The sequence below is a fragment of the Narcine bancroftii genome, chromosome 9, assembly GCF_036971445.1.
Source record: "Narcine bancroftii isolate sNarBan1 chromosome 9, sNarBan1.hap1, whole genome shotgun sequence".
Classification (NCBI taxonomy): Eukaryota; Metazoa; Chordata; class Chondrichthyes; order Torpediniformes; family Narcinidae; genus Narcine; species Narcine bancroftii.
Genome location: NC_091477.1, coordinates 107096488 through 107384845, shown reverse-complemented (window position 1 = coordinate 107384845; position 288358 = coordinate 107096488). Strand labels below are relative to the sequence as shown.

Here is a 288358-nt window from a genome sequence, read left to right as displayed (position 1 = left end):
GTGCAACCCCCTACTCACCTAAAATCCATTCACGCACACACTGTTCCTTTCTGAGGATAGTCTCATATCAAACCCTGCAAACTGACTGAAAGGAACCAACATCATCCTATGGGATGGATAGCCAGAAGAAGAGGAGGAAGACTTGATGGATGCATCATAGCATTGTATGGGAGCTACTCTGCTCAAAATCAGAAGCTGCGGAAGGTAGTAAATGCTATGAACATAACACAAATCTCCCTCCCCTCCATAGACTCCTTCTACATGTCCCACTAACTAGGATAGGCAACCAACATAATAAAAGACCCATCACACCATGGACATAGACTCTTCTCCCTCTGCCCATTGGGGAAATGACATAAGAATTTGAATGGCAGATCAAGTGGCTTAAAGACAGCTCACCGCCCCACAGTCTCAGGGACCTGAATGACCCCACGACGGTATTATCTTGCTTGGTGTGATAATTGATCTTCCTTTTCATTGTAATCCTGTACTCTATAAATTGTGCTCGTTACATGGCTGATTAATGTTGGAGATAACCTGTTAAGTCTGTTCGCAGAAAACCCTTCTCACTGTACACCACATCTTGAGACAAATAAACAAGCTTAAAACTTAAATTTAAAACCTGCATTCCAAAGATCTAAAAAAGATAGTGACAGAGATGCACCAGTATTCAACCTCAAATTTCAGTGGATTCTAGAACAATCCTTGGAGACTAAAACATAGTCAATGCAACTTCAGTACGTAAGAATATAATGAGAGAGAAAATGGAACAAAACACCAATTGGCATTAGGGAATCATAGAATCTATGATGAAGAAATTATTGACATGACACTTGTAAAATAACATTTGGATTAGGCAGAGTGAAAAAAACAAGACATGAAAGGGAAATGACGTCCAATGTAACAGTGTATGTCAAAGCTGGGTGGCTGAGAGAAACTTGCAGTGAGGATGTAAAAATGGTTCAAATGAATCTAGATCAGTGGTTCTCAACCTTTTTCTTTCCATTCACGTACAGCAAAGTAATCCCTCTGCCGTTGGTGCTCTGTGATTGGGAAGGGATTGCTTAAGGTGGTATGTGAATGGGAAGGGTATGTGGAGAACCACTGCTCTAGGCCCAATTGTTACTGAAATATTGTGCTGGAGAAAAATTGTCATTGGCCCATTTCCTTTGGAGTTATTCAACCGTCCACATGACGAGTCAATTAGGTACAATTAAAAACAGTGGTTTTCAAACTTTTTCTTTCTACCTTAAGCAATCCCTCACTAATCACAGAGCACCGATGGGATAGTAAATACTTAAAGTGGTATGTGAGTGGAAAGATAAAGGTTGAGAACCACTGATCTAAGTGGGCAAAATGAATGGTCAAAGACATAGCTGATGGAATATAATGTACAAAAATGTAATTGCATCCACCACTTAAAAATATAGAGCAACAGTTTTCTTGAAAAGTTCAGAGTATTAACATGAGCAAATCACAAAGTTAATATGAAGATGCAATTAGGAAGACAAACTAAATGTTGCCTTTTATTTTAAATCGACAAGAGCAAGGGTTCTTTACTGATTTTTTTTTTTTAAATCGGGGGAGATTGCATCTGGAATATTGTGTACAATTCTGGGTCCTACCTAAGAAAGAATATACTTGTGAAAGAGGGAGAGCAGCAAAGATATCCCACATTGATTCCTGGCCTAGGGAGGGAAGAATAGAAGTGACCTCATTGAAACATCCAAGATTCTTACAGAGCTTGAAAGGGTAGATGAAGGGTTAACATTCTAGAACCAAAGGCTATAGTTATAAGCGCTTGCATTTATTTCTTATCTTCATGTTCTTAACTCTTGGCAACATGTGTATTCTGCTGTGCCAAAGGAAGGCTGGCAGCTACATTCATAACAAGAACCTGGGTTTTCTTACAACCCATTTGAGAAAGTTATGTAGAAAGTGCAAAATCAACCCACACAACTTTAAATAAAGAACTACAGTGTTTTTTTCTTATGTCAGAATATGGAAAACAAGGTGATGTTAACATAGGCTGAAAGTTTTACTGTACAGAAGATTTTTATATTGAAGTCAGAATTTACTTGTTTCTGTGTTAGTTTGTGTGGGTTTAAGACAAATAAATCCAAGAGCAACAAAAAAAAAATACAGCTACTGGAAATTTGAAATTAAAACTAAATGATGGAGCTGCTCAGCAGGTCGAACTGATCTGGAATTTTCCTGCACTTTTTTTTTCCTTGACATGCCTTCCTATTTTCACTGTCTTTCAACGTCCTTCCTGACTCCTGACCAAAGGGAACATCAACTTATCAAGGACAATGGTGATTATTGCTTTGGCCTGAAATTACATCTAATTTGAAACTTTAAGACTTAATATTGGTTCACATAACAATCAAAGTCAACTCAGAAACGTTACACAAGACTTCTGATTGGAATTTACATCTTTTTATTGCCAGCCTCAGTGACAGAATTATGATTTTTTCATGGGTCAACGGTTGTTAAAGCCATCCAAGTCCCATGCATGGTGGGGGCCTTGCACCACACTGGATATGTTGACCAGTTGAAAGTGGCTTTCAAAAGCAAGACTATGTCTGGGAATAAACATGAAAAAAACAGCATGATCCTTGGATAGGTGACCGGCATTTGTCATGTGCTCATTAATTAACAAATGCTCTGGATCATTTTGTCAAACTGTAGCCATACAAATAAGCTTTCACTTGGGGGGAGGTGTGTGTATGTGTGTGTGCGTGGCTTGTTATAGAAATGCAATCTAAAATTAAGTTTTAATATCTACTAATTAAATGTAAAAATATTACTAAGTATTTTGCATAATTTCTGCATCTTTCTGATCTGAAGATAAATAAGTCTCTCAAGAAACTGAAAAAAAAAGCTGGAATTGGTAAGGGATAAAGAAAATAGATTAAAATTTCAGATTGGCATCCTGGAGTTTTGCTGATTGTATCGTGACTTGTGGAGAAGCTTCAAGTTTACTCTCCCCAGAGCTTTTTTTCTTCTGGTAAATATTCAAGAGAATGAAGAGTTTGAAGAGAATCAATGACAACACAAATTGTGCTTAGTCTCTTGGAAGAAGCAGATTTAATGAACTGTGGCCTTTTCTGATTCGATCTCTTCTTATGTTTTTATTGAGGAATTACTGAGCCTGATGATATGAGCCTTGAATTACCAACACAGAGATAATTGTTAGCCCAGGATCATCATCAACCAATCTATCTTAATTATGTACTTTAATTAAGTTTGGTGCATTGACCTGCTATGATTGCACAATACAATGTCAGCACTATATCTCTAGACAAGATAAATTTCCAAAAAAGAAAAAGAAATACACAGAACATGTTAAAGCTAAATCCAGTTTTTTTGTCCTTTAAATCTTTCAAGGACACAGTACAGGCTGTAGGAACAGGAATAGGCAGTTTGGTCCATTTGTCCATGTTGGAGTTAATAATTCTTTTAAGTTTCAGCTACCCCCTTTGTCCATGGTTGCAAGCATATCTTTATTTGCTTCTCCACAAAGTACTATCCAATCTGCCAAAAGGGATCCAGGATATTGCTTCAACAATTTTGTTGGATGTGTGTTTTATATTATCACCACTCTGGGTAAAGAATTACTCCTAAAATGTCCTTTTGGATATATTGGTGTTATATTCTCTAGCATTGTTCTGTCCCACAAGTAGAATTTGTTTTTCCATCTCATAACCTCCAAGTCTTTTCTAAAGAAAAGATCCTCATTCTTTGCTATCTGCACTGTTTGTTGCCAGTTCAGGTTTTATTCCTGTGCATTTTTCTTTCTGCTTCACCATTGCCTTTACTGTCCATTTCATATCATGAACCAGAACTGTGCATTAAACTCAAATGTGTGTTCAAATCAATGGGTTATTAAAGCTCAATGTGATAGAACCCAAAGGCTTGGTTCGATTTTTGACTAGCTTCAGTATTTCTACACTACTAGCAATGTCAGAGCATATTGATCAACTCCAATTTCCCTAAAGAAAGTGATGGAAAGTTTGCCTTGTGGAACTGGTGAATTTTTGGTGAGTATAAATAATGCAATTCGTTAGGGATCTCCAGAAGTTTGCCCCAGTTTCTGTGAACAATGAAATGGACTCTGATTCAAAAGGGAAATACAAACAATTGACTTCAACAATGTATCTCTTACTTCAAATGGGAACCCCCCAAACAAGGGGTTCATAAGTCAAGGCAGAGATGGGAATCAGACTTAAATGTAAGAATAGATGAGGAAATCTGGTCTGAACAATGTCAGGATAATAAGACTAATGTGATAAATGTAAGATATAGATTAGTACAATATAATTTTTTGCATCAATTATATCTCACACCATAGAAATTAAATAAATTAAATTCAGACTTATCAGACCGATGTTTTAGATGTGACGAAGAGGTAGGAACTTTTTTACATTCAACCTGGTTATGTTCTAAAGTGAGACCTTTTTTGGGTTGATCAAGGAAATTTCTTAGAGCAGATTACAAGAATTAAATTTCCACAAAACTCAGAATTATTCTAACTAGATAATATTACTGGGATAAGACCTAAATTGAAATTATCTAAATATCAAATAGAATTTGTTAAATTTGCATTGCCAGTGGCCAGAAAATATATGCAGTTGCATGAAAGTCTGATTCACATCGAGGTATGACACGTTGGAATGCAGAAATACATAATTGTATTCCCTTTGAGAAAATTATCTATAACTTAAGAAATAAGTATGACATATTTTTTACAAGTTTGGTGTCCATATTTAGAATTTTAAGATGTAAATCTTTAATTGTGTTCTGCCTCACCCTTGAGACCTGTGTTGATCTTCTCCAAAGAAAATTAAATAGAACATCAATTTATGATCCGTGGAGTGCACGGCACATTTCAACAATCCATCCTGCTTTTTCCTTCTTTTTCTTAACTTTTTTCTTCTTTTCTTGCTTCTTCTTTATATCTACTCTTTTCTTCGTGCTTTTTTTTCTTGAATGGGTGGGGGTTGGGCATTGGAGCATAACCATCATGGTGTAAATACTGGATTTACATTTGTACTTGCAATTTTTAATTTTGTAATTGACTACATGTATGGTCAAAATTTTTAAATAAACTATTAAATAAAGGAACAATGACATGTAATTAAGCTGATTTGTGGCCCAATGGTAATAATAACATAAATTGATGAAGGGTCGCTGAGCCAAAATGTTGACTATTTCGACTATGCTGTCTCATCTACTGAGTTTTTCCAGCATTTTCTGGTTTAGTTGTGAATTTCATAGTGTCCTTAATGGAGCAAAATATCTTAAAGGCTTCACAGCAGCATTCCTGAAGAAAATTTTAAACTCCAAACCATCCAGGTAATGTAAGTATGTTTTATGGAGGATTTTAAGAAGAAATAGACCTGAAGAAGTGGAAAGGTTTAGGGAAGAGGTTTTGTGTCTTACCAGCTGAAGGATGGTCACCAATGGCAGAATGATTAAAATCAATGATGCTCTGGAGTTTTGCATTGTGATATCTCAGGAGGATGTAGCAACTTACAACGCAAGAAGCCATTTGAAAGGACAATGGGGGCATAGCACATTTAGGGGGACACAGACTGAAATCTTTAATAAGAGGGGCCCAAGGTGGAAAGGAGGTAGAGTGGGGGGTGGGGGTGGAGGGAGCATGGAAACTTAACGGATGAAACATATTTTGGGGAAGGAAGTGACTTTGCTGCTCGGCTTTGTTGTATAGTTGCCAAGTAACGCAATATTTTTTTCAAGGTTGCAGGCATTTGGAGTGAGCCTAGAATGACCTAGATAAATGCGGAAAATCAGCAATGTTTTCAGAATGTTCCTTGCTTCGATATGAATGTGTTTAAATGATATGGAACCAGCTATGGTTATGAATTGCCTACCACGTAGTTACACTTTCAATTACAGGAAATAAGTGTGCAGGCTGAAAACTTTAGCTCCATACTTCACGTGTCTGCAAGCACCCTCATTTTGCTTCGAGATTTTGTGATGGGTAGTGAATGTTTGCTTCCTTTTGCTAGCTTTTATTGAAGATATTATTTGCCATAAAATTTAAGATGACTTTTGAGCTAACCCTTGCAAGAAGTCCTTTCATTTTGTGATTGTTAATTTTTGTTACTTTCAAAAATAATTTTACTCATGAGTTCCTCAGCAAAAAAGTGTTGGCAGAATTAAATGGAATACTTATTGTATTAATCATACTAATCTTTATTAAAATTTCTTGACCACATCCATGAATTCTTCTTTTCTACATGTTCATTATGATTCAGTTCCTATTTGACTGTTTATTCTGGAATCACAAGCACAGTTTGCTACACTGCTTTCTTTCACCTCACATAACATTTATTTTATGTATTTTATGTAGTTGGTAAGAGAGAAGTACTGAAGAAACCAACTAAACTTGATTGCTTCATGGGGAAGGGGCCCATAAACATTGAGCATAGTCCTAAGGGAGTCATAGCCAAAAAAAGGTTGAGGATAGCTGGTCCAGCGTATTTAAATGGGGGTCTGAATGGGATAATGGGGTAAGTCATGATGAACCCAGCCTGCTGCCCAAAGTTGCCATCAACATTGCACATTGTTCATTTCTCAAAAACCATTATGTTGTCCCCCCGTGGAAAGCTGATCTCATGAACTCTTTGAACCTTCAAGTCAGGTGCTGAAGTCTCAATGGAGACTGGAACTCAGGTTGCCTAATGCTGGCCCCTTGCCCTAGAACTCCCCAACAGATTTTAACCAAGGTGAAGTTTCACCAACTGCCAAAGCTGCCAAGGACTTTCAAGCATTGTCAAGGATTTCTAAAGTGTCCCTGACATTGCGAGACATTTAAAATCTGCAAAAATTGAAAAAATATATTAAAAAATTGAAAGTAGAAAATGGGTTGGAAATCTATTAAACATAAAGTTATAAAAAACATGAAACTAGGGTAAAATTACTAATGAATGTTTTAACTTCCTATTTGCCTCCAAAGCCACAGACCTAGAGATCCTTTTGAAGCCCCAATCCTCTGCGAGGATACATTCGGTATTGAACCTGAAAGGTGACTCCCCAGTCATGGAGCAGATGCACCATCAATTACTCAAAGACTGAGATTGAGAAATCGATAGGCTATTCACAAAAGAATAAAGGCACCTCCATTCTGCTCGACTGTCCTGCAGTGAGGAGGGGGCTGTCACCCTTATACAGGAGCCTGTGGGAGGGGCCACAGGTACAACTGGCCAATGGGTGTGCCCAAGCAGAAAAGACATATAATAGTGGTTTACCACGGGAGCATGGTAACTCTCCAGCACGATCTGCTTCTCTGTGTATGTGCAATCAGCAAATCCATATGTGGAAGTGCAAAACTTGGCCATGTTTAAATGGCTGAGGGTAGTAGTACCTACAGAATGCTTGACTTCACCCACCAAGACTCAAAATCTTCTTAAACTTTGTCTCCTTCTTTCTTTTGTATTTATTGTAAGCATTTGGTGCACTCCCAAAATTATGAATCTGCAATTATTGCCTCTCCATCATCTTACCTCATCTCAGCTTACTTGACAGAGCCAGGGATGGAAGCCAAGGACAAGGTAGTTAGCACAGTTTGCTACTTCACTGCAAAGCAATGGGAGATATAGCTGCGCCCTACTCCCATGCTGACATGTCTGTCCATGGCCTCATGTGCTGTCAAACCAAGGCCACCTGTAAATTGAAGGAGCAACATCTAATTTTCAGTGTAGGCACTCTCCAACCAGATGGCACCCTTCTCCGGTTTCTGCTGGCCTACTCCCTGTTCTCTCTTCCTCCCTCCCCATTCTCTCTGTCTTCTTTCTTCCACCTCTCTACCTCCTTCCCTCTCCATTCACAGTCATCCCCATCCCCTTATTTATAGGTGTGCCCTCCCTCCTTTATCCCCCTATTACTTCCTGCTTGTAGGACTGTGCTCCTCCTCCCCTCTTACCCCCTACTATTTTATTCAGACACCTGCCTACATTTTGTCATATCTTTATAAAGGGCTCAAGCCTGGTTTTGTATCTTTATCTTTGCTATATAAAGTACACTGTTTGACCTGCTGAGTTTCTCCAGTTTTCTGTTTTAACTCTGACCACAGTGCCTGCAAATGTCCGTGTTTACTCAGAGATACATCTCCAGTGTTTGAGGGTAATGATATTTTACGTCAGGTGGACAAAAAGTTGGTTCTAATCCATGCAGTTACTTTTTATGACTAACAATAAAATGTTCACATTGCAATGAGTAACTGACAACTTCACTGCAATAATTATATGCTACTTTAATCACTAATATAGATTGGATAAATCACATTGACAAGGGCAGCCTTGAATTGATAGAGCTTGTACAGGATTGTAATATAGAAAAATACATTGAGGAACCAATCAGAAAGAAGGATATTTTAGACCTGGAATTGTGTAATAAGATAGGACCAATTAATAATCTCATGCTAAAAGATTTCCTAGGAAAGAGGGATCAGAGAATTTCATAATTCAGTTTGAGGTTGAGAAAGTGGGTTTGAACTTTGGGTTGTAATCTTGAGAAAGGACAATAAAATGGTCTGAGAACAGAAATGGATGAAGATGAATGAGAAAATAGATTAAAAGTTAAAACAGTAAATCCTCAGGATAGACATTTAAGGAGATATTTCAGAAAGTTCAGCAAACATGCATTCTGGTGAAGAAAAGATCTCATCATCTGCGTGTTACTCAAAGTTAAGGATCATATCAGATTGAAAGGCATACAATTCAAACTTTCTGTGGGAGGCTAGAGGACAGCAAATCTTTTGGGTGCAAAGGATGATGAAAGTAAAGAGGAAGTAAGAGATTCTAAAGGTATTTAAAATTTAAGAGAATAACTAAAGAAAAAATGGGCCCTCAGAGAATGAGACTGGCAATTTAATAAAACAAAAGAGAATTGGCAGAGTTTTGAAACAAAATTTGGATTGCTCTTCACAGTAGAATGGACTAAATCATTCCAATTATAATAGATAAACAAGGGTAATAAGGAGGGAGGAACTTAAGAGAATCTTAATCACTAGAAAAAATGTAGCAGACAAAGTTAGGGAACCCTATTTCCAACCTCATTGTTTCCCATCCCCACACTGCCCGGTTCTACCTCTTACCCAAGATACACAAACCCAATTATCCGGGTAGACCCATTGTTTCCGCACACTCCTGCCCCACTGAAATAGAATCGTCTTACCTTGACTCCATCTCTTCTCCCCTTGTCCAATCCCTCCCCACCTACATCTGCAAAACCTCACATGCCATCCATCTCTTCAATGACTTCTAATTCCCCAAACCTGACTGTCTCATTTTCACTATGGACATCCAACCCCTTTACAACTCCATCTCCCAATAGAAGGTCTCAAATAACCATATAACCATAACCATATAACCGACCTTCACTTCTTTCTCAACAAAAGCCCTGACCAGTCATCTTCCACCACCACCTTCTTCTACCTGGCAGAATTTGTTCTCACTCCTAATAACTTCTCCTTTGACTCATCCAACTATCTTCTAATCAAAAGAGTAGCCATGGGTACCTACATGGGTCTCAGCTATGCCTGCCTGTTTGTGGGCTTTGTGGAACAATCCATGCTGCAAGCCTACCCACGTAAAGCCCCTCAACTCTTCCTCTGCTAGAATAATGACTACATCGAGGTTGCCTCATGCACCCATGATGAGCTCATCAATTTCATTCACTTTGCTGCTAATTTCCACCCCAATCTCATAGTCATCTGGTCTATCTCCATTGACACTTTCCCCTTTCTTGATCTCTCTGTCTCCATCTCGGGAGACAAGCTTTCCACTGACATATTTTACAAACCCACTGACTCCCACAACTACATTTCTTCATACCAAGTCCCCTGCAAAGATCCATTTCTTTCTCCATCCCTGCTGTATCTGTTCCTAAGATTACATCTTCTAGTCCAGATCACCTGAAAATTCCTTCTCCAACAAACATGGCTTCCCCTCCACCACCATCAACTCAGCCCTTCCCCACATCTCCTCCATTTCCTGCTCATCTGCCCTGGTCCCTTCTGCCACCAGGCATAACAAACACAGGATTTCTCTTGTCCTCACCTACCATCCCACTAGCCTCTGCATCCAATACATTATCCTCCACAATTTCCTCTACCTACAACACGATCCCACCCCTGTACACCCCTTTCCGCCATCCATAGGGAGCGCTCCCTCCATGACTCCCTTGTTCATTCATCCCTTCCTACCAATCACCCCCTTGGCACCTTCCCCTGAGGCCATAGGAAGTACCACACATGCCCACACCTCCTCCCTCATCACTATTCAAGGCCCCAAACACTCCTTTCAAGTGAAGCAACACTTAATTTTTATATCCGTGGGAATCATCTACTGCATCCAGTGCTCCCATTGTGGCCTTCTCTACATCAGAGAGACTGGACGCAGACTGGGAAATCACTTTGCAGAGCACCTTTGCTCTGACTGCATGAATTTCAGGGATCTCGCAGTGGCCAACCACTTTAGTTTTGGGCCCCACACCAATGCTGATATGTGTCCATTGCCTCATGTAGGATCACACCAAGACCACTTTTAAATTGGGGAGCAACACTTACTTTTCCATCTGGGCATTCTCCAACCAGATGGCATTAACATCAACTTTTCTGGTTTCTGCTAATCTACTCTCCATTCTTCCTCCCTTTGCTTTCCCTTTGTCTTCTTTCCTCCAGCTCTCTACCCCCTTCCCACTCCATTCACAGAGCCATCCCTCCTCATCCTGCTTGTTGGTGAACCCTCCCTCCCTTATCCACCTTATACCTCTTACCTTTGGGACTGTACTCCTACCCCTGCCCCTCCTCCCCACTATTTTGTTTGGGCACTTGCCTACATTTTGTCCATACCTTGATGAAGGGCTCAAGCCCAAAACATTGGTTCTGTATCTTTATCTTGACTATATGAAGTGCACTGTTTGACCTGCTGAGTTTCTCCAGCATTGTGTTTTTATTGCAGACTTTTGTGTTTTAATCAGAGTTGGGGAATATGTTGCTTCTAATCTTCCAACATCCCCTAGATTCTGGAGAGGTTCCATCAGAATGGAAAACCATGTCTGTAATCCCAATATTCAAGAAAGGTGGGTGACAGAAACATTGGGCCTATCTTTGGTAAAATGGTGGAATCCATCATTAAGGAAGAAATAGAAGGATGTTTAGAAAATAGTGAACAATCAACATGGTTTGTGAAAAGAAATTGTTTGACAATGTAAAGGGGTAGCAGTAGACACCCTACCTTTGAATCTCTTGAAGGCATTCAGTCAGCTGCCACAAAAAATGTTGTACAAAGAGATCCAGTTGACTTAGTAATCAGATCATAAAAAGCTAGCATTTCAGGTACCACAAGTAATTAGGAAGTCTCGGAATTTATGATTTTAAAAGTATGGAAATTATGAAGCAACTTTAAAGGAGCCCTGATTATACCATACCTAGAAGAAACACAGAAATGCTGGAGGAACTCAGCCAGTCTCACAGTGACGTTTCGGGACCATGCCTCGAGTTCTGCAATTTTGGTCTCCAAATTTAGAGAATGATTTTGGGCATTTGAGGTTGAAGGACATGTTGGGGAGACCATTATTCTCTAAACTCATTAAAGTTCAGATGCTGTGAGGATTATTTCCATGTTTAACTAAGGGCCAAAATTTTAGAGAAAGGAGTCTTCCCTAACAATGGAAATGAGGAGGAAGCAGTAAGTTGAGGTTGAGGCCAAGATTGTTAAGTGTGATTTTATTGAATGATGGTGCAGGCTTGAGGGGCCTGTTCCTGCTTCTTCTGCTCTTATGTTCTAATTAGTTTTCATCTTTGAAGATATCATAGCAATCTGGAATGAACTGCCTGAAGAAGCTGGTACAGTGACAACATTTGAACAAATATAGGGGTAGGAAGGGTTTATTTGGAGATGGACCAACTGCAGGCCCTTAGGACGAGCCCAGTATGTCAATGTGATCAGCATGGATGAGTTAAGCTGAAAGGCCTGTTCTGTGCTGTATGACATTAGAGCAATGATGGTATCTTGCACAAGGGCACAGAGACACACAGTTCGGATAGATACACATGGTTATAAAAAGTGCAAGTTCACATTAAAAATAAGTTGCAAGCATTTATTCACTTACAGGGATTAGGCACAAATGTATGCAATGATGAAAGGGTATGAAAATTTTAATGTCATTATGGTGCCTACATCTCTCCCACATGCTCTGTAATCTGATTAATGCTGTGAATGAAGCCCTTACACTGTGACCCAGTAATAAATATATGTTCAGTGGATTTGGAACCAAGTGGAGATGAGAATTCCATCACCCACACAGTAGCTGTAGGTCATACACCTGCTGATTGGATTGCAGTTTTGCAAGAAATACTGAACATTCTTCTAGATATTTTTTAAATCACAAGCATTGTATTATTCTGGCAATCACTGAGGTTGAATCATCTGTTTCCTGTATTTTTAAGTCATTATTTCCTGGTAATGGCAGTGAGAACCACATGATCATTTGAGAACAAAAGGTTTTGAAAGACAGCACAGTCAAATTATTTTTGGTTAGCCACTCATACCTAAGCCATATGCAGAGGAGGATTGGATTTGTTACTTGCACACTGGGGACATTGCAACTTGATATCTCTGAATTGTATTTTTAATGACACAGCTATGCTATTTTTCCCAATGCCAACAGGAATCATTATGAACATTGAATTGAAATACATTTTAATTTGAGTTTGGGGATAAAACAGATCTGTTTTCAATGTTTCACATTTGAATAAATTTCATTAATCATGAAAATTTCATCTTATTATCTGAAAACAGACAAGTTCTTTCCAGAATGTATCACTGTAATTGTATTCCATAACACAAACTTATTTGTAAATTTAAGAACAACTATTCCATGTAAGAAAACTCTTAAAAGAGTAAAAAATACAAATTCTGTATGAAGGAACAGAATTTGTTTCTCCTGATGCCATGAATACAATATCATCCAGTTGCTTATTGAGGAGACCAAAATTTCTAACCTCTCCAAATATTGCACCCCCAACCATCAATTCAATTCCCACCCATTTATTACCTCACGTTGATTCAAGATGTTTCTACGTGCTTGACCTTGAGCTGAGCTGTTGATCCCTTTCCTTCCCTATTACAAATACAGTAAAATCCCTATTATCCAGAATTCAAGCAACTGGCAGCTTCAAGCAACCAGCAAAAATATTGCAGAAAATAAAGAGGTAAAAAATATGGAAATTTAAAATTGCCATCCTCATGATGTTTCTTTTAAGTAATAAAGAAGCTTGGGTTCTTTTAGATGAACAATATTTTATTAATTACTCATGACCTCGTGGTGCAGCCATCTTTTGTATCTAACCAGAGGTGCAGAATTCATCTCCAACTCCCCTTTAGTGGTCAGGAATATCTCTAGCACTCAATCTCCACATCCCCTTTCCTTAAGATGTTCAATCTATCAACATTAAATTGAAGTGAACACTGTATTAGTGTGTTAAACAACAACATAAACACAAGTATCAGCAACACAAACTTTTTAAGTGTGCAGTTCTTTTTCTTTTAGAGATTCAGCCTGTCAAGTGCTTTGATAACATGTATGGATCTTCTCAACACAGGTTCCTATCATCAGCTCTGTTGGTCCACTATTGTCTAGCACTGGTGGTGTTTCCTCTGTTGCTAAGCAGGCTGGATTGTCTGTATTTGTCTGTTCTTGCAGTGTCACTTGCATTTTCAACAGACTCTTTTGATTCCTCCTCAGTATTTGACCTTCCTCTGTTCTGACAGTGTAGGATCTTGGATTTCCTTCCTCCTGAACAATCGCCTTCTTGTCCCAAGTGTTGGAATCTCTGAGTCTCACTGTGTTATGTTGTGCCAGCTTCTTGCTGACTTGCCATAGTTTGCTGTTAGTCTCCTTTGCAGATGCTTTTATTTTCATTTGACATCACTGTTCTTGTTTGGGTCTGCAGAGTAGGGAAGTGTTGTGCGTAGTCTATGTCTCATCACGAGCTCAGCAGGTGACATGCCATGTTCAAGTGGTGAAGTTTGGTAACTCGACAGAGCTAAATAAGGATCTGAGCCACTGTCATGTGCTTTCTTGAGCAGCTTTTAACTACGTGAACTCCTTTCTCAGCTTTACCGTTTGACTGTGGACGAAGAGGACTTGAAGTCACATGTCAAAAATCATACTCTTGTGCAAAGTTATGGAACAACTTTAGCATGGTCCACTTTCACTGTAGGCAATTTGAAGAATTCCATGTCTTGCAAAGATTGATTTCATATATTTGATCACACAAGCAGCAGACGTGTTAGGAATCAGTGCCATCTCAAGATAGATAATCAATAACCTGCAAGAAATTTTTTCCATCCAGGTGAAACAGATCAGTCTAACCTTTCTGCCCTGCTTCTGCTGGTCAATTATGATCATGGGTACCTTTGGCTGCTTTGCGTGATGTTTCAGACAGGTCTCACAGCTTGAAACTATCCTTCCAATGACAGCATTTACCCCTGGCCAATAAAGAGCAGTTCTGGCCCTCCTCTTGCATTTTTCCATTCCAAAATCCCCCTCGTGCAACCTTTTCAGCATCTCTTGTCACAGTGATTGAAGAATGACAATTCTGTTCTGCCTGAGTAGAAGCCCATGGACAACACTCAGTTCAGCTCTGATGATTTAGTATGGCTGACATTCACCTCTTGGCCAACCTTCATTCAGACTCTAGATGACCTTCTGTAGAATGGAGTCCTTTTCTGTTTCAGCTGTGATCTGCTTGGATTTCATGTCAGATATGGGAAGAGATTCAGTGATCAGGTTTACGTGGAGATTCACACCTGTCTCTGTGAAACTCTCGTGTCCTTCTCTCTGTGTCATTGCCTTGGACAATGCATCAGCTAACACAGTAAGTTTCTCTGGTGCATACACCAATTCAAATCCATAACACTGTAACTTCCTCATCAATCTTTGGATTCGTGGCAACATCTCACTGAGATTTTTCTCGATTATGGCTATTAATGGTTTGTGGTTTGTCTCTGCCAGGAATGTTGGTAAACCATACTCATAACTGTGGAATTTCTCGAGTACATAGATCAGACCTAGACACTTACTCTATCTGCATATATCAACATTCATCGTCCTTGATTCATATGCGACTAGCCTCCAAACTTCTCCCACAACCTGAAGTAGTACGGCACCTGTTCTATCTTTTAAAGCGCCGGTAGATATTTTCGTCATTCTGTATGGGTAAAAGAATGTCAAAAGCACTGGTTCTAGTTAGAATGGTCTTCAGTCGTCCCCATTCTTCCTCGTGGTTGGCTATCCGCTTGAATTCATACTTCTATGTAACAACTTCCTCAGGTACATTATTTTGAAAGACAGGTTTAGAATGGATTTACCAATGAAATTGATCATTTCCAGCACTCTCAATGTGCCCTTTCGGTCAGTGGGTCTGGCCATCTCTAGAACTGGTTTCACCTTGCTCTTGTCTGGCTTCACTCCTGCCTCCAACAGCTTATCTCCCAGAAAGGTGATTTCCTTTACACCAAACAGACATTTTCTCTGTTTAACTTTAATCCATACTCTGGATGCATTGTAGCACTTTGATGAGCCTCTCATTGTGTTGTTCTTGTGTGGATCCCCATAGGATCATGTCATCCATGTACACGTGTACCCTATTTTTCTCTATGAACACAGAAAAATACAGCACAGTACAGACCCTTTAGTTGTCAATGTTGTGCCGACCTATATATCTCTTCCTAAAAAATATCGAAACCCTCCCAACCCTATAACCCTCTAATTTTCTTTCATCCACGTGTCTAAAAGTCTCTTAAATACGGCCAATCTTTCAGCCTTCACCACCATCCATGGCAAGGCATTCCAGAAACCCACAACTCTCTGAGTAAAAAACTTGCTCCTGAAGTCTCCACCAAACTTCCCTCCCTTAACTTTGTACTTATGTTCTCTGGTGTTTGCTGATCCTGCCCTGGAAAACAGGTGCTGGCTGTCCATCCTATCTATCAAGTCTCCTCTCATCCTTCCATGCTCCCAGGAGAAAAGTCCCAGCTCTGCTCACCTTGCCTCATAAGCGGCAATCCATGCAACACCTGGTAAATCTCCTTTGTACCCACTCCATAGCTTCCAGATCCTTCCTATAAAGAGGTGACCAGAACTGAACACAATACTCTTAGCGTGGGTCTTACCAAAGATTTGCAGAGTTGCAACCTATCTACTCCTGAATTCAATCCCCTTATTAATGAATCCCAGCATCCCAGCACAGTCCTTAACTATCTTATCAACCTGTGCGACGACCTTGAGGGGTGTATGGATTTGAACCCCAAGGACCCTTTGTTCATCCACACTCTTAAATGGACCCTTAATCAGGCTGTATTCCCTTCCTTCCTCCTGAAAGAGTCTCAGTCTACACTGCTTTGATGGACTTTTGACTATCTCTTCCTCATACTTCCCTCTTCAACAGCCTTGTAAATTGTTCACCAGAATGTCAACACCAATTGACCTTAAAATGTATGTGGGCTACTTTCCATAAAATATATTATGCACTCTTTGGGAAACAAGAGCGTAGAAAATGGACTGACCAGCGCGTGCTTTTATGTGCAAATTTTGCCATGTCTGTATCTGAACTAGTCTCTCTGTGCACAATTCATGCAAAGAGATGAAAAGTGGCATACTGCATGCTTCCTTCATTGCTGGGTTTGGAAGCAACCTATCACTTCAGTGAACACTCACGTTAAAAAATAAAGCAGCAATTAGAAGGAAGGCACACAGCATCTGTCATCCTAAGGGTGCAATGCTAAGGATCATGGAAACTGCACCACAGGTTCTCTTGTCACTGTTCACAGCTTTTCTATCCAATTCACAACTTATTTAATCATTCCACACCTTACACAATTGGGCCACTTGCAACACAGGACTTGTTTGGAAATGCCCACATACAGGATATCATAGAGCAAACATTCATATTATAAACTATCTTACAACAATAAATATAATTTTTTTTAAAATAGTGAGCAAAAAGTATGGCAGTGTCTTTGGTTCATTGATTATTCAGGAATCTGATGGCAACAGGGAAGAAGCTGTTCTTGTGCCGCTGAGTGCTTGTCCTTAGGCTCCTGTACCTCTTTCCAAAGGAAGCAGAGTGAAGAGGGCATGGCCTGGGTGGTGGGGGTCTTTGAGGATAGAGGCTGCTTTTTTAAAATGCCGCCTCATGTCCTCGATGGAGTGAAGTCTAGTGCCTGTGATGTCTCAGGCCAAGTTAACAATCCTCTGGAGATTTTTCTTGCCCTGAGATTTGGTGCCTCCATACCAGATAGTGATGCAACCAGCCAGAATGCTCTCCACGGTATACGTGTAGAAGTTTTTGAGAGTTATTCGGTGACCTACCAGGTCTCCTCCAACATCTCACTAAGTATAGCCACTGGTGAGCCTTCTTTGTGATTGCATCAACATGATCCATCTGTACATGAATGTCATTTACTACTTACCTTCTCCTTATGTTCGTCCTTGTTGGAATCTAGGGGTTAAAACAGTATGAAATAAATGATTAATCAATAAGTTTATTTGTACTGCATGAGTCAGGGAAAGAGGAATGTGGCTAAGTGGCTGTCACAGCATGGAGCAAAGTTGGCTGAACAAAATTGGCTGCTCCCAAGATACAGGGAGAGGATATGCATAAAACGATTTAGGAGGAATGCTCAACTGAAGGAGGTGGGAAGTAGCACAGGAGACACAGGCCAGATCAGAACAAAGAATGGCCCGCAAGAATCAAAGGGAATGGAAAACCAGTCTAGGAGGAAGATTAAGGCACGAGGAGGTGTTAAAGAGAACAGCAGAAATTGGCCAGACAGGGACCGAATGGTGATTAGAAATATCTGGGGATGAATTAATTTCAGATCTAAACAACAGGATAGTCTGGCCTGGAGGATTAACATGGGAATGCTACACCCCAGAAATCTGCAAAACAGGAGATGACTTGTGATAACCCTTATGCAAAAAGATCTAGCAGGGAAAACAACTTTTGTTCTGTGTGATAAGATTGACCTATATAAACTGTGCCAACTGGACAATAGGGGTCAGTCTCGGGGAGTAGCTCACTGGCAGGTGACCTATGAACTAACAGACTGACCCAGAGCTCTGTTAAGTTTTATTCTTGTGCTGTGCTGTGCTGTGTGGTGTAATAAACTGACTGTTGAACCGAATACCTTCTCCTATCACTTCATTCAACGAACGCGCTGGACTCAGTTCACACATAGACTAAATTAAGAGTAAATAAATTAAAGCCAGAGTCCAACAATTTGGTGACCCCGACGTGATGAAGATGGAGAAGTGACGGAAGAAAAGATACGAAACACCGGTCGATTGTGGTGTGATGATAACAACAAGTGACCATTCAACAGATTGAGGTAAGCAGACGCCTGTTCAAACGAAGTTCTGCTATTGGCAAAGATAAAATTGTGTGTTGTCACTACTCTGCAAAAGACCTAGTTAAAGACAAGAATAAAACAAAAGGAGGTTGGAATCCCTCTACGGAGGTTGAGGTCCCTCTAGGAAAAGGAGGTTGGAATCCCTCTACGGAGGTTGAGGTCCCTCGAGGAAAAGGAGGTTGGAATCCCTCTACGGAGGTTGAGGTCCCTCTAGGAAAAGGAGGTTGGAATCCCTCTACGGAGGTTGAGGTCCCTCGAGGAAAAGGAGGTTGGAATCCCTCTACGGAGGTTGAGGTCCCTCTAGGAAAAGGAGGTTGGAATCCCTCTACGGAGGTTGAGGTCCCTCTAGGAAAAGGAGGTTGGAATCCCTCTACGGAGGTTGAGGTCCCTCTAGGAAAAGGTTGGAATCCCTCTAAGGAGGTTGAGGTCCGGTTGGAATCCCTCTAAGGAGGTTGAGGTCCCTCTAGTAGAACGGGGTTGGAGCCCTTTGTAGCAATCTCGAGAGGTAGATTTAGACACTTGGCCAAGTAGTATAAGGTGTATGGGGTGATAGTTATTTGTTTCTATAGTGTGTAATAAGTATTTGTTTAAGAATCGTGTACCATAGTAGTGTATAATAAGTATCCGTATAAGGTGTATTGTGTTATAGTTATTTGTTTCTATAGTGTGTAATAAGTATTTGTTTAAGAATCGTGTACCATAGTAGTGTATAATAAGTATCCGTATAAGGTGTATTGTGTTATAGTTATTTGTTTCTATAGTGTGTAATAAGTATTTGTTTAAGAATCGTGTACCATAATAGTAATAAGTATCTGTATAAGGTGTTCGGCATTTAACTGTTTTTTCATGCACGCTGGTATTGTTGCTGTGTATATCACTGTATTACTCTCGATGTTTTAAGTACTTCTGAAAAAGGGGTAGCAGAGGTTACAGATTGTACTGTTTTACAGGGTAGAGAGGGCATAGAGGCAAGATATTTAGAATACGGATCAGGGAAACACAGTGGGGATAGGCAGTCACACAGTGAGGCATCAGTGTACACAGACTAACCGCAAAACAAACAATAGACACTTCACACAACCACGAGACACATAATCCCCCACCTGGCTCTCTCTCTGATCATCCCTTAAGGGGAACACCTGTTTTCAGGGAGCTGCTGGTCATCTGGTGGTTATATAACGTGGAAAGGGGCGAAGTAGAGTGCAGGGTGTCAAAATCCTACCAGGAGAGAGAGCCAGGGAGTACGAGGTCTAAAGGGATAAAAATCGGAACAGAGATGGAAGGAGTAATAAGGGATGTAGGGCAAGAGTGGAAGATGTGTGCTCATGTATGGGAGTATCACACTAGACCCAACGGAAGACAGACACCCACCATGCAGCAGGAGTAGCAAAGATTCTACAAAAGGTGGCACACATAGTAATGGGACATGGCCTGACAGTATTAACAACACATAGTATTGTAGCATTTGTGAGCTCCACAGCATTTACAATGACTTCGTTAAGGCAGACGAGACTAGAAAAGATCCTGAATGCTCCAAATGTTACGTTTACCCATGAAGGCATTAACATGGCAGAAAATAGTGGAGAGGATGAACCAAACAATAAAAGGTAAGATCGGGAAAGTACAGGCACGGACCAAACTAAATTGGGTGGATGCGTTGCCTCTGGCATTAATGTCAATAAGGAGTTCGGTAAGTTCTGTGACAGGATTCACTCCATATGAACTACGAACGGGGCACCAGTTCCCGGGACCGGGAGCCGGAAGTCAGACTACGAAGAATGAGGTAAGTTCAATGGGATGCAAGCTGTATTATGATAAACTAACGGCTCTGGTGTCAGATTTTTCACAACAGGTCACAAGTCCCAACAGAGAAGGGGAAACACCGATACCTTCAGTCGCGGAGTGGATTCTGCTAAAGGTCATCAAGAGAAAGTGGTCGGAGCCCAGGTGGACAGGACCCTACCGAGGGGTGGAGAGGACGTCCCACGCGGTTCGACTACAGGAAAAAGGCGAGACGTGGTATCATTGGAGTCAGTGTGCAGCCACGGACCCACCAGCACGGACACTGGAACAGATTCGTACGGCGGCGACTGAGAACCTGTGAGCAACTACGGACTCAGAACTTTCTGAACGGGTCCCTTTAAAGAACATATTGGACTCCGGGGACTGTTGATGGTAGAATCTATTGTTGTTTAAAAATCGATGACAATGGGCAAGCAGTAAAGGAGATTTCTTCAGGTATTCGCAAATTAGCTCACGTCCCGGTTCAGACCTGGCGACCCTTGGGCAGCGCATGGCTGGGAAATTTGTTCTCTGGAGACTGGGGATGGATACATACTATAGTGCTAGTTGCTGGATTTGTGGTTTTGGCGTTGATTCTGATCCCATGCATCCTTCCCTGCCTCCAGTGCCTCATTCAACGAGCGCTGTCACAGAGAGACATCCCCAGACCCCAAGGCATGTATTTGTCCCTACTGCCCTCTCAAGAGTGTAATGATTACAAGGGATCAGAAATGCCAACCCTGGCATGTAACCCGGATTTCTCTATCTAATAAGTTAACTGGTGGTTGGTCTCATTTTCATGAGACCAAAAGGGGGACTGTTGGAATCTAGGGGTTAAAACAGTATGAAATAAATGATTAATCAATAAGTTTATTTGTACTGCATGAGTCAGGGAAAGAGGAATGTGGCTAAGTGGCTGTCACAGCATGGAGCAAAGTTGGCTGAACAAAATTGGCTGCTCCCAAGATGGCTTGGCTTGGCTTCGCGGACGAAGATTTATGGAGGGGGTAAAAAAGTCCACGTCAGCTGCAGGCTCGTTTGTGGCTGACCAGTCCGATGCGGGACAGGCAGACACGATTGCAGCGGTTGCAAGGGAAAATTGGTTGGTTGGGGTTGGGTGTTGGGTTTTTCCTCCTTTGCCTTTTGTCAGTGAGGTGGGCTCTGCGGTCTTCTTCAAAGGAGGCTGCTGCCCGCCAAACTGTGAGGCGCCAAGATGCACGGTTTGAGGCGTTATCAGCCCACTGGCGGTGGTCAATGTGGCAGGCACCAAGAGATTTCTTTAGGCAGTCCTTGTACCTTTTCTTTGGTGCACCTCTGTCACAGTGGCCAGTGGAGAGCTCGCCATATAATACGATCTTGGGAAGGCGATGGTCCTCCATTCTGGAGACGTGACCCATCCAGCGCAGCTGGATCTTCAGCAGCGTGGACTCGATGCTGTCGACCTCTGCCATCTCGAGTACCTCGACGTTAGGGGTGTGAGCGCTCCAATGGATGTTGAGGATGGAGCGGAGACAACGCTGGTGGAAGCGTTCTAGGAGCCGTAGGTGGTGCCGGTAGAGGACCCATGATTCGGAGCCGAACAGGAGTGTGGGTATGACAACGGCTCTGTATACGCTTATCTTTGTGAGGTTTTTCAGTTGGTTGTTTTTCCAGACTCTTTTGTGTAGTCTTCCAAAGGCGCTATTTGCCTTGGCGAGTCTGTTGTCTATCTCATTGTCGATCCTTGCATCTGATGAAATGGTGCAGCCGAGATAGGTAAACTGGTTGACCGTTTTGAGTTTTGTGTGCCCGATGGAGATGTGGGGGGGCTGGTAGTCATGGTGGGGAGCTGGCTGATGGAGGACCTCAGTTTTCTTCAGGCTGACTTCCAGGCCAAACATTTTGGCAGTTTCCGCAAAGCAGGACGTCAAGCGCTGAAGAGCTGGCTCTGAATGGGCAACTAAAGCGGCATCATCTGCAAAGAGTAGTTCACGGACAAGTTTCTCTTGTGTCTTGGTGTGAGCTTGCAGGCGCCTCAGATTGAAGAGACTGCCATCCGTGCGGTACCGGATGTAAACAGCGTCTTCATTGTTGGGGTCTTTCATGGCTTGGTTCAGCATCATGCTGAAGAAGATTGAAAAGAGGGTTGGTGCGAGAACACAGCCTTGCTTCACGCCATTGTTAATGGAGAAGGGTTCAGAGAGCTCATTGCTGTATCTGACCCGACCTTGTTGGTTTTCGTGCAGTTGGATGATCATGTTGAGGAACTTTGGGGGACATCCGATGCGCTCTAGTATTTGCCAAAGCCCTTTCCTGCTCACGGTGTCGAAGGCTTTGGTGAGGTCAACAAAGGTGATGTAGAGTCCTTTGTTTTGTTCTCTGCACTCCCAAGATACAGGGAGAGGATATGCATAAAACGATTTAGGAGGAATGCTCAACTGAAGGAGGTGGGAAGTAGCACAGGAGACACAGGCCAGATCAGAACAAAGAATGGCCCGCAAGAATCAAAGGGAATGGAAAACCAGTCTAGGAGGAAGATTAAGGCACGAGGAGGTGTTAAAGAGAACAGCAGAAATTGGCCAGACAGGGACCGAATGGTGATTAGAAATATCTGGGGATGAATTAATTTCAGATCTAAACAACAGGATAGTCTGGCCTGGAGGATTAACATGGGAATGCTACACCCCAGAAATCTGCAAAACAGGAGATGACTTGTGATAACCCTTATGCAAAAAGATCTAGCAGGGAAAACAACTTTTGTTCTGTGTGATAAGATTGACCTATATAAACTGTGCCAACTGGACAATAGGGGTCAGTCTCGGGGAGTAGCTCACTGGCAGGTGACCTATGAACTAACAGACTGACCCAGAGCTCTGTTAAGTTTTATTCTTGTGCTGTGCTGTGCTGTGTGGTGTAATAAACTGACTGTTGAACCGAATACCTTCTCCTATCACTTCATTCAACGAACGCGCTGGACTCAGTTCACACATAGACTAAATTAAGAGTAAATAAATTAAAGCCAGAGTCCAACATCCTCCAAAAGTGCCACACCTCACTCTTGGATTGAACTCCATCTGCCATTTCTTTGCCCATATCTGTAACTTCTTTATATTCTGCAGGAAAAGTGATCAATTGGAGAAGTGCAGAGACGTGCCTGATATGTGGCAGATGGGTAGTTGTGGTGGAGCATTTCTTCCACAAATTATGCAGGGGTCCTTTGTGTATCAATGCATAGACTTGAGATTCTCCATCTTGAGTGATCATAAGTAGGGATAGGCCAGGGTTAAAGCAATTATTGAAGGTGACTTTGAATATGTCTTTTCATCTTTTCTTCTGTTGGTGATAGAATTGATTGTCTGTTTCAGGGGTATGGTATTGGGCAAGTGACTGACATTACCTGCCCAATGGTGGCAATTGTGTGTAATTATGGCTGTAACTGTGAAACTATTACAAATGAGGTAAAAAGTTTTTTAAAAACAAATAAATAAAAATGTGACCAATTAAAAGCATTCTGCAAACTTAAATACTGTAAAATCCCCATTATCTGGAAGTCAAGCAACTTGCAAAAAAAAAATGGAGGAAATAAATAAATAACACCAGAATAAAAAAATAAATGAAAGTTTAACATTGTAAAAGTAAACATTCTGTGAAGTGACACATAAACCTTTGGTGAAAATGGGAGCAAATATTCAACCAGCGGAGTGCCTTGGTCATGCTTCGCTCGTAGCAGCCGAGTGAACAAAGTTGTGTTTGAATAATATGGCATCGCCCAGGATGAAGAGGTGGTTGATGCCATTCACTGTCTGCTTAGTAAGTCTATATTAGCATATTATTAAGTATATTAGTAAGGCTTTATCTGTAAACTTGAGGGAGAGGAGGTTAATTATCTGTAATGTTATTGTTCATCTTTCAGGCACCTCTGTGGAGATGCAGTAATGGTAAAATGTTTTCAAAGAATGTGATTAAAAATAAAGTGTTTTAAGGTTTATATATTCATGCAAGTGAAGTTTGTTCAGTGTAAGTAGAGTATAGTATTTTTGTCTTTTAAACTGTTTATTTTTAATGCTGGTGTATTAGTCAGGCATTGTATGAGTGAGCCTCAAACAACCAGAAAATTTGCATATCCGGCATCTACCAATCCCCACAGATGCCAGGTTTTTACTGTAATTAAAAAAGCTGACTTTATTCTTACCTTTCTTCCTGACAGCTATAAAAAATTTTAATGAAATGGAAAGGCATGGCCAAGCCTTGAAGATTTTGTATTGGTTGTGTGAGCAGATCCCCCACACATTCTGGTGCATGTTCGTTGGTTTATGCTCGACTATTGGAGTCCTGATAGAGTCAAGTATTCACCAGCAGGACAGTCAACAAGTTTGAGACTTGTTCATTTCAATATGCAAGTATTTGAATGTGAAGGAAAATGTTAATATTTCTCTAAGGACTGATGAGCAATTGCCAATGAGGTTCAACCCCATCTTTTGGAAAAATAGCAATGAACTTACCTATTTTAAACAAAATAGCAATAAAACTTACTAAAATTGAATCTTTAAAGATAGATATATTCCATTATTCTTGAATGATTAGTTTTGCTTAAATATTATATTACAAGTAATACTTGTACACGAGTTACGATTTAAAAAAATCAAGGAGTTCTCCTAAAAAAAAATATTTGATAACACTGTTTGTTAAAGGTGTCTCAGGTAAACTCAGGCAAAGTGCTTGTACAGAAAAAAGAGATATTTAATCATATCAAAATTCAGTTAATTTTAACATAATTAACAACAGTAAAAGCTGTTATCAACGATCAAGTGTCCTTTGCAATGAATATTTCACTTTGAATTCTTGGCCTTACCTTTTGAAGAGAATCCAATAAAAATAGGGCATTTGGCTATGTATGTGTTTACATGTGTGGGCAACAACACTTGTAATCACAGTTAGGTTTTAAAGTTCCAACTAACAAGATTCTTCCCACTGATGACACCCAGTGAAGCTTGTACTAAGAGAGGTGAAAGCTGGGAAAACATTATCAAATGTCAATTGTAGTACTCTTCCAAATATTCATTATTTTAACACTGACTGATAATGGGAATAAAGATCTTGCCAACAGCACTCCATAATGTAAAGTGTTGGTTATTGCCTGGCCCAATAAGTGATCGATTCTTACCAAGTGCTCTCTGTCCACTCTGAAACTATTTGACTTTAGGGATATATAACCATTCTTATCATTGTGCCCCTTTGCATCAAAACCTGAGACAGCTCCGTGCAGCCATCAAGTTTTTTTTTAACACTCTGGGCTGCTTGCAATCGACTTATATATTACCTCTCGATGAATAAGTTGTACCTACTAAATGTTGATGTGACTTCCTGATGATCTTGCAACAGAATCAAAATACATTTTAATGTAAACATTAAACCAAACCTAAAATGGTTGTTAGAATTGACAGGTGATGATGTTGAATGAGATTAAAGATGAATAAAAAGTTGGCCTTTGGAGGAACTATATGGAATATAATTCCATCAAAACATCAAATCCCATTTAAAAGTGCCAGAGCATTTCGATACATTATCTAAAGTTGGCATTGTGACATAAATGTTTGGAGTTTACAAATCATTCTCAAATTACTTAGAGTTGGAGGACATGTGTGCAAAGAACTATCTGCTTCAGAGAATTTCAGTCCACAGGCAATACATATGACAAAATTTCTGTAAACAAATTGATACATTTTTTTATCAGTTTCTTATTCATTGCTCATTGCTTCACATAAATTCCCCAAAAGCAAGACTGTTCTTTGAATTCTTCAATCTAACCATGACCTTCACCGACCTCTCATTTGCTTTTGAGAAGAGTGGCTGTCTCAGTAAAAAAAAATCACAAGAAACAGGAACCAGACAGGAACATTCTTGAACATGTAACTCAAATGCTCAAACTTTAAGTTGCAACCTTTGACAAAGTTTTTATGGTGTGGTGCTGATGCAAGATATGAATCATAGATCTGTAAAACCTTATTTCCTTCCATCCATTCACTTATGAATTTCACATCAAGTACTGACAGAAAGAAAATAATTCCCTTGGCATTATAGAAAATGGCAACAATGATCTGTCTTTTTCTTTCGTCAGTAAGATTACTATTTAAACTTCATACACCCATCCGTGATTAGTTGGCTAATGCAATGAGTATCTTTTATCCCAATCTTCATTTCAATTCTCAGATCACACAGATTAACCCTTTGCAAATTCTATATTCAGAGATAAACTCTACAGCAATCCAGTTAATTTCAATAAAAAAATTATGACCCTATTTCCTAGACAGCAGCAATAAATTGTAATTTTATGGAAATGTGGAAGTAGCTTTGCATTTTATCCACAAAATTAATGCTACTTGTGCAGAATGTAGCGTAAGTTTAGATATAGGCAACCCCTGCGTTACGGCATTCAAGAAACAGAAATTTGCCCTTCTGCAAATTACAAATCACGACCCAAAAATTTGTGATGCAGAATAAAAAATAGTTCTCACGGAATTTATGTCAATTTTTATTTTACTTTCAGCTCACATTTCTTGGAGCAGGCACAGAAGATGCAACTTCACATTGAGGAAAATCGTGCTGCAGTTTTCTGGGAACGCAATTCCTCTATATTATGGGGATTGCATGAATTAAAGCAAAAGGGACGGTGCAGGAAAGTGATGCAAAGGTAAAACTTCAACCATGATCTTTTTAGTTCATGGAAATGGTGCATGGGGCTGAATATGCTCTATTGCTCATTCTATTTCTTCTGTGCTTTTAAATTATAAAAAAAAGTGTAATGATTAAAAAGTATATTTAAAACATAATTTTTAAAAAGATTTAAATTTAGACCTACAGGATGATAACAGGCCCTTTTGGCAGACAAGTCCGTGGCACCCAATTTACTTACACCCTGGTATGTTTCAAATGGTGGGAGGAAACTGGAGTCCCCATGGAAAACCCACACAGGAGAAAGTACAAACTTCTTACAGACAATGCGGCATTTGAACCCTGGTGCTGATCACTGGTGCTGTAACAGCATTGCACTAACTATTACGCGAACCATGCCGTCCTAATGCCTTCCCATTCAGCCCTTGTCCGCTGTTTTATCCTGAATGTGTTTCAACCTGCTTTAGCAGGAATTAATCTCGCAATATGGATCCTGTGCTCAGGTCAAAAAAGGAGCAAACTGAAATAGGAAACTAAGAATATACCGTGTACTAACATACTCATGTAATTTTTCTTCTCAAACTCTTATTTTTGGAGCTTGCGAAAGGTGTGTATGAAGTTCATAATGTCCAGAGTAGTAGATTCTCACGTCACTTGATAAATCGCCAAAGGCAAGGGAGCCAAAAATGCTAATCCCATCCACTGAGCACCACTCTTGAAATCCCTTAATTGTATCTCTGCTGCCAGAATGTTTCCTGGCAATCCCTTCATGCAAATGCAAATAGCCAAATAAATATTATTTGGTGAAGAAGCCTATAATTTTTAGTTTCAACCATTTTGTGTGAGCAATAATTAGGGATAGCTCTCAAGTCCACTTTCCCACTTGATTTATTGTAATAGGAATAAGAAGATCATAATGGGGATTGCATGAATTAAAGCAAAAGGGACGGTGCAGGAAAGTGATGCAAAGGCACATCAACGTGCCTTCTACCACATCAAACTTACCTCAGAGAGTGATAAAGAGATACTGCATGGAAACAAGCCCTTTGGCTCACCGAGTCCAAGAGACTCAAAACCAAGATTCAAGATTCCATTTATTGTTATGCCCACAAAAATATCACATAATTATTGTATGGAAATTGTCGAGAATAGCATAATGTATTTTAACCCTGGTTTATGATTGGCCTACCCTTTTTTTTCCTCTCTTACACAGATCTGCTCTGGATTTAATACCCTGCTCCTGCCGGGAGCCCAACGTCCCCTCCCCTGTAGGAGCCCAAGGTCAATGTTCCTGTTGGATGCCCAACATCCTCGCTCCTGCCAGAAACCTGAAATCCCCACACCTGCCAGGAGCCCGACCATCGCGACCAGCGTTTTGGCCACCCCTGCTCTAGACGTTCAGAAGAGCTTTAGGGACATTCTTTCAGGTATCACCCACCAAAATGACAAAAGTTATTGGAGTCAGAGGTGTCAGAAATTGTTCAAGCAAATCGTGGATGATTTCTGGCATTTCTCCCCCCTTTCTGAAACATTGTAAGTTGGGGTCCATCTGTATGTTAGCCATTATGTTAGTCTTCCGTGACTTGTTGGTATCTTATTTTGATGTCCCTGTCACTTGGATAGACCTCAATCCATCCTATGTTCCTGTAGAGAGGAATTGATAAGGGTTGAAGAACAGGATCAAAGTTTATAGTTTTTAAAAATCCAGATAGCTTATTGAGCTGTGAGATGCTTTCATAATTGGGTGTGCCATGGGAATTAGAAGAGAATGTATTGTCAATGGGCCAAATGGCCTAATTCTGCTCCTATGTCTTTAATGTACTGTCAGTTCTTGAATAGGAAGGGAATTGAGGGTTATGGTGAGAAGGCAATAGAATAGGGTTGAAAAGGATATTAAATCAGCCATGGGCCAAATGGCCTACATTCACTCCTATGCCTTATGGTGTTATGGATTTGAAGCAGGAGAGCTGCCTGCAGATGCTTTGGATTTCCAGCCTGGCAGTGACAGAATATATTATCTGTTGCAGGCACAACTGTGGAGAACTCAGTAGACCTACGGAGAAAAGCAAACAGGAGCATACTCCTTGCCATCAAATGGCAGCCATGCCATATCACCAAGATTTAAATGGGGAGGGAAAAATAAATTACTGTAAGCACTTGGCAGATTGAGCAACAATTTGTGGGAGGAAAGGAATTGTTGATGTTTTGCATCAAGTCCTGCATCAGGGCTAAGAGTAAAGAGGGAAGATAGTCAGCCAAAGAGTTTGGGGGGTGGGGGGGGGGGGTTGGGAAATGAGACAGAGGCTGAGGAAGGGTGAAGAATGATGGAAGATGGAGCCAGGTAGATTCACATCTTAAAAATAAGCAGAAAATGGTGGGAAAAGCTAGCAGCTTCCAGTGAGAGGCAAATAGGTTCACCTTTCAGATCAATAACCATCAATCTATTCTCTGAAAATTTAGATAACATTTTTTTTACATTATAGAGAAAAATAATATTTAAAAAGAATGAAGGGCATATCAGTGATAGGATGGAAAATACAGCTGATAATATCAGCTGAGCGAGGGTGGTGAAGCTTGATAATGGCAGCAATCTGTCTGGAGGATGTCACAATAGACAGACAGAAACAAAAGAAAACAAATAAGCAATGAATGTTGGAACTGTGAAAATGCTGGAAATATGAAATGTAGAAAATATAAGAACTACTTCACAGGTCTGTGGAGGGAGAAATAGGATTAAAGTTTCAATTTATTGATTTTTCATCAGAACCTCATCATAGACACAGAAATCCAAGGCAAAATTATAGATGGCTGGATGACTGAAAACTGAAATAGCCAGTCAGGAAAATCAGAGAATTTGATTCTGAGTGAGAAGGACATTTGGCCCATGGCAGACCAGCCTCTGTGCAAGCAGTCACATTTGCCCTCCATTCGCTTTTCCCTTCATTTCATTTTCCTTCATCCAGTAAGTCAAACTAATTCTGAGGTAATATAGTGGCTACCCCACAAATTCCACAGCCTCATTACTCTGCCAAAACTGCTCCAAGTTCTCATCAAATTTCTCACAATGCATGATAAGCCAGATAGTTTTCAAATGGCTTGTTGAGAGCAAGTGCTATTGACATCCTTGTATCAAGGTCAAACAAACAGTTAGCACATTAATTGAGGAACAACCAAAAACATAATTTGCACATTGCAATTTGAGTAAGGGTGCTCTCTCATGAATTTTCCTGAAGTACCTATCTATAGTTTCATCTCATATTGCACATTCTCCGTATTCCATTTTCACACATGCTCTTGTATTTTTATAGTCCAATGTTCATGTTTCAATTAGTATAATGGGAGTTGTGCAAATTGTTAAATGGTAGTGACAAAGAATTTCTGCTTTAAGTCCCATAAATCTAATTTAAGCTTTCTTACCTTATGAACACGACCGAAAGTTACTAATTAAGATGGTTTGGAGTTCCTATAGCAACTTTGTTGCCATAGGAATAGAAGTGAATCATTCTGCAAGAAGATAATATTCACACTTATATTGAAGTGTAAGGCAACAGGTTTAAATTTACAGCTGTTTCATATCAAATGTAGCCAAATGGTGTAAATTAGCATAAAGCTCAGTCATCATTAGTATGCAGAGAGAAACTGCAACAATGTTAGATAATGAGAGCATGGATAGTATTTTTTTTAAATCACACAGGAGATAAGGGTGTTATTGGCAAGGCTGGCATTAATTGTCCAACTTGAGCTGCCCTTGAGAAAATGACAATCTTCTTAGCAATTCTTATGCACATTGCACAAGCAAGTTCCAGGCTTTCAACCCATCTTAATCAGGGTGCTGTGGGATAAGAAAAAAACCCTGCAGACCGTGATGTTCCAAGGCACCTGCTATCCTTGTGCTTTTTCATTGTGGGTTTGGAAGATGCCTTTGGAATAACTTTGGTGAGTTGCTTCGGGGCATCTTGTAGATGGAACAGACTGCAGTTATAGGATGTCCCATTGCTGAAAGGGATGAAAATTTCAAGTGAGGCGGAAAATGGAGTTTCAATCAAGTATCCCATTTTTCTCTGGATGGTATTGAACTTCTTGAAGCTCTAGATAAATGAAGAATATTCCACCACATTCCTAACTTGTGACTTATAGTTAATGAAAGTAATGGAGGGCGCTTGGAACAAGTGCCAGAAAAAGTGGTAAAGGTTTGTACAATTATGACATTTGGACAGGCAAATCGGCTAGGAAAGGCTTAAAGAAATATGGGCTGAATGGAGGCAAATGGGACGTTTAGATGGCATGAATGGGTTGGGACGAAGGGCTCGTTACCTTATTTTACAGATCGATGTCTGATAATTGCTATACTGCTAAGTGGCATATTTCCATTTCAAAATACATAGTGCATCTGGACAAAGTCTGACATGGGCCGATACCCTCTGAATGACACTGATGAACCATAAATAGTTTTTTTTTTACAACAATCTGATAAGTTTTGTTATCATTATTACCAATTGCCTCTTTTTATTAACTAAACTTAAATTCCGCAGCATTTCTGATAGGATTGGAACTCAGATCATGGTACAATTCTCCATTCAGGCAGTGGTTAGAATAGCTGCTGCCTCCCGTGCCAGATACCTGAGGTCAATGGTGTTCTCAGGTGCACATTCTCCTCTGGGAGCTCTAGTTTCCTTCCACATACTAAAGGCTCTTTGCTAATTGTTAATTGTCCACTGTGTTGCCAAGTCTGCAAGTGAAGGGTATAACCTGGGGGTGTTTATGAGTCTGAAGGGTGAATAAAATGGTGTTAATGTAGGGTTAGTGTAAATAGATGGTACTCGAGGTTGCAGAGGCCGACAGCGTCGAATCCACGCTGCTGAAGATCCAACTGCGCTGGGTAGGTCACGTTTCCAGAATGGAGGACCATCGCCTTCCCAAGATCGTGTTCTATGGCGAGCTCTCCACTGGCCACCCGAGACAGAGGTGCACCAAAGAAGAGGTACAAGTCCTGCCTAAAGAAATCTCTTGGTGCCTGCCCCATTGACCCCCGCCAGTGGGCTGATATCGCCTCAAACATTGCATCATGGCGCCTCACAGTTCAGCGGGCAGCAACCTCCTTTGAAGAAGACCGCAGAGCTCACCTCGCTGACAAAAGACAAAGGAGGAAAAACCCAACACCCAACCCCAACCCACCAATTTTCCCTTGCAACCGCTGCAACCATGTCTGCCTGTTCCGCATCGGACTTGTCAGCCACAAACGAGCCTGCAGCTGACGAGGACATTACCCCTCCATAAATCTTCGTCCGCAAAGCCAAGCCAAAGAAGAAAGAAAGAATTTAAAAAAAACAATTAGACATACAGCATGGTAACAGGTCCTTCTGAACCATAAGAACATTCCACCTAAACACACCAATTAACCTACAATCCCCATTTGTTTTAGAGGGTGGGAGGAAGCTGAAGCACCTGTTGATACCATTGAATGTGATCTTCAGTTGAATAATGGTGAGAAGACTCAGTTAATGTCAACAAAGGAAGAAAGTATAAACTTCTGACAGACTCAAACTCAGGTCGCTGGCACTGTAATAGCATTACCTCCTACGCTAACCCACAATTGATAGCTGCTGTGGGCTCAGTAGGCCAAAGGGCCAGTTTCTGTGTAGCATCTCTCTCATTTGATGACTCTCGCTGCCAATCAGGTCATTTAATCTTTCCATCACTATCACGACTGCAACAGCTGTAAGTATGGGATAGCACAAAGATGGCAGCAGTCAGAGAGTTCAGGCTGGGTGGGATTGTTTGCATTGGAAGCAAAGCACCAAACCCAGCAACTGGTCCAGTGGCCCACTGAGAATTGGTGTCGAGCTGGATTGTCCTGGCATTTGGGCAATAAGAATCAAATTTCATTGAACTAATATTAAATGGAATATTTTCCAAAATGACCAGGTGTCAAACATTTCCAGTTTTTTGGCAGCCAGATTTTGAGTCCAATGTGCATGTTACAACCAGGAGTGATGCAGACTAAACACATACAAATGGTTAAATGGTAATGACAAAGAATTTTGGCTTCAAATCTCATAAATCTTATGATTTCAGATATCCAATTTATCAGATATTAATTTAAACCTGGAGCATTATTCCCTTTTTTTTTCTCTCAAAAAATAACCAATAATCCAACTTATTGTTAAATAATGCAGCCAAAGTTCCAGAGAATTTCAAAAGTCTAATTTATTTTATAATGCTTGCTAGTATATTTACAATGAGATCAAGAACAATCACTAATGAAATAAAATTCATAGATGGTCAAAGAAAACTATCTGACCAGACTGAATCTGCTGAAATATTTCTCTAGCCCATTAATTTTTTTCTTTGGCTTGGCTTCGCGGACGAAGATTTATGGAGGGGGTAAATGTCCACGTCAGCTGCAGGCTCGTTTGTGGCTGACAAGTCCGATGCGGGACAGGCAGACACGATTGCAGCGGTTGCAAGGGAAAATTGGTTGGTTGGGGTTGGGTGTTGGGTTTTTCCTCCTTTGCCTTTTGTCAGTGAGGTGGGCTCTGCGGTCTTCTTCAAAGGAGGTTGCTGCCCGCCAAACTGTGAGGCGCCAAGATGCACGGTTTGAGGCGTTATCAGCCCACTGGCGGTGGTCAATGTGGCAGGCACCAAGAGATTTCTTTAGGCAGTCCTTGTACCTTTTCTTTGGTGCACCTCTGTCACGGTGGCCAGTGGAGAGCTCGCCATATAATACGATCTTGGGAAGGCGATGGTCCTCCATTCTGGAGACGTGACCCATCCAGCGCAGCTGGATCTTCAGCAGCGTGGACTCGATGCTGTCGACCTCTGCCATCTCGAGTACCTCGACGTTAGGGGTGTGAGCGCTCCAATGGATGTTGAGGATGGAGCGGAGACAACGCTGGTGGAAGCGTTCTAGGAGCCGTAGGTGGTGCCGGTAGAGGACCCATGATTCGGAGCCGAACAGGAGTGTGGGTATGACAACGGCTCTGTATACGCTTATCTTTGTGAGGTTTTTCAGTTGGTTGTTTTTCCAGACTCTTTTGTGTAGTCTTCCAAAGGCGCTATTTGCCTTGGCGAATAGCCCATTAATATGGTGTTTATTATTAACATCAAACATGTACCCTCAGAAGCAACGGAGCATGCTCAACACCTACCCATCCTGCCTTGCTCTTTTGAAGTAGGTATGAAGCCAAAACATTTACGTCATGCTTCACTTTTCAAATAGAGAAGCTTCAATTTGTAATGAAGAATTCATAAGTCTGTGGATGATAAAAACAGCTGCAGCTTCTTTGCAATGATAGAGCTGGTATAGAAAGGAGAAAGTAGCCTCAAGCAATGTGCCAATCAAAGTTCCTACTGGCACTGAAAGAAGAAAATGTCTTAATGAACCATTGAAGTGTTCTGTTGCATTTCATAAAATTAAATTTCCTTTGTAATTCCAAAAGAAGCAGACCCAATATTAATAGGTTTAGAGACATCTAGAGGATATCTTCCTATTACTGGTAAGATAGCATAACTTATTGGTTCATTCTTATTCCTTTTGAGATGAAGGATGATAACACGGAACAGAACATATTCCCAGTCAGAACAAGATGCAATGCAGCTTTGCTGGCTTGTTCTTGACACTAATAGCTACTTGCTATAATTTGTCACAGAATACAATTTCCATGTCCAACTTTCGCCAAGTGAGAAAGTTGACCCATCGGTGCCAAATCAACTTTCCTGTACTTCTCTTGAAGGTACTCTTGCAGCTCTGTTATTCAGGTTCACAACACCTCAACTGAGTCTTCTCACCATTATTCAACTGAAAATCACATTCAATGCCATCAACAGGAACCTTGGATGAATTGTCTTTGCTCATTCTTGGGTCCTGATGTTTCAATTGCAATAGTGTCCTCTGCTCTTCCAGACAATAACATATAAACAACCATAGCCCACAGAGCAAAAAAAAAAGGCTACTCAGCGGATCAAGCAACATCTGAGGAGCCGAAAGGATGGTCATGCATCAGGACTGACAGGAATCTCTTTACCTTAACAGATGTTGCTCAATGCACTGGTTTTTTCCAATAGTTTTTTTTTGCTTCATATTCCAGCATCCACAGACTCTTATCTCTCCATTCTATGACCAGAAGATTTAATCCACAACCTTGGTTTTGAAAAAAGAATCTCAGGGTTGTATGGGATGTCATGTAGATACTTTGACAATAAATCGGAAATGTTTTTCAGAATCAAGCTCATTCAGCCACCAGGGAAGTCTAACCAATGCTAAACATTGAAACACTGTACCAACATGGCGATGGGTATAATTTCATATTGTTGGCAGACCTGGAATTAATGAGCTACTTGGCTTGATTTTAACTCCGAGAACGCCAAACCCAAGCAATCACAGCACTCATTAGCTTGCTGCCATATAAAAATGTATAAAGCTGTAAAGGGCCTTTGTTAAAAGGAATCAGATCATGAATTTTTATTTTTAAAAAATATCTTGCTTTGAAATTAGTGTGATTTTGAGAGCTTTGGTGAAACTATACCTGGAGGACTGTGAATAATTTTCAACATAATTCTCACAAAGGTGGCAGAAAAAAATAACTATTCACTGGAATGATTTCTGAAATTTTGACCCATGGGGTAAGACTAGGTTTCAAATTTGTTTATTTATCATCTGATTGTAACAGTACAACCTGATGAAACAGCGTTCTTCATTCCACAGCCCAAAATTGTGCAAGCACACACACAGACATGGCACACACACAGACAAGTACAGTTCACGTATACATATATTTAAAATAAACATTATTAATAAATAGTGGAGTCTTGGACAGTTGTTATAGCAGTTCATCAGTCATATCTGTAGAGGCATCATTGATGATACGTACAACTCTCCCTAGAAAAAAAATAGCAGCGTTGCCGGATCTGCAGTGATTGTAGCACTGTTGCTTGTATGGACCCACGGGGAGCAGAGTCACAGAGCTTCCATGAGGAGCAACCGCATAGTCTGATTTCCATTAGCTCCATACAGGCTTTAAACAGCTTGTCAATGGAGCCGAAGGTGGTTTTATTTATGTTCAGCTGAAATGTGATGTCACCCAAGATGACGGCGCCCAAGATTGGCAGTGGCCACAAGGGGCTGCAGACTCCAGGGGAGCGGAGGACTGATTTAGGGCACCAGGAGACAGGGAGATCACACCCCCCCCCCAACCCCCCTATTTGAAAAGAAGCAGAGGAGATGACCCATGGGATAGTGATCACAGTGGAGGACCAATGAGGGGCTCTGAGGCTGTAGCACACACAGGTGGTATGCTGTTGGTGACTCGAGGCAAGGAACACATTCAGGCTGTGGGCTGCTGGCAACTGCAGTAGAGGGATTCATACTGGGCTGTGGACTGCTGGAGACTGGCTCAAGACTGGTTGAAGGGGTACCAGGTATCAGAACTGGGATGCGAGAAGATGCCGACGGTGCTGAAGGTTTCCTGACAGTGTCAGAGGTTTGGATCTGCAGCTCGGGCTGCTGATGGTTTGGATTGGACTCCGTGTGGCTGCAGGAACACTGGAGGCGATTCCATGGATACACAACGATTCTGAGGAGATTCTCTTTTGCTTCTCTTTCTTTGACTGTAAGGGGCACTTCAGGTAGTTTCTGATGATGGCAAATTTGTCTGCCTTACAACAAATGGAAACAAGTTTTGTGTAATATTGCACTGCCTTTATTACATGACAATAAATTGAATCTCGAATCTTGAATCTTAATGTGTATAAAATCCTAAAAAGGTTTCACAATAAAGAAACAGAGGCTGTTTCCCTGGCTGAAAAAATCTGGAACTGAGCTCAGAATAAGATGAATTGTGGAAAACTTTCATCTCTGCAAGCTCTGAATTATTACATTTAAAAATGAGATTGAAGAGGATTTGGACAAAAGGGTATCATGAGACATAAGAATTAAGAGGGAAAGTGGAGAAGTTTACCTGCGCTCTTATCGAAAGGAGTATCAATAATTCCAATGATTTTTTGCTTATGCTCTGATTAAAACAACTAGGAACGTATCCACTAAAAACAGATGGCAGATGGAAGGAAGAATCCTGGTTTGGAAAAGGCTAAACTTTTCCCTGTGGGTTCCTAGATGCATATTTTCATTTAATTTTTCATTTTTATTTACTACACAGCAAAAGCCAATTTTGGGCAAGGAGACCTGTGCCATTCAGTCACAGCCAATTAATCTACAGCCTGTACATTTTGGAGGTTCCTCTTGGTTTACAGGAAAGCAGAATTTAAAAAAAACACCTTCACTTTGACTGTTGCAATAATGGGGCCCTTCCAAAGTCCAACCATTTAAATTCCACACCCCATCCCATACTGACAAGTCTCTCCATGGCCTCATGCTCTGGCAAACTAAGGCCACCCACAAATTGGAGGAATTCCATCTGGGTACTCTCCCACCAGATAGCATTGACATCAGCTCCACCTATGACCTCTTGCCTGTGGGCCAGTGCTCCTCCCCCTGCCCCTTCTTCCCACCTTTTTATACAGGCACCTGCTTGCTTTTCACTCATACCTTGAGGAAGATGTACCTTAGCTTCCTACAGACTCCTCGCAACCTGCTGAGTTTCTCCAGCACTTTTATATATTAAACTTCCCTGCAGGCTCTGGTAACCAATTTGGACTGGTTTTCTGTTGCTCATTTGCAATGTAATGAACTTTGTAAGGTAATGTATTTAAAGCCAAGAGCCCTCATTTATAGATTTCATGGAATATGAACCCGAAATTCATGGAATATTGTTAAACATTTACCTTAGTACACAAAATGTTTTGACCTAGTTATTATCAATCAGTGTGCTTCCTTACAGCTTGTATAAAGCAAACATGTGCATAATTTCTTCACCACAAGAGATAAAATGCTCTATCATCCACTTCTGTCCATTAGAAATTGGCCATTTTATGTGAAGATTTCCTGCAAATGCAGCAAAATATAGGAAATCTATAGGGAAAGTATACATTAATATTTCCGATCATCCATTCATCAAAAAAAAACATTTTTATTTACTATTTAAGACAGGAAAAAGTTAAAACAAAAGCAAAATACTTCAAATCCTGGAAATCTGAACTAAAATGCAGAAAAAGTTAGAAAGCACAGCTGGCCAGATAGAAGTACAGAGAAGTACAGTTAACATTTTAGGTTAGTAACAGATGTATGTAAGATTATGATAGGATAGTAAAAATCTTATTCTCAGGATGGGAATATCAAAGATAAGATGCTTAAGGTGGAAGGTATGAAACTGAGAGGTGTCTGAGGGGGAATATTCTCACAGAGTGTGGTTAGAGTCTGTAATGTGCTGCCTGAGGAGGTGGTGGAGGCAGAATCTCTCAGAATATTTAAGAAACACCTCGACAAGTACTGAATTACCAAGGCTCGGAAGGATATGAACCTAAAGTGAGTAAATGGGATTAATGTAGGTAGGTACAGTGGCAGCAAGAACATTGAAGGCAGAAGGGACGGTTTCTTTGGCACTACTGCTAAAAAAAAAATCCGACTCATTCCATTGATCATTTTGTTTTATATATTTATTCAAACCTACCCTTAATGAACAAGAAAAATCAGGCTGAAAATGTATTCTGCTTTTGTTTATATTTCTGTTGTTTAATTTGATAATGCCATTTTCTGTAAATTATCCTGATATACTACAGTTGATCATCAATTTGTACTTTTAAAAAAAAAATATCTGAGTGAAAAAGTAGCTCTAGAAGGATTTTCTCTCCAAGAGTCACATTATATCTTAGCATTCCAATATTTCAAACAAATTCTTATCATCTACAGCACACACAGAATAATTATTAACAACCAAGCCTGAGTAACATACAAAATAAAAAGAAATTGCCCTCCCCAATCCATTTCCTCAGCTGTAGCTGGGCTGGTTTAAAGATCCCACAGGTGAAAAATCTTTTACAACATACTGCATCCCGAAGTCTCTCACCATCCTTCATTAACGAAATGAAGCTGAGTTTAAGTCTCAGGGGAGAAAGCACAGCATCCTAATGTTACTTATCACTGTTTCGCCTAATCTGTAAATATATTTTACTGCAACAATTAAACGCATCTTCCATCTTTTTAGAAATGCCTCCTAGAAATTATTCCAAATATTGATAGATATATTTACTAGGGAGGGCAGAAGAGGAAAAGGCAAGCATTTAGAAGCAATAACTGTTCTCCCCAGGAAAGACTCGATTCACAGAGCTTAAAAAATAAATGGAATTCTTGAGGTGAATCTCATGCAGAGACAGGGGATGTGTGCGGAATACTAACATCTCCTCACTGACAGATAACAGGCTACCTAATTATCACATCCTCTGGAATGTGAATAGCAGAGTTGCAGATGAAATGCTTGCTCCCATAAGGGCTTGCTGACATCATTCCATAAAGTGTGTGGAGTAGATGCTTTTATCTTTTAGTGTCACTGGAAGACACAGGCACATACCGCTTGAGGTTGTGCGACATTTTTCAAAATGTAATGGTAGGAGGGGTTTATGACATTGGTAAGAACTGACTTGGACAAGAAATGAGAAGCCACACAAGAATCAAAATGATTCAGTCCAACAAAAGCAGAATGAAAAACAAGTCAATTTTTGATCAAGTTTTAAAAACAAGTTTTGCCTTTCTGTCTGTTAAGGATTATTAAGCTGAGGTGCAAGTATTTACAAGTCAAGGAATTGAAGATTTTTTTTCACCCACAGTGCAATTACAGCATGCTCATAACCCACATTCAAAGCAGAAATGTAACAACATTCCAATTTGAAGCTTTAATGGTTTTGTTTTCTCCCCAATTTTCTCCTCTTCCTTGCTGTTGCTGGCCTCACGGTGCAATGCACAAGGGTTTCACTGGGATAAACTAATCTAATGAACATTTTTCATGATTAAGTCTGACAGTGTGTAATGGCTGGCTGTTTGACTGTGAAGCCAGCACATCAAAGTTTGATCTACTTGTCACAGCAAGTGTGCACATACACATTTCCAACAGAGCCTAACAGGCAATGTTTGGGATTAAGAATCACGATTCATTATTTCATGGATCAAGTAGCAAGTTATTGTCTCCAAAGCTAAGATCAGTAGATAGCCCTAAATTAAGGATCAAATTTGGAACCTTTCATTCCCAACTATTGAAAACTAAAGTGGATGCCAAATTTATTGACTAAGGCCCTGAAAGATTTCACTTTACATTATAATTGTATAATTCATCAGGACCAGCGTTTCCTGTCAATTGGCAGGCAAAAGTTAAGGATTTCAATAAAATATTTAAAGAGAAATATAATGCACAACAGACATCTTTAATTTCCTGTAAACTAAAGCAGTTTGCAAGCAATGCAATTGAAAACCAGAGCTTTGGAACTTTAGCTTCCAGCAAAGTGCCAACAATGAAACCTCCAACCAGATAATGGAAAGGGGAGAAATATAATTTACTGCAGTTCCTGCAACTTAAAATTTCAACTGATGATGATGTGAGATTAAACATTTAATATCCTGAGGGGCATGAATAGCATAAAGAGTTCATTAATGTACAAAATACCAGGAAAAGGCCAGGCAGCCCCTTGAGCTTATTCTGCTGTTCATTGAGATCATGTTTAATCCTCTTCCTGTTCCTTCTCAATTTTCCCCTATGTCCAAAATCTATTTCAGCCTTGAACGTGTTCAACGACCTTCTGCTGAGCTAGGCAACTGGACGTAGGGCATCCCACTGCCCCCACAAACCTTGGTCAGTGTGTCCACCTTGGACGCAGCATCTTTCAGCTGCTCCTATCAGGAAAGAGATACAGGAGTATCAGAGCCAACACCACTAGTCTGAAGAATAGCTCTTCCCACGGACAGTGAGAATGCACACACTAGCCATCGAAACTCACATAGTCGTGAAACATTTTGTTTTGTATATATGAAATACTTGTCATGCATGAGTATTATTTGTCCGCATATGTGTTATGTTTGGTTGTGTGTCTGTATGCTTTGGATCAAGGACGGGAGACGCAGTTCCATTGGATTGTATTTGTGCCATCAGATGACAATAAACTTGACTTGAGCTACGGGATATCTTCATGCCGGAAACAGTATACATGCATTCAGTTGTACCAAAACCTTCTGGGAACACTAAAATCCTTTAGCTTTTTTTCTTTAGACACATAGATTGGATCTGCCAACAATAGTCTCACCAAAATCCCATACAATCTCACAAACACTTCCTTAATTTTGTATGAGCTCCCTGGGAATAAAGAACAATATTTTACTTGCATTCCTAAATGCTTGTTGTCCTTGCATGTTTATGTTTCCCATCACATAAATAAGAAATCTCAAGTTTCTCTGAAATTATATTCAGGCTGCCATTTTCTTGTTCATTCACTTAACCTATCAATACTAAATTTGCTGATATATTCTCTTTCCACAGTTGCTGGGAGATTAGCATCAGCAAATGTAGCCTAACCTGCTTAGGGCTGCATGCATTTCCAGGATTTAGAGTATTTTAAAACTGCACTCTCATGTTCTGAATATGGATCCAATATTCATTCAGCTGTATAAGGCAGAGGATGAGGGGTGACCTGATTAAGGACTGCAAAATTGAACACATTTCCCCTTAGCAAAGGTCATCATGATCAGATCAGAGCGCATAAGAGGGAGTCATAGAGTTATATAGCACATTGGCCCAAATTTCCATGTTGCCTGTTTGATCTCGTCCCATTTGCCTGTTTGGACCACGTCCTTTCAAATCTTTCTGATCCATGTACCTGTCTAAATGTCTTTTAAATATTGTCATTGTACCCACCGCCACTACCTCCTCCAGCAGATCATTTTCATATCTTGTGAAAAGCTTGTCCCTCTCTTACTTTAAAACTATGCCCTCTGTCCTGGAAAAAAAGACTGTGGCCATTCACCTTATCATTTTATAAATCTCTGAAAACTACTCCTCAGCCTCCTATGTTCCAGAGATTTAAGCCCCTGCTGACCTCCAGGCTCAGTAACATCCCTGTGAATCCTTTCTGCACCCTTTCCATCTTAATATCATCCTTCCCATAGTTAGGCCATGGCCAATTAACATAGTAGCCCTGCATTTTAAATGCCCCCCTGCATTTATGACAGTACTATGAATTATGAACTATGACTTTGGGTGTTTGTATCTCACAGGCTGCACGATTTGCAAATAATCCTCACCTCAGCCCCTTAGTCAGCTGACTGGTTTAGTTCATTTACGTGTTGGGGGAGCTGCATGCTGCAGAGGGCAATGAGTAGAGCTGGAGATATTGGATATCATTTATGCTTCTGGAAGTCCAAAACAAAAGCAAAGGAAGAAAAAAAAAGAAGAGACCAACTTGCGATACCAAAAACACGTATGTTGACAGAATATGTTGACTTCCTCGGTGACGGTGCTATAACGGCTGAAGCTTGAAATATAGGATCAACTAGTACTTGTGTGGTAGAAGACATACAGCAACAGCCAGCATCTATTGAATGCAAAAGAACAAGTGAAAAGAAGGTACTCTAATTATATTGGTGAATGGCCAAACAATCTAGATGATTGTGATTGTGAATATTGGATAGCCAAGGGAGGTGATGAACGTCAACATGCTTTCTATGTTCAGTTTATTGCAGAAGGGGACTACTAAACAGGGGATAAGTCCAGACAGCGATGGGAGATGGATTTAAATATTAATATTGATGAACTAAATTGGTCAAAGTTATGTTAAGATAGTAGGACAAACACTATAAATGTAAGATGCAGATTAGTTCAATATAATTTTTTACATAAATTATATCTCATGCCACAGAAGTTAAATAGATTGAAATCAGATTAATGTTTTAGATGTGGCTAGGAGATAGATACTTTTTTACATTCTACTTGGTCCTGTCCCAAGATGAAAGCCTTTTGGATAAATTTGGCATTTTTTTAAGAACAGGTTACAGGAATTAAATTTCCACAAAACCCAATGTTATTTTTACTATGAAGCATTGAAGGGATAAGACCAAAATTGAAATTATCCATATACCAAAAAGAATTTGTAAAGATTGTGTTGACAGTAGCAATAAAATGTAATAGCAGTAACATGGAAAAGGGACTCTTGTTTAGGTATGGAGCAATGGAACGCAGAAATGCATAGCTGTGTTCCTCTTGAGAAGATTACTTACAATCTGAGAAATAAATATGATGTATTTTCTAAAATTTACAAAATGCAGGAATTAATTTATAGATGTTTTCCCTAAACTTCGAGAACCTTGTTAACCTTCTTGTTAGAATTAAAAGACATACATGATCAGAGGCATGTGGTGGGGAGTGCCTTCTGGTAATCAGGTTTCTTTTCTTGCTTTACTTTTCTCTTATTTCTTTTCTTTCATGCTTTTCCTTATTTCTTTCTTTTTGTTAAGAGCAGAGGGAGTTGTGGGTTTTATACCATCATGTATAATGGATTTGACACTAATATTTTAGATTTAATGTATGGATAAAAAATTTTAAATAAAATTTTCCAAAAAAATGTCTACCTGCTAATAGTGACTTGTCTTCATCCATGCGATTGTATGACAATAAAAAGAAACCTCGGCACTGTCAGAAGTTTTATTTCACACATGTTCATATACCCACAAACAAGCAACATACAAGAAATTGGTTAAGCTATGCAATCCATTACGTCGACATGAAGAAAGCTCCTCACATCGACAAGATTTAATTTCATTGCTGATGCGCAGAAACAAAAGATTACGTGTTGGTTCCCAACTTGTGAAAGAAATGGAGGCGAAACAGAATTATTGGGGCACACTTCTAGAGCAAGTACTTGAAGTTGTAAAGGTTTTAGCAGACGAAGGTTTTCATTTTGTGGCAGTGATGAAACTGTTGGCTCTCCTCATAATGGAAATTACTTGGCGTGTTTAGAATTACTGGCCAGATGATTATAAACTTTCATCAATGATGTAACAGGCCACTTAAGGGGGGGCACCACTGTCCTCATCTCACCTGACCACCTCGCTCCTAACACCAGCTGTCCATCACCTCCCCCTCCCATCCAGCTCCTGAAGTGGTAGTAGGGGTGCAGTGCTGCCGGAGTTCACCACTCTTACATCTGATCAAGCCACTTCAGGGCCACCGCAGCACCTCACGGAGAAGGCACAATGTGAGAGAAATGGCCGTCCTTGTAACCCATAATCCCCCGTGCCTTTAGAATCAGTCTCACAGGCCAGAGTCCGCATTATGGAAACACAGCGCTGTGCAGGCACTAATTAAAGATAATGCTGGCCAATGGAGACTTTGCTTCCTGAACACTTTTGTGTGTATTTTATTGATTTTTGGCTGCTAATCACAAAAGTCACCTTAAACTTTTCCAATCATGTACTTTTTTTAGATGCAACCTATTTTGTGATTGTGGTTAAGAAAACATACAATATTCTAGTTGGTCCACCCCTGATATTGTAACTCCTCCACCTCAGGAATCCTAATAAAGGTCGTACCACCTAATCCCCTCTCTCAGTACTACCTTGGAATTGTCTTAGTCCCGAGTATGCTTAGTCAGGATAGATGCAGACAGGCTATAAAAGCAGCTGACATAGACAGATACTGTGTATTACATTGACATAGACTGCAATATTGATGCAAATATTTTCAGGTAATGACATAGTGAGTGTACTTAATACTGTGATGTTTATTTTATTGTAATAAAGAAACTTTAGATCTTTTAAAACAACTATGCTTTATTACTGTGTGAAGGCATTCATCATCAATCTGACCGTAGCTGAAACAAACCAATCTCCAACTCCCTCTAGTGGTCAGGAGGATCACTAGCACTCTATCACTACATCCCCTTTCCTTGAGATGTTTAATCTAACAAACATGACTCACTAATAAAGTATTAATTTCAATTTAAAGTTCAACACAAACTTAAGCACAAAATCAGCAGTAAAAAACTTTTAAGTGTGCAGTTCTTTTCTTTTAGAGATTCAGTCTGTCAGGTGGTTTAATAACATGTGTGGATCTTCTTAATGCAGATTCATGTGTCAGCTCTGGTGATCCACTACTGTCTACACTGGTGGTGTTCCTCTGCTGCTGTGCAGGCTCGATCTTCTGCAGTTGTCTGTTCTTGCAGTGTCACTTGCATTTTCAGCAGGCTCTTTCGATTCCTCCTCAGTATTTGACCATCCTCTGTTCTGACAGTGCAGGATCTTGGATTTACTTCCTCCAGAACAGTAGCTTTTTCATCCCAATTGTTAGAATCTCTGAGTCCCACTGTGTCATGCTGTGCCAGTGGCCCTTACTGACTTGTCGTAGTTTTCTTTCGGTTCAGTTCAACATCTTCAACATCTCTGTTCTTTTTGGGTCTGCAGAGTAGTCTATGTCCCATCAGAAGCTCAAAAGGTGACATGCCATGATCAAGTGGCGAAGATCTGTAACTCAGTAGAGCTAGATTAGGATCTGAGCCATGCCTAGTGCTTTCTTGGGCAACTGTTTAACTATGTGAACTCCTTTCTCTGCTTTACCATTTAACTGTGGATGCAGAGGACTTGAAGACAGGTGCTGAAAAATCATACTCTTCTGCAAAGTTCTGGAATTGTCTACAGCTGAAGCATGGTCCATTGTCACTGTAGATGATTTGAGGAATTCCATGTCTTGTGAAGATCGATTACAAATATTTAATCACACAAATAGCAGACATATTAGTAAGCAGCACCATCTCCAAATAGTTGAACAGATAATAATTAACCAGCAAATAATTATTTCCATCCATATGGAACAGATCAGTCCCAACTTTCTGCCATGGTTCTGCTGGTATGTCAATCATGGGTTCCTTTGCATGTTGTTTTAAACAAATCTCAGAGCTGAAAACCATCCTGTCAATGTCGGCATATATCCCTGGCCAGTAAACAACAGTTCTGGGCTTCCTCTTGCATTTTTCCATCCCAAGGTGTCCCTCATGCACCCTTTTCAACATCTCTTGTTGCAGTGATTGAGGAATGACAATTCTGCTCTCTCTGAGTAGAAGCCTAATGACAACACTCATCTCATCTCTGATGCTGTAGTATGACTGACATTCACCTCCAGGCCATCCTTCATTCAGATCCTTGATACCTTCTGTAGAACTGTCCCCTTTTCTGTTTCAACTGCGATCTGCTTAGATTTCATGTCAGATACGGGAAGCGATTCAGTGATTAGGTTCACATGAAGATTCACATCTGTCTCTGTGGAACTCATGGTGTGCACACCCTCTTGACTAGGCTTAAGATTTCACATGCTTTGTCACCAATCAGTGATTCATGTCTATCCAGGACTACTGTGACCCTGAGGTGGTGCTCTTTATCTTTAACTTTCACCTTGAGTTTACATGTATTTTTGGGTTGATGCTCTATCCATTGTAGGCTTTGAGATGTACAGGATTTTGATGGATGTATGACTTTATCTTCATTGCCCTGATATCATGTTAACAGATCAAATTGACCTTTGCCCATGTCCTGCTTTAAAGGAATATTTATTCCATTTGAATGCAATGACACAGTTCACTTATCCTGCTCATCTCTGTTCACACTTGGCTGATCAGTGTGTATAGTTTTATAACTTCCTATACTACCATGCCAACAAAAATTGTATCACTGAGGGCAGTTTCTTCTATAGTGTGCACACTTTCACTTTTGTTTTGTTTACCTTTGGAAAAACATTACTTTCCATAATGACTCTGCTCTTTGCGCTTATTACAGACTTTTTCATAGACGGGGCATCATTTTGGTGCATGTTGAGTGCCATATCATTCACACTTTTAAAAAAAAACTTTATTTAAAAGATAAGTAAAAAGTATAACATACAATCTAAATATTCAAACAAAGTAATTTTACAAAAGATTTATATATAAAGAAAAACAAAGCAGAACAAACATAAACAATAATTAAAAAACTAAAAAAGCAACAAAAAAAAAGAAATTAAAAAAAAAGAAAAAAAGAAAAAACCCTCCCCCCCCCCACCCACCCCTTCAGCTAGCTCCCTTAAGGGGAGCTAAAAATATAAATCATATATATATATATATATATATGTTAATAACAGTTCAAAATACATCTAATTGCTTATATTTCAAATACGGAGACCACTTATCAACAAAAAAATTCGATAACAATACAAGCTTTCAATTCATTATGCCGGTGTATTATATTAATTTCTACATCATCTTTCCAAGTACAAGCAATAGATTTACGTGCTACCGACAACACCAAAAGTACAAAAGCAATTTGAACTTTATCCAAACCCATTCCCCTTAATGAATACAAATCTCCCAACAAAAAAATTGTTGGATCCAAAGGTAGTTTAAAATTATACAATTTTTCCAAAACTATTTTAATTTCTTGCCAAAATGGTTGGACTTTCACACAGGTCCAAACAGCATGTAAAAAAGTACCAATACATAAACCACATCTAAAGAAAGAATCTGAATTACTAAACCCATATTTTTTTTATAACTTTTCTGGGGTCAAATACAATTGATGTAAAAAATTATAATTGACCATACCACATTTTACATTAATCAATTTAATTACATTGTCCTGACACATGTTCGCCCAATCATCTTCAGGAAAAGTAAACACTAAGTCAGTCTCCCATTTAAGTTTAGATTTTTTCCAATCTGATTTATCCATATTGTCTTGTAATAAATTATACATAACTGAAACATTACCCTTCTTTGGTATAGTAGAAGTCAAAGATTCAAATTTCGACAAAGTTGAAATCTCTACCATAATTATCTTTTACCAAAGCACTAAGCTGATAATACACATATAAAGAATTTAAAGGTATTTCAAATCGTTCTCTCAAATGGATAAAATAAAGAAATTGTCCATCTACAAAATAGTCCTGTATTGTCTTTATATCTTTAGAATTCCAAATCTTTAAATAACTATTAAACATTGAAAAAGGAATAAGCCGATTATTGTATAATGGAGTTAAAATTGGTAATTTATCTTTTGACCATAAAATTTTATTTTTTTTAATCCAAATCTTTAATAAATGTTTCAGTATTGGCATATCATATTTCTGTAATAAAATCAAATTCCAACAGAACATAAATTCATGAAACTCCGTTCTAGGTGGACATGACATCTCTTTATCATTCACACTTGAATGTCTCTCCATCTTTTTGTTGTTTCCTATATCTCGTTTTTTGTTACGTGTGTGGACACACATTGTGGCTATAGCTCTGCCTTCATTGTTGTTCCCTATATCTCGTTTTTTGTTGTGTGTGTGGACACACACATTGTGGCTATAGCTCTGCCTTCATTTTGAAAAGAAGTGCTGGAGAGCTATTTAATTGGCCTGTCATATCTTCACAACTCCAGCTAAGGTAATCTCTGTCTCTCACAGCAACCTTTCTCTTTCTTATCAATAATCCCAAAAACAATTTGATCATGGATCATTGAATTTTGCTGCAATTCAAAATTTCATGTTCTTGCTTTTAATTTTGTCTGATAATAAAGTATCAAAGCTCTCTCCCAGCAGTTGCGCATGGAGCAAAACACAAACCTTTCAAATATTTCATTTTCCTTTAGTGTACAATGTTCATCAAACATCTCAATAACCTTGTCAAACCCACCCAAGTCAGCTGCCTCAGCAAAAACAAATGTATTGAAAACCTCTAGTGCTTGAGGTCCCTCCTCGGTAAGTAGCAGTCCAATTTTCTGTACATCAGGTTTGCTCTTGAATCCAATGGCTTGCAGGTACAGCATGAATCTTTGTTTGAATAGCCTCCACTTGAAGTCAACATGTCCATTCCAATATACAGCATCTGGAATATCTCTGCTGATAATGACTGATACCCCCTCTGCAAACCCATTGTTTCTTCGACTCCTGTGCATACTCCCCATGTTTCTTCCACTCCTGGTAGCACGTGTTTTTTTTTAATGTAATAAAGAAACAACTAGACTTTATTATCTAAAGTACACACACCATGTGGAGGGATCTATCTTAAATCCAACCGAATGTGCAACAGACTAGTCTCAGACTCTTTCTAGGGGTCAGGAGGATCATTAGTACTTTATCATTACAAATACTAGCATTTATTGTCTTCAGGAAGATTCAATACAGCAAAGGACCCACACAGGCTGCGGGATGCTAGAGACTGGCTCATGGGAACCAGGTATCAGAACCAGCATTCGAGAGGGTGCTGAGGACAGGAAGAGCTCCTGAAGACTTCCTGATCGCATCAGAGGTATGGACCGGGAGCTCAGACTGCCAATGGTTTGAACAAGAGTCTGTGCGGCTGTCGAGGCTGCAGGAACACTGGAGGTGAATGCACAGACACTCAGCAGCTCTGAAGGGACTCTCTTTTTTCTTCTCTTTCTCTTATTGTGAAGTGTACTGAGCAATGCTCATGGTGATTCATTGTTTGCTTATGGCAGATAAAAGTTGAAGTATATCATGTATATTAATTCCTATGTATTTTTACATTACAATAAAAGGAACCTTGATCATGGTATTAATGCATAGCTCTGTATCCAAGGATCGCTGTATTTTCTAATTGCAAAGTTCCCAGAGTAAAATGGAAGTTAACAGAAATCATTTGAGATGGACACATTTTGAAACAGGTACAAAGTTAACTACACCTTGCTTATTTTCTATTTCAACATTTGGTCTGTTTTATTTTCCTGTTGTTTCATATAAGGCAACCCAGGAATCCTTTTCATCCATTATGCTTACATCAAGTTACATTCCTTAAGAACAGTAAAAATTTAGATTTTATATTCATTCTCTTGGCTTCTATAATCTTGTATTTCAAGTCTACAAGATGTATTTGGTTGTCAACATCTCAATGCAGATCACAGAAAAATCAATGATTCCAATTGATTTGAAACTGCTCACGAACATATATTAACTCATTAAGCTATTTCCCCATCCTGGAAACAACAGAAAAATAAATATCATTTGCACATTTATTGGAATCTTGCAACTTGACAACTGTGCACCAACACAGAATTAAAACAGTAACCATAGAAACCAACGGTTTGCAGAGTTTATGTGTTGTGTAGTGGGATTATTTTATAATGAAATTCCTTTTGCCATAATCATTGCACACTGCCATCTGATAAAATGAAGACAGCTACAAATACAAGATTTTCTTTAAGATGATGAATGTTATGGGAAAGACAAAGTTGAAGATTTAAAAACATTGCTGATAGTAACTAAACAGGGAGCTATGAGTTCCAATCAGAAATGAAATTTCCATTAAAATATATTCTATTATGCTACTGATCATTTTTCCTCTTGCCCTGCCTGATGACTGATTTTGATAATGCTCAGGGACTCCTGTGGTACCCCTGCTCATTGTCATTTTTTTGCATGACTTGGATGAGGAACTGGAAGGTCAGTAGTTGATTAAGTTTTCATATAACCCAAAATTTGGAGGTGTTGGGTATAGTGCACGAGATTGTCAGAGGTTACATGGTTAATAGCAGGTGTCTTAGCTGTGTGAAAGGACAAAGAGATCTTAAGATGCAAATCCAATGATCCCTTAAGGCTGTCATCCAAGTTGATAGGGTGGTTAAGAATTTAAATTCTTTAGGATGGCTGTTATTCCGCCTGGTCTTTCTTAGTAGCTCGTGTTTTAATTAAACATAACAATAAGTTGTTTATTTGTTTAAGTCTGAATGTAAAGGTCGTGGGTGTTCAGCGCATGTGCGGGTGTCAATTTTGTGTTTTTTTTCTCTGTCTGCGCTGTTCTGGGTCAGTGTCAGCTTTTGGGGACTGGGGGGGGTGCAGTGCTTTGCTGCACGTGCGCAGCTGGATTTTGCCTCTGTCCTCTTTCTGCTTCCTGTGTACAGGTGTTGGCTCTGGGCAGCGGAGGGGGAGGTGGTTAGTCCTCTGTGTGATCAAAGTCCTGTCCCCACTGCCACTCTGGGCTGGTGTTTATGCATGCTCGAGCGCCAGGCTGTGATGGTAATAGGGTTCTGCTGCGCACACGTGACCGGATTTTCGTCCACATCACACTTTTGTTTTGGTCTCTGTGGGCACTGGGCCTGGACAGCAAGATGGACTTTTTTTTAAGAGCATACGTGGAGCACTGGATATCTTGATTTTTAAAATTTTGAAAATTGTTATTGATTTCCAATGTATAAAAATGCTGGGATTCATTTGAAACTGTATAATTAGAGTCTGCCAGTCGGAGATGGGGTATTTTAGGCTATTAATTTAGCATGCTGTCTTGCTTTTGGACAGTTCTCAGGTGCTGGGGATGGGGGCGGGGAATTAAGGTAGCTTTTTTTCAATCAGGCAGTCCTGAGAGGTCTTCATTTTATTTTCCATGTTTGACACATACTGTTCCTCCCTATGGTGTTGGTTTGCCTATGCAACAGCTTACCTAATGAAATCTTACAATTTAAAGCCTGACTATAGATGCAAAAACATTGAATTTAATCTCATGGAATCTGAATGGAATGAATAACCGTATTATTAAGCAGAAAAAGAACTTTAAAAAACTTGAGGTTAATATTATTTTTGCACAGGAGACACACGTTCGCAGGGAGGATGAAAACCAATTCTTTAAATTTTGGAGGGCTCTTAGTTTAAATCTTCATTGGCAACAAAAAAAAATTAGAGAGCTATTTTCATTAATTCTAGAGTTTCGTTTTCACACTTTAACACCATTACTGATTCAATTAGCAGATATTTAATTGTAACTGGTTTATTAGGTGGCCAAAAGGTTTATTTGGTCAGTATCTATGCTCCAAATATAGACAGTCCCAAATTTTTTAAGAAATTGCTTTCCTCGTTACCGAATTTAAACGGATTATGGAAGGAGATCTGAACTGCCATCTTAATTCTTTCATCACTAGGTCTTCAACCAATCTGATGGATCCTAACAGGGCTGAGACATGCATTACATTCCTTTTCAATAGAATACAGTTTGGCTGATATCCGGAGATTTTTACTTCTTATGGATGAAGAGTTTTCTTTTTTTTTCCACATTTATCATAAATATTCAAGAATTGATTAATTTTTGGTTGACACTCGTCCAGTACCCATGATTACTTGTGTGTGTGATGCAATCACATTGTCAGATCATGTGCCTTTGAAATGAGTAATGAAGTTCCCCGGAATTTTATCCAACTCCTCACAATGGAGATTTAATGCTAAATTGTTGCAGGATCAAAAGTTTGTAAATGTTATTAAATAACAAATCTAACAATTTTTTGAATTAAATGTTAGAGGGAATGTCAAGTTTGATTATTCGGGACACGATGAAATCTTTCTTAGGGGACAAGTAATTTCATACACAGCAGGTTTGAGGAAAACCAAAGCAGAACTTGCTTTGATGAATAACAGAATTAAAGAAATAGATAATGTTTATTCAGTGTCTCCCAATGAGGATCTTTACAAAGAAAGGATAAAACTCCAAATGCAGCTTGATTTGCTCTTGACCTACCCTATTGAGAGTCAACTTCTTAAATCGAAGTACCAGTTTTACATACACGGAAATAATCAGGTAAATTGTTGGCTGGTCAACTATAATCAGATATGGTTACAAGACAAATTTTGAAAATACGTTAAGTTGATGGAAACATAACTTTAGGTGATCATGGAATTAATTTTAAAAATTAGGTTTTTATTCTAATTTATATAAATCTGATTTCCCAGGTATCAATACATTATGAATCAAATTTTACAAAAATTGAACTTGCCAAAAATCTCTATTCAAGATATGAATTTATTGGAACCACCTATTAAGCAAGAGGAAATAAAAAGGGCAATATCTTCCCTTCAGTGACCAGGTCCGGATGAGAATACAGTGGAGTTTTTTTTAAAGTCTTCAATAATACACTATCCTTTCATTTACTAAAGTCTTCACTGACTCTATATCCTCTGGGACTTTGCCTAAAACATTTTATGAGGCATCCATTTCATTAATTCCTAACAAAGATAAAGCCCTAACTGATTGTGCCTCCTACAGGACAATATCATTATTAAATGTAGATTCTAAAATCCTTTTAAAAATTTCAGCCAACAAACTAGAGAATATTCTACCTAAAGTTATATCTAAGAATCAAACTGGGTTCATTAAGAATAAGCATTCTCATTTTAATATTCAAAGATTATTTAATATTATTTACTCTTCTCCATCTGAAAAACTTGAAGGTGTTGTAACCCTCAATGCTGAAAAAGAATTCAATAGAATGGAATGGCCCTACTTATTTGAGGTCTTAAAACTATTTAATTTTGGCCTGGGATTTATTTCTTGGATAAAAATGATTTATCAAGCTCCAGTGGATGTGGTTACTACTAATAATCAAAAGTCTCTTTATTTTAGGCTGCTTAGGGGCACATGGCAGGGCTGCCCTCTTAATCCTTTGCTATTTAATTTGGCTTTGGAGCCTTTAGCTATTGCCCTTCAAGACTCCAATGGCATTCAAGGTATCAAGAAGGTTGATACAATATATAAGGTTTTATTATATGCTGATGAATTTTTTAGTTCATATTTCTGACCCGAAGAAATCTATCCTTTTATGCTGTCCCTACTTTCTGAATTCAGTAGTTTTTCAGGATACAAATTAAATTTTTATAAGAGTGAACTTTTTCCTTTTGATAATCAGGAGTATTTATACGATCAAATACCCTTTAAAGTTGTTAAGAAGCAATTTACTTATTTGGGTATTCAAATTATGAGAAACTTTAAAATATAATTATCTCCCCCGATAGAATATATGAAACAAATGCTTTCAGGATGGATTCCAATGGAACTATCATTTGGTTGGTCTATTGATGCATTTAAAATGATAATTTTACCAAAGTTTTTATATACTTTTCAATACTTTTTATATACTTTTTTAACATACTTCCTTCATTTCTAAAATATTTTTTGATGTTAGACTCTAAGACATCTTTTTACATTTGGAATAATAAACTCCTAGATTGAACAAACTTTATTGCAGAAACAAAAGAAGACGGAGGAATGGCTCTTCCTAATTTTAGATTTTATTATTGGGCTATCAATTTCTGATATATTACCTTTCGGATTTATTATTCAGACAAATATGAATGGGTAGATTTGGAGAGGAATTCAGTTAGGGGGTAGCCATTGGCCTCATTGCTAGGAACTTCGTTCCAGCATTTTCAGTGTTTATACCTCAATTCAAGAAAGTCACGTCACATTCAGTTCATAGCTCTGATGAATTCCAATATACATCCATTTCGTTAATGTCCAAAAACATTTTTTAAGATTAGATTAGACTTTATTGTCATTGTGCCAAGTACAGATGCAAAGCCAATGAAATGCAATTAGCATCTAACCAGAAGTACAAATAATAGTACTATTTACAAGTAACTGCAAATAAAAGCAAGCGTTCCAGCAAACAAGCAAGTATAAAAGTACTGACAGTACAATATGGGTGAAATACTGCTCAGAGCTGTGATGCAATATTCAGCAGGGTCACAGCCTCAGGAAAGAAGCTCTTCCTGAGACTGCTGGATGGAAGGAGAGTAAAAAGTCCATAGTTAGGATGAGGTGCATCCTTGATAATGCTTTTCGCCCTGCCTATTTTCTGATAGATATTCTCTCAATGGTGGGCAATTGGATGCTGATAATATGCTTCAGTCAGTGAACTTTGAAATTTCTGCTCACTTTTGTCTGAAGCAGATGATCCCTAGAACATAGAACAACACTGCAGAGAAACAGGCCCTTCTCCCTAAATGCTTTTGCTGAACATGATGCCCAAATCTAACTAAAAATCTGATACATACACCTGATATATATCCTTCCACACCATTCATAATCATAAGTCTTTCCAGAAGCTTTTTGAATACCAATATTGCATCTGCTTCCACCATTACTCCAAGAAGCCAATTCCAGGCACCCATCAATCTGTGTGTAAAATATTTGCCCTGCACATTCTCTTTTAAACTTACTTCCCAAACCTTAAATGAATGTCTTCTGGTATGTGACTTTTATGTCCTGTGGAAAAAAGATTCTGATTGTCATTGCCTCTCATTATGTTATACACCCCTCAGCCTCCAGTGCTCCAGAGAAAACAACTTAAATTTCTTAAATTCTCCCCAAAACTGTACTCTCCAAAGCCTCCACATCCTTCGTGCAAATAAAACTCCACACAGTATTCCAAGTGTGGCCTAACCAATGTTTTACATAGCAGTAACATGACCTCCTTATCTTTGTACTCAATGCCCTGCCCAATAAAACTAAGTACATTCTTTATGATCCCTTAGATTTTTTGTTGCAGATTCTCTGAACAGAGGAAGTCGCCTCTCAATTTCTACCCTATCAATCCCTATCAGAATTCTTTCTGATCTGAGTTTTCTAAATTCCATTGAGTAAAGGATACTTGTATACAGTCTCTCCCTGTCATAAAACCATTTTGACAGCATCTCGTTCTACCCTGGTCTTACAGGAGGCGCCAAATTTGAAGAGTATCAACATAAGAAGAAAGAACATGAATAACCGCAGCCTTCTTAGTGTCAAAATTGTAAAGGAAGCCATCAATGACAATCAATAGATGTTACTTGAGTGTTTTTACATACTTGCTGTGAATTGATACAAGCCTGCAAGTCTGGCATAAAAGGAAATTATCAAACCTTGGTTGATGGAGGATCAAAAATGTTATTAACGTTGCAAAAAACAATTGTGGACAATAATTATTCACAGAAAAATGGATGGTTAAATGTAATCAGCTCATTCCTCTCAAATATCCAATAGTCACACTGCTTGGTTTCAGGCAAGCTATGAATAACGCCACCAAACTATACGAGAGAGATAAGAAATGCAGATGCTGTAATATTGAACAAACACAGAGAAACTGGAAAGAATCTGATTGGACTCTCATTTTTGTTACCACATCTTTATCATTAAGTGGAAAACAGAACTGTACACAATACCCCCAAATACAGTCCAAGCAATAATGTCCACAATTGCAATATGAAATCCTACCTCTTATCACTGGACACAACAATTTTGCTTTCTGAACACCTTTGGGTGTATTTTATGGATTTTGGACTGCTAATCACAAAAATCACCTTAACTATGCCTATCACATACCGTTTTTAGATATAACCTATTTTTGTGATTTCCTGTCATATTTTAAGTTTACTTCCAGCCTACAAAACCATGAAGTGCAACATGTCACTGAAAATTCATTGTCTGCATTCACACTTAGACGACTTCTCCCTTGATCTTGGTGCAGTCAGTGATGAACATGGTGAAAGGACAGTATGACAATGGAAAAGCAGTAACAGGGCAACTGGAATCCATATACTGGCCGTATATTGTTGAACACTGACACGAGAGGCATCAGATGTCAAGTAATGAAAATCAGTGGCAAAACATTTTTAGGTCAATTGAACTACCATACTAAATTCAAGTTAATTTAATGTTTTTCCAACTTAGGATGTGATACATCAATTCTGAAATTATTTTTGTGTTCATCTTGAAGTTGTCTATCATAATCCTCAATTTATTTTCAGGATCCAAACCTTTGGAAAAAATTTGTTGTTCAGTGAGTTAATAGCTTAATGTTTGAAGGAATCTCATCAAATGTTTTCATTTTGATGGAACTACAGACTTAAATTTAAGCCCATTTTGCACATAACGCTCATGCCATCATGGCCATTTACTCTATACCTTACAAGAATTTGACATGTTTTTATCAATGGAAATGATACTTTTAATTATAGTATGCTTGTACGTTAGTAGCATAGCCTACAGAATGAAAGTACGTGTGGCATGCATAACAAGCTGTTTATTCCCCCCCAAGTTCATTGTGCATTTATTTTGTTGCCCACTGAACTGATATTTTGTACATCTGCATAGCAATAAGGTAATTTCACAATTGAGGTAAGACTCACCAGTCACTGTGATGTTTCTTTTATTGCAATAAATAAACCTGGATTCTTTGAAAACAACTAAATTTATTAGCTAAAGCACACACAGACAAGAACTCATGGAGGCATACATTTTGAATCCCCGAGCTGCAACCTAAACTACCACAAAATAGTTTCCAATGGCCTCTAGTGGTCAGGAGGATCACTAACCCTCCATCATTACATCTCCTTTCCTTGAGATGTTTAATCTAACAAAAAGACACACTAATACAGTATTCATTTAAATTTAGTTCAACACATAAGTAAACACATCAGCAACAAAACTTTTAAAAATGTGCAGTAATTTTTATTTCTGAGATTCAGACTGTCAGGTGTTTTGATAACACGTATAGATCTTCTTAACACAGGTGCTTGTGTCGGCTCTGCTGGTCCACTCTTGTCTAGCACTGGTAGTGTTTCTTCTGTTGCTGTGCCGGCAGGATTTTTTGCATTTGTTATTCCTGCAGTGTCTCTTGTGTTTTCGGCAGGCTCTTTCAATTCCTCCTCAGTATTTGATCATCCTTTGTTCTGACAGTGTAGTATCTTGAATTTACTTCCTCCAGAGCAGTGGCCACCTTATCCCAAGTGTTGGAATCTCTGAGTCTCACTGTATCATGTTGTGCCAGTGGCCCTAAGCTTCTCACTGACATCACAGTTTTGCTTTCTATCTCCATTGCAGATGCTTTCGTTTCCGATAGACATCTTCGACATCTCTGTTCTTGTTTGGGTCTGCAGAGTAGGCAAATGTGCATAGTCCATGTCCCATCAGAAGCTCAGTGGGGGACATGCCATGTTCAAGTGGCAAAATTCTGCAAATATTAGAGCTAGATGAGGTTCTGAGACACTATCTAGTGTTTTCTTGAGCAACTGTTTAACTGTGTGAACTCCTTTCTCTGCTTTACCATTTGACTGTGGATGCAGAGGACCTGAAGTCATGTCAAAAATCATACTCCTCTGCAAAGTTCTGGAATTGTCTACAACTGAAGCATGGTCCATTGTCATTGTAGATGATTTGAGGAATTCCAAGTCATGCAAAGATTGATTACAAATATTTAATCACACAAATAGCAGACATATTAGTAAGCAGGCACTATCTCCAAATAGTTCACAGATAGTCAATAACCAGCAAATAATTATTTCCATCTATGTGGAGCAGATCAGTCCCCACTTTCTGACATGGTTCTGCTGGTATGTCAGTTATTATCATGGGTTCCTTTGCATGTTGTTTTAAACAAGTCTCACAGCTGGAAACCATCCTGTCAACGTCAGCATATATTCCTGGCAAATAACTAGCAGTTCAGGCCCTCCTCTTACATTTTTCAATTCCAAGGTGCCCTCATGCACCTTTCCAGCATCTCTTCTCGCAGTGATTGAAGTGTGACAATTCCGCTCTGTCCGAGTAGAAGCCCATCGACAACACTCAGCTCAGCTCTGATGTTCTAGTGTGCCTGACATTCACCTCGAGGTCATCCTTCATTCAGATTCTTAATAACTTTCTGTAGAACTGACTTCTTTTTTGTTTCAGCTGCCATCTGCTTGGATTTCATGCCAGATATGGGAAGAGATTCAGTGATCAGATTCATGTGGAGATTCACACGTGTGTCTGTGGAACTGCCATTGTGTGCTTCACTCTGTATTGTTGCCGTGGATAATGCATCATATAACACAATAGGTTTCCCTGGTGTGTACACCCTCTTAACTAGGCTTAAGTTTTCATAATGCTTTGTCACCAAGCAGTGATTCATGCCCATCTGGGACTACTGTGACCCTGAGGTGGTGCTCTTTATCTTTAACTTTCACCTTGAGTTTACATACACCTTTTGATGCTCTGGCCATTGTAGGCTTCAAGATGTACAGGATTTGCATGAATGTATGGATTTATCGTCATTGCCCTGATGTCACGCTCACAGATCAAACTGACCTTTGCCCGTGTCCAGCTTGAAAGGAACATTTGCTCCATTTGTATGTAATGACACAGTCCACTTGTCCTGGTCGTCTTTGTTCACGCTTGACTGTTCAGTGTCTGTTGGCTTAGAATCTTTATGCATTACCGTGCCAACAAAAAAAGTGCATCACTGAGGGGAGTTTCTGCTATTCTGTGCAGAGTGCACGCTTTCACCTCTGTTTTGTTTCCCTTTGGAAAAACATTGCTTTGCGTAATGACTCTGCCCTTTGCCCTTTTGACTTTTTCATAGAGGGGGCATCATTTTGGTGCATGTGAATGTCTCTCCATTTTTTTGTTGTTTCTTACATCCTTTTTTTTTGTTTATGTGTGTGGACACATACTGTGGCTCTGGCCATGCCTTTGTTTTCACTGGCTTTTGCACTCTCACCAAACTTTATCATGTTCTACAGAGCTAATTCACCGGCGTGTCATATCCTCACAGCTCCAGCTAAGGTAAGCTCTGTCTCTCACAGCAACGTCACTTTCTTATCAATAATCCTGTACACAATTTGATCACAGATCATTGGATATCCCAAATTACATGTTCCTGCTTTTAATTTCAAGTCTGCTTTAACTTTTCTTCTTTCAAGTCCCCTTATGTATGTCAATTAATTTGTTAATTTGAACACTGCAAGTGTTGAGAGAAGGGCTTGGGAAGAAATGGTGGCAGTGACAAACAGCTTTTAGACCTCTGCTAACATAACTATGTGGAATTATACAAATAATGAGGCAACTACAAATTGTTTTCTCATTTTCATTTGCAAGTATAGGTTGAACCTCCAATCCAGCGACATTGGGACCTGGTCATTGACGGGTTAATTCAAGAAAATACACAGAAAATAGCTGTCAAAGGTGAGGATGGTGCCTTGATCAGACCCATTTTCTGAGCTAAAAAGATCAAATATATCACAAATAAAATCTCAGTTAGCGCTAAGCCTTTACAGTGCCAACGATTGGGACCAGGGTTTCAATCCCGTGCTTGTTTGTAAGGACTTTGCACTAATGGTGGAAGATTCAAAATGTGCTGGACCACGGCAGTTGCCAGACCACAGAGCGCCAAATAGAGGTTTAACCTGTACTGTATTTTGCATTAATCGTCCCTGCATTAAAATTGTGAACATAAACATGCTAACATATTTAAAACAGGTACCAAATAGATAGGATTTAGAATTATGGCGTGATATTTTTGATGAGGTTACCAAAAAAAATTTAAGTTTGCATTATTAATTTATATATTGCTCCAATAAAATTTATTAAAAAATCATCTTTCTTTTGAATGAAAACTGTCCTGCAATAAACGCGACATTCACAAAACTCAATAGATATCTGAAAAACTAGGTCAACATAATCAATTGGTATTGTGGATAAAAGTTGGAAGGTTAAGTGACAGATGATTAATTATCACAGCAGGATCTGGGCCTGAGTAATGTACCTTGGTCTACAAAGACAGTGCACAATGCAAGTACAATATTTCTGACAATTTCCCTATTCACTGAAACAAATGGTTCACCAGAAACTTTCTGCTATTGGCTAAAAAGCACGCAGTTAAATTAAAGAAAGGTACCCGCAAATCTGTGTTAAATCAGCGCTCTGGTGCAGCGCTGATGATCAGCGCTCTGGTGCAGCGCTGATGATCAGCGCTCTGGTGCAGCGCTGATGATCAGCGCTCTGGTGCAGCGCTGATGATCAGCGCTCTGGTGCAGCGCTGATGATCAGCGCTCTGGTGCAGCGCTGATGATCAGCGCTCTGGTGCAGCGCTGATGATCAGCGCTCTGGTGCAGCGCTTGATGATCAGCGCTCTGGTGCAGCGCTGATGATCAGCGCTCTGGTACAGCTCTGATGATCAACGCTCTGGTACAGCGCTGATGATCAGCGCTCTGGTACAGCGCTGATGATCAGCGCTCTGGTACAGCGCTGATGATCAACGCTCTGGTACAGCGCTGATGATCAGCGCTCTGGTACAGCGCTGATGATGGCACCAATTGTTTCATGCATATCAAATATTTTTGGCAAGCAAACCAGATGGTTCATAAGAACTGGAAATTAAACACAGATGGAATCAAAACCCCTCCTGGCTTGTTGCAATTTGAGTGCAGGTCATTATTAAGTGTTATCTATTTAATTACTGAACAATGGTAACCATATGGAGGTACCCAAGTACCAGAAATGAAAAATGATTTTCAAACAGAATCATTTCAGCTGCAATTTAGACAGGAGACAAAATTAGCACAAAAAGTTGTGGATCTAGCCCCATCTACATGAACCTGTCAACTCAAGGCAGTAATTTTTGATAAATGCACGGGCATGGTATGTAGCTGCTTCACTTTGCTTGCATCTGACATTCCTTAAAACTCATTCAGATTGTTATTTTTGTATTGTAGATAGAATAACAATTCCTTTTTTGAATTTCATTTGTTTTGAGAAGTATACTGTAATTTCTAGATTACTGCAAATTATTTTAAAAATGATTAGATATTTGACAAATAGCCCATTTCTGCTCCTATGTCTTGTGTTCTTTTAAACACTTAAAATTAATTCACAGGACATGTGCGACACCACTCCTTAATGGTTAGCACTCTTGTCAATGAGAAGATGGTGACAAACTATCTTCTTCAATTGCTTCATTCCATTTGGCGAAGGTACACCACATGGCCTTAGGTAGAAAGTTCCATGAGTTTGTCCCATATATAGCCAAGCGAGGAGGATGTTCAGTCATTAAATTATCTGGGATGCTCAATATACTGTATTTGCAAAAGACACACATTCAGGTCTTTGCCAATGTAGCAGGTAAATTGGACTTGGTGGTTAGACTTCAAATTGTCAAGAATGGTATGTGATGGTGGAGTGGAGCAGTTCAACTGCAGCATAAGTAAGGTAAAATTGATTCCCTATCCTGAGGCCTCCATGTGGATGCAATCATAAATAAGGCTCACCAGTGGCTTTATTTCATGAGGAGTTTGAGAAGATTTGATATCACCAAAGACTCATGGAGAGCATTCTGACTGCACCACTGTCTGGTATACAACTGACAATGCACAGGGCAAGAAAAGATTAGAGAGAATTGTGAACTCGGCCAGTGCCATCATGGGCATTAGTCTTCACTCCTGTAAGGATATCTACAAGACTTAGTGTCTTAAGAAAGCAGCCTCTTTCCTCAAGAACCCTCATCACCCAGGCCATGCCCTCTTCACACTGCCACCATCAGGAAGGAGGTACAAAAGCCTGAAAACAAACACCCAGTGGCACAAAAACAGCTTCTTCCACTCTGCCATCAGATTTCTGAATGGACAATGACCCATAAACATTACTCACTTTCTCTTCTTTTTCCACTTATTTATTTTTTAAATGTAATTTATAGGAATAGTTGCAACTGTGACGCTGTTGCAAAACAACAAATTTCATGACATGTTGATGACAATAAATTCTGATTCTGAATTCAGCAGAAACCATTCACTTCTCTCATTTGGTCTTGTTACTGATACCTAACAGAATATTTCTGTGAGGTTTTAAGCCTAATACTGTCAAGCTAATACAACAATGAACATACAGTACTAATAAAAAAATTGTAGATTAATTTGGTGGCTCATACAAGTCTCTTAATTCTACTTTATAATTGCAAGAATGAAAAATCCCTACAGATTACCCTGCAGATGCTCTGATGGAATCCAAGTTGTACGTGAAAGCTGGAAATAAATTTTAAACTGAACTGTCGCTGGGCTGTAAATCCTAACTGCATGAAAACTGGCAGGTCACGAACCACCAGGGTCCCATCCTCTTTATTTATCTGAATAACACCCCATATGCTGGCACAATGCAATACATCCATTCAAATTAGCTACTTTGAGGCATTTGTACTACAGAAATAAATTGGCAGAATTCCTTTGACAGTTCAGTGCACAAGGTTCTGTGCTGAATTTTACAGTGGATCTCTTATCTGCCAAGGTGGATAAGATATAATATCGAAAATAAAAACATGAAATATTTTGGTTTAATTTTGTTTTATATTTTAGATTTCTAGCATCTGCAGTGTTTGTTTTACTGTGATATTTTGAAATGTGTGAATGAAAAGAAAATAAACTGCAGATACTGCCTAATAAAGGAATTTCAACATGTTAACTGTTTCTCTTTCTGCCAATGCTAGCTAATCTTCTGAATGCCTCTAGTATATTTTGGTCTTGCCTAAATTTGCCAGTGGTTATATATTTGTAACGTTACCCAAATGTTATTTTAATTATGTGGATCTGTGATCATCTTGACAGACAAAAAGACAGCAGAAAAATATCTGAAGGAACTTAGAGCACATCTTTAATATTAAAGAATAATATAATTGGACAGGCCTAATTTTCAGGACGCAAGACCTGCAAATATTGAAGCAGGCTTTTGCCACTGCATCAGGTTTGCATCCAGTGTTTAATTCTTGCCAATTTTTTTAGGTTTCCATAAATTATCATCTATTTTATTTGCATGGATTTGGCATATGCTGTGCAAGAATGTGATCAAAGGGATAGGAAACAATAGAGCTGAAAGGTTGCAGCAGAGGGTTCTGTGAAGGTCTAGGGAAAATAAAACAAAGGTAACGCAATATTTGTGTCAGGGCAATCTTCAGGCTTGGTTAACAGCATTCAGGGTTCAGCTCTGCTACGACATGCTCATTTCCATCACCCAACCCACCTGCAGGACAGTAGTGGGGCTGAGCCCGACAGATGTTGTACATGGTTCCTGCCAAAGGTGTGCATCAGGAAAAAGGAACATTTCTCAGAGAATGAAACACTGCATTTGTTAGGTACTCAGTCATGCCGAAGAGGAAACATATCCCTTCAAGCAGGCATACTTCTGTGGCTGGTTGCACTGCAGAGAAGCTAGACACTTGATAAGAAATATGCTTGAACCAGAGAGAATCATAATAATTAAAGTTAGAGTTATACTGCACAGAAGCAGGCCTTTTGCGCTGGCCAAGTTGCCCATCTAAACTTGTGTTGTTTGTCTCTGTTTGGCCCATGTCCCTTTAACCTTTTTTTATACATTTACCTTGTGTCTTCTAAATATTTAACTCGCCTCAACCACTTCAGTGTGCACCACATTCAGTGTGGAAAAAGTTGTCGTTCAGATCTTCTTAAATCTTTTCCATTCCATCTTAAATCTAATCCTACTTTCAGACCCCCTACCCTGGGAAAAAGTCTGATCCCTATATCCCTCATGTTTATTCATACCTCTAAGGTCATCCCTCAGCCTCCAGGGAAAAAAGCCCCAGCATATCCAGTCTCTATCTTGATAACATCTCGGGCTCATTTTTGTGCCCTTTCCAGCTGACTGACACCCTTCCTGTTGCTAGGCAACTAGAAATACACACAATACTCAAAGCACTGTCTCCTCAATGTCCTATGCAGTTGTAACATGATGTACCAACTCTTGTACTCGTTGCCCTGACCAATAAAGGCAAGTGTCAAACACCTTCGTCACTCTTCTGTCCACCTGGCTGCCACTAACAGGGGACTCTGTACTTGTACCCCTAGGTATCTTTGTTTTACAACGCTGTCAGAGCTCTATTCTTTGCTGTGCAAGTCCTGTCCTGGATACAAAACCTGGCACTTGTCCAGTTTAAATCTTACCTGCCATTATTTTTTCCACTGTCGCAGTTGGATCTAGATTCTGCTGCAATCTTAGATCATCTTCTTCACTCTCTACTATGCCATCAATCTGACATCATCTGCAAACTGCATTCCCATCCAAATAATTAATAGAGATGACAAGAACCACGGGCCCAGCAACAATCCCTGCCCTGGTCACAGGCCTCCAGTCGGAAAGATAACCCTCCATGACAAGCCTCTGACTCCTACAACCAAGCCAATTCCCTTTCACCATAGACAAAAAAAATGCAGAAATTATCACTAATTATCACTAAAAACTTTACATTGAGCACGGCAATCACTCAATTACACACAATTGACTTACAACCCTGGTATATTTTGAACAGTGAGAGGAACAGGACAGCATGGTTGGCAGGACAGCGATCAGGACTGGACCTGGAGTCAAATGCTGCGCTGTCTGTAAGAAGTTGATACGTTCTCCCCATGGGTTTTCTCCGGGGGCTCAGATTTCCTCCCACCCTTCAAAAACATATGGGGGGAGGGGGTGGTGTAGGTTAATGGGGTGTAATTTGGGTGGTACAGACTTGTAGGGTCAAATTAGCCTGTTACAGTGCTGTATGTCTAATTTTAAAATAAAGATACCGATATACTGACCTCAGTTGAAAATGGATAGGTACGTGATATATAGCAGGCAACATGAAAAAGTCCTGTTGAGAATATGGTAGATTCTGAAGGAGTTCCAAAAAGATGAAAGGAAAGGTGGAAGTTTAAAAATAGTTACACAACTTCCAGATTAATCACTCTGTGAGGATGTTAACTGAAATCCATTGGTGTAGAAGATTATCAAGAGTCTTTACTATTTAATGGAAGAAGCTTGACAGCAGCATAGAGTAATGGAGGCATCAATAACAATGTCAGAACGACAAAATAAATTAAATAGATATTAGCAACTAATAAATTAAATTGATTCAGATCAGGCAGATGGTAAGACAAATTTGAAAAACAGAAGTTTCACCATGCCATTTTATTTATTTATATATATATATATATATATATGTGTGTAAATATAAAAAATATATATAAATATATATAAATAAAAAAATATATAAATATGTATATATATATATATATATAAATATATATAAATATAAATAAATACATATATAAATATATATATAAATATATATATAAATATATATATAAATTATATATATATATATATAAATATATATAAATAAATAAATAGATTTATATATGTAGATATATATATATTTAATATATATTTATTTTATATATATATATAAAATATATATTAAAAAAAAAAATATATATATATATATAAAAAAAAATATATATATATATTTTAGTTTATTCAAGCCACCCTTCATAACTTGGTACCCTGCATTACTCAATATAAATGGCACTGGATTTGATTCACTATCTGTTCTGCACTAACTGCAGCTGGTTCTGCAATGAAGGTTACTTCTGGCACCAACGCTCACTGCATAGCGAGAATGATTCAACTGGGGTTTCCGATTGTCATCCTGTGATCATCCTGGAAAGTGCACCAGAGTGGGTAGTGAATGCAGACCAGATTACATTTGGATATCATAGCTGGGACAGCCAAACAGCTTCCTAGCAGCAACTATTCAGTATCTGAGTACAGTATTTACAAGAGACTGCAGGCAGCCATCACAGAATCATAGTGCAGCATGCCACAGCTTTAGAAGCATGCTGTGGTGGAGTAAATGGAGGCATTGAGAAGTAGTGTTCCTCCAGAATTATAGTGAATTAAAAACTGCTCTATAATCTTGTACCTTATGGTAATTCTACTTATACTTAATCTTGGACATATGTAAATAGCAACTATTTTTTTAAAAAGTCTCCATTCTAAAACCAGAAATCTGACATTTGATACTGAAAGGTTAAATACAGAAAAATAAGTGCTCCTCTACATCTGTGCTTTATTTACTTATGACCTGATGGCTGTTTCCCTTCATAGGTGCCAGGTGCAAATTTCAGTCTATTTATTATCTCACCATGAGTCACTGTGACTCAGTGTGAATCTCAACAAATCATCAGTGAAACCACATAATGCGGCAAAGCTATTGATGTTACAGCATTATGGAGACATGGTGCCACAAGATTAGAGATTCCTTTATTGTCATGTAATGAAAACAGTACAATATTACACAGAATTTGCTTTCGTCTGCCAGAAGGCAAACAAATTCGCCATTGGCAGAAATTGCCTGAAGAGCCTCTTATGGTCAGAGAAAGAAAAGCAGAAGAGACTCCCCTCAGAATCCCTGTGTCCATGGATTCTCCTCCAGTGGTGACATAGCCCCTGCAGCCACACAGAATCCAGTCCAAACCTTCAGCAGCTTGAGCTCCAGATCCAAATCTTTGACAAGATCAAGAAACCTTCAGCACCCTCTCACATCCCGTATCTGATACCTGGTACCCCTTCAGCTAGCCTTGAGTCATTCTCCAACGATCCATCGCCTGGTATGAGTCCCTTGACTGCAGTCACCAGCCTGCGCAGATTCCTCGCCTTGAGTCGCCAACAAGAACCCAATGAGGGGTTCGTCAGCTAAAGAACACTCAGGCGACGGGATATGTTCTTTAGCTGCAGAACCCCTCACTGGTCTGCTGTGCTTCTCTTTCTCAAATGGGGGTGGGGGAATGGGAGTCAGGGTGTTCTCCATGTTTTGTGGTGCCCTGCACCAGTTCTCTGTTTCCCTGGTGTCTGCAACCCCTGTGGCTGCTGCCAATCAGAGACACCACCTTCTTGGGCACAGACCCCACAGTCGCAGTATTTTATAAGACATCGTTGGGTCCATTAACAGGCCATTTAAAGCGTGTATGGAGCTGACAGCAGTTGGAATAGACGGTTGGGCCCCAGGGGAGCACTGTTTCTCCACAGGTCCACACCAGCAGCACTGCCTTTACAGGAGCTCTGGCAGTGCCATTTCACTTGAAAAGCTTCTGCACCATACTTCAAATTCCTGCATCCATCTGTCTTCCCATTTTCAGTCTCTGAATGTCATTTCACAATGTCTAAAGTGCAGTATAACATTTTCAAATTATCCATTTAGTACAGCACTCCTTTCATTGTTCAAGTCAAACACAACAGCCCAGAAACCGGCCCTTTGGACCATATAGTCCATATTAAACTATTTATTCCGCTTAGTCCCAAGCACCTGCCCCAGTCACTAGCCCTCCATATCCCTCCAGTTCATGTAACTACCCAAATTTCTATTAAATATTGAAATTGAACCTGCAATCACCAATTGAGCTGGCAGCTCGTTCCACACTTTCACTACCCTCTGAATGAAGTTTCCCCTAATGTTCCCTTTAAATATTTGAATATTCTTAATCCATGCCCTCTACTTATTATCTATCTTATCTCAGTGATATACATGGTGAAGTAGTGAATTGGATTCAACAATGGCTAGACGGGAGAAGCCAGAGGGTAGTGGTGGATGATTGCTTATCAGATTGGAGGCCTGTAACTCATGGTGTGCCTCAGGGATCAGTGCTGGGTCCATTGTTGTTTGTCATCTTTATCAATAATCTGGATGATAATGTGGCAAATTGGATTAATAAATTTGCAGACGACGCTAAGATTGGGGGCGCTGTGGACAGCAAAAAAGGTTTTCAAAGCTTGCAGAGGGATCTCGACCATCTGGCTGTAAAATGGCAGATGGATTTTAATGAAGACAAATGTGAGGTGTTTCATTTTGGAAGGACAAACCAAGAATGGCCATACACAGTAAATGGTAGGGCCCTGAGGAGTGTGGTAGAACACTAGGATCTGCGAATACAGATATATAATTCCCTGAAAGTGGTATTACATGTGGATAGGGTTCGAAAGAAAGATTTTGGCACATTGGCCTTCATAAATCAAAGTATTGAATACAGGAGTTGGGATGTAATATTAAAGTTGTATAAGACATTAGTGAGGCCAATTTTGGAATATTGTGTGGAGTTTTGGTCACCTAACTACAGGAAGGATATCATTAAGATAGAGAGAGTGTAGAGAAGATTTACTAGAATGCTCTTGGACTTCAGAAAGTGAGTTACAGGGAAAGGTTAAGCAGGTTAGGACTTTATTTCATGGATCATAGAAGAGGGGTAATTTGATAAGTGTATTTAAAATTATGAGGGTGATAGACTGTGTACATGTAGATAGGCTTTTTCCATTGAGGGTGGGTGAGATTCAAACAAGGGGACATGGGTTAAGGACAAAGGGGGAAATGTTTATGTGGAACATGAGGGGTAACTTCTTCACTCAGAAAGTGGTGGGAGTGTGGAAAAAGTTTCCAGCTGAAATAGTAGATGCAGGCTTGATTTTAACATTTAAAGGAATTTGGACAGGTATATGGATGGGAGAGATATGGAGGGCTATGGATTGCGTGCAGGTCAGTGGGTCTAGGCAAGAAAAAGTGGTTTGATACAGTCTAGAGGGGCCAAAGTGACCTGTTTCTGTGCTGTAATTGTTCTAGGGTTCTATGGAAAAAGTCTGTTTGCATTTACCCTATCTGTGCCCCTCATAATTTTGTACACCTCTATCATTCTCTGACACTCCAGTGAATAAAGTCCTCATCTATTCAACCTTTCCCTATAACTTGGTTATTCAAGCCCGATGAACTCAGAGCCAGATTACAACATCAGAGAGACAGCAGGGACTGCTGTGTGACATGCTTTACAGAAACATGGTTAAACAAGGACATTCCGGACACTGCTCTACAGCCCATGGGCTACATCCTCCACAGCACTGACTGGACACTGGCATCAGGAAAAATCATGGGAGGTAACATTTGTGTTAACTATCACATTTGTGTACCACGGTGAATCGATGATATGTCCCAATCCTGCTCCACCGACTTGGAACATCTGACAATCAAGTGCCACCCATTCTACCTGCCAAGGGAGCTTACTGCCATCATACTGGTTGCAGTGTACATTCTGCCCCAGGCTACAACAGGCTGGCACTGGAGGGACTGAGCACTGTGATTTAGTAGCCACAAGACAACACAACCTGATGCCTTTCCGATCATTGTAGGGGAATTCAGTCAAACCAACCTGATGAAAACTCCATCAAACTACTACAAACATGGCACATGCTAGACCAGAGGAACCAAAACACTCGACCACTCCCACATCACCATGAAGAACACCTGCTGAGCCATGCACTTTGGCAAGTCTGATCACCTGGCAGTACTTCTACTCCTGGTGTACAAGCCGAGTTTGAGGACCACAATACCTGTAGTGAAGACGAAGAAAATGTGGTCAATGGAGGTGGAGGAGCATCTGCAGGACTGCTTTGAATCAGTGGACTGGACCATATTCAAGAATTCATTCTTAGACTTGAATAAATATGGAACATGTGTCATTGATTTCATCAAGACCTAAGTGGATGAGTGTGTGCCCATGCACACATACTGGATGTTCCCAAACCAGAATCATAGGATTCACAACCTGCTAAGGATGAGATCAAGGGCATTTATGGTTGGGGATCCAGATCTCTACAAGAAGTCCAGGAACAACCTGCAGAAGGCCATCTCTGAAACAAAGTGGCAATTCTGGAGGAAGCTAGAGACAAAAACTATGGCAGGGAGTACAGACAATTACAGCCAACAAAGTGAGAATGAACACCATAGATGGCTATAATGCTTCATTATCTGATGGGCTGAATACCTTCTATGCCCACTTTGAGAAGAAGAATCCAACAATACCTGTGAGAATTCCTGCAAAGACTGAGGACCCCGTGATATCTCTGAGGCCGATGTCAGAACATCATTCAAGCATGATTTTTATTTATTGTTGTAAGGTGGTTTATATGAATGTTTACACTTTGAAACTGCTGCAAAACGACAAATTTAGTGACTTTTTCATGAACAATAAATTCCGATTCTGATTAATTTTCTCTCCACTGATTTATCCTTTTAACTCTCAAATCACCCCATTATTTACATTCCTGGTCACTTCGTTAATTATAAAGAAAACAATATTTCTACTTTAAAAGTAAACATTTAGTTGATCACACTTGAGTAACTTGAAGATGAATATTTAGTAATCCAGAAATATAACAATACAAAAAAAAATTCAATATGGTTAATTTGCTTGTCATATGAATATTTGATATGTCACTATATATTTTACTCATGAAGAACCAAAATATTTTAAATCTTCGCTGCCAACTTTGCTTGCTCTCACTTTCACATAGTCCATATCTCACTTTCCCTTTCCTTTCTTGACATTAGGTTTGGTGTAGACACAATGGCCCAAGAGCCTGTTCTCATGCTATGCAGTTTAATCTTCTCCATCTCAGCCGACCAACCTTTCTCAACCACTACCCAACTTATTTCCCAAGGAGCCCATTCCACTCTTTGGTTTCTCGCTCTATGTCATGTCGCCCTTCACAGTGAGATTTTCCATATCAATGCCTTTAGTTTGCCTTAAACATGGGTTTCACTCCAGCATAGCTGACAAGGCTCTCCAATGCATCTCTTCTGTTTTATATTGAGCATTAAACATTAAAGTGGCATATTAAAACAGGCTATTTGGCCTATAGTTTTTATGCCTGAGTAGGATGCTCAAATTAGACTAAAATTCTGCTGCTTGCACATGACACCTACTCCCCTATTTTTTTTTTAAAGAAGCCTCTGAAATTATACTATTTGTGGTAAAGCAATGCTATGCTATGATTGGCTGCTGCCAGCTGGACACGCCTACTCAGACCAATCTTACCCATAACCTTTATATGCTACCCATTCCACTCTGCCTTGATCAGTCAATGAGGTTGATGGCTGTTCCAGTCTATAGTTAATAAAAGCCTATCAGTTTCACAACTTCAGTCTTTGTGGTTATTGATGGTGCCTCACTATTATATCTACTTTCCACCACTCCTGGCAGTTTGCACTATGTTCTGAGCTGCATTCACGACCTTCTGTAGCTTCTTCCGATTTTGAGCAGAGCAGCTCCCTTACCAAACTGTGATGCATCCAGCAAGTGTGCTTTCAATCAGTGTCCTCTAGAATAACAAGAACCTCTCCCTTCCACAGACTCCACCTACATCTCCCACTGCTGAGGGAAGGCATTGGGGAGAAGGCTTAAGAGTGAAAACACAGACCAACGGGGTTAAAGACAGTTTCTGACCTGCAGCCATCAGGGTCCTGAATGAAGCCCATAACAGTGCTCCCATGGTGCCCTTGCTTGAAGCAAATCGATCTTCCTTTTCATTGTCATCCTATAAATTGTGCTCTTTACATAGCTGTATAAATGTTAGAAATAACCTATTAGCTTATAACCAGAATGCTTCTCACTGTACTAGTTTTTTTAACGTTATTAAAATAAAAAAATTAGACAAACAGTACAGAAACAAGTCCTGTTGGCACATGAGTCCGTAGCACCCAAATACCCCAACTACTCTACCACCTCCTTACATTTTGAAGGGTGGGAGGAAACCAGAGCACCCGGAGGAAACCCATGCAGACATGGGGAGAATGCACAATCTCCTTGTAGGCAGTGCCAAATTCAAACCTGGGTTTGCTGGCATTGTAATAGCATTACACTAACCATGCTTGCCCCATTTGTGACAAATAAACTGAAACTTACAAGCTGTTGAGGGAACATGCCAAAATTCCTTAATCTTCTGAAAAAGTGGAAGCATTGGTGCACCCACTTGACTGTCACATCAATGTGCTTATTTCATTGGAGATATTTATTCCCAAGATCCTAAAGCCATCTACTTCCTCAACCTCAGTACTATTAATGTGGACAGGGTTGTAGACACTGCCCACTCTCTTGAAGTCAATGAATACCAAAGGATATAGATCAGTTTTTGATATGGGCACCAAAATAGCAGATGGAGTTTAATCTGAACAAGTGTGACATGCTGCACTTTGGGAGGTCACAAGTAGGGACAAGTATAAAGTAAATGGCAGAATACTCAAAACTATTAATACAGATTTGGGGTCTCAGGTCCATAGATCATTGAAAGTGGCCACACAAATAGCTAGGATGGTAAAGAAAATGTATGACATGTTTGCCTTCATTGGGAAGAGCAATGAGTACAAAAGTTAGGAAGTCATGCTGTAGCTATACAAAACTCTGGTGAGGCCATACTTGAAGTATGGTATGCAATTCTAGTCATCCCATTATAGGAAGGATGAGGAGGCTTTGGAAAGGATAGAGGAGATTCACTAGATACTGGATTCGAGGGTATGAGATACATGGAGAGCTGGGGCAAACTTGGGTTATATTTTTCTGGAGAGTTGAAGGCTGAGTATATACCTGATAAGTTTATAAAATTATGAAAGGTATTGAGAGGGTAGACAGACAGAAACTTTCTCCCAAGCTAAAAATGTCACATATAGTAAAACCCCTGGTATCCAGCGCCTACAGGGATTGATTGGTAGATGCCGGATAAATGAATTTTCCGGTTGCTTGAGACTCATACTTACCATGCCTAACTAATAAACCTGCATTAAATAAACAGTTTAAAAGACAAAAAATGATTGTACACTGCATTTACACTGAAAAACTTCACTTGCATGAATATATAAACCTTAAAGCATTTTATTTTATTTTCAGTCACATAATTTGAAAAAATTTAACCGTCGCTTTATCTGCAATCTCCTCCCCTTCTAGAGAGCCACCCAGAAGGTGAACAGTAACATCATAATTAACCCCCCCCCAAGTTTACAGATAAAGTCTTACTAATATACTTAATAATATACTAAAGACTTTTACTAAGCAGCATCATGGACTGAACCAGGTACAATAGCAGCTATTAAGTGGCTTGTAATTAGACACAAGATTAAAGGGATACGCATCATATACAAGCATCAACGCTTTAGTTTAAACTGGATATCAGTGCAGATATGTGGACAGAAGGGCTTGGCCTTGTGCTGCAGTGTTCGATGTTCAATATGTTTAATTGCCAGTTTTTAAATTAATTATTACAGCATCTTGACAACTTTGGTCTGCACCAAATCACAGACATTTTTTTAAAAATATCCCTCTCTGCAACTTGAATCATAAGGCATTACCTCACTTTCCCATCTCAAATGGAAGATCCTTAACCTGTAGCATGGACTTTTTTCCCATCTAGTGGATGCTTGGTTGACCTGCTGAGTGGTTTTGATAGTTTCTGGTTGTTTCAGGCTTTTTGCTCCAGATATTAATACACTACAAAGCTGACTATCTAACCTACTTGGAATAGTTGGATTTTACTGTGTAAATCCTGCTTCTTTAATCAAACCGCTTCAAATAACAGATAAACTAATATAGACAATCTTGATGAAAATATTGCAATTCTAAATAAACATAGAAAATGCCAAAAGAATTCAACTCATCTGATAACATTTGAAAAGTTATAAATTGAGATTTGAACACACAACCAGTTATAATGAAAAACATTCACCTGAAACATTGACCTAAATGTTTCTCTTTGCAGATAATACATTTCTAGAAATTTCCTCTTCCATATCTTCCCTTTTATTGAACAAAATTATGCCTAATTTTCTCATCTGTAATCTTTGATCTAAAAAGTAGATCTTTTTAGCATCTATCATTGCTAAAGGCTCATATACATCTTTTAGCAAACATTGGCTTAGAAATTGTAATACTACTGAAAAGTCATATTAAAATGATGTCAAAGTTGGGTCAAAGAGCATGGTTCAAGGGCTCAGGGGGTGATACTTTATTATATCTTGCCTAAAACACTAAAATTAGTCAAAAGATACTTGCATATGATGGGAAATCCAGAGCAGGTGATCTTGAGTGCAAAATGGAGGTGGAGAGGAAGAGGAACAAGTTGGAAGGTTGAGGGGTACAATATGATCACAAGGGGCCTATGGGAACTGAATAGGGAGAGGATAGTTAGGGAAATGGATCAGGGATACCCAAGGATGTTTCATAAAAACACAAAAGTAGAATGAGAATAGATCATTCAATCCATTTATAAATACAAGATGTACCTTACTCAGCTTAATGACCCATTTCTCTAACAGAAAAATTCAACTTGTTCCATGATGAAAATGGCAACATGCATTTTATTTACACATACTGAATAAATTAAACCACCCAGACATCTTGTTTCAGCATTTATCTCTGAGATAGGTCAAGTAGAGTAGATTAAAGTCTTAAAGTTCTTTTGGAAACAAGTCCATACCAACTATCAAAAACCCATTTACACCAATTACACTTTTTGTTCTCCTGTCAACTCCTCCCACATTCCACCATACATCCATGCATGAAGGGCAATCAACAGTGACCAATTTACCTGGTAATTCACACCCCTAAGGAATATGGGAGCAAACCGGAGTATTTAGGGGAATTTCACAGGGAGTGTGCGCAAATTCAGACAGCAAAGATCAAGATTGAACCTGGGTTTCTGAAGCTGGGAGGGAGGAGCTCCACTAACTACAATTTCTACCAAAACAACCTCTACCATGAATACAAACTAAAATTATTGATTCTAATCACAGTGTAAAGGACATTACTGCTTGAATTGCAATATCAGCAATCATTTCAAAAATGGCACAAGTTTGGTTTGGTCAACTGTTTTCCATTTTATCTAAACATTCAATATTTTGATTAATCTAAAAAATATTAAATATACCAATTTATTTGCTGAAAATGTAAAAATTATGTCAAATGTGACATCTGAAAATAATTTATTCCTACAAGTTTAATTGGATCATATTATTCAAATTTTTGAAAAGAAATTGCATATACAGTAAAATCCTGGTTATCCGGAATTCAAGCAACCAGCAGCCTCAAGCAAATGGCATTAAAAAATCATAAAATAAACAGGTAAAGAAATATGAACATTTAAAACTGGCACTCTGTTGTTGTCAGTTCACCAATCATGCAACACGTAATCTCAAACTGGCAAATTCACTTATCAGGCAATCCCCATAGGAGCTGAAAACCAGGGGGTTTTCTGTAAAATGTGATTTTTGAGGAACATTTATACTTTTTCTTTTGCTCCATTCAGAAAGAAATTATGTAAAACCTTGACTGAGTCAGAATAATATTAATGTTACTTCATTTTTAAGATGTAAGCTGGCCTTAGAAAAATATTTTTGTTGTTATAACTAACTACAGAGATATTTTTATTAAAAAAAATAGATTTCTGCTGAAACACTGCACAAAAATTTTATAGACCGTAATTTTAGTTTAATTGGTTTTAAAGCAAGCTAGATACCACAACAAGCCTGCCTGTCACAGAAGAAGGAGATACTGAAGCCACAGTGGAGGAGCTTAGCAAAACTACTGATTCACAGGACTTGGGCAAAGCTCCAACTGATGTTACCATCCTCCCTGATTTCATCAACCAAGGGACGCTGGTGCTCCACCTGCTATGACTGCCACTCTTGGAAAGAGGATCCAATGCCTCAGAGATGAAAAGATCATGACCTTGCACAAGAACAAGGACAACCACAGCAATTTCAACGTTGGCTGAAGCATGATGAAGCAACAACACGGTTTGCCTGCAACTGTGTGGGTTTCACCAGTAGATTTCAGTTTCCTGACATCCCATGGGCAGCGGTTAGCACAACGCTGTTACAACACCAGCGGCCGGGTTCAAATCCTTCACTATCTGTAAGGTGTTTGCATGTTCTCTGTGTCTGTGTGAGTTTCCTACAGGTGCCCTGGTTTCCTCCCACTGTTCAGAACATACTGGGGTTGGTCAACTGGGTGTAATTGGGCACCATGGGCTCATGAGCCAGAAGGGCTTATTACCGTGTTGTCTAAATTTAAAAATTAAAATTAAAAATTAAATTAAATTAAAATCCCAATGACCTGCAGATTAATTGCCTCCACTGTGTAGGTGAGAAGTTGTATATTGGGGGAGGAATTTGGGAAGAATTGACCACAGGGAAAGGAATACAGCAGAGGATCCCTGTTGAGTACCGAGGGAAAAGCATTTCCGCTTATGACTCTGTTCTGAATGCAGATCATGAATGAAAATATTTGCCACAAATCCCTGGGACATCCATAATCGATGTGATCTTCTCAATTCAGCAGCTGCAAAAGAAATGTTACAAGCAAAATAAAAATTAAGTAATGCTTTTATTGATCTCCACCAAGGCATTCAATTGCATGAGCAGGGGTGGTTTATTCAAGCTGCTGAAAGCAACTGGCTGCTTGCCAAAGCTATCCAGTGTGATCTATTCCTTTCATGATAACAATGTAGAGTGAGGTGATTACACAGCACAGAAATAGCCCCTCAGACCAACTCATCTGTGCTTGCCAAGTTTTCTGTGTTTGGCCCCCATCCATTTTTAAAAATCCATCTATCTGCCCACTTCCTCTGGTGGCTCATCGCACATATCCATTGCCCTTCATGTGAAAAAGATTTCCTTCAGGTCTCTTAAAATTTTCCCCTCTTGCTGTATATCTAAAAAATCTAAACCCTTTTTATACTTCCCTACTAGCTAGACATACTAGCTATAGAGGGTGTGCAGCGCAGATTTACAAGGTTAGTTCCAGGGATAGTGGGGTTGACATATGCTGAAAGGCTAGAAAAACTGGACTTGTATCTGATGGAGTTTAGAAGGATGAGGGGGGACATGATTGAGGTATACAAAATCATCAGGGGGATAGACAGGGTGAAGTCGGATTACTTGTTCCCAATAATGGGGGAGACGAGGACTAGAGGGCATAGTTTAAGAATACAGGGTAGGCCCTTTAGGACGGAGATGAGAAAGTATTTTTTTACCCAGATTATGTTCAAAAGAGAGTTAGATAAGACTCTAGTGTGCAAAGGAGTTAAGGGTTATGGGGATAAGGCTGGAAAGGGGTACTGATGGTAGTGATCAGCCATGATCTGTAAAATGGTGGTGCTGGCTCGACGGGCCGAAGGGATAAAAAGGGATATTGTCTATTGTCTATTGTCTAATGATGAAAAAATGTGAACATTCATCTACTGTACCCTTCTAGAAAACATTCCCTCTCAACCCCCAATGATCCAAGAGATAAAAGGGTTCCAGTCTCTCCTTTTAGTTCAAGCCCTTCGTCCTTGTAACAATCTTGTAAATAATTCTCCACTATTTCCAGCTTTATGACATTAGTTAGGTGACCCAAACTGCACACAATACTTCAATCCTACACAATACCCACATCTTATACAGTTGTAACATGACATTCCCAAGCCTTATCCTCAATGCCCTGATCAATGCAGGAAGGCATGTCAAAACTTTCCCCTCTACCCCATCAACCTACGTCACCACTTTCAGAGACCTACAAATTTTAAATTTAGACATACAGACATAGAGCATGGTTACAGACCATTTTGGCCCACGAGTCCATGCCACCAAATTAACCTACACCCCTGGTAAGCTTTGAATGGTGGGAAGAAATGAACTGCCAGGGAAAACCTACAGAGACACAGGGAGAATGTACAAACTACTTATAGACAGTGTGGGATTTGAACCCCGGACCCAAATGTTTGGCGCTGTAAAGACATTACGCTAACCACTATACCAACCGTGCTGTCCTATGTACTTGTATTCCAAAGTCTTTATTTGACAACACTTTCCAGGACTCTGCTATCAACTGTGCTAAATCCTGCCCTGCTTTCACTTCTCAAAATGCATAACCTCGAACTTGTCCAAGTTAAATTTACCTGCTATTTCATGGCCCACTTTTCCTATTGATCTTGGTCTAGTTGTAATCCGAGATAATATTCTTCACCATCCACAGAGTATGTCCATTTACAAACACAAACCAATGGAAAGCTGTTCGTCCTTGTCCAGCCTGAGTCAAATTAAAAGTGCACCAGATTGTCATCAGGGAGATGCTCTATGATGATGCTGTGCCACCATCTCAAACCAAGACTTACTTACAGCTATGAATAGATAGGCCAGCAAAGAGTTAGAATGACCATCAATATCTAAGACACAAATTCTATGGCTTAGAACATTGCCATATCACCATAAGAGCACTGGAACTGGAAGTTGTTGACAATTTTATGCTTCTTGGCTCCACAATTACCAGCAATCTGTCACATGATGCAAAAACCAACATGCACATTGCAAAAGCTTCAGATGTTGTGTCCAGGTTGAGCAACAGAGATGGAACAGCTGCAGCCTAACACAAAACAACACATAGTACAAGCCTACTGGGCCTGTGAATTCTCTGGCAAGCAGGGCAGGCAATACATCCAAGGCATGATGGCAGGTTCAACTCTTTCCAACTTCTCTGCCTCAGAAACAGTTTAAGCTACTCTTCCAGGAATAAGGTTACTAATTTAGAGAAGCTGGAGCATCCCAAATCAGGAAATTATTATTACATCAACGATCACTGTGGTCTTTTAGACATGTTCATCGGATTGATAACAATTGTATTCCCATGAACTGTCCACTGAATCATTACCTGCTGGTCATCAATACACTTGCAACAAGAGGAAGATTGCAGGCATTGATATAGATAGGTGCGCTAAAAAGGGAATTAGTTGAGAATAGGGTAGGAGAAAACAAAGGAAGTAGATCTTGCACCTTCTCAACTCACTGACTCAAACCTCATGTCCAGCAGGTATGGTAGCGTCTGCCATGCCTGCCAGAGTCTAGCTCCAGAGTTGACAAAAGGAGCAAGCCATCATCCTACTGTGTGGAAGGCTGCCATTACATAACTAACCCCAATCATACAACCAGCATTCATTGCCCTTGGCAAGGCCAAACACAGATTGGGTGACTACTTCGCTGACCAACTATGCTCAGTTTGTTGGTCTAAATTCGAGCTTCCTGTAGCTAACTGGTTCAATCCCCCAATCATTTCTTCACAGGTTTATCCGGCCTCAGCCTCATTTGTTGTCACACGAGGCTAAACATAAACTTGAGGAACACACAACACAACACCCACTGCCATCACTGGGGGGGTGGAGGGGGTGTAGTGGGTGGGGACCGCACAGGGTGACACTAAAATTACGGTCTATAAAATTTTTGTGCAGTGTTTCAGCAGAAATCTATTTTTTTTAATAAAAATATCTCTGTAGTTAGTTATAACAACAAAAATATTTTTCTAAGGCCAGCTTACATCTACCAATGTACCTACAAGGCTAAAACTCTATGCGAATTTACTTTTTGAACCATCTCATGTGTTCTGGTCAGAGCTCTCATTGTTACCCAATCACAATGATGCTTTGAATCATATGGTTTCTCCTGGATGCGCTACAAGGACATGCTGTTGTTTTCATTGCTGTTCTGCATATGATATTGTAATTTAAAGGTGTAATTTTACTTTTGCTAGTTGTTTATCTCAATATTATTGTGATTACATTCAGTGATATACATGTATTACGATTTAAGAGTAAACATTAGTACAAAAAACATTACTAAGGATTCTGTATGATCTGCTATGGGATGACGTCCATGTGATGGGGGGGGGGGGGGGGGGTAATGCACCATGAGTTACTACACTAGGTGACACCAACCCTAGTGACAATGCCTGTATAGCCTTAAACCTACAGACATGAATGTTGATTTTTCCAATTTTAGTTAACCCCCACCACATCTGATTCCACTGTTTCCATCTCTTCTTTATCTACTCCTACACAATCTTCCATCTCTCTCACATTTCATCTGTTCTATTGCACAGCATAGCACAGAATCAGCCTAATGGTCCACGCTTTACGCAAGGTTCTCCCACATCTCTTTTAAACAAAAAGCACATTGTTCTGTTCCTTTCTAACTTCAGGCTTATCTTGTTTCTCCTCCTATGCTTCCCTGCATCCTCAACAGGACGACTGCAAGTCATTGCTGACAACATTTCACACAAGGGAGAAGCCAAGAGTCCAAGTGGCCCTTCTGACCCTACATTCCTTCCTGGCCACTTGCTGCTGAATCCCAGTGCTACCGTCTCACCCTGTCAACTATTACACACTGCGTGTCCCTTGATATTGTGCCTACATCCAAGGATAGCCCCCAGTCCCCAACAGTTCCTACCTCCCTCCAGGCCAGTACAAAATGTCATTTAACACTTGCTCCTAAAATATTTATTCAGACCACTTTTGACCTTTATTACCTCCAACAAGTAACAACCATTATCATCTTCTAAGGCCAGCTCTGTACCCATCATATCCCATTCAATACAGTAACCTCCTCAGTCAGAAGCATTTCAACCCTTATCCATGAATGTGAAGTTATTACAAGGATTTGATAGGTGACAATCCATTCAAGGACTAGGAGGAAATGAAGGTCAGTAGTGGGCAGGTTGAATAGTCTTTGTAAACTTAATTATCCCTAAAGTATTTTTACTTTAAACATTGCTTCTATAAATATTGCAGTGTTCACAATTGTACTGATCTGAGTTTTGGTATCTTGGATCAAAATCGATTATATCATTTTACAAAAGTTCATGGAAAAATGATTTATAAGCTACCAATATTTCATGCATTCAGTCAGTCAAAACCAAGGATTATCTGCTGGTCCAAATAACTTGAGTTAATCCCCCAAAAGAGAGCACCTTAAATGATTGCAACAATCTAATTATCCTTAATTCTCTGCAAAGATAAGCACAGGCTGACTTTATTAGTTAATTTACTGCACATAAGTACTTCCCAACTTTGAACAGCTCTCAGTTGTTCATCCACCTCATCTGTTAAATGCATAATATTTTATTTTGTTCTTCATAAGCAGTCTCTACTGATATCGCCACAAATGACTCAGTTTCCATGGTAACAATTTCATGCAGGCTTTTCTCAGTACACTGAACAGGGAGAACAAGAAATGACTTTTATATCTCCCAATCTGATGTTTGTATGGTGGTTTTAAATCCACCCGATCAAAGCACATTAAATCTGATTGTTTGCAAACCAGCTTCCAAGTCAATGCAGCAATTCCATCCTGCCCAATCTCAAATTTACTTGACTTTTTTTTTTAAAAACTAGAACCATAATTAAGCCAAGACTAAGGTATAACAGATCTGAGCAGCATTTTGATTCATTAAGAATAAATTAATTTACTTTAATGCTGCTTTCCTTCTTTCTTTTGCTTGTTAAGGCATTGATCATTTATTACATTTAACTGTTTCTTTTTTCTTTTCAATCCAGGTTTCCTCTTCTCTTTGGGATAATAGTTCATGCTGATAACCCATATTATTGACTAAATTGCTCCCAGCTAGAACATTTACACATACTCGGTTGAGATATTGCGCTGAATGACTGGTACCTTTACTTAAGCACAATTAGTTTTTAATGAGTGCTTCGTAATACATGTTGTATTTACACCTGATACAAAACAGCATGAATAACAACTACATCCATTGATTTACACAATGCAATATAACATTCTACCACCCACTTGAATGAGAGAGCAATTGAACTTGTGTCAGAAATGGAGTCCAGATTATGATGAAGGGATCGGACCTAAAATGTCGACTATATTTTTCTCCCTCTTACGCTGTAAGCTTGCGGAGTTCCTCCAGCAGATTGTGTTTAGCGTAAGCACACAGTCACTGTAAAGTGTTTTAATCTTTATTAAATGCTTATATTTTTATTCTCATGAAAACAAATCATGTTACCACTTGTTCTATGGAGCTAATTATATCCCTGAAATGGGGCTGTATCGGGAGGTTTGTTGCCATTTTGATTATTCTAAAATGAAAGGAAATGTTCCATATGGTATTCTGTACAAGGCAGGGGGAGATTTCATACCTCAAATAATATTTAATCAAAGCCAAAATATTAGGCATTCTGGGTGGTGAATCCATTTAAAAAAAATGCCATCCATCCACTCTCCATTGCAGAAACCACCGCAAATTCAATCCCTAGATCCAGCAGCATTTCCATATTGCTCAGAGCTGAGGAGCTGGACACATTGGCACCTCAAATTTGAATGCATCATTGATGCAAATGACAACCTTATTAATTTCAATGTGGTCATAACTTGCATTGCAAAGTAGATTAGCAAAGGTTTTTATTTTTTTTTAAAACTTCACTGCACATCATGTTTTAATTAACAGTAATGTTTTAATTAATTTACTTTGCAGTTGTAACTTTTCATTTGTTTTATTAATTTAATTGATCACAACTGTTGTTAAAAGTCTCTGAATGCCTTTGAGAGCCTATCGACAATCCTGGCCACAGAGCTGGTGGTTGCACTACCGGTAAAGGGAATGCTAAAAGGGCCAGAAGAGTTGGAACTGGCCCAGTGATATCTGTACGAGATAGAATAGGTCAGCAATTTTTGATTAATCTGCCCTGGGAGAATAGTATTCTGGCCTGTGTTATCTGCAATAAACCAGGACTTTTTACCAAACTAATATTTGGAATCCTTCCATTTCTCCTCATCTTGCTCTGACAAATTCTACTTCTTTCAAACTTTTCTTTCAATACAACTATTGAGTTTGTCTTGTTTGTTCCTTGCAGTCCATTCCAAACACTTAGCACACCTTTGGTAGATAGGTTACCCTGCATTTTGTATGAGATGTCTTTGAATTTATTTCAATCTACCATGCAAATGGAAATATTTTCCCATTGCCACACAATGGAAGCATTTTTATTAGTTTTAGATCCATCAGCTCACTTTTTGGTTTCTGCTTTTCTTGGGAAAAAAAAACTAGTCCTATCTAGTCCATAAGAAATAGAAACAGGAGTAGGCCATCAGGTCCCCTTGAGCCTGCTTCACCATGGACTCAGGATTACCTGCTTACTTTTCACCACAACCCTTCATTTCTCTACTATGCTAAATTTTATCTGTCATAAATATATTTAATGAGGCAGTCTCAACTGTTTCATTGGGCAGAGAATTCCACAGATTCACTATCCTCTGGGAAAAACTATTCCTCCTCATCTCCATCCAAAATCTATTCTCCCGAATCTTGAGGCTATGTCCCCTAGATCTTGTCTCACCTACCAGTGGAAACAAATTTCCTTCCTCTGTCTCTTTCACAACTTTATGTTTCCATGAAGAACTCGTCTCATTCTTTTAAAATCCAGTGAGTATAGTCTTGGGTGACTCAACCCTTCCTCATAGGCTAACCTCCCCCCTTCCCCTTATCTCTGGAATAAACCTGGTGACCCTTCACTACCTATCTCCAAATTTAGTATCCTTTCACAAGTAAAGAGAACAGAATTGCAAAAAGCATTTCAGGTACAGCCTCACCAATACCCTGTCCAATTGCATCAAAGCCTCCCTGCTCTTAAATCTAAGTGTTAATGATCCATAGAACATCGAACAAAATGTAACAAGGAGCTTCAAGAATGAGAATATATCTCTGCAACCTTTTAATAAACTGGAGATCAGAGTTTGAGAAGATTCTGCATTGTGCCAACAATCATGGCTTTAGTTCAATAGGAAATGGGTCAACATATTAAAAAGATCCCCTCATGGCAGAGATGAAGGAACATGGTGGAAGGGGGTCTCACAGAAAATGAGTGTTGGGAGATACATAATGGTGGCAACAATTTAATAGTCTCCCACTGAATAGGGAGTAGACCTGATAGTGGCCCCATGATTGTGGGCCCAGAGTTCCCACAATTAATGGGTAAGGTCACAGTTAGTAGTAGTTACCAAGTGCAAATCAAGGTGACTGAAATATATTCAACACTTCACAGAAACTTTGCAGGGGCCTGCAAGCACAGATTTGCTTCTGATAATAATTTCATAGCAGAATTATTTGAACATGAAAATTATATCCTGGGGAAACACTAAATCATGCCTACTTGGAGTCATCGAATCATGAAGCTTGAAAACAGGTGATTTGGCCCACTACATCCACGCAGACCAGTAGGCACCCATCCCAATCAATCCCAAATTCCAGCACCTGCCTTCAAATCCTAAGCAATTCAAGTGCACCCCTAGGCACCACTTAAATGCAATTAGCAACTCTGCCTCAAATTTCTACTCTCTCCACAAGTACATTGCTTTCAGCTCGAGGGACTCCATTTGATTATGTTAATTACTGAGGTCATAAGTCATTAACTAAAAAAAGCTGTAAATGTTGATGATGGCATTCCATTGAGTAGATATAATGGTTAAAAAATACTCCTTCAAGATTAATAATACCCAGATGTGTCTTCCTCTAGTTCCAGATGGGTGGAACTAGTATCAAAATGGTCACAAACACATTGAGTGGAATTTTGCTTTTCCCTGTGTGATTTACACAAAAACAGGTGTCAATGGTTTTTTTTTTAAGACTGTGATTTCCATCTTGATTACAAAGTAGTCTTTATTCCTTGCATTTGTTAATAGGCAAAGAAGACGACAAGGTAAAGGAAATTAATGAGGCATTGGAGAAAAATAGAGATTTTGCTTTCTCGACCGGCTACAGCAGCTCAAGTATACCACAGGACATTCAAGGATCAAGCAGCAGAGAGACTTATAATAGCAGGTGAAATGCAACAGTAATTCAATATGTGATTTGCCAGTATATTTAAAGAGATCAGAAATATGGTAACAAACTTCAATTTTTATAATTAATTGATGAAACCAAGCCAATTTGTACTTTGGATTGGACAACATAAATGGTTCAGAAAATTCATTCTTTTAAAGCAGTAGATGACAATTTTAAACTAAATTTTAATGGAGCATAAATAATTGGGAACTATTAGAGAAAATAGTACCATATTAATTTCATAACAATCCTGTGTTTTGGCATTATTCAAATGTGGCTGGGAATGTCCTAATTAAAGTCATTCAGAAATGGTTAAAAATTAGATGTCTTATTTGAAGAGGGCAAAATCAATAACAGGGATCATCAATTAAAGTAAAACAGAAATTATTTTTAATATTTTACATTTGAATTACATAGCTATGAAATTAACTATATTTCTATGATATTTTTACTTAAGGTCCTTATGTTATTATTGATAATTTTCTCATTAGTTGGATGAAAGTTGTAAATCTAATGTCAGTGAAAAGAGGATAGATGTACTACATACACAATGTTATGACTAACCTAACAATTCCCAGTAGTGAATAGAAAGTCAAGGGTTTTTATGTCCAAAGGCAATGTGTTTGCGATTAAATAACAAACTGTAGTGACTCACCTCTCTGTGCTGTTCCTCTTGTGTGCTAGCCCATGAAAATTATTGTCACTTTAGGATTAATGGAGATGTGGGAAATCCATCTATTTGACTTTAAGGAGAAGTTAATTAGAGTATTCTTCTGTAATTACGTAAATGCTTTTATTACCTTGGCTGGAACACAGACTATTAGAGTGCATTTGTAAGTATCATTCATTTTATACAATTTGTGTACACTGTCCAGGGAATATACTTGCTGCTTTACTGGCAAGTTCAGTATAATTTATGACCATTTAAAGTCAAGGATGAGATATAATGACTTTAAGACTTTTAAAAAATAAGTTAGGGATGGTGACGTGTACAGGTCAAGTACCCCTTACCCGAAAACCAAAAAGCTTAAAAAACCAAATTTTTTTTTAGTGCCATAATGTCACAAATGGAAAAAAATTCAACACCTGCTTGCCCATGTTGGGTTCTGACGCTCTGTTGGCACCAGTTTGATTACAATAACTGCGTACAAAAAAAAAATCTTTGCTTCTGCCAGGAAGATCCCAAACGGGGCTGGATCCAAGTCTTCAGCATTAGCTGCAGCTGGAGTCAGCGTTAGAGACTCCATTCTCAACATCGGTTGCGGTGCCATCCGCATCGAAGAAGACACAGTTAGAAATGAAAGAGCAGGGTCAATTCAACTTGGGAATCCGTTCCAGACTTTAAGGTACTGAAACACTATTATGAAAGTGCAAGGAAAACCTAGAGAGAAATTGCATCACTTTGACTGCTTCAATAGGAGATAACTAGAAAGTATGTTCACAATTTATTCTTTCAAAAAGATTATGATTTACATAATGAATTCTTCCTACAAAATGTCCTTCAGAATATTTTGTATGCACTATAACCTTTCATGAAATGTTACTTTCTTAACGAAGATTTCAAACATTCATTATTTTTTAAAACTCCATTGTATCCTAATTTTGAAAGCTTGGAATCCCTCCAGCTGTCCATTTTTTAACCAGTTTATGATTATTTTGATGTTCGTCAAATTTCAACCATAAAAAGGCATTAAAAAGTTACAAATAACTGAAGCTTGCTTTGTTTTCACTTGATGGTTTGCCTTACCTTTAAGCTATGCAGACGATACTAAGATAGGTGGAATAGTGGATAATGAAGGTTTTCAAGGATTGCAGAGGGATTTGGGCTGCTTAGAAAAGTGGGCTGAAAAATGGCAGATGGAATTTAATGCTGATAAGTGTGAGGTGCTTCATTTTGGTAAGAAGAATCAGAACAGGACATACGTGGTAAATGGGAGAGCATTGATGAATACAGAAGAGCAGAAAGATTTAGGAGTAACGGTACATCGTTCCCTGAAGGTAGAAACTCACATGAATAGGGTGGTGAAGAAGGCTTTTAGTATGCTGGCCTTTATCAATCATTGCATGGAATATAGGAGTTGGGAGGTGATGTTGAGATTGTATAAGACGTTGGTGCGGCCTAATTTGGAGTTCTGTGTGCAGTTCTGGTCACCTAATTATAGGAAGGATATAAACAGAGTGGAGAGAGTGCAGAGAAGGTTGACCAGAATGTTACCTGGGTTTAAGCATCTAGAGTATAGGGAGATTGGACAGATTAGGTCTTTATTCTTTGGAGTGTAGAAGGTTGAGAGGGGATTTGATAGAAGTATTTAAGATTATGAAAGGGATAGACAGAGTGGATGTGGATAGACTATTTCCGTTAAGAGGAGGAAAGATTAAAACAAGAGGACATGAGTTAAGAATTAAGGGGCAGAGGTTTAGAGGTAACATGAGAGGGAACTTCTTTACTCAGAGAGTGGTAGACGTGTGGAATGAGCTTCCGGGAGAAATAGTGGCGGCGGAGTCAATTGTATTATTTAAGAAAAGGTTGGACAGGTCTATGGATGAGAAGAAGATGGAGGGTTATGGGCATTGTGCAGGGAGGTGGGACTAGAGAGGGGTGTTTGGTTCGGTGCGGACTAGAAGGGCCTAATGGCCTGTTTCCATGCTGTAAATTGTTATGTTATGTTACCATTGAGTTTGAAGTTTGGTGTCAAGATAGTTCCAGGATAGGCATCATTCAACTGCTGGAGAGTAGTCACAAAGAGGAAAACTTGTGAGGATGGAGACGCTCAAAAGATAAGTATTCGACACACATGTAGAGCAGAAGCTATTTGAGTGGCAATTAAATAGGGGAAAGGTGAAGTGGGAAACTAATCAAAGATGGAGATTTTTTTTAGGAAAAGTTTATAATATCAAATTTGAAAAACAAGGCAATGGTGGAACAAGATGGCTTGCTTGAAAATAGCTTGGCAAGGGTATGTAGGAAATAGGAAGGAGAAGCAAATAATGCAAATCATAAAATTGCTGGAGAAACTCAGCAGGTCACAGAAAGGAAAGGATGACCAACATTTCTGACCTAAACCCTTCGTCAAGATATGAGCAAAAACAAACAGGCATCTGAATAAAAAGTGGGAGAAGAGGTGGGTGGAGGAAGGAAGGGGCAGGAGCACAGGCTAACAGGCCAAAAGCCATTGGTGGATACAAGTGGGATGATAGAAAAAAAGAGGGTATTGATCCTCAAATTTGCTGTTGGCAATTAATGAATTGGATTCTAGAGAATAGTCTGGGAAGGAAGTGCAAATGGTGACACCTGAGGAAATGGAAAATATCAGTCACAATTCAAGAAATGATGAGATTAGTGAGATTCCTTTATGAAATTAAGGGGTGAAAGTAAAAGACAGAATGTATTTAAGAATTTATCAAGTCCAGAATGTTTTGGGAAGAAATTGCAGCTGACAACCAGAATTGTCTGTCTTATTTCAAGAAATTTAGATTACCAAAATCCCAAATTCAGCACATCTTCAGTTCCCCTTAATGATTTACACAGGCACTAAATACACTACCATGTGGTATACAGTCTGCTTTATTCAAGATAGGAAGAAGCTGGTTAATTTAGGTGTCAAACACAGCTCAGCATGTAACAGAAAACTCTCCCCTCTCTATCAACTCCATGCATACTTCTAGCTGCCTCAAAAGTGTGAAATCACACACCAAAAGGTTCAATCAACAGATCCTTCCTCACAGCCATCAGGCTCCTGAATGATTCAGATTTAACGTCAGAGTGCATACATGAGATCACCTACAACCTTGAGATTCTGATTCCTGCGTGCAAGGCAGAATTACCACTTATTGGAAGTGCAAAAAAAATCTTGCACATAACGTACACATGTAAACAAATAAATAACCGTAAACAGATAACAAATGGCAACAAACTGCGCAATACGGGGAGAATTAAAAAGAATTAATTATGTGAATAGGTAAGAGTCCTGAGGTGAGTCCCTGATTGAGTTCATCATTGAGGAGTCTGATGTTGGAGCGGTAGCAGCTGTTCCTGAACCTGGTGGTGTGAGTCTTGTGGTGCCTATCCCTCTTTCCCAATGGTAGCAGTGAGAACAGAACGTGTGCCGGGTGGTGTGGATCCCTGATGATTGCTGCTTGATTAACCTCACAATGGTGATCATATGGTGCTCTTGCGATGTAATAATTCACTGTGAAATGACCCAATGTAATAGGCTCTTGCTCTTCTACTTTGTACTGCTTGTATACATGTTGTGCTTGACTTGCTGGACTGCTCACAGAAGGAACCCATCTCACTCAAAGAAGTATTTTGTGACAATAAAATCGATGATTCCTTCACATTAAGGTCCAAAAACAAAAGAAGGAATACATTTAATATTTTCTCAACTCTTTGGGACATTTTGAAGTGCTTTACAATCATTGGATTCATTTTTGGTTTGAAAGGATAAGATTATGAATCAGTAAATTACAAGAAATATTAATTTCACCTCACACTTGTATTTTAGCAAAAAATTTTTTCCATTGTTAATTCTGAGAAAATATGCACAAATCTTCAAAAACACACTTTAAAAAAAAGGCAGATAGCCCAAGGAAGTAATATTTGTATTTTTCTTTCCAGGTTTTTCAGTTGGCACATTAAACAATGATTACAAGCTCAGATTTACATTACTGATCTTTAATTTCGATCTTTTGATAGGTAATTACATAGCTTTAATGTCAATGATAAATTACCTGGCCAGATACACCTAATTGTGTAGTCCTCTAAAAAGGTTTGTTAGATATAAAAACAATCCTGAAGAGAAACAAAGTCAAAAATCTGTTAAAATTATTTTTTTTAAAATAAATTCTTCCAATCTTAATATTATTAAATTCTGTTCATTATTAATATACAGCTAAATTTATGTTTAAAAATTAATCCTATCTTATTCAGTTCTCAATATACCATTCATTAATTCATTATGTCATCTGGTAATGTGTATTGCCAGATAACTCTGCAATGTATTGCAATGTGCTATCATTCCAATAGTCACTCCATCACCTGAAATCAGGTGTTGAACCTAAGTTTTTTTAAGCCCAGAATGGTATCACTTGCAATAAAAAAAATTCAAGCGGAATTTACGAGGGAATACTAGAAAGAATTCAATACAGTGATTGACCAGTACGAAAAGCCAACTCTTCATTCCATCTATTTGCATTCTGATTCTTGGTGACATAATCGGAAAACCTGAAGTTTCACACATATATTGATAACAAAAAAAAAACCCCTGCCATTTCTATTTCAGCATGAATGGAAATAAAACCATTTAAAAGGTTTGGTTTCCAACGCTATGCCATAATCAATCCATTCAGATTCAATAGAAAATGGAAAGTAATTTGGTTAAATCATGCCATCCTACTTCAACCTGGGCTCTGAGTCCTGTGATATTTTAATTTCGGCAGGTGAAGATGGGAGTCACTCTGCCTTTGTTTATGTGAGAGTGAACACAAACACATTCAGGATCTATTATTGCAGTTGAATGCCTATAAAACTGAGAGAAAATGAGCATTTTGTTTTTCTCTGTTAAAAAAGTGTCAGTTTCATAAGTTCTGCCATAACAGTGTAAACCTCGTAGTTCACATTGCTCCCAAATAAATCATACACAAGACCTCACTTCAAGTGCCATCTGTTCCAAATTCATCAGGATGTAATTTGCATTGTTGCAGTTTCACTCACTGCAGCAGCTTCAGTAGAAACTGTTAATGTAACTGCTAACAGCAGGTGTTTGGAGTAATCTCAGATGATTATTCCAAAGTTCAGATGAAACTAATTTTTCATTATGATTTGCACCTTGCCTGTAGGAAAAGACGATTAAAGATAATATTTTTTCTACAAACAAGTTGCAGAGAACTCAGCTTTTTTTTAATTGAAACAAGATACACTCTTTGACTGATAGCCTCTTTGCAATAGGAAACCAATTTTAGGATAAATTGGATAAGTACAATTATCCCACTAAATTGTTGTGGATTATAATTTGAAGTAAAATCACCTGCATTGAGCAAAATCTACTTTTGTACATTCCAACATTTAAAAATGAAGAAGAATGATTTTACCATAAATGGAAATAATTACAGAATATGATCCCTCAAGATTGGCAGTTTAACAATTTCCACCGAACAGAAAAAAAAAGTTTAATGGGCTCAAAAAATGTAGTTAACAGTGACTCTCCTGCTTCAAGCTCATTATTTTAAAAATAGATTATTGGCTTGCAGTGTAACTATAAATAAATTATGATGAAACACAAAAGTTGCATTTGAAAGATAGGAAAGGACAAAAAAAACAGACTAGAAGGGCTGAATAGCCTGTTTTCTGTGCTGTAGCGTTCTATGTTTCTGAAGATTTGAAAATCATTCATGGGAAAGTAGTGATTATTTGAATTCTAAGAATGCCCAATTCAATAAGCAACTCCATTGCTTATACCTTCTTTCAACAAGAATGTTGGTAACATTAAAACTTGCTCTTATAGTCTCAAATAATGTCTCACCAATCACTGTCCTTTACAGACAACAAATTATTTTTGAAAATTTGGAATAAATGTATTTAAGTTCTGCTGAAGCAGCATATATACTCAGTGCAAAGGAATTTGATGATAAAATAATTTAGGGAAGTGGGGGTGAGGTACTGTTTTATTAATGATTGTACATAATTAACAATTACTGAACTTAAATTTTCAAACAATAAATTTTTTTTAAAAAAATCAGATTATTCCATCAAAGCAAATAATTAAATGATGTCTTTTTGGGAAAAGCCACCTCAAAGCCAGAGTTAACGATCCCATGTGGCTGGTCATCAGACAGAGCAGGAAGTGACAGGAAGAGTATGAACATTGAAGGTTATCAAACTAGTGCTGAGCATTAGAGTCTGATAGCAGCAATGACAGCTTGAAGAATTACAGTCCAGAACATGGCACAATCAGTCTCATGTAGGACTCATTCATGATAAAATGCTATAAAATTGGAGGGACTTTTAAAGTTTAGAAATCCAGAAGCCACAGAAATTCTATATTTTAAGATATTTTTTTTACAACCAATAGTGTGAGTCCCATGTGGGACATACTGCCTCTTTAATGCCAGGTCAAAGGACATCACTAATACAGAGCAGGACACTCTACAAGGGGGAAAGAGTGCACCGTTTGTTGGGATGTTCATCTGCATTAATAACACAGGTCGAGAAAAGGATGACGTTTTATTTGAAGGTTTTAGGGAGTTGGGAAAAGTCAAGAAATAGGACTTCAAAGATGGTCATCGCTGTATTACAAATACAGAAATAGGATAACACAGGCAAATATGCATCTGGATAGATAGTGCAGAAAGGAAGGTCTTAGATTCCTGAAGCACTGGGATCTATTCTGGGAGAGAAAGGACTTCCACAATGTAGCTGAGACCAACATCCTCTCAGGAACATTAGCTTGTGATATAAGGGGTAAGGGTGTGTTTAATAATTTGACAGAGGGGTGATCATTCGGATGTAGCATTGGAAAAGAGATAAAATGCCCAAAGAACTATGAGAGATAAGTAGCACAACAGCAAGAAATAGTACGATATTAAATTTGATCAGACCGAGGAGTATTAAAATGTCCAGACAGATTTATAGTACATGCATGTAAACACTGCAAGTATATTAATCAAGAGCTGGTGGCAATTACATGTGAAATTATGACTTAATGACAATTATAGAGACAAGGTTGAAAAAATAAAGAGCCTCATGGGTACTGTTACAAGCCCAGAGGACTCCAAAACCCAGCAGCAATAGAAATTCACCAAGAGAATGGTTACTTAAACAAAAGTGGCGTTTAATTTTCTTCAAACATAATAACAAGATCAAAATTTAACTTATTACTATTAACAACGTAATTTTACCCCCTTCTAATTCTAAGCGCACATGTATGTAATGTGTATATGTTCAGGAAAGTTCTTTGTTTCACTGTCCAATCATTCACTTCTCACTTCTCCAAGTTCACCGGTGTCAAGCAATTCTTACACTGTGCACAGAATTTAACATTTATGAATCTTCACCAAGCTCTGGTGCTTAAAATTAAATGGTTACCGCTCAGAAAGGTTCTTGTTGGTTTCAGAGAGATATTTGTTGCTCGTTGGACACACACAAATTGATTTCCTCCAATCAGTCACTTCAGTGTCTTGCCGAAGAAACTTGCCCCATCATGGGTTTTCCAAATGATAACCTCTTCTTCCTTGTCACCAGAGCTCCTCTTGTTTCCCTTATTTCAGGAGAAACACTCGAACCAGCCATTTCCTCTTGTAAGGACTACAGGAGTTTGAACAGGCTGAACTCAGAACTCACAACCCATCTTCAAAATGGGGTCTTTCAACAAGCCTGCCAGCTTGCCAATATGCAGCCTTAACTGCTTTTCTCTCTCTCTCTCTCTCTCTCTCTCTCTCTCTCTCTCTCTCTCTCTCTCTGAAGAAACCTGCTTGTTTTTCCCTCTCTCTGCTTGTAAAAACCAAAAACCTCTCCCAAGGCTCCAAACCCAATCTTTGGAAGATCTTTTCAGTATTTCTGAGCCTGGACTTTATTGCCCATACAAAATACCCAAAACCACCCATTGGATACCATCCATCTTCATCTATTCCAGAAGCAAAGGTCATCTAGCCTAAACCTCTCCTTAATTCATGTGTAAACACATAACTTCTGACTTAGCAGCATTAAAGGCATCAGTAAGTCAAGATAACATTTTGGATAGGTGTTCAGCATGAGGTTTCTTTCATCAAAACTGACAAGTCAATAATATTGTATTCTGTTCAGGATCATGCAGCAGATTCCATTGTTTCAAATTTAAGAGCACAAATACGGCATTATTAAAAATGCAGTGATAGAATTTGCATTGGTGTTTGCCCATCCCATAAGATGGATAACCATAAATTATTCAATGAAATCCTGCGAAAGATTTATCCAAACATCATCAGAAATCTAAACACAATCGAGCAATAAGACAGACCTTTCCCCACCATTCATCCTTCTATTTATCTCACAGATAACCTACCTGTTAATTGCTTTGAGAGTTAAGAATTTTTTTGTACAATAGAATACTGATATACAAACCACATCTCAAGTTTCATGCAAATAAAATTTGAGTCATATAAAATTGTTGGTCTTGACAGTGTACGAAATTCTGTACTGCTCAGGCATTTAGTTTGCTTCCAAGAAGGGACAGCTAAATGTGTTAATTCAGGAATGAAGAATTACATTGAAGTCCATTGTGTTGTCTCGGTAATTATCTTTTAAAAGTAAGGCAGCAAACTGTGTCTGCATCTATGCTCATTCATATCACCACAGCAGGAGAGGGCACACGTGATCTGTTTCGGACAAAATAATGAAAATCTAGACAAAACTATTTTATTTTTAGCTCCTTTTAAAAAACTGTAGACACAAAAAAAAACCCAAGAAATTTTAAATTGCACCTATATCCATTCAGATCACCAGAGAACAACAAGCCATATCTAAAGTTACTAGGGACAAAATCCTGAAATGACAAAAGGAAATTCAAATTATTTTTACATTTTTTATAGAACCGTGATTTCAGCAGACTGCATTGGTTCATTTTTGCTGTGATACAACTGCTAAAGTAATAACATTTTACACTGATTCCATCAAAAATCTCCCAACTTCACAGATCTGGAATTACAAACAATAATGTTCTTATATTTGAGAAATAATTTCTCTTCATCAACTGAGCCTTGGGCCTCCCTATGACTCGGAGACATCTTCATTTACTTGTCTTTTTTTTTGGTTAGGTGGCTACCAATCAATTAACAAAGAAACTATTTTTGTTACAAAATCACGTACTTCAAAATTAGCTGTGCTTCCAGCCAGTCTGTTCCAGAATTCTCCATCCCATTCCCTAGCTGATGTGTCTGCCCATAGTCTTGTGCACTGCTAGACTGAGACCACCTGCAAATTAGTGGAACACTTCATTTTCCATCTGGGCACCCTCAAACCAGATGGCATTAAATAGATGTCCCCATTTTCTGTTAAACCCCCCTCCATCTTCTTCTCCAAGCTCACGCTCTCTCCCTCTCTCTCTCCCCCTCTCCCACTTTTTCCTTCTGTCTCCTTTCACAGAGACAAAATCAATTCTCAACTTTACGCTTTTCATATCCAATTTGGCTGTTAGGTCTGGATTCTTCCCCCTCCCCCTTAATCTCTAGTCTTTAATTAAGGTGCATGCCTGCCTTTTGCTTATACCTTGAAGTAGGGCTCAGGCCAAAATGTCCGCATATCTTTGCCTCCTATGGATGCTGCAAGACTGAAGTTCCTCCAACATTTCTGTGTGTTTTTAGTGCAATCTCAGCATTTTCTCACACTGGGCTCCTAGGCAACGTGGAATTTTCCCCAGGTATGCCCTGTTCACAAAAATCTATGACCAACTCAAGCTGGCAAATTACTGACCAATCAGTCTATTCTTAATCATCTCATCATAAAAATTATAAAAGTTGACGTGGACGGTGCTATCAAGTTATTCTGACTCAGCATTACATGAAATGATGCTAATCTTGGTTTCTCAGGATCATTCATCTCGTTTTTCGGTCCTCAATGCCAAACATGCTGACACACAACTAGACATAATGCACAAAGACAAAACAATACATACAGAGGACAAATTTATATAACTATAAATAAATATTGTTTTGTAAAATATGAGAATCTCGGATGGTTTGTGTGAGCAGCTCCTTTGGCTGTTCAGCATTCTCTCTGGCCATGGGAAGAAGGTGTTTCTCAGCCTCATGGTGCTGCCCTTAGATATGGAGGTAGCATTTAAATGAGTATGGCAGCAAAATGCCCTTGTGGAAATGAAGTCAATGTGGAAGTTCCCATACCCTGCTAAAAGGAAAACCATTGTGTTTGTTGGAGATTAATGGTACCAACCAAAGGTCATCACTGCAGGACAGTATCCTAGGCCTAATCACTGACAACTGCTTCATCAATGACCTTCCTTACATTACAAGGTCAGAAATAAAGAAGTTCAGTGATGTCAACAACCATAAATATCTTGCAGTTCACTGCTGACCAGAAACTCAACTGGACCAGCCATATAAATATCAAAGATGTAAGAGCTGGTCAATGATTCAGCACTGAGTGACAGGTAATTCACCTCCTGACAGGCCTTTCCTGCATGTTAAGAGCCAGAAATGTGATGAAATACTCTCTGCTTGCCCAGATGAGTGTAGCTTCAACATAGCTCAAGAAGATTGACACCATCCAGAATAAAGCAACCCACTTAAATGACACCCATTAACCAGTATAAACATTTTCAGCCTCCACCATTAGCGGCCCATAGCTGCACCATCTTCAAAATCCACTACAGTTATTTGCCGAGGGTATTCCAACAGTATATTCCTCCCCCCCCCCCGCAACCTTTCCCTTAAAGAAGAACAAGGGCAGTAAATTTACGGGAGCACCACCTTCAGATGTCCCCTCCAAGTTGCACACCGTCCTGACTTGAAAATATGTGGTCAGACTTGGACTTAATCCTGGAACTTCCTACCCAACAGTACTGTGGAATTACTCTTTCTAGAAGGGCTGCAGAAGATAGCTCGTTACTGCAGTGAATTGCTGTACACTCATTTATCTGGCTCCACCCTGTTCTGTGACTGTACCCATGGATCCTCCCTCATAGCCTCTTCTCAGAAAGCCTGGGTCGCAGCACAGGATGACCTTGAAGTTTATTGTAAATAAAAGCCTATTGTTCTGTAACTCCAGTCTTTGGAGTTAGTGATAGCGCATCTTAAGGCCAATTAGGGAATAAACATCGACTTTGTCAGTGATACCCAGATCCTGAAAATAAATTTTAAAAATGTCCAATCAGAAAATAGCACAATGCTATTACAGCATTAATGACCTGTGATTGAATCTGGCGCTGTTTGCAAGGAGTTTGTACATTTTCTTCTTTTCTGCATGGGCTTCCTCTGGATGATCTGGTTTCCTTCCACATTCTAAAGACATATGGGGTTAGGTTAATTAGTTACATGGGTGTATTTATGCAGCACAGACTCATGGGCCATAAGGGCCTCTTTCTGTGTTGTATCTTCAAATTTAAAAAAATAAGAAAGTGATTTGCATTTCTACTGCAATAACCTCAAGCAAACAGCTTTATAGCCCAATGATGCATCGACATATTATGATTTCAGCTTTTGAATATATTAATATGTTGATTGGGGAATAAATATTGTCCAAATTAGTTCTTTTACATTCTATTGAGAGATCAGATTTAAATTCAGTTTCATGCCTCAAATGAAAATTAGCATTTTACACAATGCTCTGTTCTCAGTTTTGTTCTGTGGAGGCAGTTTAGAAGTTTGAGCTCAAGGCTGTGAACAAAATTTGAACCTTCAAGCATTTTTGTCATGAACCAACAAAAGCATGACTGACTGTAGCTCTAGGGTTTCAAGTGATGCGCAAGCTCTCATATTTTGGCTTTAAAAGCGAAGCATTTTGGACCTCTAAGTGATATTAAAATTTGGAAAGAGCTTTTATGATGTCATTGACAACCTTGAGGTCATGTGTCAGGAGAATAAACTGAGTAAGGAGCGCACCACCTCTTAAACTACCTTTACCATCTGTGACAGAATCTGATATTCCCACATTGGGTTCACCGGCCATCTCAGACTCAAAAGCAACGTTTGAGTAAGTCATCCTCGATCCCAAGGGCCTACCTAAGATGAGAAATAACAATTCAATTAGAACATTTGCATTACATTTATAGAAATGTATTTAAATTATTTACAACAGATATTTAAACATGTTCCCAAGACAATTTACAAAGAGGACACATTGAAAGACTACATAATTTTTAGAAATCAGATTGAAACCAAGTTGCAATATTAATTAAATTGAAATCTTATCTTATTTTTCAAGCAATACAGTAGGAGGGTATTTGGCCAATTGGGTTCATGACAGCTCCTGGGAAGCAATCACTTTAACTGATACCTAAACTCCTCACTTCTTGGTAAACCTGTGACTTGTTCTCTCCTGTACTTGCCCATTAATTCTTCTTTGACTTGCTTTGCTATTGACCTAAGAGGTCATTTATAGTAGACAGTTAACCAACTACCTAGAATGTGGGATGTGGAAGGAAATCCAGGCAGCCTCAAAAGAAAATGTAAACTTCACCACACAATGGGCCCCCGAGATCAAGACCAAATTTGTTTCTGGAACTATGAGGTGGTAGCACTAATTGTGACACTGAACCAACGAGTGCATGAGCTACCCAAGTTGGATGGTCACTTTTAGAAGACCATTTTTTCCAAAATTCACCCAGGAAGAGACTTCATTTGAAAGCAGATTCTGAGATGATGGATGAGCTTTTTGAATGCAAGAAGTTGGCTCTGCCTCCAGGTTTTGACAGTTAGCAAATGATGCCTTACTCAGTATAACTCTACAGCACAGAAACAGGTCCCTCAGACCATCTAGATTGTACTGAACTATTTGCCAACCCATCCACCTGCAGCAACCATAGGCCATCAAACCCCTCCCATCAATATACTTATCCAATCTTCTCATAAATGTTGAAATCGAACCTGCATCCACCATTACAGCTGACAGTTTGCTCAACAGTTTCACCTCCTCTGAGTGAAGAAGTTCCCACTAATGTTCCCCTTGAACATTTCACCTTTCACCCTTAAATGTGAAATTGGATCATGGATTTCCTCTCCTCAAGACTACAATCAATGTGGATTGGTAAGAGCATCTCTTCCACAATCTTCATCAGTACCAGAGCACCACAGGGCTATGCTCCTAGCCCTCTGCTCTACTCACTTTACAAGATCACAAGATAAACGAACAGAAGCAGGCCATTCGGCCCATCAAGTCTGCTCCACCAATCCACCCTAAGGTAAACTGTTCTCACATCTAGTTGCAAGTTTCAGCCTTTTCCCCATATCTCTTAATACTTTGACTAATTAGATATCTATCAATCTCCCCCTTAAACTCCCCAATGATCGACCTCCAGAGCTGTATGTGGCAACAAATTCCACAAATCCATGACCCTCTGGCAAAAGAAATTTCTCCTCAACTCTGTTTTAATTGGGAACTTTCTAATTCTAAGACTATGCCCTCTTGTCCTGGATTCATCTACCAAGGGAAACATCTTATTCACATCTACTCTGTCCAATTCTTTCAGCATTCGAAATGTCTCCATGAGATCCCCCCTCTCATTCTTCTGTTCTCCAATGAAAACAGTTCAAGAGCTGATAAACATTCCTCATTTGTGGAACCTTACATTCCAGGAATCGTCCTGTACTCTCTCCTACATTATTATATCCTTTCTAAGATAAGCGGCCCAAAACTGCCCACAATACTCCAAATGAGGTCTCACCTGTGCCCCATAGAGCTTCATCAACATCTCTTTATTTTTATTCGCTTTCTTTATTGTTGATCCAACCTGATGGTTAACCTTATCCTGGACAAGGGCCCCCAAGTCCTTTTGCACTTCTGAATTTTGAATTTTCTCCCCATCCAAATAATAATTTGCCTATTTATTTCCTCTTCCAAAATGTACAAGTGTACATTTTGCAACATTGAATCTCATCTGCCACTTCTTTGTCCACTCTCCTAAGCTGTCCAGGTCTCTCTGCAACCTTGCAGTTTCTACAACACTTCCTACTCCACCACCTAACTTGATATCTTCTGCAAAATTTGTCACAAAAATCATTCAATCCACAATCTTAATCATCAATATACAATGTAAAAAGAAGCGGCCCCAACACTGACCCCTGTGGAACACCACTAGTAACCAGCAACCAACCCGAAAAGGATCCCTTTATTCCACCCATTGTTTTCTACCTATCAAACTAATATTTTTCCTACAATTCCATAGGCTCCCATTTTAAAGGGAGCAGCCTCATATGTGGCACCCTATCGAAGGCCTTTTGAAAATCCAAACACACAACAGCCACAGCCTCTCCCTTATCCACCCTGCTTGAGATTTCCTCAAAAATTCCAAAAGGTTGGTCAGGCAGGATCTTCCCTTCTTGAAGCCATCTTGGACCCATCATGCCATGCACCTCGAGGTATTTCATAACCTCGTCCTTGAGGATTGACTCCAATAACTTTCCAACTAACAACAACAGAATAATAGGTTGATAATTTCCTTACTTCTGCCTCCTTCCTTTCTTAAACAGCAGATCTACATTGCAACCTTCCAATCCTCCGGAACCATGCTAGAGTCTATTGATCTCTGGAACAGTCATTCCAATCCCTCCATAATCTCCAAAGCCACCTCCTTCAGAACCTGTGGCTACACCTCATCCAGTCCAGGAGATTCATCTATCTTTAGTCCATTCAAGTATATTGCTAATGTCTTCCTCAGTGAAGACTGATGCAAAATACTCATTTAGTTCCTCTGCCATCTCTTTGTTACCCATTATAATTTCTCCAGCATCATTTTCAATCGGTCCTATATCTACTCGTTTCTCTCTTTTACTCTTTATATACATTTTTAAAACTCATTATCCTTTTGTGTGTAATTTTCCAGCTTCCTTTCCTAATGACTTTGTCTCTTTCTGTAAGTTTTTCGAAGTTTCCCAGTCCTCTGTTTTCCCACTAATTTTTGCAACTCTGTATACCCTCCCTTTTGTGTTTATTTTAGCCTTAACCTCTCTTGTTAGCCACATTTGTACCATTTTTCCCTTCATATTTTTCTTTTTCCTTGGAATATATCTATCCTGTGTATCTATGTCTGCACAAAGTGAAGAGAGGAAAGTGTAGAGGAAACATCAGGGGTGAGAGTTGTATAGAAATAATTAGAAAAAAGATTTTGCATCAACACCCCTCCCACCCCTACAGCAATACTATATGTTTTTATTATCTTTTAAATAAAGTTTGGAAAAAAAGGGGGTGAGAGTTGTGGGGGCCTGGAATGCCTTGCCTGGGGTGGTGGTGGAGGATAAAACATTAAGGACATTTTAGAGACTCTTAGACAGGCACATGGATAAAAGTGGAGGGTTATGCGGTAGGGAGGGTTAAGTACTTTTTTTTAAGGAATTTATGGGTCAGAACAACATTGAGGGCTGAAGGGCCTATACTGTGTTGTAATGTTCTATGTTCATATTGGATCAAAAATGGCTTGGTCATCAGAGGTGGAGGATGACAGTGAAGGAATGGTGCTGTGATTGTAAGCCTGGGAGCAGTGGTCCACCAGGAGGTTTGCTGCTGGGACCATTCTCCTTGAAATAAACATTAATAATTTGGATATGAAGATAGGAAGTACAATTACTAAAGTTACATATAACATGAAAATGTTGTACAGAATGAGGAAGGTAGTTAGGGTGATATTGTTCTATTAGTAAGATGTGTAGAGCAAAGGCAGATAGAATGGGACAAGGTGCTTTGGAAGTGGGTTATGCCTAATGAATGGTAGGGCCTGAGAGTATTTTGAAGAAGAGGAAACTTGATTTACAAGTCCAAGGATCCCTGTTGGCTAAAATGTGGGTCAATAAATGTGGTGAAGACGACAAATGGGATATTTGCCCTCATTAGCTGGGATGCATTAACAAAAGGTAAAGTATTTGTTCAAATTTTAAAAGCAGTTATTTGGCCCAAGCTGGAAAAAAAAAATACAGAGATTTTTTAATCTCTGTATTGAAGATTGGATAAATCACAATATTAATGATCTTACTGAAAGGCAGAAAAGGTTCAAGAAGTCAACTGAACTACACTTGCTCCATTTTTTAAAAAAAACTCATGCTCCAGGGATTTATCTACCTTTATGCATCTAAAGATCTCTAACTCCTCCTCTTCTGCATCATCAGTTCTCTTCACATCGTATCCATTTAATTTCCTGAGTGCCCGGGCCTCTACATCTTTTTCCATGCCAAATGTAAATGAGAAATACTCATTAAAGACCTCATCCATCTGCTTTAGCTCCAACCTTGTTGACCTTTAATGCATCCTAGTTGCTCCTTTAATAGACATCATTCTGGATTCTCCTTAACCTTATTGGCCAGAAGTATCTCCCAACTTCTCTTTGTCCTTATTTCCCTCTTCAGTGAATTCTTACATCTCCAATATTGATCAAAGAATTTGCTTAATTTCAGTTGCCTATAATTGAAATATGCCTCCATTTTAAAACCATATCATCAATATATCTCATTATCCAGGGTTCCGGAATTTTGCCAGCCTTGACTTTCACTCTTATAGGAATAGATTTTCCCTGAACTTTTCCTTTCTCTTTTTTAAAATACTTGCCAGATGATAATAAGGCAGCAGAATTTCCTCTTCTCAACACACTTCCTGCCTTGATTCTTTCAGATGCCTCATTGGTTTACAATACCCAGTTTTTAAAACACTAATATATTAGACTGCAAAAACAACCTCATGGCTTTGAGTCATTTTTCATTCTGACTCTATCCATATAGTGTGTCAATTTGCATCTACTTTTTTTCAAAATGTGAACAAACTACAAATTGAGATAATTGTTTAAAATATAAATTGAGATAATTAATTGGAATTAAAATTCAATGAGCATTGGATAAAATAAATAAACATACTAAATAAAAACATAGACACCACAATCTTTACCTACCCTCTTTTATTCCTCCTCAGCTAAATGTATTCTTTAATGATTTTGATGCAGACAAATGTAAAATGTTGCATAAATTGACAGGTTTATTACAAGCATTGTCTCATTAAAGTTAAGGTTGAAAATTAAAGAGATTGAGGAGTCACAGTTGGCTTGACACAAAACACAAAGTTACGTAAAGCAGCAATTAATAAAGTCAGTAGGATACTGAATGAAATAACTTAAGCTGTAGAATATAAGAAAATTAAGATGGTGATTACATTTTTGTAGTCAAGACAAACCACTTCTTCAACCCACCTTGATTTTTTGATCAGCCATACAAAGAGATATTTAAATACTGGAGCCAGTCCAGAGGAAAGTCAGCAGGCTGATCACAGGGATGAATGATTGGATAATTTCCATGAAAACAGGTGTTTCAAGAAATAATCCTACAGCTATCTAAGATTGTCAAAAGAACTGGAAAAAAAAACCCAAGTCTGATTAGAAAGCTATATTAAATTGCAGTTGTACAATTGTAAGGACAATTTAGGACTGCCATCATCAAATTGGCTAAATGATCAAATAAATTAGTAGTAATCAAATTATGGAATAAACTTCTGCATTTAGTGGAGCTTGGATTAATTTAAGGCACAGTCGGATTCTACATTGATTTCCTTGAATTGACTAATTAAAATAAAATAAATAGCTTTTATCATCTGGAATTACATTGTTGTCATTTAGCCAACACCATCACAGCACCTTTCAATTTCTCACAATACCAACTCACCATCTTTTCAGCATGTAATGCGAGAAGTTTCAAACATCTAATACCCATTAGGCAATTTAAATGCTAGCAAACTAAATGAATATGAAGAAAATTAGCTCGGGGCAATTTGAGATCAAAAACAAGCTTCAAAAAAAATGTTTGGCTTGCTAAAATCCCAGGACTGATGAGAAACATCCCAGGTTATAGGAAGAGGCAAGAGAGGAGATTGCTGGGGCCTCAAAAAATATCTTTATATCCTCACCAACAACAGGTGAAGTTCCAGGGGAACAATTTTTTTTAAGGCAGGGAACATATGTTGTAGTGAAACACAAAAGTCTGCAGACACTGCGATTTTTTGATCTCCAAAATGTTGGAGGAACTCAGTTGGTCTTTCAGCATCCAGAGGAGACAAAGATATATTGCTGACATTTTGGGCCTGTGCCCTTCTTCAAGGAATAAGCGGTATGAGCAAAAAGCATGGAATCTCAGAATACAGACAATGCTGGCTGGGGGAAGAATCCAGACCAACAAATGGTGTTAATTGGATATAATGAGGGGAGAGGTGAGAATTTATTATGTCTGTACAAAAGGAGAGAGGGAAAAGGGAGAGAGACAGAGCTGGGGAAATAAATGGCGGCGGGGGGGGGGTGGTTTAAGGAAAGCCAGAGAAGTCTATATTAATGCTATATTAGAGGGTGCCCAGACAGAAGATGAGGTGTTGTTCCTCCAATTTGTGAGTGGTCTTAGTGTGGTAGAGCATGAGACCATGGACAGACATGTCAGTAAGGGAATGGGATGGGGAACTGAAATGGGTGGCCACTGGGAGATATTTTCACAACATGTCGGGATGTCCAGAGTAATTTTGTATCCAACTAGATATTTTTAAAGTAATTGTTATTTCTATAGCAACATCCAATTTACACAACATCCCATAAACAGCAATGTTTTGAAAAATCAGTTAATGATATTTCTTGCTTAATTATGCATGTTATTACCAAGATTCTCATCCAAAAATATAAGATATTGACATGGCCTAGCTCAACATGTTTCTTTAATGTAAAAACACAAAGCTGGATAAATTCAGCTGGCAACTTTGACATTGCCATTATAACAAATGGACAATAGCACTCTTTGTCTGCTACTGACAGCTACCTATTGTAAACCAAGATATTTCAGATAGCCAGGACCATATTAATACTAGGATTTTAAAAGTTAAATTATAACATGGCATAAATTTAGTTTGTTGACTATCAAGGGTAGATTATGGTGTTCAAAATTGTTTTCTGGTAGTGCTTTAGATAAACCATTTCACTTCAAAGAGAAATTCTAAATAAATTCACAATTATACTAGCTCGGAATAAAGATTTTTCACAATACCGTATAGTGGGACTCACTCTTGAAAACTATTTAGAAAATTCAATAAATTTTGTTAGGGAATACCATGAAGTGATTGGGTGAAAAAGCAAGTAAATGGCTTTTAGGTACAAGTCAGCGATGATCAATTGAACTATCTGCAAGAGTCATCAACTGTATCCAGTGCTCCCTTTGTGGCTTTCTCTACATTGGAGAGACGGGACGCAGACTGGGAGATCACTTCACTGAGCACCTTCGCTCTGACTGCATCAATCACAGGGATCTCCCAGTGGCTGACCATTTCAATTCTGTGTCCCACTCACACTGACACATCAGTCCTTGGCCTCATGCACTGCCAAACCAAAGCCACCTCTAAATTGGAGGAGCAACACCTAATATTCTGTCTGAAGACTCTCCAACTGGATGACATTAACAGCGACTTTTCCATTTTCAGCTAGCCCACTCCCCATTCTCCAGAATCAGTCTGTTTCCTTTCCTTCAGCTCTCCACTCCCTTCCCTCTCCATTCACAAAGCAATCCCCCCTCCCCTTTTGCTGTTGTGCCCTCCCTCATCCACCAATTACCCTTTGCCTATCGGCCCCACCATTTTTTTCAGGTGCCCGTCTACATTTTGCTCATCCCTTAATGAAGGGCTCAGGCCTGAAATGTTGGTTACTTATCTTTATCTCTGCTAAGTATGTTGTTTACCTGCTGAGTTTCTCCAGCATTGTGTTTTTATGACGAACACAAAGCATTTTACATCTATGACAAAATCCATACTCAAGAAGCTTAACAATAAACTCTCAATCACAACAAAAATAACTTCAGCACTACTCTACAACTCCACAGATCAATGGGTGATATTAGACAGCATCACAAAAAACAAAGTTTGCCATTTTATCTGTTGACTCCAAAAAAAAAGGAATATCAATTTGTCACTTTTGAAACAGCCAACAGAATTATTGTTGAAAATTGACCTTGCAATTATTAGTTTTTACATATTCCTTCACATAGACTTTCCCATAAAACACGAGTAAGTGAAACAAAGCTGATACCAACTAAAGGTTTTGCTTCCTGAACACTTTGGGGTGTATTTTATGGCTGCTGGTCATGAAAATTATTTTAAAATTTCCTATCACACATCTTTCTTTTGTGATTTCCTGTCATATTTTTAACATGCTTCAAGAATACAAAGCCATATATTCCCACATGTACAGTGCCTCTTCCAAACTCTTCCATAACCATTACCACAGAAGTTTTTTCTGAAATTGGAATGAATTGGTTAAGAAAGATACCAACCTTGGAGTGGAACATGCTTTTGAAAATTCATTTTCTGCATTCACACTTGGACTCCTTCCCCGTTAACCTTGGTGCAGTGATGAACATGGTATAAGGTTGGAACTATGGAAAAGTAGTATCAGGGCAACTGGAATCCATCAATGCTGGCCAACTGTTGTTGGACACCAACACTAGAGGCATCAGATGCTGAGTACAACTGAAAATCAGCGGCAAAACATTTTACAGATCAGTTGAACCAATGCAATGTGTCAGCATCATTATGCAATTAAACATTAGTAAATTCAATAAATCTCCAACTTCCTACATGATGCAGCAAAACTGAAATTATCTTTGTGTTCAGCTTGAAGATGTCAATCATAATCCCCAATGTTTTTTTAGGAAGAAAACCTTTTGTAAAAAAATAATTTGTCCAGTGTTATTGGGCAGAAAAACAACTGCTAAACTGTTAGGCTAGGATTTATTCAACTGGGTATTGGGAATATTTTACTGGAACCTAAATCATACTCTGTTCACACCAAGTTATCCTTATTTAGAATGTATCAAAGAATAGCAGGACTTTCAGGTCTACAGAATCCCACTTCAGGAATTGGAATTAATTTTTAAAAAAAGTAACAGAGCTGACTACTGTAAATACTCAACATATCAGGGAACATCCAAGGAGAGAAAAGTAGACCTGTCTTTTCATCAAACACTGCACTGGTAAATAGTTATGATACAAGTTAATTTAATGTGGGAAAACAGCAGTTTCTTAAATGTTTGGTAATTAAAAACTATTTCCCATTCACACTGGTTATGTGACATTATTTGGTCAAACCAATCTATGTCATCTTTCACACTAACTCTTCACTATCCATGGCCTTCCTAGTTGGTTTACCTTCCATTTGAGTGATATTCATTTCATTCTCTCTCTCCACATTTATACCCATCTTTGGTCCACAAATTTGATCTAAAATTTTTGATCCAAAATAGAGTTTTGGCACTTCCAGGAATAGAAATTATAAAGGAAATAGGTTTGCTTTCAGAAATCATTTTAGCTCCAGTTATGTCACAAAATCTGATGTTTTGCAGCAGCATGAAACCATCGCTGTAACTAACCATCGCTGTAACTAACCATCGCTGTAACTAACCATCGCTGTAACTAACCATCGCTGTAACTAACCATCGCTGTAACTAACCATCGCTGTAACTAACCATCGCTGTAACTAACCATCGCTGTAACTAACCATCGCTGTAACTAACCATCGCTGTAACTAACCATCGCTGTAACTAACCATCGCTGTAACTAACCATCGCTGTAACTAACCATCGCTGTAACTAACCATCGCTGTAACTAACCATCGCTGTAACTAACCATCGCTGTAACTAACCATCGCTGTAACTAACCATCGCTGTAACTAACCATCGCTGTAACTAACCATCGCTGTAACTAACCATCGCTGTAACTAACCATCGCTGTAACTAACCATCGCTGTAACTAACCATCGCTGTAACTAACCATCGCTGTAACTAACCATCGCTGTAACTAACCATCGCTGTAACTAACCATCGCTGTAACTAACCATCGCTGTAACTAACCATCGCTGTAACTAACCATCGCTGTAACTAACCATCGCTGTAACTAACCATCGCTGTAACTAACCATCGCTGTAACTAACCATCGCTGTAACTAACCATCGCTGTAACTAACCATCGCTGTAACTAACCATCGCTGTAACTAACCATCGCTGTAACTAACCATCGCTGTAACTAACCATCGCTGTAACTAACCATCGCTGTAACTAACCATCGCTGTAACTAACCATCGCTGTAACTAACCATCGCTGTAACTAACCATCGCTGTAACTAACCATCGCTGTAACTAACCATCGCTGTAACTAACCATCGCTGTAACTAACCATCGCTGTAACTAACCATCGCTGTAACTAACCATCGCTGTAACTAACCATCGCTGTAACTAACCATCGCTGTAACTAACCATCGCTGTAACTAACCATCGCTGTAACTAACCATCGCTGTAACTAACCATCGCTGTAACTAACCATCGCTGTAACTAACCATCGCTGTAACTAACCATCGCTGTAACTAACCATCGCTGTAACTAACCATCGCTGTAACTAACCATCGCTGTAACTAACCATCGCTGTAACTAACCATCGCTGTAACTAACCATCGCTGTAACTAACCATCGCTGTAACTAACCATCGCTGTAACTAACCATCGCTGTAACTAACCATCGCTGTAACTAACCATCGCTGTAACTAACCATCGCTGTAACTAACCATCGCTGTAACTAACCATCGCTGTAACTAACCATCGCTGTAACTAACCATCGCTGTAACTAACCATCGCTGTAACTAACCATCGCTGTAACTAACCATCGCTGTAACTAACCATCGCTGTAACTAACCATCGCTGTAACTAACCATCGCTGTAACTAACCATCGCTGTAACTAACCATCGCTGTAACTAACCATCGCTGTAACTAACCATCGCTGTAACTAACCATCGCTGTAACTAACCATCGCTGTAACTAACCATCGCTGTAACTAACCATCGCTGTAACTAACCATCGCTGTAACTAACCATCGCTGTAACTAACCATCGCTGTAACTAACCATCGCTGTAACTAACCATCGCTGTAACTAACCATCGCTGTAACTAACCATCGCTGTAACTAACCATCGCTGTAACTAACCATCGCTGTAACTAACCATCGCTGTAACTAACCATCGCTGTAACTAACCATCGCTGTAACTAACCATCGCTGTAACTAACCATCGCTGTAACTAACCATCGCTGTAACTAACCATCGCTGTAACTAACCATCGCTGTAACTAACCATCGCTGTAACTAACCATCGCTGTAACTAACCATCGCTGTAACTAACCATCGCTGTAACTAACCATCGCTGTAACTAACCATCGCTGTAACTAACCATCGCTGTAACTAACCATCGCTGTAACTAACCATCGCTGTAACTAACCATCGCTGTAACTAACCATCGCTGTAACTAACCATCGCTGTAACTAACCATCGCTGTAACTAACCATCGCTGTAACTAACCATCGCTGTAACTAACCATCGCTGTAACTAACCATCGCTGTAACTAACCATCGCTGTAACTAACCATCGCTGTAACTAACCATCGCTGTAACTAACCATCGCTGTAACTAACCATCGCTGTAACTAACCATCGCTGTAACTAACCATCGCTGTAACTAACCATCGCTGTAACTAACCATCGCTGTAACTAACCATCGCTGTAACTAACCATCGCTGTAACTAACCATCGCTGTAACTAACCATCGCTGTAACTAACCATCGCTGTAACTAACCATCGCTGTAACTAACCATCGCTGTAACTAACCATCGCTGTAACTAACCATCGCTGTAACTAACCATCGCTGTAACTAACCATCGCTGTAACTAACCATCGCTGTAACTAACCATCGCTGTAACTAACCATCGCTGTAACTAACCATCGCTGTAACTAACCATCGCTGTAACTAACCATCGCTGTAACTAACCATCGCTGTAACTAACCATCGCTGTAACTAACCATCGCTGTAACTAACCATCGCTGTAACTAACCATCGCTGTAACTAACCATCGCTGTAACTAACCATCGCTGTAACTAACCATCGCTGTAACTAACCATCGCTGTAACTAACCATCGCTGTAACTAACCATCGCTGTAACTAACCATCGCTGTAACTAACATTTTAAAAATAAATTACTGCAAAAATAAGAGAAGTGAGGTAGTGTCTGTGGTTCATTTAGAGGGGAAGATGATGTTTTTCAGGCTCACATTTATCTCCTTCCTGATGGTAGCAATGTGAAGAGAGCATGGCCTGAGTGGCGAGGATCCTTGTGAATAGAGGATGCTTTCTTAAGACACCACCTCTTGAAGACATCCTCAAAGGATTGAAGACTGATGCCCATGATGGCATTGGCTGAGTTCACAACTCTATAGTGTTTTCCAGTCCTGTGCAGTGGCACTTCCACGCCATTGATGGAACCAGTCAGAATTCTCTCCACAGTTCACTTGCAGAAATTTGCAAGAACCTTTGGTAACATACCAAATCTCCTCAAATCCCTCATGAGGTATATCTGCGGGAGAGCCTTCTTCATGATTGCATTGACATGGAGGCCTCAAGAATTTGACATTTTTAAACCTTTCCACTGCTGACTGTTCAATGATAACTGGATCATGTTCTCCTGATTTTCCCCTCCTGTCGTCCACAATCAGCTCCACGACTAAAGCCACTACTCCTTCAATTACTGTCACAACTACCATTTCAGGCAATTTACGGCAATGGTACCAATAACAGCTACACTCAAATGTGACGTAGGTGTGACAGCTGTATCTGTACAGTAGCTAATACGAAATTAGGCCAAATGGAGAAAAAAATGGCAGTATTAACATAATTTAGAAGCTTATAATGTCAAGGAATTTCCTACACACAGGTAAAGTGAAGCTGAAGACTCAAGTTTAATTTTAACTTTTTAAATTTAACATGCGGCATAGAAACAGGCCCTTTCAACCCCTCGCTCATGCCCCAGAATTCACCAATTGACCTCCAAACCCCGTACAATTTTAGAGGGTGGGAGGCAACTGGAGCATGCAGAGGAAACCCACAAAGACACAGGGAGAACATACAAACTGCTTAACCCGTGTCCCTGGTGCTATAACAGCATTGTAACAGCATTGCACTAACCACTGTACTAAACATGCCACTCTCCTTACAATCATAATAATATACAGATGCTGGAAATCTAAAACAAAACAAAATGTGCTGGAGAAACTCAACAGGAGAGAGAGCATCTATGGAAAGAGATTAAAGATGAACTGCTGGTATATTGCCACCAGGGGTCAATAGTGTATCTATTTACAAAATTTATCAAAGGCATCTTGTTATTGGCTTAAGGCGATTTGTATGTTTGGGACAATTTTCAATAGGTGGGCAATATAAAAAAAACAGAGACAAACTAGTTAGAACAGTTGAAAGAGACTCAAGAAATAAAAATTTAATTATTGTAAAAGATCAGGCAGTTGAACTGTTTGTTAAAATTTTAACCAGATTATTCTCTTGGCATCTCTCTCTCTCTTTGGCTTGGCTTCGTGGACGAAGATTTATGGAGGGGTATGTCCGCGTCTGCTGCAGGCTCGTTGGTGACTGACAAGTCCGATGCGGGACAGGCAGGCATGGTTCCAGCGGTTGCAAGGGAAAATTGGTTGTTAAGGGTTGGGTGTTGGGTTTCTCCTCCTTTGTCTTTTGAAAGTGAGGCGGGCTCTGCGGTCTTCTTCAAAGGAGGTTGCTGCCCGCCGAACTGTGAGGCGTCGAGATGGACGGTTGGAGGCGATATCAGCCCACGGTGGTCGATGTGGCAGGGACCAAGAGATTTCTTTAAGCAGTCCTTGTACCTCTTCTTTGGTGCACCTCTGTCTCGGTGGCCAGTGGAGAGCTCGCCACAGAACACGATCTTGGGAAGGCGATGGTCCTCCATTCTGGAGACGTGACCCACCCAGCGCAATTGGGTCTTCAGCAGTATGGATTCGATGCTTGCGGACTCTGCCAGCTCGAGTACTTCAATGTTGGTGATGAAGTCATTCCAATGAATGTTGAAGATGGAGCGGAGACAGCGCTGATGGAAGCGTTCTAGGAGCCATAGGTGATACAGGTAGAGGACCCATGATTCGGAGCCGAACAGGAGCGTGGGTATGACAACGGCTCTGTACACGCTGATCTTTGTGTGTTTCTTCAGGTGGTTGTTTTTCCAGACTCTTTTGTGTAGTCTTCCAAAGGCGCTATTTGCCTTGGCGAGTCTGTTGTCTATCTCTTTGTCGATCCTTGCATCAGATGAAATGGCGCAGCCAAGGTAGGCATCTAATGCATTGGTAAACTCTGTATGGTACTTTGACAAGCTATGACATTCAATCAATTGGGTTTTGGATTTAACTCATTTTAATAACAAAAAAAGTTTCTTAAATAAAAGCAGAAAATGCTGGAAATCCTGAGCAAATCAGGCAGCAACCTTGGAAAGAGAAACTGTTCACATATCCAGTTAGCAGATGACACAAAGATTGAAGGCACAGTGGACAGTGAGGAAGGCTTTCAAAGCTTGTAGATGGATGTGGACCACCTGGAAAAAATGGACTGCAAAATGGCAGATGGAATTTAATGCAGACGAATTTGAGGTGTTGCATTTTGGAAGGACAAATCAAGATGGGACATACATGGTAAAAGGATTGTGATGGAACAGAGATATATACCAATACAAAATTCCCTGAAAGTGGTACAACAGGTAGATAGGGTTGTAAAGAGAGCTTCTGGCACATTGGCCTTCATAAAATCAAAGTATTGAGTGTAGGAGTTGGGATGTAATGGTAAAGTTGTAGAAGATGTTGGTGAGGCCAAATTTGGAGTATTGTGTGCGGTTTTGGTCTCCTAACTGCAGAAGAGATATCAATAGGATTGAAAGAGAGCAGAAAAGATTTACTAGAATGTTGCCAGGATTTGAAGAATTGAGTTACATGGAAAAGTTAAACAGGTTAGGACTTTATTTCCTGGAGTGTAGAAGAATGAGGGGAGATTTGATAGAGGTATACAAAATAATGAGGGGTATAGATAGAGTAAATGAAAGTAGTCTTTTTCCACTGAGGTTAGGTGAGATATAATCTAGAGGATATGGGTTAAGGGTGAAAGGGGAAAAGTTTAAGGGGAACACAAGGGAGAACTTCTTCTCACAGGAAGTAGTGGAAATATGGAATGAGCTTCTAGTGAAGTGGTGAATGTGGGCTCATTTTTAACATTTAAGGAAAATTTGGACAGGTACATGGATGGAAGGGGTATGGAGGGCTCTGCAGGTCAGTGGGTCTAGGCAGAACAATAGATTGATACAGACTAGAAGGGCCAGAGGGTCTGTTTCTGTGCTGTAATATTCTGTGGTTCCCTGTCCTGCTGAGGAGTCTGTGTCAGAAATGAAGTATTCTTTGGCATGGAATGCTAACTCTGTGAACAGTTTCTCTTTCCAAGGTTGCTGCCTGATTTGCTCAGGATTTCCAGCATTTTCTGCTTTTATTTAAGAAACTTTTTTTTGTTATTAAAATGAGTTAAATCCAAAACCCAATTGATTGAATGTCATAGCATGTCAAAGTACCATACAGAGTTTACCAATGCATTAGATGCCAAGAGAATAATCTGATAAAAATTTTAACAAACAGTTCAACTGCCTGATCTTTTACAATAATTAAACTTTTATTTCTTGAGTCTCTTTCAACTGTTCTAACTAGGTTGTCTCAGTTATTTTTTTTCCATTGCCTACCTATTGAAAATTATGTCCCAAACATACAAGTCACCTTAAGCCAACAACAAGATGCCTTTGATAAATTTTGTAAATAGATACACTATTGACCCCTGGTGGCAATATACCAGCAGTTCATCTTTAAGCTTAATCCCTTCAATTCAAATGAATCTCACACCTTTCATTCAAGAGGCACCAATTAGAAGCTGCTCCTGGATCAAGCCATCCAGTTGTCCAGATGGAAAAAAATTGTGGTAACTTTAGACCTGAAAGAAATAAACAGAATGAAATTTAGATAGAAATGTAAAGCTCTATAATGGAAGGTTAAATCAAATAAACCATTAAAACTCTAATTTCAACAAATTAAACTCTCCAAAATATTTTCCCACAAGTGTTGGTAATTCTCTTTTCTAATCAGGAAATATTCAAAGAATGTACCAAATCAGCTCTCTTTCTGGCAACAAGATAATCTTTTATTGCTTTCCACTTTTTTTCCCCCCACATAAAACCTGTTTTCTGGAATTCAAGCAACTGGCAGCCTCAAGCAACTGACAAAAAAATCCATGGAAAATAATTAAGTAAAAAAAATACGGATGTTTAAAATTAGTGCGCCTCACCATTATTTCACCAATCACACAGCACGCAGTCTCAAGCAACTGTAAAATTCATTTATCCAGCATCTACCTATCCCCATAGGTCCCGGATAACAGGGGTTTTGGTGTATGCTATTTGCAAGATCCTCCATTTGACTGAGATTCGATTATCTGTCAAAAGCCAAATATCCAACTAAATGACAGCATACCATAAAGCTTCTTAACTACCCTGTCAACCAGCAAACTACCCTGTAAGCAGATGCAATCTGCATTTTTTTTCTCAAAGGACAAAAGCCTCTATTCATGGAATTAATCTTGTGAACCTATATCCTTCATTGGATAGGATCACCAGGCTTTAATATAATGTTTCACGTGTGGTACCATTAAAATATGACATATATAATCTTCTATTCCCTTCTGTTCACTTGCCAACCATCCTCACAATTTGTCAATATTGTTAATCTTCCAGTCAGCCTTGAACATTAGACATTTTCTTTCTGCTTCGCACACAACCAAAATCACAAAATACATCTCAATATCATTAGTCAAACAGGAAAAAAAAGCAGACACTTAAACAATTACAAAATATGGCTAATGATAAAGATTTAAAAAAACAATTATACTATACAACAAATTCTAACCCCATTCCCTTCTGAAGTTATCTGGTAAATACATATAATTTCACTACCATTAAAAGAAACCACAAACTCCCAAACCAAGATCCAGGTGATCCTATAAATTGCAAAAATAATTAATAAAAGGACCCATAAACTTAGAAAATTTAAATCTGTTACAGAAGAAGAACATCTTATTTTTTCCAGAGTTAGACATGCCATCATATTGGATGGGCATTGAATATAAATAGGAGGGTCAGCATCTTTCCATCTCATCAATATTGAATGTCTAGCAATAAGGGAAATAAAAGAGACTACATGGGATCGAGACAGAGTTAAAGTCAAATCAGTCATCTTAATTGATACAAAAAGGGCAATTATAGGATCAGGTATCAGATTCACATCGAGAACTAAAGATATCATCCCAAAAAAAGGAGAGAGGCACAAGACCAAAACACACAAAGTACTTCCCTTGCATTTCTGTCACATTTCGAGGGAATGTTAGAGTAAAATTTAACTAATTGAACTTTAGAAGTAAGCTCGATGTACTACCTTAAATTGTAAAAGTAAATGTCAGGCACACAAGAAGTAAATCTCAAAATTCTGTGGACACCATGGTTGAAGTGAAAAAACATACAATGCTGGAGAAGCTCAGAGGGCTAACAGTGTCCTTTATGTAGCAAAGGTATAAATACATAACCGTCATTTCAGGCTTCAGCCCTTCATCAAAGTATGAGAAAATGCTGGCAAGCCTCCGAACAAAAGAGTGGGGTGGGAATTGACAAAGACAGGAGATGATAGGTGGAGAAAGGAGGCAGGGGACAGCAGCAATGAGGGGGAGGAGGGATGACTGGGTGCATAGAGGAACTGGAAAAAACAAGAAAAGGGGGAGGGGAAAAAAAAGGCAAGCAAGTTTAGTGCAAGGCAGTAAAGTCAATGTTAAAGCCATCTGGCTGGAGGGTTCCCAGTCAGAAATAAGGTATTGTTTCTCCAATCTGTGGGTGGTCAGGGTGGGACAGTGCATAAAGCCATCACAGACATGCAAGTGGGAGTGTGACACGGAATTGAAATGGTTGTGCACTGTGGTTGCAAACGGAGTGGAGGTGCTGAGCGAAGTAATCTCCCAGTCTGTGACCGGTACCTCCAATGTAGGGAATGCCATAAAGAGTACAACGGACGCAGTAAATAAGTCCTCCGTATAAGTGAAGTGTTGCTTCAGTTGAAAGGCCTGTTTGGGACACTGGTGAGGGAGAAGGTGTGAACCCTCATAAGATGTCAGACCCTGATGGCATACCTGGCTGGCTATGGAAAATGTGGCTAACCATCTAGCCAGTGTGTTTACAGACAGTTTCAACCTCTCTCTGCAGTCAGAGGTTCCCACCTCCTTCAAGAGCAGAGTGAACAGCCTCAGTGACTATCATCCAGTAGCTCTCACATCTTCTGTGATGACATTCTTTGATAGTTTGATCACGGCCAGAATTAACACATATCTAAGTAGGTAGGTTAATTGCTCCACAGCAGATGCAATATTACTGGCTCTTCACACAGCTCTGGATCACATAGATACCAGCAACCCATACATCCAGCTACTCTTCATCAAGTACAGATCAGCTTTCAACACCATCATTCCCTCAATGCTGGTCAACAAGCTCCAAAACCTTGGCCTCTGCAACCCCTCCCCCACCCCACAACTGGATCCTTGACTTCTTCTTTGGAAGACTAATCAGTACGAATATCTCCCCCTCACTGACGATCAACACAGGCACACCTCAAGGATGCATATTTAGTTCACTGGTTTACTCACGTTAGGCACAATTCAAATGATGGTTACAATTTTGCCACTGACACCATGGTCTTCAGCAGAATCAAAGATGGCAATGAGGAAGCGTACAGAAGGGAGATAGATCACATAGTTGAGTTGTGTCATGTCAACAACCTTGCACTCAACATTAGCCAAATTAAGGAGACGATTTTTGGACTTCAGGAGGAGGTCATAAGAACCCAATTCAGTCCCCCATCGTGGGCTCAGTAGTGGAGAGGATTGGAAACTTCAACTTCCTGGGGTCAACATCTCTGAAGATCTGTCCTGGAGCCTCCAGGTCAATGCAATCGCGAAGCAGGCTGGTGCATGGCTATACTTTGTGAGGTGTTTGAGGAGATTTGGTATGTCACCAAAGACTGCTACAGGGGTGTCGGGGCGAGCATTCTGTCTGGTTGTATCGCTATCTGGTGATGGAGGTGCCGACAGTCTTCACTCTCTCAAGGAGAGAGTTTTAAGAAAGCAGCCTCTATCCTCAAAGTCCCCAATCACCCAGTCCATGCCCTCTTCACTCGGCTACCATGTGGGGGGGTCTGAAGATGCGCACTCAGCGGCTCAAGTACAGCTTCTTCTCGGCTGCCATCAGCCTCCTGAATGATGAGTGAACGTGGGCCACGTGGCCACATAAAGGACCCCGTTTGACCTGTTGAGCTTCTCCAGCACTTTTGTTCTCAACTTCGAGCACAGGTCTTCGTGCAGACACGGCCTCGCTCTGACTTTTCCACGTCTTTGACTGCAACGTTGGTTTAGCTGAATGTTTGTCCCGCCTCGAATTTCGTGCCACGTTCGATGAAGATAACTTCTCGTTCAGCCACACAATCCACGTGGCTCTTGAGCCTGCAGACCCCTGGCCTGTGCAACCCCAATAAACGTCCGCCGGAAACCAAAGGGCGGAACGAAAGTCCGGACAATTAAATGAGACGGTTGTCTGCCACAAACTCATTTATTATGATTGTCGGCTGCAAGACCATCAAAGGTGAAGATTGGGACTTTATTCAGTGTTCTCTCGACGTTCACCGTCGCTCTGCCTTGGCCGGGGGGGAGGTGGGAGTGGGGGGGGGGAACCATCCAGTGAGAGCTCCGGGTGATGGGGAGGGATTTGGCGGCGGGACGGGTGAGAGGTGAAGGGAAACCGCTGGCGGCGCCGCTGCTTCTTCGCTCCTTGTGCCGGGCCTTTGCCTCACGTTCATGGGGAGGAGAGATGCAGAAGACGGCGAGCTGGAAGTCGAGGCTGCGGGCGGGCGGCGGGAGGCTGCGGGCGCGGCTCGCCGGCCTGTGGCGGGACAAGTCCTGGATATTGTTCCAGCCGCGCTTCACGGTGCCGGTGGCCGCCTGCCTCTGGGTGGCCGAGATCTGTGTCAGCCTCTGGGTCATTCACAGGGTGCCTTGTAAGTCGGGGCCACGACTGCGGGCTGATATCCGATCACACAGGCCGCGGGGTGGTGGGCCTTTCTCCGTGGATCTCGTCCCAACTTGTCGGGCAGCAGCGAGCTGAGTGGTGGCGGCTCATTGAACTCGCCGCAGGGTCCGTCCCCTCATTGGGGAGAAAAAGGTCGAATTTCGTTTCTTCCATAAAGTAAGAATGAAAGCACTGCAGGTCAGGCAGAATCTGTCAGTAGAGAAATTGTTAATGCTTAAAGTCAGAACTAAAGAGAAAGATGGGAGAACAATTGGAAGGGATGGCTGTCATACAGTGGAATGATCTCTCCATTGCATTCTATGACAGCATAGAAGTGGGTCCATGTTGACTGTTTTGCCTTTCCACAGTGATTCTGTACGCTTAAACTAGGTCTGTCTTAGTGTATACCTAAAAGTTCTAAAAAGTAATAGTAATTTAACTTCAGGTGCTAGCAGAATCCTTTTTACTCATTTACGCCCCCATCCCCCTTGGAAACTTTTTCCTCTTGCCTGAAGATGTACCATATAACCGTTTACAGCACGGAAACAGGCCACGTCGGCCCTTCAAGTCCATACCGGTTTAAGAGAAGGAAGGTTCAGAAGTTTGGTGTTCATGGTGAAGCAGTAATTGAGATTTGTATCATAGGAAGAGTATCTCATTACTCCTCTGTTGCTTGAGGGAAAACAAACCCAGCCCATCTAATCTTTCCCTATTGACTAAACTGCTCCATTCCAGACCATGCACTGATCAGAACTATGCGCGATAACACCAATGTGGTGCAACAAGTGTTTTGTGAAGTTTCCAACCTGATCCATAAAGACAAGCATCCACTTTCCCCACTCGATCTACTGGTGTTGCCACTTTCAGGGAACTCAAGACTTGAACTCCTAGTTTCTTTTCCATGTTCCATTGTGCCCTACCATTTACTGTACATAACCTTCCCCTATTTGACTTCCCAAAAATGTATCTTTGTGGACTTGTCAGAATTCAATTCAATCTGCCAATCCTCTGCCTCAGTTTCTATCGGAGCTAAATGCTGCTTATTCTTTCTGGTATCCACAATGTACTAACTTTCCAATCATTGACCATGTTACTAATCTAATCTATATTGGCATCCAAGTCGTTGATGAATATTACAAGCAACAAGGGTTCAGCCAGCAATGATGTGATCCCACCACCAGATGAATTTTCCTCTGTCCCCTCTCTTTTCCACAGGGTCTGCTCCCTCTGTGACTCTCATTCGTTCCTTGCCACTAATTGCCCCTCTGTACTGACTGACCCACGTGAACACAGGAGGTGCTACACTTGTGCCCACACCTCCCTCACCATCATTCAGGACTCCAAACATTCCTTCGAAGTGAAGCAACCCTTATAAATCTGCAGGGTTATTTTTGGAATCTGGGTCTCTCATTGGAAAGACTCAGCACTGACTGGGAGATGATTTCATTGATCAACTTTGCTTTGTCTGCTGCAATAAGGGGAGCACCCAGTGGCCAGCCATTTTAATTCCATGCCCCATTGCCACACTGACATGTCCATCCATGGCCTTGTGCATGGTCAAACCAAAGCCATCTGCATAATTGGAGCAACAACACCTAATATTTGGTCTGGGGACTTGCCAACCAGATGGCATCAACATAGACTTCCCCAGTTTCTGTTAGGCCCTTCACCTATCTCCCTCTCTTCCCCTATTCCTGTCTCCTTTCTTCCAGCTCCCCACCCCCTTCTCTCCATTCAGAGCTACCCCTGTGGCTTTTCAGGACCTTTTTTCTTTCGGTCCTCCCACCAATAACACCTACAACCTCTTGGCCTGTGCTTCCCCCAGCCCCCCCTCCTTTTTATGCAGGCTGCTTTTTGCTTGAAATTAACAAAGGGCTCAGGGCTGAAACATTGGTTCCCATGGACACTACATAACCTGCAAAGTTTCCCAGCACTTTTGTGTATTGCACAATGGTTCCAGCTTGGATCTGATGGGTACACCTCTGGCCATAGAACTCTAATCAGAAAATCATCCTTCCACCATTAACCTCCCCCTCCAATTTTGCTTTGTGAGCAGTCCAGCTCATTAGTTCCCATTTGTGTCAAGCTAACTTACCTTGGATGCCTTCTGGGCCAGCCTTCAATGCAGGTGTTGTTAATGCTGCAATGTCTGGACAGTCTGATCTGAGCAGGTCAGACCATGTAGATGGAAGAGGGGAAAAAGAAAGCACAGATTGCCAGTCTCAATACAAATTAAGAGAATGAACAAGTAATCAAAAGTCAAAGATTTCAATAAGGAGTCATGAAGGCTGCAGTATGCTCAGACTAAATATGAAGTGTTCATCAAGCTTATCTTTGGCTTTTACAATAGTGAAGCAAGTCAAAGTGAGATGGAGAATTATTGTGGCAGGTATCTAGAAGCTCTCAGGGCAACTCCTACGGAGTAAATACTGGTGCTCCACATTAATCACCCAATCTGCATTTGATTTTTCCAGTGTGGAGGATACACATTATAAACACTAAATGCTATACACTGAAATGGAAGAAGTGTAATTAAATCCCTGCCTTGTTTTGTAACATGATTGACACAAGGTGTTTTCTTATGCCCTCTAAATCGGCTAAATTATATTTCATCAAAAGGCTATCTAACTTAGTTGTATTCAAATTTAATTTACTGCAATTGATTTTTTTCCCCAAAATTTGGTACTTTGAAACATTTTTTGTTCAGCCATTTCAAAGCATTTGCAATGAATCCTTCAGATGCAAATTCACTAGGGGGCTGCATTAGTGACACTTGGAATGCCGGGGAGTGTCTTCTCCATAGTCTCATCCTTGCATAAAAAGCTGATCTAACGAGGGATGGAAAAGACTGGATGCTCAGGAACTTTCCAATGCTGGTGGTTGAAGATGGAGCAGAGTGCTGTCCTCCTTCGACGATTCCTGATCTCACCCCAGAGTCCTTATAAAAACAATTTTGTAAAAACTTGCCCTGATTTTGTCTGTTGCCACCTTCTACCATGCTTTATGTGTCAACTTTTAAAGAATACTGGCCTTCCTGATTCAAATTAAAATCTGTTTGTCTTTGAATTGAGAGTGGCACTGTTACCATAGCAGTTACTGTAATACTGTTACAGCGCCAGTAACCCAGCTTCGAATCTGGTGCTGTCTGAAAGTAGTTTGTTCTCCCCTCGTCTTCGTGGGTTTCCTCTGGGTACTCCAGTTTCCTCCCACCCCTCAAAATATATGGGGGTTGTAAATTAATTAGGTGTAATTGGGCAGCACTGGCTCGTGGGCCATAAGGGCCTGTTAATGTGCTGTATGTCTAAAACAAATTTAAATTTTTTCTTGCTAACTTGTAGGAAGGAGACTTGGTCATTTTTAAAGTCAGCTGATTGGTACGGATAATCCTGCAACAAGCTAGCTATTGTGTTGGGCTGCACAGATCTGCAAGCGAACTGGGTCACGGAGGTGCAGGCTCGCGCTGGGCTGACATCACAATGATCCCAATGTGGTAGAGGGGGCCACAAAGAATCATGGAGGTGGTGCTGATCAGCTCTCGGAGAGTTCCAGTAAAGTTGGTTGGTTGGTAAAACTCATTCACAGCTTCTGTGTGGTTTTTAAATTTTGTTTGCTGCACAGCACACCGACCACACTTTTAGAAATTCAAAGCAAAAACAGAATGTTGGAAGCATTCATCAGGCCATCAGTTCGATTAGTAAAAGAACAACTGATGTTTTGAGTCAAGTAGAACCCTTGTCTCTCTTCCTCTCTCCTTCTCCTCACAACCTCTCTCCCATTGCCCACATTAGAACTAGAAATTTTTGAAAACAAGTGTGTTAATGCAGAGAGATTGAAAGGGGATGTAGACAGGGAATATCTGTGATAGGCTTCAGACCAAGTTATCGAGGTAAACAATTACTATAAAAAGAAACAACAATTGGAATCTGGGAAGGAAAGAAATAAGAAACTGCCATATCTGTGGGGATAAATGATAAAAAGCAGGGTGGTCAAATGATATTATTAAATCCCTGAGGATTTTGTGCTCACAGAGGATGAGGTACATTTACTCACGCTTAGTTTGGTTATTGTTGCGGCAATATAGATGGGGGAATGGAAGTCTATGATTATCCTTGTCAACTTGAAATGGGATCCCTTGCAATAGATGGCCATGAGTTGACAGTGAATTTTTCTCCTCACAGTCACTAATCTTACTCACAGGAAAGGAGTGTAGGTGCAAATTGAAGTGAATAAAGTATGTTTCCTTTTCATGTTTGGCCTTTTGAGAGATTGGGAGGATCATTTTGCATATGTTGCTCAATGTTTGTGTTAACTATTGATAATGCAATCTCAATCTTTTTTTTATCATTCTTGTGTTTATTAATCAGAAACAATAAAAAATATTGAAAAAGAAATGAATAAAGGTCAATGGTAGGTCATTACCACCTCTATCCATTACAGAAACTCCATTACACAGAAAATTATGCTGGCAACCTGTGGAATAGTGAAGGTCAATTTCACCTTTGAGATGTTAGACTGCATCTGCTTTCTGATTAATTTGAAAGATCGTGGTCATTATTTTAAAGACAGGTGGGAAAATCTCCATGGTATCCCAAGTTATAGAGTGTAGTAGGAGAGATAATTTGTTCATATTCATTTGGGCACTTGCTGTGTCCAAATTGGCCTCCAAATTTTTCCTGATTTAATTGGTTGTGATAAACTTTGGAATTTCCTGAAAGGATCAATGGATGGAAGCCATTCTTTCTTGCATGTACCTGTAGTTGCAGAATGTACTCCAACATCATGCTATTCAATCATTGCTATATATTCATTCTTTGTATCTTTGTGAGTTTTATAGAGTCATTCAGCTTGCAAATATGCCCTTCAGCCCAACTTGCCCATACTGACCAATAGTAATACTCTTGTCAACCTTAGATGAGCTATTAAAATAATCAACATTGGGGAGGAAAAGGGTTTTCTGGTTTAAACTAAGTTGATCAGTGAATTGGAAGTGATTTCTTCCATGGGGGAAAAAAGTGAAAAATTTAAAAAAAAAAGATATAATTCAAGACATTGTCAAAGGTAAAATTGTCTCTGTTTTCAGACACAGAAATTGACTGGAGAGCTTACATGGATGAAGTGGAAGGTGTGATTAATGGAACATATGATTACACTCAGTTAAAAGGGGACACAGGACCTCTAGTGTAAGTAGAGGGAATCTAATTGCTACTTTACAACTAGTTAATTGTCTGATCAAACAACTTGAGTGATCTGAGCTCATTAATTTAGTTAATTTGTATTTTACCACGACAATAATATATATTAGTAAACTTAAATTCATTAATTTACAGTAAAACCCCTGTTATCTGGATTTCAAGCAACTAGCAGCCTCAGGCAGCTGGCAAAAAAAAGTAAAATAAATAGGTTAAAAATACACTTTCGCTAATCACACAACACATTCTCAAGCAACTGCCAAATGTGCTTGTGCCAGATACCAGGAGTTTTACTGTAACTATATTTTCTTTCTTCATGTTTGAAGAGTAGCACTTGTGCCATCAGGGACTTTTCTTTGTCCTGCATTTTCTGTCATGTGTGAATCTAGATATCACTTTACAGGCCTCTATTGCAAGGTGTGTGTTTGGGCTGGCTGGCTAGCCACTTTTACAATGCATTCGAGAAAGTAGCTAGTTGCGACTGGTTTACTGGAGATCAGAGGTGCACTCTGAGAGTCATGGGCCTAGGCATCTATTCCAGCACTAATCTGTGGAACATATTTTGAACTTGTCTTTCATAATGCCGGCGTTAGCAAAAAGGTATGTGGTGTAAGAGACCTATTTGTGACCTTCTTTGGGTGGCATTTGGGGAAAGCAGTTTTGGAAATATTTTGAGTTAGGGTTAATGTTCCTTTTATACCACATTGTTTTTTTTTTAAAAAAAAAAAATATTATTTCTGATTCTGAAAATTGTTCTTTGTTACTTGTGGTCAAGGATGTAGTAAGAGGGTTTTATTTCAGTTCCTCAGGATGAAGGCTGACAGCTCAATAGATTAACTTCTAACTTTGAATAGTGAAGGTGAATTTTTTTTAAAGCTTCACCTGGCGGAAAAAGATAATTAAAGTTGAAATATTATCAATCTCAAAACAAACTCCAACCTACTTAACCCAGGCTTTACTAGATATGGTTTGAGAAGATTAGATCAGCATGCTCTGGCAACCTGCTTCACTCGATTGTGCCTCAATGAAAATCAAGCCTGTTAATCAAGCTGACTTCCAGGCAAGCAACTCTTTAAGAAAAGACACCTACCACAGCAGTTAAACTCCAGACAAGTTTCCCTTTCAAAGTATTCCCCAGCATTTTTAACCCACCTGCATTTGTATCCATTCGAGTATTTGTATTTGGGATTCTCAAGTTAAAGTGCAATATTCAAGTTCAGATTTATTGCCAGAGTGCATACATGACATCACATACAACGCTATGAATTTTTTTCCTGCGGCAATAGTGCATAAGATGCGTATACAAAAGAAAGAGATACAAACAAAGAAATATTCCTGCACCAAATAAATTTACACCACTGAAGATGTAATGTCAACTTCATTGACATTTTATTAATCTCCCTGTGAGTATTTTCTGAGTCTAGGCATACACATAATCATGGTATTTTTGTGAGATTCTAACAATGAGTCTTGTTAGCATTTTGCTCTTGCTAACCCAACAATGATGAGTCTTGTTAAATTATAATCCCCTGATCATCTATAATGGAGTATTAGTCATAAAGAAGGAAATTCTTTAATACTAAGCAGTCAGTATGGAAATGAACTGCAGTTATCATTCAGGCTGCAGCTACCTGAATGAGTATTAATTTTTACCAAAGACAACAGTAGTCAGGAGAGGGCAGTGCTGTTTCTCAGCTTCTGGAGTGATCAGGGTATTTCCATGAACCACCAGTCCAAGTTAAATCAGCTAACTGATTTTAAAAAGTGTAATATTTCTTGAAAGTTGTTTAGAACTAGATCTGAATGCAGTACGTTGATTGTGTTACAACTGAAGATACAAGCTGCTATCAAATGTGGATGCATCAGTATAGAGCAACGTTCAGAGTTGTTTGCTGGGATTAGCATGGATTAAACCAACACAATGCTGTTCCTTTGCAGATATCCTGCAGGATTTGTTTATATCTTCATGCTGCTGTACTACATCACTGGTCATGGAGTGAATATTCACCTTGCACAGTACATATTTGCCATTTTCTACCTCATAACACTGCTGCTGGTCTTTAACATTTATAATCATACAAAAAAGGTAAGCCCATATCAGATGTTCATGGTTTGAAATTAGCCCTATTTTGAAAATATTTGCATATTACCGTCTTGGGTTACATGTTCATTTCTATAATTACAAAATTAGACAATTGAATTCATGCAAAATCATAATAGCATTAAATACCTGGGTTAAATTAATAATATTTTTTTCAGTGTGATGAAATGAAATGCAAAGTGGCATAATCAGCCATGTTGCACACTCTGAATTGGAGGATCATCTCCTTGCCATTTCTTAATTCCCATTCAGTTAGTATGTTATTTAATTGCAAGTGTTGCCTAAATATTGGAAACTTTAATGTCTTGACTAGCAAAGGACTGTTCTCAAATCATTTTTTTAATGTCAAATTATATTGATTAGTCAGGTACTCATTCTTTAATTTACTTAATATTGCCTACCTCTGAGGCTGAGAACTCCATATACGTTCATCATGAAATTGCATCCTAATTTGGTGGTGTACAGCCTTTTGAATTACTATATTTTTGAACTTTTATCAACTATTTTTAAATTCTCTACTCCTTGACTGTTTAACTGATGGTGTCTGAATCCTTGCATCAGGTGAAAAGCAAGTAACTCATTCCATATCAGGCTTGCTCTGTAATGGACAGTATTTGCTTCTGATTTGAGATCACAAAATGTATATATAAGGTAAATAGTCAGTCTTACTCAACATTTCAGAGGTTAAGATCTGTAGCTTGGGCTGCCGATGGTTCGAACTGGTCTGTATGGCTTCAGAGGCTGTGGGAGCACTGGAGAGAAATGTCAGACGCTCCATATCCCTGAAGGAATTCTCTTTTGCTTCCCTTTCTCCTATTGTTAGGGGCACTGGACAATGCTCATTGCAACTCTTTGTGTTACGGCAGGCAAAAGTTCAAGTATATCATGTATATTACATTTTTAATGTATTATTATGTGACAATAAAAATAACCTTTAAAGCTTTATCCCCAGGGTAGTGGATTCTAAAATCATCAGGATTAGATTTTAAGTGAGAGGGCAAAGATTTAAAAGGGACCTGAGGGACACATTCTTCTCACAAAGGGTGGTGGATACATGGAACGATCTGCCAGAGGAAGTGGTGGGGGGCGGGGGGTACATTTAAAAAGAAATTTAAACATGGATGAATTGGAAAGGTTGAGAGGGTTGAAGACAGGCAAATGGAATTAGCTTGGATAGACAATTGGTTGGTATGGAAACGTTGGCCTGAAGTGCCTGTTCCTGTAGTGTAAAACTTTGCCTTTGTTATTTTTCTTAGGTTCCACCATTTGTGTTTTTCTTCATGTGCTGTGCCTCCTATCGGATCCATTCTATCTTTATCCTTCGACTCTTTAATGACCCCATTGCAATGATGATCCTCTATGTGGCTGTGAACCTTTTTCTGAGCAATCGCTGGTCACTAGGTTGTGGCTTATTTAGGCAAGTATTTTTTTTTTAAATTGTATTTTCATTTTGTAGAAACAGGAAAATATACTCACCTAAGAAGGAAGTCAATCCAAGCCATTCTCATCTGAAAAGAATGTAATCTACACTCTGCCTCATCTCATAAAATTGAGGAATCTCCTGGTGAGGTGGGGGAGGGATGAGGACAGAAAGAAAGCCCTGAAATTTCCTGCAAGTGGAGCTACCTGTGATTGCTTTTTCCAGATGAAACTATGGGTGATTATTTGTTTTCATCGGATTCTCCAGCATAAACTTTGTCCAGGAATCCAGCTTCAATGTGACCAATGATGCAGTGCACTGCACAGAGTTTTGTAATCCTAGAAGTAGTGTGGTGAGATCTAAATAAACATGACGCCAAAAGTGATTTATTTTTTAAGATAATAGACAATAGGAGCTGGAGTAGGCCCTTCGGCCCGTCGAGCCAGCACCACCATTTTACAGATCATGGCTGATCAGTACCCCTTTCCAGCCTTATCCCCATAACCCTTAACTCCTTTGCCCACTTGAGTCTTATCTAACTCTCTTTTGAACATAATCAGCGAACCTGCCTCTACCACCCTCTGTGGCAGAGCATTCCACAGATTCACACTTCTCTGGGTAAAAAAATGTTTTCTCATCTCTGTCCTAAAGGGCCTACCCTGTATTCTTAAACTATGCCCTCTAGTCCTCGTCTCCCCCATCATTGGGAACAAGTAATCCGACTTCACCCTGTCTATCCCCCTGATGATTTTGTATACCTCAATCATGTCCCCCCTCATCCTTCTAAACTCCATCGGATACAAGTCCAGTTTTTCTAGCCTTTCAGCATATGTCAATCCCGCCATCCCTGGAACTAACCTTGTAAATCTGCGATGCACACCCTCTATAGCTAGTATGTCCTTCCTCAAAATTGGAGACCAGAACTGGACGCAATACTCCAGATGGGGTCTCACCAGGGCCCTGTACAACTGCAGAAGGGCGTCTCTGTTCCTATACTCCAATCCCGTCTTTATGAAAGCCAACATGCTATTAGCCTTCTTCACAGCTTTCTGCTAGTCTTCAGTGACTGGTGAACAAGTACTCCCAGATCCATTTGCTCCTACCCACTCCCTAGCTTGTCTCCATTTAAATAATACTCAGCTTTCCTATTATTGCCCCCAAAATGGATTTAACCAATGCCGTGGGGTCTGACAAATTCAGTCATTGTGATTTCTCAATATGCATTTGAAATGTTTTTAATAGTAAAAACAACTTAAAATGCCTAAACATTAGAAACATACCAGATTAAATACATTTACAATAAAAGTCAAAAATCCAGACTGCTTGGGTGCTGGGCGAGTCTGGATTTTCAAGCAGTACTTAAAAAAAAATTAAGGAGATTAATTAAGAGATGAACAGGTAAATTTTGATAGATTATTAACAAAACACTTTTTCTTATAAAGTACAAACTACAAAAAAAATTAAATATTTATTCATTCATTTCCACAACTTCTGTGCATCTGTGGTACTTATGCATGCACACGCGCATACAAAAGCCTACTAAATTTTAAAAGTTTGAGAGTTTTCAAGATGTCCAGAATTTCTGTCATCTGGATTTTTGGTCTTTTACTGTAGTAACTCAAGTTTTTTTTTAGAAAAACTACCTGGCAACCGCTCTTTTCCATTGCAATAAATAGTATGAAGAAACCTTAACCAGGCTTCACCAATGGCTGACTTCCCAGAGTAGCTCTTGAGGAATTGAAAGAAGTTGCTTCTCCATGAGATCCTCAGTGGTGGAGCACAGTTGGGTTAAGCTTTGGTGAAGAAGTTGGGGATTTCAGTATTTTCTCCATGCTTGCCCAGGTCTCCCTTCCTGAGAATGGTGTTGGAAGATCCACTTGAAGCTGCCAGCATTTTATGGCCATATACAGGTCATTGAAAAATCATGAATCCAATTTGGTGCATGTACATGTATGATACTTTCTGACCTGCTGAGCATTTCCTGAGTAGATATATGCACAATTTTGCAGAGGTTTTTCAACCTTCTACATTTTTTACACCAATTAGAGTGTAAGCTAAGACTGTGCTTAAACCTGAGCTTGTATTGCACCACAACCTAGGTGTCTTTAAACTTTTTGAAATGAAGGGTTAAGATACCTGTTCTTTGCAAGGATTTTTGATGAACTGCCAACATCCTTTCTTGAATTGAAGGTAGTTTAATCCATGGCCATAGACATTGTTCCTTTTTATGTGAGAATTGTGATGGTGTTTCAGTTCCTGAGCAAAATTAATCTTGTTGTTTGCATCATCCAGACTAAAGAACCAGTTGGAATTTGATTTATATATTAAAAAAAATTTGTAAAGTAGTAATTAATTTTTTTAAATGTTTTATTTTTAAAAAGGCAGTGCCACGCTGAGAATGTAATGGAGATACTGGGTGATATTTTGACAAAGTTAAGAGCAGACCATAATGTACGCTGACCTAGTTTTGATTTTAAAGTTTGATTTAAATGAAATTTGTTTCCTAACCAGAGGTGATTAAAATGTGCATTTATAAGATTTATATAAAATTTGTATTTATTAATTCACAATATTGACAACACAGGGATAAAATTTCTAAATTTCACTTTGGCCATATGAACATGAAATCGAAAGAGAATTATGTAGCAGGCCAATTGATCAGCTCCACCAGTTCTGTATCAGTGTTCTGATACTGAAAATTTATTTGTGTATATACTTTTTTTTTAATCTGTGGGGCCAAGAATGAAAATTTTATTCTTTTTGTTCCCTGGGCAGTTTAGCAGTTTCCATAAAGATGAACATTTTGCTCTTCGCTCCAGGATTGTTGTTCCTTCTCGTCTCAGAGTTTGGGTTGGTGAGGACCATCCCAAAGGTGGGCATCTGTGCTGCACTGCAAGTATGTAGGTCTTCAATTGCTCTCTCAATTGGAAATGTAAACCTGCAATTTTTGAGAGTAAAATGTAAATTCTTAACATGATCACATTTCAATGATCTCAAGTTAAACCATTCCGAGGAAATGTTTTCAATCTATCTTGGTTTGTTTTTACAGAACATCTTAGTCATTCTCCTTCCATTAATTTGCTGTTAGTTATTTGATAAAAAGGCTTTGATCTTTCACTTGCAGTGTTCATTCCATACACCCCTCTTTGCTTTTCATGCAGTTGAAGATTTGTCCCATTCTAATGATTTATTTTGAAGTAATTTTTGTAATTTGCTTTTTCAAGCAGTTTTCCATTTTGCGCGTATCACCTTTTTAAAAGCAGTAAAGTCCATTTTCTCTCGTCTTTTCCAACGTTCATTTGATGTCTTGGACAATACCCATCACTTCATTAAGAAGTGGGCCCAATTCACAAAGTCTGCTCTCTCTTGACTTTGAGTATTACTTCCCTTCTCTGCAATAAAATGGTTAATCTCACTTTATTTGGTTCCTAATCAAATTTAGTTCACCCTTTTATATTATTTTCTGGTATTATAATATTTTGACTGAATTTGCAGAATTTGCTTTATATATTTGCATAATACTTATTTCTGAATTATTTCTGCACAAACTGCCGAATGTTTCATTCATTCCAACTGCAAATATAGGTAAATCCTTTTAAATGCTGATAGTCAAAGTTAATTTCATGTTCAAGTGGAAACTTTGTTTATTTTCAACTGGTATTTCACATTGCTTTGTACATGGCTGATGTGTGAAAAGATTAGATCAGATTAAATGTAGTCTTCTGCAGTAATGTCAAATCTGCACTCAAATTAAAATTATATGTCTACTTGTCCCATAATTACTTCTATCCACAACCCTTCAAGCATTTCTCATGCCTTCAAATACCAGAATAAATTGACAGCTTGCAGTCCACAGATGAAAGTAGCTTTGCAAATCAATTGTCTATAGTGAAATCCCTGGTATTTGGCACCTACGGGGATAGGATGTGAATTTTTTGGTTGACTGAGACACACTTTTGCAATCCATAACTAATACACCAGTGTTAAGAATACAGTTTAAACGATAAAAAAAACAGTGTAAAATGTAAAATAATTTGAAAAAAAATCAGTATTGTAGTCCTTAATTACGTGAAATTCACTTAAATCGGGTAATTCCTGTAATTTACAAAATTTCAATTTGAAGCCCGGTTGCTGGTGGTGTAAGATTGTTGCATTAGCCAACATGTTAACTGTGCTGCCATCATATAAGTAACCCCCTTCCTCCAAGTTTACACACAAAGATTTACTGATTTACAACATAAATACTCTTACTCAGCAGGAACAGGGAGACACTTTGGGAGAGTTGCTCCAGTGGTAAGTGGCATAGACCAGCTCTTCATCCTGGGCACTGCCATTTTATTCCAACACAGCATTATTGAAACTTTATTCAAATATCTGCTGTGGATGGGGGCATGGCTGAGGCACTCCAAATGTTTGCTTCCATTTTCACCAAGCGTTTCTGCGTTGCCTCAGAGACCATTTACTTTTACCATTTTAAGCTTTTATTTAAATTTGTATTAATTTTAAGAATTTATTTATTTATTTCCTCTTTTTTATTTGCCAATTGGTTTGCCATTTGCTTGAATTCCTTATACTGGGAATTTTACTGTATTATAGAATCAATCTGGATTTTATTTCCACTAAAATCATTTCGTTCCAGTATTTATATGATAGGACACCTGGTTAAAATTTGCATCATGTTTGTAACACATTAGAACTGCATGAGGAGACTGTGAAAATAGATTACTTATCATTTTCACACACTTTCATTAGTTAAATTAGCGGCCTTTTATTTGAAATTGCTGCCAGCGTTCTGCTGTACAGGATTGTTCTGAGTAATTGCATTTTCTTATCACATCCCTTGTTTGATTAGTGTGACTATTTTATTATTCTGGAAGAAATTAATGAGGTTTTGTTTAATATTGCTTTTTTTTTGTTAAGGATCAACCAACATTTATCTACTAAGTAAATGATTTTTAAATATAATTAATCCCTCAATATATCAATAAAATAATTAGATAATTCATTTTTAAAATATTTTATTTAAATCAACATATGATCAAGATAAGAAACAATAAGAAATTGCAATATTACAATGTTAACATGTTGAAAAAATATAAAAAGGGGGAAGGAAAAAAACCCAAGAACACTAATAAAAGTAAAACCTAGAAACAAAAAAACCCTTAAAGCCCCCCCCCCCAACCCAATCTAATCCCATAACTAATTTAAATCTATTATAAAATACATAATAACATCGCTATATATTAATTTGGATTGGTTCAGATGACACTCAAGGATCCCAAAAATATCATTCCAAAAATTGTTATTCATTCAGGTAAAACTTCACTGGTCAGGAGACTTCAAAATAAAAAAATATACAATTTTTATCTCATTATTCTAGCATGTTTATTCAGGTTCACATTGTTTGTCAGCAAAATGGGTGTTAGTGCATGCAAGTAACCTGACCGTATAAAGAAGACAACCTATGCAGTTCTGATTGGTCTAAATCTCAATTCATGGATCAAGTATTCGAAAATATTCCTCGAGAATAGCCTAGATCTGATGAAGATTAGTAGTCCACGACAACCGAAAAATGTAAAATAGGAATATAAGCCAAAGAGTAGGAATGACGGTGCTTTTAATTCTTCTCTTGAGTTTCATTCTATGATCTTCTGTCAATCGAATGTAGATTCAGGTCTCCTGAGTTCCCGGCTGAGCCTCCAGAACAGATGTAAATTGAAGTTTTACAATACATGTAGAGCAAAGGGAATGGTGTGGATTTGGAAAATAAGGACACCACTTACCCAGTTCCATTTATGGGTTTTGTAGACCCATGTTGATTGCATAGTATCTATTTTCATAAATTGGAATTCCTTGCTTTGCCTGGTTTCATGTTTGAGAACTGACTGGAATCAGGCCTTGGATATTGGGCATGCAGTGGCTGGGACTCTGTTTTGCAGCCATGTTTCCCCTTGACCTTGTCATGTTTATTCTAACTTGAAATAAACTGTCACTTGCAATAAAATTGAAATAAAGTGGGTGCAAAGCATTAAGTTCATTTAAAGGAAGCTCAAGTCAGTGTACTAATTCAGTTTTTTTTGTGTTAGCATTTGCAAAAGCAGTCGTAGATTACATACCAGATCAATTGAGTTTAAAGGTCATTTATCTTTATTTCCACAACTTCTGGCAGAACCATGATTCTCGTGTGTTCAAACACTGATAAAAACAAACCTGTCCTTCTTTCTCACTGTGTTCAGCCATTCACCCACATCTACTATTGTAAAGTAAATTTTCAAAGGAATGATCTCGAGATTGTTAAAACTCAAGTTACAGACTTGCACACTTGATATTTTTAAACTAACAGTAGAATTGATGCTCGAATATAAACTATAGTTGTTGAAGCAGAATGTTGTACAAGTTTCAATCTCATCAATTGCAAGCTGCTAAATAAATCTTTAATTCACAGTGGAGCATGAACTCACCTCCAAGTCAATCATGGGTGAGAAAGCAGTTGGTTGTTCCTTGTATCCTTTTGTCCAGAAGAATAGATAGGCAGGTAGTAAATAGTTAGTGAACATTTAATGATCATATCAGGGTTGCTTTGTCCATAAAGGAAGTGTTTCTGATTTATTGCAAAATTCTTTATTCATTACTACTTGCCTGCTGTATATTTTTAATCACTTTTTGCAAATGGAGATTTACCTGCACAGCAGTGTTAAATGATGTGATTACTGCCAAAATTGCTGGTGACATGAGGTAACAGTCCATTGAATAAAGTTTGTTATATTCATGACATGGAGACCAACAAACCAACAAATTGTACGTGTATATGTCAGCAAATAATCACTTGTAACTTTTACAACACTATTCTGCATGAAATGTCACAAATGAAAAGTTAAACTATACACTAAATCTTGAGTGGAAAGATGTGGTTAATTGTTCACAAACAAGTCCATAAAATTTCAATGAATCATTTTCACCTAAAAATAATTGTCCTTCCTCATTGAGAATGTGTCTGAAAACACTGCTCAGGTTGTTGATTAATATCGCTGATCATAACAATGTGGGACAATCTTTGAGTTCACGGCTGCTACAGTAGCTTCAAACTCCAAGTGAAGTTGTTGCTGTCAAGGTGCTCTGCACTTCAATGCTGAACCTATACTGGGTGATGCAGAGAGGACACAGACAAAGCATAACTACCCTACTTCCTGATTCCTGTGTTAGAAGATTGTTCACAGTCAGTAACTTCTGCAGGGAGTTCAGATTCATCTGCATTTGTGGACCAGTAGGACAGAATTTATGACAGACAGGTAGGTCTCATTGGATGAAATTATTCTTATCGGTTTTAATGATGGTCTTCAGATTTTTTTTTTTGCCTTCTACGTGGCATCTTGGTGTCAGAAGTCTCTTGACATGCAAAATGTTTCACAGCAACTTGAATCAGATGATTTGTGTCTGTGTTCACATCAGAGTAAATAAATTGTAGGTGTTGTAAATCTCTAACAAAAATAGAAAACGTTGGATGAATTGAGTAGGCCAAGCTACATCAGGACAGACAGAAGCAAGTGATGTGACCAGTTAAAGACCTTTCAACAGGATTGGAGAAGTTAATTTAAAAAAAAATCATGTTTTAGTTGAGAAGAGTGAAGAAAACAGGGAATGTTTGGAAAAGGATGCAGACGAAAGTTAACAATATAACAGAAATTTGCTCTGTTCTCTTCAGGCCTTCCCTTCTCTGCGATCTAAAACACACTTGTTTTCTCATTTTTCCATTCTGAAGAATCTTCTCTCCATCAATGCTGCTTGAACTGCTGAACGATTCGGCAATTTTCTTATTGATTCCTTCTGTGAAGTGGGGACGTTTTTTTTGACATATAACATGGTACTGGGCCCAATTTATGGAAATTTTGTTTTTGTGAAGTAAGAGTCAGGGGGGGGGGGAACACCAGCTTCTCAAAATTATATGCCCTAAATCAGTAGTTCCCAACCTTTTTCTTTCCACTTGCATACCACTTTAAATATTCTTTATGCCATAGGTTCTCTGTGATTAGTAAGGGATTTCTTAAGGTGGGATGTGGGTAGAAAGAAAAAGGTTGAAAACCACTGTTGTACCGAATTGACTCATCATGTGCACAGTTTCATAACTGCAAAGGAAATGGGCCAATTACAATTTTTCTCAAGCAAAATATTTCCGTAACAATTGGATCTAGAGCAGTAATTCTTAACCTTTCCTTCCCACTCACATCCCACCTTAAGCAATCCCTTACTAATCACAATGCACTGATGGTATAGGGATTACTTAAAGTGGTCTGTGAGTGGAAAGAGAAAGGTTGGGAGCCACTGCCCTAAAAGGATCGTTTGGTTTGGATTATCCACTTATTTTAAGTTGAACCTTCTGAAAGCAGGTCACACATGATCATTAACTCCTGCACTTCATTTTAAATTTAACATGGAAGTGGGAAGGTGTATATTTGTGGGATCATTTTAATCAGCGGAAAAAAAGTCACTTTGTCGAGTGACCGTTCCTGAATCCACCATACTAATGCCATCATGAAGAAAGCATGGTCAGCACTTCTACTTCCTCAGAAGGTTCGGTATATCATCAGAAACCTTGGCAAACTTCTACAGATGTGTAATGGAAAGAGCTGTCTGGTTGCGTCACAACCTGGTACGTGGATGTCAATACCTTGGAGCAGAACACCCTGCAAAAAAGTAATGGACGCAACCCAGTACATCACAGGCAAAACTCTCAGCAACAATGCATGGAATGCTGTGGTCAGAGAGTTGCAGCATTCATCAAAGATCCACTCCACACAGGACATGTTCTCCCTGCTTCCATCAGAAAAGATGTAAAAGTGCCACTAGACTTGTACCTCAAGGTTCAGGAATAGCTGCCATCTCTTAACCATCAGGCACCTGGACAGACACATTCAGAGACTCATTTAAGGGCCTCTTAATTTGCTGATTATGACTGAATATTTATTTTCTGTATTTGCACAGTCACGTTGTTTGCATTTCTTTTTTTTTGTATACATTTCTTTCTTGAATACAGTTTAGTGATTGGTAATTAGGAATTTTGCCTGGCCTGCAGGAAAAAAAATCTCAGGGTTTGTATGTGCTGTCATGTATGTACTCTGACAATAAATTATAACGTTAAAAACAATCTGCTCCATCATTTGGGAATCAAAAAGGAGTTGGGACTTGAAGGAAACCTTTGTTCAGTTATAGGAAGGAGAACTGAAAATAGTTGGTAGGTTTTTCAAAGAGCTGGTGCAATTATGACTGGGACATGTGGTTTATGATTCCACATATTGCTGGATTCACAACCAGATGATTAAAGTGTTTTTCTCTTTTAAACTGTTTAGGTAGTGTTGGGTTTGCCCTTCCTGATGGAAAATCCGGTTGGATATGTGGCAAGAGCATTTGACCTTGGCCGCCAATTTCTTTTCAAATGGACAGTGAACTGGCGCTTCCTGCCCGAGAGTGTCTTCCTGAATCGATACTTTCACCTTGCACTGTTGGTGGGACATCTGACTGTTTTGATTCTCTTTGCGCTCTGCAGATGGAAAAAGTATGTTTGTTTCTATCAGTTATGTCCATTAAATGTGTTTGGACATCTACGTCATTGCCCTTCATCCTTTTGTATGTTCATTCCCCCTCTTGTGTCTCTTCTCTTTCACTCCTGATTTGTTGGGTACAATCACATGTTCTAGAAATGTGCTGCTCAGTCCTTTTGAGAGCAGGTTAGTTATTTGCTCCGTTGGTTTTTATTCCACATGCACACCATGAAGGAAATTCATATAAACTGCAGTTGCTGGAAATATTAAGTAAAAACAGACAACATTGGGAATGCTCAGCAGGTCAGGCAGCATCTGTGAGAAAAGAAACTGAGTTAAAGTTGGGAAGGAGAACAAAAAAGGGGCTGGGAGATGCCTCTAATAGGATGAATGAGTTGATCAATGTCAGTCATGAATCTGTCAGGAAGAGTATGTGATTTTTAAAATTTTTTTTGTTCTCTGTTCCCAGACCATTGAGTTGTATAATATTTAAAATTTATAAATCCATCAACATCTATGGAGTCTATAGGGCCCAACAAGTTTAGGAAACAAATATTGGACATTGCTGGCCTCAGTCATAAGCACAGAAAAAAAACCCAATAAATTTTCAGTTGTTGAATTGCTCAAATCAACAAGAAAATATTGTATATTCCAACTTATTTACAGCCCTTTTAATTCTCAAGTTACTTCCTAATATACCCCTGATCTTTGTACCCCAATTTGTCCTAGATCTGAGTTGGGAATACTCTCGCTTCTGAAGACTCCAAAAGAGAGAAGAATACAGCACCAACCCTTAACAGCAAATCATATCCTTCCAAAATTGATGTTGTACTTAAGTTGTTGAGAGAGGTCACAAAATCATGGGAAACAAAGTCTGGATGGTAAGGCATGGTTAATCCAAGATGAAATACAAATGTTTGCAGTTGGTATTTTTCAGATGTAGCAGGTATACTACAAAGACAGCAAAATATGAAGTCTTTTTCCATGCAATGTCAATTCTGGGAAGATAATAGATTCTGCAACTAACGCATTATCTTCTTTCAGACAGACCAGGGCTTATTCCTTTGCATAATATATGCATATCTCCAGGAATATGACCTAATCATGGGAGACCCTGGGAGTTATCTAATATTGATGTTCCTGATAGTTTTCAATCAACAAAATTGGAGTCATTTGTAGATAACAAGGAATGTAACAGTAAACATTGATTGGCAACAAGCCACTCAGAACATCTTTGGAAATGAGTTAATTTATTGAGTCCAACTTACTCAATTTTTGCCATTTGTCCAATCATAGAATTAATGTTGCAATGTTTAGGTGGTGTTTCGTTTGCCCTTTCTGATGGAAAGTCCAGTTGAGAGATATAGCAAGTGTGTATGTAATCCAAAAGGTCAAGTGACTTGATTTACCATCAAGTGTTTTTGAACTTACTGAAACAATTTATGATGTTTTAAATGTCCAAGTGCTTATTTTTCCTTAATTGATGAGTACAAATTGTATATGTTCTCTTCACCTCGAATTTCATTGGTATCTGTTTCAGTCGATCATTACACTATCAATTCTATGTTTGGTACTTTCATACTCTGCCATACCTTTTGTGGAGCACACATGTGAAAAAACTTGCTCATCTCCTCAAGTAAGTTCCATTATTTCAATACATTACAGTACACATGATCCTTTTTTTAAACAAGGTCAGAGAAAGAAATGATCGCACAGTGTTTAAGATCATTTGCATCACCACAGTAAATGATGCAACTTGTGTGCATGAATTAAGATTGACGCAGCATTGGGGCATGGGTTGGTAAGTGGCAAATAACATTTGACACAGAAGTTCTAGATGATTTTCAACAAGAATCTAACGTGCCCTTGACATTCTATGGCGGTATTACAGCCATTGAAACAAAAGTCTGCAGATGCTGCGGTTATAGTAAAAACACAATGTCGGAGAAAGTCAGTAGGCTGCACAGCATACTTTGGATAGTACTTTATGCCGTGTGACCTGCTGACTTTCTCCAGTATTGTTTATATATGTCACAGCCAAACCAACTGCATAAATGGCCACAAGAGTAGATCAGAGGCTGGGTTTCTTCTGGTGAATAACCTGCCCCCTGGCACCGTAATGCCTTTCCACTATCTATGAACCCACGGGTCAAGAACCTGCCCCCTGACACTGTAAGGCCTTTCCACTATCTATTAACCCACGGGTCAAGAATGCAATGAGTGTATCCCCAGCAATTTCCTGGAAAGCAGCTCAATGTGTGCACCATCCACATTTTTTTCCATGGTGCCTGAAATCTAATTTTGTTTTAGTTTAGAATTAAACAAACAATGTAATTTGAGAAGTGACTAAAGAACCATTCTATTTTTCTTTGAATATTGGGGGGAAAGGATACTTTGGAGCAAGTCCACAAAGTAATTTTATTTGTAGTAAATTCTCAATTTTATTTAATCCAAGTTTTTAATTATTGAATATGATAAAAATATTTTATGCAGTTGTTCATTTAACAATAATTATTTTATTCAGTGTGATACCTAAGGGGAATAACATTTGGGTATGTTGCTGCAAATTTTATATAAAGTTTTTTAATTAAATTTCACCAATCAAATTTTGTTTATTTTTCTTTGTTCACAATATAATAATTATAGTTAATTTTATTTTAGTTAGGCATCAACAATAAAATGTCCAGACTGGCATTAACATCAACTTCTTTGGTTTCTGGTAATTTTCTTTTCTTTTCCCCTCCCCCTTCCCCACCCGCACCCCCCCCCCCCCCCCCAAGTCAGCACTCCACTCCCTTCCCTCCCTATTTACCTAACCATCCCTCCTCTCCTTGCTTGCTGCTGTGGCCTCCCTCCCTTCTCCACCTCCTGTCTTTGCAACCATGCCTCCCCCTTACCTTTTCATTTGGTCGCCTACCGACATTTTTCCATTATCTTGATGAACGACTCAAGCCCGAAACGTTGGTTATGTATTTTTATCTTTACTATATAAAGGACACTGTTTGATCTTCTGAGCTTCTCCAGCATTATGTCTGTGGACTTTCATGTTTTACTTCTCTATTTCTAGGTACTTTAATGTTGTAAAAGCATATTAAATTATGTACAGAATTTTTGCCTAAACTGATGACCCACTCCATTGGGGTTGATTATTTGCATAGGATTGGGCAGACATGAATGTCCTTGATCTCAGTTAATGATAAACAGATTGATTGAGATTACAATCTTTTAGATTTCATTCTGATTCAAGTGTTTAAAAGTAGATCATCATGTGATATCATCTTTTATTCTTCTTTCAGAGTTCTTATTTTAGGATTAATTGAGATGTCCTGGAATACATATCCCTCAACTATATACAGCTCTATCTCACTGCATGTGTGTCACATAATTATTCTTCTTTCTCTCTGGTCTGGCTATGTTGATCTTGAAGAGGGCACACCATCTGAAGACCATGATCAAATGAAAAAGAAGAAATGATTTATTGGACTTAAAGGTTAAGCTCCAGCTAGCAGTGAGAATTTCATTATATAATATACCATCAAAGTAAATGAGGATTTGTGGTTCTAACGATGGTATGGACACCAAAGCATTTCATGTGACTTGGATGGCTGAACCTTTGATTTTTGATGTCTTTTTGCACATACCTGGGGTGGCGAGGGTGGGGGGCGGGGGGGGGGGGGAGGTGGAGGGTGGAGGAGAGAGAACACCTCATTTTATTTGTGAAGAGCACAGGATTTCAACTCAGAGAATGAACATGGAGCAAAAGATCATTGCTGGACTTGCCTAGAGAATAGTTTTAGGTTAGCTTTTTTCATTGTGACTTTTCAGATTCTTTTATTTTTACTTAGCTTAAAAAATTGTCCTTTAGAAAGTTTGTGAAGTGAAATAACTCAGTTTCAAGAATTCACTTTTAAAGGTCATATTTAATGGCAGATCAACTAATTTTTCTTGATTTTTTTTGTCTGTTTATAAATGATTGCTTTCAAATTTTTCTTATCAAATGATGAAATTAAATTGTAATCAATTCCAACTGTGCAAATGCATGAGGGAATGAGGCAGTAACACCATGCCAAGTTTTACTTCAAGGGGATCTCCATATGTTGTCCATTTTGAGTTGTAGGTTACTCCTATTTTTGTCATGTGTATTCTATACATGTGAGATGTAAGTGGAGAAAGAGATGTTATCATTTATAGCACAAGAACTGATATTTGAGAATAGATCAACTGCCAGTGTTTATTTTTAAAGTAATGTGTACAAGAATTGCATACATGGAGGAAAAGAAAATCCTCTGGTCATGATGCATCATTTCCACTTAGTGCCACAGATTTCTTTGTTCATGTATGTGGTCTAAAAATTTGCAGATTACAGTATTTTTGTGTTAAATTTGTAATTAATAGGAGATAATGCAGTAGCTTCAAGTAAGCATGTTTCTATTTGGCGAAGTCATCCTCTGCAAATCATATGTACAGCTCTAAATTGAACAGAAAGTGCAGTCTACATTACAATAGGCATTTTTTCACATTCCCTTCACCCTGACCCCAAACGATTCCAAATGGACAATAGCATGGAGTACAACTGGACTTTTATACAAGTTTCAATTCTGTGAATTTTGAAGGACTCATCATGGTGACAAGATTCAATGAGGTACTAGCTTCCATATTTATTGAGGGAAAACAACCCCAAAACAGAGGATAAGAGTAAGGGAATCTAAAAATTTGCAGATTTTAGTAGTTAGTAGTTGCTGTTGATTCACTAAACAAAAGTTTGCAACCGAGGGGAAGAGTTGTAACCAACTCTGAGCCATACCAAAGCTAAAGTGGCAGAGATGTCAATTCAAGGTCCTGTAGCTCCTCAATGAATGGCCAAAAAAAAAATCAGGAGTCCATATTCTAGTCTGGTTCAATAACAAGGTTCATCTGGGAGGATTAAGTAACTCATGTGTTGAACTAAGAGTCAGCCTTTGGGAAGTATAGACTTGGGCAACTTCGTTGGTCATGTAATTCTCTGGGTAATAGAGCATGATTTGGGCCTCTCCGGACCATCCAGGATACTTGAACTCCAAAAAGGATATCATCTTCGCTCCTGGATATTTTAGTCTGTCAGGATCGGCAGAGATTTTCAGTCCCAATTTTCTCTAACCTTGGTGATTACAGTTTTAGCAAAGAAACATGGGATCAGATTGCCTTAAAGGGTAATTGGATTGTGGTACAATTTGGCCAATACCCCATGTCAATAAGGCCACCTGGAGAGTCTTCTTTTGGTTGCTCCTTGGCAAATTAATCACTGACAAAACATGCAGAAGATCTAGAATGGGAACTGCTTTTCTTATTTTAAATGATTCTCCAAACCCTTGTTCTTTCATTGATCTATTCTTAAAGCCATTGAGTTTATGGTATTTGGAAATTATCAATTTAGTCATACAGCACGGTAATGGGCCCTGCCCATGAGTCCCTGCTGCCCAATTGCATCCAATTGATGTACAACTCTGGTACATTTTTTTTTTTGAAGGGTGGGAGGAAACTGGAACACCGAAACCCACGCAGACAGGGAGAACATAAAGACAGCGGCGGATTCGAACCCCGGTCACTGGTGTGGTTATGCATTGCACTAACTGCGCTGCCCACATGCACATGTTTCTAAACCATTGACATGCATTTGCATCAGTATGAATTGGCAATCTATCATTGCTGAGTGATTTTATTTTTCCTGACTTTTCAACTACTTTCATTTTAGTCTTAATTACACTGTCCTTAAAATGTTATGCAAGTGATGTATGTTTTCTGAAAAGAATGTGCCCATAAATTCCTCTAACTCCTTCTTCAGGCAAATATGAATTCCATGTCTTTCAAAAGTGGCATTTTGTCCTGCATTTGTTGTAATTGTGAGAAAGTTTAAAGTAAGTTACAAAATGCATAATGTCTCTTGGTCTTGTTTAGACAGCCATTCTAGTCTGCATGTATGAACACAAATCAAGATGGATAGCTGTGAGCAATAATATAGTTGACATAATGATGACCAGTCTCAGGAATAACACCCTTAAGCCAAAATAAAAAAAAACTACCAACCATGATAAGACAAAGCCTCATTTATTCTGTGAAATGTGATCTCCAGGTTTTCACTCTCCTTGGAATGAAAAAAAAAAGCTGCCTGAATTGTTTTAGATACTGAAAATGATGACATTATTATTGTGAAGTTCTGCATTAACCCTTTATTTTTGTACTATCAAATGAAATGGTTCTAAAGCTTCTACTTTTACCTATCCCTTTCTTGGTGACTTCAGTAGCCTACATCTTTATCAACTACACGGTAGGCAAGAAAGGTATTAAATGAAATTAAAGAACAAAATCATATTTCAAGTGATTTAAATTACTTGAAATGCCCAAAAAGTTTCAATACTTCATGAAGACCTTGAATTGTTGCTCCAATGTTTTCTGAACGCTGTGATCAGTATCCATTTGTGTGTTTATTTTGAGACAAAAAAAAAGGACATGTTGGATTCTGGTGCAAATGCAACTTTATACCCACACTGTTAATTATGCATTGCTGAACTTAGGCTCTAAGTTTACCTGAGTTCCAATCACTCACTATTCATCACTGAGGGCGGTATCAGGTGGATTCACTGGTTCCTGGAGTCCACAGTTCTTTGCTCTTGAAATGTGGTCACTTTCCTCCGTTGTTGCTGCTCTCTTCGTTCCCATGGTTGGAGCTGTTAAGATTCTTCACTGCAGACCACCTGAGTGCATTTATTGCTTTGTGCCTTACTGATGATGGGTCAGTTACACTCCTGCTGTGGTCTTCCAGAAAATTGACCAATTGGAGGAAAGGTGAAAGGGCTACTATTCATTTAAAAAGGTTGCTTGTCTCAGGGGAAATGCAAATGTAAGCATTGGAGAATGAACAGAACAAGAAACCAAACCTCTATTTATTCTGCCTCGGTATTGCTCCCCTCTCCCTGGACTGATACTTGTGTAAATATTCAATTGCTTATCAAATGGTCAATAACATTTATTCTTGCAAAGTGCCACAAATGGGCTCCAGTCAGACCAAGCTAGTATTGCATCTTGAGGTCAATTTGACCATTCATGGAAACAAATTTTTCTTAAATGTAAATAAAATTCTAAGCTAATTATACCAGAATGGAAGCACATGGCCCATCTATTTTAAATTATACCACAAACCAAAGAAAATTATTACATATTTAGCCAAAATATAATACTGTATATGACTTGAGAACTATCAACAAATTTGCATTGGATCCCTGTTCACTTGTCGACATTTTCCCTTGTGAATTTTCTCTTGGACTGTGGATGCTCTGTTCTGTTTATTTGAACTACTGGCCAAGGGAATATTAACAGAAGCTGATGAGCTCTGTAACATTAGAGCTCACACTTAAAGGAGAGGTTGTGCACTCAATGTGAAACTTTGCATAACTTCTCGAAATTGCTTTCAATGGAAACATTCTCTTGCAATGTAAAATCAATATTGTCATTTATTTCAAGATTAAATACAAATTCAGGGTAATTATTATACAGTTAACTATCCTTTGAATTTTATTTGCAGCTGTGTAATTAGAAAGTAAGGAAAATATTTTCAATCTGTGCCATACATTTCTAATTATTAGAATGCTGCAGTTACACTGTCAAACAAATGGCAAAAACAGCTGCCTTATCAAAAAGGTGCAGGAGAATCTGATTTATTCGTTTTTTGAATCAGGCACTATAATCTCCTGGACAACAATTTAAAATCATCAAGTAGATAGATTATAGTAATGAAACATCTGTATTTACATATTATTTGGGTTATAACACAACATGTTGAGCTTAATGTTCTCATTCCAATGACGTAGTAACAGGAAAAGCTGCCTCGTTGCTGCTTTCAGTCCATTAACATTCACCTGTTCAGGAAACTGTTGAGAATGTAGCCACGTATCTGCCTTGGCGGCAATAAGCTCCCATTCTGGAAAGTAACCAGCACACTGATGTTCAAGCCAGCCCAGTCCTACTGCAGTGGCCCAGCTCGTCCCTTCCAAATCATATTGAGAGTTCAAATCATTTATTAAGCTGTAAGAGGCTCCACAGCTTTTAGAGGCAACTGGTGAATTTTCATACAGGTCAGTTTCAGAGCCCCTGCCACTGTCCACTAGTTGAAGGAGGGTGCTGTGACCATCAGTGCTAGCACTGAATGGATCCCACTTATTTGCTGGAGAAATGCTGTGATCCAAAAGAGTTTCAGGATGTGACTGCATCATTTTTTTAGCACCTTTTATGATTTCTTCAGTATTCCCCTGATCATTTTTCACCACACACTGGTCATTCAAATTGACAAAGGGCTGAATCTCATTTTGTCCACGAGTAGAAATCATTCTGCAGACAGGAGATTCAGTTTTGCTGATCATCGTACAGTGAGAAGATGGGCTGAGACTTGCTCGATGACATGAAAAGGGCGAGGCCCTTTTCAATCGGTCTAAGGGAATTTGAACTGCCATAGAAAAGGCTTCATTGAGAAGAAAAGCTCCAGATGCCAATTGCAATCGCACCTGCAATAATAAAGTACCAGATAGTTTTATGGTCATATATTCATTCATAACTGTGGCAAATGCTCATTCTAAAATGTGAATCTGAGAGATGCAATATTTAAAATAAATTGACTAATTTCTTTCATGGAGAAATGCAGGAGATTTAGAAGATTCTCTGATAGAATTCTGAATGTAAATAGTATGAAACCTAAACTTCAGGCATTGCATGAGCAGACCTTTTTGATTAGTTAATTGTGAAACCATAATAAAATGTCTTTTGGAGACTAATCCCCTTCACACACATCTACAAGACTATTTTCAAGTCATATGCCATCTATGTTTTTATGACATAGATATTCTTTACATGTTCTATATGTATAACATTGTTACTCTTTATTTAATTCATGATTTGAACTCGATTGATTATTATGAAATCTCAGTGATCACTTAAAATACTGGTCAATAATCTGGTCATATTGATGCCATAATAATGCAATTTATTAATAGAGCATCAGATGGACAAACTGGAGATGTCACTTGTAAGGTAAAACATCATGTGATGGGAATGTGTAAGGAGTTACCCTGTACAGGGCTGTAACAAGATGTGAATGCATCCTTGTACTTACAAGATAAGAGAGACATTGATGGATTGAGAGGCAGGAAGCTAGCAGGGAAAGGATAGCAACAGTTTTAGTCATTGGACAAGTAATGATATGATGATGTTCTAAGCACGTATCCAAGGGTATAAAAAAATCACCATTTTGCTGATAACGGCAGAATGCATTCTCCGACTAACATGGTTAGTTGCAAGTGTTACAATCCGGTAATAAAGAACAAAGAACCCTGATTTCGACTCAGTCTGGTGTTTGTCTCACTCATTCATGAACAAAGCAGACCTAACACACTTGAATTTCCTGAGTGGTCAGGCAGAGTGAAATTTTGTGTTTTTCTGAGTTTTAGAGTTCATGCCTGTCAAATAAGGAAGCAACAGGACCCACGCCCAAACAAATTGTGTGTGTTGGCATGTTGCTGGAGTAATTCTAATAGTTCATACCTTATCATTACGTTAACAAACCACGATTGGCATTTATGGACCATTATGAACGATTGGCATTTATGGACCATGGGTCCAGCATGTTATTTCACAAATACAAACCAAAGGGCCTGCAGTGTTCTATATTCTAAAACATTCAATTTATCTTACCAGTGGCATATAGTCATTAATCTCTTCTTCGGGAGCTGTGTCTCGTTTGCCAGATAGACAGTTGGGTTTTATTGGTATGTATTTTCCAGTCTGACTTGGGCTTTTGTGCCTTCCCAGGTTAAACCTTATAGTGCAAGGAAAGGAAGATCAGCATTTTTTTTTTAGATTCACATCAGACAATCAGAACATTTCAGAGAGTGGAGCCAAATTACAGAAACACAAAAACTGCAGATACAGGAATCTTGAGTGAACCAAGAGAGGTTGGATGTGTGTTGGGCAGCATCCATGGAGAGAAAGGGTGGAGACTCATATTGTCAAGAGCTGGATGATATCCACCATAATGCATTCAATAGATGTTATTTCAGTAGAACTATTTGGGTCGATGATACGCATAAATATTGCACCATCTAATTTTGCACCATTTACAGCCAATTAAAATGCAGTAGCAATCCCAAAGCAGCTACTATATATGGGTTAATATTAAAAAGTCCACCCTCTTGAATTAATTCAGAATTGTCAGTGAAATGCCACAGTACATTTCTACTCACTCTGTTAGTTTGTGCAGAAGGAATGCATGTTGTATCTTATTATCCATGACATCAACTAATTGTATTCTATTTGGGATAGATTTATAAATGTACCTGGATGCAAAGAAATTTTCAAATGCTTTCTGTGTTCGGGTTGAAACTGGTGATAGGCTCTGTGCATTGCCTAGAAAACAAAGGTAGCTGTTATAATGAAGGAAAAAAATGCAAACAAATTAAATTCTAGAATTTAGGATTTCATTGCATTGTTTATGAAGCAGGGTGCATTGATGCTTATAAAAGATAACATTTTAACTGGTAATATGTTGATAAAAATGTCAATTGCTGCAATGGTTTTAGTGAAAAGACATTTATTGGAGTAATGCTATCTGCTCACAAAGAAATCCAACTTGCAAAAATAATATTTTTGTGGTAGCAACCTGTTCAAATGCCTCCAATTTACTAGCCTTCAAAAAGTGGTATTCTTTATTATCTGTTCCCAAGCTGTTTATACTTACCAGTAAATGAAAACCTAACACAAATATTTAACAAAAGATAATTTGACTAGAGCAATTCCAGTGTCGGGTTTTTGTTTTGGTTAAGGAACAAAGAATTTGGACGTGGATTTCTCGGAAAACTCACTCCACAAGGATGAGTATGTTGAATGATAGACATCACCAAGAGAGGCTGAAAACAATATTCTGATAGAGATTGGTAGGATTAAACTCTCATGTTTAGTGAAGGCTGACAGAGCTTTAAATCAATCCTAGTATATTGCCCTCAATCTATTAAAAGACAACAGGCATGCTTTCTCTTTTCAGCCAGCATTAAGGACAATGGCCAAGGTGGTGGTGGGGGGTGTTGTAAAGAAAGTTTTTTTTAAACACATATATATATATATATAAAATATTGGAGAGTTTTCCTATGTATATGGAAAAATAATCAAAAATAAAATATTTTTTAAAAAAGGACAACGGCAAAGATAATTTTGGTTGCTGGAAAGATGTGATACATTCCGCCATTGGAGATTATGGGTCTCAATTTTGTGGGAGGGGGAAGTCTTTGGAGGGGTGGAAATCTAGGACAGTCAGTCAGTCGAGGGGAATAGGACATCAAGGCTCAGATACAATCAGCTGCTTTGGAGGTGGTGGTCTTTTAGGAGGAGTGATGATTTGGCGTCAGTGACAGCCTCAAAATCAAGATCTGGGTTACAATGAAGGATGGGACCTGAAACTAAGGTGCAATGAGGGAAAAGTATTTAAATTAAAGACCTACGCGAAGATGGTCCCATGTGCATAACCAGAGATCTGACCTTTTAAGTAACATCAAAGAAAGCACATCTTCATAGGGGTGGTAAAGTTGCCATAGTAGTTAGCACAATGCCTTTACAACACCAGAGATCAGGACTGGGATTCGTGTCCTGCACTGTCTGTAAGGAGTTTGTACGTTCTCCCTGTGGCTGCGTGGGTTTTCCCCGGGGGCTCCCACCATTCGAAATGTACCAGGGGTGTATCTTAATTGGGTATAAATTGGGCAGCACGACCTGTTACCATGCCGTATGCCTAAATTTAATTTTTTTTTAAATATTTAAAATCTACCTCAAAGGTTTGCCTTTACATAGTGTCTACATCCTCTGAGGGACATACACACCTGGGTGAAATTATGGAATCTGTTTCCAGCTTGCATTGCATGATGTACAATACTACTGAGCGTGTCCAGGCACCTAATTTATGTTTGCAACAGATGGCTTTGAACCTAGAAGAGAGTTCTCACCTTTCACAATATGACTTATTTTTTTCAGAACATCTGTCTGTAGAATTTGTATCACATAGCACATGTGTTGCAGGCATAAGGATTCAAGAAGTAGAATTTCCAGCAGTCATTTCATGAAGAATTTCACCTGACCTATCAGTAGAGGGAGTTATTGTGCAGAAATTTAGGATTTCATTTGCCAACAAAAGAATGAATTGTTTTTTAATTAAAATAAATTTAGACACAGCACAGTGGCGGGCCCTTTTGGCCCACGAGTCCATTGCTGCCCAATTACACCCAATTAACCTACGACCCCTGGTACGTTTTGAACTGTGGTAGGAAACCAAAGACTCTGGGGAAAACCCACGCAAACATGGGGAGGACGTACAAAATCCTTACTGACAGCGTGGGATTCGAACCCTTGTCCCAATTGCTGGTGCTACAACAGTGTTGCACTAACTGCTGTGGTAACCATGCTGCCCAAATTTATTGTTGCCATGTATAAAAGTTGTTCAAGCAAATCACTTGCAGTTCTACACTAGTTAAGAAAACATACTTAATCAAAGTCCAAAACACTAATTTATAATCAATTCTCTCCAATTATTTATAATGGTTTTTTTTATCTTAAGCCCCAAAAATGTTTGATTTGCTGTTCCTAATTCTAAGAAATCATCATTTTTAAAAATATTATGTATATTTATTATAAAAATTGTGTACAATTATCCTACCTTCCTTGCATATGCTACCAACCAGTGTAATGTTAGCTGTGCATATGGATTCATACTCTTGACACCTCTAACCCTGGATATTAACAGTATCAGTAATTCCTGCTGTAAGCAACTGCAAATGATGTTCTGTATTTCACTGAAGAAATGATTATCATTGGAGCTTTGATCAATTTCTGCTTACTGTAATTTGCAGAGCCTTTTAAAGTAGACTACAGCCAGTTTGAGGTAGTGTTATTTAAACAGACACTATTTTCTCTGACTTTATTTGCCGCACAATACTTTGTGACAGCTGGTGTAAATCATCCCCTGCCTCCAGTTCACCACGTGACAGAGTGGTGTTAATGGATACTCCGAATGCATGCCCAATGATCTCACGTTCAATGCCTGTTGTGCACGTTGGCCAAACTCAAGCAGCTTACGGTCTAAGGTTCTGTAGCTCGGGAGAAACATTATCACCCAGCATTCTCAAACTTGATGACAAATTATGAATGCTCATGAATCAAGTTAGTTTATCTATTTGAATTGACCCTAACCCAAAACTGGCCATATACACATATAAAGTTATATCACCTTTGGATTCGTCATCCAGAGAAGAGAGGGAGAAAAAAGTGGGGGAAACCTCTTCTTCACTGAACACAAATTCCATTAAATTGTGCTTATTGCTTATCTTTTGTCCCAGCAATGTTTCCTTACATTGATTGTTGTTTCAATATTGTGAATGTTTTTGTTTTTACTTTCAAATATGTAATTAGTGAGTTATTCTGAGAAAATACAACAATGAAATACAAACCAGTTTAATTTTTGATAAAGTACAAATTCTTGATTAATTAAATGAAACTGCTCAAATATCCTCCAAAGAAATTGGATGACGGGCAGCTCCAACTATGTTTCTGGAAACCTGTTACAAGTTCTGACATCAGTCTCCTCAGAGAAAAAGTGCCTCTTTGGTTGGGCTTTTCCAAATTTCTTTGATGTCTCTGGTTCTTTACAAAATCTTTGCTATGTATTTAAATGTCATTGCCTTGGCACTGTCAGAGAGACAGACAAATTGTGTTTGCCACCTTGTCATCTACCAGTTAATCACAAAGCAAATGCTCAATGCTAGTAGCTAAATTAGCCCTGGGTCATGGGGTCTCCAACATTGTTCAGACCAACTCTCATTGTTTCCTTCAGTGAGAGGTTTATCTTCTTCATTGGTGCCCTCTCCAGGGTGAAAATCAAAGCCAGGTTCTATCTCGTTCAACCTCAGCTCAGCCAGCCTCTACCTCTGCCATTTCCTGTATCATGTCTAGTAACTCTCTCTGTGCCTCCTTCCTAAATGTATTAAGTTCCTCTAAAGTGTCTCTAACTGGGCTGATGCCTGGCTTAAGTAGCATGGTTGAAGCAGAGAGTGGAGTTGAATCTTGCAGAGCACAGCCACCTGATTTATCTTCCAGGACATCAGGATTTTCTGTTTAAAACAAAACACTGAATGAGCACGTGGACGTTATTCAAACGTTGCAATGAGAACATAAACTTCTGAATTTAAATATAAACCATGACCACAAGAAAGTACTGTACGTAGCTGCACATATGAAGAGCATTGCCTTCTCCACAATCTTCAGTCTTCCAGTCAATGATCTTCATGATGGTCCCCTCACTTTGGGTATTGAGTGAGTCCCACCACCAGTCTTTGTTCACTGGTTCCTGTTCAAGTCTATCTTCTTTTGCAAAGGAAGAACAGTATGAATTACATGAGAAAATTGAGCCGAGGGATGGCCGAGAGCAGTTTGTAGCAACAAAATGCATTTATCTTGCTGGCTAATTTTTTAGAAAAAGCAGAGTAGAGAAAAGCCAAGGTGGCAAAGTATTACTTGTCGAATCTCTTCTGATGTTAACTATGTGTCTAAATATTGGTTGGCTTGACCACGCAAGAGGTTATGACCATTGCTTGAATGTAGTTTTAAACTCAGTCTATCCAACCACTTGCTGAACGCAGAGATGAAAGGTGACAGTCAATATTCAAGCAGGCTAGAAAAAATAAACATTCACAAAGCTGCAAAAGACTTTTGTCCAACTACTGTAAAGCAAGTGCCCTCTAACTGCAGCTGTGTTGCTCTCTTTTTGGGATTTAATGTTCCTTCATAGTCTCCAGGATAATAGGAATAATAACCTCTTCTCTGGTTTCATCGACTCCCGAAAGTTCCATCCGACATCGCTGGATTCATGCACCTGTCCACCAGAAATCATGCAATGCTTCACACACCCAAGAAACTGTTAGTTGCATTGCTTGAAAGCAGAAAATCCAAGACAAAATTAACTCGCGTTTAAAACTCTTGTGGAGAAAATGGAATTCTAATGCTTTAGTATAAAAAGACATCAATTTCATACTCTCCTACACGTCTCCCCAGGAGGGTCTTCCAATTGTATTCAGCAGATGAACCACAGAAATGAAAAAAAAAATGGCCTTTGTAAAAATCAGATAATTTTTCCGTCATTAACACTACCTTTGTCCTGAAAGCAGAGCGAGACTTATCACCCCTTTTTCTATTGTTCAGTCTACCTCAGGAGTGGACAATGGTGTTTTTTAAAAGACCGCACATTCCACCTTAAGTATTCCTTGCCATAAGTGCTGTGATTGGTAAGGGATTGCTTAAGGTGGGATGTGTGTGGGAACCACTGCTCGAGACCAATTGTTACTGGAATATTTTGCTTGAAAAAAGTTGTCATTGGCCCATTGTCTTTGGAGTTATGAAACTGTGCACATAACGAGTCAATGAGGTACGAATAAAACAGTGGTTTTCAAACTTTTTCTTTCTTCTTACATACCATTTTAAGCAATCCCTTACCAATCACAAGGCACTTATGGCATAAGGATTGCTTAAGGTGAAATATGAGGTTTTTTTTTTAAAAAAAAGGTTTCCCCTCCCTAGTTCTAGCTGTTCTATAAATGGCACAGACATCTCCTTGATCTAAACAGATGCATCACATTCCAGGAATTCAGACATGGTACAACGTGCCTCTAGGGGAAAGTTTTCTGCATCCTTTCTCATGCTTGTGAAGAAGAGCCAGCAGAATCTGGAGTCAGGAATATTTTCACCCTTGAACCATGTTTGCCAAAGGCAGCCTACAAAATAAATCTGCAAGCTAGACAACTTTTTTTTTTAAACATAAAATTCCTGTTATCTGGAATTCAAGCAACCAGTAGCCTCAAGCAAGCAGCAGAAAAAAAAATACACAAGTTTAAAATTGGCACTCCATGCAGTTTGCCAATCACGCAACACGCAATCTCAAGCAACCGGAAAATACACTCATCCAGCATATACTAATCCCATTAGCTGCTGGATACCAGAGGTTTTACGGTAAATTGGTTTCATGGTAAGTTTTTCTGACAAGCTTAACACAATGATCAAGTCCAATCCACAAAATTCCACTCTGTGGTGATTTCATAGATAATTGGGAGTTTTTTGGGCATACAAAATTACAAAATGTTTGCAGATCAAGTATCTAAAAACTTAGTGTGAAACTCTGTGAAAGTGATAACACAGGGTCCACCACAGAACAGAACTCCAATCTACTCTCCAAGAGACCTTTCACAAATTCTCCACATTTATTCCTTCCTCTACTGCAGCACTCAATAATATTTGAGATGAATAAGTGTGATTCAGTGGTGCATGCAGATCATATTGCATTAAAACATTTTGCATTATTAAATGAAATTGCTATATAATGTTTAAAGTTATGCAGTTCATATTTTAGCCAACAAAATAGGGCTTGATTTTCACAAAATAATAAAGGTTCAGATCAGGGGTGCGCAACCTTTTTAAAAAAATCATTCCACCTTAAGTTATCTCTAATGCCATAGGTGCTCTGTGATTAGTAAGGGGTTACTAAAGGTGGGATGTGAGTGGGAAGGGAAGGTTAAGAATCACTGCTTTATACCCAATTGTTACTGAAAAATTTTGCTTGAGAAAAATTGTCATTGGCTCAGATCCTTTGGAGTTATGAATCCAAGCACATAACAAATCAATTAGATACAATTAAAACAGTGGTTTTCAAACTTTCTATTTCCAGTCACATACCACCCTTATTAATCACAGAGGGCTTACGGCACAGGAAATACTTAAGATGGAATGTGAGGTTTTTTTTTTTTTTTTTTTTAAAAGGGTTGCCCACCCCTGGTATAGATCATGACCCACCACAAAAGGTTGAATGATCCTGCCAATCTCATTTCCTCTGGAAATTCTCCCTCCACTGCCTCAAGCTTCATAATTCCCAAACCGAGTATATCTTACTTCTGAAACACAAGAACTCCAAACAATGGGATCATGCACAAATAAAAGGAAGCTGGAGGGACTCAACAGGTCAAGGAGCATTCCTGGAGAGAAATGAACTATGCTTCAGGTTCCCATTTTTCAATACTAAGTAAGAAGGGAAGATATGTAGGTGAGGTAGAGTTTCAGCCTAGTTTACAGCATTCAGTGCACTTGATGTGGGCTCCTCGACATCGATGAGACCAAACACATTGGGAGATGGCTTTTTCAAGTACGTGCCTCTGTCATTAGGTGCAAGTTGGACCTCCCAATTACCAACCAATTTAATTTCATTCTCCATTCCCACTCTGACCTCATCCATCCCAGGGTGAGTCCAAAGGTAAAGCTGAGAAGCCACACTTTATATTCCACCTGGGAGCCTGAACAATGAACTTTCTAGGAAAGGTTGTTGGTTTGTCTCATCTAAAAGATGTCATGTCTAGCAGTACGGCACTTTTCTGTGCCTTTGTCTCCATGACAACCGATCCATTTCAGAGTTATTGAATGCTGCGAAATATTTCATATTTTCAAATCTCCACTGTGTGCATGTGTGTTTATGTACAAATGCTCTCCAGATTTCTGCACTGGATTGCAGTGTGAAGAGATATTAAATACACTGCAGCTCATATGGAGGCACATCTGATCTTCCACTGAAGCCAGAGCCCATCCCCATAAAGGTTTGAGGTGAGCAGATAGAAACCTTTCATACCTGGTCCCAGAGCTAATCTCCATGTGTTCAATGTGCGTGCAATATCTCCTGCATTGAATTCAATCGCAGTCATTTGAATGTGGTGTCTGGTATTGACTAAAATAACACATCCCTTAACTATTTTAAATTAATACTATTGCTTTTATTAATTTAGATATGATTTGTTTTGTTTTGAACATTGTTATCTTTCATTATAAACGTGTTCCTCAACAATTTATGAATGTCAGAGACATTTATAGAGCTTGGAACGGGTTTGGAGAGCACAAGCTGGCCAAAGCTCATCATAACAGTACAATGGTTTCCACAGCCTGCAGTCCAGTCACCACCTGCTCCAGTGCACGGGATGACCACAGATACCTCAAGATGGGTGTGCCTGACCCATAATGTTTTTACCACAATTTTAAGAAACTTGCTCATTAAAACATATAATCGCATCACAGCTGGAGCAATTGAGGTAATAAACCATTTTCCAGAGTGTCCAACTTCACCATATCTGTAACAGTGCCATGTGACTTCTTAAAAGATGACTAAGTCACTTACAACTTGGTAAAAATCAGATGGGAAAGATGTGAATTGTACCAAAGCATTCATGAAACAGAAAAGTATTAGTTACCATCTGGGGCACTCTGTCGTTCCCATCCAAAGGATGATGAAGATCCCATGCTGCTTGGTGTCGTCGGGATTTCATCCTTTCCTGTGAACATCAAGCAAACTTCTTTTATTCTCCCAACATTCCTGTAAAACTAGACCTGCCCCCCAACCTAGAACCTGCCCCACTAATTCTTCCACTACCACATACCTGCACACTGCGGGTATTTTACAATAACTAATTAACCTACCAACCTGCACATCTTTGGATTGCAGGAGGAAACCCAGAGCACGCATGAGAAAATGGTAGAGTCACAGGAAGAACATGCAAACACCGAAAGTCAGAACTAGAGGTTTGACTCAAATCTGTGTCGATGGTGTTGAGCAGTGGCTACCATTCGGCCTCGACCACAATGCTGGAGAATTCAGCACGTTAAACAGGTTGTTTTCTTTTTACTCTATCTAGCAAAGATAAAGTATCAGGGGCTTGAGCCCTTCATCAAGATATGAAAATGTAGGCAGGCAGGCACCTGAACAAAATAGTGAGGGGAGGAGTACAGTCCCACAGGCAGAAGGGAACAGGTGGATGAGGGAGGGCACACCAGCAAACAGAATGGCTCTGTGAATGGAGAGGAAAGGGGATGGAGACCAGGAGGAAAGAAGACAGAAAAGTGGAAGAATGGAGAGTGCACTGGTTGAAACTGGAGAAGTCAATCTTAATGGCGGAGGGTGCCTTGACAAAATATTAGATGTGGCTCCTCCACTTTACAGGTGGCCTTCCTTTAACAGTACCTGAGGCCATGGACAGACATATCTGAATAGGAGTGGAGCACAGAATTGAAATGGTTGGCCACTGGGAGATCCCAGTCATTGATCCAGACAAAGTGAAGGAGCTCAGCAAAGCGATCTCCCAATCAGTGTCCAATCTCTCCGACATAGGGAAGGCTATAACGGGAGCACCGGATGCAGAAGAGGACACTTGTAGATTCGTCAGGGAAGTGTTGCTTCACTTGGAAGGACAGCATGGGGCCCTGAGTGGTGGTGATGGAGGTGGTGTGCTCACAAGTCATCTACTGCATCTGGTGCTCCTGTTGTGGCCTTCTCGACGTCGGAGAGAATGCACACAGACTGGGAGATCACTTTGCTGAGCACCTTTGCTTTGTCCGCATGAATGGCAGAAATCTCCCAGCGGCCAACCATTTCAATTCTGTGCCCCACTCCCACTCTCCACCTGGATGGCATTAACATCAACTTCTCTGATTTCTACAAGCCCACTCCCCATTCTCCCTCTATTCCCCATCCCTGTCTTCTTTCATCCAGCTCTCCATTCCCTTCCCTGTCCAGACTCATCCCTCCTCCCCCTGTTTGCTGGTGTGCCTGACCCTCCTTTATCGACCTAATACCTCCTGCCTGTGGGACCATGCTCCTCCTCCTGTCCCCCACCCACTCCCACTATTTTGTTCAGGCACTACACTTTCCACATACCTTGATGAAGGGCTGAAACCTGAAACATTGCTTATGTATATTTATATTTGTTATAGAAAGTACACTGTTTGCTGAATTTCTCCTGCAGTGTGTTTTTACTTCAATCACAGTGTTTACAGACTTTCATGTTTTACTCCTGTCCCAATTAGAGCTTTGATTGATCCATTGTGCACTTACCAATCTTCTCATCTGACTTCAGGCTACAAGAGAAGATTGAGTACATTGTATAGGACCCTGTCAGAGAAATGCCTCAAACGCACAAAAAGGACACCCCCATGCACTCTCTGCAGATATACAGATATACATGCAGTGCTCCTTCACATGTAACATACAGAGTACATGTCATTTACATGCAGCACACATATAATGCACATATGCATAGTCATTTAAGTTATAGGGGAAAACTCTCAGACGTTAAATTGATAGGAAACCTAAATATCGAGAAGAGACAGAAACATCCCCTGACTTTTTATGAATGGTCATTAACCATTATCCATGGGTCACTAACAGACTTTGGGCCAAATTTGATTTAGGCGAGGACAATCAACTTTTGAAATGAGGACCAGGTATCCTCCACATGGACTTCCTGCTGAATTAAAGCAGTCCTGGATGAGTAACAGAACTCTAAACTAAATGAACCTAAATAGATTAGAATGTTTAAATGGGAAGGGTAAAAAAAGTAAATACATCTCTATAGATTCTGTGTGAGATTTTTCGTGTATACAGAGAGTCAATGAGAAAGACTTGGGAAAAGAGTCCTCAAAAGAACAGGTGAACCATTACCTGATGAACCAAACATGTCATCCAAGTGCTCAGAATCATGGCTTGAGGGCATTTGAACCAAACCAGCAGAATAACTCCTCTGCCGCTTGCTCCCCGAACCCAAGCCCCACGTCTGGTTTATTTTGACTCCTTGAACAAACCAAAAGAGATTTTCATGAAACCCAGGTCATTAGACTGGTGTTGTGATTAGACATTATGTATTAACTGTTGTGAAAAGATAAAACCTAAATGAATGATTAGAAGATAAAATTCAAAAGCAAAATACAGTAAAACCCCCAGTATCCGGCACCCTTGGGGATTGGTAGATGCGAATAAGTGTATTTTCCAGTTGCTTGAGATTGCGTGTTGGCAAACTAACTGGTTGGGGGTGCCAATTTTAAACTTTCATTTTTTTTGCCTATTTAGTTTCCGTGCTTTTTTTTGCCGGTTGCTTGAGGCTGCAGTTGCTGGAATTCCGTATAACAGGGATTTTACTGTACTACAAATAAAAGAAATCTGATACAGAACAAAAAATGCTGGAAATGCTCAGCAGGTGAAGCAGTGATGTGTTGTGGAGAGAGAAACAAGTGCCAATACTTTGGCTTACCGACCTGTCATCAAAACAGGGAACTGTTACAAATGACACTGTAGAGAAAGGAGAGAGGGTCAATAAAAAGGAAGTTCTCTGAAATGTTGTTTTTGATGTCTGTCAGTTTAAGAAACTGTTAAATCAATTGATGAATCAGAAACCAAATTACCATCAAAATGGCAATGGTGTGGAACACTGCTAACAATAAAATTCAAAATGAATTGAAGCTCAATCTCTGGACTCTCCGAGGAAAAGACATTTATAGTTGCCTGCATTTAGTTATCCTTGGCTTGATGAGCATCAGTGAAAGGTTGTTATGAGATGACAGGAGCATGGAATGACCCAGGAAAGCTCCAGGAACAGCAGCATGTCGCCCGTTTTGATTTTCAGCTTGAGAAATGAAGGGAGTTTTCTCAGCTGGATCTGAGAATGGGCCAATCCATACCTGTTTACAGTTAGCCAAAGAAAACATTTTGCTTAAATAATGTTATCAAATAACACGAGACATCATAGATTTTGCTTCCTAAACATTTCTGAATGTATTTTATGGATTTTGGGCTGCTGATCATAAAAATCACCTTAGCCTTTTCACAATACAATAGACAATAGACAATAGGAGCTGGAGTAGGCCCTTTGGCCTGTCGAGCCAGCACCGCCATTTTACAGATCATGGCTGATCACTACCATCAGTACCCCTTTCCAGCCTTATCCCCATAACCCTTATATATATATATAACTATTTTTTAGGTATAACCTATTTTGTGATTCCTGTCATATTTTAAGTCTATTTCAAGCATACAAAAACTTCTTCCCTGCTGATCTTGGTTCAGTCAGTGACAAACATGGTAAAAGGATATTGCGACCATCAAAAACTGATATCAGAGCAACTGGAGTCCATCACTGCTGGCCGACTATCATTGGACTCTGACATGAGATGCATCAGATGCTGAGTACAAACTAAAATTAGGGGCAAAACATTTTTAGGTCAGTTGAATTAACGCAATGTGTCAGCATCATTATGTGATTAAACCTGTTAAATTCAATAAAATTAATTTAACGTTCCTTCAACTTCCTACAAGATACAGTAAATCTGAAATTATCTCTGTGTTTAGATTGAAGTTGTAGATCATAATCCCCAATTTATTTTCAGGAAGCAAACCTTTTGAACAAATTTGTTGTCCAGTGATTGAATGCCTCATCAAATGTTGTTTTCATTTTGATGTAACTATAGATTATTTCGCTCATAAACGCTCATGCCATCACAGCCATTTACTCTGTCTTACAAGAATTTGACCTGTTTTTAATCAATGGAAACGACACCCTTAATTATAGTATGTTTGTACATTAATAGCACAGCCTACAGAAGCACTGCCATGAGATGGATAAAGTGTGAATGGCATGAAATGAGTAATTTAATATTTATTAAGCTGCATATGTGATGATGTTCAGTAACTAGTATCTTGGGGAATTTTTTTTCAGGAAGCAATCCTTTTGGAAAAAAAATTGTTGTCCAGTGTAATTGATAACTGTTCATTGTAATTGCTTTGCATATGTTACTGCATGTTTTCTTTTCTCTTTATAAGCCTCTAAAAACTCAGCATCCAATCTGATGTGTGCAGTTGGCCACTGACTTAAGCACACACCCATCTGTACCAACAGTGCTGAAGTGGAGATGGAAGAGTCTCTTCAGATTTTAGGTGTGAATATCACCACCAATTTGTCCTGGTCCACCCATGTTGACATCATGGAGAAGAAAGCCCATCACTGTCTCCTCTTCCTTCTGAGGAAGTCCAGCAAGTCCCCAGTGTCCCTTAGCAATTTTTACAGGTGCCCCATATAAAGTGTTCTACTTAAATATATCACAGCTGGTCTGGGAACTGCACTGCCCATGACTACAAGAAACTTCAGGAAGTTATGAAGGTAGCTAAGGCCATCACACAAACCAATCTCTCCTCTGCAGTAGATTATTGGGCCAGGTCCTCCAAAAGTAACCACTTTTGCTATACACCTAGCATTTGTTTACTGTTTTGTTCAAGAATCCTTTATTGTTATGCCAAAAAGCTGGTGTAATATTACACAAAATTGGCTTTAATCTGATATAAGGCAGATAGATTCCCCATCAGAAGAAATTGTCAGGACCCCTCCCCTCCCTCTCCAACCACAGTCAGAAATAATAGAAGCAAAAGAGAGTGTGCAGCCAGACTCAAGTCCAAACCATTGGCAACACGAGCTCCAGATTCGAACCTCCGACACAATCAAGAAGTCTTCAGTGCCCTTGGCACCCTCTCACATCCCGGTTATGATACCTGGTAACCATTCCCAGTCTCCAGCAGTCTGCAGCCAGATGTCAATCCCTCAAACACAAGTCGCCACCAGCCCATAGCCTACATGGGTCCCTCACCTGGAGTTGCCTAGGTGTTCTTCAGCTGCAAAGCCCCTCACTGGTCAACCACCATGGTCATATCCCATGGGTCATCTCCTCTGCTTCACATTCTCAAATGGGTGTCAGCATGGTAGAGAATATGCAATAGTTTGCCAAAATATTTTTGGTCAATGGAAGCAGAGACCAGGTGTTTCTAGCCACTTTTAGTTGGAGTACTGGGGCAGGACTACTGCTATTGTGAAATGATGGTTGCTTTACTTCCAGCCGCATCTATTGAATGGAGGAATAAATAAATGGAAATTGCTGGAAACATACAGCAAATCATCGATGGAAAGTGGAAATTAATGTCTTAGGTTGAGGACACTTCAATGAACATCTGTAACCTGAAACATTAACTCTACTTCTCGTTCCACAGAGCATTTCCAGTATTTTATTTTTATTTCACTGATTTCATTTTTGTAATTGCAGTTATTTCATTTTCCTTTGAATTAAAGGAAGTAGTCACCTCACACCCTGCCAGGAGCCCTGCCTGAAATGGGCCCTGTTTGCTTCAGAAATGTGAATCTTTCTTTCTGGAATCTGAGATCACTCAACAGAAGTAAGACTGGGAGCTTGTTGAGCAATGAATGCTTGGGCTTCTGTAGAACTGTTGTACCTTGTGTTTGATGCTCAAAATTATGTTCAAGACCCTTTTACGCTCATTGATAAGTTTTTTCCATTCACATGACCAGACCCATATGGTCAGGAACTGGCACATCAGAGAGAAATACAATGAAGTGAATGTCCAGCCGAGCATATCACTGAGCAGCTCAGTTCCTGTGACAAGAATGGTGGAGGAGCCGAGTGCTGACAACTTTCATTTGAACCATTGCCCGGTAAGTTATTTTTCATACATGATTGGCCAGCTCTGTAAGTCTAAGAGCAGGAAAAGAATCCAGGATGTTTACATTACCTGAGTTTCGGACTTCCACGTGAGAGGGTAATAATTCCTGTGTGGCAGCATTCACTGGGACAACAGTTGTGTAAATGGACCTGCAGTTACCTGCTCTGCTGGTCTGAATAGCTTTCAGGCGATACCTTCCAGAAGGACCTCCGGAAAAGAGACAACAGAATGTTTTAGTTAAATCTTAACTCAACTGTTCCTGCTTTGTCATCCACCTAATTGGTAAAGGAGGATCTCATGGACATTTAGATTCACAACATCAAATATGATAAATTGTCAATTTGTCAAATTCAACATATTTAATTATATGTTTAAGCAACCACTGTGTTGTATTATTTATGATACTGAGTTCAAATTACTGGAGCATTTATATCGCTCAAAGCTATAAATAATGTGAAATATTCAGCAAACTGCCTTGGGCAAATTTTTCTCTTGACTTTTGTCAAGAGGATTATCAAGAAGCACACATCACACTGTGATAACAAAGTCGGCTCAATATTCTCCACTTAAGGGGATGATGACTAGAGGTAATATCTGTGCCTGAGAACCCATGGATCAGAGGCGGGCACCAGGAGCAATGATCAATTTGGTTGGTTTCTGTCACCACATCCTCTGCCCACCCACCTCCCCGTCCAAACCACCACCCACACAAGGTGGCTTTAACTCTGGATTCAAGCATCAGGCCTCCATCAAAATTATCCCATTGGCAAGCTCCTCAATAGCATCTTGTATATGGTCGTGCCCCTTAGTTTGCCTTCCTGTCAGCTCCTCCTCCTGCATTCAAGGCCTAACATATCTGTGAGGAGCATGTTCATGCTACAGTTCTGCAGCAGTAATGCACAACACAAAAGCTGGCGTTATTGCTATACATTTCTAAGATTTCATGTACATTGCCTGGAAAGTTTGGGAGAGGTTTGGAGGGTTATGGAATGGCTGCTGGTCAGTGGGACCAGCAGTATGATGTTTTGGCACAGACTAGAAATGCTGAATTGCCCGTTTTCTGTGCCGTCATGTTCAATGGTTCTATTCGATTTCATCTCTTTTGTTTAGATTTTGTTATGATGTCAATGCCCTAAAAAAATCATAAATCACTGTAAATTTGGCAAGAAATGTGTTAAGATGGCAGTGTGATTACAAATCTGCTATTTAACAAAAAAAGTACCTTGTAATACAATTTCCAGTCTTATCATTTTCATGCTGGAAATACACTTACCATATTCAATTTCACTTGTTTTTTCAGCCATGTTCTCAAAGTCTCTGATGACTGACTGCAGAGTCAACTGATGGAGGATTCCTTCCCATGGATTCTTAGTGCTGCTTGTCAACTCCTGTTCCACTGAGGCATGGAACAGGGAGGAGAGGTTGGCTGTGGCCTCCCACGTGACTGATTTCCCACAGATCAAGCCATGAATCACTGATTTGCACTGCATTATGGGTGTGTCATTCGTTTCTGTCAAGCCCGAATCATCTGAAGTCACCGGGAAGAAGAGGTTTTCAGGATCAAAAAAGGTGTCCCAGTCTGGAGTTGATGCCTGGAACAGAAGAGTGTCTGTGGGGGAAAAAATAGAACCAAAGTCTGAAATAAGAATCCCAGTTTAAATTTAAATTTAGTCACACAGCATGGTAACAGGCCCTTCCGGCCCACGAGCCTGTGCCGCCCAATTACACCCAATTGCCTTACACCCCCCCCACCCCCCATAGGTTTTGAAGAGTTGGAGGAAACCAGTGCACCCAGAGGAAACTCATGCAGACACAAAGAGAACATACAATTCCTTACCAGGATTCAAACCCTGGTCGCTGTAATAGCATTGCGCAAACCACTGTGCTAGCCATGCCATCCCAGTTTATTTAAAGCAAGTAACACTTACGCCCTAAAATCTAGGTTGATGATGCAGTGCAGTTCTCAGGAAGTGGAGCAATGTTGGAGGAAGTGTTCCTCACCAGAGACCTCAAACTCAAATCCTAATTCCTCATTCTAATAGGCATAAAAGATCTCCACTTACCATACAGAAAAACACCAGGAGAGAAATGCAGTGTCCTGGTCAGTATTTATCACACAATATCTAAATAATTGTCACTTTTACATTATTTTGTTCTGTGCAAATTGACTGGCATGATTCCTGCATTAGAAAAGTGATCACACTTGAAGAGGTACTTAGTTGTCAAATAAAGTTATTCTAAGGTTGGAAACATTGTTATGGAAATGCAAGTTATTTAGCTTGGCTCTCCTAACAACTAATTTTGTAATAACTAAAGGGGTAAGTGGAGCAATATCTTATGGCACGTAACTGTTTAATGTGATTTCTCACTTTGTTCTTTAGCTGCTATTTAACTCTCTCCTTTATTTTCTTCATAGCATAACATTTCTGCCTTGTTGGGTGGCTCTTGGTTGGTGTCAATGGAACCATATATCAAATGAGCAGCACAAATGGTGACTGACTCCTTGGCACCCATTTAGCCCAGCAAAGATAATATCTGGTCTTTGCCATGCAAGATCAAGGGACCTTGAAGTGCTATTCAGCTCCGCAAGGTTTAATGCTATTTATGCAATTATTTTGATGCCAAAAAAAGTTGTGTTTTCTGATGAGGGCAAAAGCTTTTGCAAACTTCCATTCAAAAGAGGTGCTTGAAATAGAGGCAACTTAGTGCATAGCGACGATGCTTTGCAACCTCTCATCATTCATGTGTGAACTCATTCTATGTTGCGGATTGGTTTTGAAAATGGTAATCATTCCAGTTGAGTCTAATGCTGTTCTTAATGAAAATATCTCCTCTTGCACTTTTTGTAAGAGTAATTGTATATGGAACAAAAGCAAAAGCTCTATCTGTTCCTCACTGTCTCAGAGAACTCCGTAGAACATTGCAGCACAGATACAGGTCCCTTTGGCCCTTCTAGTCATTTTCTTTGTGCTCCTTTGATCCCACTGAACCTGACACCTTTTCAACAAAACAACAGCTGTGTTCCTTACTTCCCACGACTCTATGTCCATTTCCTGAGTGATTACTGATGGAAGAAAAACATTTAAGATCTTCTCATCTCTTTTGGCTCCATACAAAGCTGACCACTCTGATCATCAAGGGACTAATTTTGTCCTTTATTATTCTTTTGCTCTTAATATACCTGAAGAATCCCTTAGGATTTTCCTCCACATTGTCTGCCAAAGCAACCTCAGGTCTTCTTTTAGCCTTCCTGATTGCTTTCTTGAGTTTTTCTTGCATTTTTAATAGTCCTCAAGTACCTTATTTGCTCCATGTTGCCTATACCTGCTATACTCCTCGCTCTTCTGCTGAACCAGATCCGTATTATCTTTCAAAAACCAAGGTTGCTAACCTTGCCTTTGATCCTGACAGGAATATACAAACTCTGTACTCGCAAAATTTCACCTTTGGAGGTCCTAAACTTACCTCATACATCCTTGCCTGAAAACAACTTATCTCAATCCACACATTCTAGATCTTTTGGATTCCAAGTGCATTCAGGATCGTTCAAGAACTTAATACACAAGTACCCAATCAGGGCCATTTATAACACCTCAAAATTAAAAATATTTGAAAAAATTATGCATGCGAACATTTCCTTCTATTTTGGACATACTTCAGGAAGTACTAGTGGGTAGTTATGATGACCGAGGACATTTTACAAAATCTTCAGAAGCAACTGTGAAACCACCAAGCAACTTAGCTTCTTATATTCATTGATTACCTATGAAAACTTACTGGAATCATGGAGGCTTTTCCTTGAACAACTGTCAGCTTGAAATTGTTGCGATTCATGTTCAATATCATTCATTCTTCCTTCAATGGACCAATTGTGAAAATTCGTTGTGGATACTTTCTCCAATGCTTTGCGCAGATAATGCATGTCTAATTGGCCATTTGGTGAAGAGAAACTCCGACCAGAAAGGGCTGCTTGAGCTAACAGTTTTCTCTTCCTTCTTGCCTCATCTGAAGTAGAGTCAACTCCAAGGGATCCCTGAAAATCAATTAGAACTTTTTTTTAATTCCAGCATAACTAGTTGACTAGAGTAAATAAAATGTTAGTATGGTTTCCTAACCCAGCAGTAATGGAAATAAATTAGTGGCAATTTTCCCAAGGTTATTTTACATTCATCAGAGTTTGATATCCTGCGGATCAAGCTCATACATGTTTGAATAGAATGGACAAAGCTTTTATTAGGAATCTAAATGATTTAGGTAGATGTCTCCTAAGAGTAGGTTGTACATGATCTCTGGAAGGACCTCAATTGCCTTTTATCATTCATACTTCCTTGCATTCTTACTACCACATGACGATTACAAGTTTGGAAAATCTACTCTATTTGAAGGCATGTTGATGAATATATTACTGAAAGTCCCTTCGACAATAGATTTCCCATCTCCACTGTTACAGAAACAATCACAAAATAAATCTTCCCAGCAAGTCTGCAGAGTGAACTTGTTTTTTTATATAAGCTTCAATACATGCAATTTAACTTGTCAAGTTGGTTTGACATTAAATTTCTGAAGGTTAACTTGATTCAGTCAACAATAGGAAGAGAAATTTATGTTTTGAGACGATACGAAAATAGGGGGAGTGGTGGATAGCGAGGAAGGTTTTCAGGGATTACAGAGGGATTTGGTTTGTCTGGAAAATTGGGCAGAAAGATGGCAGATGGAATTTAATGTAGAGAAGTGTGAGGTGCTTCATTTCGGAAAAAAAAATCAAAATAACACATATAGTAAAAGGGAGGACATTGGGCAATGCACGAGAACAAAGAGATCTTGGAGTTATGGTACAGCGTTCCTTGATGGTGGATTCCCATGTTGACAGGGTGGTTAAGAAGGCATTCATAAATCATAGCATAAAGTATAGGAGCTGGGAAGTGATGCTGTGACTGTTTAAGGCGTTGGTGAGGCCAGGTTTGGAGTATTGTGTTCAGTTCTGGTTTCCAAATTATAGGAAGGATAAAGATAAGGTAGAGAGGGTGCAGAGAAGATTTACAAGGATGTTGCTTGCCTTAAAATACCTAGAGTACAGAGAAAGATTGAAGAAGTTAGGACTTTATTCATTGGAATGTAGACAGTTGAGAGGGAATTTGATAGAGGTGTTTAAAATTATGAAGGGAATAGATAGACTAGATGCAAGTAGACCTTTCCCCCTGAGAGCAAGGGAGGTTGAATCAAGAGGACACAAGTTGAGGGTAAGGGGGCAAAATTTTAGGAGAAACATTAGAGGATGATTCTTCACTCAGAGAATGGTGGCTGAATGGAATAATCTTCCGGAGGAAATAGTTGAGGCAGAGTCAATTCTTTCATTTAAGAGGAGGCTGGATATATACATGGATAAGAGGGGGTTGGAGGGTTATGGGCGGAGAATAGACAGGGGGATCTAGCGGAGTAGTTTGAGTGAACTGGTGTGGACCTGAAGGGCTGAGATGGCCTGTTTCCATGCCTATATGTCTCTCACATGTGTCTCACGTTAGGGGCAAACTTGCTAACACATCAGTCCATCTTCTTTCTGCAATGTTTAACCTTCTGGCTACTTCACTATTCTTAAGTGCAACATAAATTCTAGTGCTTCCATCAATAGAACACTTCAAAGGAATTCGTATCAAGATGAATCAGGAATATTAGCCTCAAAAGTTATTTTTATTTGTAACCTGGGCTCACTGCTATTGGATACATTGGTATAGATCTGCTAAACTGGGCACTGCCTGGATTTCAAAACTTCAGCTTTCATCACATTTCTCATTTATAAACCTGTCTCTCTGTTACTTAGTCAGAGTATGAGAATAAGGGTAAGAGAGATAGTCATTATCGATGTATTATTAATGTACTAAGCAATGTGGAAATCTACTTACTTTATTATTGAAGGATTCAAAATTGGACAAAGATTTTTTTGATGATTCCCAATGCGCTAAATTTTTCTGTCCCGGATGTGCAATATTTTCCAAACCATGTGGGCAGGATGCTATTTCTCTGCATTTATCTGGAGTTTCGGTAGAGTCACTACTATTTGAGCCACAGGTTGACACACTTAGATCGGTAATTCCCTTAAGGTTGCTGATGGAACAATGTGTCAGCGTATATTGCTCCTTGATATATGAGGCAAGGGAGATGCGCTTTCGTAAGTCATTGAAAGAATCAATCTCTGAGTCTGGAATTCCGAAAGTACAAAATAAAATACAGAAATATTAACCTAATTTTCATCATGAAAATGAAGCACTTTTTAAAAAAAATCATTAGATTGTGAAATTTATGTCTATCTAAATCTGGCACTCATTTTTTCATAGGCGCAGATTACTTTTTTTCCTTGGAGTGTAGAAGGCTCAGGGCTGAATTTACAGAATAACCTGACTTGGACCATCCATATTGAATTGACAGTATACTTTCTTAGAAGACCAAGAAAGTTTGGTGTGTCTCCCAACAACGATAGGTGTACTGTATGTGCTGGTTGAACTCGACTCTGATAAGGGAGCTGCTCTTCTCAAGAACAGAAGGAGCTGCAGAAGATTGTGAATGTATCTTAGAACATGACACAAACATCCTTCCCCTTCATGGATTCCAACCTCATCTCCTGCTGCCTGGGAAAGGCAAGAAAAATAATGAAAGACCCATGACCACCAGGCACATTCTGTTCTCCCTCCTCTAATGGGGACAATGTTCAAGGACAGTTCCTTCCCTCCAGCCAGCAGGCTCCTGAATGAACACTACAACAGTGCTCCCTGGTTGCCCTTGCTTTGTATTATTGTAACTTTATGCTTGGTACTCATTCTCTTACCATTGTACTTTACATGATTCTATGAATGGTAGTGAGGTGGCAAAAGACAAAGGAGGAAAAACCCAACACCCAACCCCAACCAACCAATTTTCCCTTGCAACCGCTGCAACCGTGTCTGCCTGTCCCGCATCGGACTTGTCAGCCACAAACGAGCCTGCAGCTGACGTGGACATTACCCCTCCATAAATCTTCATCCGCGAAGCCAAGCCAAAGAAGGGAATGGTAGACAGTTTACAGAAAAATGCTTCACATGGTACCAGGTATAACATAATAACATTTTGAGAGCTTTAGCTAATGTGAATAGACAGTCTTTTTCCTAGGGTAGGGGAGACTAAAACTAGATGACATAGATATCAAGTAAAAGATGGAAGGTTGAAATGAATTAAGGACCAGCCTTTCACAAAGAGGGTAGTGGGTATATGAATCTGCCAGAGGAAATGATGGAGGTGGGTGCAATTACATATAAACGACATGTGGGCAGGTACATGGATGGGAAAGGTTTATGGGTGGGATATTGACCAAACACAAGCAAATGGGTCAACATGGAGAAGCTGAAGGGCCTGTTCTCATGCTGTATGACTCTGTGATTCTACCTTTTTTTTCTTTTTAGTAGCTGGCACTTGAGTTTGGGAAGCAATCTTGAACCCAGACCATCCACTGACTGCTCTCCCAAATGAGATTAGAGGGAAAATTTAATGTTTCTATGGTACCTGAGGAACATTAGATATCTGATTGATTGTTGAACCAAGACCTGCTACATATCGGTACACAAATATATATCTAAATATAAAAAAGGTAAAAATCCATACTAATAGAGGAACGATTGAGATAAATGAAGTGAGCCGTGGTGCAGATAATGTGCTCTTGTTTCTTATCTTTTTCATTTTACTTTATGTTACACTAGGTTTATATTTGGTTCTTTTAATGGTCAGTGACTGTAGCTTTTTGGTTCTTTACTTTTGTTTAATTTACATAATCATTTCCTTGTGGTTTTAGGGTATGGGAGGGAAGGGAGAGGGGTGGGCGGGGTAAAAAGGGCTCTGGATGTAACATATCATTGTTGAGAAAGATTGTATTATTGTTTTGGATTTGTGTAAGTCTTGAGAAATCAAAAATAAAATATTCAAAAAAAAAAGAAGCCTCTTCTGAAAGACTGAACAAGGAAATTAAAAGGATTGAACGCAGTCAAGAAATTATCAGAATTGTTCACCTTACCCTTGGATTTTTCATTTTCCTCAGCATTAACATCTGAGAACTCGGCAGAAATCTCCTGGGAAATCTCCTTTAATGCCTCTTCAACGTCATTTTTTTCAACATGGAATGTAGGATTGATTCTGTCAGTCAAGTCTGATGCAGAAGATTCATCTTGAGAGTGGAATACAGAGTTGGCTGGTTCTTTTAACACTGTTTTAGAAATATGCTGTTTTACCTGCAATGGAATGAATATAACTTGGTTTATAGCTATAATTTGTCATTATTACAATAAATATTAAATATAAACATTCATTATTACCAATGCAATTCCCATGAAATTTGTCATTTTAAGTAGGCAGAAAATCATTGCTCTTATGGGAAAAATGTGTATTCCTTCCAATTTATTATGCATGTGTCTTATTCTATTGTTTACATCTTTATTTGGGAGATAAAACAAAAATAGTTGCCTGGAAATTCATCCCTGGATAACATAGTTGGGGGGGGGGGGGGAAGAAACAATTATTTTTATCTGTTATATGTACGATTTTGTAAACAAATATATTCTTTTATTTTTTTTTTTAATTTTTCTATCTTTTGGATTGCTAGAGGAAATGTTCCCAGATTCATTTTTTTTATTTGATTTGGAGGAGACTTGCAGGAGGAGACAAGGGAAAGGGGCTGATATTAATTAATTTAAATGAGTAATGTAATTAAGTTTATACATTTTAATGTTAATGGGTTAAATAGTTAAATAAAGGGAAAGGGTATTCACTTATATTAAGAAATTGGAGTTGATGTGGCTTTTCTTCAAAGGGGCACATTTAACTGGAAAAGAGCATTTGAAGTTGAAGAGACTGGATGGAACATGTGATGTTATTGTTTAACTCTAAGGCTAGAGGAATGGGGATTTTGATTAAAAAAAGAAACTTCTGATTAAAATGTAGGAGACTTTAATTTCTGATTAGATCCATTATTAGATAGATCGACTCGAGTAGTGATGAGAACGAAAGCTGCTAAAGCTACATTGGGTTTGATGAGAGATTTGAACTTAATTAATGTATGAAGAAGAATTCATCCTAGAAAAAAGATTGTTCTTTTTATTCTAAAAGTTTTGATTCTTATTCTAGAATTGATTTGCTTTTGGTATCATCTCAAATACAAAATATAATTCTTGAACTGGACTATAAATTGGGGATTTTATCTGACCATTCACCTTTGTTAATAACAATGGAAATGCCAGATAAGGAGAAGTAAGTTTACAGATGGAAATTGAATTCTTTGCTGTTGAAATGGAAAGATTTTTGTGATTTTGTTCGAACACATATTCAGACATTTTGTGATACAAATTTAAACCCAGTAGATGATTAAAGTGTACCATATTATAAATTTAAGACATATCTACAAGATCAAATTATATGTTTTACATGCAAAATTTTAAAAGATTATATGAAAGAACTAGATCAATTAGAGAAAAAAATTACAGTTTTAGACAAAGATTATTAAAGGTGTACTTCTGAATAAAAGCGTAGGCAACTAGCTAATAAAAAAAATATAGTACAATATTTTTCAAACTTACCGAACTGAGAAAGTATTATTAGAACAAAACAAAAATATTATGAATTAGGTGAGAGGTAACAAAGTATTAGCTTGGCAGTTAAAAGCAGGACAGATCTCAAGATCAATTGACGTAATTAATTAAAAATGATAATAATTTAATTACATATGAACTCAAGCAATAAATGAATCTTTTAGGAATTTTTATATGAAATTATATACTTCAGAATCTTTAAGAGATGAAGTTAAGATAAATAACTATCTTTCACAGATAACATTGCCACGGTTAAGTTTGGAAGAAGAGAGAATTAAATGCTCTGTTTACTGAGATTGAAATGAAGGAAGCATTGAGTTGATTACAAAGTAATAAAGCTCCAGGAGAAGATGGTTTTCCATCTGAATTTTATAAAGAATTTAATGATTTACTAATTCCTAGATTTATGCAGGTGTTAGAACAAGCTTTGGAAACTAATACCCTTCCTGAGTCATTTTCTTTTTTTATTATTTTTTATTTTTCGCACCATAAACCACATTGACCATGATACATACATTTTCCTTTTCAAATATATACAGTGCCATTTTCTCCCCCCCGTCCTCCCATCCCACCCTCCCTACCTCCCCCCCCACTATGATTCCTAAAAAAGATAGAGAGCTTTAAAATCTTTGTCATTTAGACCTATTTCATTATTAAATCTAGATTATAAAATAATAGCAAAAATTTTAGAAAATAGATTAATCCAGTTAATACAAGGTTGATGGAGGATTCCTGATATTCTGACGGCAGTGATTTGATTAAACCCCATTTACAGGGTGCAGCTGCCCTCACCATCCAATTTCTATAGCCAGAAGGGGTTTCTGTGTCTTTGATCTCTTATCCTTTCATTCTATTTCATGCATTGTGGTCAATGTCTGGCATTGTAATTACATAGGGGTTGGTGGGGGGGGGGGGTGGGGATGAGGGTTGGGAATGGTGACACTATGATTGCAGTAAAAGCACAGGAGGAACTCAGCATAGAAGGTAAAGATATATTACTGTTGTTTTTAGGCCTGACACCTTCTTCAAAGTGAGCCTTTCTTCTTGGAGAAACGTCAGTATTATATCTTTACCTCCTATGGACGCTGTGAGTCCTGCTGAGTTCCTTCAGCATTTCTGTGCTTTTATTCCAATTACACATGCGACTAAAACCCTCACGCACATCATTAACCCTACCTCTTCAGTGAGTGTATTTCCCTTTTACTGATTTCCCCACAGCCACATCAACACCTCTTATCACCTCCACAATTCCTAATGCCCCTCAACCATGATCTGGTTTTCTCTGCTTCAGCTATCAAAATCTTAATGAACCTTTCCTGCTTCTAGCTATCCCAAATATTGGTTCATTGTTGGCTTGATGAGAAGATTCTAACTTTGAACAGACTTGACTTACAGTATTCTTCTTCTTTTGGAATCCAGATAGATCATAAATGACACCATAGCTGTTGAGATGATCCCCTGGGTACAAAGGTCCAATTTCGATTGGAGAAAGAAGAACTTCTAATGTATCTGGGAGATACCACTCGATGGTGATGTCACTCATAACTGGCTCGATTGCTTTCTTCAAAGACTTAATTAACTGATTGAAAAAATACATGACTATTCAGGTACTGTTCTGTACTCTTCAGGGATAACATTACGTACAATCTGGCTCATTGTGTCCACCAGAAGAGTTTATTTAAGTTCATTCCATGGAGAGCTTTACTCTTGTTAAAGCCCTGATTAAAAAAAACAGACATGCTTAAGAAAGAGACACAAAAATTATCTCTTGTGGATATTATTGGAGGACACATTAATGGCAATGTCCATTACAAACCTTAGTTTTAAATTGAGAGCACCAGCCAAAATTAATGTAAAACATCTTTAAATTATTTGGTTGGAACCACAAATGCAGGAATGTTATTGAAAAACAACAAAGTTTTAAATATAATGAGACTAATTTAGCGAACATCTATTTTCTTTGATTTTATTAGCAAGTAGGATTGCAATTGTGTTTCAATTATTACATGGACCCTATTCTTTGAACAGAAATTTAATGAGCAGAACTGACTGCACAATGTATATATAACAAGTAACCGAGTCTTTATCCTGAGTACAAAGCAAAATACATGTCATTTAAATATGCTAATTTCCTGAATTGTCAGCTTAAATTCAATTTAATTAATCTCACATTGGTGAAGAATGTCCATTTTCAGCTAGAATTCAAAACTTTCAATTTACAAGAGTTTTCATTTTGATAGAAACATTAAGCTAGACTGCTACATGATAGCTTTGTGCTGGTTTATCTGAACTGGCATGAAAATGTAGCAATTATAATGAGGAATTTTCAAATAATCCACCTCCGACTGATCAGATGCCAACTTCAACACCACTGCATTTTTAAATGATACTCGTTCTGTGGAATTTCACGTATACAGAATGAGGTCTAAAGCAAAGCAACAATCATCTGTTTGATGTTTTATTTTCAAATTTAACATCAGTTGCATGGATTATTAAATGTGGCTTCTTATTTAAGAAGCAAAACATTGATCTACAGCTGTTAAAGATGATTAGATCAAGTGATTAGTTTCTGAAAGATTAATAGAGTTCATAAATCAAAACTGAAGACAATGAACTGTAATTGTTGTTGAATCCGGTACATATTGACTGTTTTACATAATTCCCCACAGTTATCCCAATTTATAACTCATTTTAATTGGCCACATACCTTTGGTTGTAATTGTTCACCTTCAGTGAAAGATTCAAATCTTCCACCTGTGATCTTTGCAACCCTGCGGAGTAACCTCTTGTAGGCATTGGGACCCAACCCGTAACTGAAACATCTATTGAAAAATTGTGGCAATAGAAATAAACAGTATACTTTTTCCATAACCTAAACTATAATGATGAAATGATAATGATATTGATCATAAGCCAGATCAAATGTTCATTTAATCCCTGCATAGTTAATGGTGGCAACCTCAAATAGGCCCTTTCAAACTGCCACGTACAATGGGGTTAACCAGGCAATTTACACTGTTAGTGACCCAGGTACATGGTGATTTGAAAGGGTGCCACCTGGTCAACCCAGCCAGAACCCAACCAGGTCTCCGACCAATCTCAGAGGTGGTCAGGGAACCCAGTAAAACTTACCCAGGTGTCCTGCTCCGGCAGTTTGAAAGGGGAAATGGCCAACCCGGTTACTCTAGTGATGTCAGCGCTTGTATGCGTGCGTCAGAGAGAAACCCCTGGCTGAAGTGTTGTTGCACAATCAGGGGGAGAGTGGTCACTACCATGATAGGTAGGTGATTGCTGCCATGGACAGAGGGAGAGTGGTCGCTGCTGCGACCGGGGAAGAGTGGGGGCCACGATGTGCCGCTGCTGTGAAACACCGCCCCAGTCCGCAGTGATGGCTCAATGTGGCCATCTTCCTTACCAATAATCCCTCACACCGCTGGAACCGCTGGTCTGGTGGCAATTTGAAAAATGCATCCTGCATTCATGACCCATAATTGCATTTGGGTCCATGGAAGGCTACCAAGGCACTGCAATTTGAATGCGCCTACAGCCATCGTTTTAAGATGTGTAGAATTATTTTGCTAATGGTATTTTCCTTGGAATCAGCAGCTGAATGGATGTCTGTTAGACACCGACATAATAAATATCCTATTGACGAGTTGTTTATTGGCTTTCTTTTTATAGGCATTTGGTGATCTCCCGAGATCTTTTCTCACTTTCCTTTCTTGTTTCCAAATAATGTAAGAAGTTCTGTCAACCATTATAACAAAAAACTAATTGGAGAAAAATATCATGAATCCAACTGGTTCACAATATGCCCCTAGAAAGGGAGAAGGCAAACTCAAGTTGTTTGTATTTTAGACAAATGCTTGATAACTCTGAAACTAAATTTGGTCCCTCTCTAAATATAAAACTAGTTTTAAACAGCAGTGTTTTCTTTTCACTATGTTGATAAAATAATGGATAACAATTTGCTTACAAACAGGTTACAGTAGCCAGATAATAGGAATTGAATAATGTTTGAGTGAATGTCCAATTTCTAATGTTTCACATTTCCAACTGGATTGAGAGGATTCAAGCAATATAAAAATTGACAAACTTAATCAATGGTACGACATTAAAAATAACTGAATGTATGAATACTTCAGTTTGACACTTTGGTAAAGCAAAGTGAAAAGAAACAAAATGGCTTTGGGGAGAAATTGTATATATGCAAATAACCAAGGAAACCTTTCACCCCCAACAATTATCTGGAGGAGTGCAACAGGTTGATCCACATATATATAGGGAGGGGATGGAGGGAGAACTATTTTGAGTTGGGATCCTGTTCATACTGCAATAGATTGAAGGGATTCACCAAGATGTTACCTGAAATCTATGGTTCTAGTTATATGGAGAAATTGAATAGGCTGGGTTTATTCTCACTGGAATGTCAGAGGCTGAGGAGTGACCTCATATTTGGAACAAACTCCCAGGGGAGATTGTGAAGGTAGATACAATGATTGTGTTGAAAAAGTGTTTGGACATGAGTATGGATAGGAAAGGCATGGAGGGATAGGCTCCTAAAGGGGGCAAGTGGGATTGGTATTGATAGACAGCACAGTGGATCTGAAAGCATCCATGTGGAATTCTTACAATTGAAGGGCAGATGATTATTGAAGAGAGGCACTGGTGAGAAATGTTAGACTGGACTAATGTTCATGTCAGAAAATAGCTTCAAGAGGCAGATTTTAAAAAGCAGCAAAATAAAAAGGGAGAAAATTTGAACAGAAATGGATTGTACAGTTCTCCTTTGTGATAAATATTGAAATCATTTGGCCACACACCATTTATCTGATGGAATGGAAAGACAAAAGAAATATGGGAGAGAAGTACCTTGCTGAGCTTGCATTTTTTCGTACCAGCTCTATGATTCTTCCAGCATGGCTCATTGAAGCATCAGTCAAAATAAAGAGCTGTCGAGGATACCCACACTGGACTGGTTGCTTATAAACCCAAGATAAAGCATTGAGAATATTACTCCCAGCCATGTCTGCTCCCATCCTCTGAATATACTCACATGCCAAGGATAAGGTCTCCTTTAAACAAAACAAAAGATCAACTAGACCCTATACAGGTAAACAGAGTGAAATAATGTTATAATCGTATGATCCACAATTTAAAATGCTCAGAGATTTGATTTCTAGTCAGACATGGATGCTGGTTTTTCAGTCTTAATCCGTGACAAAGATTCAGACAGGCATCAAATGACAACCAGTTGCTTGAACAAAAAGGGAAAATGCCCAGCATTTCAGAAATGGACTTCCTTTTACCAGCTTCTAAGCTGTTGCAGAAATATGGGAAAGCCAAATTCTACCTATGCCTCTCAAGCTACTGCACAAGGGATTACAAAATGCCATTCGCAAAGAAACATTTAAAATAAATAGTCACGTTATTTCAACTTAGACTGTAAACACTTAAATGGATAGAGTTATATTTCAACTGGGAGAACTTACATTGTTACACAACCGACTGCTAGAAAAGAGAGTCCTCACGTTCAAACCTAATCCAATGATGTTCAGTAATGTTGCAGGTGGTAAGCTTTTAATAGCAACTATCATGGCTTCCTAGAAAAAAATAGCAGTAGTTTCTTTTATACATATTAAATGGAATCAGAACCTTACCCTTCATTTTCTCTCTCATTAAAACCTCTAATTTCCAATAGGGTGGCTGAGAATTACCCTGTCTTCCGCTACAAACACCACTTAGTCCTTCCTTCCCATAAGGATCATGAGCTTATGTCCTAAAACCTCGGCCAGCAAGTTCACTTCATGCTCTCTATTCCTCCTATTATGCTCACAGTTTGTCCCCATATTTCTAGCTATTCATTGGCACAGTTGAGCTTTCCCACCCAAGGCTGTATTTCAGTTGCTCCTTTGTCAATTTTCTCATCGTTGAAGCTGAATTAAGTCAATAATGATAATGGATGTAAAATAAATTAAGAAAATGTTCTATATGCCATATTGTGGACCTTTTTTTGAAGAATATAAAGTTTAATCATTGCCTTTATGTGAATCTAATCTTATTTAATTCCTAAGCCTAGGCTTTGATAATTTTATTAACTTGGTAGTAGCCCATCGCACCAAATCTTTCCTGACATTTGAAATTCAGATATACAAGTAAGAAACCCACTTTTATTTTCTCTACATCAATGCCAGTTGCACTCCCACTTTGGTCAACAAGGAATATAATTTCTCTGGTCACGTTTCCAAAATCTGTTGGGATGCTATGGAGATCAGGGCAGAAGTTCAGCATCAACACAGGATTGAACTTGATGTCTTTATGAAATCGTTTCCGCACAAAATCAGCCTGCAATGAGAAGGTACTTGTAACTGGATTTAAAAACTTATAATATCCTCCTTAAATGATATTTCTTGACAGGAATGCAGAAAGTTAGCAACAACACTTATCTGTTTGTGTATCAAGCAACAATCCACAGTGGTAGTGTGGCATTCTTGTGAAGCATATTTAAGACTAACTACCTCCACAGTCAGAAAAACAACATGTTATATTTTGGTAGTGTTGATTGGATGTTGAATTGATCCCTTATTTTTCTCTTTATCAATAAAACCTTCTATGTCCTTGAATCTATCTACCTCTGTGATCTTCTCCAACCACTTTAGAACTACCGACAGTCTTATAATCTCTAGAGACACTCTGTTCTTGAATGGAGATCTATGCCGGGTGGCCTCCTCTCATCATTTTCCTGAACCAACCAAGAAAATAGACCCCCCAGTCCCAACCAAGATTAATGCCTACTAGATGTCATGTGTCAGAATCCCCCAGCAAGCACAACTGCCAGGAACTTTGTGGTCAGTGCCAATGTCATCTTTATCAAAAGGGAGATAAATTAGAACTTCAGAGTGATTTTCCCAGTGGGAATATCTGCAGTTGGGAAGAATTCCTGAAACAAGGCAAAGTAAGTTCTACGACAACAGAGGGGACATGAGGTAACTCTGGTAGATCAGGTAAAGGATTATCCAAAGAGATTCTACAAGTATATTATGGCCAAAAGAGTAACTATGGAGAGAATGAGGAATAAAGATCAATATGTGGAGCCACAGGATATGGACAAGGTCCTAAATGACCAATACTTGTTTGTATTTACTATTGAGAAAGGCATAGAGAATAGGGAAATGGGGAAAATTAATGTCCTCTCATTAGGCAGGATGGGGCATGACCTATAAAACAGATGCTCAGTGCTGCACCCCCAAACCTCATGCCTCAATCTGCTCTCTATTATTGGAGGAGTCAAAAGTAAAGTAAAGGTGTCAAAACTGTGCTGAAAATTTACCCAAAAAAAGGCAAGATCCCCACTTTGATTATTTAAATTGGAGAAGTAACATTTTGAATGGTTTTGAAAACTTGAAGTATATCCACTGGCAATGCAAAACCCATTACTGGAAACAGATGGAATGGACCTGCTCGTGTCCCGTCTTTGGGAGAGTTTGCATGTCCCACATTGACCTCATCAGCCACCCAAGAACCCACAAAACCTGAGTGGAAGCAAATCATCTTCAATCCAAGGGACACATGGAGAAGAATTGCCTTCATGCTGTCTGTAATGGAGGATTTAGACCATCTTATGCAAGAAGGGATGCAGCTGCATCAGAAGATGTAATCTAAATTCCACCATGAGGCCCAGGGATGGTTGAATAGGTAGACATAATCTAATTTACACCATGAGGCCCAGGATGCAGTCGTCTTTTGTTGGTCACAGACTGTCAGGAGACTTGAAGATAATAAAATCATTTATTCAAAGAGATAAGCTATGAGTAAACAATTTTTTGGGTAATATAAGCCATGGTCCCACTGCTGAAGTGGAGACTCTCTGAGGGGTGGAAACGTCTCTCAGCAAGAAGAAAACTTCTAGAGTCCAGCTAACGTCCCGGTCGGGGAAGGTGGAGATGCTGCTACCGGCGCCCCGACAACCTACTACAAGTGGGCGGTCATTGCCCTGCTTCGGCAGTTGGGACAAGTCCAGGCGTTGATAAGTATAATTGGGAAGGGCTTGCATATTGTAGTTTGAGATCAGCTTTTGAATTTGTAATAAACATTTGTATAAACTGAACTGCTCTCGGTGTGGGTGTCTACTTTCTTTCGGTAGCTCGAACACTGTGACCAATCTAAAACGAACAAAGTGAGAGGTACAAGTTTACCCAGGACACTGTCCAAAGATTCACCCAAAGCCTTTTTTGGAGTAACATATAACATATCCCTCTCAGCAACTGCAACACCAACAAAGTCCCTTATTACTGAAATATATTTCCTCAAGCCATAGGCTCATATGTGTCATGTGTACTGACCCAACACTTCCCAGACCTGCCTCACCTCCAATCTTATTCATCTCTACATTTTGAAACCCGACACCAGGTACCACTCATTCCACCTTCACTATCTCAGAAACCAAAACTCTCCATATGCAAACCTACATTCATTTGTGAAATATTTTGGATTTTTTTTTTGGCCTTCTCTTGCTCCGATCCTCGTCGTCCTTTGAAACAAGCATTGTTCTGCATTGAATCAGCTTTCCCCTTTTCCCCTTGTGTAAAAGGGAAACAGTGTCTGAATATACTGAGCCTTAGTTTGAGGTTTTGATGTTGGCCACAGAATGTCCCAAAATACACGAATCATTACGTCTTTAATAAAGTTAACTATTGACCGAATTATTAACATGCAATTTGTGGGATTTGACAAAGATTAGCAAAATATTAATTTGCTGCATATTTAAAGAGACCATTTACCTTTGGTCTATGCTAGTCAAAAAAGAGTTCCTAATCCCCTGCTTTCCATCAGCTTTTCAGGACAAGTTTATTGTCATCTGATTGCATAAGTACAACCTGACAAAACAGCATTCTCTAGCCCTTGAAATACACAGACACAAAACCAGACATAACACACATGTAGTCAACCAGTACATATGCTGGACAAGTATTCCTATAGTCACATAAATAAATAAATAGATAGATAAATAAATACTTGGCTGTGAACATGAGAGCCTCGTGTATGTTTAATTATATTGTGTTTCTCCTTCTACCACTTTTCATATAGCAATGTCCAGACCCCCACCACTCTCTGGGTAAAAATTCTACTGATTATTCTTAGTCCATGCCCCTAACTTTTTGACCTCTCTGCTATGAGAAGTAGCTCCTTCATATTTAATCTACACCCTCATAATTTTGAAGTTCCCAATTAGCCTCCACCCTCCCAAAGAAAGCAAACTTGTCCAAGAATTCCAAAATTCAAAATGGTTTGGACTAGTGGGGAAGGGTGGTGAAGGAGGTAGTTTTTGGGACCTCATAATCTGCTAGTTATAATCTTTCTGCCTCCTGCTCCCAGGTGAGAAATTATTGATTCCACACCACACCATTTGAAACCTTTCAAATATTAATATTTCATTATATCTGATATGATCCAGGCATTAGGGGATTTATTCTGATCTGGTTATTTCATTGTTCTATCCAGTAGCTGGGTACTAATGCGTGGGAGGGAAGATGTAGACAATACCTCTGGCAGCATGAAGCTATCGCTAGACTTCAAGTCACGCTTCCTTCATTTTTATCTGTCAAAGGCTAATAGCTTTTTTTTCCAAAGCATTAATAAGGTCAATACAGCGTCTGGTATTTTGCAAAATTGCTACAGTTGTAATATAGCTGGCAAGTTTTTCAAGACCTCTCTTTATGGATTCCTGACAACTAGCCTGCAGCAATTACATCTCTGCAGTTAAAATCAAAGTGCAGTCATTACTTCTTTGCATGTTATTCTGAAAGGCTCGTTCTTACCTTTTTGTCACTATTGGAGCTTTTCTTCATTACTCGAATGAAATCCCGCCTGTTTTTAATATGTCGTTCGTACTCCTCAAAACTCATGCTGCCTTTCTCAAGCAGAATATGTGGAACATGAGGCTCTTGTGAAATAAAATGTCAATATGCATAAATTTACATCAAGCTCCTCTCACAAAAATCTCTCAAGCATCTTGCAGTTTCAAAAATATTTTTTGATATCCATATCTAATGAGTCAAAATCTAAAAAATCAAACTTGCTGCAAAGTTAAATTCACTTGCAGCAAGTTTAAGTGTGGATGCTGAGTGATTATTTCACAATTAGGCTTTTTTTTTAAAAAACTATTTCAATTAAAACAAAAGTATTATTCAATATAAGAATATCTCCAATGACACATCCAGTTAATTTAGATAATTAGATATGTTAGATATGGCAAGTCGACATTTGAAACAAACATAACTTAAGCCTAACTGGTAAATATGAAATGCTGATATTACAATAATATTTTAACCAATTCCAGTACCCACCCCCTTTGTCCTGCCACCCTTTCATGATAGATTTGCACATGGAAATATAATACAAATTAACAGGAACAAATGGTTCTTCTGACGACTCTGAGCACAACGTCCATTGGCTGTGACAACACTTCCAGATGGAGACTGAATTAGGTGACCTCAGCTGGGGTAGTGTTTAGTGAAGTAGAATTGAAACCAATCACCCTTAGTGAAAATGGGGGTCAAGAGAATGATTTTCCATATGATAGAGTGCTAGTGATCCTCCTGACCACAAGAGGGAATCAGAGACTAGTTTGTTGGATTCAAGATGGATGCCTCCACACAGTGCTGAGTGAGTTTTGCTTTAGCTAATAAATATAGTTGTTTTAGAAAAACTAAGGTTTTTTTATTACAATAAAAGAAACATCACAATCAACACAACCATTTTCTAGTTTAATTTGCAGAAGATTCCTGACTTTGTGACAACCTTTTGCTTAGTGAATGAAAAAGTAAAACCAATGAGGTTACAAAGCTCTAAAGAGCATGTACTTCTGGGGTGATATGATCGCGCTGTTTAATGAGCTGGTGGATGAGGCCAATCTAATAGCCATTGTTCACATGGAATTTCAAAAAAAGGCCTTGAATGAAATTTTGGAAAATGTTGAAGTCAGTTGAATAAATATCATTATCCCAATAGAAGCAACAGGAAACAGCGGACAGAGATATCGAAGATGTTTCACCTGGAAATTATATTCCAAGAGGAAGAACTGTCAAGGACTCTAATATTGTGATAGATCCATTTGGCCAATAACTGTCCATTTTCACTTCATAGCCAGTATATGGGCCAAGGACCCCAATCCTGGAGTCCACCAGTGTTTGCCTGGCAATTGGGTCTCCAGTAGTGGAGTTTAATGCCCTAACCACTGCTGGTTAGAGACAAATTAATAGCTAGGCCTTCATTTTCTCTCAGAGCTGTCATTGATTTTACAATTCAATGTTCAGACATTTAAACCAAATTTAAACAACCAAATGCATAGAAACAATTTAAGCATTAAATCAATGCAAAATAAGTTTTAAAAGTTAAATTACCTTTGCATTGCCTCCTGAATATTTGTAATACAATTCCCATTGGAATCATTAGTACCTTAGATTCCTTCCCAGATCAGAATTGTGCAGCGTGAGACTGGGCTCCATTGTCAGATTCCCCATGGAGTCCGTAAACCAAAAACTGACAGCTTTGTCCTCATGAATATGTCAGTAAGTGTAAATTTCACAGCAAGACATATGGATTGATTACCAAAGCAATGAAGCATTTCTCTGGATGGGACTTTAACTCAAAAGAATCCTATTTTTGAGGCAAACTGGCAGGGATTGTGATATTGAGCAATTCAGACCCACAAGTGCATTCAGTGATTCTTTTCTTTCTAAGATACTTTTATTGATTTTAATAAAGAACATACAATTCAATAAAATGATGTTAGTCATACAAAATTAATAAACATTCAGTATATCAAAAACATACACAAGTTGTAAATCATATCCATAACTTGTATTCTAAGTACAATATATTTTAATAACAGAAAGTATAAAGAAAAAAACAGAGAAAAACTGGAACAAATTTTTAAAAAGGAAAAAATAATAAAAAGGAGAAAAACTCAAAACCCCTGCCTAATAGTGTTGTCAGATGTTATAAGTGATTAGTAATAAAATAAAAATGAAGGTAGAAAAAAATGTGAAGATGGAAAAGATACGAGTTGAACAATTCAATGACATGGAAATGAAATTATAAAGTAAGAAAGTGAATCATAAATAACACCCATAACCTCTGAAATCTTATATCTGAATTATGAACTGAATATCAAATCTCTTCCCTATTCAAACAGGACATGACGTCACACAACTACTGATCATGAGTAGGCAGGGCAGCGTCCTTCCATTCAAGTAAAATCGCACGCCTCGCCAAAAGAGAGGCAAAAGAGACAGCACGACTGAACCAAAGAAGAATCATTCCTTCCCATTCTACTGAAGAGGGCCACCAAAGGGTTCGGTATTAAATCTATATTAAAAACTTTTGACAAAGTGCAGAAAACCTCTCTCCAGTGTTTTTCTAGACTAGGACCAAGTCCAGAACATGTGCATTAATGATGCTCCTTCGCTCTTACGCCTGTCACAACGGCGACTCAGATCAGAATAAAAATGAGACAATTTAGCCTTAGACAAATGTGGTGTTTTACTACTTTAAATTGTAATAAATCATGATAAGCACATGAACAAATAGCTATTAACAACTTAAGAATCGTGTCCCAATCCACATCCAATATAGTCAAATTTAAATCCTGCTCCCAAGCATTTTTAATTTAATTAACAAAATCTGATTTAAACATAACAATTTCTCATAAATAACAGATATTAATCCTTTATGAGAAGACATTAAACTAAAAAAACTCATCTACAAAATTTGATTCAGACTCTCTTAGGAAATCAGACAGCTGTGATTCAAAAAAATGATGGACTTGCAAATATCTAAACAATTGAGATTTGGGCAGGTTAAATTCAGCAGAAAGCTGCTCAAATGATGCAGAAGATCCATCAATGAACAGATCAAAACTTTGAATACCCTCTCTATACCATCTCTGAAAAATAGCACCATGCAAAGAAGGTTAAAAGAAATGAATGGATATATGATAGGGCTTGAAAGAGAGAAATTATGAAATGCAAAATGTTTTCTAAACTGTGCCAAAATTCTCCATAGAATATTTAACAATTGGATTATCTATTAACTTAATTGAAAATGGAAGAGCCAAGAAGTACCAAATTAGAAATGTTTTTGGGGGAATTCATGTCCATTGATACCCATAATGGATAGTCAGAATGATTATGAAAAAAGGTCTAAAATGTAAGATTTTGCATATTGATTGCCCAATAGTAATTCAGTGTTTGAGCTGTTTACACCCTCTCTGACATTGTTTCATGTTGGGTGGCATGTGGTGCATCAGCTAGTTCTACTGCTCCAGCTCCAAACACCTGGCTTTGATCCTGACCTCAGATGTCTATGTGGAGTTAGCACCTTTTCCAAGAGATTGCACAGTGTTCCAGTTTCCTCACTCATCCCAAATACAAAGGTAGATTCACTGGCTCCTGTAAATTAGTGAAGATTGGTGAAGGAGAATTTGATGGGAAGGTGGGAGAGAATTAATTGTAAGGCTACAAGGAAATAAGAGGAGGAATGGGTCTCAGGTGATTGCTTTGCTCCATGTATCAGGTAGGTAATTCAATTAGCAAAATCACTGCCACATCACACCAAAATCTACCTTAATCCCAGCAGGTGGTTTATCTTAAAATTGTGTTTTTCATTTCAGAATTGTTGTATTAGTCATTTTAGCTGAACATTCTCAATCTCATTAGATAAAAGAAAAGGCTTACTGCTTGGATGTAATATGATTAGGAGGTTCCTCTCGTATCGGTGTTTCTCGGCCAGTGTGATGTACAGAGTGGAAGCAGATCTGGCGATAGGATCTGCCCCAGCCTGTAGAGCATGTGTGGGGCTCTCCACACCTGAAAGAGAAATTAAAATTAGGAATTTGAAGTTGCATAAGATTCTGTGACTTCCCACCTGATGGGAAAGGTGCTTAAAGATACTCTGGAACAAAAAAGGCATTAACTTATTGCCTGTTCCCAACATCAATGCACCCACTGCAATTTTTCTTCTAGATGAGAAAAATCATTCGCTTTGTGTCTACATCCAAAGCTCAATGTCATTTGCTACCATAGTTATAATATCTTCCTTTCAGCTGGTGACACCTTAACCTATAGATATCAGAAAGTTCGACCTATCTTAAACTTGCATGACAGCTGCCACCATTGCTTGGGCATTATCAAAGGCTTGCTTGAAATTTAGTTCCACCTCATTGAGAAATTTCTTTCACGCACATCCATTTTGGATTCTGCAGACCATGTGATCAGGGTCGGTGCCAGAGCTAGTTTTAGAGGGGGGCATTGGGAAACCACAGGGGGACCACATTTCTGCTCTAAAGCTTACCGACGTGGGGGGAGGGTGCCTATCTCCCTATATGCACTGCCGTGAGCCGCAGTCGCACTCCTCCCCCTCTCCAACTGGTGTTTCATAGATCAACACGTGGTTTCAGGAACCACATGACTCTTTTGGTGATGCCCCTCTGATGACGTCACCCGCAAACCCTCGTGCCACTACTGCTGGAGTACTTGGATCTGCAGCCAATGAGTGAATGAATCTATAAAACTGAACTGTAGAAGCTTCCATGGAACGTTGATGAACATGAGAGTTTAATATTATAAATACAAGTTGTTGCAAAAAGAAATGTTAGAATATTCATCTGTGATTAAAAGCAAGATAGCATTGGAATGGTATATTAAAAACCAGTAAACTAAATTATAGAAGTACATTTTAAAATATTTGATACAATAATGAATAATAATAGCTTAAATTTATCTAAAATAGAATTTCCATTCAATATCCTAGTTTGTCTTTTGAAATGCAGATTTTAAAATGACAAGTTGCACTAGCCATGATATTGAAACCTGTCATCAAGTTAGTGTCCTCTTTCAGCAGAAGACTGTTTGGTGGGTCTAACAGGGCAAGAACTGTGTGCACTACCTTGGCAATGAATGAGAAATTGGCCTGGGTCATCTCATCCAGCAGGCCCACAGCCTCCATTCGTGCATCTGGGCTATAGACCAGGAAAGAGCAAATCCCACTCATCAAAAGAAATCTAATGTCAACAAAGGAGTTTTGAATGCTCACACAGTGGTAAGATATCTTGTCCATCTCTGATCCAGAAGGCATTTAAGATGCACACCCTTATAGTGCACAGCAATTGTGGGCTTCCTGAAGAATTTGTAGAGGGCATCACACAAATGAAATATGTTCACTTCAGCAAACTCTGCTGACATTGTGTGTACCACCACGAAGTACAGCTGGTAGTTAAGACAGTTCACATAAAGTGTTTCAAGTCTTAATATCTCTTGCAGTAGTTGATGGTCACCACCATGCTTCCCCGACATCAGGGCAGCCCCATCAAATACCTGGCTTAGAATCTTTGATGTGTCTAGTCCAACCTCATTTAGTCCTGCCAAAATGGTGTCTACTAATATCTGTGCATCACCTTTGCCAGCTGTTGTCATGGTTAGCAGATGCTCTGTGACCTCGTATGACTCATTTACAAATTGAATGATAATCAATATATTTTCACATCCTGTGGGGTCATAGGTTCCATCTAATTTCAAAGTGTAATAGGAATCGCTGACTTCCTCCACTATAGCCTCTGTCACCATACTGCTGAGTGTACTTATGAGTTCCTTTTGCATGTTGTGACATGCGTGCATGGTGTTGCGAGGGATTGTTTTCACAACCTCAGCCAATTCAAGTTCCTTTTTAACCGTATTGTCCAGTAAGGAGAGAAAAAGTCCACTCTTTCCCCCCCACCCCCCACCCAAAATGTTATCAAAAACCTCTATTTTACCTTATAAAGACAACTGGTTTTCTGCCAAAAATCTGAGAATATCAATGACAGAGCGTAGAGCTCGTCGAAAGAATCAAAGACTTGTTGATCCAAACCAAGGCTTTTATTAGCAAAAGACAGGAGCTCTTCACAGGTGGCCGACCAGTCCGGAATGATCTGACCTGGCTAGGGACACAACCCTTTAAGGCCTAGACAGTAGGCGTGGCTTAGCTCTCAGCCAATCGCTGTAAGCACAGTCTAGATACTGTAACTATATACACTAATACATTGGTGATAGATCTGTACTATCACACAGAGGAAACAATATACCCATTCCTTCGCAGTTGTTCTGCGCTGACAAGTGTTGAAATCTCATTTCCAGTACTGTCACACATCTCCTGCTCCTTCCACAATATATAACAAGAGATAAGCTCATTTGAGGATTCATGCTTATGAAATCCCTGATCTCTCCCCACAGCATTTTCCCAGTTCTGAAAGCCCACACTCACAAAGGCATCCAGTGTCCGAGGCCTCCGAGTGGTGCTAGACAGCCAACAGAAAAAACAAAATGCTGCAACTGCCTTGTCACTGTATTCAATCCAGTCTCCGTTGTGATACCAAGCAGAGACAAATGAACTGTTCCTACCACCAAAAATGCTGTCAGGGTACTTCTGTAAGATGATCTGGTTGGGATGGTCAGAGCTGAGGTCATCCGTGGCTGAGGGTTGTCTTTCACAGCTAGCACCTACTCCAACAACATGACTGCTGGTTGCAGAAGGACTAAGAGCCTCTTGACTTAGAGGTGGCCGTGCTGGGCGCTGGGGGAGCTGCAGGAGGCCTTGAAGAAGCAGATACATCCAGCCATCTTCTTATATCCATTTCCCTTGATTCTATTGTGTATGTCTCTTTAACAATTGATTTACAAGGGAGGAACAGTAAGCACATTTTCTTCAGGTTAAAATGTGGCTCCACAGTGTGACGTCACGTGCGCATGCGTGTTGCATGCACGACAACGCAACTTCCCTTCTGACGTCATGAGCGCAAGAATTTTTACTTTCTGTTTGTGTTTCATTTAAATTCATTTAGAGAACAGCTAAGTTCTAATATTAAAAACCTCCTTTAATGAAAAATGTTTTGCACATTTTGTGCTAAAGGCTTGGCCTGCAGGAGTGCGGGTGGGTGCGTCACCGTGCATGGTTGAGAGGGCACAAGACCTCAGTTTGGGTGGGGCAATGACTGCAGATGCCCCCTCCCCCCCACCCCGGTGCCAACACTGCATGTGATCCAGCAAGATCTGTTTCTATCGTGCTATTTTCAGTAAAGTCCTACCCATTATAATTCAATTCATGAATTTGTGTAAGAATCCATGCCACTGATTGTAGTTATCTTGATCAACCCAACACAAAACTGGTACAAGGAACAGAATAAATGAAATTCAACTCTTTCTGAGTGCTACTATACAGCACAAGAGAAATAAACTAACAATCTCTCAGAAGCAACACTCACTAGTCTTCATTCATCTCCATAACCAATTATCATAGCCACACTCCAATGTATTCAAACATTGAATATAAATATGACTCATGATACCACAGGATACCATTTTTATTTTTGCGTTTGATGCAGGAGGATATTGATTATAACACAAAGTTTCTTCCCACTCCATAATGGTCTTAAAGTTCACCTCATTGTCACACTTGAAATTAATGGAATAATCCAATGTTCAAATTTTCACTCTGCAGCTAAACACCGGTGATTACTCACTCCATCTGCAATGAAACCTTGGGTTATGATTTGAACTGCACTCGGAGTTATTTGTCCTCTCATTGGCTTGCTTCCTCCCATTTGATTATGGCTCAGATTTTCAATGAGCAATCTTTAGCTGGTCCAGTTTAGTGTCCCTTTCCCCACTGCACCTCCCCCTCATAATTCTTCCACCCAACCCCATTAAAGTAATTGCATTTCACTCTAAAAAGCAACATCTTCACTATTCAATTAGATTTGCTTTCTTACAATCCAATACTTACATTTATTGATAAAAAAAATAACGTGACCCTCATTATTATTCAGAACCTCACAGTGCTGTGCTTACACTCAGAGTGATTTACTGCATTAGGGCTTGCATTGTATGGAAACCTGTCAGATTCCTTCTGTCAGAAGTAATTGTATTTAGCACTGAAACTGCAGGAATCAATCTGTTGGATTGACTGGAACTATTGATTTTTTTTCTTCCTCTATATGCCTGTCCTGAATATTTTATAAAGATAGTGAATAATTATATACTCTGGGGGAAAGGATGTCTTCCAGCTAAGTTCAATGTCTTACTATGAAGAAAGCCTTTAACTGTTTAATTTCCTTCCAATCTCACAAGGTTTTAATTAAGGTTCTAAAAGGCCTTTATATCTGCCTAATTCATCTGTCAAATGCAAAATTTACCATGATTATCCTTAAAATAAGTATATTTCTGTTTTCAGGAAGACCAAACAACCATCTCACAACAGTAAAGTACATGGGATCAAAGCGACCAATATTATCAAATATTCTGAGGGACAGAAAAAGCAAAAAAGAATTGGGTAATTTTATACTAATAGGAGGGTAGGTAGAAGATTGTCCACCCTACCGTCTGTCATGATAATGAATATGTATGAGATATACCGGAAGTCACGTGGTATGAGAGAGAGATAAGAACACAAGCAGGAGAACAAAGGAAAACGGGAGAATAAAAAGACACTAAGAAGTTTACCTGATAAACTTGTGTTTAATGTTTTATTAACTTCACATTTCGGGCCACAAATGTGACACTGTCTTCTAGTTTTGGTCCAAACATGATTCAGTGATGGCACACTGGAACTTGAGTTCAAAACCCACAATGGGAGCCGTGAAATATAAATATAGTTGTAGAGCGCGTCGAAAGAACCAAAGACTTGTTGATCCAAACCAAGGCTTTTATTAACTAAAAGACTGGAGCATATCACATGTAGGTCAACCAGTCCAGAATGACCTGGTCTGGCTAGGAGCAATCCTTTAAGACCTGCCAGTAGGTGTGGCTATGCTCTCAGCCAATCATAGTCATTCTGCACTACAATCTGTACAAATACACATTGGTGATAGAATCTGTACCATCACAATAGTTAATAGTAATCTGGAACGCTAAAAAACATTTGCCTTAGCCATGATGATTGCAAAGCTGCTGGACTGTTGTCCTTCACACAAAGAAGTTCTCACCAGACCAGGCCCATACGAAGAGGGTGATTCTCAAATGTCCTCTCAAAGGGCCAAGCAAGCTATCCAACAGGCAGGTTGCGAAGGGCAATATCGATGGCATTGACAACAATCCCCACTTCCTGTGATAGGAATAACTAAACCACAAAAAGAGTGGGTAACTAATCCAATTTCAGCTGGGGAGGGGGAGACATCATCTTCACGTGGGCTTTACTGAGTGTGAGCTGCAGGTGGTGGGTAAAAAGAGGTGAAAAGGGCTGGGTAAGTGCATTTACAGCACTGTTTCTGAGCCAAGATCACAAGAGTGAGACAACTGTGACTGCATCCAAAGGATGCAAAGTGCTTTGATGTGCGCTGAGGTGGTGAAAGGTGTGATTGGAACATAAATGGATCTTCCCCTTCAGAAGGAGCAGGTATGTTTCTCAAAGCTCACTTACTTCCAGCTCCATGAATGTAAATTCCATCAATATTCCCACAGTCCACTCACTGGTCCTCATTCTTACACACTGCACCATCTCTCCTGAACAGTCTCTCTCCTCTGTGGACATATTCCTTTCCTCTATCAAATATTTTCACTTACTTCAGATGTGACCTCAGTGCACTGCTCCCACACCACCCCCCCCCCCAACTTTAAACACTGTGCAGATTCATTAAATAGATACCTTGATCAAGAGACACAGTAATTATTTAGTGGCAAATGAGGTACGGCATTGCACACTTTTGGCTAGACCTCATCTGAGGGAGCCCTTTGCAGAAATCACCTCACTTTTGGATCAGGTCTGGATTGTAAAATTGGTGTAAGGGTGTAGGGCCTTGAGGAGTGTTTTGTATGGTCAAAGATTGGTAGGGGATAAATAAAGGAATGCTGCACAAAAGCAATGACTATTTGAACAATCCAGCTCTAAAACCATTTCCCTGCTTTATAATAGCTAATCCAATAAGTTTTCAATTTTAAAAAGACACTCCTTCAAAGCAGAATGCTAACCATTGAAAATAAAATACTTTTTATCTTCCAAACAATGACATTTCTTACCTGCTAGGAGGCAGGGTCCACGCACTATCATCTCAAAGTTGAATTCGTATGGTACTGGGTTGAATACTTCTTTTGTTAAGATCTCTGGTAGGCTGCGGTGTTTACTGGATTTCTGTACTTTCAAGCCCCCTGCTCCAAAGCAATTGGTAGAACTAAAATATAGTTGGGGAAAGAGAAGTAATGTGAAAATGGGATTAAAATGTCAATAAAATGGAGTATAGCAACAAAAATAATTAGTTAACAACCCAGCATCTCACAATACCAGCTTCCCAAATGTGGAGGCCATTGATGGTTAGGGAAAGTCAGGATATTGTGTTTTCACAATAACCAGGGGTGGCCCAAGTTTTATACACATCTAAATATGCAAATTAATCGTTCTCTGGAAGAATAGACATGAACAGGCTATCCTAAATTCTAGCCTCATATTGGTCATGATGCTCTAGGATTATCGAACTTGTTATTCCAAGCAAAAAAAAAAAACAATCTGCTGGAGGAACTGAGCAGTATCAGTGGGGTGGAAGGAGAAATTGTTGTCATTTTACATTGAGATCATTCATCAAGAACAGAAATTTTGACAATTCCTTGGTCCACGGAGATGAGTTTTGGCCCCAACTTCCATTATCTGGTTTCCTATGACTCCAATCTGATTTAACTGTAGTGAAAAAGGATCTTTTGGCACCTAAGTATGAATATATAGTAAGCAGAACAACAAAGAATAGAAATGGTCCCACATTTCCCATTGACTATAGTTTCTCTGTTCAATAGTGACCCACAAACCTAAACACATAAAAATGTCATGTGCAATTTGAAAGTTTCACTTGATTAAAACAGGTTCATCACGCTTAGAGTTGTACTGGGTCACATCATCTTGTTAGGGTTATTTATTAAACAAATCTTCATCCACCATTAAGGAAAATGACTAAAACATCCAACTGTTTCAAGTAGTTTAATTTTGGGACTACAAGTTAGGTTCCAATGCCCAACATTGCAACATTACCATATCAGTGGGTGAAGTAGTTCACTGGGATACTATGTGGCTATTGGCATTCATATCTAGAGAAACAGGATTAATGAGCAAGGATGTGATGATGCTTAATAATAAACTAGTGAGGCCACACTTGGAATATGGGATACAGTTTTGGGCTCCTTATTTAAGAAAGGATGTGCTGGCTTTGGAGAGGGTTCAGAGAAGATTCACAAGAATGATTCCAGGAATGAAGGGACTAGTATATGAGGAATGTTTGACAGGTCTTGGACTGTACTCCTTGGTGTTTGGAAGAATGAGAGGGACCTCAGAAACATTTCAAATGTTGAAAGGCCTGGAGAGAACAGATGTGGCAAAGTTGTTTCCCATGGTAGGAGAAAGCACCACTTCAGAATTGAAGGGCACCCATTTAAAACAGAGTGGTGAAGATTTTTTTTTTAGCTTGAGAGTGATGAACCTCTGGAATTTGCTACCACAAGCGGCTGTGGAGGCTGCCATTGGGTGTATTTAAGGCAGAGATTGATAGGTATCTGAATAGTCAGGGTATCGAAGGTTATGGGGAGAAGGCAGGAGAGTGGGGCTGAGTGGAAGAATGGATCAGCTCATGATGGAGTGGACTCAATGGGGTGAATGCCCTACTTATGGTCCTATAAATGGTCTTATTAGCAAGTGACCTCCAAATAAAATTTTAGCTTTATTAAAATATGTTACATCATTTTGTTTAAATTAATAACAATAATTTTAAATGTTATACTTAACCTCTTCAAAGTATATAGACTACCACCTCAATTAACAGATTAAGGGTATATTTCAATAAATATATTGCAATATATCCCTAATTAAGGTTAATTAAGGTGTTTGTCTATATCCATTTAAACACTAGTTAAGTTGTTCAATAATTTATTGTTGCTCAAATCCATAAATCAAGCTGATGCTCATTTGCCCCAATAATGTAGTGGTTAGTGCAACCCTATTGCAGTACCAGTAACCCGAATTCAAATCCAGTAAAGAGATTGTATGTTCTTTCCATGTCTGCATGGGTTTCCTCCGGGTGCTCTGGTTTCCTCCCACCCTCGAAAAAAAAAGGTTTTTTTTAGGTTCACTGGTGTATTTGTGGCTGTCATGGACTTGTGGGCCAGTAGGGGCTGTTATTGTACTGTATCCCTAAATTTAAAAAAAAATACGTATATAAATGTTAAAAATCTCCTCATGTGAGTTTGTGTCAAAGTTTGTTTGATAGCCTTCCTCTGACTCTGCTTGGGTAATTTTGTTACATCAAAGGCTTTATAGCATGAAAATGTTTGATGTTGCTGTGTGGCTCTGGTTTTCATTGGTCCTGATACAGATATTCTGTTAACTCTTTATTAGGTAGATTTTAGCTACCTGGAAGAGCCCTCTCCTGCTGTCACATTTGAAGCAGTCCCGTAGGGTCGCCATCCAACAAAGGGATGGATCAAGTGTTTATACATTCAAGCATGTTGGGAAAAAGTTACAAACTCACATGATCTCAAAATAAAGCATTACATGTAGGAATGTAGGCACTACCTTCCCCAACACCACCTCCCCAAAGCCTGTGACCTCAGTACAAGGTTTAAAAAAAAAACAACACATTTTTAGATCTAGACAGTTTATAATTCTTCAAACTCAGCAAAATTATGTCTTTCTTATCTCTTCTCACATTCCAGTTCTATCCCTAGGCACCTCCCAAGGCAGTTTCAATCAGTAGCAGTGAGATGCATGGCCAAACAGTACTGCTTTAACCTTTCACCTTCCCCCTCCATGCACTGAGTTTCAACAAGCTTCTAAGGGTCTCAATGTTCTTTTTTTCTTCTTTGCATCAGCTGCGATAATACAGAATTTGGCAACAGAACTCGATATGGAGTCAAGCCCCATCAGGACTTACCCTAATTCATCACTTCTTGTAGGCTCAATCTTCCCCTCATTATTGCGTACTAAAGGCATAAACACTAGAGGAAACAGGACATGCATGGCGCCATTCTGTTGTGTCTGAAGTTCCAGCGTGGTGCTGAGGAATATGGTTATGGTTTGCCGAGAACCAATCAATCCAGTGCTTACAATGAAAGTCATTCTATCCATGTCTTCATCCAATATGAGGTGACCTGTGTAACCAATACATTGAAGACTCAAGCTTGGGGATGCTCAAGGATTAATTTAGAAAACACTCCTGGTTAAGAGAACATTGCAGCACAGTACAGGCCCTTCCGCCCTCGATAATATGCCAACCTATATATTCCTACCAAAAGAAATACTAAACCCTTCCTACCTTGTCACCCTCTTTTTTATTTCCATCCATGTGTGCCTGTCCAAGAGCCTCTTAAATGTTTAAACCTCCACACCATCTCTGGCAAGGCCTTCCAGGTACTCACAACTCTGTGTTTAAAAAAAAAACTTACTCCTGACGTCGCCCCTAAACTTTCCTCCCTTCCCTTTGTACAGATGTCCTCTGGTGTTTGCTACTCCCAGCCTGGGAAAAGACAGTCCACCCTATCTATGCCTCTCAGAATCTTGTAGGCCTCTATTAAGTCACCTTAATAGAAGTTATGGATCTTTGTTTAAAAAAAATCTGTCAACCCCAATTACTAAGCGAGAACATTTCCTTTAAGGGAAAGAATAAAGATAAATAGCACATCCAAGCATGTGGTATATCCAGTTAATGTTGCCATAGTGATTGGGTCTTGGATTTGGGGCTGACTGCAGGATTAAGGGTCTTTATGTTCCAGTTACTTTTATTCATTCCATGGAAAGTACTAAAACAGTGAAATTAGCAGGAAAATGGGACCTGCTGAGCCAATGAGAGAAAGACATTTATAGGATGAGCGTACAATCTGATCGTCTTGTTTATTGACCAATGCTGAAGGATACCTCCTTCCCTTGGACAGTTATAAGCCAATTTCCTCAGAGTACACCGCTAAAGTACCAATAATATGTCATAAACAACTTTTCCTCTTAAATAAACGGTGTGGAAAATAGAAATTGTGCAATGGTAGTTAAGTGCATTATTCTTTTGAAAACTGAATGATAATACCTTGATATTATGGAATGAGCACATTTGAATGAAAATTATTTGTTTGCAGTTTTTAACTTTTTCCCCCCAAAAATTAACCTTTATTTATATCATTTGATATCTCACCTGCTGATATAATGTCTATTTTATGATTTTTGCAATGTAATCAATCTTAGTCCCTTTGGGATGAGGCTGTCTCTTATATTGGTGGTTAGAATTCCTGCATTTGCCTTAAGTAAGAAGGTAATACCCAGGTATTTCTCCTCTCCTGTCCATCTTGGCTTTTTCCTGCTTGGAAGTGCTTTCAATTTGGGTAGGTATTGTGTGGTGTGAGCTTTTTAAGAAAACCCCATCTGTCATCGTTGTTTTAAAACCTGAAGAGTATGAAAATATGTACAGATAGAAGAGTGTCTGTTTGAGCAAGAATTGAGTTGCAGAATAGTGATCGATTTATACAAAAAGGCTGCACCAATCACTCGTATTCCATGTTCAGACAAGTTGTGAAGTCACAGAGAAAAAAAATAGTGAAGTTGCATAGAAGATACGGTACACATTCATCGGAATGAGAGCAGTGTAAGTCAATCCATAAAAGTGCTGGAGATATTTTCTTCAAAATGGACCGTTAGTGAGGGAGTCACCTGTGTAAATGTGCCACTAAAAAAACTCCAGCAAGAGATAATGAGATCTTATGTACAATGGTGTGTTGGAGGGTAATCTTTTATTTTGCCTCCTTCAGTATTTGGAGGAGTAGGTGACTCCAGGCAGATTATTTTGGATTATTTGAGAAAAGAAACTACACTGGGTCACTGGTCTTCTTTTCCACCTATTAATAAAATAATTTTTTTTAAAACCTCTTGAAACTCGTACAGATCCATTCAAATCTGACTAAATTTAAGGCCAAAGTTCAGGTGATGGTTATTTATGTATTTTAGATTGAAGGGGTGTATTTCTGATGCTAATTTATTGCTATATCAACTGACCCATTATTAGATCAAAAATGCAAATACTTTAAGCAATAATCACAAATATACACGATAAATTGAACAAGGGATTTACATAACCATAAAGCAAAAGCTCTAATGTTTTCAGGGGCTGAAGTTTTCATTTGAACTTAATGTAAATCAATCTTTGAGAATGAATAAAGAAATGTTATTTACATCCTTTTAAATGTTTGCCAAAGAGGGTTAACTCAATAAGAACAGCTTTGTAAACCTATTAAGAAAGCAATACCAATAAACCCAAACTGTTATTAAGATGCAATTTAATTATCCGTGCAAAAACTAGCACCATTTTAAGTGAACATTGCGCTAATTTAGTGGCTCCAGAAATTTTATTTCATGGAAACAATCAGATAAAAGCACGAGTAGAAAGTATTCTGCAGCCTTCCCTTACCATTGTTACATTGAAGATCAAGGTTGGCACGGATGTAACAGTCAAAACAGCAGTCTTCAGCTCTTGCCCGGTTCTTTACCTGGATTGTAACCAGTCTTCCTGCTGTCAAGGCTTCAAAGGCAACCACCACCTCGGATTCTTCCAACAGGTAAACAAATACACCTAACAAAGAATCAAGGCTTTCTGAAAAGTATCTTACTTTATACAGGAATAATCATACAGGAATAGATGTTATCAAATTAATTTCTATAGCACTTGTAGACCAGTGGCAAAGGAGAAACAGTCAGTGGTGGCCGCTGCCACAAAAATTTAGGAGGTTCTATGTAGAGTGGTCTTCAAGCCCAGTAATCCCTGACTAACCACAGAGCACCTATGGCATAGGGATTACTTAAGGTGGTATGTGAGTGGGGAAAAAAAGGTTGAGAACCACTGTACTACGCTTTCCAGCAACAAATCCGATCTGACAGAAGCAGTTTAGCCAATCAGACATAAGAGCTTTCATGGAGTGTAGAGCCAGAATTATAAGCAAAATCAGCGATTTCTAAGTAGTTCCATCTGCAAATGCTGTAACAGCAGAGGAAGTGAAGGAACAGATTATCGGTGACAGCAATTTCAAAGCCTTTCAATTTAACCAAGCCAATATAGGCACCTTTAGAGTGCAGTCAGCTTTACTTGGCAGCTGTGTGTACTGCTAAATTCTAAGAAATTCTAGTGCACTCTGATGCATATGAGAAATAAAGTCACGGAAAAAAAATACTCTGGGTCATTTAATCTTGGTCCAACTAAATTAATTTATTACCAATAAAGGGACTGATATCTCCTGTTTATTCATTCAATTTGCAGCCCATGTTTAGCCAATGCTTGTTAACAGATGACTCAATAACTGTGTCCCTGTGTTTGTTTGGGAAATGTTGGGAAGCATAGCAACAGGGTAATGGATTTTCTAGCTCCTGAAACCAAACTATATATCCTCAGGCAATTCACTCTCAAAAGATTAGATGTAGAAAAATGTCTCCCTGACCAATAAATTCTTCGCATTTTTGTTATTAGCTTAACTTTCATGATCAGAGCCATCTCTCTCTCTATGTTGGGCACACTCACAAGGTATTAATTTTTAAGAAATATTTTCAGAAGGCCAAGAATTCCCCTCTTTTCCTGAAAATAATTTGCACAACAAATGTGGCTACTGGCATGAACCAATGCAACCAACTAATGTTCTATAATGCTGTATGAAATATTTCTAGATATATTCAATAGCAATAATTTAGTCTTCTTGATTAATGGTGGTAGAAATTGTTTAAGACAAAAAGTAAGTATTTTGATCATTGTCAGCGTCTACCGTAAACATAGGGATTTTAAAAGAATGAAAATGGCTTGAAAACAGCATCTGCTGATTGAATTGGTGTACAGCAATCTCTTGGAAAATGGAGATGAGATAAACCTTGAATATGTATTATTTGCATATTTTGTCATTTGTATGAGATATCTAGTTGCTTACCTTCCACCGGTTCACTTTCTGGGTTGCTATAGGTGAGGCTCGTGGATGTCCTGAGGGTGTAGCCATTAGTGCAAGCTCTGATACAGGATGCATTCAAGGTGAGAGGAGCCCAGGTAGATTGGTTTAATAAGCCTGGCATTGTGCTGAGCTGCAGCCTTTAGCCCTTCCTGACAGCAATCCTAAAACATATTGTTCATCACAACATATCACAAAATATCTGTGCAAGGACATTGAAAAACAAAAGTTCAATTGGCCTTTGGCATTTAATAGTCAAATCTTGCTATTACACAAATGATCTTCTGAATGATTTTTTTAGCATCCTAGAGTCAAAAACTATTTAATTGTAAGTCATTGTTTTGTCCACATACAAAAATTTCAAACGTGCCATAGTTACTATTTGCGTTGGTACTTCCCATAGACATTGGCTAGTTTTGAATGTAATGCGAAATGTTAAATTGTTTCTTCATTAACCTTTAGTTTTGAAATATGACACTTCAGAGTTTCAGCTGTTTCAAATTCAGGTTTTAATGTAAATTTACATAATAAAATGAAAGATTTCAATTTCTCAATCATACAGTAACATCTGGAGAGGAACTGCATTGCTTACATGTCTGTTAATATTTAACAATTGTCTCAACATTTAACCTCATTTCACAGAGAAATCTGCACAGCCATAACTGCATTCTCATTTGTTTCTTCACAGTGTATTCCTAACTGTATCCTCTGTATTATGCTGGGAGGTCAGGAGAAGGTATAAGGGTTTTGTTCCTCACTTTGCAGGTGATTGGGTAAAAGATTCCTGTGATAGTACAGATTCTATCACCAATGTGTCTATGGACAGATGGTAGTGTAGGATGACTGTGATTGGCTGAGAGCGTAGCCACACCCACTGGCAGGTCTTAAAGGATTGCTCCTAGCCAGACCAGGTCATTCTGGACTGGTCGACCTACTTGTGATACGCTCCAGTCTTTTAGTTAATAAAAGCCTTGGTTTGGATCAACAAGTCTTTGGTTCTTTCGACGCGCATTACAATCCCTACATCAGACTGGCTGATTGGAAGGTAAATATGCTCAAATATTTTTCAAATCCAGGATGATTTGTTGTTTCACCCTACAAAAGTTGCATCTTCCTGTCCGTCATTAAACTAAAAGGGATCCAGACTAGCCCAACTGAACATTCTATTCTTACTCGAACTAATATTATGGAGAAACCATGCTTCAAATCCCACACATGTCAAGAATTTGGATTGTTCTTTTGAAATATTCGAGATACAGCAGCACAGTAACAGCCACTTCCGGCCCACAAGCCCGTGCCACTAAAACACATCAATTAGAATACAAGCCCCATATGTTTTTGGAGGGTGAGAGGAAATCCACATATAACCATATAACAATCACAGCATGGAAACAGGCCAATTTGGCCCTTCTAGTCCGCACTGAACCAAGTCCCCTCCTCTAATCCCACTTACCAGCACTCTGCCCATATCCCTCCATTCCCCCCTCCCATCTATATACTTATCCAACTCTTCGGGTCACTGGCACTGTAATGGTGTTGCCCTAACTGCTACACTGAACATTTTTTAAATCTTTAAATTAACAATGTATGATATCAGTAAAAATGATGTGCATGCTGTTCAGCAGGCAGAAACAAACAAACATGCATGTGCTTGAGGAAACAAAGAAGAAGACACCTTGAGCTGGTCTAAGCTGCTGAGGCTACGGTCTCATGACAATGTAGTTACCGAGACTTGAATGAAAAACAAGAACAAAATCTGCAAGGACTCTTTAAAACATTCTAATTTGTTCCTATTCACTTCTCCATCTCGATTTTTTTTGTATTTGTTTTATTTATTCATTCACAGGATGTGGGTGTTACCAGCAGTCTTTGTACTGTATTTATTTTTCATCTGTAATTGCCTGAACTGAGGAAGCAGTTTGAGTCATGTTGATGAGTCTGAGTTATGTATAGGCCAAACTTTAAGGACAGAAATTTTCCTTCCACACCCCCCCTTTGTGAACAATGAGAGTTACATAAATTGATGGCTTTACAACTAGGACTAGGATTTTTAAATTTCAAATTTATTTATTACTTGAACTTAAATTCCCTACAGTCAACACTTTTTCCTGGATCAATGGTCTATAAGTCTGGCTGTTGATCAACTAACTTAACCAAACAAATGTCCATTTCTTTTTCAAAGTTACTCTTGCATCTTCTTTCAACTTTTAATCAGATCATAAATATTTTACTACAATCACTTCAAGCCAAGTGCAGCACATTTCTTCTCTCATTTCTTCCAGGACAAAGGTAGTCTACAATGTATGTTAGACATAGTCCATCAATGGTTCATAATGTACTGAGTGGCAATGATCACCGCCCTTCTGTATTCTTCTTACTCCAGGCATGTGAAAGCACAGGAGAGAAAACAGTAAGATAGCCTCTGCAAAATTTTGCAAATCATCTCAGCCAATGTCAGCACTCCCAACCAGACAACATCCCCAGCAATGAGGGCCTAATTACATTTAATTGGTTCCCTTGAACAGACCACAATGTATGCATGCCTGACATCAAACTTTCAAAACAGATACACTAGTCCAAGCTCTGCCAAGGAGAGAGATTATCAGGAAGGGAGATGAAAAACTGTTCTTAAATTCTTCTTGAAGAAGTGCAGCAACCACATCCTGGTATATCCTGGCCCATGAATGATTAACGTGAAGGAGGAGTATTCAAACTGACATTGAGAACCTTGAGTCCCTATGTCAGGAGCACAGAGAAGCCCAATACAAATGGAGAAAGAAACATCCCAGCTCTCAATCTATCCATCCCATAAACCATTTATTTCCCCCCACCTGTCGCAGAGTCTGTGAGTCCTACATTGGCCTCATCAATTGCATCAGAACACACAAAACTGTAGGGAAGCAAGTCATCTTCAATTGGAGAATTTGCTTTACAGTAAGAAGACCAAAGCACTACACAAAACCATATCTTTAATATAGGGCTGGACGATCTGAAGATTTAAAATAAAACAAATGAAAAATTATTTGAAAGGAACAGCCCAAAATTGCCATGGCCCAACACACCTGCCACAGAAATGGACTTGCCATGATACATGTTGAAACCAGTAGATTTCTCTCACCTCATGGTTTTAACACAAGATTTTTTATGGTGGTTTTGTTTTTGTATTTCAATAAAAGCTCCCCAAAAAAATCAGAAAGTAATTTGAATTTATTTTTGAGAAACTGCCGGAAGAGTGGCAATGGAGTAACAGTTTGCAATTTAACCAGCAGCCTTTAACCATCACCACAAAACAAATAAGCTTTAACTTCGATGAGTTCTAACAATAAATTCTGATAAGTTGTGATGCAGGTTTATCAACCTGAAACATTAACTGTTTCTCTCTCCACACATGTTCCTTAATCTGCTATTTCATGGAACATAGATAATACAGCACATATAAGGCTCTTTGGTCCATGATGTCTGCATTGATCATGATCCCAACTTAAACTAAACATTTCATGGCAGTGCATCCATATTTCTTCATTCCCATGTATTCCAAGAAGCCCCTTTCTTGTTTGCTTTCACCACTACTTCTGACAGTCTGATCCAGACACCCATGTGTGTAAAAAAAAAACTGTCCCTTCACCTTTTATGTATTTCCAGCATTCTTTATTTTTATTTCAGATTTCCAATGTCTGGTGTTCTAATTACCAACAACAAGTATTTGATCCATTGGTGATAAAAAGGTACAACTATGCTCACAATTATTAGATACGGATTTCCTGCAAGTGTGTACACCTCACACCAGATTTCAAATGTTCCACTAAAAGGTTGATTTACATCCACCATCTGTTGCTTGATCATGAGTTTTCCTTTTTATCAGAATGGATCAAGTGCAAACACCTGATATCTGTGCCAGGCTAAGTAAACCATAGCTAATTCAAGCCTGCATTGTTCATAATTAAAGTTATATGAAAGATCATCCATGTTTACGATTGAGTTAGTTGTTTAGCCCTGAGGATAGTGCACCAGGCAGAGTTCATCTTTTTTTTTCCAGCTTTTATCTTTAAAATATAAGCAACAGTTGTGGACGAGCCCAAAAGATCTTCAAATGCAATTAATTTAAAACCATAAGAAAACTAAACCATAGAGATGAAATCTGTTCATTAATTGGAGTGAAAACTTTTTTTTTCAATTGCACAGTTTAAAGTTTGTTTCACTTTAACCTTCCTGTTTTGTAAAGCAGATGAATCACTAAGCTATGCTAATTGTACTATTGTGATCTGTTATCATATTATTAGGTCAAGGATAGAGTAATGGCAAATGTTTTAAGAGGACCATAAGAAACTATTTGGATCACAAGTTAAGCATGACACAAGCAAGTGATTTTAAACCAGCCTTCCTTTCCCAGACTTTGTCTAAGCAGAGTGATTAATAATATTATCATAATTTCATATTTAAACTCAAGGAAACATATAGAAGAAGCTTTACAAAGTCTGCAACAGGTGTAGCAAAAATAAAGGAACATTACCATCTGAAAGTTCTATTCCACATCAAACATCAATGCATCTGTGTTCCTTTAATATCACTGGATCCATACTCTGTAACTTTCTCACCATCAAGACAGTAAAAGTACCCTCACAAGATAGCAGTAGCTCAATAAGATCATCTGCCATAACCTTTTCAAGGACAATTAGGAATGGAAATACATGAAAGCCTTTCGAGCAATGACCATGTAATTTAGAATATGGACAATAAAATTTATTTCCACATTCTAAAGAATAGTGACTATAATATAAATTTATAAATAAAGCAAGGATACTGGTAACGTTTGTATTGATTAAGAAGGAGGTGCTGGATTTAGATGTGACAAACACAACTCAGAACACGGAGAAAAGTTTAAATTATCAAGAATACAAAATATTCTGGTAGATTTATGTTAATGCAGCAATACTAAAAGCATATGATACTTAAGATTCCAAGTACCAACTAAATATGAATGCAAAATACTGTAGAGATGTTGGAGAATGAAATACTGGAAATATTCAGCAAGTTGAACAACATCTGTGGAGTAGACTAAAGTATTCACAGTAGGGGTATGCATATATTATTTTTCCAATTTTAATCAAGAGCTATGGAATTTGGGAAGTTCTTGCTCAGAAAATTGTTCTATTACAATGATGAGTTATCTGCTATGGATGCAAGGGGAAATTGGTCTAAATTGGCTGCTTGGAATCCTTGTAAAACAGAATCTTCTTCTCAGTCATTTAGGACCAGGAATGACTTGCTTCCACTCTGGTTTTGTGGGTTCTGCAGTGCCTGATGATGCCAATGTGGGAACTGTGGACCCTTCCTCAGATAGACTATGAGGTGCCTGAGGGGGGTTTATGCAAGGACTTCTCCATTTAGTTTATGTTCTTGGCACTTTCTTGAATATTCTTTCTCCACAATGAGAAGTCATCGGGTCACAGATTCCCAAAAGTCAGTGAGGATGGTGCATTTACTCAAGGAGGTAAATAACGATACCCCTGCTGAGAGACAAATGCAGAGGAGGGTTTGGTGGAAGCATGATCACAGTGAAGTGACGGAGAGCCAATGGGAATACAGGATGGGAAATGGGGGCCCTGCAATTCCAGGGAAGTTGGAAAGAGAAGCGAAAGTGAGCAGAGACACAGTAGGAAGGTGGCAGCGGAAAGTGCAGGGCCTATTCACTCTCTGTCTGGGCTCAGAGATGAACATTAGTTATTTTGTTGAATTATCGAGGTCCCCCTAAAATAACATCTCTAGACGAGAGAAAAGAGTTGCCAATGACCAGGGAGGGGTCGCCTCGTCTCGTAGATTCAGAAATGCAGTCATTGCATGCAAGTGGAAAACTCCCTTAAATATCTCGTTTATGTTTCAAGATAGATTGTTTTATTTTAGCCTGAAACAATCACATTTTCCGGATAGCGGAAAAGAAAGTTTCCCCTGATTTTGGGCGTCAGAAACAAAGCATTTGTTTCGAAGTTACACCACTGAGCTCAGGGTGCTCAGAGCTGAAAGGAACAGATCCAGCCAAGGTCAATTTCGTTAGAGATGCCTTGTTGGGAAATAAAAGTCGCCTTCCATCAGGTATATTCATTCAGGTATTTCTCCTTCAAAATATCGGGGACACAAGTGGTTTCTCTTTCGTTTAGAATAAAACTACACGAGTAAAACTTTTTTTTAATTACAAAGGGGAGCAAATGTTGGCTCAACGCTAAATTGAGACTTCGGGGCTGTTGCGAGTTGAGACTCCGGTCTGGGAAAGGGAAACCTTATGGGGTTGTCATCATTTTTTAAAATCCTCGACTGAAAAGCGCTCGTAAATGTTTTATATGTTCAGAGTTTACCAAAACAAAAATCTTTAGCAGAGAGAACTGGAATTCATAAATACTTTAAATATCTCAAATTAGGGGACAGCACTGCATGAATCCAGTTTCGAAGCGATAGGATGGGTTGGGCATAATGATTCTTTATTAAAAGAACCATTTCCACTCCACCGTCCTTCATGCTTTCTTTGTCCATGGGAAACAGACCTTCGATCTGAGATCGCCCCGATTAGCGCTGTTGCTCTTTCCCACCTGCAAAGCTTTAACGGGAAAAGTTAGACAAATAACCGACCATCCCTGAAACCGGTCCAGCGTGTCGGGAGGTTGAGGTTTACCTGACTGATGCTCAAGTATTTCTGCCTCTCAGAGAGTTGTTCACGCTGAGTGCGAAGGATGCTGCTCTGTTGCCTGCATCGACGGACCTGCCTTTGGCTCAGAGCCCCACTCGCGCACATTGGGTGACGGTCTGTGCCCAGCTCAAGGACGTTTCCCAGGATTCCGGCGCCAGAGAGCTGGATCACTCTGCTTGGATTGGCACAGGGGTGGGAGTCGGACGCAATACAGCTGGCCTTAAAGTGACAGCCCTGTCTTTTCCACAGCGAGGAAGGACAAACAATTGGCTTTTGGTTCCCGACATCCAGCCAGATCACCCCATCTCTTCTCTGGCTGCCCCCTTCTCTTTCTCGCCACGTCAATCCCCCAATAATTAAACATCTGCAGATGTGGTAGACTGGAATCCACAAAAGCGCTGGAGAAACTTAGACAGCAATAGGAGCTTCCATAGGAAGAAAAAGTTTCAGGCTGGCATTTGTCCCCAATCTGCCTTCCCATTCTTCCACTATGGGGAATAATTTTAGTTCAGCTGCCCCTGAATCTCCCACTATCAACTCCTGACCTCCCTCAATTACTGACTGGTCCATTGACCCAACTTTTCCTTTGGGTTCCTGCACACTCCAAAGCCATGAGTTTGCTAGGTTAATTCGGTGTAATTGGTCTGCAGGAGTTTCATGTGCTGGACAGGCCTCCAAAATGTACTGCATCATTAAATTTTCAAGATTCCTTGATAATCATGTAATAATACCAAATATGTAATACTACAAAAAAATTTCCTTCTGCCTGCCGTAAGGCAAAGAGTCGCCCTTTACTCCTGGTGCCCTTTACAGTAAGGGGGAAAAGAGAGTCCCTTCAGAATTACTGAGTGTCTGTGGCACTGAATCCTGTTCAATTCATTGGCAAGCCGAGCTCCAGATCCAATTCTCCAACACAATCAGGAAGGCTTCAGTGCTAGAGGCCCTTTGGAAGACCTTCTTGCCCTCAACACCCTCATGAATCCCAGATTCAGTTCCTGGCTCCCGTGAACCAGTTTTCAGCACCCCACAGCCCATGTGGGTCCCCTAACTGCAAGTCGCCTGAAGGCTGTGTGAGTTCTTCAGCCACTGAGCCCCTTGCTGGTCCACCTCCATGGTCATTGTCCTATAGGTCATCATTTCTGCTTCTCCTTTTCAGTAAGGGGTGTTCTCTCTGTTATTAATGCCTTGTACCAGTCCACTGCTCTCCCGGAGTCTGCAACCCTTCGTGGCCGCTGTCGAGCACAGGCGCTACCATCTTGGGCACAAACCTCTGCGGTTGCAGGATTTTACTTACAAACACCATCAGCTCCTTTAACATGCATTTGAAGCCTGTATGGAGCCACCAGCATTCGGAATGCACGATTTTAAATTTAAACTCCAGTTTGCTAATTCCATCAATCAGCACTTGGTAAATTGCTTCAACTCCTGGGAGCAGGAAGCCAATTGATGATCTGGACTGACCTCAACAGAGAGTAAAGTCTATCTATCTGACTGTAAAAGTCAATGCCCAGTTTAAGAGATTATCAAGATTGCTCTTAATCTCTCGGAAATTCTCACCAAAATCTTCCAATTCTGGCTCGTTCTTTTATCTTCCTTTTCTCCCAAGAGATCCCATCACATATCCCCTCTTGCAAAAATCCATTTGACCCCTCTAATTAATTAATCTTCTGTCCTGGCCAGTGTATATGGGCTCCACCAGTCAAGTTACACCTTGGTGCAGAACATATTCATAGAGTTTTCCAGCATGGAAACAGGCCCTTCAGACCACCAAGACCATGCTGACTATCAAGCACCCACTTATACTATTTGAACATCAGTCCCATTTTATTTTCTCCACATTTCTCCCCCCCCCCCCCCCCCCTTCATCCAATTGTTCACTGACTGGCCTCTATTCTCTCCTGGTTCTAATTGTAGCACCATCTTGCTGCCATTGAGTTCCCTCCTTTGCTAAGACATTCAATTCTGATGTGCATTTTTATTCTCTGCCCATCCCTTTCTTTCAATATTCACACACTGTACTTCAGTATCATTCTTGATTGCTACCTTCTTTTGCCAAACTCTCTTTGACTTATTTCAAATCTAGAAGTGGTAAGCATTGAGGAAAAATAAGCCTCAGTCCTTCCATTTCTATCACTTAGCTCTCTCTCTCTCTCTCTTTCACTCTCTCTCTCTTCCACTCTTCCTTCCCATTATTCATGAGGTGGATAATCACATTTATAATAAATAAAATCAAACATTCCAGATGCTAAAAATTTGAACTAAAACAGGAAAGACTCAATCTTTTGAAGGAGGAACAAAGGTTAATTTTTCAGTTTGAAGATTTTTCAGAGGATGGGAAAGAATATAACAATTTTTAAGATGCAGAGAAGATGAGGTAGGAAGAGAAAGGACAAAGGGAATCTCGCTAAATGAGTGAGTCCAGGATGGCTGTGGGGATAAGTTGTAGAGAACATATTGATACGTTGATGGAATACTTAGAGAGAAAAAACTGAATGAAAGCTCTGAGGTGAGGACAGATGGGCCTTGAAAGTACAGATAAAGGAACACAAAAAGGATAAAAATGCATGAACATGCATTGTTTAAACCATGAACATAAGTTGTTTTAAACAGATAAAGGTTCATCATCCATCCTCAGAACATCTTTCAAGAGAATGAACTCTCTCAAGACATAAGGCCCTGATAGCGTACCTGATAGGGTACTGAAAATCTGTGCCAACCAGAGCATTCACAGATATTTTCAATCTTTCACTGCTGCAGTTGGAGATTCCCACCTGCTTCATACTCAAGAAGAGGAGCATGAGCTGCCTCAATAGGCCTTTTCAAACTGCAGCACCTGGGTAGCCCTAGGCTTCTCCAATGCTATGGGGAGGTCAGGTGCATATTAGAAGGACAACATCTCATATTCTGCTTCAGAAGTTTACAACCCAAGAGTGTAAATATTACATTTTCTAATTTTAGATAACCCACCCTGGGATTTCTTCTGACAATAAACTGTTCAATTCAATTCACATGTATCTATTTAATTTTCCTTTCTTTGTTCACCTTTGCCATCCACTTTCCTCTCCATCCCCCACCTGCCTCTATCTTCTAGTCATCTACTTCCAATCGGATTCCACCTATCACCTTCCACCTCAGTCCCAGCCCTCATCCTCCTGGTTCTATCTGTCCATCATTCCCTCCCCCTCAGGTTCATCTATCGCCTACCAGCTCTGCCCAAACCCCTTCATGCTGCTACATACTGGCCATCTCCTCTTCCCCTTCATCCTGATGCAGTCCTGATTCAGGGTTAGGACTAAGGGGAGAAGGAGAGATTGCCAGTAATAGCAGTTTGAAATGTTAACTTACAACTTTTTGCCTCCACCGATGTTGCTTGACCTGACGAGTTCTTAAAGAAATGTTTTTGTCTATAGATTTTGTCTGGTAATTTCACTTGGTAACTATTCTTGAAGTGGCAGTTATCCAATGACATTATCTAAAGCACAACTTGATGCAATTAACATTAATCAGTAACTTTGTTGACCAAAAATTTAAAAACTGCTGAGGTTGGAAATCTGAAACAGATAATGTTGAAAACATTCTATAGTTCAGGAAACATCTGTGCAATAAGATCCCCTTTGTCAAAACGGAACTGTTAACTCCATTGAGAGAAACATGAAAGTATGCAGATGCTGTGATTGTAGTAAAAACTCAGAAATGCTGGAGCAACTCAGTAGGTTGTCCATTGGAGGTAAAGATATATATGTGATGCTTCAACTGAGCCCTTCTTTGAGAGATGAGTAAAAATAGGCAGGCACCTGAATGAAAAGGCTATGAAGAGAAAAGGAAAAGGAAGTGGAGGGGTACAGACCAACAGACAAAAGGTATTAATTGGGTATGGATGGAAGGAAAGGTGAGAATTGATTGGGAGGGGGTGGGTTGGCTTTGATTCTCTTTCCACAGATAAAGTTTGACCAACCCTTTATACAATTTTTAGTGGGATGAGGAATTTCTCCAGGTTTTAATTATTTCTGTATTGCTTTTTCCTAGGTCTTCTCAGAATTCTGCCTGAGTTGCAATAATTCAAGGTTCACAAGCTACAAGCACTTAAGATCTTGCTTGATTGTGAAGAGACCTTGCTTTGGAAATATGTGCTCTATAACGTGCTCACCAGACGCACAGTGGTGTGTTGTAAAGCTGCTTCCCAGATTCATTTCCAGTGACAAAGAGGTCTGCCCCATGCTGATGTGGTCCCTTCATCACATCCCTGCAACACCATTTTCAGACAGCTGAAAATATCAGGCAGTCAAGGCTCATTAAGCCACTCTGCACAACCTCTCAAACATATAATTAGAGAACTTTTGCTCAACAATTATTAAATTATTAAGTGATTGGTAAAACAGAAAAACAAAATTTGCAAACTTATTTTCCGACTTTTGCATAATCAGGAAGAATACCTCTGATACAAACATACCCAGCTTGTTTAAGAAAAAAGAGAAGACAATTTTTTCAGTGCCGAGTCATTCTTTGATCCTCTGAACTTTTCAATTGCCTTCACTTCACCAAGTCTGGACCAACATTTAAAGCAATGTTCTTAATTTGGTTAAGTCAAGTTTAATGTCATCTGATTGTACAAGTACCACCCGACAAAACTGTGTTCTGCGGTCCTTGGTTCAAAACTCGCAGACACACAACCAGACATAACACACATATAGACAAACAATACATAGGTAGGACGAGTATTCATCTATACAAATAAATAAATATTGCTTCATGAATATGAGACTCTTGGATATTTAGTGTGAACAGCTCCTTTAGTCGTTTAGCATTTTCACTGCTCTTGGAAAGAAGCTGTTTCTTAGCTAGTTTTACTGGCTCTGATACTCCTGTATTCTTTTCCCAATGGGAGCTGCTGAATTTTGCTGTGTGAAGGGTGGAAGGAGTCCTCAATGATTTTGCATGCCCTTTTCAGACAACAATCTCAGTAGATCACATTGATGGAGCGGGTGGAGGGAGGGAGACGCCATTGATACTCTCTGCCATTCTTATTTTCCTGTGGCTTGTCCATTTCTCTGCAGTAACCATACCACACTGGGATGCAGCTGGCCAGGATGCTCTTGATAGAGCTCCTATAGAAGGATGACATAATGGTGGCTTGTCGCCTTGTCCACTTCAGTCTTCTCAGGAAGTGCAGTCGCTGTCTTGAAACTTACAGGGATGATGGGCCTGCTGAAGTGACCTGTTGAAGATGTCTGTTTCATTTGCCATCAACCCTGAATTAGGCATGGGTGTGAAATTTGAACTTAAAGAGAAATTTTGTTATGAATTTAGCCTTTGATTAGCCTACCATGGAGCAATATATTTTGTTAATAATAGATCTTGAGTTTTGCTCTTCATCACAGTTCCTATGGCAACAATATGTTGCCCTTCTGACTTTAAATAAAGGCCAGAACTTTACAAAGACTTGCTAATCCACATAGAATGGAACCAATTTTTAGAGCAACTCTTAATTTAAGGGCACGGCTTTGGCCTTTTGTATTGCAGTGGTAAAAAATTAATTTCAGACACCCATAGATGAATCAAATATTTATGGAAATTACTTGGAGCCACTATTCAGCAAATTGGTTCATGCTATAATTATCTGAAGGATAATTCCATCTTATTTAGTCCTGTGCCTGAAAAGGTCAAATTCAGTGCTGGCAATGTCCTTTTGAACATATGACTGTTTCTCAGTCATAAGTGCTTCACCCAGTTTTTTAAATGATAAGTTGAAGATATTTGGCCTTCATTTTAACTCCACTCAATTTCTCCCCACTCTTCAGTTGCATCGACCCCACACTTGGTTGTGATCTTGAATGTGACTCCAGCCACTATCAATGATGCTCTGGGAGATTCTTGAAGCAGTGAGCTACAACTTATTACTATTTCGTTGCTCCCCCTACCTGGTCCATGTCTGTCAGTGACTTGTGGCTGGAACTCCTATGGAGGGAACAAATTCTCATTTGGCCCAATTATTCTTCCCCACTTGTTGACAAACCTCACTTTCTGCTATAATCCTGGGTTATAACCCAATGGGTTATTGGTGGATAATTCTGACTTGGATGTGTAACACAAAGATTTCCAGGCTTGCTGGCTAAATTCTCTGCCCTATGCAATAAATGCACATCTGGCATTAATTGAACTTCAGTGCTCATTTATCACGAAGTCAAGAAGTAAACATGACAACAACCATGGTCACAGTGTGCTTCAACTATACCAGGGAGATTGGCCATAGAATGGGGAATTGCTTCATTGAGCACCTTTGCTCTCTCCATTGCAACATCAAGGACATCCCAGTGGCCACCATTAAATTCCACACCCCTTTGCCACACTGACATGTTTGTCCATGGGCGGGAACACCACCTTATATTCCGTCTTAGCAGTCTCCAACCAAACAACATCAATATCAACTTCAATTTTTGGAAAACTCACCCACCCCCTGCTCCCACCAACCCCAGTTTCTCTTTCCCTATCCCTCTGTCTCTGTTCATCTAGCTTACTGCCATTTTTTTCACAGCCCTCTGCTCTCCTCACTCCCCCCCTTCACTTAAGCTCCTTTCTTTACTTTCCTTTCCCACCTATCACCTACTGGCCTCTGATCCTCCCTCTTCCCCACGCACCTTATTCATCATCTGCCTGATTTTTGGCACATTGAAGAAGGGCCCAGACCCAAAATGATTTCCTTGGATGCTGTGTGACTGATGCAGTAAGAAAACGGCTCTTACAATTTCAAGCTGGCAGATGTTTTTACCTAACATATCTAAGATTAACACAACAAAAGTGTACCCTAAAAGCAGAAAAGCATGAAATAATTACATTGCACAAATATTTATTTTACACGAAACATTATTAATGCAGAACATTATTTTCATCAGCATTATTATAAATTAAAAAGAATTAAAATTCTTCACTGTTTTTGCCTTTAGAAATATGAAGAGTATTAAAAGCTGGTGAGAATCTGTCAAATAAATAACTAGAGAGAGATTTTAATCAAATAATTCTCTCTCATATCATGCATAACCTCTTTTTCCTTTGTAATAATTTCCTCTTGCCTTTAATTGAATGGTGCATGTATCCTGTTGGGCAAGTCTACATGAAGAATGGATTGAACAGAACAAAGGGAGGCTCATAGGTTAAATAAATTGCATTTATTAGAAATGGATTAGACCTTGCTGAAGTGCAGAGACCAGCTTCAGAGATGAACTAACAAAAATGTGTACACCTTTGCAAGACTGATATTAGAAAATAGGAAATGCAATCCAATATAGCAATTCAAATTCAATTCCCATATAAAATTTTAAGTTGGGTGTAACACTTCATTCTCCAATGCTGTCCATAATTAGATTTATTATAAAGTGACTGGAAGTAGTCTGACCATTACTTAGTACTGAGATTGTACATCAGCCTGTTTCAAGTGTCCCAATGCTCTGAGGATAGAGTGCTTTCTTGTACAGGACAGTCGTGCAGCATATTGCACAATCTTAAATCATGAACATAACTCAGGCTGCAAATATCTTTTGATGACAAGGGATACTGAAGCCATCTCTTTATTACAAGAATCTCAGTGTAGTATATGTTGAAGGTGAGCATTAAACTTGGTTTGGATGAAAATCACTGATAAATAGAAGCAGTTCATAAAAGTGCTGGAGAAACTCAGCAGGTCACGCAGCATCCACAGGAAGTAAAAGGCGGTCGACGTTTCAGGCCTGATCCTTTCTTCAGGAGACTTTTACTTTCTATGGATGCTGTGTGACCTGCTGAGTTTCTCCAGCACTTTTTGTGTACTGCAGATTTCCTTGTTTATCACTGATGAGTGGGTGGCAGTTTATCATTACCCTAAACTTAAGAGCTTTGAGTTTCAAAGTGCATTTCTGGTGTAGGACAGTATTCTTCTGAAATTTGGCAAGCAATTAAAGTGGTAATTTTTGACATATCAAAGTTCAGATTTAATGTCAGAATACATACAACCCTGAGATTCCTTTTTTTCCTATGGGCGAGGCAGAATTACTATTTATTGGTAGTGCAAAATAATTGTACTCAAGAAGATACGTATACATGAAAACAAATAAAAGAAATGTAAACAAACTGACTGTGGTAAAAACACAAAGTGCTGGAGAAGATCAGCCGGTAAAACAGGGTCCTTTATGCAGCAAAGATACAGAACTGACGTTTCGGGCTTAAGGACGCTGTTTTACTGGCTTCTCCAGCAATTTGATTTTTTTTTACTTCAGCCATGGTGTCTACAGAATTTTGTGATTTATTACAAACTGACTGTGCATTATAGAGAGAGAAAACAATCAATAACGTGCAAAAGAAAGAGTCCTTAAATGAGTCTCTGATTGAGTTTGTTGTTGAGGAGTCTGATGGTGGAGCTGTTCCTGAACCTGGTGGTGCGAGTCTTGTGGCACCTGTATCTCTTTCCTGGTTTAAGAAACATATATCGGGCCTATTTCTTAATAACAATGACACATCCTTGTTTCACTTTCTAATTCCCTGCATGGGAAATAGAGGAAAAACATGAAAGGAATTGGACCCAAAATGCGAAAAGGGAAAGAAAGGATGATATAGCATGAACTGGAAGGTATGATTCAATCAGAATGCAAGAGAACAGTCTGCGTAATAGCTGCTTTCCTCTTCCAGAAAAAGGATGTCAAATATTTCAATCATTTCATTAATGGCTTTGATTTTTGGCAGCTTCAGGAATCCAAAACTGCAGACTGTAAAATTATTCACAGCCTTTGGTTTCTCTCAAGAATTAATCTGAGCTGATCAGAGCTTGATAGATTCGGGGTCAAGTCACAAATCCATCCAACAAAGCAGCATCTCACAAGGTGATCTTCTGGGCAGGGGGAATATGTAACCTCATTATGAAATCTTGCAAAGAGAGTGGTCTAAAGCATTTTCCTATTATATTTAAGATTTGCATGTGCATGGTTTAAATATGATTTGAATGAAATGCAAGTGACTCCTTGAGCTTTACAATTCCTCATCTGTATAAATACATCAAAGTATTCCTGTTTAATGTTGTGCATAGATTTCTGTTCTTTGCACAGCGTACTGTAATTGTAAATGCAGATATGATAAACCTGTCATTGTGGTGAGTGATTTTGCTTTTACTGTAATTTATGAATTAATTATTCTTTACTTTGCCTCAGACTTGGTCTCTCGACACCAACATTAGATTCCAGTTGAAACTGGTTTGGTTGGCAGAGGTTTGAGTAAAGCCATATTTTATTTGGTCTATGGGCGTCAATAGGAATGCAGTAATCCCTTCAAGTAAAAAGTTAAGATAGTGATCTTCCAATTTGGAAGTAACCAGTTCTACATATTCAAAGGGTCACATGATGAAATAATGAATCCCTGCCTCAGAAGTGCTACTGCAGTGACATAGAGCAACAGCTTGAAAATGCTGAATGGTTTGTACTTGCGTGAGTTAAATGCAAATCCAACTTAAATAATTTTAGGACATCGCTCTCACATTACATATATTGGGAACACCATAGGAGTTTATATTCAATAGAAGATGACATTAGTTATAAAAAATGTAAGTTGCCTTTCAAGCACAATATTAGAAAAACACAACAGGACATGCTGCGTCTGTGATCAGAATCAGAATCAAAATATATTGTCACAAACATGTCACAAAATTTACTGTTTTGCGGCAGGATCACAGTGCAAACATTTACATAAATCACCTTACAAAATAAATAAAAATAATGCAAGGAAAACGAAAAAGTCAAAGCAAAGCAGCGTCTGTGGTTCATTATTCATTCCAGAATCTGATGGCAGTGGGGAAGAATCTGTCCTTGTGGTACTGTGTGCTCATCTTCAGGCTCCTGTACATTTTTCCCAATTGTATCAGAGTAAAGAGGGCACGGCCTGGGTGGTGGGGGGGTCCTTGATGATAGAGACTGCTTTCTTAAGGCACTGCCTTTTGTAGATGTCCTTGATAAAGTGAAATGTGATGTCACAGGCTGAGTTCACAACCCTCTGGAGCTTTTCTTGTCCTGAGCATTGGCACCTCCATACTAGACAGGGATGTATTCAGCCAGAATGCTCCCCACAGTACACCTGTAGAAGCTTTCAAGAGTTTCTGGCCTACAGTTAATCTACTGTGAGAGTCCTTATGAGCCATGGTCTTAAATGTGCAACCCAAATATTATGCAATCTATCTGTTTTCTGCTGTCCTGAAGGCATTAGGTCTCCACGCTGTTTAAGTGTCCAGTCTTAGAATGGGAAGCACTGTTTATTGTAAAAAAAACACAATACTGGAGAAACTCAGCAGGTCAAAGTTCCTTGATGAAGGGCTCAAGTCCGAAACGATGGTTATGTATCATTATCTTTGTGCATAAAGTATACTGTCTGACCTGCTGACATTCTCAAGCATAGTGTTTTCATTTCAATCACAGCCTCTGCAGACTTTTGTGTTTTACTCCTCTCAGCACTGATTATTGTGGCAGCTTTGACTCCATTGATAGCACTGAACTAAAAACAGAAAACGCTGGAAATACTCAGCAGATCAGACAGTTTCGGTGTACCAGAACTCAAACATTAACTGTTTCTCTTTTCACAGATGCAACCTGACCCCCACCATCCACCATCCAACCCCCAGCCCAAGTGTTTTGACCATTTTCTATTTTTATTCCAAATTTCTACATTTGCACTCTTTTTTTTTCTAATTACAGTTCACTCTGAATTGTTGAACAGAGAACTCCAGTGAATCATTCCAGTGCAGTTAAGGGAGAGGTGTCCCTTTAGGATAAATGTTATTTGCTGTGAAAATTCCACAGTGCTCTTTCAAAAAGCAGACTATTATCTAGTACAATCATTCTCAACCTTTTTTTGGCTACGGCCCCATTAGGACTCTGCTCTAAGTTTATGGGCCCTCTTCCCTGTGAAACAGACAAGATTAGTTGTTTGTACTTCTCTCCTACTTATTACATAATTTTTTTAATGGTTTCAGGCCTTCCCCCTTCATTGTGCAGTGGCCCCCATTGGGAATGGCTGATCTAATATGTTGACCAATAGTCAGCTTTGCCAGTATTGTTAACACAGATCATTAACACATTGAATTTTATGAGAGTTTATGTTGCCCTGAAGGCAGCCAATGTGTTGTAAAAGTCTCTTTTTATCTGAGATAATCAACAAATCAAAGAACGATACTCATTTTACCAATATTTACCTTATTCTGATAGAGGGAAATAGTTTAATTAGTAGTGGCAATAAGGATTCTACAATATAATTAAACTATTTCCCTCTATCAGAATAAGGCAATGCTTGTTCTACAACAAGTGATATTTGGATGCATTTCTCTTCAAATCTGAGGAATATTCATACAGAAAAAGTTAGAAATATTTCACAAATCAGTTTGGTAAATTTCTGTTGATTGTACTTTGATCAAGCCAATTACATTGGACAATGAAGATTTTGCTTCCTGAACACTTTTGGGTGTATTTTATAGATTTTTGACTGCTGATCAAGAAAATCACTTTAAAATATCTCTATCATGTACAGTTTTTATATATAACTATTTTCATGATTTCCTGTCATATTTTAAGTCTACTTCAAGGATCCAAAACCACGAAGTGCAACGTGTCATTGAAAATTCATTGTTTGCATTTGCACTTGGTTGTCTTCCCTACTGATGCTGGTGCAGTCAGTGACAAATATGGAGAAAAGTTTCATCAGGATATTGCAACCATGAAAAAACGGTATCAGGGTAACTGGAATCCATCAATGCTGGCCGACTATTGTTGGACACTGACACGAGAGGCATCAGGTGCTGAGTACAAATGAAAATCCGAGGCAAAATATTTTTAGATCTTTTGAACTAATGCAAAGGGTCAGCATCATTATGTGATTTGTAAACATGCTAAATTCAATCAAAGTTCATTTAATGTTTTTCCAACATCCCACGTGATTCAGTAAATCTGAAATTATCTTTGTGTTCAGCTTGAAGTTGTCTATCAGAATCCTTATGGGTTGAATTAGGAAATGACAAGAGTAAAAGGACCCTATTGGCAATTATAAACAGGACCCCAAACAGCAGCCAGGAAGTAGACTATGAGGTACAGCTGTAGATAGAAAAAGCATGTCAGAAGGAGAATGTCACAATAATTATGGGGTATTTTAACATGAAAAGGAATTGGGAAAGTCAGGAAGGTTCTGAATCTCAGGAGAGAGAGTTTGTAGAATGCATGAGGGCTGGCTTTTTGAAGCAGCTTGTCGACAAGCCCACCAGAGGATCGGCGGTTCTGGATTGGGTGATGTGTAATGAACCCAAGATGATTAGGAAATTAAAGGTAATGGAACCCTAAGGAAGTAGCAATCATAACATGATAGAGTTCAGTTTCAAATTTTAAAAGGAAAAGCTGATATCAGGTGTGTCAATATTTTAGTGGAACAAAGGAAATTACAGTGGTATGAGAGATGAACTGACCGAAGTTGACTGGAAAACTAAGCTAGAGGGAAGGGCAGCAGAGCAGAATTGGATGATATTTCTACAAGAAATAAAGAAAGTGCAGGATAGATATATTCCAAGAAAAAAGAAAATCATGATTGGAAAAAATGGCACAAATGTGGCTAACAAGAGAAGTTAAGGCAAAAGTAAAAGGGAAGCAAAAATTAGTGGAAAAACAGAGGTTTGGGAAACTTTTTAAAAACTTACAGAAAGAGACAAAGAAAGTCGATAGGAAAGAAAAGATGAATTATGAAAGGAATTTGGTAAATAACATACAAAAGGATACTAGGAGTATTTTTAAATATATAAAGAGTAAAAGATTTATTTTTAATGGGTAACTAAGAGATGACAGAGGAACTAAATTAATATTTTGCATCAGTCTTAACTAAGGAAGATACTAACAATATACCTGATAGTCAGAGGTTTCAGGGAATAGAATTAAGTACAGTCAGGATAGAGAGAATGTGCTTATTAAACTGTGCTTAGTAAAATGTGCTTAATGGACTAAAGATAGATAAATCTCCTGGACCGGATGAGGTGCACTCATGGGTTCTGAAGGAGATGGCTTTGGAGATTCAGGGATCCTGTTCTGGTTGGTTGCCAGTTATTAGTGGTGTCCTGCAGGGGTTGGTGTTGGGGTCACTTCTTTTTACAATGTATATTGATGATTTGGATTATGGATTGAATGATTTTTGTGGTGACGTTTGCAGATGACACCAAGATATGTGGTGGAATAGGAAGTGTTGAAGAAACTGAAAGGTTGCAGAGACCTGAACAGCTTAGGAGAGTGGACAAAGAAATGGCAGATGAGATCCAATGTTGTGAAATGTACGGTTGTACATTTTGGAAGACAAAATAAACAGGCGGATTATTATTTGGATGGGGAGAAAATTCAAAATTTGGAAGTGCAAAGGGACTTGGGGGTCCATTTGCAGGATAACCTAAAGATTAACCACTAGTTTGGAATGGCAGTAAACAAATGCTATGTTGGCATTTGTTTCAAGGAGAATAGTGTATAAGAGTAAAGTGGTGTTAATGAGGCTCTATGTGGTACTGATGAGACCTCATTTGGAGTTCTGTGTGGAGGTTTGGGCCCCTTATCTTAGAAGGGATATAATAATGTTGGAGAGAGTACAGAGAAGATTTAACAGAATGATTCCTGGAATGCAAGGGCTAACATATAAGGAACGCTTTGGGGCTCTTGGACTCTATTCATTGAAATGTAGAAGAATGAGAGGGGATCTCATAGAAACATTTTGAATGCTGAAAGGATTGGACAGAGTAGATGTGAATAAGATGTTTCCCATGGTTGATGAATCCAGGACAAGAGGGCACAGTCTTAGTATTAGAAGATGCCCATTTAAAACAGAGATGAGGAGAAATTTCTTTAGCCAGAGGGTTGTAGATTTGTGGGATTCATTGTCACGTACAGCTCTGGAGGCCGGATCACTGGGGAGTTTAAGGGGGAAGATTGATATTGATAGATATCTAATTAGTCAAAGTATCAAGGGATATGAGGAAAACCCCAGAACTTGGATCTCGATGTGAGAACAGATTAGTTCAGGGTGGAATGGAGGAGCAGGATCGATGGACCTTTTTATTGAGTTCTTGTGATAATCCCAAATGTTTTTTCAAGAAGCAAATCTTTTGGAAAAAAAAACTGTTGTCCAGGGTTAGAGTTCTGGGCATGCATTCATTCATTAGTGTCCATAAACTAATTGAATTTGAAGCTGACCAAGACACAGAGGCTTCGCAGCCATTCCCAACAGGGCCTATGGCACATTGAAGTTAAAGCTTTGTTTTATTTTCACCTCATAACATAAATATCTTTTATATTTTTTATGCAGTCAGTAGAGAGAAGTATGAATAAAACCAAAACTTGACTGATTCGCAGGGAAGGGGACCAAAAAACTTTGAGCTGAGTCCCAAGAGGGCCGCAGCAAAAGGAAGGTTGAGTGCAGTAAATTTAAACAGTTTAAAATTAAGTTTTTAAAATATCTTCAGATTGTTCAACTGAGCACCTAGAATGATATTCTTGTTGTGTACTTGTTCCAACAGCTGGTCGGAAATCAAATTAACATGACTCCTTCAGTAGAATTCTCATCACACATCAGAAGTTGATGCAACAACGGTAATTCAGCCCACAGTTTATACCTGGGAGACTGAATTGTTTTGCACTGGAAGAAACTAAGTGATGTTTCGAACCAGTTAAATTTAAGCCTGGAATGCAACAACATATCTCAGACAAGTAAAGACAAGCATTTGGATCGTAACACCCAATCTGTTGTTCGCAATGCAATGCAGTATTCAGCAATTAAACAGTTGTCTGCATTGGCTATGACTGACTTCACATATTGATTAAAGGAACTTGGCAGATGTAAATGAATAGTCTTAATTCTGAACTCACTGCAGAGATTTTATATCATTGGTGCTTGATATCATGAAAAGGTGACATTGTGTTTAACTAATCTCTGATTATTCAAGTTCCAAAACAATTACATTTTACTGATTTCATGATATGCCACTTTTTTTTAGTGGTGAATACATGACTAACTCCCCCTCTACCTGTTCTTCCACAATCCTTGCCCTCCCGAACACCTTTTCAAAAGCAATAATTGTGATGTTACCTAAGAAGAATAAAGATCCATTAAAACCTGTGTCTTACAGACCCATCTCATTATTAAATACAGATTACAAGATAATAGCCAAAGCACTGGTTGAGAGATTGGGCCAATATCTCCCAAAATTAATAAATCCGGACCAAGCAAGTTTTATAAAAAAGAGACATTCTGCTGACAACTTGAGAAGATTATCGAATATAATAGATTTGGCACAATCCAGAGAAGATCCCAGTGTAGCAGTATCTCTGGATGCAGAAAAGGCCTTCAATAGATTGGAATGGCCATATCTATTTTAAAAAATGGGAAAATTTGGACTAGGACAAACATATTTTAATTGGGTAAAAACATTATATTCTAAACCACAAACAAGGATCATAATAAATAGCCAAAATTTCATCGACATTCCCCTTAAGTAGGTCTAGCAGAGTTTTCCACTGTCTCCAGGGCTGTTTTTATTAGCTATTGAATTATTAGCAGAATATATTAGAAAGGACCCACACATAAAGGGATTCAAGGTGGGCCAAGCTGAACATAAAATAAACCCATTCACAGACGATGTGCTATTATACTTGACGGAACCAGCTAAGTCATTGTCCAAATTGCAGACCACCCTGGAAGATTATGGCATAATTTCTGGATATAAGGTAAATTTTGAAAAAAGCCCCTGACTGATTCAGACTATGAAAGATATAAATGGGAGCCATTTTAAGCGGCAATCAGGTAGTTTTAAATACTTAGGGATAACAATGGATAGAAATTTGGAAAACTTATACAAACTCAACTATACTCCTATCCTTGAAAAGTTTGAAGCTGATTTAAACAGATGCAGAAGCCTGCCCATCATTTTGATAGACAGGGTAAACAGTATCAAAATGAAAGTGTTGCCAAGATTACAGTATTTATTTCAATCCATTCCTATTTATCTACCACAAACAATTTTTTAAATATTAATGGCAGCATAAGAAATTTTATGTGGAATGGCAAAGTCTCCAGGATCTCCATGGAAAAATTGATGGAGGAATTATAAATTGGGGGTGGGGGGGGTATAATTACCTGATTTTAGTAAATATTACTTAACAGCCCAGTCAAGGTTACTCACATCTTTATTTGAAGAAGGTGAGCCACCAAAATGGGTTAACATAGGATTACATAGCATGGGGGAGGGGGATGGAGAAAGATTTCATTTGCAAAACAAATACCAAATTAATAAATAAAAGAACAGATAATCCCATCCTTAAAACGTCTGATAAAAATCTGTAATGAAATTAATCATTGGATTGGTAAAGAGATTGTGATATCGCCAAAAGCACTCTTACTACACAATGAACTGATGCCTATGAATTTAGATAACAAATTTCTGGAAATTTGGCACTGAAAGGAGATCCAAACTATTGAGGACTACTTTGAGAATAGACAGCTCATGTCCTTCGAACAAGTGAAGGATAAATATGATTTGCCTAATGGAACCTTTCACTACTTTCTACAGTTAAGATCCTTCCTGAGGGAAAATGGGCCCTTCCATGACCCTTCCTCAATGGAACAAGGTGAAAGGGCTACTTCGACTGGGAGGTGCTCCCAAATTTATATCCAGAATGTACTTTGTACTTCAAAGTGAGAGCCAAAAACCAGGCCTGCAAAGATCGAGGGAGAGGTGGGAGTCAGACTTGGGAATAATGATCAATGAAGAATGTTGGTCAGATTTATGTAGGGGAAATGTAACATCAGTGATCAACACCAGACTAAGATTGGAACAGTATAATTTCTTACACCACAAAAATTACATAAAGGAAAATTAGAGATATTGGTAATGTGCTTTAGGTTTAGGTTAGAAATTCATACCTTTATACACTCCACGTGCGCAGAGGTGAGATCCTTTTGGTTGGAATTATCTAATATATTAAGTAGAATTATGGTAACAGACTTCCCACTGGATCTGGATCTGTATTTATTGGGAAAACTAGAGGATGTGGGAAGATCATTAACTAAATTCCAAATTAAATTTCTAGATATTGCCCTGTCAGTAACAAAAAATGCATTGCGATCACCTGGAAGTCCGACTCCTCCCCATTCATCGCTCGATGGACCACAGAGATGCACAACTGTGTGCCCATGGAGAGAGACACATATAATTTAAGAAATAAGTACGATACTTTTGCCAAAATATGGCAAACTTATCTAGAGCACTTTGGTGCGCACCTATAACAACAGCCCACAGTTCTAAAAGCTAACAAAATACATAAAGACAACAGCAATGAAGCACCTCAAAGAGTGGAAGTTGATTAGAAAGAATTTCTTCTTTTCTTTTTCTTTTTATCACTTTTCTGTTTGTCACTTTAATTGCTTTAGTTGTTTATTTTCCAAAGTTTTGGGGGGGGGGGGGGGAGGAAGGGAATTGGAAGTAAGCTGACATAGTGTTTCTACATGAGAAGTGAATTATACTAAAAGAAAGTGTAAATACATTAAAAAGAATTGGTTTTTTTTCAGATGTGGTACTATGTTTAGGAAAAATTGAAAAAAAAAAATTCTAAAAACAATCCTTGGCCTCCAACCCACCCCTCTACTTCTGAATCTGTGTCCTCTGGTTAGTGAAGCTTCTGCTGCTGGAAATAGTTAATAGAATAGAATGATAAAATTGTTACCTCCCCACATATAAAGCACATGTACCGTGGCGACATGTATCTTGGGCTCAATTGCGCAACAAAAAGAGATGTAAAAAGACTTGCATTTATATAGCAACGTTCACAACCTTGGGTGACCTTAATGTACCTTACAACGACATTCATCTTGAAGTGCAGACACTGTGGTCAAACATTGCATCACAGATACTCTTCATTTGGTTGCAAAGTGCTTTGAGATGACCTGGAGGTGTGTGAAGAATGATATTGAACTTCAGACCTTTCTTTCTCAAATGGAACACTGGACAGCATAAATGTTAAATGAAAACTAAGTGGAGGTCTGCTGTAATTGTGGAATGCTCTATGAGAAGCAGCGTTGAGCACTGTAACCACTCAGACTTAGAATTCATTCTCTCAAGGGAGTGCAGAATGCACTGAGTTGATCCCTTGCCTTAGAGAACTGATTTATGAACCAAGACCAAGGCTTTTTTCCAAAGCAATTAAAGCAAGAAATATAAATCTAAAACAATATCTGAGAAAATACTGTGAAGGAAGGATAAGACGAAAGAACTTTGTCCAGAGTAAGAATGAAAAGTGAGCTGCCGAAGTACGAAAACATTCCATTTCCTAGCATAAATAATGGTGGATCAGCTATGATCCTGGAAAATATAAAAGAATTTCCATATCTGGTCAGCCAGCTTTCAGTGTAAGCAGATGTTCATTGAATTATTTAAATGTACGACACAGAATTGGCTCTTTACAGCCCATCCCACTTTGACGACAATGTTAATCCCATTTGCCGCATTGGCCCCATATCTCACCACTCCTTTCCTATCCAAGTATCCGTCTCAATGTCCTTTAAGCATTGTAATTATATCGACTGCTACTATTTCATCTGGAATCTTGTACAGGTACACAATCCTTTATCTGGAACCCTTGGGGGACAGTGTGTTCCAAATTTTGGATTTTTACAGATTTCGGAAAGCCAGATTTAAGCCCACCTGAATTGTGCAACCCTATTCACCCCCAACACCTTCCAGTCACGCTGCTGCTCCCCCCCCACCCCGCCTGCCCGAATCGCACTGCTGGTCTCACTCCATCGGCCGCCCGTCTAGCGCTGCCGATCCTTCACCTGCCTGACTCGTGCTGCCGTTCTTTCGCTCACCTGACTCGTGCTGCCGTCTCTCTCCCCACTTGCCAGATTTTGGAGCTTTCCTTATTTTAGATGTCCGGATAAAGGATTGTGTACCTGTACTGTATAATCACCCTCCCTCTGTGTGGAAAAAAAACCCTCTTTCTGAGTTTTAAATTCCTCCCCAAACCTATGCCCTATGGTTTTAGACTCCTTGTCTGGCAAAGTGATTCTGACTAACTATCTTTCCTATGCCTGTTATAGTTTTGTAATCCTATGCATGGTGCCCTCTACTCCACCCCCAGCCTCCAGTGAAAATAAATCCAGCCTATCCAATCTCTCATCTGGCCCTCCACTGTAGCCAACCTCCTGGTGAATCTCCTCTGTACTATCCCCATTGATACCACATCCTTTCTCTAGTTTGGCAACCAGAACTGTACAAAACACTCCAAGTGTGACCTAAGCAGAGTTTAGCACAACTGTAAGTCAGTCATAATTCTAATTCCTGGTACTCGATGCTTTGATCTATGGAGGCAAGAATACCTCAATAAATAAGTAAAAACACAGAAATGCTGGAGGAACTTCGCAGATTTGTAGTTTCCATTGGAGGTAAAGATATAAAACTGACAATTCAGACCTGAGCCCAACACTACGAGACTGGTTTAGTTCCTCCAGCATCTATATATTTTACTACAATCACAGCATCAGCAGTCTATTGTGTTTCACAAGAATACCCTAATGCCTTTCTTCACAAGCCTATCTATATATGTCACCTCTTTCAAAGATCTCGAGACTTGCGCCGAAGATCTCCCTGGATAGAAAAGCTCCTAAGGTCTCTCTCTCTCTCTCTCTCTCTCTCTCTCTCTCTCTCTCTCTCTCTCAATGTCCTTGACATCTCAAAGTATATTTCTTTGCACTTGTCTGGATTAAATTTCACCAGCCACCATCTTCTTTTCTTTGGCTTGGCTTCACGGACGAAGATTTATGGAGGGGTATGTCCACGTCTGCTGCAGGTTCATTGGTGATTGACAAGTCCGATGCGGGACAGGCAGACACAGTTGCAGCGGTTGCAAGGGAAAATTGGTGGGTTGGGGTTGGGTGTTGGGTTTTTCCTCCTTTGTCTTTTGTCAGTGAGGTGGGCTCTGCGGTCTTCTTCAAAGGAGGTTGCTGCCCGCCGAACTGTGAGGCGATATCAGCCCACTGGCGGTGGTCGATGTGGCAGGCACCAAGAGATTTCTTTAAGCAGTCCTTGTACCTCTTCTTTGGTGCACCTCTGTCTTGGTGGCCAGTGGAGAGCTCGCCATAGAACACGATCTTGGGAAGGCGATGATCCTCCATATTGCCCAATTAACCAGCTGATCTGTGTCACTCTGTATCATTCAATTACCTTCTTTGCTATCTGAAAATATGCCATTCATACATTCATACAGCCTACATTCTCATCCAAATTATTTATATATATAAAACCACAAGCAACAAAAGTCCCAGCACTGATCCCTGCCATACACCACCTGCTTCAGGTTCCCAGTCAGATGTGGATGATGATTTTATTATTGGTAAAACACGAAAGTCTATAGACACTGTGGTTGAAGTAAAAACACAATGCTGGAGAAAATCAGGAGGTCAAACAGCGTACTTTATGTAGTGAAGATAAAGATACATAACCAACATTTCGGGCTTGAGCCTTTCATCAAGGTATGGAAAGATGTCAGCAGGCACCCGAAAAAAATGGTGGGAGAGGGTGGGTCAAGGGGAGGAGCACAGACCCATAAGCAGGAAGTAATAGGTGGATCAGGGAGGGAGGGAACACCAGTTTGCAGGAGAAGGAGGGATGGCTCTGTGAATGAAGAGGGAAGGGGGTGAAGAGCTGGAGGACAGAAGACAAAGGGAGAAGGAACAGGAAGAATGGAGAGTAGGTTAGCAGAAACCAGAGAAGTTGATGTTAATGCCATCCAGCTGGAGAGTGCCCAGATGGAAAATCAAGTGTTGTTCCTCCAATTTAAGAGTGATGTTGGTTGGAAAAGTGCATGATACCATGGAGAGATATGTCAGCATGGAAGTGGGGTACAGAACTGAAGTACCATTTTCTATCATGTGCCAATACAACTATAATTAACTGAGATAAAAGGTGTTTAAAGATTTTGACCTCACACCCTGGCTCAAAAATTATAAGAAAGAATGCACCATTTCACACAAAAACCCATCAGAAAGAGAGCACATTCTCTTACAAAAGTCCAGCAGAAACCGCACACAATCTCACAGAGCATCCACCAGTCCATCCCACTAGTCACCTCCTGCCCTATAAATTCCTGCACTCACCTTGTCTGTCATCTCAGAACCTACAGAACTGGAGTGGTTGCCAGTCATTCTCTCTCTGAAGGAGCTGCCAAGAAGGAGGATACTCTATGACAGCATTTTAATCTACTTATTCCCTCGTATAAATTTAACACCCTTCTCCTCAAAAATCAAGAGGGTAAACTTCCATTTGAGACGAGCAAAGCAAAGACGTACCTGAGCACAGATATCCCACTGATGTAAAATCCAGTGGTGAACTGAACAATGAGCAGGTACAGCCAGGTTTAAGGGAATGCACGTTTATCTTTGGGATGGCATTCCACAGGCATGACTCAGGCTTCAATGATGTCAAGCAGAAAGACTTATGTTTCACCTTTTCTACCAGTCAGAGAACATCCACGAGATTTCCTTATTATTCTAAATTATAATAGACGCAGTCAGAATTGAGTGTGTTAATCCCAACCAGCAGAAGAGTAATCAGAATGACCTAGACTGAAAATATGACAATCAGTGTTTTTGTCATGGTGCACTGAGCAAGGTTCATACATGGAAGTTAATTGGAGAAAGTCTCAAGCCAGCCATAAATCAAAGGCAATAAAACACAAGTTATCAGTTTACTGAATTAAACTTGCGCTGAACTAGTTAGAAAGAATTGTGAAAATCAAAAACTCTGAAGCAAAAATAGAAAATGTTGGAAGCAATCAGTGGGTCAAGCCAGCATCTATGGAAAGAGAAACACTGATATTTAATTTGTCCCAAGCTGCCCTCCCAAACCTGCCTACAAAAAACTATTCTGTTGGGTCACTGATCAGTTTTTCTTTCCACAGATGCTACCTGACCTGTTGAGTGTTTCCAGCCCTTTTCTGTTTCAATACAAAGTGTGGTGTTGTTTTCTCTCAAATGCAGAGACACGTCTAAAGGTGAATATTCTTTAGGGTAGCTATCTCACCATGTGTAATCCAGCGAAAGGGAACTGAGCATTTTAGCCAAAAGAAGTATGCGAGACTGCAGAATTTGAGGAATATTGACCAAATTGGATCAATTCATGTTCTGATTCGAGGACCTTCTAGGGTCTCCTGATCAGGACCACACCAGCTGTCCTTTTGCAGCAAAGTACTAACATTGGGAAGAAGAGAACAGATGGAAATCTCCATGACTCATCGATACCTGATACCTTATTAAAGAGAACTTTTATGTATTGAGTGTGAGCTGCAGGGGCAAAGCCAGCATATTATTGCCAATCTGTTCTTCAATTGAGCAGTTTGTTGGATCAGTTTAGAGTCAAATTAACCAACAGCAATGTGATTCTAAAGAAACATATTTGGCATAAAAAATATGTGGTTAAGATGGTAATATTTCTTCCTTAAATGAAATTCATGTACCAGGTACTGCCATTTCATTCTGGATGAATATAGTTAATTAACTGAATGTAAATCTCTCTTGGCATCTGATCATTAGCCCAGTCCTCTGCATTAGGAATCCAGTAACATACCTCCCTACCTCCCCATTTCATTCTGAAATCAATTTTCATTCTGACTTCTCAGTATAAATACTGACTTCACATTCCAAACAAGCAGCCAGCATCCAGAAAAACATTTTTTTGATTTGTTCAATTTTTTTTTTCCTCAACTAATTCCAAACCTCAAATTAATTCTAATGCCTGTCCAAGCTCCTGGTTTACTCGAACAAAACACCAGCAATCTGCCACTTCAAACTCAGCTGAGTAAATCAGTGAAATGCTACTTTCTTGCAGTTGTCTCCTCTATTTCATTAATCAGATCCAATTTATCTTCCATGAGATTCCAGTTACAAAATGGAGATATTTAATTTTTCAAGTTAAACAATACATTTTTTTAAATCTTCAGATTAAAGGAATACTTTAGCTGTCAGCCTTCTGTCAGAGACATAAGCTCAGACAAGATTTAATTATTAATTGTGAATCAAAGTTATGCGGAAATATTTGTCTTCCATAACATAATGTACTAAAAAATGCAGTGCATTCCAAAGTGGAAAATAATCATCTGAATAAAACCACAATATTGTACAGATTGTAAGGTGGGGATGGAGTCATTTCAAATGTTATTGTAACATTTGATCATCTTTATTTTGGATTGCAACCAAGACTTTAAATATTATTTTAGTGCCCTTGGAAAGGTCAGCTGCATCAACTAACATTAAATGTCAAAACAGCCATATTATCATCAATTTCAAAATACATCCTGAATCCCTCCATTTTAAAAACCATTGCCTCCCCTCCGTCTCTCCTCTTGAACATATTCTTGCCTTGATCACCTTCACTCATTAGTTCCATGGGTTCCTTTGTATCTCTCCTAACAGGATTCTATGTCAGTTCACAGCATCAGAATGAGCAAAACAAATCCACATTCTCCATTACAGAAAAATGATGCATTATCCCTCCATCTTATAAATCTCAATCATCTCCTTTGATATCATCTGCCGACAATACCCTCCTCCAAACATACAATCGTCCCTCACTTGCTGACATTCTTCCTATCCATATTGGCTGTAGCTGGAACATCTGCTGAAAAGATCCATTTCCCACCCTGCACTTGTGTCTCTGGTTACATGAGATTCCATTGCTGACGTATCATATCATCCACAGATAATGAATTGACTTTCACTTATCTACTTGATGGTCAGTGGGTGACTGACCTCCTGTCCAGCATGTAGAGGATGTTGTGTGATGCAATTGATTGGAAAAAGACATGAAAAACAACTGGAGAAAATCACCTAACAGAGTAATTAATATAAGAAAGGAAAATTCTCTGACTGACTCATCAATGGTCCTATTGGTGGGCATAATGGGAAAAAATAATGGGTCTGCCACTGGTGCAGACCCGTGGAGAGTGGGGAGCAGAGACTTGGCATTCCTTTGCAGGGTTCTACCAACTACTGACAGCTCCATACAGGCTTTAAATGGCCTGTTAAAGGAGCTGACACTACTTTATTTTAAAATCCTGTGACCACGAGGTCTGTTCCCAAGGGGGCAGTGCCTGTGTTCGGCAGCAGCCTCAAGGGGTTATAGACTGGGGAAGCAAAGGATTGCCATAGGGCACTAGAAAATGAGGAGAAGGTGCAGGGGAGACAGCCCATGGGATGGTGACCGTGGGGTGGACCCATGAGAGGCTCAGTGGCTGAAGAACATAGAGGCTGCGGGCTGTTGGTGATGCAAGGCGAGGAACCCACGCAGTCTGGGGACTGTTGGCGACGCTGTCCAAGGACTCACACTAGGTGGCGGACTGTTGGAGACTAGCTCAAGACTGGCTGAAGGGATATCAAGTATAGGAACTAGGATGCAAGGGGCTGCTGAGTGTACTGAAGATTTCCTGATCCTATCAGAGGTTTGGATTTGGAGTTCAGGTTGCCGATGGTTGGGACTGAAGTCTGTGGCTGCGGCAGCGATGTGGGCAAATCCACAGACACTCAGTGATTGTGAAGAGACTCTCTTTTGCTTCTCTTTCTCTGAATGTAAGGGGCACTGGGCAATTTCTGCTGATGGTGAATCTTTGTCTGCCTTACAGCAAAGCCAATTTTGAGTGATGTTACACCTGTTTTATTGCATGATAATAAATGGTTAGAATCTTGAATATGGCTGGATTTTCTGATCCAGTGGAGGAGATTGGATGCTATCTTCAACAGTCCCAATACTATCAAACATGTCCTAAACAATTTTTTTTTAAATTTTCTTTAGTAGGATCTCCACATTATTTCTAATGCCAGTGATAGAACAATGACTGACAAGTGCAATTGGATAAGGCAATGTAAATGTTTAATACCACTATCACATTTCTGTTTTAAATGATAGATTTACTGAGGTGAAGTAACAACACATCACAATGAGTGCCCATGGTTTAGATCTATCTGCAACTCATGTGAAAATGAAACAAACAATGCCTGCATACAGCAGTCCATGGGCAACGTATTGGTTTGGCATGGTAAGTGGTGAGTGATACAGTGATGCTCAGATACCTAGGATTGAATATTTCCAACAAGAGAGAGAGAGACTAACTGCCAAAATTTGACCTTTGGTTGTAATACATAGCCTAACGCCGACCAGCTCAACTGGATTATTCACATAAAAGCAGTAACTGCAAAATCAGGTCAGAAATGGGCTCCCTCTAGTGATTGTGTCAAGGTCTCTCTCTCTCTCTTGTCTTTCTACAAGGAACATGTAGGTACTTGCACTCCTTGCCGGGACGAATCCAGTTCCTATAACACTCAGTAAACTCAGCATCTTCCATAAAAAAGCAATACATATGTAATTCCCCAAATAATTACTGCCTCCACCAGAGCCACACCTTGAATGTTATTCTGATGCCTTCCTGTTCCATGCTTATTCCTTGAAGAAGGGCTCAGGCCTGAAATATCAATAATATATCTTTACCTCCAACAATGAATGCTGCGAGACTGGCTGAATTCATCCAGCATTTCTTTGTGTTTTTACCACACCTTAAATATAAGCACCAACAAACTACTTGAACAGCGCCTCTTACCTACAATTTCAACTGCCTAGCAATATGGGAAGTACAGAGTAACACACTTTGAATCACCAATAATAGCTGCAGTCATGTGTCGCTTAACGTTCACGATACTTTTTTGTGAAATAGGACGTTATGTGATTTGGTGTTGTGCGAATAACATATTATATACAGCAAAGCTATATGGGATACGTAGTGTACCTGTATTGACAAAATAGCCAAGATACTGTACACATACAGTACCGTATTTCAGCTAATGTATCTGTCAAGGTAATATATGGGTTCAGTAGGTTTATACTGCACAGTACTGTAAACTTTTTATTTGTAAGGAAGGAATGTTCACATTAAATTTACAATAGAAAGTACAAGTGCACACATAAGCCAGTAACATAGGCATTTATTATGACTATCAAGACATATGTTTTTGATGACCTTTGTTGACCTCACCAAAGCCTTCGACATCGTGAGCAGGAAAGGGCTTTGGCAAATACTAGAGTGCCTCGGATGCCCCCCAAAGTTCCTCAACACGGTTATCCAACTGCACGAAAACCAACAAGGTCAGGTCAGATACAGCAATGAGCTCTCTGAACCCTTCTCCATTAACAATGGCGTGAAGCAAGGCTGCGTTCTCGCACCATCCCTCTTTTCAATCTTCTTCAGCATGATGCTGAAACAAGCCACGAAAGACCTCAACAATGAAGACGCTGTTTACATCCGGTACCGCACGGATGGCAGTCTCTTCGATCTGAGGCGCCTGCAAGCTCACACCAAGACACAAGAGCAACTTGTCCGTGAACTACTCTTTGCAGACGATGCCGCTTTAGTTGCCCATTCAGAGCCAGCTCTTTAGCGCTTGATGTCCTGTTTTGCGGAAACTGCCAAAACGTTTGGCCTGGAAGTCAGCCTGAAGAAAACTGAGGTCCTCCATCAGCCAGCTCCCCACCATTGACTACCAGCCCCCCCCATATCTCCATCGGGCACACAAAACTCAAAACAGTCAACCAGTTTACCTATCTCGGCTGCACCATTTCATCGGATGCAAGGATCGACAATGAGATAGACAACAGACTCGCCAAGGAAAATAGCGCCTTTGGAAGACTACGCAAAAGAGTGGAAAAACAACCAACTGAAAAACCTCACAAAGATTAGCGTCTACAGAGCCGTTGTCACACCCACACTCCTGTTCGGCTCCGAATCATGGGTCCTCTACCGGCATCACCAACAGCTCCTAGAATGCTTCCACCAGCGTTGTCTCCGCTCCATCCTCAACATTCATTGGAGCGACTTCATCACCAACATCGAAGTACTCGAGATGGCAGAGGCCGACAGCATCGAATCCATGCTGCTGAAGATCCAACTGCGCTGGGTAGGTCACATCTCCAGAATGGAGGACCATCGCCTTCCCAAGATCGTGTTATATGGCGAGCTCTCCACTGGCCACCGAGACAGAGGTGCACCAAAGAAGAGGTACAAGGACTGCCTAAAGAAATCTCTTGGTGCCTGCCACATTGACCACCGCCAGTGGGCTGATATCGCCTCAAACCATGCATCTTGGCGCCTCACAGTTCGGCAGGCAGCAACCTCCTTGGAAGAAGACCGCAGAGCCCACCTCACTGACAAAAGACAAAGGAGGAAAAACCCAACACCCAACCCCAACCAACCAATTTTCCCTTGCAACCGCTGCAATTGTGTTTGCCTGTCCCGCATCGGACTTGTCAGCCACAAACGAGCCTGCAGCTGACATGGACATTACCCCTCCATAAATCTTCATCCGCGAAGCCAAGCCAAAGACAAGACATATGTATTATAGGTTATATATGTACTGTACCATTATACGCCTGGCAACGCAATCGCTTTGTATACAAGAAACATGAGAAACAAGTGTTACATGAGGGAAGTTGTCGCTTTCACTAAGTCCAGTTACATCTGCTACGTCTCATTCTCCGATCGGGATTTCTGAACTCTATTATAACCTTCTGGGACCACAGACATAGATGTGGTCAGATGATGCCCAAATGGATTGTATGCACTGCATGACTATATTTGGAAAATACTGGCAATCTTTTATTATCACTGGTTCCGAATAAGAGAACCCTCTGCTTCACGATATGGGGAAGGGGGGCAGGGGGTGGGGGGCGCTTCAAAGCCTCCAAATGTTAGAGAAGAGGCTCATATTGAGGAAGGTGACTAATTAAAGGGATAAAATAAGTAGAGTGGGAAACCCTAAAGCATAAATTACATTTATCACTTCTACTTGATGTAAATTCATTGTGATTCTGTGTAATGCTGTCAATTTATCTTTTTTTAACAACAGATAGAAGTACAATTGATGAAAAATACAATGCTTTGACAACTCTCATATTTAACTGGCTTTATGTTGGAATAATCCTGCCCGTTCAATAAATCTTAACTGTTGCACCCTTCACTGAACACCTTTAATCTTTCCAGCTACAATATCTCTTACTGAATCTGACTCTCTCTTCTTGTACTATTACTGGAGATTAACCCATGAGGAATCACTAAATATAGCAAGTTTGGCAAAGTTTGTCTTTCAATTTGCCTCAATAAGTGAAAGAAATGAAATTCTCCCACTCCAGGTGAGTTCCAATAATGGACTCAGAAAACAGTGATTATGTACACTCCATTTGAAAGCGGTTACAGTTGGTAGCTGGTAAACATATGAATTCAATCTGTATATATAAGCTTGTTTTCACAAATTATGTGTTATCATTTAGCTTCAGAAACTATAAATCATAATAAAAATAGAAATAATCAATATTAACCTTGTCACTACTACTTTGATGGTATTTGATACCTTGTTGCTGTATTCGTTCGATAGAGATATCTGTACATCTTTTCAGCTGAACTTCTCTTGTCGCATCTTCATAAGATACCTTGATTGGGTATTCCAGTGAAGCGTTGCTACTGCTATCGATAGGCAGAAGGAGACACCTCCACTTTGCATTCACAGTAAGATGGGCTGAAATGTAGGGTGTTACATCCATTCTTAGTACAGCTACTTCAGCACTTCATGGGTTAACTCTAAATGTCTCAGATGTTGATGAGTTTTATCAGACAGCTCAGGACATGAGCTGGTGCGACATCTTCATCCAGTGAGGTAGCAGATGCTTTCTTATTAACAATCGTCTTTTCTTGTCCAGAGCATTGGCACCTCCGTACCAGACAGAGATGCAACCAGCCAGAATGCTCTCCATGGTACACCTGTAGAAGTTTTCAAGAATCTTCGAGGACATACCAAATCTACTCAAACTCCTCACATGCTTAGGATTGTATTGTGAAAAAAAAATCATCCATTTCCCAAAATATCATCAAAATCAAGGGATTACAATTTCATTACCAACCTATTCCTTTAAACTTGTTTGTTCCTTCAGTTATCCTTATCTCTTCCACTTCCCTCCACTTACTGTCTCTTCCACTTCCCTCCACTTATTGTACCATCTCCTTCAAATGCATGTCGTAAACAACAGCAACTTGCCTCAAATGTGAGGCTAGATCATGTGGTAAATAATCTAAATGATGTTGCATGGGAGGCAACTAGATGGCTTTTGGAATATGTGCATTATCCAGGAATATCCAAGCCTTATCCACCCTGTTAGGATGTGGAATTTTCAGTAGGCATCATTCATTCGCAATAAGCAATGGGAACATTTTTTGGTTTGCAGGATACTGATGTAATTGCAACATTCCTATTATCTTTCTGACAGTGATGTTGCATTCTTTGTCATTGAGTTATCATAGGCTGATTATCCTCTATCATGCTTCTAACTGGTCATCTAAAACTGAGTAGATCAGGGGTGTCAAACTCAAATTCACGGAGGGCCAAAATTAAAAACTTGAACTAAGTCGAGGGCCGAACTAAATATTTATTGAAAATTTTCAACAACATCTGCATGTTTTCTCTTCTTTCAACATATGTAATGTTAAACTTTTTCTTATTAAAATAAATGTTTAATAATAGTTTTGGATAAACTCTTTCATTGTCATTGTCATTGGCCCATTTCCTTTAGCGTTCTGAAACCGTGCACATGACGAGTCAATGAGGGATGATTAAAGCAGTGGTCTTCAAACATTTTCTTTCCACCCACAGACCACCTTAAGCAATCCCTTACTAATCACAGAGCACCAATGGCACAGGGACTCGAGTGGAAAGAAAAAGGTTGAGAACTGTTGTATTGTGGTAACTCCACATCTGATTAGGTTAATTGTTAGGCAAGTCGTCAGAGAAGGACCCCTCCACCCCACCCCAAGAAAGGTTTAAATCACAGGAACAAAATAAGCTTCTGTCTCACTGCTCCCAATCTTACACACAGTCCTGATGTGGAATGTGGGGTCGCAGCTCCATGTTCACCCGAGTTCAGGTGCTGTCTATGTGGAGTTTGTACACTCTCCCCTTGTCTTGGACCAACAGGTCAGTCGCCTGACAAAGGCACCCAAACCCCCCGTTGAAACGCCGGCGTCCGGGGCGGTGGAGGAATTGGCTGAGAAGAACTCATTGCTCCCACCCCCCTCCCATGGTTGGAGAGGGATTAAACTGTGATCTCACGGTGCCGGGCTTGTCTCCAACAAAAGGAGCGGGAGGCAGGGTCTGCCGCGCACGGAGCGAGGGGGAAGGCATCGCCAACGAGACGTTCGGTCCGGCTCGCCGCTGAAGGGCAGACCCAGCGAGGATGGTCCCCAACTCCAGCCGCGTCTGTGTGTCCGGGAGCCGGGCGGGCTGAGTGCGACGTTCTTATCCCCGGGATTCGGGACTCTGAGATCCCTCCACACCTCCGGCGTCTTCATTTTCACCTTCAGTGTGCATGCAATATACTGGCGTGGCGGCCAGCGGGCCAACTCTAATATATATTTAATCTGATCTTGCAGGCCAAATATAATTATATCGTGGGCCAAATTTGGCCCGCGGGCCAGAGTTTGACATGTGTGGAGTAGATGATTATTCTATTTGCAAATGACATTCCTATTGGACTTGCTCCATATTCCTTGACGTGGCCTTGCAGGAATTTTATGAAGTTCTCCTGAGCACTTACATGACTTCATCTGTATTCAGGCAAAATATATTGAGCAATTTCACAAAGTGTTAAAAATAATTATTTGCACCATTTCTCCGAAGTTGAAGAAGAATTAAAAAGGATAAATTGTTGGAACCCAAATATTCAGATTATTAGTTCTCCCCAGCAATATAGACACCACTCACATTATAAGCATAGAATTCTACAGCACATAAAACAGGCTATTCATCCATCTAGTCTCTGCTGGCCACTATTCCACTAGTCCCACTGACCTGCTCCCATTCCATACCCCTCCAGACCTCCCCCATCCATGTATCTATCCAATTTATTCTTAAACTTAAGATCGAGCCTGCATTCATCACATCAGATGACAGCTCATTTCACAATCCCACCAATCTCTGAGTGGAGAACTTTCCCCTAATGTTCCCCCTCAACCTTTCCCCTTTCCCCTTTCAACTTAAAACTATGACCTCCCAATCTAAGCAGAAAAACCCTATCTATCAAATCTCCCCTCATTCTTCTTTGCTCCAAGGAATAAAGTCCTAATCTGTTTAATCTTTCCCTATAACTCAACTCCTGAAGACCCACCAACATCCTAGTAAATCTTCTCTGCATTCTTTCAATCTTATTGATATCCTTCCTGTAGTTAGGTGACCAGAACTGCACAAAATATTCCAAATTTGGCATCACCAATGTATTAAACAACTTCAACATAACAACCCAACTCCTACACTCAATACTTTGATTTATAAAGGCTAAGATGCCAAAAGCTTTCTTTACAACCCTGTCCACCTGCCATGCCACCTTCATGAAACAATGTATCTATATTCCCAGATCCTTTTGTTCCTCGACACCTTCAGTGACCTACCATTTTCTGTATATGCCCTACCTTGGTTTGCCCTTCCAAAATGCAAAACCTCACACTTGTCTGCATTAAACTCCATCTGCCATTTTTGGCCCATTCTCCCAGTTGGCCCAAATGCCTCTGCAAGATTTGAAAGATCTTCCTCGCTGTCCATAACGCCTCCTGTCTTTGTGTCATCAGCAAACTTGCTGATTCAGTTTACCACATTATTATCCAGATCATTGATATAGAAAACAAACAATAATGGTCCTAGCACCGATCCCTGAAGCACATCACTAGTCACAGACCTCCAGTCTGAGAAGCAACCATCCACTACCACTCTCTGTTTTCTCCCACACAAACAATTTCAAATCCAGTTTACAACCTCTCCATGGATACCCAGTACCTTGACCTTCTGAACTAACCTCCCATGTGGGACCTTGTCAAAGGCTTTACTAAAGTCTAAACATCCACAGCCTTTCCTTTATCTACCTTCTTGGCAACCTCCTAGAAAAACTCTACAAGATTCGTTAAACATGACCTACCATGCATAAAGCTATGATGACTGTCCCTAATCAGCCCCTGGCTGTCCAAATACTTATATATCCTATCTCTCAGAACTCCTTCCAATAATTTACCTGCTACTGATTTAAGGCTCACCTAGTTTATTTTTGGAGGCTTTTTTAAATAATGGGACAACATGAGCAACCCTTCAATCCTCTGGCATCTCACCTGTGGCTAAAGACATTTTGAATATATTTGTCAGGGCCCCTGCAATTTCAGACCTCAAGGTCTGAAGAATTATCATATCCAGGCCAGGGGATTTATCTACCTTTATTCACTGTAAGGCAAAAGCACCTTCTCCTCCTTAATCTCCATATGTTCCATGACACTTTTGCTTGTTTCCCTTTCTTCCTTATGCACTATGTCAGTTTCCTGAGTAAATACTGATGCAAAAAGCCTTTTTAAGATCTCCCTATTATGTGAGGCTCCACACAGATGACCACTTTGATCTTCTTGAGGACCAATTTTGTCCCCTAGTATCCTTTTACTCTTAACATGCTCATAGACATCCTTCGAGTTTACCTTCACATTATCTGCCAAAGCAACTTCATGTCCTCTTTTTGTCTTCCTGATTTCCTTCTTGAATATTTTCTTGCATTTTCTGTACTCTTCAAGTACGTCATTAGCTCCTTGTTGCCTACACTTGCTATGCACCTCCATCTTCTTCTTAACCAGAATGGCAATGTCCCTTGAAAACCCAGGGTTCCCTATGCCTGTTAATTTTGCCTTTAATCTGAACAGGAACATGCAAATTCTGTGCTCTCAAAATTTTGCCTTTGAAGGCCATTCAATTACTTAACACATTTGCCAAAAAACAACATATCCCAATCCACTCTTCCTTGATCCTTTCTCATTTCCACAAAATTTGCCTTCCTCCAATTTAGAATCCCAACTTTAGGACCAGATTCATCCTTTTCCATAATTAACTTGAAGCTAATGACATTATGGTCATTGGACCAAAACTGTTCGCCTACACGTACATCTGCCACCTGACCTGTCTTGTTCCCTTATAGGAAATCAAGTACTGCATCCTCTCATTGGTACCTCTATATATTGATTTAGAAAACTTTCCTGGACACATTTCACAAACTCCCAACCTTTTCTCGGTATGGGAGTCCCAGTCAATATATGGAAAGTTAAAATCTCCTCCTATCATAACTTTCTGCTCCTTACATCCATCTGCTATCTCTCCACAGACTTACTCCTTCAATTCTCTCTGACTATTGGACAGTCTATAATACAATCCTATCAGTGTGGTCACACCTTTCCTGTTCCTCAACTCCACTTATATGGCCTCTGTAGACAAACCCTCCTGGCTGTCCTGACTTCTCACAGCTGAGGTATTTTCTCTGACTAGCAAGGCCACTGCTCCCCTTTTCACCCCTCCCCCTCTATCACACCTGAAGCAACAAAACCCCAGAACGTTAAGCGGCCAGTCCTGCTCCTCCTGCAACCAAGTCTCAGTAATAGCAATAATGTCGTAATCCCACATGTCAATTCATGCCCTAAAATCACCAGCCTTTCCAGCAATACTCGTTGCATTAAAATAAATTCACCTGAAAAAAATTCTATCATGTACAAACCTTTAATGTCTGTCTATACATGCAGTCCAAGCATGACTATCCTCCTCCTCCTTCTCACTAACTGCTCTAACATTCGGTTCCCCTCCCCCTGCAAATCTTGTTTAAACCCATCGGGGCAAGACTAACAAACCTACCTGCAAGGATATTAATCCCCTTCCAGTTCAGATGCAATCCATCCTGTCGATACAGATCCCACCTTCCCTGGAACAGAGCCAAATGATGTAGAAATCTGAAGCCCTCCCTACTGCACCATGTCCTCAGCCACGTACACAAAAAAAATTAGCTCCTACAGTTTGGTAATAGAACTGCTCGCAATACATCAAATGTGGCCTAACTAAAGTGTTGCACAGCTGCAACTTTTATAGTGAATGCCCATATGTGCGTTGCCATTTGCTGGGAGCTATGGACTGATACCTCAAGATCTCTCTCTATATCCATACACTAAAGGCTCCTCCCAATTACTGTGTTCTTTCCTCTTGCACTTTCCAAATAGCAGCTAATCACATTTGCCTAAATTAAACTCCACCTACCAATTTTCCAGCTCATTATTCTGTTCCTTTTTAATCAGAAGTGAATGCAAAAATATTTCACATGAATAATGACTTTTATTAATAAATCAGCAAACCTCTCTCAAAAACATCCAGAACTCCTCATCCCAAGATGTACTGTATTTGACAGTATATAGGACCCCATTGGCATATAATTTACCCCCCGCCCAACTTTTTAGGAAAAATTTGATATATGGGTAGCTGGTAAGTTGGCGAAAGGGTTCCTCCTGCAAGGCCCCTTGTAGATTATGTGTGTGTATGTGTGTATGTGCCTTCACTCACCTTGATGAAAACCTTTGAACCTTGCATAGCTGAGATGCCAAAGCCTCCTTGCACATGAGCAACGTGTCCTCCTACCCACCACAAGCTGCTTCTCCCCCTACCGTGCAAACACCAAGTCTTTGTTCGACTTGCCCGGCATCCAGAGCAAATTGAATAAGTTACAGGGAGGTGGGGTGGGGGAAGGGGTGGCAGTGAGTGAACAGTCACTCCACCCCCACGCCTCATTCAATTTGCTTGGGGATCGTGCTTATCGAACTAAGGCTTAGCGCTCCCCTCAAAGCAAGCGATCGATTGTTCCATTGGCGTGTACTACAAACACGGCCGTTATGCTGCAGGTTGGCCTTCTCACGGGGCAAACGAGCAGCAGCAGTGGCTCCAGAAAACACAGACCACCCGAGGGAAGTTGGTCCGCTGGCTTCTTGAAGCTGCGTGAGTAAATAGAGCACTTTGTATTTCGGTGCCCAAAATGGCGGCACCTAAGTGCCACCTTTGCGTATAGGACTCGGGGTAGTTTTTGAGAAAAATTTTGGGAAAAAAGTGGGGGGGGGGGTGCGGGTTGTATATGCTATCAAATATGGTAAGTACAAATTAACATACATCAGTGTTCACATCTCATTGCAACATAATATTCAATATCATGTAATTTATTTATTAAGTGGAGTATCATTTGTCTTTATTTTAACTTTCTTGATAAAGCCATAAAGTCTGTGGATGAGCATTTGTGTTTAATTACACAGAGCAAAATGATGCATATCTCACTTGCACACTAGAAGGTGAATTTAAACATATGAAGTGGTACCCAGTTCTATTGGCCATGGTGTGTGACCGTGTGCAAGAGATGAGAGATTAAAATCACACATACTTCAAGTGAAATAAATTTCATGAATAAGCCCCAAAAGGCTAACAGAGTTACAGAATGATTAATATGCCATTTGTGCTCTAAATATTTTCAAGGTAGTTATTGTGAAATTTTAATCTGCTTCTTTTTATCTGCATCTTTCAAGCTTAGAGACGAACGAAGCAGCCTTACCTGATACTGCCACTTATTTTCCACTTTAACATTTGCTCAGGACTCTGGACAAACAAAAGCTAAGGCTGGTTGCCCAGCAAATGTTTGCTTGCTGTTTGATTTCCTATTAAATCATGAGAAAAAAAAGCTATAATTCATGGAGTGTCAGCAATGATCTCCAGCAAATGAAAAGCATTTGAATAGATAGGAGTTAAGTGCATTTACTAGCCTGTTGTTTCACTCCTGATACCTAAATGCAGTGCACACGTTTCCATAGTGAGCTGTCTCATCCCCATGAATCAGGCCATGCATGGAGAACATATTCCCACTGAGATTCCAGCTGTCAATATTTGGCTTAGCTGTGACAAATGCATTATATGTGGATGTGTCCACAGCTTCACCAACACCACCAGATTGAGGAACAGCTTCTTCCCACAGGCAGTGAGAATGCTGAATGACCAAAAGATCTGCTAACCATCCGAGACTCTCATATTTACATGACAATATTTATTTATCTATCTATCTATCTGTATATGTATATAAAATGAATCCTGCATATGTATTGTTTGTCTGTACGTGTGTTATATCTGGTTGTTTGTTTGCATGTTTTGCACTGAGGACCAGAGAACACTGTTTCGTTGGGTTGTACTGGTGCAATCAGATGACAATAAATTTGACTTGACATTAAGTTAACTTGATTTGACCAGTCCAAACAGCTCTGCAAAGTCCTCCCCGATCATATCTGTGGAAGTGCTAAACTAACTGGGAGGCACGGTTGGCTTAACATAAGCATTCGGGATGGGGGTTCGAATCCCGTGTTGTCTGTAAGGAGTTTTTACGTTCTACCCGGGCTCCCATTTCCTCTCACTGTTCGAAATGTACCGGGGGTGTAGGTTAATTAGGTGAAAATTGGGCAGCACGACCTGTGGGCCAAAACGGGCCTGTTACGATGCTGTATGTCTGAACTTAAATAAAAAATTTAACAGTTATCTCACTGAATAGTTAACAGCAGTAATGATCACAGAATCTGTCCCAGGCAGACCCATCCCTGAACTTGAATGCATCTTGTATCACTGGCATTAAAAACCCTCCAGGGGTGTCTGTGTTACGTAGTCGCGAAGAAGCAGCAGTAGTCTGCAACATTGGCTCCAGATCCCAAAAGGCTTGAAACCGGGGAATGGAGCCATCTCTTGGCATTATCCCTTAGTTGATAACTGTGTTCTTGCATGTTAAAGACAATGAAAAAAATGTTGAACATAGCTCAAGTGGAGCAGGAGTGAAGCACAAACGTCTGCAGTCCTCATGGATTGAAGCAAAAGCACAATGCCGGAGAAACTCAGCAGGTCAAACAGTAGTTTGTATAGTAAAACCAATATTTCGGACTTGAGCCCTTCATCAAGGTCAGCAGGCACCTGAACAAAATGGTGGGGTTGAAGGGGCGGGGCAGGAGCACAATCCCACAGGCAGGAGGTAATGGGTGGATAAAGGAGGGAGAGCACACCTACAAACAAGGGGAGAAGGGATGACTCTGTAAATGGAGAGGGAAGGAGGTGAAGAGCTGCAGGAAAGAAGACAGAGGGATGGTGAAAAGTGTGAGAAGAATAAGTGGTCCAGCTGAAACCAGAGAAGTCTATGTTAATGCCAGCTGGAGAGTGTCCAGATATAAAATGAGGTGTTTCTCCTCCAATTTACAGGTGGTCTTGGTTTGACGGTGCATAAGCCCGTGGACAAACGTGTCAGCATGAGAGAGTGGAGCAGAATTGAAATGGTTGGCCTCTGGGGGATTCCTGTCACTGATGCGGACAGAGTGAAGGTGCTGAGTGAAGCGATCTCCCAGTCTGTGTCCAGCCTCTCCAGTGTAGAGAAAACCAGAGGTGGAGCAGCCACTGTGGAATGACCATTGTAGATGTAGTTCTTTGTGAGAAGGGGATTTTGAGGCTTTGGCTCGAGGGGTTTCAATGAGTAAAAGCTGAGGAAGAACCTTAAAAGTTAGTTGGCAGGATAGCAGACAGGGCAATGGAAAGTTCCTACTGCCAGATGTTGGAAGTCAAGGATCCCTGTGCCCTCTCTCCTGACTACATCTGTGGGAGGCATACCCATCTGTCGCTCAAGGATCAGGGGCTGCAATTGGATGAAACAGGATCATCTGGGATGCTGAAAAAATCATGGATGAGTCAGTCGTTCACTGTGGTGGTCACACCTAAGGGTCAGCTGGCAGATAAATGGGTGACCACCAGGAGAGGCAAAGGGAGTAAGCTAACAGTACAGGGTATCCTGTGGCCATTCCCCTCACTAACAGGTTGATCGCTTTGGATACTGTTGGGGGAATGACTTCAGATTTCATATTTATTGTCAAAGCACATACATGACATCACATACAATTATGAAATTCTTGGTCCTGCGGGTGAGACAGAATTGGTACTTATTGGTAGTGGAAGAAAAACTCTACTCAATAAGATACGTATACATGCAAACAAATTTTAAGAATGCAAACAAACTGTGCAATATAGAGAGAGAAAAAAACTTGCGGTAAGTAGCAGCAGCGGTCCGGTCAGTGGCACTGTGACTGGCTCTCATCCTCAGAAGGTTAGAGGGCAGGATGGCTGGGCGACAGTGATAGGAGACTTGATGGCTAGTAGAACAGACAGGAAATTCTGCAGCAGTAGGGAGATGAACAGGAGGTCCTATGGCTGTGAAGAGATGTTAGGATTGTGTGCTGCCTCCCATGAGCCAGGATCAAGGATGCCACTGAGCATTTGGAGAGCATTCTCAAGAGGAAGGGTGTACAGCCAGAGGCCATGATACACTTTGGTATAAACCACATAGGTTGAGTAAGGGATGAGGTCCTGCACAATGAGCATAGGCAGTTAGGTAAGAGGCTGAGAACCAGGTCTCAAGGGTAATGAACTCTGGATTACTCCTGGTGCCACGTGCTAATGAGCTCAGAAATAGGAAGGTTGGCCAGATGAAATTTGTGGCTGAGGAGCTGGGGAAGGGATTCAGGTTTTTGGATCATTAGGATCCCTTCTGGGTGAGAGATGACTGGTTCAAGAGGGGCATGTTGCATTTGAATCAAAGAGGGACCAACGCCCTGGGAGGCAGGTCGCTTTGCAACACAGGTGAGTTTAAACTAGATTGGCAGGGGGTTGAGATCCTATGCAGGAGAGAGTCACGTGAGAGGTTAGAAGCTGGCATGGAGGGTGATGAGAGAAAGTTTAGTGGGTCTATGTTATTGCTAGAGGCTTGTCAGACAATTAAGGGCTTGGATAAACATGTGAGTGGGATGTGGTACCTATTACAGAAATCTGGTTAAGAGGGGACAGTGGCAGAACTGGCCGCTCAACATTCCAGTGTACAGGTGCTTCATGAAAGGCAGAGGTGGGAGCAAAAAGGAGGGGGTGTTGTGTTATTGGTTAAGGAGAATGTCACAGCAATAATCAGAGGTGACATTACAAACAGGACAGCCAGTGAAACTATATGGGTGGGGCTGAGGAACAAGAAAGGCATGATCATCCTGCTGGGAGTGTACTAAAAGCCTTCAAAGAGTCAACAGGAATTAAAGCACCAAATATGCCTGGAGGTCGCTGCCAGCTTAGGGGCACAAATGTGTTCAGGAACATTTCTTCTGAAATAATGTGGAGGGCCGTTCATGGAAGAGGGAAACGTGTGATCTAGTTTTGGGAAACTGGGAAAGACGAGGAAATAGCACAATCCCTATGGAGACCAATTCATTTCTTTACCTTGGCCACCCTCTAACAATGCAATATATAGAGAAGGCATCCATGAGATATTGCTGATCATTAACAGCAGCAGGACTGTCCTAGAACAGGCTTTGCCTGGTGATCTGTCATATCCCTCACTCCTCCATCAGTAACATGTTGCTTAAGAGCATCATGGAAACAACTTGTATATCTGGTGCCAACATCATGAAGCTACAACACAGGATTGGCGACATGTGCTGAGCAATTAAATCAATATGATAATGTTGTAGAATGTGTGAAAGTCAATATGTTATTGCCACTGTTCTCTACATTTGATTTCCTGTGATGTTATAGAACTGTACCATTTAGCCCAGTGGTTTTCAAACTTTTATTTCCACTCACTTTCTACCTTAAGTAATCCCCATGCCAGAGGTGCTCTGTGATTAGTAAGGGATTGCTTAAGGTGGTAAGTGAGTGGAAAGAAAAAAGTTTGAAAACCACCGTTTTAATCGTACCTCATTGACTTGTTATGTGCACGGTTTCATAACTCCAAATGGGCTAATGACAAATTTTTCTCAAGCAAAATATTTCAGTAACAATTGGGTCCAGAGCAGTGGTTCTCAACCTTCCCTTCCCACTCACATACCACATGAAGTTATCCCTTATAGCACCTAATTGCCTGAATATGCCTGGGATTGTCTGATCTCGGAAGCTAAGCAGGCTCTGGACTGGTCAGTACTTGGAGGGTAGAATGCCTAGGAACACCAGGTGCTGTAGATTTCTGTGAGGGACATTGGACAAAGTGGCGACTCTCTGTCTGCCTTATGGTAGACAAAATGTTAAAGAATTTCATGTATGTAACATTCTAAATGACAATAATGGAACCTTTACTTTTAACTACACCTACGCCTACACCTATGGCATAGTGATTACTTAAGGTGGTTTCAACCCTCTTTACTATCTTCTTCAGCATGATGCTGAAACAGCCAATAAAGACCTCAACAATGAAGACGGTGTTTACATCCGGTACCGCACAGATGGCAGTCTCTTCAATCTGAGGTGCCTGCAAGCTCACACCAAGACACAAGAGCAACTTGTCCGTGAACTACTCTTTGCAGACGATGCCGCTTTAGTTGCCCATTCAGAGCCAACTCTCCAGCGCATGATGTCCTGTTTTGCGGAAACTGCCAAAATGTTTGGCCTGGAAGTCAGCCTGAGGAAAACTGAGGTCCTCCATTAGCCAGCTCCCCACCATGACCACCAGCCCCCCCACATCTCCATCGGGCACACTGAACTCAAAACGGTCAACCAGTTTACCTACCTCGGCTGTACCATTTCATCTGATGCAAGGATCGACAAAGAGATAGACAACAGACTCACCAAGGCAAATAGCGCCTTTGGAAGACTACACAAAAGAGTCTGGAAAAACAACCACCTGAAGAAATACACAAAGATCAGCGTGTACAGAGCTGTTGTCATACCCATGCTTCTGTTCGGCTCCGAATCATGGGTCCTCTACTGGCATCACCTACAGCTCCTAGAACGCTTCCACCAGCGCTGTCTCTGCTCCATCCTCAACATTCATTGGAATGACTTCATCACCAACATCGAAGTACTCGAGCTGACAGAGTCCGCAAGCATCAAATCCATGTTGCTGAAGACCCAACTGCGCTGGGTGGGTCACGTCTCCAGAATGGAGGACCATCGCCTTCCCAAGATCGTGTTATATGGCGAGCTCTCCACTGTCCACCGAGACAGAGGTGCACCAAAGAAGAGGTACAAGGACTGCTCAAAGAAATCTCTTGGTGCCTGCCCCATTGACCACCGCCAGTGGGCTGATATCGCCTCCAACCATGCATCTTGGCGCCTCACAGTTCGGCGGGCAGCAACCTCCTTTGAAGAAGACCGCAGAGCCCACCTCATTGACAAAAGATAAAGGAGGAAAAACCCAACACCCAACCCCAACCAACCAATTTTCCCTTGCAACCGCTGCAACCGTGTCTGCCTGTCCCGCATCGGACTTGTCAGTCACCAACGAGCCTGCAACAGACGTGGACATACCCCTCCATAAATCTTCGTCCGCGAAGCCAAGCCAAAGATGGGAGTGGAAAGAAAATGTTTGAAAACCACTGATTTAGCCAATCTTGTTTTTATTCATAGCACAATAGTGCCATCTTGTGACAAAGAGGAAAAGAGCGGGTTTAATTTCACCCATTTGTTTGCTGGTGAGCAGAATTTTACAAATAAAAATATGGTAAGGCCAGTAATACTCATTCATACTGGAGAAAAATTGACAGCAAACTCACATGCTCAGTTAAGTGTGGAACTGCAAAGGCTGCAGTCAGAGGTCGTTTTCTCCTCCTCAGGAAATATTCCAAACATCAGAACAAGCAGACAGCTAAATTGCTCCAAAGGTATTTGCTCATTGTTCCAAAATGAAAGGGTTCTCCTGTGTCAAAAGGTGAAGCAGATTGTGCCTGCATTCATTGGAGTCTCTGAGAATGAGATTGTGCGGGTCCTTGACAGGGTAAATGTGGGGAGAATGCTACCCTCATCATAGAATCTAATCTATGCATGCCCTGCCCTTTCAAACAAAAATGGGAATGGTTTTCTTTTCTTGTCATGAATCTTAGGAATTCTCTCCCCGAAAGGGCTATGTAATTTGAGTAATTTGATATTTATTCAGGGGCAGAAAAGATTCACAAGAATGTCACCATGACTGGGGGCCTGAATTATAAGGAGAGGCTGGATGGGCTAGAACCTTTCTCCCTGGGGTGTAAGAGGTTGAGCGGTCTTCATGAGGAGTTTAGATAAGGTCATTATATTTTCTTCACGGTATGGGGAGTTGAAAACCAGAACATAAATTTAAAATGAGAAGGGAAAAATTTAAAAGGGATCTTCGGGGCAACATGCAACTCTTGTACAAGCACCAAGAGAAAGGGATAGAAGTAGGTACAATATTAATATTTATAATATATATTAGGACACGTACATGGATAGGAATGGTTTAAAGTGTTAAGGGCCAAACACAGGCAACTGGAGACAAGCTTGGGTTGATCAGCATGGATAAGTTGGGCCATTGGTCCTGTTTCTATGCTGTTAATTTCAATGACTATTAGTTTAAATTTAAATGTAATAATTTAAATATTAAATTAAGACATTCAACCCAGTAACAGACCCTTCCAGCCCATGAGCCCGTGCTGTCAATTACACCCAATTGACCTACAACCCCCATATGTTTTGAATGGGAGGAAACCAGAGCACCCAGAGGAAACCCATGCAGACATGGGGAGAACATACAGTGCCAATTTAGAACCTCAGTCACTGGCGCTATGCTAACCGTGGTACCCCCTACGCTAAATGTCCGTCCTTGCTCTATCTGTGCCATCCCATATGCTAATCATGCCACTCTCTATGCTAACCATGCTGCCCCTGCTCTAAGCATGCTGCCCCCTACACTAACTGTGTTAACTGTGTCACCCCGACGCTAACTGTGCCACCCCCTATATTAACTGTGATCACCCCCTAGGCTAAGTGTGCCACCCATGTTCGAGGCGGAGAGGGAAGGAATGGGGAGTTAGGGGCCATGAAGGTAGTGATGATGTCAAGACCAGATCAGTCATGATCTTACTAAATGGCTGAGTGCGACTTCTGCTAACAATCCTCAGTTCTCAGGCACAAATTACTTTTAATTTGAACTGCATAAAAATTCTATTTACAGAAGAACAATCTCATTAACCATGAAAATTTAAATTTTACAAATGTGCAGACTCATTTCCTCAGAAATGTTTTTCTTACTTGGCCATTTCTGTTTTTCCTGATTTTTTGTGAACACAGGCAGAGACTGGAAAATGCTTGTAGACCTTGGCCAGCGACTCATCTTTCCACTGGAGATTGCTAGCACCAACCTGAGACCTGATCTTGTACACTGTTCCAGCTCTCAGCAGATTGTCTTCATTATTGAACTGACAGTTCCTTGGGAGGGTACCATGGATGATTGGATTCTTTATTGAAGAGCAGAAGAATAGACAGAAACTAATCTTACTTTGAGTTAAAAGGAAGTCTACATATAGCGGTAACCATAACAATTACAATACAGAAGCAGGCCATCTTGGACCCTCTAGTCCGCACTGGTTTAAGTGATCTCCTCTAGTCCCACTTACCTGCACCCTGCACCCTACAATCCCCTAACATCCATGCACCTTTCCAACGTCTTCTTAAATTATAAAATTGATCCTGCTGCAACCACCTTTTCCGGAAGGTCATTCCACTCAGCCACAACTCTCTCAATGAAGAAGTTCCCTCTCATGATATCTCTAAACTTTTGCCCCCTAACCCTTAACTCGTGACCCCTTGTTCCAATCTCACCTACCCTCAAGGGGAAGAGCCTATTCATATCTACTCTATCAATCCCCCTCATAATTTTAAATACCTCTATCAAATCCCCCCTTCAACCTTCTACGTTCCAATGAATGAAGACCCAGTGTAATAATCTTTCTTTGCATTCTTGATACTGCAATCCAGGCAACATTTAGTAAATCTTTTCTGCACCCTACCTACCTTATTGATATCCTTCCTATGATTTGGGGACCAGAACTGCACAGTATTCCAAATTTGGCCTCACCAATGCCTTGTATAGTCTCAACATCACTTCCCAACTCCTATATTTTATGCTTTGATTTATAAAGGTCAGTATACCAAAAGCCTTCTTCACTACTCTATCCACGTGAGATTCCACCTTCAAAGAACGATGAACCGTTATTCCAAGATCTCTCTGTTCCTCTGCATTCCTCAATGTCCTCCCCTTCACCGCATATATCCTGTTTTGATTATTCTTCCCAAAATGAAGCACTTCACATTTATCTACATTAAACTCCATCTGCCATCTTTCTGCCCACTCTTCTAAGCGTCAAAATCCTTCTGCAGCCTTTGAAACCCATCTTCACTATCCACAACTCCCCCTTTTTTTGTATCGTCTGCATATTTGCTAACCCAATTTACCACTCCATCATCCAAATCATTAATGCAAATGACAAACAACAAAGGACCCAACACCGATTCCTGAGGCACACTGCTCGTCACCGGCCTCCATCCTGACAGACAGTTATCCACCATGAGGCGCAAGAACGGAAGACACTAAGATATACTAATCTTGCCACAGAAGCAGGAGGCTGGAAAGTGATGGTTCACCCGGTTGAAGTCGGTTGTAGAAGATTTGTTGCCATCTCCATCATCAAGCCTCTAAGGGAAGTAGGAATCTCAGGGCAAACCCTCAGAAGGCAATTCAATCCAGATCCAACTCAGCTGAAATGAGCAGTCACTGGGTCTGGCTAAAAAGGAGGGACCTGCCTGGGTTCCAAATTACCACTAGGAGAAACAGATATGGGACACATATCTAGGTCTAATCAGTCAGTGGTGGGCCTGCCTTAGCAGAGGGTGTCTTGTATTTAAATGGCTGAAACACCCAATGATACAAGGGAATAACTGAGGATGTGTCTGGTACCAGTTAAAATACCCTCATAGTCATCCTTCATTATTGTAATTGACTGTACTAACTCGACAAGAGTGGATCAATCTAACCAATACTGAAACATCAGAGATTGTAACACCTAGTCCTATATATCAACCTGCTTCTCCAACATCACTTAAATCTCATCATTTGTATTTCTCCATAATCCCCTTCTTCAGATTTGGGCTCAATAAAGATATTCTCCATTCCTCCAAGTCAAGGAGTTCTTCTGTTCTTGATCTGCTCACAAGTGTCACGTATATTTTTCAGAGGTAATTTGGCGGCATGGGCTCATGGGCAGGAAGGGCCTGTTTATTGTGCTGTAAGTCTAAATTTAAAATATAATATGCTTTGGAGATTACTGAAAATGAGAACAAAAGGGGTGCTGAATTAAAAGAAGTCCTATTTTCAAAGTCTGCTGTAACTGAGAGGATAGATGGCAATAGTGTTAACAAGTGCCATTCCTTTTCTGCTGACTGCAATACCTGGGCCAAAATCTCAAACGCCTGAGTCAGCTTTCATTAACTCAGTTAATGTATTTTCCAAAGGGACTCATCTATTTTATAGTGCCTGACCTTGACTATGGCAGTATTCCCTTTCACTGCAGTGGGAAGTAAAGTGATTCTCTGAAAGGCATGTAGCAAGATACAGAGCAATTTATTCTTAAGCTGTAATGAATATCTTTATCAATTCTTAATGGGGTTCCCAACCACTTGGAGTGGTGGGAATGAATGGTCATAAACAGTGAGTTTAAGATTATCTCTAAAGACAGAAGTTGCCTTTGGCCCTGACACCTTATCTTGTGATGTGGTCCCAGAGTAAAAATTCAGATGTCTCAATGATACTGTAGCTACTGAGATAAGTTACTGACAGCATTCACAGCTCTGTCTGCCATATTAGTGTGGATATTCCAGTGGCCATCCATTTCAATTCCCCATCCCATTCCCTTTCTGGCATATCTGTCCATTGTCTCATGCACTGCCAGACTGACACCATCTGCAAATTGGAGGAACAGCACCCCATATACCATCTGCACACCCTCCAATCAAATGGTATTAACATTGACCTCCGGATTCTGTTGAAACTCCCCACACACTCCCCCCCCCAACCCCCACCATCTTCTTCCCCTTCTCTCATTTCCCCCCCCCCCTTTCTTCCTTTTCCCTCTATCTCCTTTCACAGAGCCAAAATCAATTCTCACCTTTCCCATTATCATAACAATTAACACTTTTGACTGTTGGTTGGTATTCCTCCCACTTTTAGCCTTCCTCCTTTCTTTCCCAGCCTTTAAAAATGTCTATTTTCACTCACATCTTGAGGAAGGGCTCAGGTCTGAAATGTTGGTAATATATTTTTACCTCCTATGGACGCTGAGAGACTGGCTGAGTTCCTAAAGCATCTCTATGTTTTGACTACTGATGGTGTGCGCAGGAAGGTGCATGTCCAGGCCTCAGGTTGTTGCAACAACCCCAGGAGATCTATTTTTAAAGTCCGAGCAGGTAATCCCATCAGGTTTTGTTTCCACTCAAGCCAGAAACACTCGTCACTGTTTCGTGAAGAAATAGGTCGGATTGTCTGATTGTGAATGGGAAATTACAAGAGCAAGTGCTGGAGGGGTTGAGATTGTGCCCAGCTGGAAGGTGGTCAGAAGTGGAGCAACTTCCCCATTACTGAGCTATTCACCTCCTGACCACCTGCTCACCTGTGAGTCCAGCCCCTCGCTTCAACACTGGAAGGCGGAATCTCCTGTTCCTATCAACAGCAGGCAACCTTTGACAATGACAATCCAGTCTTGATGAAACATGTTTGCTTGAGTGGGCAAGTGAAAGGTGAGAGAACTGTTGAGAGACCTTATCCTTTGCTAGAATCTCTTGCTAACTCTGGGGTGAAGATGGGAGGTGATGGGTAGTGAGTGGTTAACATTGCCTTAATAATGCCTGGCCCAGCCAATAAAGCAAACTCAATCAAATGAAGATAGAAGCTGCTCCAGATTTCCTTTAATTTAAAGAAAAATATTTTAAATTCCTGCTTCCTCCCAGATAATTAGAATGGAAAGTTCAATTATATTTCCCAGCTGTTTGAGTTTTGGGGCTGATGGAGTGGGAGGGAGTTTACCTCAGTGTAGAACACAGCTGAAAGAGGTCACCAAGGGTTTCCAGCCTACTGACCTGCAAAAGAAAAAAAGGGATGTCATCTTCCTGCACACAAATGCTGGTAACTTCACCATTCCCACACACCAATGAGGAGTGTTCCCCAGGATCATCCTGCTTTAATGCAGTGGGGAGATTGGTCAAATCATCCAACAACAAAAAAATCAAGTAAAATGCATTGTGGCTGAAGTTAACCAGCTGGTGGTTGGAAGATGCCAAGCCACACTGTTCAACCCCCATACCATTAGATTCCTTATTCCAGTGACGTGTTCTGGAAGAGACATGGGTGTCGAAGTCTGATGAGCACAGTGTTGTGAATCCAGTTTGTCAAACAGTGCCTCCCATTTACTAACTTTACATGTCCAGCAGAGAGCTTGGGATCTGAATGGGCCTGATTTTGATAGCATGAGGTGAAGAAACACATGGGATCAAACTGGGAAGTTGGTTTCACACCAGTTTCTCATGTTAGTGGGTAGGATTAAAATTACCCATCAAGTGGCATTAAAAATAAGTTAGACGATAAAATCTCCCAGTAATCATGTCCATTAGGTGCGGCAGATGGGAACAAAGTGAAGGCAATTAGAAAAAAGAATCCTGATGTCGTCCCATACCAAATGTACCAGCCAAAAGTGTGAGCAGAAATTAAATCTGACCACTTTTGAAGGGCTATGTTGAACAGATTATACATAGAGATTCCCAAATGCTGGTGTCCTTTCTGTAGATTGAAAGGATTTCCTTATTACAACTGATTCACCCATTTCACCACCACTCACCACCCCCACCACTCTCATTGTGGTCAGCAGCTGAAATGCAACTGTATTGTTCCCATTTGAACTTCTATTCTGTATTAGTTGTGAAAGTATTATTAATCTTAAAACAGTAAAACCCCTGATCACTGGAATTCAAGCAACCTGCAGCCTCAAGCAACCGGCAAAAAAAATTGAGGAAAATACATTTAAAAAAAATAAAATAAATAAGAATAAAATAAAATAGGTAAAAAATATGTTTAAAATTGAGGAAGTAAATGTTCTCTGAAGTAACACAAACTTTGGTGAAGATAGGAGTAAATATTCAACCAGTGGAGAGCCTTGGTCGTGCTTTGCTCGTAGCAGTTTGTTGAATAAAGTTGTGTGAAAGAGCAATGGCGTTGCCCAGGATGAAGAGCTGGTTGATGTCAGAGACTTTACCTGTAAACTTGATCGGGGAGGATTTTATTATCTATAATGTTATTGTTCATCTTTTGGGTGATTCTCTGGTGGGTGGGGGGGGTGGTGGGTGAACCTGCAGATGCAGCAATGGGTAAATGTTTTCAAAGAATGTTACTGAAAATAAAATAAACACTTTAAGGTTTATATATTCATGCAAGTGAAGTTTGTTCAGCCTAAGTACAGTATAGTATTTTTGCCTTTTGAACGGTTTATTTTTTATGCAGTATTCGTTAGGTATTGTAAGAGTAAGTCTCAAGCAGCCATAAAATACACTTATCCGCCATCTATTAATCCCATAGATTCCAGATACCAGGGGTCTTACTTTAATATGCATTCAATGTGCAATGATAACCAGCAACATGTAAAAGTGATTAGAGGAGCAGCTCATCAATGTTGTGGTGTGACTTGGTAAAATATCATGGTTTGGGATGGTTCTGGTATAACACCTCTCGGTAGTTATTGAATGTCATTATGTTAGTGAGCGCTTAGCTTATTTACCCACTGTAATATGAGAAAACAAAAAGAAAATTCACCTGGCTTGACCTAACTCACTGGAAATCCCACCTCTCGCCATTTCCCCTCAGATTTCCACTTCCAGAAAGATTTGGCCATTTTGTAAATCACGTCAATATTATTTTAAAGTATTCTTATGAGTTTTGTCTGTTGAGTTTAATTTTTAGAATGGCTTTAACCTCCATTGCCAAAAGTCCTCTTTGGATGGAACAGAAGTCAGCACTACCTCATGAGTAATGGATGGCTGCAAGCAGCACATCTCCACAGGAAAGATGGTTTGTGATAATCACCTTGTTTACCCTGTCTAATTCTCAGTTCCTTTCTGTTGTCTGATTCTTTTTGGTTAAAGGACCTTGAATCAATGCTCTACATTTTAGTTGCTATCATTAATGAGAATCAGCTTAGTGATAGATTTCAGTGGAAATGATAATGAGTGATTGTGACACACTTCTGCAGTGATGAAGCTTCTGACAATCTCTTAGGTCACGGTGATTGTGATGCAGTATTTGTGGTTCAAATCCCTGCCATTTCAAGTGGGGGGAGTACAGAAATAGCATTCCTACCAATCCATGGCCTCAAACTCCAGTCTGTTTAGTAGCAATGGAAAATGGATGGCAAAAAATGGTGGAGACTCGCTTTGCGCAGGAACCTGCTGGCTTGTTTTACCACCTGTATGATCCTGGGATCCAGTGGCTTGTTTTTCACTTTCCCGTAAGAAAATCTGAGGTTGATATGGGTAGAACTAATCCTCATGGTTTGAAAGCCAATTAAAGCAGATGCAGTAAAAAGAAATCATTTGTTATCCATGGTGATAATTGATGGCTTTAAGCTGAATTTTATGACAGAAGGAAGTCATTCAATCCATTATGTTCATGGTAGATGAAAAGAACTTGTGGAGAGTTAATTCTGTTTCTCACATTCATGCATCACTTCTGTTCCAGTAATTTCTCAGATCTTGTCATGATGAGGTAATATTGTGATACAAAGTGTATTATAAGATCCCTCTGGGACAATAAACCTGTGATTAGCTCCTTTTGACTTCTCCACCATTCCCTTAAGCCACAGGGTCAAAACCTTCAAACAACTGTTCTTGAAGCTACATTGCAACTTGTATGGAAGCTACATATCATATAGCATAGCAGTAAGTGCAACGCTATTACAGTGCCAGCAACCGGTGTTCAAGTCCGGCGCTGTCTAGAATTAGTTTGTACATACTCCCAGTAGCTGCATTGGTTTCTCCAGGTACTCCAGTTTCCTCCCACCATTCCAAAATGTTCCAGGTTTGTATGTTAATTGGGTGTAATTGGCCAGCACAGGCTCATGGGCCGAAAGGGCCTGTTACCGTGCTGAATGTCTAAATTTAAATTGTTTTTAAAATCTTTAACACAAATGAAAATGTTCAGCACAAGAGAGAGGGGAAAGGAGAGTGGATGAAAAGAAAGGGGAAAATGGCAGTAAAAATGAACAGTCTCTTCTCTGGATTAAAGTGGACCCTACATTCCTGCTTCTGCATATAAGGAATAGGGCAGCGACAGCAATCGAGAATATCAAAGTGGCACTATAGTTTCCAAAATGCTTTAATTTTCTTGGACGAGGGTTTTCTCTGCTTCATTTGACAGATGGTGCAAGTTTTGATTTCCATTACTAAATATTTCTTCTTTGGCTTGGCTTCGCGGACGAAGATTAATGGAGGGGTAATGTCCACGTCAAGTGCAGGCTCGTTTGTGGCTGACAAGTCCGATGCGGGACAGGCAGACACGGTTGCAGCGGTTGCAAGGGAAAATTGGTTGGTTGGAGTTGGGTGTTGGGTTTTTCCTCCTTTGTCTTTTGTCAGTGAGGTGGGCTCTGCGGTCTTCTTCAAAGGAGGTTGCTGCCTGCCGAACTGAGAGGCGCCAAGATGCACGGTTTGAGGCAATATCAGCCCACTGGCGGTGGTCAATGTGGCAGGCACCAAGAGATTTCTTTAAGCAGTCCTTGTACCTCTTCTTTGGTGCACCTCTGTCTCGGTGGCCAGTGGAGAGCTCGCCATATAACACGATCTTGGGAAGGCGATGGTCCTCCATTCTGGAGATGTGACCTACCCAGCGCAGTTGGGTCTTCAGCAGCGTGGATTCGATGCATTCGGCCTCTGCCATCTTGAGTACTTCGATGTTGGTGATGAAGTCACTCCAATGAATGTTGAGGATGGAATGGAGACAACGCTGGTGGAAGTGTTCTAGGGGCCGTAGGTGATGCTGGTAGAGGACCTATGATTCGGAGCTGAACAGGAGTGTGGGTATGACAACGGCTCTGTATACGCTAATCTTTGTGAGATTTTTCAGTTGGTTGTTTTTCCAGACACTTTTGTGTAGTCTTCCAAAGGGGCTATTTGCCTTGGCGAGTCTGTTGTCTATCTCGTTGTCGATCCTTGCATCCGATGAAATGGTGCAGCCGAGATAGGTAAACTGGTTGACCGTTTTGAGTTCAGTGTGCCCAATGGAGATGTGGGGGGGGCTGATAGTCATGGTGGGGAGCTGGCTGATGGAGGACCTCAGTTTTCTTCAGGCTGACTTCCAGGCCAAACATTTTGGCAGTTTCCGCAAAACAGGACGTCAAGCGCTGAAGAGCTGGCTCTGAATGGGCAACTAAAATCCAGAACCCGGGGCCATGGTTTGAGGATAATAGGCAAACCATTTAGGACCGAGATGAGGAGGAATTTCTTTACCCAGAGGGTGGTGAATCTGTGAAATTCATTGCCACAGAGGGCAGTAGAGGCTGGTTCATTAAATATATTTAAGAGGGAATTAGATCTATTTCTTCAGTATAAGGGTATTAAAGGTTACGGAGAGAAGGCGGGAACGGGGTACTGAACTTTAAGATCAGCCATGATCTCGTTGAATGGCGGAGCAAGCTCGAAGGGTCAAATGACCTACTCCTGCTCCTATCTTCTATGTTTCTATGTTTCTATGTAAAGCGGCATCGTCTGCAAAGAGTGGTTCACGGACAAGTTGCTTTTGTGTCTTAGTGTGAGCTTGCAGGCGCCTCAGATCGAAGAGATTGCCATCCATAGTGGCAATGCAAATGACAATTTTTGGCCTTCTTCATTCTTTTAGTGGATATGGGTGTCACTGGTAATGCCTGCATTTATTATCCATTTGTAACTTCCCCTAACCTGAGAGAACTGTTCTGAGGCACCACCATAGTCTGGAGTCACATTTAGGTTGAGTGTGGATAGCAGAAGGATATTAGTGAACCAAACAGTATTTCCTGAAAATCCAGTAATTTCATAATTAATTTTTAGTGAGGCCAAGTTTAGTACTTGGTTTATGTATTTACTTGAATTAAATTCCCTTGCTACCATGGTGAGATTTGAGATTTGAAAGTTCAGATTTATTGTCAGAGTACATATAGGACATCACATACAATCCAGAGATTCCTATTCCTGTGGGCCAGGCAGAATTGCCACTTATTGGCAGTGCAGAAAAAACTGGACACAATGTACACATGTAAACAAATAAATAAATGTAAACAAACTGACTATGCCATACAGAGAAAAAAAATCAATGAAGTGCAAAAGTTCCTTAAATAAGTACCTGATTGAGTTTGTTGTTGAGGCGTCTGATGGTGAAGGGGCACCTGGTGGTGTGAGTCTTGAGGCACCTACACCTCCTTCCTGATTGTAGTAGCAAGGACAGAGCATGTATGGATCACCCGATGGCAATAGATGTTCTCATTGGTGGGGAGGGGTTTACCCATGATGACCTGGACAGAGTTTGCAGAGTTTTACGTTGGAGGCATCGATGTCCCCATACCAGACCATGATGCAGTTGGTCAGCATACTTTCCATCACATATGTGCAGAAATTTGCCAGGGTTTCTGATGTCATGCCAAGGTATGGTTGCCGGTTCAATAATTTAACCATATCTTTACCTTTTGCACTTTGATGTTTAGAAACTTGGACCAAGATTTGGTTTCTGGCAAGTAAAATTTGGGGTCTAGAAAGAGTGGCCAGTTTGAATAATTCTTAAATAACATTATGACTCTTCCATCCTTGCAAATCTAATCATTGACTCCTTGGTAACTTAGAGGATAGAATAATAATTGGTAAAGTTATACACTGGTGGAATAGTTATTGTAAGAATTACACACTGTGGATAGTACATTTGCTCGCATTATTATCAATGAAGTAAACTGAATTAATATTTCTCACACTGACTAGCTTGCACTGAGGCCAAAAGTGATTATCCACAACAGTTGTCCATAGATGTTTGAACAGAAACCAAGCAGGAGAGAAACGGAGACTCTCGATGGAAGTTACAAGGGTGGGTGGGGAGAGAGAGAGGTTGTTGTTTAGTTTTTTTAGTACTGCCATTAATTTTTTTTCAGTAAGACAGCAACATTGATCAACAGATAAATGGGTAATTTTTCAAACACGTATTTTCACACTGTCTTTCCAACTCCAGATTTTTAAATGGTTGTATCTCTTTTCCAGTTGTGCTTTCTTGGCCGTTAATGTTTCCCTGCTGCTCCCAATCATTACTGGAATCTTGTTCCTATCCTGTTTCACAAGTTTCATTATCACCAGTTTCATGGATCCTGGAATCCTACAGCAAGGTAACATTTTTTTCACATTCATTTAGAATGAGATTATTCTTATAAATCCCAGTTATTAAAAGGAGTGGTCTGAAAATTTCTAACATAGCCCATGCTTTTAGCCCATCATAACCACCTAAAATCCAAGATGCAATGGTAATAAGATGCAAGCACTTCAGTCTCAGGTGCATTTAAGTCACTTTGTTACAGGAGATTCTGCATTCCAGCGGTATGCAATGTCAGCAATAGTTTCTTCAGATGAGGGTTGTCTGTGGTGGTGTTACATTTACTTTGGGAGGTCACATGTTGACCTGAGGACAACCTGCTGGAGGAACTCAGTGGACCGAGCCGTAACAGTGGGAGGAGAAGAATGGTTGGCGTTTCAGGCTGGAGCCCTGGAATGCGAAGTATGTTGCAATTTACAGTGGCCAACCGGCAAGTCTTTAGGATAAGGGAGGAAAGTGGAGCAACCAAAGAAAGCCCACCTGATCACAGAGAGCATGCAAAATCCTCACAGAGAGCACCCGAGAATAGGATTGGACTTAGGTCACTGGCATCCACCTCACCGTGCCCTTCCAAGGTTAGATCAAGTCTTGGAGCATTTTCATGGACAAGTTTATCTCTTCCTCCACTGCCATTGGGTTTTTACATTCTGGTGAAAAATGAGAAGGATGTGGTATCTATGAATCTCACTTGGAGTCTCTCATTTTATGCCTCTATACATTTGTTTGCTGCTCAGATTTCCAAACTAGAGTAATTCTAAACATTTTTTCTTTTTAATGGTAGGCTCAGATATATCGAGGCACCAGAATCTTGATCCTCAGGTTGTGAAGGTCAATGGGAAAGTATTTTATTTGAAATGGTGCCAAGTGTGTCAGTTCTATCAACCACCCCGGTGTTCACACTGCAGACTTTGCAATGTTTGTATCGAGGTGAGTAACTCAAAAGTGGACCATCTGGGTGGGGCAGACAGTTTGAAAGTGAATCCCAAGAAATGTTTCATACCTTATTATCCTCAGCATACTGTTATTGTTTTTCAATGCTCCTCTCTTTTATTTGAAAGAAATATTTGGTCCTTACTGAAAAATCAGCTGAAATATTTATTTTACAGATATATAATCATGCTTGATTATTCCAGATAAGAAATTGGTCATTGGATGAATGCCCATGATCAATAGCTTCTGTGCTTTCAGTGAAGATAATGAATATAAGAATAAGAAATAGGGACCAGTCCCTCAAACCTTCTCTGCTACTGAATATAATCAGGGCTGCTCTGATAGCTGACCTCAGCTCCATTCTTCCCCCTGACACCAATCACCCTTGATTCCCTTGTAATCCAAAACTCTATCAGTCTGGGGTGTTCCAAATGGCACAGCATCCTGGAGGGGGAAAAAAACCCTTATTTCAATCTTGAGTGAACACCCCATTATATTGAAAATGTTCCTCACTAAGTGAAATCACAGTATTCCAGCCTGAAAATCCTGCATAGCAATTACATTAAAATCCCTGGTGTCAGGCACCTATGGGGATTGATGGATGCCAGATAGGTGAATTTTCCGATCGCTTGAGATTAGGTGTTGCATTGATTGGTGAACTAATGGTGAGGCGCACCAATTTTAAACTTCTGGGTTTTTTTTTACCTTTTTTGCAATTTTTTTTGCCAATTTCTTGAGGCTGCTGGATGCTTGAATTCCAGATAACTGGGGTCTTAGTGTATATTTTTCCTTAAATAAGGAGACCTAAACTATATGCAGTGCTCCAGAAGTGGTCTAAGCAAAGTCTTGCCAAGCTATGGCAAGGTCATACTTTTGGATTGCAATGTTTTATGCAACAAGGCCTAAAAAACATTCAGGCACAGGCTATTAAGAGGTAAGTCATACTCATGCCACAAAAGGGTCCGATAATGATAATTTCCAACAAGTCAGAATCTAACCACATACCTTGGCATTAAATGGCATTAGAGTCCCTACCATCAAAATCCTGGGGAGAAGTCAGTGTTCAATCAAAACTAAGGTTCAAAGTTCCTTTACTGTCATGTAATTCTACAGAGCATAAAATATTGCATGAAATTAGCTTCTGCCTACCATAAGGTGCACAGAGTCACCATTAATATTTCACGCTGTCCCTTACAGTAAGAGAGAAAGAGAAAAGCTTCAGAGTCACTGAGTGTTCAAGAATTCATCCCCAGCACTCCTGCAGCTTCTACAGCCTCATAGACTCTTGTTCAATCCATTGACAACACGAGCACCGGATCAGGAAGCCTTCATCCCACCCCTCCCCCACCCCCCTCGCCCTTTGGGAGCCCTTCTGACCCTCAGCACCCTCTCTAATCCAAATTCTGATACCTGATTCCATGAGCCAGTTTCCAGCAGCCCACAGCCCGTGTGGGTCCCTTGACCAAAATTTGCCAGAAGTCCACACCCCAAGCAGGTCACCTGACCGCAACTTGCCAGTCTGTGCAAGTTCTTCGACTCAAGTTGCCATCAGCCTGCAGCCTTTGTGGGTCCTTCAGCCACTGAGTCTTCCCTGGTCCACTACCATAGTCACCGTCCAGTAGAGTCGTCTCCTCTACTTCTCAACAATGAGAGGTATTCTCCCTTTTCTGGTGCCCTGCACCTGTCTACTGCCCCCAAACCCCCCCCCCCCCCACCCCTCCCCCGGTGTCTACAACACCTTGAGGCTATGCCAAATACAGACACTTCCATCTTGGGTACAGAGCTGGTAAAGTAAAACACCATTGTCTCCGTTAACAGGGCGTTTATAGCCTGTACAGAGCCGTCAGCATTAGGTCCAGGCAGCACTGTGTCTCCACTCTCCACTCCCGGGTTTGCAGCAGCAGTAATGCTGTCACCACAGCTCTGGTCACACCACCATTTAGTTTTCAGTCACCCAAGTAGGACAGAAGCTGGGTATTCTCCAGTGAGTGATTCACCTCGAGATGGCAGAGGTCGACAGCATCGAATCCACGCTGCTGAAGATCCAGCTGCGCTGGATGGGTCACGTCTCCAGAATGGAGGACCATCGCCTTCCCAAGATCGTGTTATATGGCGAGCTCTCCACTGGCCACCGTGACAGAGGTACACCAAAGAAGAGGTACAAGGACTGCCTAAAGAAATCTCTTGGTGCCTGCCACATTGACCACCGCCAGTGGGCTGATATCGCCTCAAACCGTGCATCTTGGCGCCTCACAGTTCGGCGGGCAGCAACCTCCTTTGAAGAAGACCGCAGAGCCCACCTCACTGACAAAAGGCAAAGGAGGAAAAACCCAACACCCAACCCCAACCAACCAATTTTCCCCTGCAACCGCTGCAGCCGTGTCTGCCTGTCCCGCATCGGACTTGTCAGCCACAAACGAGCCTGCAGCTGACGTGGACTTTTTACCCCCTCCATAAATCTTCGTCCGTGAAGCCAAGCCAAAGAAAGAAGATTCACCTTTTGACACTAACATCTTTCCACATTTCACAAGTCAGGAGGACAATGGAATATTCTCCATATGATGAGAAGAATGCAGTGTCAAACAGCTCAGCATTATCCACTCCCAATTATTCCCTGGTAATACCATTTACAGGCCTACTGGTGTAGACATCAGTCCAGAAGCTCAGACGGAATCACATGTGATAGCATCTGTATGTCTATGACTTACGAGCTATAATGCTTCTTTTAAGCAATATAACACCGATTTTGTATGTGATCCTACATTCTACAAATTTTACATTCTACCACACCCCACCTTGAATACTCAGACCACTTATTCATTTTGCTAATCACTGTATACAGACCACTGGTAAAATTAGTTAAACCGGTTCACAGGGAAATCAAGACCTGGCCAGAGGGACACACAGCAGCGCTGCAGGACTGCTACAAAACCATGGACTGGAGCGGATTCAGTCAGGCGGCCACGGCCACCTACATGGACCATTTCAACATTGATGAATGTGTGAGCTCAGTGACTAGCTATATAGACAAATGCATTGAGAATGTCAGAGTGATGAAATGCTCCCCAGCCAGGGCAAATCAAAACTAGTAGCTAGATGCAGAGGTTCGTGCATTGCTCAGAATGTGTGAAATTGCCTTTAAATCGGTTGGCAAGATGGGATTCAGATCAGCAAGGGCTGATCTCTTTCATGCAATCAGGAAGGCCAAGCATGGGTATGCATAGAGAATCCACAGATACTTGTGTGACACCGGCAACATGTGGCAGGGTATTCAAAACATAGCGAGGTCAGCGATAATAATGCCTTGCTTCCTGACAGGTTGAATACCTTCTATGAGCAGCTTGATGAGAAAAAAAAATATGACAGTGAGGAAAGTCCACACTCCCCCTGAAGAATAGGCACTCTGCATGGCTGCAGCTGAGGACCCTGTCCAGGGTGAACCCATAGAAAGTCGCAGGACCAGACAACATACTATGTGGCCCAGCTGATGGAAGTCCTAATGAACATCTTTAACATCTCACTAAAGCCCAGTGGCACTGACCTCAACCATTATGAAGTGCTTGGAGAAACTGGTAATGGAATGCATCAGATCCCATTTTCCAATGACATTGGGCCTGTTCCAGTTTGCCTAGCATACAAACTGGTCAAACAGATGATGCTATAGCCCTGATGCTTTCATTACATCCTGATCCACCTAGAGAATGATGCCTCATTCACCACGCTGTTGTTCATTGACTTCAGGTCAGGGTTCCACATAATCATACCTCAGAGGCTGGTGGATAAACTGTCCTTGCTGGGACTCAACACCTCTCCCTGCAACTGGAACCTGGATTTTCAGACTAAACAACCCCAGTCAGTCTGAGTTAGCAGCGAAACCTCATCACACTGAGCTCAGAGCTGTGCGTTCAGCCCACGACTGTTCACGCTGCCAGATTCAGTTCAAACAGAATCATCAAAGGAGATGTGCAAAACAAGTTTTTAACAGAGAGTAGTAGGTACCTGGAATGTGCTGCCAGAAGGGCTGGTGACAGTAAGTTTTAAGGAGCTTTTAGACAGGTACAAGTCATGATCAGGCATGAAATGGAAGATAAAGCCTATATGCAGCCAGATGGGATTAATTTAATTTCACATCATGGTCAGCACAAATATTGTGGTCCAAGTGCCTGCTCCAGTTTGGTACCGATCTATGTTCTAAGTTAAGCATGCATCCTCGGATTCATTCATTCATATTTATTTGTGAGATGGGTTCTTCCTCGAGCTCTGTAACAGGTCAATTCTAACATCCCTACAGCCAAATAAAGTCAATGGGCGAGAGTCCAATTACAGTTGCAATGAAAAAGGGCAGCATGAGAGCTCTGTTGTGGGGTTTGTTCAGGAGCCTGATGGTTGCAAGGTAAAACCTCCCTCAGGGTTAAGCCAAACTATTTAGTTCACCATGATGCAATGAACTATCTTTGTCCTTTTGAGCCTCTTCCACCATTCGACTAGAGCAATCAGGACATTTCAAAGTCTCTGTGCCACTGATTGGATAAATAGGTTATCATTGGTGACCAGTGAGGGATCTTTCTACCATAATAAGGTACATAAAGAGATGTAAAGTAATTAAAGCTGAAATATGCTTTTTCTTATTTCAGGATTTTGACCACCATTGTAAATGGGTGAATAACTGTGTTGGGAGAAGGAATTACCGCTTCTTTTTCTTCTTTGTCTTCTTTCTTGCTATTTACATGCTGACTATTTTGGGGTCCTGTCTCATGTACCTTATAATCAACTACAATGAACCAATAATGGTGGAGAAGAGCGCTACGTATCCTTTCGTTCTGACCGGAGCTGGGACTGGCACAGTGAGTGAGTGAGAAATCAGGTGGTCCCGATGCACAGTATTCCCACAATAGAAGAAGTTTGCAGATACTTATTCTCAACAACACATCCTGTCAGAGTGGACATTTTTATTTTGTAAACTACACATAAAATTGATGTAAACATACAGCTGCTCGTAATAAAAATTGCCAGTTTTCACTCTCACTAAAAGTGTAAACATAAACAAAAAAGATAAGTTGGGAGCAGGAAGAGGCTGCACGGTCTTTTAGACCCAGTCAAGTTTAAATTTATTGGTCATGTTACACCCAGTGCAGTGAGAGATGTATTTCTGTGAGCAGTCTAACAAGTTAACTCTACCATTCATACAGCATTCATTCATAAAGTAGAAGAACAGGAGCATAGTTATGCAGTATACAGTTGCAATGAAAAAAGATTAGTTAGTAAAAGCAAGGGCAGCATGAGACCACTGTTGTGATCTGGAGCCTGATAATTGAAGGGAGTAAATTGTCTTTGAGCCTGTGGTGCATGACTTCATACTCCTGAACCTTCTTCCTGATGGGAGGAGCGGAAGAGAGGGTATCTAAGGTGTGATGGGCCCTTCAGTAGGTTGGATGCCTTTCCTAGGCAGTGGGAGATGTAGATGGAATCCATACAGTGGATGAAAGTTTGCAGGACACTCTGCAATCACCGACTTCTGCAGCTTCTTTCAGTCTTGGGCAGAGTATCTCCCATACCACGGTGTTGAATCTAACAAGTATGTTTCAACAGAAGTTTTATCTTTATAATTTAGACACACAGCATATTAACAGGCCCTTTCTGCCCAAATACACTCAATTGACCTACAACTGCCATACATTTTGAAGGGCGGGAGGAAACCAGAGTGCCCAGAGGAAACCCACACAAACACGTACAAACTCTTTACAGACAGTGCTAGATTCTAATCCACCTTGCTGGTGCTGTGACAGTGTTATACTAACCGCTAATCATGCTGCCCAGGTTGTTAGTGAGATAGGGGACATGCCGAACTTCCTGAGTCTTCCAAAAATTTGAGGCTTTCTTGATTGTTGCAGCAACATGTTTGGTCCAGGACAGGTCATTAGAAATGTTACTCCTATGAACTAGAAGCTATCTACTTTCTCCATTTCAGTGCCATTGATGTGGACAGGAGTGTGGTCTCTATTTATTTCCTTGAAATTTTTGATCATCTCCTTCACCTTATTGACATTGATGCCATTAGACTTTCAATCTCCTTTCTACATTTCAGCTTATCGTTATTGGATGCTTGGCCAATAACTGCGATGCTGTCAGATAATTTGAAGATGGAGTGGAAGGCTATTTGGCTGTACAGTCATGAGTGTGGTGAGAACATAATAGAGGACTGGGTTCACATCATTGCAGTGTCCTTGTGTCTAGGTGTTTCAGGGTATGCTTCACCATTTATCCAGATCACAACCATATTCAAGTAATTAAAATACTGCTGAATTGAAATAAGCCTCAACTCAGTGATAGTAGCTGCAAAACAACAAGATTTTTAAAAAAAATCTTTGTGGGAGGGAAATCTTCATCCAGTCTGGCTGATGTGTGACTTAAAATCTACCCATGCGGTTGACCTTTAACGGGCTCTTCAGTTCCACAACAATTTGAGATAGATAATAAGTATCAGCATTGGAACATCAAGATCCTTAAATGAATAGGAAGAATCTCCTTCCCAAGATCGAGGATTAAAAATGTACCATGTGATCATATTTAGTTTGGGAAAATTTCTAAACTCCAATTCTTGAGTCACAGAACAGTGAGAGAGAACTTTTGGCATCAACTGATTGAACTTCATTAAATATTATTTCAGGTATATAGTGTAACCTCATGTTGCTCAATGCTCCCATACGTCAGCTGTATGTAGATTAAAGTCCTTCCCATCTGTGTATTTTCCTTAAAGTTAACTCTCAGCTATGCTGTTCTGGTTCCAATCACTTTTTTCCTCTTCCCTGTGCTTTTCCTGTTTGGAGCTCATACTGAATTCATTGCGTTGGGAGTAACCATGTTTGAAAAGGTAAAAAATGAGATAGAAATGTTTTTATTCAATTTCATTTTTCCAATTTCTCTCTCTCTCTCTTTAACAAAAGCTTTTTTCCTTCTTGTCTTATACTACAGAATTTGTTCATCACCCACACTCTCCTCCTTCTATATCCCCTCTCCCCACTCTTCCCATTTATCCAACATCCTTTCATTTTTTGCCTTCCTTATCAGATTCCATCACCTACAGTCCTTGTCTCCACTTATTTCCCAACCTGTCACACTATCTCCACCCTTTCCTCCTCCATTTGACTCAATCATCCAGTCAACCATTCCTCATTTGGATCCACCTATTGCTTGGCAGTTCTTACCTCGCCTTCCTTCCTCATCTCTTTTACTGGCTATCTCAACTCTTTCAGTCCAAGCAAAGAGTCTCAACCCAAAAAGTCGACTATCCCATTTCCCTCCATGGATGTTCTATGACCTCCCAAGTTTCTCCAGCTGTTTTTTTTTTGCTTTGAGGTTGCTAATGTGGATTATTATTTACACCTTCATGGCTGCATTCAAGCAATTAAATAGATAATGTTCCTGCTCCTCACCTTAACACCAAATGTGAGCATACTGAACTTGGGTATACCCCTCAACAAGTGTTAAACTGTGATGGAGAAAATAGTCTATACTTCCAAAGAGCCAGACATCTGTCTTTCAACCATTAACCTTGCCTATGTTGGAGACATGGCTGAGAAAAAAAACTCGTTTTAAATTATTCGATTCTTTATAGAATATGTAAGAGTGAGATATCCTTTTATGATGAGGAGGTGAGCAGTCATCAATTTAAACTGTCACTAATTATGGGGAAAAGATGAGAAGGAACTTACTTATGTAGATTTAAATTTAAATTCAAAGAAACAGCATAGTTACAGGCCCTTCCAGGCCCATGAGCCAGTGCCACCCAAATACACCCAATTGATCTGCAACCCAGGTACATTTTGAAGTGAGGAAACCAAAGCATCCGGTGGAAACCCACGCAGAAACAGGGAGAACATACAAACTCCTTACAGATAGCGCCAGTTTCCAACACGTGTCATTTGCTCTGTATTAGCGTAGCGCTAAACTGACACTGCTGCCCCAATTATGGTAGAACTGTAAAATAGTGGAGTTGAAATGGAAGGTCAGTAAATAATTCTTAGTCTTTCATTCCCATGAATTCAAAGGCTAAACTAATGGAGTCTACCATTAAAACTCTACCATTAAAGCTATTTTTTTTAACTGCTCTTTTGCCAAAAGCAACAACCATCGCTTCAATTAAAGTAAAATTAGAAAAAAATATGCATCATGGGAGTGTAGGATAATGCAGTTTTTCTACACTCCGGCACTAAACCCAGGACAGATAATTCCATTTTAAGAAGTTTAATGGATCCTTTTGACTACATTTCAATTATGGTATTCCATAAATGATGTAATAACCGACTAATGGGAGCTGCCTAGATGGTACAGACATTATAATGGTTGACAATTCTAGCATTGATGGTTGTCATTTGAATTGTTTCTTGGACGATTGTTTTAGCTGCTGTGTTCATCAGCATCACTTTCAGTGGAGGGTGGTTTGCTTAAATTATTTAGAGCAATATCTCCCCTAGTCTCTACACTCACTACAATCCAACTGACAATTGGCAAGAAAGCTTGGAAAATTGTCTTCACACCAGTGACTCAACAAGCCAGTAGTCTCTGAACTTTTTTATTTTAAATTAAATCTACCTCTTAGAGCAATGACATCCCCCTTTCTGACAGTACAATAAAGAGGAAGATAGAACAAACCCCTTCACTCGTGGTTGGAAGAGAAACTTCTTCATTGTCCTTTGTGGTCGTATTGCGCCAAGGTGGGTTTATAAATGTATAAGCTCAAGAATACCTGATTTCTTTCATGTTATCTATGCCAGAAAATTGTTTCAATGCAAAAAAAAATCTTTGGGGAGAAATTTTGGTTTGGTAGTTAGCACCAAACATCTCTGAACATCAGCCACAATTGCACCTTGCTGGATAAAATAATCCACTCTGTTTAAGTCAGAATTGCAAACAGTCATTGTAAATTCAGAAAAGTGATACATCTATGAATAGTCAGATTGTAAAGTAAACACATAGATTTCTATTCTAGTGTTTCATACTAACTAAAGTACCTGATACCCAGAGATATTCTATGGCCAAGTTTTTAGGCCGACCCTACTCCTGTTCTCTTTCTTTCTCTCTCTCCTTCTCTTCAAATCTTTTACTTGTGTGGATTTAGAATGTGCTTCCACGGGCATATTTAAGCACAATAAAGCAGTGTTTTTTAAAAATTCATGGCCATATAATGCACATCTGAGAAGGAGTTTACCTTATTTCATTTTTTCATCCAAAGAGCATTTATAAAAACTAAAGCAACCTTCAGCTTTTAATTGTTGCGGGACTATCAATATATGAAGGGAGCATGCAACAAGGTTGATTCAGTGTTGTCTATAAGGGAAACTGGTCTGGGTGTTATCCAGTAGTTTATATTGAGAAATAAACCAGTAACAGCATGGAGCATGGGATACAATTTTCAACACTCTTCCCCACCAAACTCCCAGATTTCAGATCTTCTTCCATGAGTACAATGATACTTACCTTGAAGTTCTTCAGAGCTTGATGTTGCAGTGTCTAGGGTCAGTCAAGTGACAACCAGTTATCAGGAGCCGGCAGGTAACCCTAAAACATTTTTTAAAAATGCAGATAACATTTTAAAACCTTAATATCTGAATGCTTTGAGTTCATTCTGCTCCTTTATGTCAAACTCCATGTACTAAGTTAATGATTTTTTTAAAAAAAACTGCAATGGCTAGAAATAAAAACAGCACTGGAAGTACCCAGAAGGTCAGGGAGCATTGGTGAAAGGAGAAGCAAAGTTTCTCCAGGAGTTGGTATGTCATGTTACATCTGTTGGGAGCTCATATGGAGAACTGTGTGCAGTTCTGGTTTTCCAAAAATAAGAGAAATTTCACTAAGCTGCAAAGGAAGCAAAAATGATTCATGAAGATGATGCCGGGACTGGAGGGCTTGAGTTATAAGGAGAGGCTGGATAGACTGGGAATTTTCTTCCTGGAGCATCGAAGGCTAAAGGGGAAGTTTACCAAGGTTTATAGAATCATGAGGGGCATAGACAAGGTAAATAGTCATAGTCTTTTCCCAGGCAAGGAGCGTAGCTTTAAGGTGAGAGGATATAGAATTTTAAAAAGACCTGAGGGGCTTTTCTTTCTCAGATATTTGTGGGTATATGGGACAAGCTGTTCAAGAGACATATCGAGAGGCACATGGATAGGAATGAATTATAGGGAAAAGGGCCAAACGCAGGCAAATGAAATAAGGGTCTGATTCCGTACTGAGAAACTCCATCATACTATGCTTCCCGTGCAGCTAAGTATTTCCAGTGAACACCAGAGGTGAAGTGTTGAACTACCAACATTTCCCACAAAATCTAGGCCGATGATTAGTTTATCATCTGTGTTCATTTTTAACCCCATACATCTGATCCAAATAATAATGCAATCTTACATTTTGAGATAAATATCAAACATATGTCTAAATATTGGCATGAGTGGCATTTGTTACCTTCTTAGAATTTCAACAAATGAGCTGAAGTTTTCTAAAAACCGAGTGAGCGGACAAGATTAGAATTCAGCAGAATTTTTTTCAATTCGTAAAAATTACAGAGTATTATGGAATGCACTGAAGATTCTGTAATCCAGTCCAACCTGGAGCAGTTGTCATTTATTTGGTTACTGTTTGATTTAACCTTTTAGGTACCTTGGATCACTCAAGAAGTTGGAAACAAAAAGAACGTCAAGGAAGAGAGATTCACAACAAGTTAGTGGAAACCTGTACATAGGTTCTGCAAAATTAACATTGCCAAACATTCCTATACATTACATGCAATACATTCATATAAAAGGCATGACGCCCTCACGTATGTGTCAGAGAAGAAGATAGCAGATTGGTTGAATAGAATGTTGGACAATGGACAACACTTTTTTTCAAAAGGTTTGCTTCTTTAAAACAAATTCGGGATTATGATAGACAAGTTCAAGCTGAACACAAAGATAATTTCAGATTTGTTGCATCACATAGGAAGTTGGAGATAAATTAAATTAACTTTTCTTGAATTTAGCATATTTAATCACATAATGATGCTGACACATTGTGTTAGTTCAACTGACCTAAAAATATTTGGCCACTGATTTTCTTTTGTACTCAGCATCTGATTCCTCTTGTGTGGGTTTCCAAGAATAGTTGGCCAGCATTGATGGGTTCAGTACTGCTTTTCAATGGTCACAATGTCCTGGTGAAACCTTTCACCATGTTCGTCTATGACTGCACCAAGATCAGCAGGGAAGATGTCCAAGTGCGAATGCAGAAATGAATTTTCAATGACATGTTGTACTTCGTGGTTTTGTATCCTTGAAGCTTGTTGTCAAGCATGTAATTTGGTGTTCTATAGTTGCCAAGAAAATTCTCAGCAGCATCTTTAATGCCTTCCAGGCCGAAGACAATATTTGCATAGCCCCTGCACTGAGTGCATGCCCAAGCATGCTTGGACAGTTTGCTTTGTTGACAATATACATAAAATATGACAGGAATTCATTAAGATAGGTTGTAGAGCACGTCGAAAGAACCAAAGACTTGTTGATCCAAACCAAGGCTTTTATTAACTAAAAGAATGGAGCATATCACAAGTAGGTCAACCAGTCCAGAATGACCTGGTCTGGCTAGGAGCAATCCTTTAAGACCTGCCAGTAGGTGTGGCTACACTCTCAGCCAATCACAGTTATCCTACACTACAATCTGTACAAATACACATTGGTGATAGAATCTGTACTATCACATAGGTTATATCTGAAAAAAAGTATGCAAGAGGAACAGTACATGACAGGATAGGAAATTTATAAGGTAATTTTCATCATCATCAGCCCAAAATCCATAAAATACAGCCAGAAATGTTTAGGAAGCAAAATCTTCTTTGTCCTGTGCAATCTGTTGGCCCCATTTGTTTGATATAACTGGATACAATGACACCATCAAATTAGGCCAGAATCCAGAGCAAACACTGAGAAGCTGGGTTAGGCTGCAATCATGGAAAAGTCAATGTTTCAGGTCAGAACCAAGTATTGACATTAAACTAGGAAAGGGTGATATTAGATGTAATGGGGGTGAGGGGAACAGAAGCTGTGAAGGGGCTAAGAGGTGATGGGGTATTGGACAGAAGCAGGGAGAGGTGGAGAGACAGGTAGAAGTTGAGACCATTGAAAATAGGAGGAAAGTAAGAACAAGAGCAGATAAAAGATGAAACAGTGGATTCAGATTTTGAGTTTCTCAGGCCAGAATCCGGCTGATTAGAGAATGTATATACTGTAAATCCTGTCTAGAGTTTCGAATAGATCAATGATGTAACACACCTCACTTCTGTCATGTAACTATCCTCCACTTATTTGTTACTTCAATTTTTGTTTACTTATCAACTCTGTTTGCTGCAATTAACAAAGTTCTTCTTAAAAAGGTAAAGAAATCTGCAGTACAAAAAATAATTGGGGAGACTTAGCAGGTCATGCAGCATCTATCGAAAGCAAAAGGGAATTGGTGTTTCGGCCCTGAGCACTTGTTCAGGAGTGCTGAAAATCAGACAGAAGCCTGGATAAGAAGGTGGAGTTGGGGGTTGGGGGGGGGGGGGGAAGGTGCAGAAAACTGTGAAAGAGGAGTACAAACTAGCAGGTGATAGGTAGATATAGTGGGAGGGTGAAGAAGAGAAATGAGCTGAGATGTGATGGGGAAGGGGTGAGAGCATGGAAAAAGATGCTCTATGATAGGGAAGGAAGGGGGTGAGAAGCTAGAGGAAGCAAATCAGATGGATAAGGGAAAGCAAAAGAATGGGGGGAGGTGTTACCGGAAATTAGAAAAGTTGATTTGGATGCTAGATCAACCAGACAGCATCAATATCGACTTTTCCAATCTTAAATTTCCTTTCTCGTTTTTTTTGTCAACACTATGTATTTTTCTAAACACTTTATCAAGCTGCCCTGCCAAATTCAATTATTTATGTCATATTCTCCAATGTTTCTCTCTTTCTGTACTTCTAATCTTGCATTGATTATCCTCTTTTAGGAGTGTAACACTTTATATATTTTTGTTTTAAATTTCATCGACTACATCTTAGTCCAAATTACACCAGCCTGTTTTTATCCTGATGAAGTAGAGCTGTAGAAACTCTTCATAAAATGGTTAAAAAAAGGTCAGATTTAGGTGCTCAGCAACATGTTGAATTTGTTTAGACAGACAAGGACATCTTCTAAATTGTGTTGGAGTTTTTAGTCCTCCCTATTTTAATTTATTTTTTACATTTTCAGTCAATACATTTTGATGCAGAAGTTAAGTCACTGAAAAGAACCCACACTAGAACTTTTCTGATGTGCATAGATGCTTTTCACATGAGTTTGATTTCACACTGATCATAATGCTTCCTGTAAGTGAAAAGTAAATGTTTAATAGTAAAGATTGCTAGCTTTAATTGAGTCCCAGGTTTGATCATATGCTTCATGAGACATGGTTTTTATTTATTGAGGAACTAAGTGTGGTGGTAGAATGCTAGTATTACTCCTGGCCACTAGAGGGAATAATACTACACCTCGGTTTAGATACAAAAAATGGCTGCACCATGAGGTCATGAGTTGTTAATAAAATATAGTTAATATAAAAGATCCAAAGTATATTTATTACTTAAAAGAAATATCACATGGTACCAGGACTGTTTATCAGTTGCTATTAGCAGGAAACATGGAGAATTGGTCTTGGAACATCAACCACGAGTGGCAGTTGTTCAAACAATGATTCACACTATCATTGGACTTGATAGCAAACTTGATGGACGGAAAATTGGACTTATACTCACCATGGCCGACCTCAAATACTAAAGGTTTTCAACACATTTGTTTTTGCTGAGGCAGAAGAACAGGGCAAGTTCAACAAGGTTATTGAGATGTTTGATGAACACTGCTCATCAAAGAAAAATGAAGTGTTCGAAAGGTTCGTATTTCGCATTCATGTGCAGCTGCAGCGCAGGCAGAGAGCTTCGATACTTTCTCAATGAACTTGAAACTAAAAGCAAGAACATGCAATTTTGGATTGGTGCAAGATTCAATGATCTGTGATAAAATTTGGTTCGGAATTATTGATAAGAAAGTGAGAGAAAGGTTGGTACAAGAGACAGAGCTTACCTTAACTGGAGCTGTGAAGATATGCCATATGAGTGAATTAGCTCTGCAACGCATGAAAAAGTTTGTTGAGAGTGCAAAAGCCAGTGAATATGAAGATATAGCCATAGCTATAGTGTCTGGATGTGCACATAACCATAAAATGAGACATAGGAAACAACAAAAAGATGGAGACACATTCAATTGTAAACGATGTGGCACTCAACATGCACCAAAACAATACCGAGCCTATGGAAAAGTCTGTAACAAGTGCAAAGGGCAGAATCACTATGAAAAGCAATGTTTTTCTAAAGAGAAACAAATCAGAAGTGAAAGTGTGCACACTATAAAAGAAGCTGCCCTCAGTGATGCATTCTTTGTGGGCATGATGGTGCAGGAAGATTTCAAACTAAAAGATGCTGAAAAGCCAAGTGTGAACAGAGTCGAGCAGGACAAGTGGACTGTGTCATTGCATGCAAATGGAGCAGATATTCCTTTCAAACTGGACACGGGGCAAAGGCTAATTTGATCTGTGAGCGCGAAGATAATGAAGATAATGCCATAAATCCATCCAAATTCTATTCAACTTAAGGCCTACAATGGATAGCACACTGGCACGAAAGGTACATGTAGACTAAAGTTGAAAGTTAAAAATAGAGGGCACCACCTCAGGTTTGCTGTAGTTCCAGATGGACATGACTCAGTGCTTGGTGACAAACCATGTGAAAGCTGAAGCCTAGTCAAGAGGGTGGACCACATTAACAGTGCCAATGCATGAAACAGCTTAGAGGAAATACTGGATCAATTTCCAGACATCTTCAAGGGGTTTAGTGTTTAGTTATAAGATACAGTTAAAAGAGGATATACAGCCAGTAGTGCATGTCCCAAGGCAGGTTCCATCGCCACTAAAAGAAAAGCTCAAGCAGGAACTTGACCAAATGACATTCCATAAAGTGGAGGAGCCCTCAGAATGGGTGAATTCCATGGTGTGTGTCAAAAAGAAGAACAGTGACCTACGTGTGTGCATGGACCCAAAAGACTTGAATGCCAATATAAAGAGGAAACATTATCAGATTCCAACCAGGGATGAAATTACAAGTGAGATGGTTGGTGCAAAGTTTTTCACTCAACTGGACTAATCCCAGGGCTTCTGTGCATGAAGATAGCACAAAATACTATACATTCAATACACCATTTGGCCGATATTCCTGACTGAGGATGTCTTTTAGAATTTCCTCATCTCTGGAAAAGCAAACTATGAGAAGTCAGCAAGAAGCTTAGGGCCACTGGCACAACATGACACAGTGAGACTCCGAGATTCCAACACCTGGGACAAGAAGGTCACTGTTCTGGAGAAAGTAAATCGAAGAATCTATACTGTCGGAACAGAGGATGGTCACATCCTGAGGAGGAATCGAAAGAGCCTGCACAGGAACAGAGGAAACCCCACCAGTGCTAGACAGTAGTGGACCAGCAGAGCCAACACATGCACCTGTGTGGAGAAGATCTACAAACATCATAAAACCACCTGACAGGTTCAATCTCTAAAAGAAAAAGAAATGCACACTTAAAAAGTTTGTGCTCCTGATGTTTGGGTTTATATTGGTGTTAAACTTTAAATTGAAATGAATACTGTATTAGTGTATAATGTTGCTGCATTGAACATCTTAAGGAAAGAGAATGTGGTGATAGAGTGCTAGTGATACTCCTGACCACTAGAGGGAGTTGGAGATGAATGCTGCACCTCGGGTTAGAAACAAAAAAATGGCTGCACCACGACCAAAATAACCCAAGTTTCTTTATTACTTAAAATAAAAATCTTTGCAGAGGATGAAAATCCTCATTCTTTTATTGTTTTTAATTTTCACACTGGCTATTCCTGATTCTGATATAGATGCCCAACTTTTTAAACTCAATACCACATTAATCAGTTTTCGTCTTGAAATTTTAATATTATGTTTTGGAAAAATTGCAAAGATTCTAGCAGAGTGAAAGATCATTCATGGATGACAAATAAAAACCACTTCAATTTAAGTAACAACTCATTCAGCAAAACATATCTAAGTGCTTCTTCATAAAGAAAATAAATTATAATCTGAGAGGGGGGGTGGGGGGGTGGCTTGGGAGGAGGGAGGGGGGGGGAGAAAAAGTCACTGTAAATGTGTGAAAAAGAAAAAAGTGTATATCATGGCTATTGTGATTTATGGTGTGAAAAAATAAATAAATAAATAAATTGTAATCTAGCAATAGAGGGTGATGTCTGAGAACAATCAAATGTTTTATCAAAGATGCAGTTATCAATGAGAAAAGAGCAATTGATCTTGGGAAGGATTTCAAGAGCATGGGGCCTTGATAGCTGAGGACATGAGTGTCAATGATGAAGAATTAAATTCAGATATGAGCCAGAGGATCCTGGTATCATGACCTGGAAGAGATTACAGAGAGATTGCAGAGAAAGACCTTATTGTTTGCAGTTTAAGTATGTGAGAGAGATGGCTATAATGCTTCCTCCAGATTCTGAAGTACCCTTCAGGAAATATTTTGCCCAAAAGAGAAAAATAATAGTGAGGCTGGGTCCATTAATAGTTGTCAAGGTAAGTTCCAATACTACCAGTTTGTATTAGCTGATAATGCCCTGAATTGGCCTTTGAAAAGTTAAATGAAGCAGCATTCTAGTTCTCTGAATACCCTTACTGCATTTATAGGCTAGCATGGAAACTGAAAAACTCAAGGCATCCAAGAAGGCAAAGAAAAAGGAAATTATCTCAAAGATGATTCAAGGTACAGTGGATTTAAAAAGCATGTTCTGAAGCGACTGCTTTATGTTTTATCTGTTTTTAAATTTAAGGTCATAATTACCTTATTAGGTTGCAATGCTTTGAACAATAGTTTGGCATGCAAATTGAAATTAAGGACCAAAATTAAAAGTCACAGCATTCTTGATTAAAACCAATCTTTTTCTTTCCAGGTATTAAAACAGAAATTTGGCCGCACTGAATTAAAAGTGATTTCTTTGTATTTGTGTTCCAGGTCATACTCTGCGTGTCCCTTCCCACCATAAGGCACAACGCTGAAAGTTCTCTGAAACAATGCCAGCCATTTATTGCAGCTCTCAATGCAGGTCAGATGTACAAGATGTCTATTGTGATTTCTTAGAGTGAGGATCTGTGACTAGGGAAAGAAAATAAAGATCAGAATTATTACTTTCTCTCTCCTGGGTCTGTCCTTTGTCTTTCTCCATTTCTGTTATGTTGACCAGCTGGGAATATCAGAAGTAGTAAATTCACTCTGCCAAGATGGCTGATTGCAGATACAGATTTTACAACCATGCCCAAAAAATGTGATGGTGAAATCTCAGGCAAGAAAAATGTAGCATTCTCTACACTTCTGAATTGTCAACAGTCGTCTCTGCTAATAAAGTTTGAAAAACCTTTCCTTTTACCAATTCACTTCCAGCCAAATTGAATGCGACAATTATAACTCTAAGGTTTTACATTCAGAAAGTGTTTCAACTGTTCAAGTAAGTAAGTAAGTAAGTAAGTAAGTACTTTAATGTCATTGTGAAATAAAACGCAACAAAGTTTTAAAAACGCAACTGCGGTACTCACAAATACAACATACAAGAACATATAAAACAAGAAAAAAAGCAGCATTAAAACAATACAAAATACAAATACACTAATTGGCAGAGTTTAATTCTCAAATGGCTCTGGGATAGAAACTGCTCTTGAGTCTGTTTGTCTGTGATTTAATGGACCTACATCATCTACCCGAAGCCAATATGTCAAACAAATTATAGCCCGGGTGAGTTGAATCCTTAACGATATTTGCTGCCTTCCTGATACAACAAGATCAAAATAAATCTTCCGAATGGGGCAAGGAGCACCCAATGATCCGTCTTACCTGCCGCTGTACAGCTAGCAAACCACACGGGACTGCAATAAGTCAGCCCACTTGCAATAGAGCAGGAATAGAAGGACACCAATAACTTCTCCTGTAGATTAATTTTCCTAAGTATTTTCAGGAAATGGAGACATTGATGTGTCTTCTTGACTATAGCAGTGGTATTAATAGTCAAGAAAGATCCTCAGCCAAACACATTCCCAGAAACTTAAAAGTCGTAAGTCATTCCACACAGACCCCACTAACATACAATGAAGCTGAGGGGGGGGGAGAGTGGGGGGGGGGGGTCGATACTGTTCCTCCTGAAATCCATTACGAGCTCTTTCATCTTTGAGGAATTCAATACCAGATTATTTTCCAAGCACCACACTGACAGTCTGTGGACTTTGTCCCTATAGGCTGACTCGTCGTCCCTTGAAATAAACCCAACCACAGTCATGTCATCTGAAAATTTTATGATGGTATTAGAGGAGAACTCAGAGACATGGTCGAAGGTATAAAGAGAATACAACATTGTCTCATCACACAGCCCTGCAAGGAACCAATGCTAAGTGTGAGAGTAGAGAAATAATGAGCTCCTACTTTTACCGTCTGGGAACGGTTTGTTAAAAAGTCCTTCATCCATAGACAAATCGATCTGGAAAATCCTGATAGCGAGTTTACCAACCAGTCTTCCTGAAATAACAGTATTAAAATCAGAACAGTAGCCTATATAGCATCCCTATTGCTCTCAGTGGGTCCATGTTAAGTGAAGAACAGAGGCAATAGCATCCACAGTAAACCTATTAGCCCTGTAAGCAAACTGGTGTGGATCAAAGGTGGATGGGAGACCGGCTTTAATGTGCTGCCAAACCAGCCTCTCAAAGCACTTCATTTTAATCAGTGTTAAAGCAACTGGATAATAGTAGCAGCCTTTAAGCACGACGTAATGATAAATTTTGATAGAGACCTGTTGAAAATCTTTGTGAAGACCTCAGAGAGATGATTCGCACACTCCTTCAGCACCCTGTCTGAAACACCATCGAGGCCGGTGGCTTTCTTTGGTTCACCGCTCTAAGCAACCATCTCAACTCATGTTCTTGCACAGTGAAGACATGACTGTTGGGAGCCAGTGAGTGTGTTACATCCATCTCTTCCGCTTCCACCTCAAATCAAGTGAAAAAAATGATTGAGATCTTCAACCAGACATCATCATCAACAGTCATGCCGTTGTCATTTTTATAATTGGTGAAGTGTTGAATGTCCTGCCATCCTCCTCCTCTAGGCCGCTTTAGCATCCTGATACCTCTCCTTAAGTTATCTCTAGCCACACTATACAGTACACTACTACCAGAGTGATATTAAGGAATGAATTTGATTGTGTGCCTTCAATCATGGTGTCTTTTTTTACTCACTCTTCACCTCTTGCCACCCCTCAAGCCACAATTGTTATTTTTTAGTACTTGCAGGTATAATTTATTTTAAAAATATTGCATAAAACAAAAACATAAGATCATGCAAGCAATTTTACGACACACCATCCACTTAGAGAGTGGTTCTGTTAGCATTTATAGAAACTGCATAGGTTGATGCAAACTGTGATTAGTCCTGGACATGAGATTGAAAATAAAAATGTTTTGTGTTGCTTAACCACTACCTGCTCCTTCGCCTTATTTGTTGATTGTTCAAATGCTCCAAATGTTTCCTAGAAGTATCTAATGTAATTTCTTCATGTAAAGTGCAAAACATTGAGTTTAGATAAAGCTGACAAATCCTTCCAAATATGAAAAATTGTTTGAATTATGGCAGTCTCCCCACTTTATGTATAATAATCAATAAAAGAATAAATGTGGTCTTTTAAAAATATTTTGTATCAAAATTGTTTGATTTCTATTTTTTGCTAACTGTTGAGACCATAATTAAAGATAAAAGCTTCTTCCAATCTGTTAATATTTTTTGTTTATTGCTTTGGTAAATATAGTTCTAAAAAATAAGGTTTATTTCATTCAGCCAAGTATTCATTTAAATTTGATCCTCACTGTTGAAAAACAAAGTATCAGTGTCTCCTCATTTTTAACACCCCCAATAATTTTGTAATTTTCCAGTAAATACATTTATGTATTTGGATTACTGTGAAAATGTAAGTTGCCAAAGAATAAATAATGCTTTGTGGATATCAGTAGAAATGCCACCAATTATTGCTTTCGTTTAACTTTGATTTTTCTATTGGGGGGGGGGTCAATGGAGATGTTGACCTTCAGGGAAGGTGGTGAGGGAGGAATTGGATTTATTTGGTTTTTTTTTGCTTGTTGCATACAGTCAAGATAGAAATAAGATGCCGGAAATGCCTTATCATTTTATTTTCCTCTTCTTGGTCCTCTTCTCCAGTTGCTCCTAGTAAAGGTGGAGTCCTCTGTCGGGGAGATTGTAGCAAACATTCATCAATCATTAATATTGAAACCTAGGCCTGGAGGCAGCTGTGGAACTTATGTTCAGTTAATTTTTTGGTTCACGAATAAAGGAAATCTACCATGTGCGAACTACCTGTGACTTCAGACCCAATCCATGTCGTTGAAAGTTAAAGACCCTCCAGCAGCCACTCATTTGTACAACAGTAAAAAGAATAAAACCAAATGGTCCACCCGTCATCAACCTGGGCACAGAATTTTAGCATGGTCCCACTCCAGGAGCCCTTGCAAAGTTTACTCAGAAACATCTCAGTCAATGGAGCTATCCCAAAGACTAGTCTGACACAACTGTACTCATAGAATTGTATGTTATTACAGTGTGCCAAACAAGTGCAAAAGATTAGCCCTTGAAGCTCTCAACATGACCAGATGCAGGAAGTCTCACAACATCAGATCAAATATCAGGAAGGAATCCCTATCCTGAATCTGTACTCGTCATTGTTGAAAGTAGCAAGAGCATAAAATGTGCTCTGTGTGATTAACTTCAGTGTTCATAGCCAAGAATGACTTAGCTAGACAGCTTCTTAAGGACATAATTGCCAGATTGCATCTGCAGATAATAGTGAGTGAAACAATGAGTGATAAAGCTATTCAATCTATGTCATCTCCAATCTGTAGTAGATGCATCTCTCCAAGATTGCATCTGTATAAGTAATTGCCATAAAATCCTTGTAGAGACAAAAATTAATCTTTTAAAACTTCAGTAGACACAATTTTATTGAATGGAATAGAATCAGAGCAGCTAAACACAACCTGCTGGAGGAACTCAGCAGGTCAAGTTGCATTAGTGGGAGAAAAATAATGGCCAACATATTGAGCCAAAACCTTTTAGCAAGATTTGATAACGAGGTTTTGGCCGCTCTTTTTCCACCCGCTGTGTTTCTCCAGCAGATTGTGTTTAGCTTCAGATTCCAACATCTGCATTCTCCTGTGTGTCTCTAGACACTGGCAACTCCAAAACTGATCCTTCGATGAAGATTATTAATAACAGCAGGACTGTATATTGTGGAAGTCAGACTCTGCCTGGTATAGACTGATTAATGTTAATTAATTCCTGCATGCTCGTGAAGAATGCTTCAGGGAGTTGTAAATACTTTAAGTGAGAGGCCCCATGATGTGCATTGTTGGGAAACCCCTGCCGAATTAGTATGCTTCCATGAGCCTGGAGTTTGCCCAGGTCAGGGACATGAAAGAACAATGCCTGAGGAAAGATGAACCCGGTTATGTGATTGGTTCAACAAAATTATGCAATTTGCAGTTGAATGGTGTGTATCTTAATACTGATGGCGTGATGTTTTTTACATGGGGGAAGATTGGATTTTTGATAGGTCAAGTCTGATTGTGGTGGGGTATACAAACCCATTTAATTCTATGTTCAGGGAGCTCCTTTCTCATCAACTTGGGTGACGGACCTCTCACCAAGCATGTGTAATAATGGAGTATCAGGAAAGTAAAATGTCTGAGACCTCCATTCCTTCTGGTACATTTGCTGAAGAAAAGAGCACCACTCTAGACATGAACGAAGAGGGTTGAAAGAGCAACCATCCACAATATCAGCTGTAACGTTGGCTTTGCTTCTCTCTGAATCAAACATTACTATCAAAAAAAGATGAACCCTTGTTCACTGAGAAATTCAGAAAGACAGGCCAGGGACAGCATCAGGCATTTCTAAAAACGATGAGGTACAAGCCTTGTGAAGTTGCCACACACTATCTCACAACCAACACATGGGACTGAGGTTCTGCAATCCATCCATATCTAGCATTGAATGATGGTAGATAATTAAGCTGATAATGGAAGGAGGAAAAGCCATGGTCAAACATCCCCACATTTAATGCTTGCAGTAGAGGGCATAAATTTAAGATGAGAGGGTAAAGATTTAAAAGGAACTTGAGGGGTGCCTCCTTCACACAATGGGTGTGGGTATAGAAGCAGGGACAAAAAACATTCAGACAATATATGGTTAGGGAAGATTTACATTTAAATTTTAAATTTTAAAATTTAGACTTACAGCATGGTAACAGGCCCTTTGGCCCATGACACCCAATTGGCCTTTGACCTAGTACGCTTTGAATGGTGGGAGGAAACTGGGACACCTGGAGGAAACCCACAAAGACAGGGAGAGAACATACAAATTCCTTACAGACAGTGCTGTATTCAAACACAGGCACTGCACCAGCACCAGATTTAGACTTAGTGAGGCCCTAAGCTATATAAAGCTTGGAGGCCCCTTGTTAAAATATTGCACCAGGAAGTCTCATGGGCCCCTGTGGATTCTGAAGCCCTAAGTTGTAGCTTGTTTACTTATGCCCAATCCGCAACTGGCTGGCACTATAACAGTGTTGCACTAACTGTTTAGAGGGATATGAGCCAAGTGCAGGCCAATGGGCCCAGCTTGATCAGCATGGACAAGATAGACGGAAAGGCCTCTCTCTATGCTATAGAACTCTATTACTTTATGACAATCATGCTCAGCCTGAATTGCTGAATAAATCATCCATCTTGGCTTTTCAGCATCAGTCTCCAGTCAAATTGATTCACTCTACATGATATCAAGAAATGGTTGAGAACACTGCCGATATTCCAGCTATAATACCAAATGTGGAATTAGGTTTACATGTAGTCAAGAATGCAGCAATACAGACAAATGCCCAAACCCACTCTGCTGGCTTCTTTAGCCAATAGAAAGGAAGATGAATTCTCCTCTGAGTAAAGAGTTGGGTGACCTTTCTAAAGCAGCAGGGGACAACTAACTGTCAAATAGTTTGGAAAGGTTCCAAGGCTGAAGTTACCATGACCTTAAATTCCAGGGAGAGAGCAGACCAGAAGTACTTGTCAGATTGAGTATTCGAAGTGCCAGATTTTACAGTCAATATTAAATAAGCAAGACTAGATATTTTCACATTGGATTGTGGATGGCCCAGGTGGTATTTTATGATTATTTAAAAATTACTTTGCAGAGTTTATACTACTAGGATTCAGAGATGTGCATCCCATTAATCAGTTAGATTGAAGAAATCTCACTGAGAGGGATTGTGTCTGAATCAGGAAATTTGATGCCAAGTAATGAGGGGGAAGCACAGTGAAGTTATTGGCCTTCATCCTAAAACCTGGGCCAGGGACACAAGTTTAAAAACCACTACAACAGTAGGGGATTAAAGTTCCATCCATTAAATAAATTAAAAAACTAATATTAATAATGATAATTATGAAACAACCAGACTATTCTGAAATAGTCTCTAATGCCCTTCAAGAGAGGGATCCTCCCATCCTAAACCTTTATATAACTGTTTTTGCAGTTCAGGTTGTTATGGTTTCACTGCAAAATCTGCTTTTGCAGTTCAAATAGATGAATTTATTGCTGTTGGAAACACCAATCACATGGCATCATCTCGGACAGTTTTATCATTAGAATTTGCAATTGAACAAAATCAACCTCATACCATTTTTAATGCGAGTAAATTGAAATAAAGATACACATATTTTTGTTCATTACTTATCTGCTTTATGAAAGAAATGTTATTTGAATCACTGCCATGTAGTTTGTTATTTAAACCTTGTAACTATTTTTTTTCAGATATAGCTATCTCCTGTGTAGAATTTTTTTGTGAAGTCAAGGATAGTTTCTATGAGAAACGTTAAGATCCATGCAACTTTTAAAACATCATAATAAAATGGTTACTTTTTCCTTCCTATATGATGACCTAGAAAATCACAAAGGATTTGTATCTAATATTTTTGAAAATACTTTGTATGGGCCTTGGCATTGCTAAGATAATGGACTTGAATTTGTGACTTTACAATACAGGCTACCTTTCACCCTACTCAGAAATAATACTGGTAAAAATACAGCTAGCTATTCTATGGGATGGCATTTTCTTATATTTCCAAACTAGGAAAGTGAAGCCATGGGTTATAAAAGTATCCATAAGAACATAAAGTTCAAAACTATGAGTTATGGGATTTGTGACTATTAGAGTCCACGTCGAACTTTAAATCTTTGTTATCAATGAGGGATAGAGGTACTGACTTCCCACAGATAGGAGAAAAGGCAAATACTACTCAGGCTTTCATATTCCCATCAGAACCCACAATGCATATTTTGGTCCTGCAACAGGTGTGTGAGAGAAAGGAGTTGCGATCCTGCATCAGGACTGTGAATGGAGAGGAAAAGAGTCAGGATAAAGATGAGGTGAGGGAGAGGGAGCAGTGGGATAAGATAGGGGCTGGGAGGTTGTAAGGTTGACCAAGGCAAGCTGAAGGATGATGAGCAGATGGAGCCAGAATGGGGGAAGGAAGAATATCAGCTGGGAAAAAGAGGCAGGTGGTAGATTGGTGCATGAAAAGAGAGAAAAAAAACAGATGGAGCAAGGTTGGGGAAGGGGCTACTGCTGGATACAGGAATTCAAAGAATACCAGTGTAGTAATCTAATAAATAACGAAGGAGATAATGGGAATCGTTTGAGGGCAGATGAAACTGGAAAATTCAGTGTTTAAAGTATTGGATTGTGGATGACCCAGGTGGAAGGGGAAGTGTTCTACCTCTAGTTTTGAGCCTCACCCTGGCAGTAGACAGCATCAAGGACATACAGATTAGAGTGGGATTGGGAAGGAGAGTTGAAATGGCATGCAACTGGGAGCATTGGTGACCGTTCTGCTCTGACCAGTTGCCTGGTCTGTGTTTTGGGTTTCACTGATGTAGAGGAGATCACATTGAGAGTACTGAGTACAGTGGATGAGATTAGAGGAGGTCCATGTGAATGTTTCGTCATCTGGAAGGGATATTTAGATTCCTCAAGATTAGGCTTTTCATTGCAGGTATCTAAATTAATATAAGAAATTAATATAATAAGAAATAGGAGCAGGAATAGGTACTCTGTCACAGCAAGCCTGAATTGCCATTCAATGGAACAAAGTTGACGTGGCTGTGGGTTCAGTTCTAGTTTCCTGCACAAACAACATGACCCTATTATTCAAAAATCTATCTGTGTCTTAAGTCTATTTAAGGAGGCAGCCTTCTCTTTGTTACTCGTTATAATTTCTCCAGCATCATTTTCGATCGGTTCTAAGTCCACCTGTGTCTTTTACTCTTCATATATTAAAAAACACTCTTAGTATCCTTTTGTATGTAATTAGCTGACTTCCTTTCATAATTCATTTTTTCATTCCGAATGACTTTTTTTGTCTCTTTCTGTAAATTTTTAAGTTTCCCAGTCCTTTTTTCCCCCTAATTTTTGCTTCCTTGTATGCCCTCCTTTTGCTTTTGTTTTAAACTTAACCTCTCTTGTCAGCCACATATGTGCTATTTTTCCATTCATAATTTTCTTTTTTATTGTTTCACCAGTGTGATAATCTCAAATGAAAAGACATAATTTCAAAATTAAGGTTCAGTTATGTAAAACTGAAATAGGCAGGAATTTCATCACAGAGGGTGATACATTTCTGGAGTTCTTTGTCCCAGAGGGTTGCAGAGGTTAAATTGCCAGAAGTACTTAAAGTGAAAGTAGGTACATTTTTGAAAAATCAGAAAATGTATGTCTATGGGGAACTGGGATACTTGGGACAGATCAACAATGTTCATCTTGAATGGCACCACAAGCATGAAGGGCCAAATGGCCTATTCCAGCTCATGTTTTCTTAAGTTCAATGATTTTGTTGGTTTACCGACATGTACCATATTGCATGGCCAACCTTGCAAGTTTGCCAATCCCTGGATAGCAAATTGTCATGGAACAAGGATTGAGTGTACTTATGAGTTGCAGGGAAAATTTGAAGGCTCCTCCAGGTAGAAGATTCAATCACAGAGGCAGTGAGTGATTATTTACAATATATTGCTCTCTTTAAGCAGAAAGTTCATCATATTGCTCTATACTCAGCTGTTCATTCAAGCAATTGCAATAATTAAAACGCCAGAAGTCTATAACTAAACAATTGGTAATTACAGAGACAGTTCATGAATTTGAACTTGGCTCAGCATCTGAAGGACAAATACCAAGTGTTCCACCCCTTGATTTCATCAATGCTGATTGGATAATGAGTAGTAAATGACATTACAGCTTAGAAGAATTTAATTGTATAATCCATTCCATCTTTTTTGAAAATGTTATTTATAGTTTTACAAACTCGTATTAACCAAGTGTTGTCGGGGAACAATCCTCCCCTTTTACAAATCTTTGTTTGCCGAGTCATCCCTTTTCCCTCCCCCAATCTTTCCCTACACCCCCCCCACCCTACCGTCACTAACCCTCTCTCCCATTCAACCCAAGTAAAAACATAAAAATCAATTATTAAAAATAGAAATACAATTATACAAAGAAAAGAAAGAGTGAGAAAAAAGTAAAGGGGAGCTGGTAGGATTTCCAAGTTGTCTCCTCATTCTCAGTGTTTCAGGGCTTGTGAGATCCAATTGTTCCTGTTGAGAAAGGCTCTAGGACACACATGTCAAACTCAGGCCCGCGGGCCAAATTTGGCCCGTGATATAATTATATTTGGCCCGCAAGATCATATCAAATATGTATTAGAGCTGGCCCGCTGGCCGCCGCGTACAGCTAATACTACAAATTCCAGAATGCTTTGCAAATGCATTGGCGCCGGCCCGTCAGCCCGCTAATCGCCCCCACCTCCTCTCTTTACTTTCATTAGCGTCTGCGACCTGTCGCCGAACTCACACGTAATAAACCCCTTACGATGAATGGCCAAACGAAAGACAGAAAACAGGACCTTTCAAGACAGGTGGGAGGCAAACTCTGACCCCAGAGTTTGATGAACTTGCATCTAAGAAGAGATGCCAAGTATCTGGTTTAGACCCAGGTGCATCAGAGTAAATCACAGTGTAGCAAGCTAAGCTTGGATTAATATTTTCTTTGGTCAACTTTGGACTGTTCATAGTTGAAAGATTGGATTTTCATTGAAGCAAGTTGTTATTTTTTTTGACTTGTTGGCTTGTGAAAAAAAATACATTTAAAAGGAGCTTAAAGGCTATGGAGAAATATTATTTATTGAATATTTTATTTCTCATTTGTTAATGCTTCTTCTGGAAAGAGTTTAACCAAAACTATTATTAAACATTTATTTTAATAAGAAAAAGTTTAACATTACATATGTTGAAAGAAGAGAAAACATGCAGATGTTGTTGAAAATTTTCAATAAATATTTAGTTTGGCCCACGACTTAATCCATGTTTTTAATTTTGGCCCTCTGTGTAGAGCTCGTCGAAAGAACCAAAGACTTGTTGATCCAAACCAAGGCTTTTATTAGCAAAAGACCGGAGCTCTTCACAGGTGGCCGACCAGTCCGGAATGATCCGACCTGGCTAGGGACACAACCCTTTAAGGCCCAAACAATAGGTGTGGCTTAGCTCTCAGCCAATCGCTGTAAGCACAGTCTAGATACAGTAACTATATACACTATGTACATTGGTGATAGATCTGTACTATCACACTCTGTGAATTTGAGTTTGACACCCCTGCTCTAGGGGATCTTTCAACATGCTGCAGGTATGGTTGCCATACCTCAACGAATGTGCCATATCTCCCCCATAAGTTGTAAGTAATTTTCTCCAGGGAAACACAGCTTTGTATCTCCATGTTCTATCTTGCTATGCTTAGCTTAGAGTCAGATTTCCAGGAAACCATTATGCATTTCCTGGCCACTGCCAAGGTGACCTTCACAAATTGAATTTGATGTTTAGACAACCTTGGACACACATCCACAATGTCTCCTAGAAGGAACAAGGCTAGGACTTGCGGATATTCCACCCCTGTGATCTTTTTCAAAATACCCCTTAATTCCACCCAAAAGCTTCTCACCCTGATGCATCGCCATGTTGAATGCACAAAAGTTCCTGTCTCTACATCGCATCTAAAAGTCTGAGATTTCCAGTTTGACCTTATGTAATCTTTGTGGCATGAGATATAACTAGTGCAAAAATTTGTATTGCACCAGTCTATATCTGGCGTTAATAACCACCTTCATGCTGTCCCGCAAAGGTCAGACCAGCATCATTCAGGAATTTTTGTTCTCAAATCCGACTCCCATCTTTGTCTCACTTTATGGGCTCTCATTTTGGAACAGGAGATACATAGCTGAAATAAATTTATGTATGATCCCCCTTCAAATTAGAGCCTCCACACCATTACACAATGACAGGGGTATAAATAGACCTAATTTGTCCCTCAAAATAGATCTGAGTTGAAGAAAGTCTTGTTTGACAAGTCAATTTTATTTTTTAGTTGTTCAAATGACATGAGTTGCCCTTTCTCGTTGCAGTCCTTGACACACCTGATCCCTTTCTGGCACCAGGTGTCCAGGATATTATTACCCATAGTCATAGGGATTAATTTATTATTGGTTAGGGGCGTTTTAGGGGACAACCCTATTTTTAACTCAATAATCTGGTTTATTTTTTGTCACATTTGAATCAAGTGCTTCAATATCAGGTTTTTGTGTTATAAATTTAGTATCCAATTTATAAAGAATGTCTCCTGCCATCTCCTCCCCTTCTATGAGTAGACCAATTTGTGCCCAGGAGGGTAAACTGCCCCCTCAAAGAACAAGGCAATAAACCTTGCCTGGGTTGCCAATTAAATTTTTTTAAATCTGGAATCCTCATCCCTCCCAAGCTATAGTCCCAAGTCAATTTGCTTATGGAGACTCTAGCTACTTTGTTCTTCCACAAGAATTGTTTGACACATCCACCAAGTGTTTTGAAAAAACTCTGGGGTACTGGTATTGGCAAAGACTGGAAGAAGTATTGTAGCCTTGGCAACATTTTCATTTTAATACAGCTAACCCTGCCCATCAACGTGATAGGCAGGTGTATCCACCTGCGTAAGTCCTCCTTGATGTTTCCTAGTAGGGGGAGATAATTCAATTGATGTAAATGTTATAAATTCTTATCTATCCATAATACTAAATAGTTCATCCCCTTTTGCGACCATTTAACCTTGCTCTTCCGTTGGTATTTCTCGTTCTCCCCGCTTGTTGGTGGCATTATTTCATTCTTATCATAATTAATTTTATATCCCAAATTTTGCCATAGTCCTCCAGTATAGTTTGCAGCCTGAACAATGATCCTGTTGGTTCTGTTAAATCTGAGAACAGATTAATTTTGATTTCTTCCTGGCCCACTCTAAACTGCTAATGGTTCAATTCCCAATGTAAATAGAGCAGGGGATAGGGGACAACGCTGTCTACTAGATCTGGTCAGTGGGAAAGCTGAAGATGTCTGCTCATTGTTAATAACTTTAGCTGGGTTTGTTGTACAATGCTTTAACCCAATTTATGAATGAATGTCCAAATCCAAATTTCTCCAGCACTTTCACCAAAATGTCACACTCCAGTCTATCAAAGGCTTTCTCAACATCAAGTGATGTGGCTATACTTGGATCCGCCCTTGATTGTGCCAGGTGTATTATATTGGGTAACCTACTTATATTGTCTGTCGATTGTCTTCTCTGCACAAATCGCACTTGATCCAAATTTACTAGTTCTGGCAAATACCGAGCCAATCTATTTACCAAAGCTTTAGCTATTATTTTGTAGTCCATGTTCAAAAGTGAGATTGGAGGATGGCTTTAGTGGGTCCCTATTCTTTTTAGGAATTACCGTAATTATTGCCATCAAAAAGAATCCAGGAGGGTATGGGACTCAGTTGCCTGTTTCACCACATCCATGAATAATGGCATTAACAGGCCCCTGAATTTAAATAGAACTCAGGAGGAAACCCATTCTCCCTGGACATCTATTAGGCTGCAGCAAGATCAATGCTTTTATTATTTATTCCTCCGAGAAGGGGGTATATAACCTCTCTCACTCCTCAGATTCTAGGTTGGACAATTCCAGGTTGGACAAGAATTCTTTCATTTTGTCCAAATCCACCTTTGACTCAGATTTATATAATTGCATGTAAAACTGTCTAAACGCTTCATTTATTTATTTTAGTTCATAAGAAATCTTGCTGGCCCTGTTTGAATTGCGTTGATTGTTCTTGCAGATTCCTCTGCCCTCAGCTGCTAGGACAATACCTTATGGGCTCTTTCCCCCACTTCATAGTACCTTTACTTAGATCTTAATGTTGCTTTTTCCATTTTGTATTTTTGCAAAATGTTGTACTTGAGCTTTTTATTTATTAATGTTCTGTAAGTTCCCTCAGAGCCTGATCTTTGGTAGTCTTTTCCCAATTGAGTTATCTCTTGATCCAATTCATTGACCTCCCTGATGTACTCTCTTTTAATACTTTTAGTACATCCAATTATTTGTCCTCTCAGAAAGGCTTTTAATGTATCTCATAGCAACAATTTATTGGCAATGGAGGTACAGTTAGTTTTGCAGAACATTTCTATTTGAGCTCTAATATAACTGCAAAATTCCCGCTTTTCCAATAGCAACGAATTAAGGCACCACCTGTTTACTGTGGTTTATTTATATAGCATGACAATAGTTAGAGTCAAAGGCAAATGCTCTGATAGTAGCCTAGCCATATATTCAGTTTCTATAATTCTACCCTCTAGCTGAGCCGAGGAAAGAAACAAGTCAATTCTGGTTTAAGAGTCATGCTGTTTTGAGTATAAGGAATAATCCCTCTCCCTCGGGTCCCAACATCTCCAAGCATCTACCAGATTTAACACTTTCATGAAAG

General features: G+C 39.6%; 3 protein-coding genes and 1 long non-coding RNA gene across 14 annotated transcripts; 2 read left to right on the top strand and 2 right to left on the bottom strand.

Annotated features, from left to right (window-relative positions):
- Positions 1 to 92201: 92201 nt before the first annotated feature.
- LOC138742594 (uncharacterized) lies at positions 92202 to 116747 on the bottom strand. Its single transcript, XR_011344277.1, has 4 exons — positions 115885 to 116747; positions 113052 to 113139; positions 105569 to 105764; positions 92202 to 97306 (listed from the first exon to the last, which is right to left on the bottom strand). It is a non-coding gene; the product is annotated as an uncharacterized lncRNA (long non-coding RNA).
- Positions 116748 to 117011: 264 nt separating this feature from the next.
- On the top strand, positions 117012 to 141609 carry alg3 (ALG3 alpha-1,3- mannosyltransferase). Of its 5 annotated transcripts, XM_069897215.1 has the most exons (10): positions 117294 to 117475; positions 120637 to 120859; positions 122379 to 122478; positions 124426 to 124573; positions 125845 to 126005; positions 128784 to 128904; positions 135353 to 135558; positions 136274 to 136351; positions 137037 to 137180; positions 138841 to 141609. In XM_069897215.1, exons 2-10 carry the CDS (start codon positions 120811 to 120813, stop codon positions 139016 to 139018), a joined length of 1185 nt encoding a protein of 394 aa, XP_069753316.1. In that variant the 5' UTR covers positions 117294 to 117475; positions 120637 to 120810; the 3' UTR covers positions 139019 to 141609. The 5 variants fall into 5 exon arrangements, with proteins under 5 accessions (XP_069753315.1, XP_069753314.1, XP_069753316.1 ...); XM_069897214.1 differs by lacking the exons at positions 117294 to 117475; positions 120637 to 120859 and adding an exon at positions 117012 to 117287 and having other exon boundaries at positions 128784 to 128880; XM_069897213.1 differs by lacking the exons at positions 117294 to 117475; positions 120637 to 120859 and adding an exon at positions 117012 to 117287.
- A 1427-nt stretch (positions 141610 to 143036) lies between these two features.
- vwa5b2 (von Willebrand factor A domain containing 5B2) lies at positions 143037 to 238810 on the bottom strand. Of its 3 annotated transcripts, none has more exons than XM_069897211.1 (22): positions 238716 to 238810; positions 196504 to 196682; positions 195006 to 195167; positions 192492 to 192708; positions 189604 to 189755; positions 183295 to 183426; positions 179377 to 179501; positions 175727 to 175903; positions 175051 to 175161; positions 174431 to 174633; positions 172266 to 172380; positions 170952 to 171137; positions 167992 to 168205; positions 165857 to 166152; positions 163734 to 163989; positions 161230 to 161565; positions 160026 to 160163; positions 156123 to 156251; positions 153880 to 153960; positions 145903 to 145972; positions 145262 to 145385; positions 143037 to 144078 (listed from the first exon to the last, which is right to left on the bottom strand). In XM_069897211.1, the coding sequence occupies exons 2-22, from the start codon at positions 196640 to 196642 to the stop codon at positions 143326 to 143328; spliced, it is 4116 nt and encodes a 1371-aa protein (XP_069753312.1). In that variant the 5' UTR covers positions 196643 to 196682; positions 238716 to 238810; the 3' UTR covers positions 143037 to 143325. The 3 variants fall into 3 exon arrangements, with proteins under 3 accessions (XP_069753312.1, XP_069753311.1, XP_069753313.1); XM_069897210.1 differs by lacking the exon at positions 238716 to 238810 and adding an exon at positions 203183 to 203271; XM_069897212.1 differs by lacking the exons at positions 143037 to 144078; positions 145262 to 145385; positions 145903 to 145972; positions 238716 to 238810 and adding exons at positions 149059 to 149968; positions 203183 to 203274.
- A 13467-nt stretch (positions 238811 to 252277) lies between these two features.
- LOC138742591 (palmitoyltransferase ZDHHC19-like) lies at positions 252278 to 274572 on the top strand. Of its 5 annotated transcripts, none has more exons than XM_069897205.1 (9): positions 252278 to 252486; positions 256247 to 256368; positions 257134 to 257279; positions 261917 to 262089; positions 264051 to 264153; positions 265882 to 265996; positions 267932 to 267995; positions 274075 to 274150; positions 274400 to 274572. In XM_069897205.1, exons 1-8 carry the CDS (start codon positions 252383 to 252385, stop codon positions 274142 to 274144), a joined length of 897 nt encoding a protein of 298 aa, XP_069753306.1. In that variant the 5' UTR covers positions 252278 to 252382; the 3' UTR covers positions 274145 to 274150; positions 274400 to 274572. The 5 variants fall into 5 exon arrangements, with proteins under 5 accessions (XP_069753306.1, XP_069753308.1, XP_069753307.1 ...); XM_069897204.1 differs by having other exon boundaries at positions 252279 to 252486; positions 265908 to 265996; XM_069897207.1 differs by lacking the exon at positions 264051 to 264153 and having other exon boundaries at positions 262082 to 262126; positions 265908 to 265996.
- Positions 274573 to 288358: the final 13786 nt, after the last annotated feature.

Excerpts from the sequence above, each read along its gene's own strand:
- alg3 (XM_069897213.1), top strand. The coding sequence starts at position 117,101 with ATGCAGAAGACGGCGAGCTGGAAGTCGAGGCTGCGGGCGGGCGGCGGG. Across the intron at positions 126,006-128,783 it reads CTAGGTTGTGGCTTATTTAG|TTTAGCAGTTTCCATAAAGA; the intron begins GCAAGTATTTTT and ends TTCCCTGGGCAG. Across the intron at positions 135,559-136,273 it reads GCGCTCTGCAGATGGAAAAA|ATCTGAGTTGGGAATACTCT; the intron begins GTATGTTTGTTT and ends AATTTGTCCTAG.
- vwa5b2 (XM_069897211.1), bottom strand. The coding sequence starts at position 196,642 with ATGCCAGGCTTATTAAACCAATCTACCTGGGCTCCTCTCACCTTGAAT. Across the intron at positions 163,990-165,856 it reads TTGAATCCTTCAATAATAAA|GGATCCCTTGGAGTTGACTC; the intron begins GTAAGTAGATTT and ends ATTGATTTTCAG. Across the intron at positions 160,164-161,229 it reads AACAAGTGAAATTGAATATG|GTCCTTCTGGAAGGTATCGC; the intron begins GTAAGTGTATTT and ends TCTTTTCCGGAG.
- LOC138742591 (XM_069897204.1), top strand. The coding sequence starts at position 252,383 with ATGGATGGCAAAAAATGGTGGAGACTCGCTTTGCGCAGGAACCTGCTG. Across the intron at positions 262,090-264,050 it reads ATGGTGGAGAAGAGCGCTAC|CTATGCTGTTCTGGTTCCAA; the intron begins GTATCCTTTCGT and ends GTTAACTCTCAG. Across the intron at positions 267,996-274,074 it reads GGAAGAGAGATTCACAACAA|GCTAGCATGGAAACTGAAAA; the intron begins GTTAGTGGAAAC and ends CTGCATTTATAG.